Source organism: Sylvia atricapilla, chromosome 25 (genome assembly GCF_009819655.1).
Source record: "Sylvia atricapilla isolate bSylAtr1 chromosome 25, bSylAtr1.pri, whole genome shotgun sequence".
Lineage (NCBI taxonomy): Eukaryota > Metazoa > Chordata > Aves > Passeriformes > Sylviidae > Sylvia > Sylvia atricapilla.
In genome coordinates this window covers 3,242,195-3,457,229 of record NC_089164.1, presented here as the reverse complement: position 1 = coordinate 3,457,229, position 215,035 = coordinate 3,242,195, and the positions used below count along the sequence as shown (strand labels likewise).

Here is a 215,035-nt window from a genome sequence, read left to right as displayed (position 1 = left end):
ACCCTCCCAAAACACCTGCTAACACTTTCTGCCCTCCACCCCCATTGCCTTCCTCCTATAAGGCCAGTTTCCAACAGCCACAGAAGCAGCTGCTAGGCTCCAAATTCCCTCCCGTTTTGGAAGTGAGGGCTGTGACACCACCGGGGCTCTGCCTCTCCTGTTGGGACGGGGTTTGCATTTTTACAGAGAGCTTTCTGCGGCTGCTCAGCACGGCAGCTCACAGCTTGGGGCACTGTGCCTCACTCCCAGGTGATTTAGATTGGGATACACCAGGAAGTTTGCTTTCACCTCCTCTGTCGGCGCGTGGGTGTGCAAACAGTGACCAGTTTCTCTGCAGGTTCGACTCCTTTAAATGGGGACTTTCATATTCATCAGGCTTGGAAAAACATAGCCATCTTTTAAACAAAAAATCCATTTCCCCTTCCACGGGGAAGGTATTTCTGTTTGCACTGGCAGGCTCTCCCCTTCACCGCGCCCAGCACGGTCATGACGCTGGGGCTGCAAAAGTGTGGCCATTCCACAAGTGAGGAGGGTCCAGCCATGGAGCTCTCTCTGCTCCTGCCAGGAAAATGGGAGCCTTCTTGGAAAGCCGAGCCCTCTGCACCAGGCTGGGTTTAATTTCTCAGGGAACTTGCTTCAAGCAGGGCAGAGGAGACCTGTGTGGGCTCTCCCCAGCCCCTCATCGATGAGGCAGATTCCCAACCCAAACAGTCTTTTTGCAATGTGATCACCAGGGTTACTAATTTCTGAGGTGATAAAAGGGCAAATTGGAAATCTTCCTGTGGCATTTGCTGCCTAACACTCCAAGTGCTTACCCTGAAAGACTCAAAATCCTGATTTCCTCTGTTGGGATTTCAGCTAGATGGCTTGGCTAAAATAAATGAGATTAATCTAATCAGAGAGATGGATGGAGCTCATTAAAACAGTAGATTAAAAGAACCCACCCAGCCCTATTACCAGTGCTCCTGAGGTCCTCTGCCTTTGTGGCAAATTGAACCCACTCAGGAATTAGATTGCCTTGCAGAAATCTGCAGGAAATGCATTAAAAATACATTCTGCTATTACAATCCTTCATGTCACCAGTCACTTGGGAAAGGAAATTAATGCAGGGCAATGCATATATATTTAAATACCTACAATTGCCTCCTCTGGGATCAGGATTTATAGGCTGGAAGCAATGGACCCTGCTCTGAAACAGAGACAAGAGCAAACTGCACTCCTCTCAGGAGCTGTGCTGTTCTATCTCTACAGATGCTATTTCCCCATCCTCAGCTTCCTCACACGAAGCTAAGGATCAGAAAAAGGCAGGTCTGGCACTGCACAGAGCTGCACAAGGAGCACTGAGGGAAATTCCTGGGCGGGATTTTGGGCCAGGCGGGTCTCATGATGAGTTTTACTGGTTTTGTTTCTAATGCCCAGTTACTTTCCCAATCACAAGCCATCCCCACGGTTCTGAGCAGCTATCCCATCCCATCCCTCCCATCCCCATCCCATCCCCATCCCCTGTCCCTGCCCTGTGGCCCTGGAAGCTCCGTAATTCCCTCAAGTGCTGCAGGTGCCATCCAGCAGCTCTCATGGATGCTGAGGAAATAAATTAAGAAGGAGAAAAAAAAAATGCTGGGAGGGAGAAAAAAAGGGAAATTGTTTGTTGGCACACAAGTAGCCTCATGCCAGGGTTTGTGGGTTTGCCCTTCGGAAGGTTTAACCCCAATCCCAGAGAAGTGCCGGAGTGGTTACAGCAGGTGACCGGAGTCAGGCCCTTCCTTCTGGGCCCGCCGGGAAGGCAAATGGACAAACTCAGAGGAATGAGGGAGGATGCTGCGGCGGCTGCACGGCCAGCAGCGCTCCCTGCAGCTCCCGCGGCCGGGCCCCGACAGTTCCCGGGGTGGCAGGGCCGGGATGCGATGGCAGGGATACAATGGCAGGGCCGGGATGCGATGGCAGATTCCCGGGATGGCCGGGATGCGATGGCACACCCCGGGTCTCGCCGCCGCGGCCGCCCCGTCCCTCAGCGCGGCGCCGGGACCCGCCTCGCACCGGGCCTCGCCTCACACCGGACACCCTTCACACCGGGATCCCCCTCACACCGGGACCCCCTCACACCGGGATCCCCCTCACACCGGGACCCCCATCACACCGGGACCCCCATCACACCGGGATCCCCCTCACACCGGGATCCCCCTCACACCGGGATCCCCCTCACACCGGGCCCGCCTCACACCGGGATCCCCCTCACACCGGGATCCCCTCACACCGGGATCCCCATCACACCGGGATCCCCCTCACACCGGGACCGCCTCACACCGGACACCCCTCACGCCGGGACCCCCCTCACACCGGGATCCCCTCACACCGGGCCCCCCTCACACCGGACACCCCTCACACCGGGACCCCCTCACACCGGGATCCCCCTCACACCGGGACCCCCCTCACACCGGGCCCGCCGCCCCCCTCCGCCCGCAATGGAGCGCCCCGCCGCGCCGCCTCAGCACGGCGCCTGGCGCAGCCCACTCAAGGGCCGGGGGGAGCCGCACCCCGCCGTTGCGGGGAGTCCCGGCCCGCCGGGCCCGAAGGCGGCTCTGGGGCTGGCCGCGGGATCCCGGGGCACGGGCAGCGGCTGGGCAGGGTTCGGTGTTAATTCGCTCAATGGCCGCCGTTAATTCAGTGAGGCGGCGGGCCGCCGCTCCCGCCCGGCACTAGGGGTCAGCGCCGCGCCGGGGATGGCGGGACCCAGCGGGAGGCGGGTCCCCTCACGCCCTCAGCGCCGCCGGGGTTTGTCTGTACACAAACCTGCACGTTTTCGCTCAAAAGCTGCTCGGTAAATGCTTTTAGTCCCCTTTATCCTCTCCTGGCTGTGGTTCGCCTTCCTTCCCTTACTTTTATCCAGCTTTTCTGCAGCCAGCCCTGCAGCAGTTCTCTCCTGGAAGCAGCTACGGACAGTCAAGTGATATTTCCAGACTGACCATCGTGCATGAAATTGTCCTTAGAGTGACTTTGGACTGCCAGGGGTCGGCTTCTCCCACACAGGTCTGCATGTGTATAAATAGAAATATATATCTATATATTCAGGTTTAGCTTTTCTCTGTCTCGTAGCAAAAAATGTGTGAGAATGCGGATGGAGGTGGGTTTGGGTCTGACTGTAGAAGTACCAAGAAAATAGGATGGCTCCTGGAATAAGCAGAAAAAAAGTTGGAGCCTGTTTTATTTATTCATTGCTTCATGATTTACTAAGAAGTTCTTAAATCTGATGAGTGTCAGGTATGAGTCACTAATATGGAAAGATTTAGAGGCTCCAGCTGTGTAAGCTGTGATTGTGACATGAACAGACTGCAGAGTCCTCTGAGGAACTGTTTAAGTGACTGACACTCTCTCACTGCAGAAACAAGCACTAGCTAGAAAAATATTCTTTTGGTCTTCATGAGGCTGTGGAGGACACCTTTTCTCTGAAAAGTGCTGTGCTCTTTTTACCCCTCAGCTAAGGCAGGGTAAGCTCTGCATTTGATGAACTTTCTCAGTGTTCTGAAATAGCCCCACTTCACAGCATTTATTGCTGTGTAGAACCTTCAATTCACTGTCTCATCCTAAGGAGATTTTTGGGGTTTTGGACTTGCTGAATGTCGCCATCCAGAGCCTCTGCACTCACTCAATGTCCAGTGTGAATGGAGGAAATTCCAGCTCTTGGATAAACTGCTTAGGTTGGATAAACTGCTTAGGAAGTCAGGAAGAAACTGGTCCTTCTACAGGAGCTACTGAAGCACTAAATGGGCCCTGGGTATTCCAAAACTGATGCTTTCATCACCTGTTTCAGTAACAGATGAGAGAAATGCCTCCAGGAGCCAGAGACCTCATGAGTTCTTCTCTTAAGGCCTGTCACTGGCACATCTCACACAGTGAGCCTCTGCTCCTGCATGCAGAAAACAGAGCTGAGAGCCTTCCCAGGAGGAATTCACAAGTTTGAAGGATTCTGAGATCCTGCGAGGAATGAGGAAATGAGGAAAAAGGAAAAACTGCATTTGGTGTAGACATCTTTTCTCCTAGCCTGCAGAGGTTTCTCTACAGCTGTCTCCTTCCTCCAGTTTCATTAAGGGTTCTTCTTGGAGACTGAAATCCTCTGTCCAGTATAACATTCAGTGGATACCAGTCCCTGGAGCCTAACCCTGTGCTGGGACATGAGTGCTGTGTGTCAGTGTCAGCAGTTCCCTGCCCTTCCCTGCTGTTCCTCCACACACACAAACCCCCTCAGCCTGCAGTGCCCTGAACCTGCTTCTTGCTGGCTGAGCATGACCAGGCTGGTCCTGCAAACATCTTGTGTGTTTGTTTCTCTGGATCACCCCAGAGAGGCTGAGCAGCAGCAGCAGCCCCCAGGCCGCAGTCAGAGCAGCACAGCAGAGCCAGATCTCACCTCCTGGTAAACCAAGGATCCATGGATCTGCTCTGCTGGGAGCCTGGGCAAAGGGAATTATTCCCTGAGGTAAGGGAAGGGCTGGAATACTTCACACTTTTTTTCATAAAGACACACAAATTAACAGCTGTACTGGCTATGAACCTTCTGCAGAAGAATCTGGCTGGACTCTGTCCCTTCCACACCACAAGTCACTGATGTGGCTTTTTCACGTGTGAAAGAAATTGGATGTTTGACAAAGAGAAAGCAAGGTAAGTACACCTGATCCTGGAGTGCTCTCAGGTGCCACACGGTATCACCTGGGTTCCTGTGCTGGATGCTGGTTTATCTGCATCCCTCCAGAATCAGTTCCTGGTTCCTACAGCATCCTCCTGTAAAAGGGCTGTCCCTAATATGCTCCTGGCTGCCTGAGGAAGCTTCTCACAGGAGGTTTCTGTTGATTGACCAATTATTTTTTGTTTTCATACTCTTCCTCCCTACAGAGAAGTGGATTCATTCTGTCCTCAGTCTTTTAATTTTCCTCAACAGACAATATTCTCAAAAAGATTTCCCAAAGGGCCTTGATTCTATTCAGGAGGAGCTGCTGGAAGTTGGGTGTAGGTTTGGAAGTGTGATCTACAACAGGCAAGAGTTTGGGAATTCTCAGGAAGGTGCTTCTCCCAGCTGCAAGCTGGATTATTTCTGGTCACATTCTCCACGTACCAGGCAGGGGTAGAATCCATTCTCCTCCAGTTTCTCAGATCTTGCCTCAGCTTGTAAAAATCCATCCGACAGCTCCACCGAGGCCAGCAGGAGGTGACCCTTGGCACATCAGGATCTGAATAAAACAGTGAACTAGAAAAAGTAGTGGATTTTCTTCCTCAAAAACCTGTCACTGTTTGGTGGGGAAAGCAAGGGGCTGTGGAACTCATTGAACTGCTGTGCAGATCAGGCCTTTTTAACTCAGTGTTCATTCTGCCCGGAGCCTGTAACCTCTGCTGAGGTGTCGCTCCCAGCCAGGGCTGTGCTGTGAGGGATAAAACCTCATGGTGTTTCAAACCATTAAACCAGCTCAGTGTACTTCATGTCAGCCTGAAAACCTGACTTGCCTTGTTATTAGAAATGGAACATACGGTATAAATTTAGCAATCCCTGGTGTATTTAGCATTTCACATCAGTCAGATTTTACTTGACACAAAAATCTGAACTTTAACCTGTATTTAAATGTCTGGATTTCTTGCTCTAATTTTACATACTGAAATGTCCTAGTTCCTGGCAAGGCCCAGGTCTTTGCTGGGTAAATGTTCTGAACTGTGGCTGCCCAAATGGGTACTGGTGTCACAGGAACCACTCGCTGCCATGCTGCAAAAAGGGATTTCAGTGGCTATCCCCAGTACGTGACAGCCCCCTGGGACACAGTCCTTGCAGATGTACATTAGTGGGGGTAAAAATGAGCTTTTCTAACTGTCCATCACGTGTAGAACACACCCACGATGGCTGCAGACCCTTGGGCTGTCTTTGACGCAACATTTGGATGTGATTTTACGCATAAATTACTCTGAAAATAATAATATTCAATGTTTGGGTCATTATGACTGACTGCAGAAAGAGCAGCTTCAACCAAAGCTCCCAAACCCCCCCAGGCAGTGCCTGCAGGACGAGAACTGCCCTGCTTTGACACAGACCCCCTGCAGGACTTGGGCACAACACCGGGGCCACACACAACAGCACACACGTGTGTCTAAGGTTGTTTATTAATTCTGTCTGTTCTAAGTTGTACAATTATGAAAACAACAAAACGACTGCTGGAAGCCCAGGAATATTTACAATCTCGCCTTGTTGTAGTGAGGTCAGTCTATGTTGTTGCACAGATTGGTTATGTTTGGTACCACAAGATGTTTAAAATTCAGACAAATTTGAACAGATTAACAATTGTATATACAGGAAATAAAAGGAAATTCAAGTATCAAAATACAGACAGATTAAATAACATTTGTATTACAAATCAGCCCCACTGCCATACATCACAATTAGCAAAAATGTCCACATTGCAAACTGAACTCGACTGTCTCTGCCCTGTCAGGGAATCCCAGGTTATTCTTCTGTGGGTAAGAAAAATGTCTGAGCTGAGTTGACTTAGCGAGAACAGCACAGGTTCTTTTCTTCTGGGAAAAAATAATTAAGGTAATACCAATGTGAGATCTAAAAGGGAGACCTTTGCAACACGACAGCGTTGTGAGTGCTGTGCTGGCTCCAAAACACGGATCTGAGCAGAGCCAGGGAGATGCTGCTGCTGCTGGAAACTTCTGAGGTGGGTGGAAGGAGCATTAAAGCATTGGCTCCACCTCAGCTGCACACAGAACAGGATGTGTTCAGGGCTTTTTGGCATCTGCTCTGTGTCTCAGCAGCCTCCTGAAGGTACAGACTTCACTACAGGTACAGCCTGGAAGGTGCTGTATCTTCTCCCTGGGAGGGGGGACAGGTGTGTACCCCAAAAAAGTTGCATAATTTCTTCTAAAAAGAACAATCCCAAAGCAAGTTTAAAGTCAGCTGAACAGCTAAGATTAGCGCTGTTTTTTTTTTTTTTCTTTGTAAACACAAAAAATAGCATAAAGCATCTTCAATTTGAAAAAAAAATTCATCCCCTCCTATAAAAAGAAAGACAAAACTCGGCAACTCCGTTTGCCGGCCGTGAGTGAGGGCTCAGCCCACAAACCAAAGTCTGTGAAACACAATCTGTCTTTAAAGAGAGGAACAAGGCCCAGGGCAGCCCCAACTCTTCCCAGGCAGGTAATACAGCAGATGCAGTTGGATGCAATGTCATGTTCAGCACCAGAAATCTGGGGCATTTTCCTCCAGATAGCACAAAACCCTGCAGGGAGGAAGAGCCCGAATACTGCAGTGGGTGGGTGAGGGTGGCTGCGAGACTGGCACAGCCCAGGGTCAGTCTCCAGCACCGAGTCCCTTGAAAGACCCCACCACACTGAACTGCCAAAACAACTGCTCTGCCTGTGAGGTGAGAAAGGGAGTATCTGGCTAAAGAATGGATCACTAAAGACAACCACAGGTTTACACGTGGGGCTGGAATGGACCACCAGGGTCACTGAGCCCAGTGCCTGAAGATTGGAGTCTTCATCACCACATCACCTCCAAGCCAACCTCCAAAAAAGCTCACGTGTCAGAAAGGAAAGGTGTCCCTCCTCCCAAGCAGAGGTTCAATTTGCAATCTCACCAAAGACTTGTTGCCAACACATCAAATATTTACACTTAACACCAGTATGAATTGCAACATGTGCATAACAAGGAATGTTAGGTTTCCTAAATTCATTGACTTAAACCAAAATCTCCATTCCCCCTTCCCAATCCTTTACAGGTCTATGCCCTTGGGATTGTGGTTCACTTCCCTCCCAGCCTCACTGGTGAGAGAGACTAAAGGAAATCCTGACATACAGCAGCAACTGGAGTTAAACAGGAATTACTCGGGCACAGCGTTCCCGTGCGGCAGCAGGTCCCACAGCCCTGACAGGGCCCGACGAGATCACGACGGACGCGCTGCGCTACATTTTGCATCTGAAGAATTCAAATCACAACCATTTTAACATTCTCCCCAGAGGGGAACAGTCTGAAAACACATCAGTCACAGCCCAAACCACTGTGAAACACTCCGTAATTCGGAATAAAAGCAAGCACACAGCACCTGTGAGGTGGTGTCTTTGGGGACACTGGGCTCGGCTGGGGCCAAGCCACCCTCAGGCTGATGTGGTTTGTCCTTGGGGATGGACTGTTTCAGTGTAATGCCCAAAATTTAACTCCTTATTTGTTCATCTTCTGAAACGGTTGCACTAATTAAATAATGAGCTAGTATCAAAAAAGTGCTAAATCACAATTGAATATACTTAAAAAAACCCCAACCCTTCAGGGCATAACTGCATTTAAAAACAAGACAGGTGCACAGAGGCTGGAGCAGGGAGTCGTCCCCAGGAATTCAGTGCGGAAACGGGAAGAAATGGGGTCCTTGCCATAGAAATGTCAAGTATTGCAACAGGACAGTTCGGGGGATAAGGAAGCTTTGTACCATCGGGGATATTGGCCACAGCTGCTCTGGGGTGAAAGATCCTTTGCAGATTCTTTTCCTCAAGTTACTTCCATTTGCTACAAAAGCGTGGAGTGGCTTGGAGAACAGGATGCAGACTTACCCCACCAGGTTCTCACACGGGAGGAAGCGATCTCCAAGAATGTGGCGTTCTCTCCTCTTCACCCAGAGCTGAAGCAGAGTAAGTACCGTCAGAAATGCGCACACCACGCCCCTGCTAAGACTTTCTATCGTGCTCCTCGCCGGACTGCGGGATTCTCAGTAAATAAAAATTTGTTGGTTTTCTTTTTCCTCACCAAAAAGCTGCAGTGCTACATTGAAACCGTGAACCGGATTTACTCTGTGTCACTTCGTTAAAAAAGAAACGGGTAGAAAGACGTTTTTGTCTCGAGCTAAAAAAGGCGACATCGCTCTCGGCCTCCGAGTCTTGAGTTTTCCTCAAGGAAATGGAGAGAAGCAGCTTTCCTCGGCGGAGGCTGGGTCCCTTCCCCCCTCTGCTCTGGGAGCCCTCACCGAGCAGCCACGCACCCACTCCGAGGCAGCCACCCGTGCCAGAGGGAGATGATCTTCATGTCAGGAGGCCACTGCGTCCCAGGTCTCTGCCCCGCTACTACATCCTGTGGTAGGAGACGGCTGCCTGGAGCTCAGCTTCGCAGAGGCAAACAGAAAGGAAGATAATGGAATGAATTTCCGAGTCATACAAAAACACGTGCTGGGAAAGGCGAGGCGAACGGCCCGGAGATGGAACACAAAAACCGTCAGGGCTACGGACACGGAGCGGCAGCGGCGCGGTTTGGGAAGGGCTGCCTGTGATCCCCGCTGGGTTTGGTCACCTGCAGAAAGGCACATGCTCTCATGACCCGGATTTAGGGGGTGCAGAGGGACCTGCCCTTCCCAGCTGAGAGCAGGGGGAGGTGAAGAGCTCAGACCCTCTGAGCCTGGGCAGATGTGTGGCAGCTGTGTGGTGAACACCTACACGTAGAAACTGCTCTGCCACCCACACCAGGGACTGAGTTTCTTTTACAGGAACACAGAAAACTTCAGGACACTCTTACAGCTGGGAAAAGTGCTGATGGAACCCAAATCCAACCTCCTGGAGCACCTCAGGCACAGCAATGTTCTGCTGTCCATAAGGCCTGGGGTGGCAGGGTGGCATTGCAGGCCCTGGGCAGTGCTGGCTTTGTGTCAGGGGGCTCTGTGGCATATGAAATGTATGTAACTAGATGGAGCTTTCTTTTGTTTTTTACTTTTAGTCCTCTAACTGGGTTCCCGCTATCTGAGCCCTCAGTCTGAGGTCAATTTGCCATTAAGTTGCAAATGACTTGGGAGATCAAACTCATTCCTGAGAAAGAGCTAAATAAGGACTTTGAAACATCAGATTTCACCATAGGTGAGAGGAAATGGAAGCTCTGAGACAGCAGCTCCAAAGCCACAGCAAACCCAGACAAGCTGCTGCTGGGCCCTAACACCAGGGGCAGTTAACCCAGGGCTGCTTCCTGACCTCTCCCTGCTGATGCTGCTTGTGGTGTCCAGCTGACATGCCCCCTCCCCAGCCCGGGGCTAACAACAACGTGTGCCTTTGGAAGTTTAACCACAGGCTGCCATGTGAGAACTACACCCAGCACTCATGAGAAGTCTGGTGTGTGTAAACACAAGGACTATGAGGGGAAAAAAACCTACAAGGGACTGAAATGCATGCAACCAACCCCCTCCTCATCTCTGAGGGGACAGAGCTCACAGTGGGAACGATCACACCCAGCCCAAACCAACTTTTCCCCCATCACCCAGAGCAAGTTCTGCACTGGGCTTTGAGGAGGGAGACTGTGGGCAAGGGTGGCCGTGAGGAAATGGAAGTGCCCATGTGTTATTTGCAGAGAGCATCACAGTGGTTAGTGTCGTTCGACTGGCAGGGAAGGAGAGGTGAGTTCACTGAACAGTACACAGCCGTGGCTCAGTCGGGAAAAGAAGGATCTTAGGAGGAGGGAGTGTGTGCACCGTAGAGACAAGAGGTCTCCATCAGTCCAAGGACAAGGTGAGATAGAAAAAAAAGGCCTGGGGGGTATCACATTGCCCCAGGGATTCACAGTGCCAGAGCGAGGGGGGAAGACGTGAAAACGGTGGGCAGCTTTCTTGGATCCACATCTCCGACTGCCAGCCTGCCCTCTCTGCTCCTCCCGCCTCGTGGGCAGCTACAGCGCGTTACCCTTGTTTCCGAGTAAGGAGATTCACAGTGTTCAGCAGCGATCAGGTACAAAAGCCGTTTAAGTCTACAGTCTCCTAAGTGCTGCTGCCTTGGACGAGGTGCCTACGCGGGCTCAGGGCGAGCAGCTGGAGGAAGAGGGAGTTTAGAAGAGCAGACAGATCAGATCGCAAAGGCACGGTTAGACGGGGCGGACGCGGGCGTTTGCTTTAGAAGATAGTGGTCTCATACTTAGTGCTGAGGGTCCGCTTGGAGTCCTGCTTGGGGTCCACGACCCAGGAGACACTGGCATGAGACTGGGAGTCTTGGTCCACTTCAGGGGGATCCAGCTAGAAAATGAGGGAAAGGGCATCTTAGGACACCTGTGCTTCTGGGACAGAATGAGTGGGGACTCAGAGCACAGAGCGCCTGCCTGCCTACTGCCCGTCCCAAAAACGTGCACGTGTGCAAGGGAGCAGCTCTTGCTGGGGAGGCATTTGAGTCCTTCACAGCTAAAACGTGTCTGGCCACGTCAGTCTCAACCCAGCACCCCAAGATGACTCCCTGCATTAGGCTGTGAGTCCCTGTCACCATCAGTGACAGCTTCACTCATCTCAAACAAGCATGAAAAACGGAGCTCTACAGAAATGGGACAGAGGGAGACAGCTCCTGGCAGGTGAGCTCCCATGTGATTTACCCTCCTGACCAAGCACGGCTCTTTCCTCTTGTCCTGCTAAATCAGGGTGCCACGGGGAAGTTACCACCCCAGCAGGAGCAGCAGGGTTAGCTGAGAGCTGCCACACTGCATCAGCGGGGGCAGGTGGGAGCAGCAGATCCCCAGGGTTCATCTGAATCCCCGGCGTGGGCCAGAACGAGCAGGGGAGGGAACAACAGTGAGGCAGGACACGGGGGCACAGCAGGAGATACAGGAAGTGGGGAGGCAGCCCGGGTCGGTTGGGAAGGGAGGATGGCAGGAAGAAGGGTAAAGACCTTCGCTCCAGGACTAACAGACTGCAGCGGCAGGTAGGAGGGGCGGTGTGTTGTACAGGTGTGACAGTAACAACAGCGGGTGTCGGGAGGGAGCGGCACCTGAGCGGGGGGAGCAAGCAGAACACAGACAAAAGGAGACATTAAAGGAAGACAGTGGCTTTTGCAGCAGTCCCTGCTCCTCAGCAGCTCCAGTCTCAGCTGGTTTTGGCTATGGGGAATCCCACACTGCAGCTCACCTATAGATCTCACTGCAGGTCTGCAGGGTCTGCACATGGAAGCTTGTGCTGCACCCAGCAGGGCACTAAAGCCCCATCCCACCTGGGCTATTTCCACCTCTGCCTGCCCTCCTGCTACCAGGAGAAGTCCCAGCCCTGCAGCAGAACTGACACAGGCACAGACCTGCAGTGCCAGCAGCAGGACAGGCCCCCCTGGATCACGTCTGGGCTCCCCCCACCACCCAGGGCAGGTGTAGGGGTGTGGTGCCCACAAGAACCCCCAGCTCAGCCCAGCAGGTCACTCCTGCCCTCACCCACGTACCGCGGATTTCCTCATGCCTGCTCGTGGTTTAGGCACCGGTTTGGAAGATTTTGTTTCAATCATTTCTCCTGCTCCAGCACCCAGAGACTTTGCTCTCTGGGCTTGCAGGGCGAGCTGGTAGGCGACCTCGAATGCCTGCCCCAACGTGAGGATGATCTCGTACGTCAGGTTCTTTGAGAGAACACAGAGAACACAAATCACCCTGTGCATAGCCCCCCTTGTGCTCAGAAGCTGCTGTGGAATTACAGACTTTGGCAGAGCTGGTGCCTTCCCATCAGCAGGTCACATCCTGCTGTGTCCCTGGTAAAGCCACTGAGCTCCTGGCACCGGGGGAGCCGGGACCATGTTGCCTCTCCCAGGGTCCCCTGCTCACCTGTAAAGCCCCACCTGCACTGCAGTTCAGCAGCATAAAGAAAAATAGCCTAAAAGCCTTGTGCAATTTTGATTCTGCCCAAGTATAAAAGCAAGTCACCTTTCTACCCTGAGTTAAAAGGTTGTTAAATCAGCCCATTATGCTCAACATAATTGAGAGCATGTTAGGGGTTTGTGCATGGCACATTCCCCAGGAGGAAAAGCTCCTGCCCTGCTTTATTCAGCACTGGAGTAACGAAGCTAGACAAATATTCTCTTTGTCCACAGAGGTCCAAAGGACAGGCATTTGGAACCAACACTACTATATGGTAAAAATGAGTGAAAGAACCCTGAAAAGGAGCAGTCTGTGACTAGCCAATAAAGCTGAGGGATGAAACAAATGGGCTGTGAAGGACTGGGAGATATGACATGACAATGCACTCACCACATCCACAGTGCTGAAGACATGGCAGTAGTGATGGCTGGTCTGCAGGTCCTTGGTGATGTAGGCAAATGTGCAGAGATCCTCAGGGTCCTGGGCAGCACAGGAGATGTTCCGGATCTCGTGCTCAGCAATGACATTCTGCCGGGGTCAACCACAAGCACCCGTCACCCTTCTGGGGATGGCAAATACACCCGGCAAACAGTGGCTGTGGAGGGGGACAGGGAGGGGAGTGTCCCAGCCAGACCAGTCCCAGCTCCCTCCTTTGGCAGGAATAAATGGCAACATGGTCCACAAGCAGCTAGTCAGCCCAGCCTTTGGCACTCAGGGGATCATCACCACCTTGGTGTTCTCCCCCAGCCCCAGGAGCTCCCCAGGACCAGCTGTGGTTTCTGGAGCCATAAAAAGTGACCTGTAGCCCCCAGGCAGGTGGGATATGTCTCTCCAGACACCGACTTTGAGGGATGTGCAGCTCACCTTGTTGGAGGCATCGATGAACTTCACCCCTTTGTACGTGATGGACAGGATTATGGTTGGGATCTTCTTCATGTGCTCCGTAGATTTCTTCAGAAATGAGAATATTCAAGTGACCAACTGTGAATGGATGTTCCTTCTTCACCCCCACCTCAGCCCACCCCAGAGACCCCCAGGCCTGTACAGGAAGTTTTGGGGATCTGGGACCAGGAGGAGGAAAGCTAGCTCCTGGTGAAAGCAGAGGGGAAGAGACAGGGACTTGAAGAGAACCCAGCCACTACTTTCCCAGTGAAAACACCCACTGTCCCAGTGCACAGACCTTCTGGGTACTGGGAACAATGCTGGGAAGGGACAGTTCACCAGAGACAGTGACACAGCCTGTTTGGTGGCCTGGGCCCCTACAGGGTTTGGGGAACCACTGAGTTCCCCCCTCCCCAACCTACATCATCCACCACAAGCTGCAAGTGAAGCCCCCAGCCCCAGGGTCTCCGTACCCTCATCTTGGCACAGGCGTCCTGTGTAGACTCTGTCCCTCGGAGGTCTTTGATCAACATGGAGCCCAAGTACTGTGTGAAGGAGGGAGAAGTTAAATCCTGCCAATCCCAGGGCAAAGACATTGCCCTGAGACCCCACACTCAACAGCCTGACCCCCAGAGCCTCCTTATCCTCACCACCCCCACAAACCAAAAGCCACTTACGTTGGCCTCGTACCCACAGGACTCGAAGATGAGCTTCTCGGGCTGGTGCTGCCAGTTTTGCACAGGGGCATACGGAGCTGCCAGGCTGGGGGGGCGCAGGGTGAGCTTGGACTCCCGACGGTCCTCCTGCATGGGAACAAACACGGATGTGAAGCCACAAGGGGTTCAGCCTGGGTTGGAGCAGCTCTCAGGGGGAGTCTTTGAGCTGAGAGGATTGAGGATGACAATGGCAAAGTCCCCCAGGAGCTGGGTGGAGGCAGCACAGGGGGTTAAGGAAGTGTGAGGCATCCATTTCTGAGGTGAAACTGAGGCATAAAGGAGCTGCTAGCTGTAATGTCTGAAGGAAGCTGAGCCTGACCAGCTCCCTCCCTGCATCATCCTCCCTTCTCCCTGGCTCCAGAGATGGGGGAGCCTGTGCAGAGGGCCCCCAGGACACACAAAAGCATCCACTAACCTGTGCTTTGTAACGCTCAGCTCTGGAGTAGGGAGCAACCTCAGTGCCACGATCGTGTTGCCTCTTGGCAGTGTCCCCGGAGGGCAGCAGGAGATCGGCAGATCTGCCTGTGCAGGAGTCGTTCTGGCTCAGGGGTGACGACGTCTGGGACATCAAGTCCTGGCACTGGAGGGAGCAGACACCACAAAGGTGAGCTTGGGCTGTGCTGTGACCTCATTGCTCTCTCTACATCTCCCGACACAGGGTGCATTGGGTGGACTAACGGGGTCAGTATCTGCTCTGAGGGCTCCTGCCTCAATGCCAATCCCACCCTTTACCTTCTGCATGAGACACCTGATTTGCTCCAGGATGGTTTCAGCCAAGTACTCAGCCCTTTGTGCCCAGCGTGCCTCTGCAGCCATGAGCTCATCCCAGGAGGGCAGGGGACACGCCGGGCTAGGGGCAAGGTGATTCCACAGGGCTGGGCTCCCCTAAAGCACTAAGCTAAGCACCCGAGGGTGACGATGATCAGCCACCCCAGCAGAGGAGCCCCGGGAGCCGCCGCCAGAGCGCGCCCAGGGCCCGCAGGCACGGCCAGAGCCTCGGCACAGCTGCGGCCGCATTAGTCCCATTCAACCCACTCGCTTGATTTGCCATTGACGTCCGCCCGCCCCCCGCGCCGCAGCCAGCGCTGGAGCTCACCAGCTGCAGCGCCAGGAAATGCTGCAAATGGCCCATTCTCCCACCCAGCCTCCCCGGGCAGCATCTCAATCAGCTGAGCTGCACCAAAGCAGTCCTCTCCCTGCCTCAGCCCTGCTGCCTTCAGTCTCGCCCGGCTCACGGTGCAGATCCTTGGCTGCTGGTGCCTCCCATGCTCCTGCTGCCCGGCACAGGGGGCTGAGCAGTGGGTCTGTACTGGGCACCCTCCCAGTGCAGCACCAGTGTGAACCCTCTCTGTTCTCACACTTGAACCCAGTTCCTAAAAAACCCCGTGCCAGCAAGCAGGACACAGCAGCCCAACTCACTTCAGCTAAGGCTGTTTGAGTTCAAAAGCCTTGGGAAGCCAAGAGGGCAGAGCCCTGCAGCAGGGCAAGGACCAGATGTTTAGGGTGGGTAAACTCTAATCACTCCAATTCCTGCTCCAGGAAGCTGATTAGCAATCTCTGGGAGGAGTCAGCACGACATGCTAGCCCATTCCCGTGCTCACAGGGTAGCTCAGCAGCCCAGCAGCTTTTGCCAAACTCGGCTCTCAAAAGGCAGTTTTCAGGAAGAACGGGGAATGTGATGCTTCCCTCCCAGCCAAACCCCATAACAAGGGCCTGACATCCAAATGCTGCCACTCCTGCAGCAAAAATCAACATCCACACATCTTGTCGAGTGTTATTTGGCAGTGAGAGCGGGAGCTCTCAGCAGCCCAGCCGGGCCAGGGAGAGGGCTCCAGATCCCAAGGGTGCAATCAAACACCAAGTCCCAGCTGCAGCCCCTCTCCAGCTGGGCTGGGTCACTCCTGCCTGCTGAAAGCTGCCACATCTCTGAGCAGGAAACAAGGGCAAGAAAGTGGGCTCAGAGCTCCCTTCTGTGCACAGCAGAGGTGAGATGGCAGCCCTTCAGTGAAGGCACCTGATCCCAAGGGGCAGCCTGACTTTTCCCATGGGGTCAGCATCCAAAGGGTGACTTGCAAGGGCTGCAATTATCTTGCCCCACTCACTGCAAGGTTTCCTCTGCACAAGTATTTGCTGCCTGGGTGGCTGAAGAGTACGAGGTGAGCAGCTGAATAGACACCACCAGCCACAGCAAGATTTCTCCCAGCACTGACACAGGAGGCAGGCAGGGAACCATGAGCAGGGACTCACTCTCAGCTGTGAGAACCGTGGTGGCTTGGCTGGTGGCTCCTCGTAGGGTCTGTCTGCCAGTGAGGCGATGATCCTCTTCCGATGGCCCAGCAGGTTCACTTTCAGCACCTGCAGGGAGAGATCAGGGTCACCACGGGCACAGAGCTACTCTGAGAGACTTGTAGCAAGTGCCAGCCCCAGGGAACAGGGCAGGACCTTGCTGCTCTGGCAGGAGAGGGGCAACACTCACATTTACAATCTCGAGCTCCCAGAGGTTTTTCACAGTGTCGATAGAGCTGTAGCCACTCGAGAGGAAGGACTGGATGTAATCCTGCAGCCCCAGGGAGTCGAGCCATGCAGGAACTGATGGCTGGCTATTCCCATCACAGCCCAGGGGTTTCAACTGTGAAAGCAGGAGAAAGGTGTTAAAAGCTGCAGGAGCTGGGATCCCAAGGGATATGGGGTCAATGAAAATCAGTTTACGGGCCATCACCATCTCCACTAGCCAGTACCAAAAGCACTGTACAAAGAAAGAATGTGCTTGGGATCAAGACTGGCAGGAGGAACAGTCCCAGCATGGAGCTACCACCACCGTCACAGCCTGGAAGAACAGTATACTCCTCCTCTCTGCTATTCCCCAAACCCTTCCCACAGCCCCGGAGATGCCTCCATGGCTGGAGATGCAGGGTCTGGCTCTTGTTTCCCCTGGGTTCAGAGCCATGCTTGGCAATGCCCCACCCTGGGCTGGTGCTGACCTTCGGGAGGGAGCGAGCAGCCTGGAGCAGCTTCCGGCGGTGCTGCGGGTCACCGATCCCGATGTCCCGAAGGTCCTGGTCTTCCATGACATTACAGCCCTGTGGGGACAGGAGGGGTGACATGGGAGCAGGGGACAACAGGAGGCACACAGGTGTGCGAATGGACATCACCCTCCTGACTTGACCTCCAGCACATCCTGGCAGCAGCAGGAGGAGGAGGAGGAAGAAGAGGAGGAGGATAAGGAAGGCTTCCAGGGCTGGGAGTACTGCCCCATGTACCGACCTTGGGCACAGAGAGGGCTGACAGGAGCAGAGCTGCAGCACACAGAGCACAGCCCTCCCCTCCCTGCTCTGGGAGCCCTTCCAGCCTTTAACCCCGGGGCATGGCTTATAGCCACCTCCCGTGAAATTCCACACACACAAAGCTTTTAAACATCCTCTAACAGTGCCCAGGCAAACCCCAGCCCCTCCATGCCTGAGCAGGGGCTCTGGGTTCTGCTCAACCTCCCTCCACAGCCACAGAGAAACCTGTGCTGCTTCTCCTGGAAGCAGAGGAAGGTCAGGTGTCTCCTCTGGCTCCAGCAGGGCCACAGATGCTCCAGGCACCCCACACTGTGCTGTTAAAACCCATTTTCTGCCCCCTTCCCTCTGCAGAGCAGAAGCACACGGACTCCACCCCCCCTTAAAAGCTGTCACAACCTGCTCCCCTGCCCTCCTACCTGGGCAGAGCTCAGCAGGACACGCTCCCCACGCCTGGCAGAGCCACGCTTTGTGACTGAAGGATTCAGCTCGAGCCCAGACGTCCTCCCTGGCCCTGCCTCCCTCTGCTCCCCAGAGAGTCCCGGCAGGTGTGTGCCGACAGCACTTCACTGCTCCACATTTCGGTTTTAGAAGAGAAACCCAATTAAGGCCGGCCGCAGGGAAGGTGAGGGCAGGTGAGATTGCCAGGCACCCTCCAGAAAGGGCACCAAGGGTTTCCCACCCCTTCCCATCCACACTTTTGTGGGATTTCAGCATGTGTGCTCTGCTGAGTGCTACCTGCTTTAAATGCAGTGAGCTGCCCCAGAGCAGCCACCTCCCGAGCGTGTCCTTGCCCCCAGCCACGCCAGCAGCTGCTCTGCTCCTGCCAGGCACCATCACTGCCACTTCCATGGAGGGTGTGGTGACAGCACAGCAGCGTGGCACATGGCTCTCCACCACCCAGGAGCTGCTCGTCCCTCGGCCACAGAGGAGTGTTCAGGGAAACAGGGAATTAACACCAGAGATAAGAGATGCCCAGAGATCTCTCTGCCATGCAGGAGAGCTGCCCTGCAGCCCAGACCAGTCATTTAGCAAACAGCAGTGGCAAATAAGCAGTGGGTGGCAGGAGGCAGAGCCCTCACCACCCCCTGACAGGGCTCCTCTGCCTCCCCCTCCCTTGGAGGGTCAGATCCCACACATTTCATTCCTGGAGAGCTGGGAGGGGACAGGAGAGCAGAGCCTGAGCTGACAGCCACGGCACAAAGGCAATTATTTGTCTGAGTTGTTTAAACAACAGAAAAGTCAGGACTGAACGGCTCTGCAGCCCACGGGGGAGGAGCAGGGTTCATTCTGTGTTTTCCCAAAGGCCAGTTCACAGACTGTGCCAGTCAGGGCCATTGTGCTGGGGAGAGCCACTGCCCCAGAGTCCCTGTGGACACCAGATCATGGCCAGACCCATCTGCCCTGCACCCCAGAGCCTGTGAGCGAGGCCAAGGGACACCAGGGGCTCACCTGAGCTGTGAGAGGATGGAACCACATCACATGAACTGGTCTGTGCACGCCTCAACTGCACAAAATCAGTCAGTAAGAAGAGGCAGGCTGTTGCTGAAAGCTCCTGGCTGCCCATTTGGTGCACAAGCAGCAACTCTCTTGGACTGGGAACCAACTCTCAGTGATTAACACAAGGAGCTGCTGCTGCCAAGGCAGTGACCTCTGGTGGGTGGGCAGCAGCATCCCACCAGAAAGATGGAAACATCCCCTCCCCTTTCTTGTTCATGAATTTTAAGCCAAAGAGCCACATTTAATGTGCATTCCTGTAACAGCAGGAGATTGTGTGCTCAGCTCTGGGGAGGAGGGAAGGGATTAACGGGGATTAACTCCCCTGACAGACACCTCACCTGGCAGGAACGCAGCATGTGTGGGAGGAATTCTTCTCTCAGAGAGAAATGGCTTCGAAAGGGCTTTTTGAAATGGACAAAGAGGGCCAGAGCGAGTGATGGGATTTCTCTCATAGGTTTGGAAAGCAAAGTATTACTGCTCTGTGTGGGGGAGGAACGGGGAGGGACTGAAGTGCCCATAGCACGTCACACCTCAGGTACCTGAACCCTGCAGTTCCCAATGCCTGGGCCTGCTCTGCTCCCTTGATCTGCCCATCTTGGTGCTCTGTGGCTCCATCCCCCTGCAGAGAGCCTGGGCTGAAGCTGGGGTAGTGCAGGGAAGATGCTGGCAAGGGCAGAGCTCACAGGCAGTGCTTCCCTTTGTGCCACCCGGACAGCAGGAACAGTCCGCAACCAAATGAGCTGTGACAACGGCGATGTGTTATTTTCATGTATAAAAACTAAACAAGCTTGCTGATCCTATTTACATTTTCACTCATGCACACTTTCCAGTGTTGAGCCCTTTTTGGTGCTAATCCCCTTTGGCATGGTCGTGATCCCACATGAGCAGCACGGAGCTGGTGGCTCTCGCTCTCCCACAGAGCCCCAGTGCCACCCCCAAGGCAGGGCAGTAGGCGTTCTTTCACCTTTAGCATCTCAAATTCAAAGAAAATTGCTTGCTCTGTAGCAAGGATACAAGGTAGTTAAACACTGTGAAGCCTACAGCTTTCTCCTGCACTCCTTATTTTTATGTGTCACATTAAATTCCCTCGGTGGCAGTCTGTATTCTCGGGGTACTTAACAAGGATAGACAAAGCGTAGCAGCTCCGAACAAATCATTCCAGCCCCTGGTGCAGGAGAAATGTCCTTCAAACCCATCTGGATTTCAGCTCCCATGGAAAACAATAATCTGCCACTAAAAGAGAGAATTAAATACAAAGACGCTGGAGATCTTTTAACCTTTGCCAGCCACACAGAGGAGCAAGACTTTAAACCTGTCTGCACTAAACACACCCTCAGACACGAGCCAAGGGGCAGAGCTGCTCTGCATGGGCCACTGCTGCTTTTTTGGTTTTACCCAAAGGTTCCCTTTGGTGCTGGCCACACCTCAGCAGATGCAACCTCCCAGTGCTCCTCTGAGGGCACAGACCAGCCCCAGCTCCCACCAGCCCCTCCCCAGGTCCTCTGAGGACTCTCAGGGGCAGAGCAGGGCTCCAGGATGTGCTCTGCCATCAGCCAGTCCTCCAGGAGCCTCCAGCAGCAGCCTCAGAGACGCCAATTAGAATCAAAAAGACTTTCCCAAGACGTGTTTCCAGTTTTATTCCTTGTGACAAGTGCTTTTACCTTGCACGTTCCTCCTGGGTGCCTCAGCTCCATGGGAGCAGAGCAGAGCGAGGGAGGCTCAGGGCTGACCCAGGCCAGAGCTTTCACAGCCACCCACATTTTGGGGCATCCAACAGCTCCTTCATCCCAATATCTCACCATGTGCTCTGTCAGGAACCAGTCCCCACCTGGGCTCAGCCAGGGAAGGGACACGGGGTGAAATGCATTACCTGGGGCAGAACTCCTATGCTCCAGGCACAGCAACTTCGGTTCCTCCAAAAAGCTGGACAATCAGCCCAGTGAGACACCTGAAACTGGGTAGGCTGAGTCCCACCCCAGGTCCGAGCTGGCAGAGACTGGCTGCCAGGCAGTCAGAGGGGCCTTCATCCCCCAACCTGGCCTTCAGCTTCCTCTGAGCCAAGCTGAGCCCCCTCCATGGAGAGGCACAAATACACACCACCATGAGGGACACTCCTGAACCCTGTCTCTGCCCTCCACACCGCCCCGAGGGAGGGCAGGGATCTGCCAGTGACCCCTGTCCTCACTGAGAGCCTTGCGGGATGCTGCTGCAGCAGACCCGCCTGCAGCGACACGAGTTTTTGGAAAAAGGGTTGGCTTTGGTCACACCTCACTGCCTGCACTGTAGTTAAACAGCCCGAGAGGCTCCAGGTTTCTCATTAAAGGAAAAAAAAAAAACCAGTCAGAGGTTACCTGGCAGAAGGCAGCGTCCCCTCCTGCTACCGAGGTGACCCCAAAGCGACTGAGCCAAAGGCAGCGCTGCCGAAATCTGCCAGATTCTTCCTCCAGCAGGACACTCTGCAGGCACTTAACTACCCAATTTTCAGATGCTGCTTCTTCCCCAGAGCCTGGCGTCTGTCCATGCTCTCGTTCCAGCTAAGGAAGGGCCCGAGGCACCGAGTGTTCCGTGCAGGACGCGTGGCCGGGCGGCAGCGGATGGACCCTGACGCCAAGGCTGCTGTGAGCACACCCTGCACGGGCAGCACGGGCACCACGACGTCTCTGCTATCAAAAGCAACAGATGCCAAACCCAAACACAGCGTTCCCAGACTCCGAAGGCTCCTGCAGACATCCCAAGCAGAGAGACAGCTGAAGGCTCTCTGTGCATAGAAAGTGCACGCAAAGCTCTTTTTCTTTTTTCCCTCAGTGCATTCAAGACAATTTGCATCTTGTGGAAGATTCTGCTGTCACTGCTATTGCTCTGCTTTTGGCAGCCTGGATGTGGGAGATGGAGACGTGTCCAGCTCACAGCTGGGCTCTGCACACCCAGATCTCAGAGCAGGGGAACCCCATTTGGTCATAAAAATGTGTGTGTTGGTAATTGGCTTTGTGACCTGTGGAGTTTGGTGCCTTCCCTTAATGGCATCTGCAGTCTGGGTACTTGAGTGGAAAGCAGGGGAAAGGATGTGTTTGGCCATGGCCACGATGACGAAGCCCCAGCTCTTCACAAAGCATCAACGGGAAAAGGGGCTCATACACAAAACCCTACAATAAATCTGAGATTAGCACACAGCCACTTCATTTTTGTTTAATTTTCTTCCCCATGCAGACTGGCAGCGTGACAATGGCAACGGAGGGAATCGGTCATGGTTGTCAAGTTCAGGCAATTTTATTGAGACAAAAAAAAAAAATTAACTGCAACTTTAATGACTTTTTTAATGTTTATGGGGCCTGGAGCTACTAATGAATCAAATATAAGTATCCTCTAAATTGCCAGTTCTGGTCCACCCACTTTGCTCCTCAAAATCCACTCCAACCTCTCTGCTCCCCGTGGAGTCCATTCCTATTATCTGGGGAACTTTGGCGCAGCTTTGCTGCATTTCTCTAGATCCTCAAACTTCCTTCAACCCCAGATCCCTGCATGCCTCTGCTCTCACCATTCCCTTCCAGAGACAACCCAAACACCCCTACCATGGTGGACAAAGCACAGTCCTCGGGAACCTCCCAAGGACCAGCCAGAAGCCACTGGGGAGATGTCAAACAAAATTCATTTAATTGAATGAAGCGATTCCCACTCAGGGGCTTGGCAGAGACCCTTTCCCCAGGGTCCACTCTTAGGGGCTCATTTAGTACTGCACAGGCAGTCTGGGGACACTGGCACGTGTTCCTGGGGGCTGGCAGCAGTGACCAAATCCAGAAACAGCCACTCAGAGCTTCTGCCCAGCTGAGGAGAGCTTGCTCCAGTTCCAGCCTGACACAGCCCAGGCATGAGCTACAGAGGGTTCACCTGGGTCTGCACGGAAATCCCTGCACCAGCTGTGGTCAGGCCACCTTCTTGCTGTGTTTCATCAAGAGCAGATGCAGTAAAACCCTGTGAGGAGTCTCTGGTGAGCCCCTGTTCCTCACAGACCATTCCTGGGTGCAAACTGCTACCGGAATGTGTCAGTGCAGTTTTCCCCAAATGGCTACTATAAAATGACAAGTTCTATATGAAAATAGAAAAAAGCTCTGGGGCAGACACATTCCCAGAGCATGTCCAAAGCCTGGCTGCTGCCCAGGGGACCAGCAGCTGTGCACTAAGCTGGGCCATTTAGAACTGATCAGGCAGAGCTGAGCAACTGAGGACACAGGAGATGCCAGTGCTCCAGCAGGGCAGGTACCAGGTGAGAATGAGGATGGTGCAGGTGTAAGCCCACACCCAAATCCCAGGATATGAAGAGCAAAGGAAACCTGGCTTTGTTCACATCCAGTCAGATGTGGATTGGGGCTGTCCTTGGCCTGGGAAGGCACGAGAGTGCTGAGCTCAGCTCACACCCCCAGCCAAGGTGAGTCAACCTGAGCCTCAACTCCACATTTTTCCTGGTTTTGCCTGCACACACAGAGAGAAGGGAAGGAAAGGGTGTTCTGTCAGTGAACAACACCGCAGGCTAATCTAACATGGCCCTGAATTGCATTTAATCAAATTAATGTCAGTACTCTAAATTATTTGCAGACACCCCATTCTTCCACCACCATCATTTTTCAACCACTTCTCCCCAATTATAAAAAAATAAATAAAATCCCCCAGAGGAGCCCAGGGCACTACACACAGAGAACAGATTTCCCTTTTTGACGCTGTCTCATTGAATCAGCATTAGCTGCTTTCCACACACTCCATGGGAATCCAGGCCTGAACAATAAAAAAAAAAGCCATAAAAAATGGTTTATGTTCTCTTTTACCTGCTCATTTGTGAATCAAAATATCTTTGAACTGAATAAAAAGTTCAACTGCAGAACACTGGTACAACTGCCAGAGCACACGGGGTTTGCCCTTCTCAGATGTCAGCCCAGAGGAAGCTGTCGGGGCAGCAGCAAGATCCCGTGCTCCAGGGGAAGGGGAAAGCTTTTGCAAGCATCTTGGATACATTTATGGGGTCTCTGGGATCACAAAACACCGTGTGAGGGAACAGGTAATGGCATTTCCTTCCCCACTTCTGTGGAGGAGGAATTCCACCATCGATATTTGCAATTCCTTTTCATTACAGTGCCATGTCCTTGCCTTCTCCAGATGGGCAAAGTCCAGCCTGCTGTTTCCCTGGGTTAATCCCTGTTTGCTGCAGGGACCAGGAATGAACTGGACATCCCAAAATCCATTTCCTGTGGACTTCTCAAAAGGGGCATCTGTGGCAGATGCACTGGTGATCACAGCAGACATGATGGGGCCAAGCTCCAGGAGCAGCAGAATCCCTCTTGGCCCATATTCCTGTGACATTTTTCCTGCTCTCCCAGCTTCCCAGCTCATTGCCCGCTGAGGACAATTAAGTCCATTTATTGTGTACTTTTCTGGATGACACTTCTCACTCACTGCTGCAGTTTTGTGATCTGACCTTTCATTCCCCTCCTCTGGTGAGGGATGAGGCAATGAGGCTCCTGGAACTCGGCGCACGCTACGGGGCCGCGTTCCTCCACGTGGGAGGCAGCAGTGCTGCTCCTCCTGGGTGGTGGGGTGGGCATTCCTGCTTCACTGGAGCTGTTCACATTTGGCAGGCAATGCTGCTGAGGGTTTTATCCTACTTTGCAGAGCTGTATTTTTGCTAAGTCAAGGACAGCACAGCCACTGCCAGCAGCTTCGCCTCGGTTGTGTTCACCCACCGCACAAATAAACTTTCCCCTCTGATGAAGGAATCCCAGCGGGCTGCGGAGCAGAGAAGGAGGATTGGAAGCACTGTCTCCACTTGAGCTGTTCCTAATCCCAGCTGCCTGCACAGGCTGCTGCCCAATTCCAGCTCCATATGAAAAGCAGCAGCAGAGTGTCCCAGTCCGACTGCCCCGTGGCAGTGGTAGTGGCCATGAAGGTCACTCAGTGGCAATGCAGAGAGTGAGGGAAAGATGCTGCTGTCTTGGACAGTGGGGTTAGTGCTCAAGAGTGGCAGAATAACAGGGAAAACCTCTTCCCTGCCTTGTCCATAAACATAAAGTGTGGCTACTGTAGGCAACTTGAAGGGAGTAGAAGAATTTTCTGCAGACACAGAGATTGTGGCCCAATATGCAGATGTGGGAAGAGAACTCCAGTGTTTTGGAAAGCTAAGCTACCTAAATCCATCTTTTATCACCTCTTTCCTCCTTCAACCAAGCCAGAAGATTACACAATCCAAGATTTGTGTAGACCTTGGGCCCTGCCCAGGAACACGTCCATGGACGAGGGCGCTCCAACGTCACGTCACATCCATGTCCCAGTAATCCTGCTGACTTGTGCCAGTGATACCCACCCCCGAGTGAAGCCAACGCTTGATCAAGATCAACTTTGTCCCAGCTGCAGAGCTGGAATTCCCAGGAGCAGAGAGGAGGCTCCAGAGCGCCTTTCCCTTCCACAGCACAGCCCGTGAGACACTCAGGGCTCCCAGTGTCACCTGCAGGAGCTGTGGGTCCCCTGAGCCCCTGTCAGGTGTTGGTCAGTGGACTCTGAGAGGAGCAGGACCCTCAGCCCCTCCCTGCTGCCCACTCCAGCTGCAGCCTGTCCAGTGAGGCGGCCGGCACGTGGCCGGAGCACAGCTAATCCCCAGTTCCTGGAGTTCTGAAAATAACGGAATTATTATTTTTGGAAACAACACATGTTTCTGCCTTCCTATATTAACATCTAATTAAGAAGCCAAATATATTTACAGAGCACTTTTCAAACTCCCTTTACACACAGCGTGTTCATGAATCATTTCCCTACCTGGGGGTAAAGGCTCTTGTGACATGGGGCATAGATTAACACAGGAGCCAGCTGAAAATACCCAGGGAATCAAAAATTCCTGAAACCAGACCCGGCTGCAGCACAGGCCACCAGAGCACCAGCAAGCCCTGCACCCCCAGTTGTGTCTCTTACAGCCCTGTCCCACACCCGAGGCAAACAGGGCACTTTAAACCCTGGTTCTCCAGGGAAGAACAGCATCAAGCATCCTGGTGCCTGCACACACCAGCTCTCACAGGTCCCTGCTGCAGTGACAGGACACACTCCTCGTTAGACTGTTCTTAACCCTCCCCTGAATTGCTATCTACCACAGGCTGAGTATCTTCCTCAGTAATTAAAGGGCTCTTTTAGGACACTGACCTGCTCTGTAGCTGCACAGTCTCTGCACACTGAACACTCTTCTCCTGCAAAGCCCCAGATTTGTCCCCAAAAGGCACCTGGGGACCCCAGAGCAAAGGCACCATCCTGGCACACCAGGACACCCTGCAGCCCTCTGAGCAGGGAGCAATGCAATGCAAAATCCTGCACAGAAAACATGAGTTTTTATATCAAAGGACTCCAATTTCCTAGTCTGGGCTACTAAAACTTAATTAACCTCATAACCCACCTGGTGATTTGCAAACCATTACCCGGCGTTCTTTGGACCTTGAAATATTGAACACAGTGAGGCCCTAAGAGGGACTAATCCTTTCATAGAAACTGTTTAATTCCAGGAAAGCAACACTCTTAGTTTGGAGTATTCTCTGTTAGAGATTGGAAGGGGCAGCCTATAAAGCAATGGTCGTGCAAAGAAGAGGACTGGGCAGCCCAACACTCAGAGCTCAGTGTCCTGAGCCCCTGCTCTGCCCAGCTTCAGTGCTCACAGCAGTTTTAATAATTCATCCAAGAACATCAAAAACACCATTAGAACCAAATTAACTACTTGCTCCTCACTTGTGTTTGGTCTGAAGGTTTTGCTTTCCCTACACTAGAAGCTGAGGGCAAGGAACACCACAGAGGGAAAGATTCTAAATAATTCAACTTTCCTGTTGGGCTGATGTACCAGCTTGGAGTTCTCAGGGCTGGGATGAATGGATTTAAAGCCAGGGTTGGCACGGGTGCTAGGGTCAAATCCCTAGGAAAGGAGATAAGCAGCAAAATGGAAATCGGCTGGGGTTTGCAGGAGATCTTTGTGAAATTATTTGACCTTTTAAATTTGAGAGAAATGAGCAAATGAGTGTCCCATCCCCTGAATCCAGCAGCAACCAACTGCTACACTGGGAGCTGCCACCCAGCACTAGACAGAGAAGAAAAATGCCCAGCCATGAAGAGAGCAAATCTTACCACGTACCCAAAACCACCACACAGAGGGACAAAACCAGGAACCTTTGCTACTGGAATTCTGAGCTCAGTGAGGTCCATCACACCTGGCCAGGCAAGGGAAAGGTGTTTTATCTGCAACTGCTGGGTGAGAGCAGCCACCAACCCCACAATGATCACAGATCCATCAACACGGAATCCTAAGAGGATCTACAAGGTTATTTTGTCCGAATTTGTTGTACCATCTCCAAACAGCCCCAGTACACACAGAGGTGCTGAGCCCTCACACATCTGTGGCCAAGAGTTCACTGGGGTTTGGGACTTGCCAGGTGAGACATGGGGTAAAACACACAGCAAACCCCAGTTCTGGAGGGGAGAACTCTTCTGTCAGGAGAAAGGAAAGCAAACTACCTGGCTGCTTGCTGTGGAGACCAGGAGGCACAGCCGGATAGATCCCACAACGTTTATCCTCCTGCTCAGGTCATTTTTAAAAGTATAATTACATCCTGTCTTTAAGTAGCCCAACAGATGCTGCTCAGGTGTGCACTCCCTTGAGCCTCCATCCATGCCCTTTCCTGGCCTCCTGTCTCTCTCCAGCTGCTCCTCATACCCTCCCCACCAATGATGGCCACTGAGTGTTTCCAAACCCCCTCACCCAGCTCACATCCTCCTGGTGTCACCTCTATGCACTGTCCCCAGCACCAGAGACATCACCGCTCCCATTCCAAGGCAGGATGCTGCATTGGCCAAAATGACTTTTCCAAAGATTTACATCAATGTTTTGCCAAACTTGGAGTCCACATTCAAAAGCATTTCTGTAAGCCATGCAGGGAGAACCCCTCCTACAGCACCAAGATTTTTCCTCTTTGCAGTTCATCCATCATTCCACACGAATTCTCAGATTTTTACACCGTGCTGCTTTAAGTTTCTAGACACTGGTTATTAAAACCCCTCAACCCTGAGCATTACCATGTCGTCATCATTAGATTTCAGAGCCAACAGTGTCAATGCAATTAGGTACAGCTCATTAACATACTGCCTGCATGCTCTGAGCAAGTACAGTTCCAACAAGAGGTCTGCTGCCTCCTTCACAGCCCAGAGCACAGATAGCTCAGGGGTTCCATCAAAACACCAGCGAATTGCAGTTCCCATTTCTGGAGTAAACTGGACAGCAAAGATTTAGGAGGCAGACTAAATAAAAATTTCCTATCAAAATTTTAGCGAGAAAACCAGTAACACCTGAATTAAAAGTGAAGACCCAACATAACCCTCATCTATTCCTTCTGCCCAACCTTCTACACCCTCCACCAGCACCGTGGCGGGCGGCAGAACCCGGCTCTGCCCGGCGCCCACGCGGGGCATCGGCTACACGGGGCAAGCTTTGGCCAAGCCACTGCTCAGGGCACTCACCAGGAAGCGGACATCGTCGAAGCCGTTCAGGAGCAGTTTGCTCTCGTACTGCTGCAGGCCGATGGACTCCAGCCACTCCCCGACGCTCTGCTCCAGCATCCGCGAACCTGACGAGAGAGGAATCGGCAGCCGCTTGAACAGGGAGAAACCGTTCAGGCGGTAGCAGCGGCACTCTGAGGAGGACAGATGGCATTGCCACATCATAGTCATTACCATAAAGAAACTCAAAAAATTATGCTCAGAGTACAACAAATCAGCGGGCAGACAATTCCTTCGGTGTGCACAGAGCATGGACAACAAGCTCGCTGTGCCTCCGTGGGCTCTGGGCGCAGATCTGTACCGCAGTTCACACTCAGAAAAGAAACTCCTCGCCCGGGCAAAGATTCAGAAGCGCTGCTGGGGCGCTGAGATCACAGGCACTGCTGTCAGGGCTCGCGAGTTCCTCGCCAGGCAAGCACATGAAGCCCAACCCCACGGGGATGCGGATCCACTCCTCGGCTCAGCGGAAGGGGGCGGGAGGAGAGCAGCAAACTTCCACCCGAGGCATTCCCAGGCAGTTGCAGGTGCGAGGGAAGGGAGCGCAGCTCATCCTCTCATCCACACACCTCTGGACACCGCCCCGGCTCAGCGGGGAGCACGGAGCAGCCTGAGAGAAAACAGCTTCATGCAGCCGAGCCAGCTCGGACACGGCGGATGCTCGGGAAAGCAGCAGGAGCCCAGGAAGAGCGGCTGTCCGCGGGAAGACACACAAGACAAAGGAAGCAAAGACTGCAGCAGCGGAGAGGAAGGGCTTGTGCTCTTCCTCCCCAGCAGTCCTGAGAGAGGCAAACCATGGCAGGGGCTTCGTCTCGCCGTTACTGTATTATGGGGACCCCAGGCACAAGTCCAATGGCCCTGGCTCTGTCATTCTACCAGCGATCCGGTCACTTGGCATTCCAGCATGCTGGCCCCAGAGAGCACAGCCCCACCTGTGACAGCACAGCCAGGACAGTTCTCACCCAACACTGCTGGTCCTGCCAGGTGTTGGGGACACACCTGGATTTGCCCTTGCTTCATTTTCTTCAGCTGAGCACAGCCACGGCATCGAGCCCCTCGCTCAGACAGGGAGCAGCTCTGCAGGAAGGAGGCATTTCAGTTCCCTGCTTCCAAGCCACGGCAAAAGGAGAAAAGCAAATGCAAGCACACTCTCTCCTCTTCCTGCAGCAGCTCAAGTCCGAGCCATGCCCTGGCACCTCCCCTTCAGCCTCTGATAAAGGAGATGCCTCCCAACACCTATGGAAGCCCTGGCAGATGAGCTCTCCCTTCCCTCACCCTTGGGATGAGTCCAGTGACTTGTTACTCTCCTTTAGTAAAGCTTAAGACCTTAAGTATTACCAAAAAAAAGTTCAGCAATCTCCTTTTCATCAGGAAATTTGCTATGCAAGACAGGCAGATTTTCAGGCTCCCTGGCGTGTCTGTTTCCAGCATGGATGCAAAGAAAAGGATGATCAGGAGACCCCTGTTTGCTTCCTTTGAACCTTCAGGTCAGCTGAAGCAGTTTGGTACCTTCCAGCCATCCCTCCCCACTGCGCTGCAATGGCTGCACACACAGAGCTCACGGTGTCACCTGCAGATTCCTGGGGTAATTCCTGCTGTCTGGTCCCGGGGGTTGCTCCTGTGCCGGTATTTGGGAGCTCCGGCCGGTCCTTCCAGCGCACGCGGCAACGCCGAGATCACAAAAGGCTTCTGCCTCCCTCCCCTGAGCCAGCCCGTGCTCCGGGGCAGCAGCTAAGGCTGGAGTGTGTGCCAGGAGCTCCCGCTGACCAGCTCTCCATCCTCCCCTCCATCCTTTCCCCCGCCGGTCCCTGCGCTCTGCCGGCGGCTGCGGCGGCGGCTTTGTCTGAGCCCCACGCTCCACGCTGTCCCTCCCTTCTCCTCATCCTCTCCCCCCTCCCAGAGCTCCCACCCGCCGGGAGGGAGGCAGCGGCTCCGTAACTCTCCAGTGGAAATCACTGACTCCTCAAGATTTACTCGATGATGGACAACAAGGCTTGGGGGTTTTAAAAAATGATGTCACAGGTCTGCTTCAGACAGAGCCAAGTGATTTGTGGCTGGCTCAGAATTAATTTATCAAGAGAGAGGTGAGGAAGTGCCTGCTGCCTACCACAGCATTCCTGGAACTGTGGGGATATTGGCAAGGGGAATGAAACCACAGCAGCTCCTCCTGAGCTCCTGAATTTAATTTTTAAAATTACTTACTCTATTCAGGCTTGCATGCACCTGTAAATACATTTCTGCTTTTAAAAGGGAAACCTACAGTGACACCAAGTGCAGGTTTTCTGTTTACAAAACCCTTTCAAGTCATGACAAAATGAGGAGAGGGAAGTATTTGGAGGGAGGGAATGGAGGGGTTTCCTTTAAAAAGAGAAGAACAGATGTCTAAAACATCCCAGGCTGAAAACTAGGATGCCCCAAATACATCTGATATTTGTGTGTTACAAGTATGATACAAGAACAGAAGAACAGCAGTACTTGTGCCCCCTGGCAAGATCCTAATCACAACTTCTGACTGAAACAAACTCCTATTTCTCAGCTCCATCCTTCCCCTTAATGCTCCACATTCTGGGAATCCTGCCTTTGAGAGGCCTGCGGCTGGCAGAGAGGGAACCAGTGGGCAAAGCTGGAATGATGAGTGCATTCCCAAAGCTGTGATGCCTCCTGCAAGGCTCTTCTCAAGTCCCACAGCACAGAGAGGAAGAGGCTGCTAGGGTTCAGGAGGGGCTTTTAGGTGTTATTGTTTCAGTAATAATCTTTAGTGTGAAGTTTGCATTTGTCTGCAGGACGAAATCAGTGTGTAGGCTGTGCTGGACCAACAGCACCCCACCTGCTCAGGGATATTTGGTGCAGAGAAACGTCTGTTCCAAGGCCAAACTCCCATAAGAAAAAGGGCAGGTGGAGTTTGGTATCCCTAAAACGATGGTGTTCCTTGACTGCCCAAGCTCCAAGAAGGCCTTGTCAGCCTTTACCCAGACACAAGGCAGCTGTACAGAGTAACTGCTCATCCAACTAGCTCCAAACACACTTATTCCCACATGAACTGCCAACAAGGCATTTCACCTTTCCAGACCCCAAGCTAGTCACAAACCCCAGTATCCTCAAACCTCACTCATTTTAAGGATAAGAGAGCATTTGGGGAGCTCCCTGCAGTTCCCCGCACATTCACCATGACCTGAAGTACAACATCAGTCCCACAAAGGCCTGTGGACAAAAGCCAAGTGTGTGGGAGCTCTCAGCGAGGGGCTGGCAGAGCTCTGCCTGCTCCAGGGAAAGGAGGGACAAACAGGGAATGTGCCCAGCAAAAGATCTGCACATGAGGGATCCCAAACTGAGTGTGACAGAACACAGCCCATGGGAAAACCCCCAGCTCCAGGACACAGCAGCTCCTGTGCCCACCTGCTCCAGGGTGTCCATCTTGCTGAGGGCTCCCTGCACAGCTGCAGCTCTGCAGGAGCACTGGCTCTTCCTCTCCCCTCCATGTCAGACCTTTCCCTGGTGCTATTGATCCATCACAGCCTGGACCGGCGCAGGGAGGGCTGTCAGAGCAGGGAGCACAAACCCACACAGAGCTTCAACTCCCCTGCAAACCCACCTGAGCCTGGGATGCAGAGCCTGAATCAGGCTAAACTCCCACTGGGAACAGTGGGTTCCTCCTCACCTAAGCAAAAACGTGAGTGACAAATGGATATGAGGTGAGCTGTGTCACAGCCCGTGTGAGCTGCGTGTGCGGATCTGCATTAGCATCTCATCAGGAGGAGCTGCTGCCCACCCAGAGTCAGAGCTGTTCTGCTGCAGCAGTCTGGAGGTGAAGGATTTAAAAGGACAGAATCCCTCATGGTGGCAGCAAGCTTGAGTTCTGCTTTTGCTCACGATTCAAAAACAGAGAAGGGAATTCACATTTTAAGTGTCCTCCAAGAGCTTTGTTCAGTGGGTATCAATACCTGCAGGTGCACTTAGAAATGCCCAGGATCACCCTCCCCGAGGCAGCTGGCAGATAAACCACATGCAAAGGGCACAGCCACCATGGCACCCACACTGACCCACCACTGGCACCATCCAGCCCTGCTCAGCACAGCTGCTGCCCTCATGGAAAGAGCTGGGAGGAAAAGCCTGCAGCTGCATTCTGTAAAATTAAAGGAATCTTCTCAAGGAGTGTAGAATTAAAATTGCTGGCAGCAGCATTGAGCATGATGTAGGAACCCAGGTCTGCTCCTCCTGTGCCAGAGCATTCCTCTCCCTCCCAGAGCCAAAGCAGGTTAAAGACATCCAGACACAGGAGCCAGCACCTTATTTGTGTGCAGAGCACAGCCAGGACAGACAGACACATGCTGGGTACACTACCTGAGATCCTGTGCTGCTCCTGGGAAAAGTCAATGCCTTCTCCGATGGAACTCATGATCTTTTCAATCTGGAAATAAAAAAAAAAAAAGCATGTGTTGCATTATTCATAAAGCATCAGGAAAAGGTAAAAGCAGCCCAGGATTTCACCTCCCACGTGACAGCTGAAGAAATTCAGGAAAGGATGTTAAGGTATCTCTGAACCAGAAGAAGCACCCTGAACATCTTGCCTGGCTAGGTGTTTGTTGGGATGGATGGCTCGGAAGGGATTGAGAGGTTGAGGCTCTGCAGAACCTTCCCTTCCACAACTTGCCAGGCCTGGAAATAAAAAGCTTCAACAGAACCATCCCTCTGGAGCACAGCCTGGGGGTAAAAAAGGAGCCCCAAACTCCTCACTCACCCTGCAGGAGCACACAGCCCCCTACACCAGCAGTGAAGCTGCAGCAATGCTGTCACCCACTCCTTCCCAGCAAACAGACTGGGAGCTTGGCTTCCCCACACTCTGTTTTGTTGGGCATTTTTGTTTTGGCCTGATTTATTTTTTTAAACCACCGTATTTCCCAATCCTATGCATGGACGCTCCACATGGATGCTCCACCAGAGCAGGTGCTTCCACAGATTGTTTGGGATAGCAGCATCACGGGGCAAATGCCTGAAGGACCCAGGAGAGGGAGCAGGAGACAACTCCATTTCTGAGGAAGCAATTCTACAGTCTACAGCTCCAGGCAAATCTCAGGCAATGAGGAAGGAAAGGTACAAACTCTGCTGGAATGGGTCTGAGGCCACTTAAGAGCTGCATAGAAATGGCTGCATTTGCCACACATACAAAAGAATAAATTAATGCAGGTTGCAATTCCCAGTGAACCAAAAGGAGACTTCCTTAAATGAGCAGAGAATCTTTTCAAGCAATTCTTGAGCAGAATTTGTAAACTGAGGTTTCCAGTGCAGTGGTGCAGAGGGAGAACTGACAATTCCCAGGTTAGTTTGTAAGAGGAAAGACCTGACAAACTGCAGCTCAGCTGGTCAGTTCAGACACTTCAATACTCTCAGCACTGAACCCCACTGTTTGCCAAAGAGCAACACACCCAAGAGGCTCAGGGCTGGTTGCTTACCAGTCTATAACCGAGCAGAAAATTAAAATAAAAAAAAAACAAAAAAAAGGAAAAAGTTAAAAAAAAAGTGCCTCCAGTAAGACTGCCAAAAGGAAATCTCCCAAGCTAACAGCCCTGCGAGGCACTTCTGAGTGGCTGCTGCTGAATGCAAAGTGACTGGCCACAGAGTGGGGGAATAAACCTCAACTCTTACTCAAGTCTTTTAATCCTGGTCATTTAAGGACATATTTGGGGAAGGAGTCCAAGTTTCCCTGGACTTCACCCCAGCTGCCTCTGCCCTGCCTGGCTCCCGGTGTGATGCTGTGTTTGGTGCAGCTGCACAAGTCCCCAAGCACCCTACTGGTGTGAGGAGCTCCTGGGGATGCTGCAAGAGGCTGGATCTGACTGCTATGCACACTCAGGGCTAACTTGGAGCTGAGAGGGGTTTTGGTGAAACAAAAAAACCCCTTAAAGGCTCCTGCCAAGGCAGATCTCCAAGAAGTCCCTCCTTCTGCAGGGAGCAGTGGGCACTGCACTTGCAGTGTTAAATGTCACCAGGGACCAGGCAGTTCTGTGAGCTGCAACACAGCTATTAAGGATGTAGATCCTCTGCCCCTGGAAAACCATGAGGATGAGCACCTCTACTGGGCTTGAAATACTGTTAGTGCCCATTTAGTGGGAGATTTGAAAATCAGCCTAGGAAAACAATCAGAATCCCAACACATACAGCAGAAAAGGGAAGTATGATCTAAAAAGAAATTCCAGTTAGGAGGGACTTGGGAGTCAGTGGACACATGGATCCTGTCCTAAGGCAAAAGCATTTTTTGCTCTTTGGCCCCTGGACATTCATGTGACCTTTGCTGGAACTGTTGGGAGACACCTGAGGCCTGCTGGATTCATCCCAACAAGAACCACCAAGGCAGACAGTTTTGACCCCCAAAACAGCAAATGCTCCCCAGCAAAACCTTCGAATTTCAGAGTGCCCTCAAATACCATTATGGCCACACAGGACTGCAGGGAAACACAGGGATGGTGCAGAAACAGCCCCATTCCCAGGTAACACCAAGGGCCCTGGATCTGGCTGCTCTACACCCTCCATGGACAGGCATTAAGCCCAAGCTGCAGAGGATTTCTGGGACACTACCATAACCCTGAGCGACTGCTGCACAACTGGGGTCTTGAGGTCAATTCAGTTCAAGCTGCAGAGGTTTAAGGACATTAAACTTTGCAGGTTGGTGTCCATCAGCTTCAGGACAAGGTACATCTCTGAGCTGGAGCTGCTCTGGTACCCTGCCTGGGAATCTCTAGCTGGATTCAGAGTGCAAATTAACTCTGAGGCCAAGTTCCTTTGTTTCCTTCGTGCTGTCCTCTCCTAATTGGAGAGAGACTTGATGCTGTCCAGGCTCAGCCCCCAGCACTGCCAGCTCTGCAGCCCCAGCTCTGCCTTGAGGACTTGCAGGTGCCTCTGAAGCATTGAAACACCCACGACCTTTTCCTCAAAAGCAGGGAATTGCCTTGTGCTATATAAAACTGAATGGAAATGAAACAATCACGTGGCAGAGGATTACCTTTCCCAGCCCTCCTTTGCCAAGTGCCGGTCACAGTTACGCACAGTCCCAGCTATTGCCATTAATGCAGAGGGAAATCCTGCCCTGCCCTCGGCTCTGCACAAAAAGCAAACACCTCAAACAGCCTCACACACCACCTCAAACATGGGTTTATGGCTGAGCAGCTTCATTTAACTGTTAGCAGGCTGCAAGGAGAAGAGTGAGGGGAAGAACAAGCCTAAAGAGGGAACCACTGCTTTAGATCATCCCTTTCCTCTGCAGCCTTTCCTCAGCTGCACTCCAGCATGGACACAGGGCTGAAGGGATGGTACCTTGAAAATAGCCTATGCTACAGTTTTTTAGGCTGTTCTTTCCCACTGGTTAATTATTAAAATACAAAAATACCATGTTTAAATATAGCACTGCAGATCAGACTTAGTTGTAGCCTGAACACTCAGTACCGATTTGTTTTGGCTTAACCTGTATTTTTCCACTGAAGCACCGAGTGCCCGTCTCTGGTTGTGCTGTGGGGTTGGTTTGAGGTGGGGATTTAATGGTTTATTTGTTTTGCAGCCACGGAAATAAAACCACAAAATGCTTCCACCTTCTAAATGAATACAACCAGATCTGTTATCCCTACTGGAGAGGGGCAGCTGGCTCCATGCTGGGACAGTGAGGGTGAGCCAGTGAGTCCTCAAACCCCACCAGGGAAGGAAAAACTGCACAGCTCAAGTACTCTGGGAGAAGGAAAGGCTGCAAGGATGGGAGAGTGCCCCTCACTAACCCCACAGCAGGAATGTGCCTGGAAGGAACTGTGGAGCAGTTACCAGGATCGGAGCTCCTGGATCTATTTTCCTATTTGCCTACATTTGGTGAAAGATACAAATGCCCCAAAAAAAGGAGCTGGGTGCGGTCAAGAGTCCGGCTGGGGCCAGGGCAAGCTCTTCCAGGCAGGCGGCCATGGGAACATAGCAACTGGCCAGTGACTCCAAAACAGAACCAGACTCAAAACAAACTATCCTGAGCACAGTTCTGCTAACAGAGGAAGAGACGTTTGTTTGCAGACAACCAGCGAGGCCAAACCAGCCTCGTGGCATGCTGAGGTCTGTCCTGCTGCAGGACAGGAGACATTTCCACCCCAGAGTCCTGCACAGTAATTCCTCACCTCACAGTGCTCGTGGCAGGAGCAGCCAATGGCTTCTGACATGGGCAGGATGCAGGATGGCTCCTCTTCTCTGATGGCAGCCTGCAGGAGCAGCAGGAACCCAGAGATGGACAGGTCCCACATCTGTGTAGGGGGCAGTGACCCCCCTGTCCCCAAGGGCACACAGTGCCCCACAGAGGCTCTGCTCCACAGCCAGCCCCGTTCCACCCTGATGGATGCCAAGCCATGGTGTCCATTCTGATCTCTCCAGCTTTTCCTCCCCAAGCCACTGTTGGAAGTTTGAAGCCAATGAAATCCACTGAGGGCCATCAAACCAGCCCCAATGCTTTAGTCCCCAGAATAAAGAGCTTCACACAACAGGGGCTGTCTGCCCACACACAGGGAAGGAGTCTCATTTGGACAGCACCAGGCTGACCATCACTCTGTCAGGGTGACACTCACCCAGTCTTGGAGGCATCTTGATGCTCCTGGAGCTTTCTGAAAGGGGCTTCATAAAACCTCAACTTACAGTCACCATCAATGCAAATGCAGAAGTTTGTTCTCAGTCTCTGCACGCAGCATCAGAGACTGCCAAGGACACGGCAAGGTCACCCTGAGAAAACTAAAATCACAGAATCCTCAAACAGTTTGGGTTGGAAAGGACCTTAAAGCTCATCCAGTTCCACTCACTGCCATGGGCAGAGGCACCTTCCACTATCCCAGGTTGCTCCAAGCCCTGTCCAGCCTGGCCTTGAACACTTCCAGGGATGGGGCAGCCACAGCTTCTCTGCACAGCTGGTGCCAGGTTTTGGGTCAATGTCTTCTGCTTCCTGTGTGGCCCCTTCCCAAACTGGCAGCTTAAAAGTCACCAGTGATTCCTGAGCACCAGGAAGAGGACCTGAACTGCACCTGCACAGGCCTCAAGACTCTGAGCAGCGAAGTTACTCAAATAAAGGTCTGTAATTAAATAAAACCACACAGAACCAAGCACACGCTATCTGCCATATGGAGGGCATTAGTGCACTATAATGACACCCTGCAGCAGGAGTATAATTAAGAATATAGCAGGATTCCCATTATAAATCCTTATTACTGAGGGTTCATAACCTACTGCACAAACCCGCCCGGGGCTCAGGCTCAGCAGACAAGAGCTGCTCCAGCAGCAGATTTCAGTCTCCAAAGCTCCTTACAAAGTTGGGTGGAAAGGTTATCACTCTTTTAAATTTCTGCAATTCCAGGAGAGTGTCAGGAGTTAAGACTTCATTATTTCCAAGCCTTAACAGCTGGGGGATGGGGCAGATTAAGTTTCAAAATATAAAAAAAACCTCAAAAATAACCCCCAAACAAGCCGCTTCTACAGTTTCAAACCCCTTTGAGCACAACAAACCCCCCCAGTGATGATGTGAGCAGCCCCATCACAGCCCAGCAGGTCAGCTCTGAACTCCAGGGGAGAACTATGGGCACGTGAGGTTTACAGATGATGCTGGGGCAGCCCAGAATCACTGACACTTCCATTCTGCTCCAATACCACAGCAGACCTCCCATTACTGACTGATACTGCACCCCTGAAGGAGGAAGGGAGGCTGCTCAGACTCAGCTGGAATATATCCTGGAGCAGAAGAACGGCAGGATTGCAGCATCCATCAGCATGTCTGAAAGGGATGGAGTAAGAGTGGGATCTGGGATAATAATACCTGCTGACTCCTTAATACAGGTACAGACCTGAGAAACTTGGATTTGGGCCATGAATCTCATTTCTAGGTTGGTGACAGCCCATAAACCACTTCTGGTTCAGTTTATGATGCTTCAGCTCCTGTTCTCCCACTGCCATCCCATGGAGCACACAGCTCATATTTCACTGCTCAATATATTCCATGTCTCCAAAAGACACCAGCCTGTATGAACTCAGCATAACAAACACCAGAGGCCTGGAAAACATAATGCTCCATTTATTAATTCAAAGCTAAACTGCACCAGCCAGTTGTTCACGGCACATTTGAGCACTCGAATCCAGAGCTGCTGTGCTCCATTCTCCCCCAGCAGCCTTCCAAACAGCAAGGAGACTTGCTGAATTTATTTCAAATCATTCTGCAACTGCTTGCCAGTGATAAAGGCAAACACATTTTCTGGCTTAATATGGTCTCTGAGAAATTAATTTGGAAGGGGACCAGGGCCTGTTGCTTCACGCCACTCTCCAGCCTGTGTTTTTGTACAAATCCCAAAGTTACAAATCCAAACACGTACCAAAAGGAACTTATGGTATAAACTTGAATTCCACAACAGTGTGTGATGGATCTGCAGTATCGCAGCCCTCCAAATATCAATGTTGTTTTGACAAACATTAAAATCCAACACTGACACGATAAACAGAATGGCCAAATGCAGCAACGCATCTGCCCACAGCAGGGAAACAACTGGACAAGGCTACTCTGAGTCACAACAAAAAAGGCAAACCCCCAGAAAGCACTGAATCAATCCTGTCTTTCCATATTCTTGCATCCCAACACAAACCCCAATGCACCATAAGGCCCTCAAGCATGGCTGGCTCTGGTCTGTGGGACAGAGCAGTGAAGCTGCTCCAGGCTGGAGACAGAGATTTAAAGACTTTTTTTTTTTCAAATAAAAGCTTCAGAAGCGCTGGAAGATGCGACGTAAAGCGGAAAAGAACATAATGAAGGACTGGATTTAGTAAGGACACTGCAGCCGGACATTTCTGTTCCTGAAAAACAAAAATGTCCCCAAAATGCCAATGATCACAAGGTTGTTACATAACCAAAACATCCGTCAGAGCACGAATCATTCAAACAAGAATCAAAAAAAAAGCTTCTGATTCACTAATATTGAGTTCACACACTTGAGAAGCTCCCAGAAACACACACAGAGGTGGATGGAGCTGCTGTACTGGCAAATATCACCCCTGTTGTGTCCAAGCCTTGCTGCTGGAACAAAGCATGCCTGGTCTTTACATTTGCCTTTCAGCACGCTGGTTTTCCTGTAAAACCAGTAAATTGTCTTACACTGCCTTGGATTGGCTTAGTTCCACATTGGCTCACAATTCCAACAGGCTGGGCCTTCACAGCAGATTTAAAAATGGTAGAAACACAAAAGCTTTCACTTCAAAAAGTTCATCAGGCTGGAGGAAATCTCCCCACTGGGGGCAAAGAGAAAAGAATTGGACATGAGGGGTGATGTAAGAATTCCTGACCTTAGCACAGGAAAAACAGGAGGAAACATTAGGATCTGGAGACAATAGAATAATCAGCCCAATAATTAAGCTGATTAAGACCCTGATGGCCATACTTGTTTAGCAGAAATCAAGACCAGAAATACTGATCCCACTGCTGCTTCTGCCCTAGACAAAAGCAAATTCCAACTATTTCAGGCAAAGGGGAAACTGGAATGTGAGCAGAGGGCGAGGGTCAGCTTGGGGCAGGGGACACCCAGGGACAATTCAAGTCACCCTGCCTGGTCCCACCAGCCAAACCCAGGGCAAGGAGATTTGGTTCTCTCTGAACCAAGAGAATAAATGAAACATTTTGGAGGCAGAGGCTGACCCTGAGCTTTTACACCATGCAATTTCACCAGGCACAAAACCAGCAGCTCTTCCTGAGTAACAAGGGGAATATTTGCATTTTCTTTCAACGGTGCTGGCTGGCAGCTCTGAATTTCAACTCCTGGGTGTTTTAAGGCAGCGGCAGGTTTTGCATCAAAAGGCTTCCAGAAAGTTTCACATTTCAATGCAAATGTTGTTAATCCTCCACAGTAAGCCTGTAATTAAGACACTGATTCCACAGGGTGTACTGCAGCACCCAACAGTCCAGACAAGGTTTAAAGACACCCACAGCAGCCACAACCTCCACCAAGTTGCCTCCCAGCTCCAAGCCTGAGGTGGAAGGCACCACAGATGTGCCATCTGCTCCTGGCATCCATCCTTAGGGGACATCAACAGCCCCAAAATGGGTCAGGAACTGGTGAAACACCACATCCATGGTTACTGCAGATGTAAAGCATTCCTTTTGCAGGAGACATGGAGCATCACCACAGTTAGTCATCGGAGATGAATGTCCCGTGCCATAGATAGCTACAGAATATTCATTAGTTCTTCAACTAATTCACTTAGGGGGAAAAAAAAAGTGGTGAACTGTGCACCTCCTTTTTTTCTAAAAAAATCTAAAGTAATGTGCATGTTTTATTCAGTTCCCTAAGTTTTGTTTTTTTTTTGAAGGACGTTTAATCTCTTCCTAGGACGGCTTAAGCCAAAACACAGAACTACAGCCTCGTTTTGTGAGATGGACACTGGAACCTCCAAAATTCAAACTCAACATTGGAACAGATGACTTGATAGCAGGCAGTTGGAAGTGGAGGATTTCAGGGGATGTTAAGGGATGTCAGGAGCCAGGTCTGAGGCCAATTCCCAGCAGCCTTCCTTGTTCTTAGCCCTGATCATTTAACAGCATCGTTTTTCTTAACAGCACCTACAAGGCAGAAGAGCAGCCCCAGGCCTTGACTGCAGACATCCCTGCTCAGAGCCTGGAGCATGAACCAGGCTGGAGGGCAGGTCTGGAGGTGCCCCACAGAGCAGGGAGGCACAGCAGAAGCAGGTCTATCTGCCCTGAAAAGAGGATTGGCAGTGGGGCTGGGGGCCAGAGCCCTCCTCCCTTAGAGGTGTAAATACAGGTTGTTCTGTACCAACCCCCTGTGAGCAGCTGCTGCCCCACTCATCCCTGTCTGCTCAATATTCATGAGCCAATGATGAAAACCAAATCCATCACAGGGTTGGAAGCACTCAAATATTTATGCTGACTGAGAGCTCTACCCCCTCACACGCCTCCTTGCCCCCACCCCTCTCCCACTGAGCAGGATTGAGCATTCCCAGTCCTCACCTCCCCAGGCAAAATGTGGATGTTTGATGTGAGAGTTTCTCTGCCTTGCTCACACAGAAGTCCCACCTGCTGACAGTAGCTGCAGGGGCCCCACGTGTGCATCCCCACTCCAGCAAGGAGCAGGGGCCAGGAGCAGATGGGACACGGGCTGAATGGGCTCCTGGACACCTCAGAGCACAAAGCAACACTCTGGGCCAGGTCCCTGGAGCAGGGGAGCTGCAAGTGGCAACAGGGACAGTTTTGCCAAGTGAATCATTCCTTCCCCATCCCACCCTTTTGGCAAAGCCAGCACCACCTTCCACTTCCAACAAAGGGCATTGGCAGTGCTCGGCCAGGGCAAGGACGTGACCCTTTGCTTACAAGCAGCAGATTTTCTGCTGCCCCCAGTCAGCCACCACAGCCCAGAGACCCCACAGAGCAGGGTCAGCTCAGGCTCTGCTGCAGATCTCATCTGTCCAGGGACACCACAGATCCCTCCCCGAGTCCCTGCACCCTGCACAGACACACCTACTGCTGGCCAGGCCAGCAGGCAGAGTCCAGAGAGCTGCCCATAGATCACTTCCCTCCTTAGTCACCGGCATAAAGGCCATTAAAATTAATAGAATGATATAAATCTGCCACTGTTTCCCCTCAGCACAGAGGGAAAGCCAAACCATTGCTAACAGGGGTGTCTCAACAAGGTTTATATTGCCCTGGTAAACGCAGAGGCTGCAAGTTGCATCCAATTTTGAGCAGCTGCATTATCCCATCCAGGGAACTAATTTAATACACAACCACAGAATCACATTTATGTTTATATCTCACTGTTGCCATTATGACCAGCCAGACTTTTAAAAAAGTGAGACCTGCCTCACTGCAGGCAGATGTGAATTTTCCACATTCTTTCTCTGATTTCCTCACCTAAACATGAGAGGAAGGAAAAGCAGATTCCTCTCCCGGGGCTCGTCCGGCTGCCTCAGGGGAAATGAGGGATTTGTTTACAGGCAGGAGGAAGCAGCTCCAAGGGTTCATCTGAGCAGAGGAAGCAGAGGCAGTGCAGGCAGCCCAGCACTTGACCTCTGCTACCAGTGCAGTCGTGCCAAAGGCTTCTGCCCTTTCAGTGTCTGCTGCAAACAGCTCAGATAAAAGCACAGGGAATTATCCAGCCCTTCCACAGAACCTTCTGCTGCAGAGCCTTTCCCTAAGCCATGGTACAACTGACCTGGGCAATTAACAGTGAAGCTTCTCCAGCCCAAGCAGCTGCAGAGGAAAATATCTATTTGGCAACCCTGAGACCCGGCAGGGAGTGAGGGGGAGGCAAAGAACGGACTGAGGGATGGATTCTCACGTTGCTCTTAGCTCTCTAAATACCTCCCTCTTCCCCAGATGATAATTTTCTCTCTGAGTCAGGGTTGGAGAGGCAGCTGAGCATCAGCCAGCGCAGGGGCACAACCCTCCCCCGGGTTTCCACGCCCGGCACACGCTGCTCCACACCCCCAGCACCACGCCAGGGGCTTTAGCTCCTTTCAGAGTACAAAGAGTGGTTCATCCGAGCTTATCTCTCCTGCAGCCCCGGCTCTCCCAGCACAGAATCATCCCCAAAGAATGTTTCAGTAATGCTGCGGTGCTGAATTTCAGAGGGACACTTAATCTTGCCCCAGTGGTTCTCCAGGGCCAACTTTCTGAGCATGAAATATTTAACTGTCCGTGGGTGTCCGATATGATAATAAAGTGACTGCTAACCAGCCGCTGAAATAAGCGTGTGAGGAGGAGAGCAGGAGCTATCAAATACACAAACCAGCCTAATTGCTGTCTTCCTTCCATCCCCATGAACCCCGGGGCACTGCTCACACTCCCCAGCAGCAGGGACCCAGCAACAGAACGCTTCCAAGACATTGGGATAGTCAACAGGGAAGAACTGCAAGGAGGAAATCAGGAGAAAGGTTGGTGAGAGGCACTGTTATCGAGTCTTTCTCATTTGGGGGATGTGAACACATACCTGGCTTGCCTAGAAGAAAGCAAGCCCTGTATTTGAGCAAAAAACTTTTGAAACTGCTTGCAATTCTGCTATTCCCCCACTCTAATGAACTTTATCTTTTGGCATTTAACACCTTGCAGACTCCCAAATGAGCATGTGCCTGTTAATGCCTTGTCAGAGTCAGCGAAGCAGCGCAACCCACCCAGGACCCCTGAAGGCAGCATGGCAGAGGGGAGCTCCTGCTGCACAGTCACTCCTGGCACAGAGGCTCTTCAGCAAGCTCAGCCTTACCTCATCCCACTCCGAAGCGAAGGATGGGGACTTCTCCAGCCGCTTCTTCCCGGCGCTGCAGTTGGAGAGCGATTCGCTCCGGCTCCCCATGGCATCGTCCTCTGTCGGGGAGCAGGTCAGCAGGTCAGAGTCCGACTTGGACAAGCTGCGGCTGAGTTTGAGCTCGGCTTTGGGCTTGCTGCCCGGGTGGGCTCTGCCCACAGCTCTGTCCCCCTCTGGCTCAGCACCGCCGGGGTGCTGCGGCACGTGGGGCGTGACTACGGCTGCGGGATCCGCCCGGCTGACGTGCTGCACCGTGGCGTACACCACTGTCTGCGTGGGGTCCGGGGAGCTGCTCCGGGCTGGTCCTGACGAGGGTAACTCAGCATCCTCCAGCTGCATAGCACTGGGGTGGCTCGTGGTTTCTGTGTCCTCCTCGGCGGAGGAAACGAGCCTGAAAGGGTCCTCGCTTATCTCACAGATTGGAGAAGAGCCGTGGAGCAACCCTGAGAACTGCTCTGGCACCTGGATGTCCTGGCTCTCAGCAGAGTCCTGGCTGCGGCCACCGCTGCTCCGCCTGTGGTCTTCAAGGGGTTGAAAATAGAGAGGAGGGGGAAATTAAAAACGTGGAAGAAGCAGCAGCAAAATTCCAGCTCTTTCCCTGCCCTCCCTAAGCAAGGGAGGGAGAGATAAAGAGAGAACAGTTCCGTATTGTTCCGCGTGCTCAACTTGTACCCAAAGTCATGGCATTTATGAAATTCCAAACACTGGCCCGATTTACGCAATCTGGCAGCTCTCCGTGTTTTTTATTCCTGTTAACACTAACTATCAGGCCTTGCTATATAAGGCCAAGAGAAGTGCTAACTATATCCTGCAGAGAGAGCAAGTGAGGTGGGAGCAGCAGAGACGGAGGCTCCTGGAACATCTGATCCGTTTCCATAAAGGCCAAAGCGTTATTTAGAGCCGTGCGCCCGGTCCTTGGCACGGGCTGCAGGGTGGGAAAACGCCTGGACTGTAATCGACCTGCGAGTTCCAAAATCCGCTCCCAAAAAAACCCACTGCTTCCCTCCCTAGTGGCTTCCGAGTTTAACCTCTCCTCCCTGCTCAGGGGAGAGAAATAAACAGTTTATGCAAAGAAAAAAAAAAACTTGAGCAAAAAAGTCTCTTTTGCAATGAACTGAGCACAGAGTGGTCAGAGCTGGTGAAGCACTGCCTGTCCCCAGAAACGTGACACTGGTTCCCAGCTACTCCTGCCCCAGCAACCTTAATATCAGGTACCAGGGTCCTGCATAAACCATGAAGAATTGACTGATCCCAAGTGCTGAGCACACACACACACTCACCTTCGTCACAGCTGAACGAGCATTTCAACTGCAAAAGCAAAACTTTGTCAAGCCCACAAGTCTAACTTTGGTTTCCTAGGATTCCTTCATCCTCCCAGCATTGCTTGTGAATTTTAACTGCTTCCATTTAGTGCTGGAGAAACTCTCTAGTCTGAGGACTAAAAACTGATGCTGCAAGGGAACAATACAGTGAAAGGCTCCGATAATGAGGCTCTGAAGTGCAGGGAGGATGTTTGGATGTGAAGAGGAAATCACTTGCTTTGCAGACAGCAGCTTTGGGAAGCCAAGGCAAAGGAACCCTCCTTTCCGTGAGCAAAATAATGAGTTCTACTCTAACTAAAAGCAGCCTATTAGCAGCAGCAGAGAGCTCAACTCATCTCCCAGCACCTTTTCAGCACCAAGCCTGACCTGTGGATTTTCAAACACCAATACCCATTGGGCTTTGTGGTCTGTCCTACACCAGAAACGGGTAGGAAAGGGCTGAATTAAGTCATTTGCCCTTGTGTAGGGGTCCCAGGTACCCCGTCCCTGATGAGCATGGTGAGTCCCCCTTGCAGGCACAGAAGGCCAGGAGCAGCCACAGCCCTCACTGGGATCAAGTGATGTGAGGGATTATCTCATCCTGGATCCTATGAGTTAGAGATTCCAGGACAGTGAAGTAGTTGTTGACTCTCTTGCACAGGCACATAAACCACCAGTTCTGTGACTGGAGCTGCCAAGGGGGAGGCAGGTCCCAGTGTGCCTGAGAGGGACCAGCAGCAGCACCCCAGATTATGAGGCCAGACTAAACCCAGTTACTTTGCATAAAGCTCTGAAGCTCCAGTGCTGGAGAGAAACCTCAGAGGACAAACCTCAGAGGAGATCAGATGTGCTGCATTCACAGGACAGACTGGTACTAATGCAAAGCCACAGAGAGGTGAGCAAGACAGCAGTGATGGGACAGTCACATAAACCTGTGGGGAAAGAAAAACTTCTGCAGTTTTTCTTCCCAACCTCTTCCCTTCCTTGGAAACCATTTCTTCCATGCCCCAGCTGAACCTTTACTGACATTTCTGCTGGAGGCAGAGAGGCGGCTGGCCAAAGTTTGTGCCACGTGCTGTAACACTTGAGTCCAGCCAGAACAAAGTGCTCCAAATCCAACTCCAGCACCTCACAAAAGGGCTCCTGTTGGACAGGAATCCCAGCCACCCACTCATCTGCGAGCTGAAGAGGGACTCTGAAACACAGGGCAGCTGCCAAGGAAGGAAGGGATGGAGCAAGGGCAACAGCACTTGCTCAGAAGTTGTGAGAAACATCTCGAAGGAAACATTTCAGAGCCTGCCCTGAAAGGTGCAGACAGAAAAACTAATGTAGAAAGTCATCTCAGTCTTTTTTGTCAGAAGAACATGCAGGGCACTCCAGGCCTCTCCTTTTAGGGAATCTGAAAGAATCCTCCTCCTCCAGTTACACCTGAGTTACACTTACAAAGGGGCCTCAGCACAGGCATTTCTGCCCAGCTCCCTTCACTGATTTTACACCCCAGCACAGATCATTTGACAGATCCTGCCTTTTCCAGCCACAGCCTGAAGGTCTCACCCACAGCAGAGGCTGCTCCCAATCCTTCCTGGGATCAGGAGCCCTTCCTGGGTACAGACTGTCTGCATCCCAGGGAGGATTCCAATAAGAGCTTCCCTGCCAGCAGCCTGAGGACTCCAGATACGAAGCACTTCCCAAAACACTCTGGGCTAAGCTGTAACCACCCTGCCTCCACTGGATTTTTTTTTTTTTCCCTATATATCAGCAGCAGGATTTGTCTCATGACCCTGGATTAGGAGAATGAAGCTGTTCCTGCAGCTGCTGCCTGCTCAAGCTCCCCAGCCTTAAAATCATTGAGGGAATACAGCAGCCTCTGATTTGCACATGGAAAAGGCTGCCCAGGTTACAGCACGCCAGAATCTGTCAAGTGAGGGTCAGGCAAATCTCCCTCCTGTGAAACAGAAGGCCAGAGGAAGAAGCTGGCCTTGAGGGGTGCAAAAATATCCTTCACCTACAACAGAACTGAAACACGATTTCCACAGCCAGCTACCTCGTGTGGAACACGGCTGAGGATGGCACACTCCTGTGTTAACCTCACCACCTCAGTGATTCCAGGGAGAGTTTATCCACTTGAATTTGTGCTCTTTTGTACTCCCCTCTTCAGAAAGGGCAATGAAATGCTGTCCTGCTTAGAGAGATCATTAATGTCACTCTGCACAACACCATGACAGCAGAAACACAGAGATACGGGACAGAGATCTGTCCTCTGCCCATGATAACACCACATGAGGACATGCAGGCTGTGAGTTTGTACTGTCCTTCATCTCACAGCAAACCAGGAGCTGTCCCCAAACCTTTGCCTGCAATAACCAAGTGTCCCCACAGAACCCCCACAGCAATGTCCACCCTGCTGCTTCAGCTGGCATATTCTGGCTCTCAGAAAAGAACGTCTTTCAATCTCTCTGCAGCACGTTCTGACTTTATTGCTGGCTTGTTCCAGCTCTCTGGTTTACAGCACAGTCACATTGTGCTGGTTGAACCAGTATAACCACAAAGAAAATTTCTAACTGGAGGAAGGGCAAAGTGGGGACTTCAAGCTGGACCTCCTATGGAAGCAGCACCAAACAACCTCAAGTATCAGTTTCTAATAACTACCAGAAGGCACCAAGTCAGTCCTACCTGCAGCTGGTCACTGCTGACAACACCTGGGTGTGACTCCTGAGAAGCCAAACAGGTCAAAACTCAAGTTTTCACCCTCCATTAGGTCTCCCTGGAGGCAGCAGGAACTGAGAAGCCTCCCCCTGGTCACTCCACTCACATTCCTTTTTTTGCCTTGTTTTCACAGTCCCTTAGGGGGCCTGAGTGCCCTGACTTCACACATGTGACTGCACACCAAAGTGGATGGGAGAGCATTTGGCTTAAACCACTCCTGATAACTCTGCCCAAAACATGAGGCCAACTTCTCCCAGTGCTCCAGCATGTGACAGCGAGCTGCTCTAACACACACAAAGGCCACCAAAGCCAGCAGATAATGCCACATTCATCTGCTGGCTGGACACAGGACAACTGGCAGCCAGAGGAACAAAGGCAGCTATCACAGATGAAAGGCACCATTAAACCCGCGTGCCTGAAATTCAGCCTTTCCGCTGCCCTGAAACGCCCTTTCAACAGCCACAAGAAGCCAATCCCTCCTCTCCTGACCAAAGGCTGCTCCAGAACTCCTCCAGAAGGCCAGACCCTCAGACTGAGAGCCAAGGAGCAGTTCAAAGCCAGGTTTCAGCCTGTTCTGTGTCTTGGGATTAAGCTGCTGCCTTTAATGCTCCAGGATCCTTCTGACCCAGAGGTGGGAAAATTCTCTAGCACCCCAAAGTAACGCTTCGGTCTCTCCCTCAACTCTTGCTTAATTCAGCCACTCCTTAAATTTAATCTTCTCCCCCTGCATCAACCACAGTGCTGACTCCATTAGAAGAATGGGAGAGTCAGGGAAGATGAGGAAAAACTCAATTGCATCCTTGGACTTCTTCCACTGTAACAGTGGGAAGGGCTCCAAGCTTGTTACCAACACTTTCCACAGAATGCAAACCGTGAAGTCACAGCTTTGATCTTTCCAACTGTACATTAAAAGACGGGACTCTGCTCTGGATCCATAAAGATCTTCCTGCAACTTCACCTGTCTTCAGGGGAAGAGATCTACATCAAGAACAGGCAGCTGTGTTACCCTGAGATTTTATTTTAAGCTGACACATAGATAGAACACCTCTCCACTCTTACCAATCAAACCTGAACACAGCAGCCAGGGGAAGGATTGGAGCAGTTGGAATAGCTCGTGCCTGAATAACCAGCAATAGCTGCTCACTGATGAAAGCCTGAAAGCCTTGGCTCAGTGGCTGCTGCCCAAGGACTGTTCCTGACCCAGACTGCAAAGCACCAACTTGAAAACCTCCCAAAATTTGCCTCCGGGAGTGAGGGGCTTTGGGAAGTGCTGGTGGGAACACAATGATCTTTTGTGCCACCCTGGAGCATCCAGGAGAGCAGCAGGACCTGAGCAATGATAGCTATCATGCTGTAAGAAGGGGGAAAAGCTGCAGATCTGACAAAGTGGTCAACAAGGCACGACCTTAAGTCCTCCTTAGCTCTGTCCATCCTCAGAGGGAGAGGGGTTCCAGTGTGAGAATCCAAATTAAATCCACCCAAATTCCTGCTCAGGACGTCTGAATAACGCAGAAATCTTCTCCCTCTAAACAAACCTTTTGTTGTTATTGTTGAAGGAAAGCCAAAAAGCCAACAACAGCCAAACACAAGAGAGACAAGGTGTTCCCAGATGCTTTGTAAAGCTCGAAGGTCCTTCAGGGGGAGGAGAAACTGCCTCAGTATCAACAACCTGTGTACCCCTGTGGTCTCAGACAGTTCTAGTTCCTGCTCTACACATTTTTGTTTTCCTCCTCTGTTAGTTTCCATCCCAAATTAGCTCTAACACAGAGCAGGATGTTGATTTTACAGCACGATAGCAGAAACCTGCAGCGCCAGCTGGATGGAGAACACGGCTCACTGGAACACTCGTGTTGCTCATCTTCCCTGGCAGAGGAGCAGCCTCCAGCCTCTCACCCTCTGCCTTTGCTTGGCCAGACACGAGATTTGGGCATTTCTGAGGTCACAGAGCAGATCCTTGCAATCTCTGAACTGTCCCACAGCGGAGCTGCCCTTCCTCCGCGAACACTCTGTACAGGAACGCTCAGAGCTCTCCTTTACAGAGAGATTACCAGGAAACACAACAATCACCCTCCAGCCCCCACCCAGCAGAACTTTCATTGTTCCACTTGCCCTCTGCCCCCCACGTTTTCCTGAAGCGTATGTAAGCAAACAGCTCTGCTTTTTGGATGGTCACTCACCTTTTGCTTTCCTGTCCACTGCAACCGGCTTTTTAGTTTCTGCTGTGAGCAACAGCTCGTAGGGGTGTTCCTCTTCCTCAGCTCCACTTCCCCTGCTCTTCCCCCGGGCAGCAGAGGCCTAATGAAGAACAGCACAATGTGGTTCTCTGCAAAGCAATGCTTTGTCCCAGCATAAACCCCACAGCCTCTATGCCACGGGTTAAGCCAAGAACTGACAGAGGCAACACCTTCACTGTGGAGCGTGAGTCAAAATGTAATAATCCCCTTTGGGTTTTTTAACTCCCTCAAAAAAAACCCCACCCAAACCCCCTTTAATTTTTAGTATTTCAGGCTGCTGACGGCTTTCCAGCACTGACCAACTGTGCAAGGGCTGCAGACAGCCTGGAGAGGGAAAAGAGCTGAGACCATTATTCCTGTTCATCCCATCTCAGACTCGCTGTAGCTACTGGAATTTGCATCGTCATTCACTTTTTAGCTGCCGGCCCTATTAGGAGAGGGCTGAAAAGAACAAACGCCCAAATCCCTGCCACCCTCTCAGATCTGCAATTCTGACCTCAGGGTGTGTGGCATATTCAGAACTAAAGAGTCCTCAGGCAACACTGTATGAACTCAGTTTAACTTCAGGAAGTGCAGCAGCGGTTGTGCTCATTTAAATCCCCCAAAGCCTCCACTTAGAGCTGGTTTGTAACCCTGGCAGACTCTCCCTGAGCTGCTCTGGAAAGCCACCAGCCATGTGCAGGGATGAGGTTTTGCTGCAGGATCCAGAGTCTTGCTGCAGACTCGCACATGTTGGTCTGCATCAATGCCAAGGATGACAGGCACTGGGTGCCCTCGTGTGCCATCCCAGTGCTGAAGGGGCTGAACTGGTCACCGGGACAGTGGTGGCACAGCCGGCTGCCTTTCAGCACCATCTCCTGGCCAGACCCTGGCAGGCTGATGCAACCCTGCCCCAGGAGCTCACCATGACCCACGAATGCACCCTAAGAGGCTCCAAGAGAGCTGGGGAAGTGTAACATCGTGTCTTTTTGGAGTGCAGCTACAGCCTTTCTAAATTCTAGTCATGGGATTTCTCTCCATAGAGAAACTGCTTAAGAAGTATTCAGGCAGCAATCAAGCTCACACAACCACACGTTACCAGGCTGGCTCAGCAGAGAGGCAGAAGGCTCCCAGCCCCAGATTCATTTCCAGCAAGTGTTTATTCCAGTGAGCTGAGGGTGAATCTGGAGCCAGAGAGGGTGAACATGTGGGTTTGCTCAGTTATAGAGGGTCTCAGGTTCGTGGGTGGTACAAGGGGCAGGGCAGGGGGCAGGTGACCATGGGAAAGAGAGAACAGGACACCAAACCCCACAGCCACTGGGGAAACAGGGAAAGGGGATGCCGTGGGGGTGATGGACCTGCGAAACTCAGGGAGAACATTGCACAATGTCTGCAAGGATCCATGGGGAGAAGCCTTTTTTATTACATCTGAGATATCTTTAATCTTCACTTTTCCAGCAAAGGGCAAGTGGAAATTCCTTTAATGGCATGAGGGTCTCCACAGGGTCAGAAAAAATTGTGAATGCCCTGGAAGTGTTCAAGGCTAGGCTGGATGGGACTTGCAGGAACCTGGTTGAGTGGAAGGTGGCCCAGCCCATGACAAGGGCTTGAGAGTGGATGATCTTTAAGGTCTCTTCCAGCCCAAACCATTCTGTGACCCCATGTGTGACTATACCCAACGGCAGTGGGACAAACCCAAACCAGAAAGCAAACAATCCCTACCAGCTGCCAGGACAGGGAACAACAGGTCTGAACAAAACATGCCCCCAGGGAGGGCTCCTCCTGCTCAGACCCCTGGACCTGCCACTGCCTTGCCAGAAGAGCACAGGCCACGTCCTGCTTCTCCCCAGAGTGAAACCACCAGAGCTGTTCCAAGGGCAAACTGGTGCCTACCTGACTGCAACCCAGCCAGGAGCTCTGGAAGCTTACAGGAGTCTTGGAAAGGCACCCAAGAGTCAGCAGCACAGACAGGATTCTGACATCCATGTGCTGTTCTGCACAAACCCAGCTGGCTTTTAAAGTGACTTTCCCAATGGGAGGAAACAGGCCACGTCTGGCATGGGAAATATTTATTTATCCTACCTGCTTTGAGCAGGAGCTGCCAGGCAAACCTGCTCCTTTCCAGGTGAAGGAGCTTATAATGAGCAAATTAGGGAAAAAATTCTGACCAGATGGTGGCACAAAACCATCAGACCAGAACAGCAGGTAAGAGGTTCTTGCCAGTGATCTTGGAAAAATCCTGCCCAGCAGCAGCCTGTTAGCACAGCAGCAGTCTGGACCTTCAGCCAGGCTCTGGTGCTCTCCTGACACTCCTTTGGATGATGATTCTTGTGCTGTCCTCTTTAAATGCACCAAAGGCAGAAGCTCTCCAGCAGCACACAGTTCCCAGCTTCTACTCTGTGAACTTTCATAGGCCTGGTGACACTTGATTTTCTCCATCTCTCATCCTTCCAAGCTCTAAATACTGTTCCAGGTTCAAATTCACTCAAAACGAAGACCATTGCTGGAGAACCCTACTTGCTCTGTAGGGTTTGTGACCAGGAGCAACATCACCAAGTAAAGCTTTCTTCCAATTCAGCTTTTAGTTCTTCAGGCATGTTGTTTGCATGTATAAAGGTTCATTGCTAGCAAAGCCCAAAAATACGATGCTGTGAATAATAAGAATGTTCTTTAAGGTGTACTTAATCCACAGCAGAGGACTTTGAAAGACTTTTTAAAGGGTAACTCATCTCTTCCTCTTCTCTCCCTCCCCAGAGCTGCAGACCAAACTCCTGGAGCCAACGTGGCGCCTTGTCCTTGATCTGCACTTCCCTTCTGGAGACAAGCAGTAAACAACTGGAACTGAAGTTTAATTTGACAGTGCAGACTCTTACTTAGCTCCAAACCCAGAAGGTTTCTGCAGATAGTGAAAGGCACCACTCAAGCACCTCCAAACAATCAGCTCCTTTGCCTGTTTGTACCAACGCCTTTCCGTGATGAAAGTGAAGTTTCTTGTTTACGCTCATCTGTTTTGAGTGATAGCCCCAGCTTGGCAAGGAATAAAAAGAAAAGTAAAAAACTAGAGTCTGGCCCAACCCCAGAATACTCAATGACTAAGTGTCCTGGCTCCAATGGGAGAGCAGGGCTGGAGGGTGGCAGGTTGGGATGCTGCAGCAGAATGTTTACAGCATTCCCAGAGCATGTGCACACCTGCCTGGCACAGGGAGAGCAGCTCTGAGGTGATAAAAGATGGGCAAGAATCAGAAAAGCAGAGCAGACCAGGAGGAACAAGCAGAGTAAAAGGATCAGCCCCAAACTCCTCATCAGAATGTCCAAAAGGTCATTTTCCAGGCAGTCACATGCTGCCTGTAAGTTTTGTCACTGAAGTTGATCACAAATCAAGGTCTCCCTGGCAAGTCACTCTGCCATTTGCCAGCAAGATTCCCTTTAATGGATTGTGCTTCCAAAGCCATTAAAGGCAGGAGACAACACAGCAGGTGTTTGGTAATTAAACATGACAAGAAAGCTCAGCAGGAACGGTCAGAGCACGTTTCCCTCCCTCGTGTTTATTGTCATAAACAAGTTCTGGCTCCCAATTACTCCATGACCTGCTGCCCAGCTTTCCTCTGCCAGAACCAGGCACAGGACTGGTTACCATCCCTGCATTTGAACAGCAGTGCAGGGATCAGTCCACAGTGTCACATCCCAGTTTCCCTGTTCACACACAGCTCAGAGTTTACTCCCTCTCTCTGCAGTCAGCTCAGCTACAGAAGACCACGTTCACTCATGTCTCATGTGGATTTGACACTCTCCAGAAAACAGATCTCATTGATGCCTTGCAGAACTCCAGCTGATCAGCACATTCAGACAAAGCACCCGTGGAACCAGAGCCTGCTCTGACAGCAGAGGTGGCACATGCTCCACGAGCTTCACACACAGCCCACTGCCTTTGGCAGAACACAGAAATCCACAGGATTTGGATTTGCTTTGAAGGTTTTCCTGGGTGTCAGCAGAAGTTGCCAAGGCCCATTTGTGGTTTCCCACAGCCATGTCTCCCAGAGAGTCCTTACACCTGAGGTTCACAAGTAGGTGAGTAAGACGAGCAACGGGAAGCCCCAGCAGCAACAATATGAAATGGGAGAGCTTGAGTTTCATCAGAAAGCAGCTGACAAGCACTGACCCCTGCAGAAGGCAGCTTTAACACGTGCTGAGCCAGATTCTCAGCTGAATTCAAGCCCCTGATCCCTGCTCATGGCAGTGGGACTCACAAGCCCATTCAGCTCCTCCACAGCTGCGAGCTCAGAGGAAGCAGGAACTCACAGCCCCTCTGTGTCTGAGTCCAACTGAAGATGCCTGTGGTGGGATCATTACTAGTGGGCAATGGTCCACATCGCAATGTGGGTCAGAAAATCTCCTCCTAAGGGAATTCTCAGCCAAGAATAGGAAAGTAAGGCTGAAGGTCAACTCTGAGGTGCCCTGGAAGAACCGGACAAAGGAAGTTCCCATGGTAAGGGACAGCAGCAATGCTGAGTGAGGGAATGCTTCACATTCACAGCCCAGCAAGCACAGGAGGTAACAGCATCCTTGGCTCCTCCCAAACTATTAAAACTAATGTTTAAACCACTCTCCCACGGAACACCCCAGAGCCAGCCCCATGTACCTCACAGGGAGCACTGTGGCCTGTCTTCTTCTCCACATTCTGCTCCTCATCTTCATCAGGCGGCGGCTTGGCCGGCGGGGGAGGACGTTCTCTCTGCAGGTGAGACAGACACTGTCAGCTCATCCCTTCTGCCCCACCAGTCTATGCCCCCACTGCTGCAGCGAGGACCTCTCCAAATGAATCTGGGTGGAGGAAAAGTTCAGCCCTAAAGGCACAGAGCTGGGCAATGGCTGCTGCTTCTCCTCCTCAGGACATTAATACGTTCACGCTGGTCTCACTCAGACCCAAATCAGCACCTCCACAGCATTATACAGGGGAGTGAGCAATGAACTGATCAGAACAAAGGGCTTGTGGATTCGTGAAACAGATGTCAGAGGAACCTTTTATAGTGGGAAACTCCAGGGATCAAGAAATTCTCCAGCAATATCCCAGGATTGCAACTGGGCAGCTGGAGCTGCTGCTGCTTGGTCCGAGGCTGAGTACATCCCAGGGCCACCTCCTGCCCAGCCACAGCTCCATCTAATGGCAAAGGGAGCAGCAGAGCTGCACTGCTTAAACTCCAGCAAACTACTGGAGCATGTCCCTCTTCCTGCTCTTTTCACTGCAGTTCAGTTTTTATCCTTCCTTACCTGTGACAAAACCGAGCTCATTTCACACAAGACACCATCAGCACAGGGCAATGACAAGATTTGATCAGTAACACAACTGCCTGGCACTGCACACCTGAGAGATCTGGCCAAAATGTCCATCATCCAAAGCTTTTGTCTCGTTTCTATTCTGCTTGCTCTCAGCACAAACCAAAGGCTGCATCTCTTTGCACAGAGGGGAACCATGGTTACTGTGCCCCCAGCAGTTTAATTGTTCACTGCTGCTCTGCCTTTTGTCCAGAAACGCCTCCACAGAGCAGGCTTTGGAAAACCAACCAGAAGACAGAGCCTGAAGCTGACCCAGCACTGCAGGGCCCGTGTCCCATCTGCCCCACAGCAGCTTTCCTACCGATCGCTACCAGGGCAGCAGATGCAGCTGACAGAAGGTGAGGAAGACTTCTCTGGGGACAGTTCCAGGAGCTCTGTGCTGCCTTGTAAAGCCTGGAGTACCCTCTACAGAGCTCTACAAGTAATACACAAAAAAATCCCCTTCCACTGCCAACTAGTCTCCAACAGGTTATTACAGATAATTTCCTGAGAGCCTTAGCTTTGGTAAAGCAGTGAGACATGAGAAGACACTCCATACAAGTTTCCAGAACTTTTTTCAGGACAAGAAGTCAGCCCTTCTGCAAAATGTAATCTCCTGACAGACCAAGATTCACTGGCACCACTGCCAGGAAACAGAAGGATACAACACAAGGTGACATGAAGAAGCATCTGCTTTTAGGCAATCCCTGTGAACAGGGCAGGGAAGGAGAGGGACCTGCCTGCTCTCATCAATGTCGGGGAAGGATTTAAAGATTTCCTCAAGCTGCTGCAAAACCTGACCCTGCTGTCAGCCCCCCGTGTCTCTAGGGCAAGCAGGGGTGAGCTACATACAGGCCTGACTCCAGCTGCCTTGAGGCCACTGGGTTCAGCTTCCTTATTCCCAGATTCCCGGTCGGAGGATCTCCCGCTGGCCAGGCTGTCCAGGGAGTGGCAGGACGTGGCGTTGTACAAAGCTTCATAGGGGCTCTCCTCTTCAGGGTTCACATCGAAATCGATGATCAGCTCTGTGACAGCTTTGTCCACGTCACCTGCAGGGGGAAGAGAGAGATGGGACTGTCACTGGAGCTGTGACCCCGGTGCTGGCAGGGAGAGGAATGCTGAGGATGCCCACCCTGAGACGTCCGGCCCGAGGGATCGGTGGCTGGAGCGAGCTGGACTGGAGCAGATTTCTCCACAGCTTTGGCACTTTTCTTCCCAACGGTGTAATCTGCAAGGGGGTTGGGGGACAGGGTCAGCTCACGTCAATCTGGCTTTCTGTCCCCATCAGCACATGGCACTTCCTCCCTCGTGGGTGGAAGGCCAACTGTCAGCTTATTAAGTGTCCCAAAAAAAAAAAAAAATAACATTATTAAAACTTGCATCTCAGATCCCAGAATAGAAGCAGGCAGCCTCTTTAATCACAGGCACAAGGGTAGGGATGGTCCTTTGAACTTTCAGAGTCTTTAATCAGAAAGCTGCAAAGCTGCTGCACGGACACAGTGTCACGGAGCAAATTCATGTTGCACACACAAACTCCATCACTGAACAGAGTCGTAACAAAAGAAACCAGCCCCCAACTACAGGCAAAGCCAGAGACATTCAGCTGATGTAACATCCAACAGCAGCTCCCTCCTGGGGAAGACTAACAGCTTTATCTGCAACACCTTCAGTTTTAAAGCCCATCTTTGTCTTCAGTTTCAGAATAAAGCTCAAACATTCCAGCCTCACAGGCACAGCTTAGTTTAAAGCCTGAGAAGTGCTTTGAACCTGCAAAGCTCCCAAATGCTCAGCATGAATAACACAGCCCAGCTCCAAATGCTTCTGATCCTCCCCACAGCTGAGAGGAAATGCAGACAGCGTAATTACAAGGTATGAATTTAGCCAAGATGTCACATTTCATTCCCGAATTTGGACAGACACAATGGACCAAGCTCCTTTATAAAACACAAGTAATCAAGGCCTTTTCTGTAAATCTCATCTGCAAATTCCATGCCCAAGCCTCACAACGAGGGGAGGAGCAGGATGTGAGATCTGTGGACAACGATTTGCCTACACAGACATGTAAAGGGGAGTTACACCAGAACCATTTCTAAAGCTGTTACTTTGCATTCTGCAAGCAGATTTAGGCTACCCTTAATTTTAATTAACTTCTAAAGTGAGCAAAACAAAGCTCAATTAAGCCCATTTAAACTGTAAAAGTCACGCCACACTCCCTCAGCAAAGGGCTAATCCTCCTCAATCCCCCCAAGTCCTCCTCCAAACATTTGGTCTGGAGAAGCTCACCCCAGTGTTTCAGCACTGCTTCTTCCAGCACAGCGTGAAGCTGCTTTGCTTTCAGCACTTTCCAGGTCTACAAAAGCATACCCTGTGCCCCAGCACAATCAGCACCCCAAGCTTTCCCCTCCTCCCCAGGGGCAGAGCTGCATTACCCACCTTCAATGAGAGCTGCTATGTGCTGGCTTTTCTGGGAAGGAAGCTCCCTCACAATGTCCAGAGCAGTCAGGCCTCTGTTATCCTTTATGTTCACATCAATACCTGTGGCCACAGGGGTACAGAGGGCAAAAGCAAGAATATTGTCTAACTATGTGCAGGTTCATGTATTTCATCAAGCCACATTTGTGATCATCACTGGGGGGAGCTAAAAGGCACTCTGGAGACAAATCTAAAGCCAAACTCCAAGAGCCAACCTCTCCTATATCCTGCTCTGTGGAGCTCTGACAGCTGGATGGAGAAACCTGCTGCACTAGAAAGGGATTTCCTCAAGCTCTAGGTGAAGGGATCACCACATTAGTGCTTCAAAAGGGGAACATTCTCTCACCTGCAGCCAGCAATATTTGTACCACATCTGTCTTGCCAAACAAAGCAGCTTCGTGCAAAGCACTGCCTTTCTCAGTCTGCAAATTAAATGGAAACATAGCATGAAGCCAGACAGCAGGGAATGGTGAGGGAGGCATGGCTTAGAGGGTTATGGAAGCAATAAATACACGGCGTTGTACACGAGGTGTGGGCAGCACTACCTACAGCTGAGGACGGACTGTCAACATTATTACAACGCTGAGGATGTGGGATGGAAAATGGGGACGGTTCCATCAGAGAGATCAACAAAGAACCTTCTACAGCTTGGCAAGAAGTCATGTCCTGACAAGGAAAAACAGGACCCACATACAAGCCATTGCTGTGAAAACAGCACATTCACAAGTGGCTTGATAGGAAGAGACATGTTTGCCTATCAAGAGCTCACAGCACTGCAGGGGAGAACAGCTTCGGCCACGGGGTGTTTCTCTCCCTCACTCCGTGTCTGGGGCTTTGGCCGGCCCCTGCGCAGGCGTGAGGCATGCACAGCACCCGAGCCCCTCCGGGCAGCCTCCCCCAGCAACCCAGAGCTGCACAGACAGCCCAGCAGGACACAAAGCTCTCCCCAGCTTCTGCCAGCGCTCCCTCTGCCAGGAGGGTTGGTGGAGCTCTCCAATCCCCAGCCACCAGCCCAGCCCCACTCAGACACACCAGATACCTGGTAGTTGCTGTCCATGCCAGCATCTAGGAGGACGTGCACCACGGCTTTGTGACCGTTCCTGGCTGCCAGGTGCAGCGGAGTGTGTTTCTTAGTGTTGCAGCTTAGCAGGTTGGGGTGGGCGTTCAAGAGCATCTTGACCACTTCCAGCCTCCCATAGAGAGCTGCCAGGTCCAGGGGGGTCTCGAACTTGTTGTTGCGCATGGTGGGGTCCGTGAGCTCCTCCAGCAGCACCTTCACCACCTCGGTGTGGCCGTGCTGGGCCGCGCAGTGCAGCGCCGTCTCGTTGTCGTTGTTCTGCGGGCCACAAGCAGCAGCGTGTCAGGGCCAGCTAACGCTCCAATGTTAAAGGTTAAATGCAAAAAATAAAACCAGTGGGGAAGCAGAGAGCTCAGTCTGAACCAGCCTGAGCAATGTTTCACCAGCTCCCTGGGTGTTAAGCATTCCCCTCACAAACTCATTGATCAGCCAACTCAGCCACAGCTTCAGGGATGTCCAGAACAACGGACAAGAGCTGTGGGAAAGAGGCACTACAGAGGGACCAGCCTGCTTTCCAAGCACTAGGGTCAGAATCCAGGGGCTATTTTAAAGTTTAAGGGATGTTGAGCTGTATCCAGATTCCCATTAATGCTGCTGGCACCTGGGGAAGGCAGTCTGGTATCTTGGCAGCATCCCACACTTCAGGGTGCCACAAAAATAAATGGCTGAATATAAGGCAGGCAACCTGTTGTATGAATTCTATTTGCTGAAGCTTCATCATCATCATCATTTTAGATTTAAACTTCAAATTGTTTCAATTCCTACTTATCCTAGTTATAACAATCATTCCACCTCTGCAATTCCAGCTGTTTAGAGAAAGGGTGCACCCAGTCCCATGCAGTTTGTGAACCAGAGAGCCGTGCAATTCCACCACTGCAGGAACAAGCTCAGGTCAGCTGAGGGAAGCAACGTCTCAGAGACAAGGGAGCACCCCCAGCTGGAAGCCAGACCCAAACCAGAGCGTGCAGAGCAGCCAGGCTAAGAACCAGCAATGCAAAGCCCAAAGATGAGCAGCCTGAATGTGTAGGTGCAAAATAGGAACGTGGCCAGATCTAACAGAGCCTTTTCTCAAATTAATTTCCTCTCAAGTTTCTAGTTTTGCTACTGTGTGTCCTCCACAGAGGGATTCTGGTTTAAGCACTTTAGAAACAACCATCTGACAATATAACCCCCAGAAAAGTTTAATACAGTTACACACTTCAGCTGAAAGAATGGTGGTTGAATTTGTCATTTTAACAACATTTCTAATAAAATAAACAGAATGTTCTTGTCTTGCTGGAGGCAGCAGCACCACTGCAGAAGGGAATTTGATCCCTGCTTGCCTGCTGGGAGAGCACATGCACACCTTGGGACACTGCTCAGTATTTTGCACCACGTCACAAACACGTGAGGCTGCACAAGCACTTGGATCCTGCAGAGGTGTTCAGTCACTCTCAGGCTCACAGGAGTCCTGTCAATCCCCCAGTTGTTTGAATCTGGCTTTTGCATCACTTCTCAGGCACAGGCAAAGCAGGAGGGGAGCTGGAAGAGGCTCTGGCAGCTGCAGTTTGTACGGCAGTGAAGGGAAGGAGGCAGAATCAGGCACATGCAGGGGCAGGGGGCAAACAGGGGCAAAGCATCACTGCCAGCACAGAAGGTCCAAGTCCAACAGGCTCTATCCTGGGGGGAGGCACATACACGTGGACAGAGGGAACTGCAGGATACAGAGTCTGCACAGAAAATATACAAACAGAGTGAGAGGGGACAGAGTAGAGAACATCAGACCTCGCACCTGCCCGTCAGCTCACACTGCTGCTCTCAGCCATTTACAGGGTTGGCAAATCCCATTATTCCCATTTGGCAGGGCTGGGAGTGCAGGGATCAGGGAGCCCACGACAGCTGGGCCCAGGCCCTTACCCTGCCCCATGGCATGAGAGATCCTCAGTGCCAGGGTTTGTAGAAAGACTGGATAACCCTCTGAGCAGCAGCTCCCTGCCCCAGAGCTGTAGGGGCACATCTTTTTGCTTATCATGCTACACTGCTTGGAACAGTAAAGGGGAGAAAAATATTCTGTGTTTTTAGAACTGCTGGAAGTCTCTTCATCTGTTGAGTTCATGGCCCCAGTGAAATATCATATATTATGCCCTTTGAGCACGAGGAAGAAGATCACAGTGCCATAAGGGGAGGCAGGAACTAGTTTCTGCTCTTGCCATGCCAGCCCTGGCTACTGGGGATCTCCCTGGCTAGGACTGTGCCCCTCTCCTTTCTCCCTAGCAAGGGTATGTATCCCTCAGGGGGCTTTAAAACATGCAGCAGCTCCAAGCACCCACCTGAGGGCTCAAAAATGGGAACACAACATCGTTTAAAAACCTAATTGTTGGAGACTTCCTTCATCTTCCCTGCAGTTCAGTCCAATTTCCCCTAAGCAGATTGGGGCTCCAATGCTCGAGGCAAAATCCCCAGACTTTCCTCCAGCAGCAGAGATCAGCAGGTGGTAAAACTCCCCTTGAATCATCACAGCAAGTCTCTCCCAATTCCAGACTGTGCAGTGGAAACTCCCACTACTGCCTGAGTCTTTACTGCCTCCATTTTGGGAGAGTTTTGAGCAGCCAAAAATATTACAGTTCTTCAGGCAAGAGAGTTTGCTCCCTTCCTGCGTCACCTCTCCAGGCCCAAACCAGAGCAGCAGGCAGGAGTGCTCAGACCTACAGATGTATCAGAGATGGAAAAAGGAAAATTCCATTCCAGCAGCCAGAAGGCACATGGCTTCAAATTTCAGAACTGCTTAGAAAAACAGAGCACTCAGGAGGGCCGAGGGGCTGCATTCCTGCAGGAATCCTTGCATCCCCCCAGCTCTCAGCTGGAAGACAGGAGCTGGGAGCAATGCCCATCTTGCAGAGCACAAACAGGACATGAGCAGGGATGGCTCTGCTTTCTTATGGGCTCTGGCACAGGTTTCAAGCCCTGGCAATGTGATACCACTCACCACACACAGCCCTGCTGTTCCTCAAGTGGAGAATCCACAGCCCCTTCTAGGGATGTGTCCATTCTGCACCCCCTGCTCCCAACACACCGTGAGACTGAGCAGAGGGAGACTTGGTTTAAATAAGGGAAAGTTTTCTGATCTGCAAAGATCTGAAGGGTTAAATAAACTGCCAAAGAAAGGCCACAGAGCTGTCCCTCTAAGAAGTTTTTTCAGAAATTGGTGGGCAAACCCTGCTCAGGAATGGTGTAAGGAGACTTGATCCTGCCCCAGGGCTGGGGAAAGTGGCTACAGAGCCCTTCAGTCCCACTCATCCTACTTCTAGGATTCCTTGGTAAGATTTTTGTTGGTGTCTGAGTGTCCAACAGAGTCCTGCCTTACTGACAACCTGCTGCTCCTGAGAAAAAAACAGTTGTGTGACAGGTACAACTCCAAATGCTCTTCATCACACCTGGCCAGGAACTGGTGCAAAGCTGCTCAGAACTTGTGATGAATCCAACAACTGTGTGTAAATCATCTCTCTCCTTAAAACCAAAGCAAAGATTCCCAAAATCTTGTCTTGCTCTAGAGAGCACCTCAGCCATTGTAAACACTGAACTGAGGCTTTAAATAATGCACTTCTCCACAGTATAAAACCCAAATTATCAGACTCTGTAAACAAAAATTCACAAAAAAGGGAACTCCCTGGACAGCCCCTCTTTACATTCCTTTTTCATTCAACATCCCAGTACTGGAGTGTGTAAGATTTTACTTGGTTATTGATGACACTTTCTAGGAAGCTCCTTTCAGGCAACTGAACTGCTCAACTGGGTTCCCACAGAAGACATAAAGGCATAAAATTCCCATCTGGATTTTTGCAAAAATCCTCAATTCAGATGAGCTTCATGGGAATGCATTTCTGCTCGGAGGGTGGGCACTGGTGACCCTGAAACAGGGCTTTACAAAACCACACCTAACTCCCAGCAAGCACAGGAGCTCTGGCTGTGTGTTTCTAAGGTCCTGCAGACCAAGCAGAGGGAAACTCTGACATACAGAAATCTGCCATGGATGGCTGGATCCAAAATAACTGGCTGGAAGCAGCTGTGGCATGGTGGCTCATGGCAGAGATGTCTCAGGACAGAGTAACAGACTGTTTGCCACCCCTGGCTTGCAGATTCACTAGAAATAAAATTGAAAAATGGTGTCTGAGAAACCACCACCAGGAATTTGATCTGCTTCTTCAACAGCTCAGTCTCAGCACATTGCACAATGTTGTGTCTTTTGCAGCTTAAAACAACTGAAAACAAGAGAGGAGCAAAACAGGCCAGAAAACAGGAACAGGAGACCAGGGCTGAAGGGTCAAACAACACCACAGACTGAATATCAAAAGAGAGACTGATGTAGTAAGCAGGACATGGAGGACTTGGGAAGGGAGGCAGGGACACCACTGCCCTCCCTTCCCCCCACCACCACCACAGGAATTAACTGTACATTCAAACAACACAGAGCATTATGCATTTGGTAGGAGAAAAGGCATCAAAATTCACTCCAAACAGCCCACAGAGAAAATGCAACCATGGTTAAGCAGGGGAAAAAAAACCCTTCTCTTTGCATTTATCAGCAACATCAGCACATGAAACAAAACCTAGAACATTTAATTGAAGTGACATTACCTTTGGGAAGTCATCCAGCCCAATCAAGCAAACTGACCATCACTGCGAGTCCTACAAGGCTAAGCAAGGAAGGAGCCCCCAGGAAAGTAAGGAAAAGCTTTCCTTTAATTATGTTTCTATAACTGCTTTGAAGAGAGAAACCCACAGTAAATCAATGGTCCCATTCTCCTTTTCCCCAAGCAGCTGCAAAGTGAACAGGTATTATTGCACCTGGAAGCACGCGAGTGCAGCTTGGAGTGATGATGCAGTGAAATGCTGACAGCAAAGTACACACCTTGGCATTGATATATGGGTCAAAGGGGCCGTACTTTTTGAGTTCTTTGATCTCAAGAGCATTCTACAAAAAGGAAGAGGAAAAAAAGAAAAAAAAAATGTGATAATGAAATGGGTGCGATACAGCAACAAAGCAATGGGTGACTCCAAGGGGTGGAATGCCAGGACACAGCATCTTGTTCCAGTCAGAGCTATGGCCAGCAAAAGCCATTCCAGCTGGGATTGCTGTAACCTGGACCAGGCTCCAAGCACAGGCTCCTCAGCTGACTTCTCTCATTTAACAGGGCTCCTACTAAACAGACATCAATAAAACATTACCTGCAAGATCACACTAAACACTAAGGATTTTTTGCAAAGATAACCCCTCTTAGCTGCCCTACTCAGAGCAGAACATTTACACTACAGGCTCTCACCCAGTTCTTGTCAGACTGATTGAAAAGGGTTACCTGCACTCAAGCCCATATACTCAGACTGAGTGCCTGCAGCTGTGCCTGGAGACGTGATTAACCACAGCTCCCAACTGGAAAATTGTCACCAGAGACATCAGAACACACATTCCTCCTTACTCCTGCTCAGTGGAGGAATGATACAGAGATGCTCTACAACCAGATTTTTCATTCCAGGATGTTTTAGCAGCATTTATCCCTGGGGCAGCCTGGTGCATTGAGTTACCCATCCTGGGAAACTTCAGTGTGGCACTTGGGTCCCCACAAAGGAGGACTGGGACTCCTAAAGCAGCCTCTGAAAGGAGTTTGCTCCCCAGCTTCTGAAAAACTACTATGGAGCAAATCAACAGCAGGGACTCCTCAGCTGCTCACCTTGACTGTGAGCTAAAGGTGTCTGACCTACCTGGAATTACCCCTGGAATGAATGCCCAGGTTTAGCCTGCTGGCACCAAGGCAGGCAAACCTATTTTGGTTTATTCCTTTCCTCCTGAAAGAACATCTGAGTGGTTTGGGAGTTGATACACAGGGACAGCAGATGTTCCTGCCTTAGGGACAGGACAACCACAGCCCATTGCAGCTTTAGCCACCCGATTTGGGCCTGTCACTGTGTGTCTCCTAGACTCACCCAGGGACAGTTCAGTGACAGCACTCTGCTGGCCTCATTCATGAAACCAGTCTTGTAAACAAAACTCTGCAACAACAGGAATATTTGGGCCTTCCATAGCATTTCAGAAGTTCCTTGCAATTTAAGATACCTCTGATGTCCATGGGGCAGTTCTACAGGAGCCAGCTCTCTGCAGTGGACACAGCTGTCTCATAGCCTCCACTCCCTGTGCACCCCAGACCAAAACTGTCAGCTTGACAAAAGGAACAAATCCAAGAGGCTTTTTTTCCTTGCCTGCTTGCAACAATAATGATTTAAGATTAAGCTAGGGATTTATCTGGGGGCAAGTGGTGTTAAAATTACCTTACAACTTACAAATTAGTGAACTGGAGCAAGTGCCAGAGACAAGCCAGGAGAGCAGCTAAGAGAGCACGGCCAGAGAGACTGAACAAAGCTGCTTGGATTAGTTCCCAAAGGAGGGAGCCAATGGATCCTCTGCAGAACTAGAAACCTGCTCAGCTATCCAGCAGCTGAAAGGAAAACTGTGGGTTAGTTTTAGAAGCCCAGAAGCAGGAGACCACTTCCTAAGTGTTGAGCAGTTCTCATATTTACGTGTCTCTCTCTAAAACTTAAATACCTTTTCATCTTACCACTAACTCAGAACTGAATGTACTGCTTTAGGCAGTGCCCTTCTTATCCCACCAGCAAGAAGGACCTTACAACCATTGCTACTGGTCTGGGAAGGGTCAGGAGTCAGCCAGGGAAGTGACTCAATGACACATTAGAGAAAATCAGGCAGACCTGCTCATTCACTTTGGTGTGTGAAGGGCCCTGGTGGATGAGGAGCTTCACTATGTCAGCATCTCCCTTCCAGGCTGCCAAGTGCAGGGGGTAACAGCCCTTACAATCTGCCACGTTGGTGAGCGCGTCGTTCCTCAGCAGAACTTCCACGACATCCCTGCAAGAGACAGGAACTTGTGTGAGACATTCAGTCCTTGTTTCACAGCTCTCATTCTGCAGCAAGTACTGAACAAGAAGTTAATCTGAACAGGAGTGTTTCAGAGAGCCTCTTGAAATGTGATTTTTAAGTGTTCCTATTAAATGCTGCCAAAGGAAATAAAAAAAAAAAAAAAAGAGAAATAAATATTGCTTAGATGAGCTCAGGGAAGATCAACATTAACTCCTCATTAATGGAGCTGAACAGGGGCTGAAATCAGCCACAAGCCTCTGCTGCAAAGTGAATTGCACGAGTACAACGAGGGTGGATAAAGACTTTAACTCTGATTTCTCAATATCTCAGGCAGCAATGAGCAACACAAGATCCACCACACTAAAGCTACCTAAAAATCTGATATGCACACAAACAACTGCAAAGTGGTGCAGGCTCAGACCACCCAGGACACCAGAAAGACTGTAGGGACTGTCACCTGGGGAGCCCCTTTCACACGGTGCTACAGCTTCTCCAAATTGCTTAGAAATAAACCTCGGGTGGTTGGAAACCTCGGCGTTTGGAGATGTAAGATCACACATCAGCCAAAGCACTGACATTCTCCACTTCTCCTGAAGATGGAGTAGTGCTGCACCAGTGCCTCAGCTGGTGAATGAAGCACACAACGGTGGCCAAGGAAGCACAAAGCATCCACCCCCTGCGACCCCAGGCACGGGAACAGGACTCACTTATGGCCATTCAAAGCAGCGTGGTGCAGCGGGGTGTATCCAGTACTGTCAACGCAGTTCACATTCGGCCCCCTCCAGATGCTGCAAGACAAAAACCAGACAGGGAAGGCTTAGGCAAACACCAAACAGGGACAGGGCAAGTGCAGGGCCAGCACAGCTCTCACACCAAGGTGGGTATGGTCAGTTTGGTCAGGGGCAGTCACACGGAGCACAGAGCAGAGGGGTCAGTGTATCAGCACACACGGAATCGCTCCTCTGCTTCACCTCAGCCTCCTGCTTTCCAGTCAGAGCTCCCACTGCCACACATCCTTCAGCCATACACAGCCTTGCCAGAATGCATTTCAGAGGAACATGTGTCTATTAGACTGAGCCACAAGAGACAGCAAACCATCAACCCACTGCTAATTCACACCCCACAGAAGAATGCTGATGGCTCTGGGAAATTGTCCTTCTCCACAGCAAGAGTCACATGGGGTGGGTGTAAGTCAAAGACTGTGGGATACAGAGTCTGCTCCTGGTCACCACTGTGATTCCACACTGACTTCTCACTGCCCCAAAATCACTTCCATCTGTCAGCTGTTGGCAGTCTGTACCAAAGAGTAGGTGGTCTCCCAGCACTTCTGAGAGCATTAACTTCCCTCCCCAGCTCAGAAGTCAAGCAGCACAGATTTAAGTATTAACCCTGGCAAGGATTACTCTTCCCCAGCCCCTGCAGGGTGCCCTGTTCACATCAGCACAGAATGGCACCAGTAAGAGGCCAGTGCTGCTCCTAAGCTCGCTGTGGTGCTCCTGAGGAGTGTGGAGTATGCTGTCCCTCGCCAAGGCCACCACCCTCTCCCAGAAACGGGCAGGAAGCTCAAACCAGTACATTCTTATAAGCAAATTGGAACTGTTCAACTTTCCTGATAATGGCCCTCTCCAGTACAACCCATCATCTGTGTGTGCTGGCCTGTTTTACACACCATCCTTTTAGGAATTACACGAGGCTTATTACAAGCCCTGACAATCCCATTTGTGCTAATGTGGTGCATTTTCCTGCTTTGTTTTCTTTGGGGGTAAAACTTAACAGTACCCTCTGATCCCCAGCTGAAATGGTTTAAAATCAGCCAGCTGTGGCTCTGTTTGAAGCTGCCCTTCTCTGAGCAATCCATTTCCTCCCCAGCATGGAATCACAACGATTCACATGGCCCAGAGGCTTTCTAAAACAAGTCAGCACTGGGGGTCTGCCAGCCAGGAGCACCTCAGTGCCACACAGCAGGAAAAGCACCAAACCAAGGGGAATCTCGTGCAGATGGAGTGGAACTCCAGAAGGGAATGAAGCAGCAGGATCAGTCTGGAGCATGTTTCAGTGGGAAATGGAAAGTCTGTCCCCGTCCCTTCCGAGTGACTCCTGATCTGCAGAGCATTATAAAAGGCTTTGCAGTCCTGAGATGGACCTGAGCTCTGCTGGAGGAGAGGCAGCTAAGGGGAAACTTTATCCAAGAGCACAGGCAAGTGAGCCACAAAATCCAATTTGCAAAGGATCAGAGGCTTATCCTGAGGTATCCTGCACGCCACACACCATCCTGTGCTCCAGGAGGATACACTCATGCACATGCAGATCAATACACACATGCAGTGCACCTCCAGCACTAAGAACATTGTTCACAGGATGATGGCTTAAACTACCTCCAGAAAGTCAGTGAGACACCAAAAACCCCCACTCAGAGTATGTGGGAGTGCCCTGCCCGATCCAGCTCTGCAGTCCTGAAGCACGAAGGGGACTGAGCAGAGCTCAGCTCTGGTTTGTTCCTGGCAGTGGGCTCTTGCAGTGTGGTTGCCCAAATAATTTATTGCTGGATTTAACATGGCAATTAATGGTTAGAACTAGTGCCAGAAAGCCTTGTGTGCAGTCTGGAGCAGTTCTAACATTGCACCTGTGCTGCCTTTGCTTGGGCTGTAACCTGGGCAGTGCCAGCGTCCCGTGGTTTTGCACATTAAACCGAGCTGTGTTTGGAAGCTGAGCTCAAACTGCTTGAGGGTGAACACATGAAAAACCAGCAGCAATTAACACAAATGTTTCTTTCAACTGAAGTTATGAAACGAGGAAAACCAGGGTCAGTGGTGCAGTGGGCAGGGCTGGGGACTGGAGCCTGGGGCATCCATCCCCATTGGAGCGTGGTGTCCCCACGATAAAACACTTCCTTAGAAATCTTCAGGTCAAATGCTTTAGAGTAAAATGCAAAGTTTGTTCAAGGAGCTCAGAGGAGGAGAAAAGCTGGAGCCCAGGAGGAAGCTGGCCCAGCAGTGAGCGCTGGGTGCTGCAGAAACCAGCTGCCAGGATCTAAAGATATTTCAAAAAAAACATCTGCTGTGTCCTCTCCTCCCCTTTGCCTTTTTATTCCTGCAAATAAAGAAAGCTTTTATCAAAGAAAGGTCAAATCACCCATAAGATCAGACTGGAAGGATCCAAGAGGGGAACTATTTATATTTAGATGTGGGGACTGCAGTGAAGTACATCGCTCCCTTCCCTCCTCTTCCTCTTCACTCTGCCAGAAAGGCCACACAATTCTCCTGAGGTATGGAAACAGGGTGCTGAGAAAAGCAGAGCACAAAGCCCACAACTCTCTGTGACTTTGGCCTGTTTCTGATTAAACAGAAACCCCAACCCCAGCACAGGCAGGAGAATGCTGTAAATACAGGTCCCCAGTAAAGGTCTGAAGCCAAATTGACCACTGCTGCTTTCTGATGTCTTTTCTCCCCCAATTCCCCAAAACCCCTTCACATCAAAGAGGAGTTTGCTTTTACCCTGTGGTCTCTACTCTCAAAGGATTACCCAGGTCTCACCTGCCCTTTGCTACACCAGGGCAGCATCTGAAGATGCTCCTGATGGTGTCTGCTTAAGACAACCAAAACTGAATGTTGAGGACATCAGAAAAGCTCTGAAAACAGTAAAACTCCATTTAAACTATTTCTTGTGCTCAGTTTTCTCTTGCTCCATGATTCAGCAAGTACTGTAAGCCTTAAATAAAACTTCCTGCTTGTGAAAACTGCTGAATAAAGCACATGCTTTAGGTCACAGTAAAACCCCAAAGTACCTTTAAACAGGACCATATTCATCCTCCTGCTTTTCCATTTCTTTCTCCCCAACTGCAGTAGAAACTTTGCTCAGGCAAAAAGCACCCCAGGCAAGGAGCTAAAGCAGGGCCAAGCCTAGAGAACAACGTGGTGTTTTCAGCTGGAATGATGAACCTTTGGGGCCAGTTTCTGGTCTCACTAACATGGATTAAGGAAGCACCAGGAGAGCTTAGGGCGCTTGTGCAGAGCAGAGGGCGTTGGAACCCCTGTGTTTGCACACCCAACACCAAAGACAAAAAGCACAATGAAACACCAGCAAACACGAGTGGCTTGGCCCAAAGGCCCCAGGAAGTTTAAAGCAGCTGAGCACTGACCCCACATATTTGTGTACTTCACTCAAAGCCTTAGACACAAAGTGTCAGGGGGGCAAGGGAGGGCTGGAGGCGGGTTCCCTGGAGTCCATTGCCCAGAGGCCACCACAGCAGGTCAGTCACACATCCCAGCTCTCCACATCCATACAACCTCTGGATTCCTGCAACCAAACGCAACCCTCGCTTGGTATTTCCTGCTTACAGAGGGAACACAAACAACCCAAAGGCTTTGGGCAAGGCCTCAGGGTTAGGAAGCTGTTTATGTTTTTCTGAAGAGGGAAGTGAGGAAGGGACTGCTGCAGCCACCTTGCCAGTGGGCAGGGTTTGGCATGGTGGGACTCCCAACAGAGTGGGGACTTCACTTCTTCCACACCCCAACCACCAGATACTACAACAGCCTTTATAAACAGATGGCTGATGCAAGGCTGGAGAGTAGAGCATTTAGAGTAAAGCAGAGTACTGCTGGGGCAAGGGACTCTCAGCCCCCCTTGGTAGGTTTTGAGAAAGCCCAAGCTGAACAGCTGGTCAGACTCCAGCTATTGGAGTGGCTGCAGATGAAGCCAAAGCCATGAGCTCCTGTTTCTTGCTATAAGAAAAGTGGGTGGATTTTCCTCAAAGGAAAAAGGTCAGGAGCTCAAGTACAAGGTGCCAGAATGGACAGGGAAAAGCAGGGACCATCATAAAGGCAGGACACATAGACGTGACCCAGCTGACATCACACGACACCACAGCCAGAACGAGAGCTGCCAAGCCTGGGCTCTGTAATCAGCCCCACTTCCAGCAGAGCCACTGACAAGGCACTCCAGTGAAAATCCTCAGGTTCAGTCCACTTTGACACATTGCAGCAGTCAGAGCCACACCTGGCCCTCTGCACAGAGCCAGACCTCAAGCTCCTACTTCACCAGCTCATTCTGAGTGAAGCAACAGCTCTCAACAACAATTGCCAACAGCTCCAGCCTCATTGCCCAACACCTGCAGAGAGTTCAGCCACTGTAAGGTCAACAGGGCGCTCTGAGAAACCAGCATTTCCACCAGTGGAGCAACACTGTGCAGCAACCAACCCTCTGATGGCCAAATGATCCCTTCTCCCATGGAGAGGAGCAGAATCTTTCATTCCTCAGGTGCAGCGTGTGCCCAGGACCAGAAAACCTGCATGGGTTTGCAAAGTGACAGCAGCCTATGAAGGATCAGTTCAGGAACTGAGAGGCAGAAGATGAGCTCATCTGCTTCCCTCAGAACCAGTCTACCATCTCCCACTCCTCATTTCCAACCTGTTTTGGGTTGGCACAGACCCATGACAACCACACATTTAACTCCCGGGCTCGCAGCTCACACTAGGAAAGAACCAGACAGGGTTGGCACCACTAATAGAAATGTGTCCATCCAAGCTAAAATCCCCCATTAGGAAGAGGCCAGCCCTAGCCTTATGGATGGCTCCTGGCAGTGAAAATGCATTTATTTAAACTTAATGTATGGTGGGGGGTGGCAGTGGGGACAGAAAGGCTGGGTCAGGCGTGCAGCTACATCAGAGAATCCCTCCGAGCAGGGGCAAATAAAGAGCTGCAGGACAGGAAAAATATAGGTCTGGTTTGAGTGCATATGCTGCTCTTTATTCTTAAAAGCATTACAGGCACTCTGCAACCAGTTCCCATTAAGGAGCATTCCCAGCTGATGACAGGCCACGGAGCAGGAGCAGCCCCACAACACAGGCTCCAGCACTGGCTCTGACCTCAGGGCCAGAGCCAAACAAGCTTTGCTGGGAGAAGTGCAAAAAGGGTTGGCCATCGAGTCAGAGAAAGCCAAGGAGTGTCTTGGGGAGGGGTGCAGGAGCTCTGGGGTCTGATGTGCATGGAAGCAGGAGCATCCCCCTGGCCAAAGGCAGCATGATGGCAGGGGAAAGGAAAATGAGAAGGCCACCCAGTATGGAGTGTGACATGAAATCTGGGCTCATTCAAGGAAGGAAAGTGATCTCTAAAAGAGGACAGAGATTGGACAACATTTGACAAATGCTGACAAACCTCTCACTGAGGTTTACTGAACACTGATTTTGTGGCTCATTCTCTTCTTTCACATCTGACTAGATGCAGTTTTGAGGAATAGGAGCAAAAGGAACCAAAATATTCCTGCAGAAATTCAGTGAACTGAGCAGCATTATCAATGTCATAAACCAATATCCTGGAACTGCAAACAGGAACCAGAGCATTGCTCAGGTAAACATTCCCCATTTTCCATTTGCAGCTCAGCTCTGCTGCCACAGCACTGGAGAAAATTCACTAAGTGGAAGAAAATACAATATTTAAAAAATAAATATGATGCAGGGAAAATTAGCAAGATACATGTAGATGGGTGAAGGCAGCCAGGTTCCACTGAAGCACAATTCCTTAGAAAGGTGTCAGACTTTCTGCTGGCCTTTCCTTCATTGGGCACTTCCAGAGAAATAGAAGGAAACCCTGGGCAGCCACAAATTCCTGATCAAAACCACCGAGCAGCTGATGCTGCAGCACTGAGCTGGCTACAGCTGGCAACCTCGCACTGGGCTTTCCCTCCCCCTTCTCCTTTGTGAGATGATTTAACAAGCTGCAGAATCCCATGGGACATGTCAGTCAGCCAACAGCAATGGAGCATCGTGTCTGGAGCCCAACATGTCCATCTGCACTCTTCCCTTCTGACAGGCACAAAGCTCTGAGCTTGGAGTACAAATGTCATCAAAAGGAACTTGTGCAGAAAGAATTGTGGTAGAGCACATGCCCTCCCCCGCCTGCCAGTGTCCTTGCACAGGGATGGATGTGTCAATTAAGTGTTTGGAGATGGCAGAAAACGTGTCACCCCCTGCTCACTGTCAGACAACATCAACGGGATCAGAACACCTCAAAGTTAATGTTTGTTTCCAGCACCCACAGGGATCAGATCCAATACACACCTTAGTGGGAATTTGGGATTTCTAGCATCTTGCACTTAGGAGGGTATTGAGATGGTGATACTCTATTTAAACATGGACACCCTCCTCCTGGTGAAGTCTCAGACATCTCTGTAGAGAGACAATAAACCATCTCATGTTCTCCCCATCTGAGCACTAAAAGATTTCTCAAGGTCTGCCTGCTCAGCCCAGCCTGCCATGCTCCAATGCTCCTCTGGGTCACCATGGCTTCTTCCTGGGCACTGGCCCTCCACTTTTTGCCATGTCACTCACACTCATGTGCCCCTCAGCCTGGCTGCTGCTCACCCCTTCCCAAAACCTGCTCGCATCCCACTCAGCCTGGCTGCCGCCCAGCCCTTCCCAAATCCTGATCATGTCTCTCTCAGCCTGGCTGCTGCCCAGCCCTGATGCCTGGAACACTGAACCATGACGTGTCTGACCTGGGGCAGATGAAAAGCAGGTAAATAGGCCAAATCAAGCAGAGACAGAGATTCAGGGACCGAATTACCCCTTCCCTACAGCAATTAAAAAAGCAAATGCAATTATTTTTTACCAACAACTGCACACAGAGTGCACTTTTGCCTTAGGGAGGCTGAAACCAGTGAGACAGAGATTCGCACGACATCCCCCTTCCCCTGTGACATTGCCCAGATCAGTGACATGAGGACTCTGAATCGGTGCTGGCACTGCTGTGCTCAATTCCGTGCACATGGGAAGACCCCAGGAGGTTGGGAGGGACCCCTGGGCTGCAGCCCAGGACATCAGGACAGGCAGGAGAAACACAGCGAAAAGGAAATGAGTAGCTCTGATATCAAACAGCAGAATGACAGGATGAGAGGCAAGGCCCTCGAGGAAGAGGACACAGAATTCAGAGCCACAACAAAGCTTCCACTGAAGCGTTTGGAGCACACTTTACCCTTGAACACAGCCCACACCAGCAGCTCACCCACATGGCTCCATTTAAGCCTGTATCAATCCCAGCTCCAGCTTAGCCAGGACTCCCTGAGGGCTAAAGAAAGACACAGCAAGGAGAGATTAACTGGCAACAGTGCAGGACACAAACAAGGCACTGACACACCACTGACTCCAGAGACACTCCTTCTTGATGAGCTTTTTAATTGGGTGCCCGAAGAGCAAGTGACAGGAGAAGGAGAGAGCAAAGAGTGAGAGGTGGAGGGCAAACAGAGGAGTGACCCCATGGTGGCTCAGATGGGAACTTTGGGGACACACCTGAGCAACCACAGAGCTCTGTGATCAGCTCTGCTTGTTCCTGGTGGATGCTAAACAAGCAGAGAAAGCACTGACTTAGACAACAGCTCCTAAGGAAAAGCTCAGGAAAACAAGGATGGAAATCAGAAAGGACATCCTTTTACTCCAGCAGCATCCTTGAAATCCAATCTGTTAGAGAGCAGGAACAGGAGGGAATGGCCAAGGCAGGAAATTATTCCCGAATCCCCAGATAACTCCTAGAAGTTGTCATTACTTGTCTGCGTTATCTGTACAGAGATAAGGTCAGAGCTGAAAAACACGAGTGCTGAGAGCTGAGGGCAGGAGCCAGGCAAACAGAGGGGTGGAGTGTGACGGTCCTGCCCTGCTCTGAGAGCCCTGGGGAAGGGCAGGAACTGCTCCCCAAGAGCTGCCAGAGGCAGCTGCACCCACCCCTAATGCTGGAAAACTGAACCAGTAATGGACCAGGCAGCAAAGAGAGATGTTCCCACATATTTCATGGTGGATCTGCAGCTTCCAGTCCTCGTTTCACCCAAATGCCAGCTCTGACTCTGCCTACAATGACGGCCTCAAACAGCTTTTTTTCCAGAAAAAACCTCCTTCGTTCTTCGGGGAACATATGCAACATAGGATGTTCCAAACCTCTTGAAATATTTCTGCCCACCTCTCTGCAAGAACAGACCCAGCTCTGAGCCTTTTCTCTGTTCAATACAGCTCTCCCAGCAAGAAGCTGCTTTCAGCAACAGAGCCTTTCCCAGCCTGGCATTTTTAATGTACAGAAGGAATGTACATACACCAGTCAGGCTCCTAAATATATGCAGGATAAAACTCCATTACTTCAAACAATTTCAGGGTAACTGTGACTGTCCCAGCAAATAATTATATCTCAGCTGTAACGACTCAAACCCATATAACAACTAGGATCCTCAGAGCTTTTAAACCAATTCTCTTCAGTCTTTACTTTCAGTGAAAAGGAATGTTAAGGTCACATCCTGCTTCCCTCTTTCTGTGAAATAATTTCTGTTGAGATTAGAGGAAATATTTCCAAAATGCTAAATCCAGCACGAATTCCACACGTCCTCCAAGTTTCATTTTCAGCTGTTCTGATGCAGAGTAGATGAGCCACAGGAGCTCAGACAGCTTCACAGCCTGCACCAGGCTGAAAGGAGCTGTGAGGGGGGCACAGGAGCAATGCAGTAACTGAAAATCATGCAAAGGTGGTTACTAACAACACTCCAGGACAGCCACAAGTCAGTCCTGGGGATCACGGGATGAACGGAGGTCAAACATCTCTGACAGGGCAGTCAACTCCATCAGAGTCCCCACTGTGCAGTGAGAAGCCATGGCTTAAGAAATCACTGGAAAGAAGCACCAGGAGAAAACCAATGCAAGTCCACAGCCTCTTATTTAAGTCATCTGATGGATTTCAGTGTCCTTGTAACAGAACCGAGATCACGACGCAAAGCTTTGAAGTCTTCGGAGCTTAAGGCTTTATCCTAATCCTGTTCCTGATTCCTAAAAAAATTGTGCTGATTCCTGAAACTGAGAGCAGTGAGGAAGAGCCTGTGGAGCCCACGCGGGTTCCTGCATGGGGGTGCTCCAAACCTCAGCAGGCATCCAGCCTTTGGAATCGGATTCTGTGCTAAAATCAGGCATTTTGTAATGCCAAACTTGAGAGGATTTTTCGGTGCCTTAATTAGGATGAGGCAAAAGTCGATTCACGTAATTTCCAACCCACTTCAATATTAGATTTGAAAGACCACCTATGACATCTTCAGCCTTGCTCGCCTCAGGAGTCTGCACAACAGCAGGCAACAGGATTAGATAAAAATCTAATGAGATAATGTATTTACATAATATTTATGGCACTCACTCTCAGACACGGTTTTGTTCTTTTGTGCTTGACGTTTATTTTTAAATCTAATTTCCCTTTAAAAGAAACCATGTATTTAAATAACAAGGGAGGAGTGAGAATGTACCTGGGCTTACCAAACCTAAACACCAACTCCAGCTCAACTTTCCTTCAGCTGAATAACTCGGGCTCCTGCAGAGTGTCCAGTAAAGCCATGCACACACACTTCTCCTCCTCCTGTAATTCCCTAGGCATCCTGCTATGCCAGATATATACCCTGATTTTCACCTGAAACCCTCAACAGCCACACATCAGCAAGCCAAACATGCACCTAAACAGTCCCAGCACTTTCCAAACCTTTAAACAGCTCACCCTCAGTAACCCTGGGGAAACAGCCACCTTCTCATCCTGCGTGTGCCAGAGCCAGCTAAAATCCTTGGCTTAGGAAAAAGTAAAAACCACACAAATCTACACACCGCCAAGATAGAAACAGTTCCAAACTTAAGCCCCTTATCCAGCAGTCTGGAGGCTCAACTGGATTTTCTTCCAGGATACAAACACCTGCAGGAATCCCTGCTGAGTATCCAGCACCACATTCAGTTCGAGTTAAAGGGCAATTGAAAAAGTTTAACTCCAATCTGATTCATCCAAACTTCTCAAAGTTGAGTATTTCTCATTGAGTTACGGCACCAGGACAAAGAAATTTTGGATTCAGGTCTAGAAACATGCCTGTGACGTGATGGATACCCAGGGACCTTGTGGTATTAAAGCCCTGCCTGACCCAGGGCAGGGCATTTCCCCACTCATGAGAGTGCAGGACCTCAATCTTTTGGAAGCAGGATATAAAGAGCTCTGAGGCTCTCTAGGTTTTGTGAAGAAGAGGGCACATTCACACACTCCAGCTCAAATTTCATTCCAGAGGCAGCTGACACCTTCCTGCCCTGTCTTTATTGGAGCCTTTGCCCCAGCCCCCAGGCTCCAGGTGCACCGACATTTCCAGCTCTGTTTTCTTCCCTCCTGCAGACAGCAGCTGTGTTCACTTCGCCAGTCGGTTGCTATAGAAACAAATCAATCCTCAATAGTTTTATTTTTACCAGTTTCTGTGAAATAGGATTTATCTCATTTCCATGACTAAGCTGTACTCTGGAGCGAGCTCTTTGGGACAGTGACAGTGCGGGCTCAGCATCAGGCAGAGCTTGTGACAAGAGGAAATGGCCATCATCACCCGTGTTCAGAGGCTCCTTCTCATCTCGAGGACACTTCACCTTGAGAGGATTCCACAGCCAGAGGACCACAGCACCCCACATCTGCATTCGAAGAGCAGAACAGAGCAGGAGTGATGGCACAGCCCGGAAAGGCGATGGGCTCACACAGAAGGGAGGTGTCAGCACATGTCCTCTGCTGAGAGCCAGCCTGGAAATCCCTCAGGCACTGCCACAGGAGGGGCTCAGCCTCCAGGACCTGCCTGTCCTGTGTCCCAGGGCAGCTGAGAGGGGCTTTCCTTCTGGTCTGGCATGATATGGATGTATCTCCTCCATTCTGCATTACCTGTACTCTGTGTCACACCTTTCACTTTTGTGTTTTCTATCCTGTTTGTCCTTCAGTCTCACTGAAATGATGCATCACCCCACAAAAATCCAGCTGGGTGAACGCTGTTTCTTAGCTCAGCTACTCCAAATACACCAAATTCTGTTCCAAGCATTCATCTCCAGAAAGTTCTGCTCCCTGCCAAAAGGCCTTCCCCAGCCAGAGGGGACCTGTGGCACTGAGTGGAGCAGCTCCACTTCACCAACACTCTGCTGGGACACAACCTGGGAGCAGAATGGAAAGGGAGACACTGCTCCTCCTGCCTTTCCCTCCTGCTGGATCCAGGAACGGTGCAGCCTCAGGAGACAGCAGTTTGTTAGACCTGCCAGCTGCAGTGCTTCCCTTGGCACAGCCAAACCTCGAGAAGAGGAGCTGGGGATGGCTGGGCCCCTCATTCCAGCCAGACCGAGCTGGAATCTTCACACTGCACTGTAAAGTGCACAAACCCATCCGTCAAACACTCAGCATCCAGCTGAGTTCTGCATCACTCCTGCTCTCAGAACACACAGTGCCCTGGCTGTGCTCAGATCTGCAGTGATATTTCTGCAGCTTCAGGACTGATGACACGAGTGGAGGCCACGAGGCTGTGGAAATGTCAGGATCCCATCGCTCAAATACCCCAGGTTTGGTGACAGGCACAGCAGTGTTTTGCTCCCAAAATTCCTCACACAGCTCAATGGCAGGATAAGAACTTGGGGTATACAAATCAAAAAGCCATCAGGGAACCTCACAAACATCCCCTCAGGGCACTCAAGTCTCACAAGCACCTGAGCACCAACAACTCAGGCTTTGTACAGCTGTTCAGGATTCTCCAGCCAGCGCTGGAGCCAGGCCCAGGCATGGCATGGGAAATGAGTAAATGCATGTACTGGATGTGTTTTGCTGCTCCTTCCACGACAGGACAGAGCACAAACCTTAGGTGAGCCCTGCAAATGCTCCTGGGAAGGTTTGTAACCTGGCAACTGGAAAAACATCTGGGAGCCATGAGCCTGGGCACTGCTCCAGCCCCTGCCACCTTGGGACACTGTGATTGTTCACATCCTGCACCAACACCAGCAGCTGCCTTGGTTCCAACATCCTCAGCATCCTCAACACAACAGAACCCACCTGATGCTCCTCACCTGAGACCAGGACCCCCATGATATTCCTCACACCACATCTTAGCTCACAGCACCTCCCTGATGAAGCACTTGAGGTAACCTGCATGAGCATATGAGTATTTCCACAAGTCACCTGGCACTTCAAAACACTGTCAAAGCAAGGCAAAAATTGAGCTTGAGGTCTCACCCTCTGTCTGACACAAACACCACGACAATTTGCCATTCCCAAGACAGCAGGTCCCAGAGCACCAGAGGACTCAGCACGTGGGTAGAGACTGATAGGAAACCGACACCTGGAAGAATGTTCAGCCCACCCAACACCCACCTGTGCAGAGCCTTCACTTCCAATGCCCCTCCCAGCCAAGGGAATGAGACAGGGCTCTCTCAAGGGGATTTCACAGGAAGGAACCCACCCACCCAACAATTCCCATGTGTCCAAGGAAGCCCCAGGTGCTGTGAAACCACAAGTGCTGCTTTGCCCACCGGCTTGGGCAAGTGGAGCAGGGCAGGGCTAATGCCACTGCCCTGAGGTCTCTGAGTGAGGAGAGCTCAGTGCTCCTGACCCAGCCCTGAACATGGAACTGCGCTGACCAAAGCACGCAACAAAAACTTTCCAAAACTACATCACACAGAGACGAAACACCGCAGAGTCACAGCCAGTAACTGCAGCCTTTGAATTCTTACAGAAGTGCTTAGGAAACAATTCCCAGCTGAGGGCAGGTGCACACCTGTGCCTGTGGCACAAGCACCTTCAGCAATCCCTGTGCTCCAGTGTGTAATTAAGGAGGGATCCCTGAGGAGGGTGTGGAGAGGAGAAGGTTTAAAGTGGGTGAGATGATGAATCAACGCAGCAGGACATGGGGAAGACCCAACGTTGCCCTGTTCCGTGGGAATGCAGCAGGAACAGCTCCTCTGTGATGGGGAAGAGAGGGAAGCACCTTGTTTGCACAACCCTGACAGCCAGACCTTGGAGCCTCCCTGCTGCTGGGACACTGCAGGACTCGGTGCTTACCCACCAGGCCTGGGGACACACAGAGGGACAGACAGCCCAATCCTGACCTCGGACAGGGCAATCCCCCCTTCCCTGGCGACAGCCCCGTGTCCCCATCCCCAGGGAATGGCAGCAGACAGGCACAGTCAGAGCCTCACCTCCCCGGAGTACACAAGGCACTATCACATCCCTGCTGTAAACCATCAGCCACGCCAGAACAAACACCAAACCCCACTTTTTTCTGACTCCTAACTATCCTCAGATTGTTGGAAGCCACCTCAAGTGTTCTGCCATCTCATCATGTCATTCTCTAAACCAGCCAGAGCCCCCACAGCAGTAATGGCTGAAAATGGGCTGGAACAAGGGTTGTGGCTTCTGTGGAGCAGCACTCGACCCTTCCCACAACAGATGTGCACCCAAATGCCTCATTCCCAGCAGAAGTGTCTCCTTGATACTCTCCCTGGGGAGTGCATATCCCATCTGGGGCTCAGCAGCCTCAGTTTCCCCCTCTGGCAACACAGACCCAGACTTTTCACAGCAATAGATGAAAATAAAAAGCCGCTTCTGCAGATTTGGCTTTAACACAACCCATCCCTCATTGCTCCTGGCAAAACCTCCTGAATGCAGCCTGATAGCTCAGCCACAGATTGTTCTGTTGTTTCCCATCTTTAACTTCACAGTGAACCACTAAAAAACCCAAAAATACAATAAATGAAATTCTGCAGCCTCGATGCAGAAGTGGCCCATAACCCCAAGAAACCTCAAAGATTCACAGACCATTTCTGATTTCTGGACTCGCTGTTGCTCATAAGCCTTAAGCTGTGCACGCACAGAGTGGGTTTTCTCTCTGGCTGCTCCCTGCTCCTCACACGGTGCCTCTGCCCATGATCCATGGCTGGAACCAGAGAAGCCAGGCCTGGCTGAGGAGATGGGATCTGCTCCCTGCTGGGCCAGGCCTTGGCAGATCCCAGGGGCTGCGTGGACGCCAGCAGGGAGCCGAGCCTCCCAAACCCTGGCAGCCATCACCTCTTTGTGAGCCCACCATCTGCTCTGGCAAACCCACACTCCCATTTTCCCCCTCCTGCATCCTTCTCATCCCCTCAGCCCGTTGTCAGCGTTCCTGATTCCCAGCAGCTTCACACTGGGATTTATTCTCCTGCCCAATGCCCTGACTGTTACACCCCGGCACATTCGCCCCTCGAGAGAGAAACTTTAATTGTCTTTGAAATTCCTCCTCCTGTGGATTATCCCACTCCATCCCATGCTGCTTCCTGCTCACCTGCAGCCAGAGGTGACTGGAGTCTGTGCTGCCTCCACACCCAACAGCCCTGCTCAGCCTGGGCAGGAGCAGCTGCAGCCCAGACCGTGACAAAGTTCAGCTTTAACTGATAACAGACTGATGGCAGTTCAGGTTACCTGATAAAACACCACATTCCAAGGAATTTACTGCCAGGGGCATCTTCTACCACTTCATGGAGCAGCACCTGCTCTCTTTGGAAGAGAAATGGCCCAAACCAAAGAGTGCCAGCTCAGAGCAGGTGCCAGCTCAGCACACACCAGGTGTAATGTGGGAATTCCAGGGAATGCCTGGTTTGTACTCCATCCAGAACTGTATCTTTGAGATACCTGGAACGCAAAACTGACAGAAAAAGCTAAGACAGGCACCTCAGGAGAGAAGAGCTTTGGGAACAGGTTATCCAAATGGCAGGACTTAAAAAAAAAATAAATAAAATAGGAACTAAAATACGGACCTGAAATCAGGTGGAGAAAAGAACAAAGTGCCAGCCCAGCAGAGTGTTTATGATCTGTTCTGGGAATGAGCTTTGGGAGCAGCTCAGCAGCTCCTGCGTCAGGAGAGATCCTCACAGACATGAGGAGCCTCAGCAGGACCAGGGATCAGCCTGAGCAGGGCCAGGGGCTGCCCGAGGAAGGGAAAATATGGAGCACACAGACCTGACTGAGGGCAGGCTTCTCCCCACAACCAAGGAGGACAAAATCCTACATTAGAAACTTCCCATGTTACAGCATTGCAAAAGGTGAGGTTTTCTCCACCCTAAAATTCATCTGTCTGGTCCCTCCAGCCTGTCCCAGCCTGTCTCCTGCACCCTGTGGCCTCTCCTTGCAAGGACACTCAGCAGCTGCTTCTCACCAAAACCTCATCACAAACTCCCCCTCACCTGGAGGAGTCTCCCAGAGCCAGAGCCCAACAACTGGTGCTGAGGTGGGAAATAGTCACAAAGCCCCTGAATGGCAGCAGGTGGCACACAGGATTTGTTACCAAGACCCACAGAAGGCAGCCAGACCAGGAACTGGTGTCACAGGCACAAATCCCAGCTGTACAGGGAGAAACAGGTTCAGGGGCTGGGATTTGGGAAAGGGGTAGTTTTAGTGTCACCAGCAGGTACATCCAACAGCCACGGCAGTGAACACAGAATACGGGTGACAGCTGTGACAGACACCATCCTTCAGACAGGTGTCTGTGCACAAAGCCACGTTCACAAGTAACAGGTCAGGGTCAGAGGGATGGCCTGGCTCACTCTGGCACCATGGGACTGCTCCAGGACCACGGCACCGTGGGCACTGTCCCAGGGAAAGGCCGGGAAAAGGCTCCATCGTGCCCAGCTGCTGTCAGGCAGTGGCTGATCTGGTTCAACTCACAGGGTGTTCAAACTGCACGGACCCTCTGCACTGATCTGAACCCCCTGGGGGCACATCCATCCCACTCAAACAAGAGCTCAGACTGTTTAATATATCAAAAGAGTAGAACAAAGCTCGACCCAAGGGTAGATTTACGTTTCACAAAGGGAACCGTGTGCCTCAGGGCAGGGTAAGCTCTCGCATGTCTGCGGGCCTCCGCCACCAGCACAACCTGCAGGTATCCAACCGGGTTATGTGTAAGGAAAAACGGATCAAATTCAGCCCAAAAGAGGCAAGTTACATCCTTCTGAACTGTCAGGTTGCATAGCAACAGTGTCACTTGGCACTGGACACAAATCTCCTCCACACCTCCCAGTGCACACCAATTGCTCAGGCACCAGGAGCATTCCCAGCAGAGGCAAAAGTGGCCCACAGCTGCAGCTCCAGAAACACAGCAGCGAGAGGTGATGCCAAAACACGAGGAAGAGGATAAAAAAACCTAACAAAGATCCAAAAGCTTTAACCATCAAATCCCACAGCGTGGGGCTGGGGACAAGCCGATCCCACACCCGGCAGAGTGTCACCGCCAGCCGCGACAATGCCAGCGCAGGGACTGGACACCTCGCCCGACCCCCGGCTGTAAAGCCGCCCCGGGAAAGTCATCCCAGAGCTCCCACCGCCGGAACCTGCCCGGCCACGGAGCCCTCCACACACAGCACGGCAGCGCTTTGATGCCAGGGGACAGACAGACAGGGCAGCACCCAGCCCTGGCACTGCCGGCTGCAGACAGAACGGCACCGCTCTCTCCTGCCCCAGCCCAGCGGCCCCTGGCCGAGGGCACACCAGCCCGAGGAGCTCTGGCACGGCCCCCTCGCATCTCTGCTGCCACCAAACTCTCGGGGGTGCCCAGGTCACACGCCCCTCACAGCCCGCTGAAATCTCATCCCACCCTCTCGGCCCTCGATTCCTACCCGGGGAGCGTCCAGCTCTGGCCCACCCCGCTGGGGGACAGAGTGGGGACAGTCCCCGGCGTCCCCCGCAGCCCCCGGCATCCCTTTGTCCCGCAGCGCTCTGGCTGCACTCCATGAGCACATCCAACCGCTGCAGCAGCCCCCCAGCCCCACTCCCCTGCAGCCCCCAGCCCCATGCACACAACCCACAGCTCCCCTCCCGTCCCGCAGCCCCACAACCAACTCCCGGCCCGCGCAGAACCCCCGCCTCATCTCAAACCCCTCGGTCCCCGCCCCCGGGGCCGCGCTCACCTGAGCAAGCTGGACAGCGGGTGCCCCACACCGACGCTGCCGCCGCTCCCGCCACCGCCTCCCCCCGCGGAGCCGCCGCCGCTGCCGCCGCCGCCACCGGAGCCGCCGAAGCCGGAGCTGAGGCGCTTCCCCGAGAGCAGCTTCTCTACGGCCGGGAGGTTCCCGGTGCGCGCGGCCTCCAGCAGCTCCTGCTCCTTCCCCATGGCCGGCGCGGCCCGGGCGCCCGCGCGACTTCCGGGGCGGGGCCGCGCTGAGGCCGTGGGCGGGGCCTGAGGGGCGGGGTCGGGCGGGGTTTGATGCATGGGCTGTACAATGGGCGGGGGTTGTGTAGGCCCCGCCCCCTCAGCGCTGCCCGTGGTCCCTCAGCCGCGCTCGTTTTGGGCGGGTCTGGGGAGGTTTTCCCTGCGGGGCCCGGGCGGCGCGGCCGCTGTAACCCCGAGTCCCGGCAGGATCCGGATGTGGGGCGGCGGCTCAGAGCGGGGCTGGTCGGTCTGAGCGTGCAGGGCCTGGGGCTGAGCCCCGCAGAGAGCCCCCTCCACAGCCCCGCTGCCATGGCGACAAGCCCGGCCCCGCGCGTCCCGCCGCGGTGCCCGTAGCTGTGCGTCATCAGGAAGCGCCGTCGGCGCGCCGTTGGCATGGCGACATGCTCCGCCCCCACGGCGACGCGCGTAGTGTCGTTAATGTGGTGCCGAGTCGCTGTGGTGCCGAGTCGCCATGGCAACAGACACCGCCCTCCGGCGCGGCCCTCTTAGTCACTTGTCATCAGGAGGTGCCGTCGCATCTCCATTGCCATGACTACAGACTCCACCGCCCCCAGCGTCGCTGGTAAATGTGCGTCATCACGACTCTCCACGCGCCACCGTTCCTGTGAAGAGAGGCTCCGCCCCCTCACGGCCCCCGTAGTGTTTCGTCATCAGGCGGCGCCGCGGGCGCGGCCATGGCGGACCCGGCCCGGGACGCGCTCGGTGCTGCCGCTGTCCCGGAGCCGCCGCCCGCACACTCATCCCCGCCCGGCGATGGGGCGGCCGCCGCGGGGGAAGCGGCAGCCGCAGAGGGAGCGGGAGAAGGCGAGGTGGGGGAGGCTGGCGGTAGCAGCGAGATCAAGGCGGAGGTGGCGGACGGGGAGGTGAGGCGGGAGCGGGAGCGGGGCCGGGCCGGGCCGCGGGGCCGCAGGGCGAGCGCTACTCTCTCGTCCAGGTGAGGAGCGCGGAGGGAGAGGCGGCGGACGCGGAGGACCCGGCGCTGCAGGCATGTGCGGCCAGGAAAGTGAAGCTGGAGCTGAAGGAGCGGAAGGAGAAGAAGCAGAAAGTGGACGAGGACGAGATCCAGAAGATGCAGTGAGTGCCGGCGCGGCGGTGCCTGGGAGTTTGGGAATCGTGTCCCCGGTCCCGAGCTCACCCTTCCCGGTGCCGCAGTCCCAGATTCTCCCTCCCACCCCGCGTTACAGCGCAATGCTCTCCTCTCTTCCCGGCCCTGGTTGGTACCGCGGGCGGGCTGTAAATGATCGCTCTCTCTCCCCCGCAGGATCCTGGTCTCCTCCTTTTCCGAGGAGCAGCTGAACCGGTACGAGATGTATCGTCGCTCTGCCTTTCCCAAGGCCGCCATCAAACGGGTATGAGAGAGGCAGCAAGAGCCCGGGCGGGACGGGCTGGGCGCGCCCCCGGGACCCTTCTGGAGCTGTGCCGCCCCCACGGCTCAGCCCATTGCTCCGGGGCAGCTGATCCCGATGGATTCCAGCTCAAATCCCCGCAGCAGGACCTGGTGCTGCAGCTCAGGGGCTGGGTGGGGCTGAGAGGTCACAGCATGCTGGGCTCTGACTGTCCCTGCCTGTCCCTGTCCCAGCTCATCCAGTCCATCACCGGCACCTCCGTGTCGCAGAACGTCGTCATCGCCATGTCGGGCATCTCCAAGGTGTTTGTTGGGGAGGTGGTGGAGGAAGGTGAGTGGTACCTGCTGAGTGACAAGTGAAGAACCCAGGGTAAATTCCTTGCTTGGAGCAGGATGTGGAATAGGACAGGGTTTTCCATGGTTCTCCCTTCCTGCTCTGGCTCAGAGCAGGGCCTGGTGAAGCTGCCACAGCCCCTCTGATCCCAGCAGTGTTGCTGTTTCTCCTCAGGCAGAGAACCTGGGATGGCAGGTCTGTCCCTCAGCCTCAGAGCAGCTACATAGTGAGGATCTCATTAGTGCTGCAGGGACAGAGGAGTTCCTTAAGCCTCTAAACCTGCCCCAGTCTTCCTTTATGGGATGGGCTCGGATCAGTTTGGGACAGGGGCTGGGAGCTGAGCCAGCTGCTCCTGCTCAGCTGTCAGGGGGATCACAGCCCACCCAGCCCCCAGGGCTCCAGAGCAGAGGCTCTGAGCTCACCCATTCCCAGGATCCAGCATCTTCACCGTGCCTGAGTGGTTTAGAAGCTTTTTGTCATGGTTGCTGCCCTGGGACTCCTGTCAGGGAGGAGCTCAGGGAGCAGGTTCATTCCTGGCTCTGAGCTGCAAACCCCAAACACAAACGTTACCTGTTCCTTTCAAACTGCACTGAAGCAGCAGCAGGGGATGGGCAGAGCTCAGCTGGGCCCTGCCATGAACTCCCTCTCTGTTTGTGCAGCTCTGGATGTGTGTGAGAAGTGGGGGGAGCTGCCCCCTCTGCAGCCCAAGCACATGAGGGAGGCTGTCCGGAGGCTCAAGGCACGTGGGCAGATCCCCAACTCCAAGTACAAGAAGATCATTTTCCACTGAGAGAGGATGGAATGAGCTTCCTCTAGGACCTTCCCACATGGACTCTTCCATAAGGCCCCTTTGGGGTGGCCTGTGGGACCTCAAGGATGTTCCTGCTGTCCCTGCCCGTGCCGAGCTCAGGCCCCCACACTGGGCAGAGCCTGGATGTACCTTTGACCTGGACTTGGGGTCTCAACACAGAAGGGAGAGGAACATCCAGGGGCTGCAGAGCATTTCCTGCTGGCACAGATGTACCATCTGTGCCCAGGTGTGTGGCTTTTTTTGTACATTAAACTTATTCTTGTGTTTGTAACCTGACTGGGATCTGCTCATTGTGTGACTCAAGGTGCTCCCAGAGCTGCTCCCAGCCTGGTTCCCTGGGAACACGTGCAGGGAGCTGGGACATCTGAAGTCATGGCTCAGCTGTGCTTCTAAGTCCAGTGTTCCAAATCCAGGAGCTGCCCATAAACCAGCAGTGTTGGGAAGAGAGAGGGAGGGAAAAGCAGGAAAAGAGGCCTGAGCCTGAAAGGAGGTTAATAAGTTTAATTCTGCTCGTGGTTCATAGAACCAATAAATGCATCAGTGGAAACAAACTGCAGCAAAGTTGCAATACTGCTTAAAATTCAAATTCAAGTTCAGACTTGCACATTCCCCTTGTCCCCTTCCAGGGGCCCTGGGAGCTGCTCCTGACCCTGTGAGAGGTGCTGAGGCCATGTGCCCTCCCCTGGCACCTGTGCTGGGCAGGACTCCTGGGCTCTCACTGGAACAGAGGAAGAATCCTTAAATAAGAGGCTTCACAAAGTAAACTTTGATATTTACAATCTGTGGGGATCCAGGAGGCTTTGTCCTCCCACATGTGTGGGTTTTGGGTTACAGTCCTTTTTACTGGGTCTTCAGAGAAAAGGAAATACTTGAATTCTTCAACAAAACCCATTGACTGAAGTTGCTGGAGGCAAGGAATTTGCTGTAAACAACGTGGCCCCAGCTGTGCTCAGCCTGCACACGTGGGAGGAGCTGTGGGACCCTGCAGGTGGGCACCAGGGCTGGGCAAACCCTTGGCATACCCTTCCTATACTCACACAAAATGTCATGAAAAGTTGAAAAAGCAGAAGAGAGAAACCTCCCATTTTCAAGCAATTAATGAAGAAAAAGCAGGAATACCCTTGGCATTCCACATCAGGCAAGCATTTCTTGGAGCTCTTGCTCCCCCACAGGGAGAGGAAGCAGCACAAAGGTTTGGTGAAACAAAATTCTGCTCGTGGGCTCTGGGCAGTTCCCAGTGGTGCTCACAGGAAGCTGGTCCACATGGGTGTGTTCCAGCGCTTTCCTTTTGGGATCAGGGCTGGTAGGGGGTTCTGGTGTCCCCTCCCAGGCAGCCCCTCAGCCCTGCTGAAAGATTCCACCTCACAGCTCCTTCCTCAGCAGCCATAGCTTCTGCCCCTGTCCACTGGGAAACTCGGGCACACAAGGCTCTGAGGACAAGGTGCATCCCAAAAAACACTCAGGTCATCTCCTCCTGAGACTGAACCAACCTCCCTCACCCTGTTCTTTGATAGTAAACTTAAACAGTGCCTTGTAAGGAATTAATTCCTGCATCAATAAAGCCAAACATTGTGGGATTAAGTAGGAACGAACTGGATTAAGTCTCACACACTGCATCCATCTCTACACAAGAAATTACTGGTGGAAAAGGGACTCTGAAGGAGTTTCTGTATTATCTTGATCCTGTCCTTGTGGGAATAGTGAGCTGTGTGCCCTCACTCCACAGTGGGAAATCCCATCTCTGTTTCAGGTGACAGCAGCCCTGCTCTTGCTCTCCCAGCAGAGCCCTGACCCTTCTGCCACCCCTGTCCTGTCACTGCCCAGGTGCTGAAGTGACCACCCTGCTCCTGCTGTGACCTCTGGCGAGCACAGCTGGGCAAGAACACAACAAGGATGAGTGAAAGAAGCAGAAACCCCAACATGAACCATGTCCAGATGCCACCACAAAAGCTGGAGGCTGAAAGCCACTGCAGATGAGGAGCCATGGGGTGTCCCCCTGCATCTGACCTGGTGTTGGTGGGCTGCCCATGCCCTGGCTCAGTGCAGCACTCCCAGGCCAGGACAAACTCCTCCTCATTCCTCCCATCTGTCTCAGCCAGGCCCCATCCCTCCCTCCCTCTCCCCAGTCCTCTGCAGTCACAGCTGGTTTCAGTCCTGGAGTTGGACCCGTTTGGCAGCGAAACGACCAAACCTGCCCTGCTGGTGCTGGTCCCCTGTCCCTGGCAGTGCCCTCAGAGCTGGAACAGGGGGTTGTACTTCCTGATCTCCTGCAGAAGGCGAGCCTTGTCCATGTTGGCTTCTGCCAGGGCCAGTTTCATGGTCTGGAGCTCCCTCTGCAGCTCTGGCACTTGCTTGAGCTGCAAGAGACAAGCAGAGAACAAGGCAGGAGTCTTCAAGGCCCACAGTGAGCTGCTCCATGGAAAACCAAAGCAGGAGCTTTGGGGATGAATTGCACAGTGTGACACAACCACACTGACAGAACTTCTCTTTCTGGGAACGTATCAATTAACGTTTTTCTAACAAGGAACTGGACACAGTGAGGAAGATGGAGCCAATCAGGAAACAATCCCCAACCAGGTTCTGAAAGGGAACAAGTGAGTTCATGCTGGGCAAGGTGCCCTCATTCCTCAAAACACTCATAGGAGGAGGCACAGGCTGCTCCTTGGGGCACTCCCTTCCTGCAGCTCACCACACCTGCCCAGGACTGCAAACACACAAAGGCAAAAGAGAATTGCCAGCTCTCTGTTGTCCAGACAGCAACAGGCAGCAGTGACTCACCTGCAGCCCACGTGCTCCTGCTGCTGGGGCTGGTGAGACAGACTCTGATGGGGCCTTCTGCTCCTCAGGGACTGACACAGGTTTTTCCTGTTTCACTGAGTCCTTCTCCTGCGAAGCTGGAAAGCAACAGAACCCACTCAGGTGTGGACATTCACACAACAAGGCTCTCAGAACAAAAAAATAACTCTAATTAATTTCTTTCCTTCTTCTCCCCCAGCTTTTTTTTTTTTTTTTTTTTTTTTTTTTTTTTTTTTTTTTTTTTACACAGGGAAATAAATTCTCTTTCCCCTTTCAAAATGGAGAAACGAAAAGGTAATAATGGATCTTATCCATGTGTGCTTAAGGAAACACCAGATTTCCCAAACACGAATTTTCACACCAGAGGATGGTGTGGATGGGAACAGAGGCAGGGACTGCTCCCACAACAGGAAACACACACAGGGACTGCTCCCACCTCAGAGCCCATCCTTCCCAGCAGCAACCATCATGTCCCAGTCTCCTCCAGCCCAGTCTGGGGGTGCAGAGGGACAATAAAACCAGGATGTTACTGACCTGTGAGATAGAAGACGCCGTCATCCCTGCGCCTCACCACGACATGATCCATTGCCAAGGTGATGGGCACAGGGCCAGGAGAGGTGGGGTACACTGGGGGGCTGTCATCCTGGAGAAACATGAAGCAGAGAAGGGATGAGCAGCTGTGACAGCTCTTCAAAGGACTTGCCTTGCCTGCAGCCTCGCCAGGAGCAGTGTTCCTGACCAGCAGCACTGCCAGACTCACGGGAGTGAGTTCAACCTAGGGAAAGGCCTGGCTTTATGTACAGGGTGTACAGGTACATACTTCCCTTGTGTTCCTCATTCATCCCTAGGGCAGCTTTTAGAAGCAAAACCAAACAGCCTCAGGAGCAGAGAAGCTCTACAGAGGCCCCCAGCAATCCCACAGCGTCCCTTCCAAAGTGCAAGCAAGCTCTGCCCTGGGGGGAATCTCTCACCTTCAACGTGATTTTGGCATCCACCACCTCTATCTCCATGGGGATCACCTCTGGGATGATTTCATCCTCGAGGAAGGGTCCCAGGCTGGCGAGGCAGGACGTGCAGAGCTCTGTGCAGCAGCTGTGCAGCAGCAGCCGCAGGAAGCCGTTGCGCTCGGCCAGCGGCGAGTGAGCGGCCGCGCACGGCCCCGACTCCAGGCGCAGGCTCACCTCGGGGTGGGGCTGCCTGGGCTCAGGGCTCGCAGGCTTCTCCACTCCTGGATCTCCTAGGGCTGGGGCAGAGAGATCTCGCTGCACAACGGGACGCCAGTGATCAGATATCGACTCAGAAAGGGCCTCCTGGAAAGCCCATTTCAGTCCAAACGCAGCCGAGTGACCTTGGTCTGACATCATCCCTCACAGGACAGAAATCCAAATTTTGGACTGAGAGCCCACATCACTGAACTGGCACTGGAGCTGGACCATTTAAGGTCCCACACTTTAAAACTGGCCTCTGTTTTGCATGCACAGGACCTGGCCCAGTGCTCCACTCACCCTGCAGAGCTGCCCCAACTCTGCCCTCCAGAGACAACCCAGTGTCCCACTCACTTTCCAACTCCACCCCCCAGAACTGTCCCAGCTGCCCTCCACAGTGTCCCAGCTCTGTCTCCAAAGCTGACCCAGTGCCTTGGTTCACTCTCCAAAGCTGAACCAGCCTTTCCTCATCCCTTTGCTCCACTGTAGCCACTGGCAGGACTGGGAAAGGCAGGACCAACAGCCTGGGAACTGCTCATGCTTTGATTCAGGTTTGGGGTTGGAGCTGCTTTTGGTTTTGTTTGAGTTACATTTTTTGGGGTGTTGAGGGGATAGTTGATTGTTTTTAGGTTTTGCTTAGTTTTTTTTTTAAATTCAAATTTAGGGGAAGTACTGTAGACTGAAAGCATTTTTCTTAGAGCTGGAATAACTTTGTGGTTTTCCTAAATAGCTTTATTCACTCTTTAAATGAATTTCATACATCCTAGCAACAATTTAAAGAATCCCAATCAGTGATTAGTAGGCACCACAGAGCCTGACTGTGGCACTGTGTAGGCACTTGAGAAACATCTTTCAAATGCCAGATCTGAACACTCACACATGAGTTGTGTTCAATCCTAAGCACCCCAAACATGGAGGCCCCAGGTAATGGAGTATTCCCTGAGGGAGGCTGGTACAAAAGCCAGTTCTAACAGTGCAGCATCTTACCCACGTAGCCACGCAGGAACTGCCACATGCCAACGTTGTTCAGCTGCTCTGGAACCACGTTCCTCACTTGTAAAGCCACAGACAAATCATCCCCTTGTACCTCTACTGCACAGTTCACATCATTCATCTTCAACACGAGGACAGACACCTGAAACAGCCACCAAGAGCTCAGTGGTTACAGCACACACCTCACTTCCAGAGCCCCTCAGGGACAGAATCCCAGTGCCAGGCACTGACCAGCTGCAGACTGGGGTCTTCACTCTGGGACGTGGAGCTGTTCACCTCAGGGGACACTCCACCCTCCTCCTCTGCCACCAGGCTGCTTCTGCTGCCCATGTCACTGTGGGTCTGGGGAAGCTGCCCTGAAGTAAGAGGGTCCAGGCTGGGTTCTGAAATGAAAGTAACAACAACTCAATTCCATTTCTTTTTCTGGAACTCCTGGCATCAGCATCTGCATGAATCTCTGGTCTCTCTGGAGGTACCATGATCTGGAGAGCTCTCTCCAGCTCCTCAGATGAGTTTAAGCAACACAAGGATTGAAGTGAAAGATGTCCAGAGTACCCAATATCCAACCAGCCCTTCCTAAATGCTCTGTACCACCCACCACCAGCACATCACATCCCCTACAGGACCGGCAGGGTCACCCCACACTGATTTACCCTCCTCATCTCAAAGGAAAGGCATCTACAAAAGCAGAAAGAGCCACTGTGAGACAACTCATTAAGACCTTCAAAAAAAAAGGAGCAGCAAAAGTGATTCTATAGAAGCACAGCATAGATGTGCTGCCTGTGGCACAAAGCTATCACCCTTGTGAGATGAGGGTGGGGAGAGGAAAAGCCAAGGGCTTTACCAGAGTCTGTGAGCATCACAAAGCCATCACTGCCATCACTGTCCACGGACAGCCCGTCCTCGGGGCCACTCCCATCCACAGATGTGGTGTCAAAGGAATGCTGGGATGAGGTCCTCTTCATGGAGAAGAAACGCATCCGGCTGCTGCCTGCCCCACCCGGGGTCACTGCTCCCTCCTCAGCTTTGGGCACAGGATCCCTACAGAAAAACCCAACAAAAACCAGTGATAAAGGCAGACAGCTGAGCCTGCAGATTATCTGAGTGTTGGGCTGGTCTCTGACCACCTTCAAGTTACACTTCAATATTCTCAGAACAACCCCAAGAGATGAACACTTAACCCATCTCCAACCCAAATACAATGGAAAGAAAGGGCTGGCCTCTCTCCCCCTCCTGCAGCTCAGGAGCCTGGCCTGCTCACCTGGCCGGGGGCAGAGACAGCATCCTCTGCATGGTGGAGGTCATCTTGTCCCGGCTCAGGCTCAGGGCATCCTTGGTGAAGGACATGGCCTCCTTGGTGAGGTCCATGGTGGCATGCAGAGCTTCCTTCGTGGCGTCCTTGGTGATGTGCAGTGCACTGGAGAGCTCCACCTCGATGTTCCGCAGCGGGATGAGCTCTGCCTGGCCATTGAGAGCGACGCCTCCTCTGCCCGAGGGCTGCGTGTCCGAGGCTGGGCTGGAAGGGAGAGCAGGAGGGCTCTGAGGGTGGCTGCTGGTCTCTGCTGGTCTTTCTGCAACCAGGGCTTCCACAGCTTCGTGTGCTTCCTCTACCAAGCCTTTCTCCTCTGCGCCCTTACCGCAGGGAGCTGCACTCAGGGCTCCATCGCTCGCGGATCTCGGGAGCCTCTCCAGCGGGACACTGGCCCCAGTGTCCTGGATCCCACTGTCCTCTGGGAGCTCTGACGTGCTGCCTAAGCCCTTCTCTGAACTGCTCTCTGATTTCAGCTCCTTCTCTTCAGCTGCCAGCCCCTCCTTGCTGTCTGAGGGTGAGAGCTCAGACTCGATCAGGCTGGTTGTGTCTGAGTCCAGGGACCTGGGTTCCACAATGGACCCTGGAGCAGGAGTCATGAGCAGGGCCACCTCAGCACTGTGGAACATAACTCCCACACAAGCAGACATGGGATCTAACGAAGACCCAGTCATCTCCTGGGTATCTTGGGCCAGCTGCTCCTGTAGTGTCTGGAGAACTTCCTTCATCCTGAGTAGCACCAAGTACTGGTAGTGGTTGAGACGAACTTTGACATGGACAGAGGAGGACATGAGCACATGGATATCAGCAGAGGCTTCCAGCTCTTTACTGTCTACTCCTTCATCAACTTCATAGTCAGACTCTCCCAAGACATCCATCGTGTCTGGAGCCTTAGAGATATTCTTCAGATCCTGGTCAGTCTTTGATCTTTGACAAACACTGAGTTCTCTGGAGAGGTTCACGTTCTTGGAGTGGTTGCTAAAGCTGGCAGAAGGCTTGATTTTCACCTCAGAGGTGGCAAGTTCCTGTCTTCTACATATCTGAGCTTGCCCCCACTTTTTGGGCAGGCAGGCCCATATGGAAAGGGGAAAAGGGTCAATAAAGCTAAGAGCTCTGCCCTTGGAGCTTTCGGCCCCTTCGAAGCCCAGGGAGAGCTCATTGAAATTCACACACCACAGATCCTCCGAGGCAGAGGTTTTGTGAGGCAGCTGGGGAAGGCCTGGGTGCTTCTGTGGCCTGTCATCCACCTGGTAGGCGTGGCGCAGGAACAGGGTGTGCAGGAGGCCGAATCTGTCCTGCGCCCGGGGGAACTCGGCGTAGCTGGAGTGGAAAAACTCCGACCCCGCGAATTTACGGAAGAGGCTCTGCAGGTCCTGGCAGCTGCAGGACGGAGCGTGGCGGGTGTTGGTGGCTGTCACCTCTGACATGCAAACACACAAAGCCCGTGGCCGGTCCCGGTGATCCGTGACTTTCTTATCCACGGGGATGCTGAGCTGCAGGGGGAAGAGAGACACGACAAGGCACGAGGTGAGAATGGAATAGCAGAGGTTTATTCTGGGTGACAACTCCAGCGCCAGCTTTACTGCCCACAGACCAAACAAAACCAACACAAGTGGCAGACAGAGCACGGTCAGAGGAAGGCAGCAGTTTTTGATGCTCTTTTACACCACAACAACACAGACTGCAAACTTCAGAAGGCTGAAAATTACACCTTTATTTTTGGGATGCGTCTCCCTTATATACTATTTTACACAGCCCAACTCAGTTGGTGACAAAAAACCTCTTCACTCACACTGGTCAGACCAGAGGGACATCAAGAAGAAGTCCCTCCTAGGAAAAGGAATGAAAACATAGTACAGTTACAAAAACATTTCTCTTGTTTAATTCCCTGGGAAAAGAATTTCAGAAAACCAAAACATCTCAGGCACGAACCAGGGTTACAGTTATGGACTCCAGCTACGTCCTGGTCTCGTGCTCCTTTCACAGAGAGAACACTGAAGACTGGGAAAGGAAGGAAAAGAATGGTACCTTCAGCCTGAAGCCATCCAGCCGGACATCCACATGCTCATCCCTCTTGCCTGAGTCCTCCAGCTTGTAGATGGCTTTGAACTGCTCCAGGCTGCGACACAGATCCAGGCAGAAAAGGTTTATCCAGAGCACACTTGGTGTGTCCAGGGTGAGCATCAGGCCATTCAGCTGCATGTACAGGTTGGGGCATGGAACTAGAAGGAAACAGATTAATGATAGCAGGAAAGGCCCCTGAGGTGCTCTGCAGCTCAGTGTAGAACCTGCACTGACAGCACCAATGCAGGGGCTTCACCACCCCTGGGAGACACATCTCAGGGGGGAGCAGCTTGGTGCACCCAGAGGAATGAGGTGACCCATTGGGACAGCACCCAGAGCACCCCATGGACCTGCTCCAGGGCTCTCAGTAAGGCTGAACCCCAGGAACTAGGCAAACAGCAGCTGCTGCAATTCCTTCCTGCAAGCACAGCTCTGCTTCCACATCGTGCACAAACTCCATCCCACCTTCCCACAGGAAAAAAAAAACCCACACCAAAAAAACCCCCCAAAAAAACAAAACACAAAAAAAAAACCAACAACAACAACCACAAAAAAAAAAATTGCAAACATAAGAAAACCAAACAACAATGGACAGAGAATATCTAACAGGGTTAACATATCTAGCCCACTGATGGCTCTTTAAGAAACTTGTGAAAGAAGGTGCTAACCTTAATGTATTACCTGGAAAGTCCTGATTGTCTGGGAAGTAATATTCTGTGAATTCAATATGGATTGCAGAGACCTGGTCAGGGAGTTTGAAGATTTTTCTACTACAGGAAAGCAAGGTGGAGGGTTTCTTACTTTGCTGCCCAGCTGTAGAGACCTGAAAAGATAATGAAATGTAGTTGAGTAGAACTCAGATTTGGCAAACCCAAGTGTCCCAGTGACCCTAGAGTTACCTGTATTCAATCTGCCTCATTTACACATCAAACATACACTGCTTTCAAGAAAAATATAATTTTCTTCTACCTACTGATTGTGCCAACTCCTCTCCTTTGAGGGAATTTAGTTCTTTGTGTCTCCTGTCACTGCTAGTAAGAGCTGTGACAAGCAGAATTAGGTGACATGAGCAAACAGAACAGAAATCTGTTACAGCTGTCTGCAAGATCAGCAGCATTTTGGCAAGTTCATTATAGTATCTGGTGCTGCAAAGAGCAAAACCAGCTCTTGGATGGATATAGGGCACATGGATGCAGTGCCTGATCCAGGGCAGAAAGCCTGAGGTGAGATTTATGCCTCCTCTGTCAAAAATCCACATCCTCACTGACTTCTCAAAGGCATGGAATGTTTTACACTGGGCCTGCCTAATTCTTGGTGTAAGCTTAGACAGGAACAGAGGGCAGAAACCCGTGGTTATGCAGTTCCCTCAACACAAAAACCATCAGCAGTTCACTCTTGGGTTAAGAGTTTTACAGGCAACATCATAACAGCACTTAGGCTCTCCGGGCAGCGTTCTGGATGCCGCAGGATTTGCATGATTCTTTGAATCACATCTTGAATCATCTATGGAATCATACAATTTCCTTTTTAGCAGTGCCATTACCATCTGCAGACAGTGCTGAGGGGCCTACCTGGTGCACATCCAGGTCATCCACCCTCACCACCACGCAGCTGGAGCGCAGCCGGTGCCAGGGCGGGTGCCGGAGCCGCGGGAGACTCGTGGGGGGAGCCCGGCCCTTCTCTGGGGGGCTCTTCTGGGGACTCTGGGGAGGGTCTGTGGGGACACACAGAAAGAACCAGCAGGGTTTTAGTCACCTTCTTTGCACCGTCAGTACCAGCACCTCTCTGCTTACTGAGCAGAACGGACAGCTCCAAAATTAGAAATGGATGGACATGGGTGGGCAGGAGGAACACTCAGGACTTTTGAAGGAAGAGCACTGTGAAAGTTGAGTCTGTTCTGTGGCAAGAGAACACATTCCTAAGCCAGGTCTCAAGTATGTAATTTCACCCTTGGATCTTACAGAGAAACTCAACAATAATCCACTGCAGCCTGTCCATCCTTGCTCCAGTGCTCTCCCACCCACTTTCCTCGGCCATTATATCTGTGATTTTTAGAGTGCTATGCACTCCTGCACCAACAAATCAGCCTGCTCAGCTGGGGACAAGCAACTAAAGATTTTGCTGGATGGAGAAAAATTGGTACCACCTCCTGCTTCACTGGTTCTATCAAATACCATCACCTGGTTTCCTTTTGAAAGGGGAAAGTGGAGTCCTGGCAAACACAGGGTCTGTTTCTTCATAAAGCTTCTCCATCTTGCTTTGAAATTCACTGACCAACTTCTTTGCCCACTGTCCCCGAGTCTCCATTGCTTCACTGTACCTCACCCAATGCTTGCAGGCATCTCCTGCAGAGAAGCAAACATTCCCACTTTAGAAATGTGGTTTCTTTCTCTCAGTCCAGCCTGCAATCATAGAACTGTTCTTTAAACTCCTTTTTTATCCCCCTCTTAAGGTTGTGAGGCCACAGGCTCCCTACCTGCCCTGTGGAAAGGATAATAATCAAAAGCCATCCTCCTGAAGGTCAGCTGGATGGCACCGCCCAGCATCCCATGCTTCAGAGCACCTGTGAGGAACAGAGCAGAGGAAACCCAGTCAGCTCTGCAATCCCAGCCCTGACCCAGGAGGATCCAGACCCACATTGCTCTGATTGCCACCACTGATTAACTGACACCACAGCCAAGATTAGGGTACCATCTTTAGGAATCTGGACCAAAATCTTGTCCCAGGCAAGGAGAAGGACACCTGAATCAACCGGTCAACAGTTAAGAACCAGGCCTAGAAACTCAAATCCCAAACTGCAAAACTCCCGTGCTTCCCAACCTTCTTCCAGACAGAAAATCACTGCCTCAGCTGCTGTTTTTCCCTCTGCTGCTGTGTCCCCTTGTCCTGACCTGACTCCCGGGCGTGGCTGTCGTCGCAGATGTGCAGGTCCAGGCGGGAGATCAGCAGGTGGTAGGAGGACTCCTTCATGTCGTGCTTGTCAAAGTACTGCCCGATGCTGGTGGCGTTGGGGCTGGCTCCAAAGGGCTGAGCCCAGGACTGCTGGGCACTGGGAGCAGGGGGAGTGATCTGTGGGAGAGGGACAAGCTCAGTGAGGACACGGAGAGAGGGAAAACGCAGAGGTTATAATGCAATTAATGAATGCATGCAAATCTTCCAGCTTGTAAGGCATTGGTTTATAGGATCCAATTGGGATTTCCAGGATCTGGATCCTTTCCTGTGCTCTCATGAGCAAAACCCTTTGTCTGTGGCTCTGCCAGGTGCATACACTTCTCTTGGAAGATGTTTTAAGATTCCTGGGCAAAAAGTGCCAAGTATTCTCCATCCCATCCGTCCTGTGCAATCTCACGGCTCTATGTGTACATCCCTGCTTCCCTGGAGCTTCCAGCTCCAGCAGAAATATTCCTCTTCCCTCACCTTGACTTGAAAAATGTATTTTATTGGCAATGAATCCCACTCCTTTGGTCACCTCACTACCCCACAGCAGCCCACAGTCCACATTACACTGACCTACATAAGTTCTCATCAATTCTGTGGGCCAATATGGGCCAGATGCCACACAAAGAGAAATTGTCTTTTTCCCTGGCAGACCAACATCCAAACTCATTCACCTGTACAGACTCTGGTGCCAGGCTTTTCCTCTGCTGAGCAGATTTCTCCATGGCTTCACTCAGAGACTCAGCATATTTCATCATTGCTTTCAGCTGAGAGTCTGTCAGCACCCAGAGCAGGTCATCCAGCAGGAACATCAGCTTGGAGGCCACCACGTTGCAATCTTTGGTCTGAAACAGCAAGGAAGGAGTTAGAGACTTCAAAAATTGCCTCCACAGACACAGAGTCTTCATAAAACACAGAAGCAGAAAGAAGGGAGGCTGCTGTGAAACTCCTCTGAGAGATGTTATCTGCTGCATGTCCACAGCACCTCCTCTCAGATGGAAAGTAGTCAAAGCCACCTCCTCTTTAGGAGACAAATTGCTCAAATTGCTCACTGCTTAATTCGGTTTTTTAAAATCATCACATTTCTACTGACAGCTAAAAATCAGGCTGCCAGGCTTTCAGCTCCCAGTAAGGAGATGACAGGTCTCCTTGGGATGTTCGAATGGATTGAAAAACTCACTCCATCCACAAGATCCTCCCCTGGGAAAGAAATTGCTTTGACATTTGGTAAGAACACAGCTGTCTCTGACAGAAAACATGGAGAGATACATCAGTTTGGGCTCAACATTTCTGAAGGGAGAGAAGGGCTGTTGAGGACTGTGGGAGGAAATATGCATCATCTCTGCACCAGGCAATGAGACCACATCCTCCAAAGCATGGAGGAAACTCTCACCCTTCTCTTGAGAGAGATCTGGATCCTCCCCTGGTTGGTGATGAGTCTCAGAGGAGTAGTGATAGGATCCTGATCCCCATTGTCTGTGGCATCTGCCTCTATCCTCAGGGTCTGCCAGGTGAGCTCCTTGAATGTCAGAACCTGCCCAGGATAAAAAAACAGGAAAACGCTGACATTTTCACAACTTTAAGGATTAAAAAGAAAACCACAAAACACTCAGAAGACATGAAATGAACCAAGGAAAAATCATTCATCACACTTTTCTCCTGTTATCCCAGCACAGAACCAAGGCCTCACCTCTCCCCTCTGCGGGTCCGTGATGCGGGTGAGGCGCAGGTCACTCTGCTGCCAGTTGGGGTTGACACTGTAGCCCTGGAGCTGCCACAGCTCAAAAGAAGCATGAAAGGCCTTGGAGTGAATCTTGATGGTGATGGAATTGACAACAATAAACATCCCCTCCACGACCTTCTCAGCAAATCCATATTCACTGCAAAGAGAAAATCCCACCATGTCACAACAAGAGGCTGGCAGAGGTAAGGCTCACACAGAGACAGGTTTAGGAGCAACACCAAAGGCACTTAAACCCAAGAGCAGGGAGGCCAGTGGTGAATCAAGGAGAACAGCAGCTCCCACATCCCAGCAGGATGGCAGGGAGAAGCTGCAGGGCTCGGGGTCTGACCTCTGTCCAGCAGCAAGAGCAATGGGGGACTGTCCATTGGGTGGCCGAGGCTCCTCACACGTCCTCATCTCCACCTCCACCTTGTCCAGGTACTGCAGAGACACAACGTGGGAGCCATGAACACCACACCAAGCCTCAAGCTCAGCCCACCAACCCTGGGGTGAGATTCCAGGGCAGGGACAACCAGCCCTGGAGTCTCAACGCTCCAAGAGTCTCATGTGTTACAACTCTCACACCATGAGTGCCAGTGGGTAACATAAAACCCTGGGAGTGGGGAAAACAAACTACAAAAAACAGGCACAGAGCTGGACTTCCCTGAGAGCTCATCTGGCTCCATCCTGCAGTGAAATGAGGGACTCATGAGAGGGCACTCGTGGCCCTATATGCTAAGGGCATAGAGGATTCAGCTCCAAAGAAAATTTGAGCACTTTATGGGTTCCCTCTCCAGAATTTTTCTCAAGTAGAAGAGATTAAAAACAGTGAGGAAGAAAAGGAAGAAAAGAAGAAGGAAGGAAAAAGGGAGAAAGGAAGGAAAGAAGACAAGAGAGGCAACATTACCAGGCAGATTGGGTGTGTTTTCAGCTTTGTCCACTGGATCTGAAATGATAAAGTTGAGGTTATCAGAGTGATCTTGGCACTGGAAAGTTTCAGAAATTGCAGGAAACCTCCTCAGCCCAAACTCTGAGCCCCATTTCTCTGGAAATGTCTGCACTGTCTCACTGTATCCAGGTCAAAGAGAGACACAGACAAGGGACATTCCAGACACCAGATCTACAAACCCAGCTGAGCTTTTGGATCTCATATATCATCAGGAGTAACAGATATTCTGCAGGTCAAATTCTGCTATGGGGAACATTCCTGGCCTTTAAGAGTTTACAACTAACTGCTGCTGTTACTGGAAGTCACACAACTCTTTTGAAGCCTGTGCACAAACCAAAAAGCTCCATTTTATTTTCATACAGCAACGTTCACTCTGCAGTTCTTGTAGGAGGGAGAACAAATGTTTGTTACTAAACTGAGCAGATCTGACTCTAAAAACAGAGCACATCAGATGAGTAAGACAAGCTCATTTTTACTGTCACTTGGCAGAGTAGAATCATATTTCTTTTATAGAAAGTCCCTTTGATGTCCTTAAAACTTTTGAGTTCATGTAATGCAACAGTGGTTAGTACCATGTGAAACTGAACAATCTGGCAGCTTATAACAACTAAAAAATCCACTATTTTTTCCTCTAAAAAGCACAAGGAGGAAAAATTTGTAAGAGTTCAATGTTCAAAGTGCAAGTCCATGCAGAACCTCAACGATTCTGCCTGTAAATGGATAACTTCATCCATTTGGAGTTGCCCTTGCTCACCCTGATGGAGGCCTTGTTGCAGTAGACCCGGGTGATGGCCAGCCAGGTGGGCAGCTCCAGCACATTCTGCAGCACCTCCTCATCCAGCTCCAGGTTGGTCAGCTGCCCCTGACCTTTCAGCGTGCTCAAGTTGATTTTGTCTGGAGAGAGGTTCTTGGTAAACCTACAAGGGAAGAAAGAGGAAACTCAAAAACAGCCCCCAGCAAAGCTGCTGAGACTGCAGGAGCATTTCAGAGCTATTGTAGTACCAGAGTTTGATTGCTGTTTTGTTAAACCCTTTCTGACATTTTTAAACCCAAGGCAAGTTGGTTGCTTCAGAAAAAAAACCATCTCTACACTTTGACATTTGGAGGATTTTTTTGTTTGTTTGTTTTAAACTAAATTCAGGTTTGAGAAACTGAAATTTTCCTTCTAAAGCTCTGCATTCTGGAAACCAGCAAAAGTGCCCTAGGACAAAACCAAAGAAAACCAAAGGCAAACTCCAACAGCTCAGCAGTTTTACTCCCCCCAGAACTGCCATGTCAGCGGGGGAAAGTTTAATTCTCTAGATTGTTTTCAGCCAGGAAAGCAAAAGATCATTAATGAAGGACTTTTGTGGCTGTCTCTTTTTAACACCACCACTGCAGCCCAGCCTGGTCAGCAGGGCCAAACAGCAGCTCCCCTCCCAGAGACTGCCCCAGCTCCCTCCTTTGTTTTCTCTGCTTGAAATTCCTCCTCCCCAGGGCTGCCAGTGTTTCACCTCCCCTGTCTGCAGCCCTTCACATCCCTCATATGCCCGAGATTTCAGTGTCATGGATGAAGCACTTGCAGCAGGACTGCCCAAGAGCAGAGAATCTTGCTGTGAAAGCCTCTGACTTCATTAAAACCAGAGGGGTCCCTAAGGAACCAGTTCAGAGGGCAAGCAGATCACAGAGGCTGTACAAGTGTTAGCAACACTTTTCCATGTCAGAGAACCTCTCTGTGGCAGCAGAACCCCTCCTGTCTCCATCACACCTCACTCCTGTGCAGGAGCTGCCACCACGGGAGCTGCGGGCTGCACCCTGACATCACTGGATTCAAACTTGAAGAGTTTCTGCCAGACAACTTTCCCACCACTGAATCCAGTGCTTATTTCACACATTCCTCCACGCCAATGCTAATTCTTATTCCGTACAGTGGTCCAGACAGCGGGATGGGAAGAAAGCCCCTATTGTCAGTGTAAGTCACACGCTGCCCCTGCACCCACAGTGTGGGGGCTGCTTTGGGATGGGCACAAGGGGCTTCTGGAACAGCTACAGCTCAACGAGGAGAGGAGCAACCAGAGCCACAGGATGCAGCTGCTGCAGCCACTGTAGGAGCTCAAGGTGTAGCACAGACCTGGCAGAGGCACTCAGCAGCAGCTGAGCCACCAGCCCAGGGCTTGCAGGGGCAAAAGGGCCTTTCCAAAGAAAATAATTTGTTGGAAGACAAAGTCTCACAGATGTGTTGAGATGTCAGCCCTGTGCTGTTGATGGAGCACTGCTGGAAGGGGAGGGCAGCACACAGCTGTGAGTTTGCCCGGTGCTGCTCTTCCCCTGCTGTGCCCTGCTGTCCCCTGCTGAGTGAAGGGACACGCTGACAGCTCACACCGAGTTTACAACAACTGCCAGGCTGCACATTCCCTTCACACGCGTCACTCCCTTTAAAAGGCTTCTTGTCTGAACACGCCCAGGGAGGTGGCTGAGGTTAACCTGGCTTCTCAGCATCCACACCAAGAAACTGAAAATTGCAGAGTGTGCTCCAACATCTGCTCCACAGGCAGGGAGCACTGAGAATCCACATGATTTGGGTCTGGAGTCCTGTCGTGAGCACCCACAAACCCAGACACGGCCAAAAATTAGAGCAAACACCTCCAGAGGCAATCCAGGAGCACCCTTGTGGTGTGTCAGAGAACCAGCTCTGCTGAAAGCTGATGTCACCGTGTCCACTTGGGATTGGATGCTAAGAATAAACCAAACACAACATGGACAGGTAGGTAATACCCAGCACTTAAGCTCGAAAGCTGGCATGGGCAGTGATCAGCTCCCACTGGCTGAGCTTTCTCACACCTACACTGAAGGATCATCCCTGGCCTGGGAGCCTCATCCCAGGATAAGAGTGTTCAGAGGGGAAGCCGCTTTCAGCTGGTAATGCAGAGGAAAAGTACAAGTGTTGCCTGTAATTCTATATTGTCAAGTCTCCAAAGGGGGGGAATGATGCTTAAGCTTTTTAGATATTTTTCATATATTTGTAGCTTTGTAGATTGTTAATGCACGGCTGTAGCTCCAGTAGTTTTCCTACCCTTTTCCCCTAGATTTCAGAACCATAAGCTGACCTTCTAAACACATTCCTGAAATATTGTTTAGTCTTATTCCAAGGAGGGGACCTACAATAAGGCATAATAAGAGAGGCAGGGAACCCCTTGGACCAACTCCAAGGGGCTGACCCAGGGTGGGTTACTGCAGCAACTGAATCCCCTATTGGAGGTACCTGTTGGATATCCTAATTAACTAACATTATAAAATTGCAGAAATTCCATTCCAGGTGTTCCCATCACCACTGGGACACCTGGAAGCTTCTAAATAAAGGTCTGCTTTTTACTTTACTATTCTAAGACAAGTTGTTTTTTTTTTTTTTTCTTTTGACTATAGGCAACACAAGCCCATGTCTGAACCAGGGCATCACTTTCCTTTAGTGTGTAGGTGTATCAAAAATACCAGCACACCATGGAAGAACCAAAACTGTGAAACAGGACACAGTGCAAAGTGAGGTTTGAAACTTGATCCAGCCAAACCAAGCAACTCTTTATCACCATCTCCAGGGAAAGGCTGCAGAGATCCTGCTGAGCAGGTCCCAAACCTACCTCTGGTGCTACCAGACTCCATTTAAGATCCTTTCATGAGGCATTCCAGATGCACCAAAATGTGCCATTCCACCCCCAAAGCAAAGCTTACAAACCTCACCCATGATGGGACAACAGAAGCTGGAGGTTTTGGAAAAAAAATAAATCTCAAATGGAAACAGATTCTTTCTTTTAAACCACGGCCCAAATTTCTCAGGGTATGTTGCCCATCTGTCAAACCCTGCTGCCCTGTACAGGAATCCCAGATCTTCCACTGGAATAACCTCCACCCTTGGGCCACTTCACCACCCACATGTCACACAGGGCTTACAGGAGGCCTCAGGTGAGAACACAGAGTTCACAGGTGTCAGGTCTCTGCTGCTGCCTGCGAGGAGCTGCTTTGGTCAGTGCCAGGGGAGGAAAAGCAGCAAGAGCAGAACGTATCAGATGTTTTCTGGCAGGCTCCCTCCATTCACACTCACCACAGCAACGTCCTTGGCAGCACGGGCTGCTGGCTTAGGGAAAACTGAATGAAAATGGTGCCTATTGGGAAAACTGACACGGGAGGATATTTGCACTTTTTTTTTTTTTTTTTTTCTGCTCCATCAGAAGTCAAGCAGAGCTGAGCCAGTAAACTCACAGGGCAGCACTCCTTTTGAGCCTGCTGGGATTACTCTGACAAAAGTCGACCCTCAAAATCTATTTGCTCAATCATCGGCTTGAATATATATCAAAACATGATGTCACCTCTGAAAACAACTGCCCAATTCCTCAGCCTGCATATCCAGAGGCCACAAACTCACTGATTGCAAAAGGAATTTGGGTAAATCTGACTGCTGGCCCAAAGCCAGGCTAGAATCATAAATAAATTTATGTTCACATTTGTAGCTGTCTCGCCACACTGTCTCCAACTGAGCAAATGCATGGACAGATAATGTCAGAAGACATCTGAAATCATAAAACTTCTCCTCAGATCCCTGTCTCATTACTCTGCTGCCACATGGATCAGGAACCTTCTTCTGAAATACTCAATGTAACCTCAGTCTCCTCCCTGCAGTCCTGCAGCCATCACTGGCTGTTGTACACAGCCACCACCCCCAGCTTCACACCAGCATTTCTATTAATACCTTTATCACTATGGCTATTATATGGGACAGCTAATTAGCTGTACACCAGTGACCTTGATTTTGCTTAATGACAAGCAGAATCTCTTGGCAGAGGGAAGTGCATGGCTTGTGACACCAGCCACAGCTGCAGGGAGCAGCTGGAAAGACCCTCCAAACATAGGTAAGGCACAAAGGAGGAACTGATCACCTCAGTGGGAAACCACCCCAGGAACCACTGTGGGTTTTGCCTCCACAAGGGTCACAGCAAGGGAAGAGATGAGGAGTTTCTGCTTTGATTTGGAATGCAAATATGTAATTTAAGTCATTATGACGGGAATTGGACATGGGGGAAAAAATCCCAGCGACTGTATTCTGACCAATGCAGATTTGCTCCTTCCCAAAAATCTTTCCAAGTCTTGCCTGGTCTGGTTTCAGACAGTGCACTTAGTGGGATTTCCATCTTCTTTGGGAAAATCCAAACATCTCTGTGATGTGACATTTCACCTCGAAACAAAACCTCTTACCTCAGAAGCCAAACAGCATGTTTACTAGAACAAAGGGTTCGTGCCTGTTAAAAGGAAAGGTCAGTGACTTTCCAAATCAGGGCTGCTCTCAAGGAAGGCAGCAGCAGAAACTTTAAGAGCAGTACACATGACTGAGGATGAACTTTAAAATAATTTTGGAGGAAACAAAACTGGGCAAGTGATCAAAATTTCTGTAAAAAGGGAAAAAATAGCTGCCTCGAAGATGCACAGGAAGAACTAAAAGCTTTTTCAGGAAGAAAAGCCATTTTACCTCCTGAACTTTCAGTGTTAGCAGCGACCACTCTGTCTGAGAGTGGGCACAGAGCTGCTCTGCAGAGTTGCCCAGGAGGAAGAGAAACCTGCTGAATTAGCAGAGGATGGGACTAATCATTGCACAGTATGAGATGGAGTCGGTATCACACCCTCTTAGCACAAAGCCATTTAGAGTTTAAGGGAATCCGATCAACAGCAAATTGCCCAATTGTTAAGGAGACAAAAAAACATCACGTTTATCGTCATCCCATCACCTGTGCACAGCTCTGTGTACCCCAGATATCCTGGGAGGCAGTAACACCTCGCCAAGTGAACAACCAGCCTGAGAAATTCACCCTGCTTGGGTTACAGGGCAAACAGTTTCCACTCAGCGAGGTACCAGCCTGTCCCACGCTCCTTATCAGGGTGGATTTAGGCACATCTGGTGTCCCTGTACACACAAGCCATGGCTGGTGGCTTTCCGTTATCAGCTTTCTGTTTTTCCAGGCTTCAGCTGCATTGAATGAAAGGCTGGAGCTCTCAGCCACCCTAAGCCAAACACAAAACATCCTGGTAAGTCATCAGTTGTCTTGGCTCTGTGTTACCTCCTGCAAATACACAACAGGGCTAAAGGAAGGCTTGGGAAAATTCAATTCAGAGTTAAACTCGCAGAGGGAAAAATCAGCATTTCCAAGCAGATCACGGAGCAGAATTCTTGCTCACTCCTCCCCGAGGACTGCAGCCTCCCCTGGGCACCAAGGATACTTTCCTGTCCCAACAAATATTTCTCTAGTCTCTCAAAGAGAGGCTCCTTGCTTCACACTCACTGGGTCCTGGGAGCCCTGGAAAACAAACCAGGAACTCATCTGAGAGGAGAAGAGGCCGGGTCTCTGCCAGGGGCTGAACTCCACCTTCTTTGCTATTTCCAGCTCCTCAGTGTCAGTACTGGGACACTCAGTAAAGTTTAAATGCCAGCTGCCCCATGCTCTCAACAAATCCGGAATGCAAACCCTCGGCACTTGCCAGGGAATTTCCCAAATCTAATCCTCAAGCAAACAACAGATGAAAGAAAACTAGAAAGAAACCTAATAAATACAAGCACTAGTCCAAAGCTCCACTTCTTCATCCTCCAACCATTTTCGTTTCCAGTGTGCAAAAACAAACAGGTTATTACCTAATTCCAACTCAGCTGAGCAGCTGCAGGGGAGGCAAGGGCTCAGGGAGTCCAGGAGGAATAAGAAGAGCCCCTTTAACAGCCCCTTTCCACCAGTGAGGCTGAAGGGCTCTGGAGAAGTTCCACAGGGTCAGCACAGCCCAGAGCTGCAGTGAAGGAGCTCTGGCCACATTTTCCTCAAGTGTAATTCACCTCTGCTGCAACAAGAGTCTATTTAGCATTCTAGAAACGGCACACCTGTGTCTGGAGCCAAGGAGAAGTGGCTGGAAACACTTTGCACCCATCAGCTCCATAAAACTGATTGCTTGGTTCTCTCAGCTAAGTGCAGCACAGCAACCATGACTTTACAAGGGAAGACTTCAGACTCTGTGAAGGGAAAATGCCACGTCCTGTCTGTGCCCACTCCTTTTTCCCCACCCTGTCTTGAACAAAGAAGAGGCAGAAGTGTGTTACTTTACCCATAAAACCTTGCCATCAATAATTCCTCTATATTAATTTTTTAAGAATAAAAGCCATCAAAATGTACTGGGAAAACAAGGTATTTCCAAACTAAAACACTGAGTAAAGGGTTTACATCCAGCCTGACATGCTTTGCTGGGCACAGCATGTAAGAACTTAGAGATAAGCTCATCACTAAGGGTTTGGTGCTGCACCAGCAGCAGCTGCTGGGACCTGACAGGGTTTTTTCCTCATAAAACTGCCTCATAAAGTCCTGCCACAAACTGCTTCATGCTCTGGATCCACCCTGGGCACTGGGGCACCAAAGGAACCATTACCTGGCTGAACAGCACGTGCTGAACCACAGGAGGAGGACACTGTGCAGATGGAAAAGTAACGTTTTTTATCAGTGTTTAGCAGCTGGCAGCTCTGTGGTTTCATGTACTTCCCATTGCTGTAACAGCTATTTTAGGCAAATGATCATCTTAGAGATCATCACAGAAATTTCCCTGATCACCAAAGGAGGTGATTTAAAGAGCTAAAGCCAAAACTGCAAAGCTGGTCAGAGGTCTTGCTGCCTAAATCACTTGAGATTCTGTAGCTTCCTCAGACCATTCCCAGATGCAATTTCTTTGCTTTCCTCCTTTACCCACCACGCTTGCTAAATTGCTTCCAGCTAATTTATAATCAAGGCCAGGAAACTGGGAGAAGCCTGAAGGGTTGGTAGTAAGCAAATCTGTCTTCCTGGTGATAGCTTTTCCTGACTCTGAGGGTGTCCCACGGCCCTCACGAGCTGCATGTGCCACCCTGTGACTGCAGCAAGGGCACAGCTGCAGCGCAGCGCTCGAGCACGCAGCGATGCTGCAAAACACTTCAGGGCAAGGGAGAGGCAAACAGAGCAGGAATTCAGGGTCTGTTCTCTTACAGCACTGCCCAGACTGCAGCATTTGGGCAAGAAATCTAAGCTGAGGGGAGGAAGGCATTCTTTAGACTCAGGGAATTCCCCACACTCCTGTGCTGTGCTGGGCAGAGCTGGTGACATGGTCTGACTTGCCTGGTGCAAGGCACAGAGCCCATTCCAATGATTCCTGAATGGCACAGAACAAATCCCATCTTCTTGGCGAAAGAACTGCTCTGTCTCATCTGCCCACCTTTTCTGAGGAGAAGGATGGGTGCCCTTGAGACAGCACATCTCATTTCTGCCATCCTGACCCCAGGGAGTCTTCCAGCCCCTGGCAGGATGAGCACAGCTGCAAAGGCCTTCCTCTGCCCTGCCTCAGCCTGAGTGCAGGTCTCTGATGGTGGGGATGGACAGGGAGGAGTCCCAGACAGCCCCAGGGCCAGTGCAGAACAGGCAGGACTCACACACAGCACAGTGCTGGGTCTGGGAGCCAGCTCTCGGCTCTTTGTGTTGGCACAGAAGCAGCACAACTGTGGAAGGGGTAATGCCAAAGGTATCTTCATGGCCAGGAAGGGATTCTGAGATGCTCATATCCAAGCCAGGAAACAACAGCCCCCAGGAGCCCAGGTGCTCCCAGCTCAGCACAAACTGCCACACCCATGTGTCCCCTCTGCCAGAGGGGTCTAGAACACGCCAAAGCTACACCAGGAACCTGGTGGTCTCTTCACTTACCCATCAGCTGCAAACCAGAGAGGGCAGGAGTCAAGGCAACCTCGCCTGGAAAAAAGGATGCAAGGCCTAATCCGTGGGATGAGAGGCACTCCTCCATTCCTCTTCCACTGAGGTGCAGCACCATTTATGAGGAGCTACACGATGCTGTTTCTCCTGGCTGAGTACCTGCCCTGCCCTGATAAGCACCTCAGTGTTACACCGTGCTCCAATGCTCTATTATCTAACATTATTTTTAGTTTTGTTTCTAAATCCTATCTCACTTACCTGAAAAGGTGGCTCCATCCTGTGCTGAGGACAGTTTGCCAAATCCACAATCTGCTATCCATTCATTTCTGTGCTGCACATCTGTTAAACATCTGCCTGCACCAGCGACACATGCTCTGCACTCTCCTCTGCAAACAGGTCTCGTTTTCCACACAGGTTTTCCTCTTGGGCAACATCTCTGCTGTTGTTAACTCCTCTCTCATTTCTCCTCTGCTTCCTTTTCACCCTACTTTCAGAGGTTCCCAAAGTTACTCCTCAGCTGCAGTTCTCTGGGGTCCCTGTCACAGTGAGACACATTTGTGGTCTCCTCCCCCTGCGTTCAGACCTGCCCCCAAACCCCAGTCCAGCTGCTCCTCTGCTGACACCAGCTTTTATTTCTTCCCAGCAGGACTGCACGTTGCATTTCCTCTGGAAGCCATGTCCTGTGTGCCTGTTACTCACAAGTTTCAACACGTGTCCCAAAAGAAAACGTCACAAAGCAGCTGTTATAGGCAGCAGGGGATAAACCTCTCCAACGAAATTAAATAAAAGCCTTTTTGGCAAGGATTTCCACTGCAGTGCTGAGAAACACAAATCCCAAAGTGGCACATGAAGTTGAGGCAGTTGGGCTTGTGGATAAACAGGGCCTTTGTCACACCCTGAGAACAAGAATCTGCTGCAGCTACACCAACACTGGTTAAAACAAAAAAACAGACAACGAGAAGAAGCTACTTTCCAATAAGGCCAGGAAGAAGTAAACGCAGCTCACTGACTTTATTTCAATTAGATGTGCTTCCATGAATAATTCGAGGCTGGGAAACACACCCATGCTCAGGATGCCGGGACAGCTCTCAGGGAGCCCCTGATGTTGGGTTCCAGGCACTCCCCGCAGCCCTGTGCCTGCCTGGAAGCAGCAAGAACTGAAACCACCTCATCTGTCTGCTTTTCCAAGCTAAATATAGGACAAAGGAGTGAAAGGCACAGATGGCGAAAGCTCCGCAAGTTTTTAGGTTCTCTTGCTCTAGGAATTTAAGCACAACACAAGGCTGAGCCTTCTCAAATGCATTCAGCACTGGGCAAAGCCCCGCCGTGACCACCACGGCCATCCCATCACACACGTGATGTGGGATCACAGGAACAGCCCGGTGAAACACCTCATTCACATTTCCCTGATCCGGCCGCCTCTCCTGACCTTCCCTGCAAATTTCCACACAGAAGAGAGACAAAACCACACCTCCCGTGCAGAAAGGACTCCGAGCGGAGACACAACAAAAAGAATAAGGAGTTATTTCATATGCAAATGTGAGCAGAAAATAAAGGCAGATTAATGATTCAGTAGCAAAATTCTTCCAGGCAAACGAGCGTGGCTTAAAGAAAACCCAAAGGGAGGGTGAAAAGGAGGTATTTGGAGGAAACAAAACTGCAAGAAAAAAAACTTAATCTTTTGTATACACCATTAAACTGGGTTCAAATTGCATTTCTGCAAAGATCCACAAATTGCATTTTCTGCAAAAATCCTCGTGCAAGTGAGGCAGGTCAACCACCCAAACAATAAATAATAGGAAGACAGGCAGACATGCTAAATGTTTTGGGACTCCCTGTTCTCCTTGGAACCACCCAAAGGATACACAGGTGAACACTGAGAACTGGCCCAATCAGAGGGAAAAAGGGGCACTTTGGATAAGAATATGCCGTAACAGCGCTAAGGAGAGACCAAAATGCAAAATTAAGCCAAAGCACCAGCAAAATTGTATTTATGTAAAGAAAGAGAATTGTCCATGAGAACAACACCCAGAGAAGCAGCACCCAGGATAAGGCCCAGCTCTGTTTCACCCTCTATGAAGAGCTGCTCTCACCCACCTCTCCGGGCTATAAAACATTTCAGGGCCTCCTTACCAGGAGGCAGAATCTCTACTGATGGCAACACATCTGTGTGAGGTGAATGAGAGAGAAAGCTGGGAGCCTTGGGATGTCAGGCTGGCAGAAATCCATTTAAACCAGCACCCAGAGCAGCTCCATCACTCCTCCTTCTCACAGTACCAAGAGCCAGAGCATGGAGCAATCGGTGACTCCAGGACAGACCCTGCACTGCCCACTCCGGGTGTGTGGGGATGGTTTGGGGCTCCACACACTCCCAGGATCCACCTCAGAGGTCTGGGATTCACGAATCACACCAACACCGACCCCACACAGGTCTCTTCTGGCCCCTCACCCTGCAGCTGAGCGCGTCCAGCGGCAGGGATGGAAAGAACCTGCTCAGAAAGCGCCGTGCCCTCACCTGCACCCTCACGGGCACGGCACCTTTCTGTTCACGCTCCTCTGAGCCCGCAGCCATGAGATAACACAGGCAGCTCTTTTCTCCACCGCGGAGGGAAACTGAGGCACCGCTATGTGCCCAAGGCCCGCCCCGAGCGGCGGCCGCAGCTGCATTTCCCGGCAGAGCCTCAGGCAGGGAGAACCCGCTTTCCCCCGACGCCCCTCGCAGAGCCTTGGCTGAAGTTCACAGAAAATGACGGAACACAACGCTAACATCCCCCTAGAGCCGCTGTCAGCCCCTAGAGCCGCTGTCAGCCCCCGGCTGTTCGTGTTCCCCTCGGGCCTCCCGAACTGCCCCCGCCGCGGCCCAGGGCCGGCACCGACACCGCGGCTCCGGCCGGCCCCGGAGAGCTCCGAGCTCCGAGCCCAGGGCAGGCTGGGCCCGCTGTCCCCGGACACCACAGTCCCTCGGGCCCTCGGACACCCCCGACCCTCGGACATCGCCCCCCGGCCGCACTGCCCGCACGGGCCCTGAGCCCCCGGGCCCGGCACTCCCCAAAGCCCGGGCCCGAGCCCTCGTCCCCGCAGCCCCCCGGGAGGAGGAGGAGAAGGAGGAGCAGGATGAGGAGGAGACGGAGGAAGAGGAGGGGGAGCCTCACCGGGACAGGTGCTTCAGGATCTGCTTCTTGATGATGCCCGCCATGCCGGGCCGGCGGGTCAGGCCCGCGGGCGGCGGGACCCCATCGCACCGCCCGCTCCGCACCGCCCGCCCCCTTCCCGCACCGCCCCCGGCCGGCCCCGGCCCGCACCGCCCTCCCTCAGCCCCTGCCCGCACCGCCCCCGGCCGGCCCCTGCCCGCACCGCCCTCCCTCAGCCCCTGCCCGCACCGCCCTCCTTCGGCCCGCACCGCCCTTCCTCAGCCCCTTCCCGCACCGCCCCCGGCCGGCCCCTGCCCGCACCGCCCTCCCTCAGCCCCTGCCCGCACCGCCCTCCCTCAGCCCCTGCCCGCACCGCCCTCCTTCGGCCCCTGCCCGCACCGCCCTCCTTCGGCCCGCACCGCCCTCCTTCGGCCCGCACCGCCCTCCCTCAGCCCCTGCCCGCACCGCCCCCGGGCGGTCCCTGCCCGCACCGCCCTCCCTCGGCCCCCACCGCATCGCCGCCGCCGCGCTCCGGGTGTGTGCGCGGAAGGCGCGGCCACAGTGAGCCCCCCGGACATCCAGAAAGCCGCTCCGAGACCCTCACCCCGAGGCCACTTCAGGACCAACGCAGGTTCCCCAGGACACCACCCCGGGACTCCCCTCGCAGAACCCATTCCAGGAGCAGCCCAGGAGCCTCCATGGACCACCCTGGAACTCCCCTCTGGACTCCACTCCAGGGGAGTTCATCCCACCAACCCAGGATCACACACCCACAGACCACCCTGGAGCCACCCCAGGAACCCCCAGGACCCCCATCAGCCCTGAACTTCCCTCATAGTCCAGCACTGCTCCCCATCCTTATTATCCTCCCCCAGGAGAGAGTTCAGAAAAAGGCTCTGAGTCCATATGGAAACAACATCAATGCTTTATTCTTGTTTTTATCATTCAATGAGGTTGGGGGGGGGGATAATAATACAATGAAAGAGACACCCAAAAAGCCAGACCTCATACAAGTCAGTGCAGGGTGCTTCTATCCACACGCTGAGGTGACAGCAGAGTCCCTCCACACACCGAGTACAAAGCTCCAGGGACACAGGTCTGTGGTGTTTATCATAGGGAAGGTCCTAATACGAAAAGGCAGCTCCATCTCCATCTTTATCTGTCTGGACGGGTCATTCCCGGCCTGGTTGGCACCATCATGGGTCTGGAGGGGGGTCTCATCATTGGGGGCCCTGGCATCATTGGCATGTGTCCTCCCATGGGCGGCCTCATCCCAGGAGCTGCCAGGGGAAAGACAGGTTAAAGAACAGCTCTTGAGAGCATCACCTGCCCAGCCATGGTAGAACATGGATGGCTTGGGTTGAGATGGACCTTAAAGATTTATTTCCACTCCCCTGCCGTGGGCAGGGACACCTTCCACTATTCAAGGTTGCTCCAACCCCTGTCCAGCCTGGCCTCGGACACTTCCAGGGATCCAGGGCCAGCCAAAGCTTCTCTTTGACAGCAACATCTGCCTCACCAGCCTCAGAGGGGGAAAATTTCACTCAGTACAGTGGGCAGGTCCTTTACCCTGCTCCAGGGAACTCCCATTTTCCAAGTCTGTAAGCTCTGATCTGGCAGCTGCTGAGATGGATTCCTTTCCCTGAAGGAGCTCAGCCACCAGCAGAGGAGGAACTGAGCTCCTGGCTTATACACCCATTCTGACAATATTCACTCACAACACTTACTTCCAGCCACTCAAGAGACACAGGAGCTTAATTCCTGATCTGGGAAAGTGTTCATCTGGAGAAAAGTGCTGCAAAACCATTCCATGTGCTCACAAACAAGCACTGAGCACCTCTGCCAGGGAAAAGCAGGGGCTCAACTGCACAGCCCTGAAATAATGGTTTCCATCCCACTTTGCCATTTATTTTCGCCAGGCTGTTGAATATCACAGATTGTCCATTTATCTTGTGCCTTTAAAAACACTCAAAGAACACTTTCAAGCGCGAGACAATAATTGCAAAGACACTTCACTACTTTCAGTGCACGTGTGTGTGTGTTCCCATAGATTTTTTCTGGGAACTGCTCCAATAAGATATCCCTTGAGAATTCTTCAAATGCCAGGAAGCTCAGGAGTGGAATGGATCAAAAACATTTTAGTTTACAGTTCTGATAAAGCCTTTTTCAGGCCCATTGTTTCTCTGGAACACATTCCCTTGAGACGCTTTAAGAGTAAAATTCATTTAGTGCAAAAAAGGCACCTCTTGTGCAAAATCTGAGACCTGGAGGCACCAAACTCCTAAACAATTACTGCTCAGAGCAGAGGGAGAACAGCTACAACTTCCCAGAGCCACAATTCCAGCTGCACAGGGGGTTGGTGACTCTCAATAAGAAGAAAAAGGGTTTTAATGAGTGTTTTTAAAATTGTTGTAGTCTCCCCATGCAGGGCCAACAGTGACACGGGTGTGACCAGAGCATGACCAGCCCAGCACTGAGCTCCCAACAGACGGTGGGACAGCAAACACCACCCAGACCCCCCCATCCAGCCCCTCATGGCAGAGTTACCCCATCCCAGACTTACCAGGTCCAACTGGCATCATTCCTGGAGGGGGTGGGCCCATCATTGGCATCATTGGGGGTCCCCCCATGTGTGGGGCTGGCATCATGCCGGGCCGGGGGGGGCCAGCTGGACAGACACAACAGTTACACACTGGCACTCTCAGCCACCAAAGGGCACTGCAGTTATTCACAGCACATGGCAGTAATTAATGCCTCAGTGGCTCTACATCTGCCTCCATTCCAGCCCTGATTCCAGGTGTTAGGAAGTGACCAGAGGAGGAACATGCTGGCTACCAAATCCAGCTGTGCACACCCAGCACAGGGAACTGCCACTCTCAAGAGCAGGACTTGGGGCTGGGAGGGATCTGTGCCCTCCACCAGCTCAAGGGCAAAAGGTTACCCAAGTGATTCCATTTAGAAAAAGCAACCCAAACCAACCCGCTGTGCAGTTCTAACAGAGCCACCTGCATGGAAGCCCCCATGGAATGAGGGGTTGTTACTGCCTCTGATGCACTCAGCATCCCAGAAATCAGACACAGTAAGAACTGAACTGCTCTTCCACAGAATTTCCTCACACCGTGGGAGCACAAGCTCAAGATAGCCTGGCTTCAAGCTAAAAGGCCTTTTCTTTCCAAGCTGAGGACACAAGCAGTACAGCTCCAGAGGGCCATGATCCCAGTCCCAAACTGTCCCAAACTGTCCCAAACCGTCCCAAACTTACGGATGCTGGGAGGAGGTGGAATCATGGCTCCGGCTGGAGGCGGTGCCGAGAACGGCGTCGGTGGAATTTTCCCTTGCTGGAATGCAGCCGCTACATTGGGGGGGAAAAGAAAAAAAAAAAAAAGGAAAGAAAGAATCCCAGGAAAAAAAAAAACACCAGTTACTAGGCCGAGGAAGTGCCGTGTCACTCGTCCGTGTCATGCCCCGCGGTCACGTCATGCTGCGTGCGCTGCTGTCCCCACGCCGGACACATCCCTGGCACCTGGGGAGCACCTGAGACTCCTGGAGACAATTTATTGTTACAGCTGGGACTAGAGAGCTCCTGCGTGGATGTCACACCCCTGGGCAGGGCGGGAGGGTCGGTGGGAGAGGGGGAAAAAAAAAAATCAAACCACGTGGCGGGATCCGCAGCGTTCCACCGGGACATGCTGTGCTGGAATGGCAACAGGGCGAGGGCTGGGGAGGGGACAAGGAGCAGGAAATGGGGGGCAAGGAAGGGGAGAAACTCCACTGGTATTGACTGGAAGGAAGGCAAAAGATGGGGAAGTTGCAAGCATCACAAGGAAAATAGACAAAAGGAAATAGAGTGAGGATGAGCTAGGGGACGTCCGGACCGGACATTTTAGGAAAACTCTTTACCCAGTGGTAGTTGGGCACTAAACACTGCCCAGGAAAGTGGGCATAGCTCTGAGTCTGTCAGAGCTTAGGGAGCAGCTGGAAGATGCTGCTGGTTACATGGTTTAGTTTTAGGCAGTCCTGCACAGAGCTGGGAGCGGGATCAATGATCCTTAGTGGTCCTGTCCTGTCCTGTCCTACGAGCCAAGGAGTGCTGCCATAAAGTTAATCTGGTGTTTGTGTTTCTTTCACAGAGGAAAGAGACATTCTTCAGAGGAAAAAGGACCTCTTGAAGTGACAGAGGAAACAATGTCCCACTTCATTCATGACTTCAAATACTAGAAAAAAAATCACTTGAGAACTCAGGGCAAGCAACCCCAGCATGTGAAAAATGCAACAATCCACATGTCTTAATGTCCTTTTTCCTATCTTTTGGAATTCTTATCCATGCTCCTAGCGTCAATGTGCCACTGCCAAGCAGCACAAGTTTGTTATGTGGCCCTGTAGGGTATCACTGAAAGGAGTGGCACTGACAGTCCTCATGAACAGTGACACAGAGCCACTGCCACCAGCCCAGGGAGGGAACCTCAGCTTTTGTGGGGTAGGCAGAGCTCTCAGGCTCCCCTAGGACAGCCCAAAACCTGAGGAACTCAAGATCCACACTCCAAGTTTTCACTCATGACTCACTGAGCAAAGACTCCCCAAGGAAGTGAGGAAAAGTCAAGGTGAAAGCAGGGAACAGCAGCTGGAGGAAAGGCGGGGGAAGGAATGGGGAGGCAGCCAGGGTCACAGAAAGATTGGCCTTACTTGTTTTGTCAATCAGGCTCTGGGCTTGCTCCTCCATCCATTTCTGGTAATAGTCCTTGACATTTTCCTTGTGCTTCCGGCCACTGCAGTGGGTTTTTCTCACGGAGGGCTGGGAAAGGTCACAGAAACTCTAAGGTTACTGTGTATTCATTATGATTTTAAACACGGGTAATTTAGCAGCGTAAACCAGATCTGTTTCAGAGCTAGGCAGAGGACGGGTGATGTGCAAGACCTTTATGTAAAGCTTTATCAGCACGACAAGTGTTGACTCTCCAAAGGCTTCCCTGAGACACCCGCAGCTGCCTTCTCTGACCCTGCCACTGCCCCGCTGGAGAACACCGGGAACACGGCACGTTCTCCCACTTTTTTGCATGGAAGGTGAAAACAATAAGAAACAACGCTGCACCTCACGGGACCTGCTTTTAGCCGAGGTAAGTTTTCATATCAATACTCTTGACGCACGAAAGAATTAAAGCCGAGCCTTTGGTACTCACCGAGTCATGGGTGAGGTACGTGTCACAGTAATCACAGTAAAACCTGCCGGGAAAAAACCTTGTTATTCAGAGCCCCCCTCTGCGCTGTGAGCGGGAATGACCCCGCAGGGCGCCAGGGCTCGGCCCGCCCGGTCATCCGCGCCCCTCACAGCACTGGGCTCACGGGGAGCACCAGGACCGTCGAGAAGCCCCGATCCCAGCCCGGGACCCCCGGGGAGCCCCGGCCCGGCCTCCCGCACTCACTTGGGCATGGTGCTCCCGCCGCCGCCAGCAGGAAGTGACGCAAACGCGTAGTGACGGCCTCACACAGCGCCGCCGTCCGCCGCTTGACCCCTGCCGGCTGCCGTAGGGCCCGGAAGTGACAGAGAACGGCTCCCGCTGTCGTTCTCTGTGCCCGGCAGGTGGAGCCATCCCGTCCATCCCTGTGTGGTTACGCCACCATCGCCCACCCACAAGCCCGGCACTGCCATATCCCCCCCCGCACCCCGCGCAGGGTTGGTTGGGGACCCCGGCGCTGCCAAAGCGTGTTCTCCTTGTTGTCTGTGTTCTCCTCACGGAACACACTCGATGGCTCGGGTCACGAGCCTCGCACGGAGCAGTCTCGCGCTGTCGAAAACTGAAGGAAAAACATTATTTTTAAACGGAAAAAAACACCGAAGGGGCTCCCGTCAAGCCTTGCGCCTCTCGTTTGCATAGCACCACATGACGGCACGGCAGCTTCTTTGCATACACAAACACGCGCACTCACCACCATATATGGATGGCAGCGCGCGAATGTGGGCGGAGACGAGCGATCGCCCCGCCTCTCGGTGACGCAGCGGAGCCCGCGCGGAGCCTTCGCGTCACGCGCGGCTCTCATTTGCATGCGAGGCCCCGCCCCCTCGCCCTTGCCGCGCTCTCTCTCTCCCCCCCGCGGGCAGGCGGCCCCGCCCCGCATCGCGCGTGGGGTGACGCCGGCCGGGGGTGACGTCGCGTGCCTCGCGCCGCGGGGCGGGGCGGCGCAGGCGCAGTGGCGGTGGCAGCGGCGCGCGCGCACCCACTGCCCCCCCCCCCCCAGCCGCCCGTCCGCCCGCCCCCGCGCGCCCCCCCCGCGCGCCCGGCGCTGAGGCGGCCCCGGCCCGGCCGCCGAGCCCCCGGGACCCCCGGCCATGGAGGGCATGGACGTGGACCTGGACGCGGAGCTCATGCAGAAGTTCAGCTGCCTCGGTACCACCGACAAGGACGTGCTGATCGGCGAGTTCCAGCGCCTGCTCGGCTTCCAGCTCAGCCCCGCCGGCTGCGCCTTCTTCCTCGACATGACCAACTGGTGCGGGCCTGGGGCCGGGGGGGGGCGGCCTGAGGGGGCTCGCGGGGCCGAGGGGCCACGGGCCCGGCCCGGTCACCCCTGGGCCCCGCCAGGGCGGGGGGGAACGGGCGGTGTTTGTGCTGGGCCCTCTGTCCCCTGCCCGGGCCCGGCGGGCAGCGCGGGGCCGGAGGCCGCTCCCATGGCCGTGGGGCAGCGGGCCGGGGCCGCGGCGGACGGGGCTGACTCCTGGCCCCAGCCCCGGGTGCGGGTTTGCCACTTCGCCCGTCCGAGGGCCGTGGAGCTGTCGGAGCGGCAAACAGATACACGGGGCGTGTGAGCCGCGGGCAGGGACTGCGTTCGGGGACGGGCTGTGGCGCCCCGACTTTGAGGCAGTTTCAGAGGAAGGGAAATTGTGGCAGAAAGGCGCTATAGGACCCTGGAAGCGGCCGCGGTGCACGTGTGAGAGTTACCGGGGTGTTTGGGGGAAACTCAGCGTCTGCTTGTGGACTGAGGGTCTCTTTAAATCTTCCGACTTTCGGGTGTGTGTTTGCCTTGATAAAGGCTCTGTGTCACTGCCCAAGGAAAAAGTAGGCACGGGTTATCAGGGAAGGTGTAGCTCGAGAAAAACAGGGGAGATATTCAGTACAAGGGTGAAAAGCAGCAGCTAGGAGTGGTTTGGTGCAGTAGCTCAGGAACTGTAAAAAGGATGTTGTGGAGCAGCTGCTCTGTGAGTCGGGGGGTTTGGCTCGTTTTGAGCCCTTGCACTTCTCAGCCCATCTCTAAAGTGTGTTGACCTAAAAGCTGTGCAGGGTGGGGGCTGCAGGAGAGCAGATAGGTGCTGTGTGTTTCTGACACGGTGAACAGAGATCACTTGGCTAAGCTCTGCTTAGAGGTAGAACATCAAACCCAGAAACCTCGGCTTTGAAAACTGAAATCCAAGGGGAGGTCAGGATATCAGGATATCAATATGGGAGAAAACTTCTGTGGAGTTGTTGAGCTTATAAACAGTGATAAGACAACTTTGTTGGCCTTTTGGTTTTGCTTCTCCTTCCTTCTACAGCTCTGTAATGAATTCTAGTGGCAAATAAGCATCTGCTGAAGGAGTAGGGGAATAGCAAGTAATTCCTTGTGTTTTGTAAGCTGCCACAGTGTGAAAAAAGGTCTGGAGGAGTTCAGGAGTTTGTTTGGAAGAAACGGTTGGTTCCCAGCAGAAGATGCTTTCCCACCTCATCCGTGTGTTGGTGACATGACTAAAACTGACAGTGCACTGTAATCCTGGGGGTTCTGTGGGGAGCAGGGAATAGAGCTGAACCTGAAACTAACTCCTGAAGGTACTTTGTGTAGCCAGAGTGTTCCTGAAGCAGCTCTTTTTCATTCAGGAATGTTGAATTCTAGTTTGAAGTGACAGCATTTCAAATCCAGCCTCAGAACTGAGGGCTTTTTCAAATGTTAGTTTCGGTTGAAGAAGATCTGAAGTAGTTAAAATAGCCTTAATTTCCCAACTTCAATCGTTTGGTTCTGAAAACATTGGTTTTCACGTTTTTTTCTGAAATAAATTGATAAGTAAATGATTTTTCTGAACTAAATGATGAGTCTTGTGGCTGGGTGGGCCTGTGCCCGTTGTGGTGGTGAGATGTGTGTGCAAACAAACACGTGCTGGGACTGTTCTGAGAGGGCTCAGAGCCTGTGTCAGTGGCAGAGGCTGCTCCTTCTCCCCCAGCCTGGTGCTGTTCCTCATGCTGGTGTGTGCAGCTGCCAGCTCTGCCCTGTGCCTGTCCCTCTGCCCAGCTCCCACCCCTTCCTGGATGGCCGCAGGGTCGTTGGCTGTGCTGGGCTGACCCTGCTCTGACCCCGCTGTCCCCCAGCAGGGACAATGAGGACACGTGTCCCTGTTCTGGAAGCACCTTCCCCATGTCATTGAGGGGCCCTGTGCAGTCCACACTGCCCAGGTGATTCAGGTGCCTGACCAAGTTTGCCTTGTGTGGCCTGGGATTAGGGTCAGAACCTTCTGGCACCAGCGTGTTATGCAAATAATTTGTCTTGATGACAGCGTCAGATCACTTTTCCAAGTGTTAAAGGCATGGCACGTTCTTTCAGGGATGATCCCTTCTTTTTGCACCAGGATTGGTGTTCACCTGCAGGTGAAATGGTGAGGGAGCTCATGGTGGGGTGACAGAAGTGCACACATCGGGTATTTCAGGGTCTCTGTAACAATGTCCCACCTGCGAGTTAATTAACAAAGACATAAATAGTTTCACTAGAACTTGTGCCCAGGTGTGGAAGCTGCTCTTTGTGAATAACTGTCATCTCCAGACCCGCAGTTCCTTCCCCACTTTGTGTGTTTCAATTGTGAGGGGACACTCAGAGCTTCATGTGCTTTGAAAGATCATTTCCAACAGCATCGTTAGTAATTGTGGTCAGAGGATTTAGGGTGAATTAGCAGTACTGCTGGAATAAAGGAATTACTTTTAAAAAGATTGTTTGGCCGATTTGGGAGGAAAAATTAGTGGCTGACTGGGGAGGAATACCTGTAAGTAGCCTCTAAAAGTTTGTGTCCACTTCTCCAGTGCTCCTTCACACCTCTGTCAGGCTTGGGCAGCGCTAAGGAACTGACAACTGGCTTTATTAAGTGCTGCAGAAATGCTTTGGGGTTGAACATATGCATCCAAAGTTTCAGAGGCTGTTCCTTGATCTGCAGGAAATACAGGTTAAACCCTTTGTCTTTCCCTGGTATTTATTAAACACTTTCCTAGAGTTCTGTCTGTTTTTTCTGCTGACTTCTTGCCTTCCTGCTGCATAAATCTGATTCCCGAGATCCTGGCTGTACATTCCCCAGCAGCAGCACACACCATCCTGCTTTACTATTTCGTTATTTATTTCTCTTCACAGAGGCTGCAGAGGGAGAGGCTGAGCTTTCACTTTCGGCCTCAAACCAAAAGTGAACTCCTTTGTTCAAAAAGCAGAAGCAAAAACGAACTGTTTTCATGCTGAAACGTTTCTTCCTTGGGAGGAAACCCTGGGCAGTGGAGTGGGGAGGGCATTTTGCTACCGTTGCATCCAGGATGAAATCCCCCTCGGTTACCTTGGCTCTGCTCCCTCCCCTCCAGATGTTGGGCCCCACCACAGGTGGGAGGCATTTCTGTGCTGCAGTGAAGTCCCACGTGCTGCCTGCAGCTCCACAGTGATCTGAGAGATGGGCACAAGTGGGTCTGAAACCCTTTGGCCTTGGCTCGCCTTCACAGGGAGCTCCTGGAACTCCATAAAAGTCATTGAATTCCTCTAAAGCTGGTGGGGAAATTGTATTGGGACAAGAAAAAGGAATGATTTTCGTTTAATTGGAGCGTGTGCCAGCTTTGTGGGTGAGAGGCTTGGAGCTGCTTTAATTCCGTGAGAAAGTGAATTAGTTTGAAGTAGCTGATGGTGGTGGATTTAAAATCCATATTTTAGTGTAGCTGGCTCAGAGATTCCTAGTTTGGAAGAGCTAATGTATATTTCAATATTTTACATGTAATATTTCTTTACATTCTCTTTTTAGCTCTTGTTTAGAAAGCTGAATTTTTATTAGATCAGTAGGTGTGATATTTAGTTGAAAGGTGTCAGGTAATGATGGTTTCTATTGTGTGTGGGGGGGAAAGAAAGCATTATTGTAACAAAGCTTTTTGGATCCAGCTTTAGGTGAAAAAGGTCATTATTTGTAAGGTTGACAGATCTCTTCTGGAGATCCTCTTGTTTTTTTCATCTGTTTAGGAGAATTTGTAGCTGTGTCACGGTTTAACTAGTACTCCCAAGGTGTGATGTTTTGCATGAAGATAAACTTGTCTCTGAAAATACTGTGGAAATCTGCAGTAAAACCTTATTGTTTGTCATGTCAGGTGTGGGACAGTTCTGTGCTACAAATGCCTTAGAGATTCACATTTCCATCCCTGTGGGTGGGCTGTTCAAATTTTTAATATCCAGTGAAACATCTGTGTTGCCCAGAAGTGGAGGTACTTAATTGGGGACCTAAAGACATGGTTTAGTTAATAGGGGTTTAATTGCTTTTCCCATGACTTATATGAGATGTAGGTGCTACTCAGAGAAACATTTGAGGTATATTTGTGTAAGAAGTCAGGGCACTCAGAATTTAGCAGAACAGACCTGGTGAAGGGGATTCACTCACAGGATGTGTTTCCCACAGTGGCTCACACCAGCATTGCTCCTGATTTTTAACCTCAGGTGTTTGCAGACATCTGCAGCATGTAAGTGTCCTCTGAGAACAGATGTTTGGGCTGCTCTTCAAACTGAATCCATGTTCTGACAAATGTGAGGAAAAATTCCCCACTGCTCTGTGTAGACCTCGAGCTCAGTTTTGACACTCTTCTCTTTGGTGAGGAATCCTCGTGTCATGGAGGAGGCAAGAAACTGAGACCTGATTGTGCAAATAAATCATCCTTCCCTGGGGATGCCTGTGGCTTTTCATTCCTCCCCCAGCATCCATGGGGCAGTGACAGCAGTGGGTGGGAGTTCCTGTTCCTTTGCTTCTTGTCATCATTATCAGGTGACACTGACCAGAGTCCCATGTTCTTTCTGTGACTCAGTAGACGTTTGTCAAACAATCTGTGTCTTGGTGTGACTCTGGGCAGGTTAATATTTGGTTATGGTGACCAGCTGGGCCACATCTGGTGAGAAGGGTTACCCCAAAACATTGATGGGGTGTTGATAAGCTTTAGTGGGGAAGAAGGAAGCTGAGGCTCTGGACTTGATGTCCATCTTACTCCAGGGTGACACGCTGTCCTCAGAGGCAGAAGCAGACCTGGTGGTTGCTGATGTGCTGGCAGGATGTCAGGACAGTCTGGGGAGCTCTGTGGATTGCTGTGGATGCAGGGCATTTACACCCTTGGGTTGGGAAGGGAAAAGAGGTTTTAAACTGTTTGGTCTGTTGTAGCTCACTTGAAACACAGTGGGATGTCTCTTAGTGCCTGCGAACCATCCCAGACTGCTGCCTCTCTGTGTCCACAGCTGTCTTCTAATGCTACTAAAAATAGCAGCATTACAGAATTAAACAATTTAAAAATATTTTCTTAGAAGCTTTTATCTAGCGCATTTAAAAAAAAACCCCAAACACACACCTCATCTCCAGAACAACTCAAGTTTTTGACCTGATTATTTTGAATGAAATCTAGACTCTAAAAAAATTGTATTTATAACTGTGGAACATACTGTAATTGTGCTCCAAGGTGCAGAGCATTGAAAAATTTGGTGCCTGTGGCATGAAAGCATAAGCAGGTAACTGTAGCAGAATTGGGTACAATATAATTTTGGTCCAGCTGGACTCTGCCTGACATGCCCCAACTTGTTCTCTGACAGTTTCTGTCAGAGCTTAATCCCCCTTCCCTTTCCTGCAGACAATTATAGATCGGTAACATAGTTTGTCCTGAGGAATTGGCAGTTACAGAATCTCCTGTGTACTGGCAGCTCTCAATGCCTTTCCACTGGGAAGAGCTCTTGCCTATTTTCACTGGCAGCTCCTGCTGGGACATTCTCGGGATATTTTACCCCCTCCACTTAAAGCTGCTGGGACCAACTGCTTTGGGAGGGCTCAGCTGCTGGGGGTGGTTCTGGGGGCTCCCACTTGTAGCACCATTATTGTGGTGCTGCTGTTGGGCAAAGGGGTTGTGCTCAGGTGCTTCACTGTGCTCAGGTATTTCACTGTGCTCAGGTGATGTGCTCAGCCCTGTGCAGGTATCTCGGGAAGGTTTCAGCAGCTGCTGTTTCTGTGCACGTTAAAGCTGCTCAGGGAAAGTGAATTCCGTGGTTGGTTTGGTGCTCTGAGGACACTGTGCCTCCCCTGTGGGCTCCCAGTTTCTCTCCTCGTGCTGCCCCTGCAGACACAGGATTGCTTCTGTCACTGCAGGTTTCTGTCTTCTTCCTTGAACCCCACTTGTATGTGGAACTGCTGCTTTCAGCTGAGACAATGAAATGTTTTCTGTGTCTTCATGTGAAAAAATACATAAGCTTTAAATTAGCCAGATCTTCTCCCCCTGCCTTCAGCTGTGTAAATTCAGCTTAAAGCTTTCAGCTTCCCTCAGTGGTCCTTTTCCATCATCAGACATCTTCTAAGGTAGTTTCCCAACTTCATACATCGAATTTAGTGTAACTTTAGTGTAAGAGAAGTCAAGAACCACACAGAAATTTTGCTTTCTGAAATTGTCTGCTAAAAGATATTCACTCATTAAAATTCCAGCCCTTCAAAACATCTTAAGACTTTGCACTTAATTGCCATGTGTCATCCCTATTGAATTGAAAGCTCCAGGTAGAAGTGCTTCCCTGCAGCATGATGTGCATGTCTCTTCCCCCATCCCCTCTGGCCTTCTCCAAAGCTTGGAGTGAGGCATCTCCTGCTTCAGGAGTGATAGAAGCTGTTGGAGATGTCCCACCTTGGAATATCAGCAGTCCAGGGCCCCAAGAGCTGAGGTGAAGAATATCCAAATAAGATTGTGGAAACTAAGAGACAAAAGGGGTTGCCTCACTTGGATGTCTCCCATATGTGTTTTTAGTCTCTTCCCCCTGTATCATGTAGAGAAGTTCCATTATTTGGGAACTGAGAAACTGTCCATCTGCTGCACTATTTCTTTTTGTTTTTTTAACAATAGGCACCTTATGGGGTGCTGTGGTGCCTGGTTACAGACTGCATTTGGAGAGCGAGAGGAGGTCTGTGAAGGTGGAGACTTGAGTTACAGGAGGAGTCCGAGGTGTCCTACATCACGTGTTGTGTGCTGGAGATTTTATTGTGCTGTTCAGCACTGCCAGCGTCTACATTGTGTATTTCCAGGAGATGTCACCTGAGTGGCTTGGCTCATGACAAAACACTGCACCCTGCGAGTGCTGAGGGACAGACTTTGGCACCTTCCTCACAATGACCAAGTCCATTTGTTACCTAAGCAGTATTGCTGGCTGTCTCTGCATGACCTCAGGGCTGATCCCATCTGAAATTCCAAATGGGAGGTGCCATTGCAGGGAGCCTTCTGTCTGTTGTGTTCTCCAAGAGCTCAGGAGAAGCAGAGCCCTGCAGTGTCCCCCAGAAGTGGGCCATGTGGGTGCTGTGCCGTGGGTATGGGCAGGAGCCAGAGGGAGGGGAATTTACAGGCTGGATTTGATCAGCCTAAGCTGTGATTTGATTTGAATTTTTACCCCCCCCAAAAATCTGTTCTTGAAAAAAAATGACATATTTTTCTTTTGCTCTGTCATCAAGTAATTTGACAATATATGAAAATTTGCAGATTCCTGTAACATTTATAGTTCAAATTCTAATGTCCCTCATCTCGTATGTTCTGCTTGTACTGCTTTTCTTCCAAGATACTGAACTTCTCTATGCTGAAAAAATTCTCCATGTTCTTGGGAGCAGAAGGGTCTTGGGCCCATGCCCTGCTTTGCTTGAGGCCTCAACACTGTCTTCAATTTCCTAAAAAAGTCTGATACAATGAATTAAAAGACAATTTTCATTTATCCGTATATTGCTGGTTGTTTGCAGGACAGGGAGGTTGTGTAAGGAGGCCTCGAGTTTGTGAACTGATTTGGAAGAGTCTCTTTTAATTTTGAACACTGAATTACTTTAATTAATTAATGGCTAAACATATTGGTTTAACATAACAAAAGGCTGTCTGGAAAAAACAGGGAAGGGAAAGAAGGGCTCAAGATGAGCCACCTCTTTGCTATCACTTAAGAGTTGTTAAGGGATGTCGCCAGAGCTATTAGCAGAGAAGATTTTAACTTGACTATTGTAATTTAGCTCCTGAGGCTTGAAATGAAGCAGCAGAGCAGAAAGATTGATCTGAAAAGGAACATTTTGGTGTTGTGTGGGAAAAGCACTTGACACCCAAGAGTTCCGGGATGCCCTTGGAGAGGAAGGAGTGGGATACCCAGAGTTAGAGTGGATTTGGTTGATGATGTGGAGCTACAACCTCTATTTGCTTCCCACTCCCCTCTCTCTTTCTGGAATCTTGTTCTTAGGGCCACAGTTGAACACGGTGCTGAGTCCTGGGCTCACCCCATCACTGGGGTGACTTGTGACTGCAGGCTTTTCCTGGGAATTAGGGCTTCCATCCTGTCGGACCTGCTCTGTAAGTGTGGCAGGGCTACAAACTGCTGCAGTCCAGGACTGCTCTAAAAATGGAAAAATTGCTTCATTTTGGGAACGTAAAGAGGGCCTGAGACCTGGAGGGCCCTGTGAAGAAAGAGCTGCATGGCCACCCCTGTAATTAGAAGAGCTCAATCATGTCAATTACACTGGCTGGATTTGCAGAGTTGTTTGGTTTATAATAGTAATTTATCTCGTATGGCAGAGAGCAGAGGGTGGTAAGTAGTGTGGTGTAAGTCACACTGAGAAGTGAAATCAAGCAGGCAGGGATGTGTGAGCAGAAGCCTTTAGATGATAACTGGACCTTCTGAGGGCTGACCCTTGTGTCTGTCCCTGCAGTGGCTGCAGCTGGGGCTATGCACTTACAGCTGGGCACGAGCCTAAAGACCTAAAAACCCCCCAAATATGTATTTAAAAATAGAGAAATTTCAGGGCCTCGAGTGTGTTTGCTGTAATGCATGTCTGTCATTAGGGTCACATTTGGTTGTGGGCTGCACTGATGCTGTGCCTGTGGCAGAAGGGCGAGTGCAGGGTGTGCTGCTTGGGCTCAGCTGCCTGCACATCACCAGACTGCAGAGTTCACCTCTGCAAGTGGCATTTTCCCCGGAGTGCTGCCCTCCGACTGCTCCGTGGGGTTGTGGGGCCAGGGAGGAGTGGGACAGAGCCAGTGGTTGTGCAAGGAGCTGAGAACAGAGCGAGGTGTGAGCTGGGGGTGTCTATGGCACAGAGCACGGCTCCTGCCACTGTCCCTATCTCCTGGGGTTGTCTGTGTCAAAGAACATGAACTCAAGGCAGATTTGCTTTGTCATCCTGACTTTGGCTTTTGCCACTGCGAATTTCTCTTCAGTTTCTGGAAGCTTCTTTTTAGTTTTCTACTGGGAATTCCAAGAGGCATTGAAACACATAGAGGGGCTCACCCCAAACATCCCCCATCACACAGATCAATCACGTGGTGGGAGTGGGGAGGTGGGTTTGGGAATATTTGATCATAAACGGGGCAAATCTGTTACCAGCACGCGTTGTTCTGTAGTTAGTTTTTAACTCGATGCTGCAGAGGAGTGTTGTTGTTTCCCAATGGCAAAGCGCGCTGAAATATGACCCCGGGATGGGAGTGCTGGCCCCAGGCCTGTGTGCACAAATAGCCCACTACCTTCTGAGGCCTGTTTGCAACCCAGCAAACAAACACAGCCGGGCTGCCTCACCGAGAGTTGCGGTAGAAATCTGCCCCTCCGAGCTTTTATTTTTCCTCTCCGGTGTCAGTAAAACGTCAGTACCACCAATTCCAGAACCATCACTCACAAGATGTTGTGGTCCGTCTGAAAATGTAGTTATGTAGCAGTGGATTAGAGAGAGAAAGAGCTGCATTGCTGTCTTTTATATCTCCTACAATACCTTTTGCCTTGGATTGTTGTACTACAGGAAGAAATCCTAGTGCAAACTAAGCTCCAGCTCATGGTGTTAGCTGGGTGAGCGAGCAGGAGTCTCTTGGCACAGCCCTGGTGTGAGTTATGTAAATCTTGTGCAGTGTATAAGCAACAGGCGGTTGGTGACGTAAAACTGAGCATTTGTCTCTGTTTACTGGCTAATGTGACACGGCCCCTTCCTGCAGCATTTTACTGAGCTGGTGGGATTAAATAGAGCCCTGACACTCCTAAGCAGAAAACGCCTCAGGCTGAATAATGGTTTCTGCTCTGGCATTCAGAGTTCTGGCCACGGCAGTGGGACCTGGTGGCTCCTGTGCTGGACCAAAGTCCAGACGGCAAAGGTCTGGCAGTGAGGCTGGGATTGCTGAATTGCTCATCGATCCCCGTGGCCATGTTGTGCAGGACATTTCTCCAGTGCCTCCTTAGCAGAATGTCAGGAACTCCTGTGACTCACACAGCGATTATCTGCTGGTGCTGTGATGGGTGGATTGATTGCAAAACCGATGGGGCTCTTTGGGTCCTCTCCCAGTGCCCCCAGTGTGGCTCTACCCTCTGCTGTTGCCCCCCCAGTCAGCTGCTGCACTTTGGATCCTCTGAGTTTTCTGTAGGAGAAAGTGACACTGCTCCCATGCAGTTCAGATTTTATCCAGGATGTCTGATTTGAATGTTTTTTTGCCATGAACACTGTAGGAATTGAACAGGAGGCAGTTTCTTTACTCACTGTTTCAAGCTTCTTTCCAGCTGGCAAGCAGCCCCACAAAACCCTGTGTTTGCTCTTGCTCAGGGTCACGCTGCAAATGTTTCTCTTGCTTTCACCTTGGCTCCCTGACTTGGACACATGACACCCCACCACTCTCCAGCCCCTCAATATGTCACTGTGCCCACACAGAGCAGCTTCTGCAGGGCTTTGGTTTTGGTGGTGGTTCCCAATTCCTGAAGTCTTGGTTTTGTCGGTTGGTTGTGGGTTTTTTTTTCTATCCTGCTCAAAAAAGCAATACAGATTTTTGCAATCATGAATAAAAAAAAAGCAGTTGTTATGCCCATTGCGTTTGGGGAGATTTTACTCATCTCCATTCTCACAGCACCCACTCACAACATGTAAATCAGGGCCATAACCTCTCCGACATGTATAAACAGAGGCATTACATGACTTGCCAAACACTTACATAATGACTTAATAGTATATCGTGGAACTGAGTTAAGGCTCATGAATCCTCTTCCTGCCTGACTGTTCCTCTCCTCACATTAATTATCATGAGTTGTAGCTACATGGTGGCTCAGGAATCAATAGCATTGTGGCTTTCTGAATGTCCTTAATATATCACAGACTTGCACTGTCATTTATCTATATTCAGTGAGAACTTTTGACTCAGGTGGTTTGTAAGTTCCTGCGAGTTGTGACTACCCAGAGCTGAAGAGGCACTTTATTGATGAATAAACAGTTTGTACCTGGTGGTATGTTTCAAAAGCAGCGAGGCTGGAGTTATTATCTGTAGCTACTGGTGCCCTTTGACCCTGAGAGTTGTCAGAAGAGTGTTCTTCGTGTTTGGTTCCTCTTGTGCTCCTTTTGGACCTTGTGTGCCAAAGTAAAATGGAGGGGTTTGGTTGGTCCTTTTGAAATTAGCTGAGGTAACAAGATTGGTGTGAAGAAACTGCCCCGTGTTTGCCTCCTGTGGCATAGCTCTTCTCTCCTGAACTGTTCACCAAGTTTCATAAAGAACTGTTGCAGCAGAGGACTCTAAGACTTGTAAATTCCAAGATTTCCAGGGAAAATAGAAGCAGAGTGGAAAAGTGATGTAAACCAATGTCCCTGGCAAGAAAAAGTGCTGTATTTTGGGCTCAGTTATCTTGGAGAATCCATATGCAATAGAGAGAAAAGCTTTTAAAAACACATGAGCAGCAGAGTTATTACAGTCTGGATATTTTGCTGAACTGTTTAGGATGACATATGATGTGTGCAAAGGGCCTGACCCACCTGTACTTCAGGTTGTAATGTGCTTTTTTTCCTTTCCAGGAATCTACAAGCTGCCATTGGAGCCTACTATGATTTCGAGAGTCCAAATATCAATGTCCCCTCCATGTCGTTTGTGGAAGATGTCACCATAGGTGAAGGAGAGTCCATCCCTCCTGATACCCAGTTTACAAAAACATGGAGGATACAGAATACAGGTGAGGCCTTTGGGCTGCAGCAAACCCCAGGTTTCTGGGATCCAGAGGGAGGGATGCTGGCTTGAGGCAGGAAGCTCCTGTGCACTCACCTGGGCTGCAGCCACCCTGAGATGCTGCCAGCACGTGCAAGTTCCTTTCTTGGGTTGGCAACAGCATTTTGTGGTGGGATGTGCAGCTCGGTCAGGTCACCAGTCTTGTTCCTCGTGCCACCACACAAACAAACTCTAGGAAACTTGTATACAAACAAGGCAGTGACACAAAGGTCATGTGGCAGGTCTACTTTGGCAGAATTGCCTTTTCATGTTCTGAGAGGATGCAGGGCTGGAGAGACCACATTCCAGTTTGAAATAAGTCAAAGCAGTGGCTGGGATCCAGGAAGTGGGGCTGGGCAAAGTACATTCCCAGTGCTTGAACTGGGATGCAGACAGAGAGGAAAATGAGATCCGTGGATGTGAAGGAATCCCTTGTCCTCCAGCAGTGCTGTGACAGGATGTTGCATGAACATTTAAAACAGTGTGCCTGAATTTCATTGACCTGCTTGTGCTTGTGTGAGGGAGAACAATCCCACACTGAGGTGTGATGTTGGGAGTCAATAGAAGTCAGGTTCAGCTCTCTCAGTATTTCTGCTTGTGATTAACTGCCATACTTGGACTGAATATCCACACTAAAACCACACTAAAAATCTAAGAGGGGATGTTTAAGAACACTGATAATTAGGAGGGGATTTTTGAGAGCACTGATTTATAGAGAGAATGTGTTTTAGAGGAAGGATTTACTTTTTCTGCCTCCTTTTGTTTGAAAGTACAATGGAAGGGTGATGTGTGGAACTTGCTTGAACTCCAGTACTGTGAAAAGTTGACTGGCATTTTTTTTTATAACTGTCCCAAATACAGCTCTTACAAATCTAGTCAGTGTGATTGCTCTTGTTTCTCCACTCCTAGTATCTCAAATCATGTGTGTTATGATTACACCTTTATCTTGGGCCCTTCTGACTCCTCCCTTCCTTGTTCCTCTGATGTGCCATTTCCTGGATGCAAATTCAGCCTTAATTTAACATCCTAGTTCAGGGGATGTTTCATTGTTCTTGGAATATTTCACCTTCTGAAATCCTAGTACTTCTAAAATGAGGGACAGGAGCCCATCTTGATGTAGGATTTCCGAGTGTTTTGGCTTCTGTGTGATTTGAACCTGGCTTGTCAAACCATCCATCCATGCCCTAACAGTGGTGCTGGAGGCCAGGGTTTGGTACAACCACACTGCTGAGGGTTAGTGAAGTGCAGCTTCACATGCTGGTTATGACTGTGCACTGTGAGGACTGCAGCATTTGAAAACCATTCTTTGGTTTAATTAAGGTATAGTATCAAAGGGCTGTAGTGTTTCCAGATAATATCTACTTGTTAGGCAGATAACTGAAGCAGCGCCAAGGTTTTTAACAGCTCTACAGGAGTCCTTGATTACATGACTTCAGTTCTAGAACACAAAATACCTGAGGCGTGTGTCATGGAGCGTTGCAGGTCTGATGAGTGTGACAGGCAGAGCTCAGAGATTGTCAGTTTGAGGCGTGTGAGCTCAGTTCAGTCAGGTTCTCATATGTGTCAGTAAAAAACAATGCCCTGCTCTGGTACCTGCAGGAGGGTGCTGCTTTTTCTGCCAAAAGAGCAGTTTGTGTAGTAGAACCATTGCTGAAAGAGCTGCAGGATTTAACAGCCTGGCTTTCTCTCCCGGCTCTGCCCCCAGCTGCTGCTGGCTCTGCAGGACACTCTGCAATTTATCATCTCCTGAGAGATGAGTGTACTGGAATAGAATGACATAATTGTAATTTCATTTTATGAGGCTTATCAGTTGCAGCGTTCTAGGCACCTTGCAAGCCTAAAGCCATTAAACCCGATAAAAATCACATAAATAATTTAAACTAAACCATGTTGCTGGGCTGCCAACCTCTGCAGATGAGGCTTCATGCTCAAGTGCCCCACGCCCCAGGCTGAGGTCAGCCAGACACCCAGCTCCTCTTTCAGAGCCCTGCTCTCTCAGCACCTTTCCAGCTGAAACAACCCTCACATTGAACGTCCCACTGCGCTCCTGCACATCCCGCTCTCCCTGCCAGGTTGTGAATTCCACAAATAAGGACTTGACAAGAAAACCAGTCCTTGCTGTATCTTCACTGGAGTATCCACAGGGATTAAATTAGCAGGCAAGCTGTTGCAAAGGATGCTCCTTGAGGTAACGTGAGGTCAGAGCAGCCTCCAGCGCGCTCGCCTCGGACCAGACGGAGCAGTTCCAGGCTTCGTGGTGGTTCAGGCTTTCCGTAGCCATTTCCAGCAGCCTCAGCTGAGCAGGAGGTGTTCTCAGTCCTTGGCTTAGTCATGTGATGTGACTGGGGAAGAAGCAAAAGAAAATTGTGCTAAACTGATTTTTCATGAGTGTCAGAAGCGCTTTTTCTTTCTGTCTGCCCCAGCACTTGTTATCTTTGGCAGCGGTGCCTGCACGCAGGAGCTGTTTTCTGTCTCCCTGATTGCCAGGTCACGCTGTCAGTCCCAGTGTCTGCAGTCTAAACATGGATCTCCACAGATAACCGTGTGTTCACAACCCTTCCCACCTTTGCACAAGCCTGGGAAAAGGGTTGATACAAGGAGAGAAATAAATCCATTTAGGAAATCGTGCTGGCACTGCAGTTACAGCTCAAACTACGAGTTCCTCTTGAGACTCCTAACAGGCTTAGAAAGAAATGAATCCCTGAAAGGACGTGTTGCCAACACTTTGTATAAATTACAGGTATTTGATGTGGCATGGTTCAGGGGCTTCACGGAGGGAGGCAGAAATGGGGACACACAACACAGCCCTGCCCTTGTCTCTGCATCTGGCCCTGGGGAAGGGGAGGTGTGTGTAGGCTAAGTTGGGTTTTCTGTGTTTAAGCTGTTACACAGTGACTTTGAGAATTTTTTTGTGTAACAAAGACCTAGAGATTACTCAAATAGGAATTGTTCTACTGGTCCTTAAATGCACCAGTTAAGCCTGCTCTGAAAACCAGGCTTCCTCAGCATCCACTGCTGCTGTGTCCTGTGTATCTTGGTTTCCTTTGACCGTCCAACAATTGCACAACTGTTTTAACAAGCAGGTTTCATCCAGTCTTACACAAACAAAGCTTTTCCTGGTGCACTGTCAGTAATTCCCTCTCCCGTCTAATCCCAGGGACGGAGGCGTGGCCCCCAGGGGTTTGCCTGAAGTATGTCGGTGGAGACCAGTTTGGCCACGTGAACATGGTGATGGTGAGGTCCCTGGAGCCGCAGGAGATGGCCGATGTCAGCGTGCAGATGTGCAGCCCCAGCACCGCCGGAATGTATCAGGGACAGTGGCGGATGTGCACTGCCACGGGACTCTACTACGGAGGTGAGCAGCCCCTTCCCAGCCCTCTGGGGACAGCAGGGACACTGCAGGCCCATAACAGAGTGGGAGGGCAGAGGTCTGCCAGCCCCAGGCCTAAATACAGAACACAGAGTAAAAGAAAACATCAAGGGAGCTGCTTTGTTGTCTTGGTCAGTGTTTTCTAAGCACTGGAACAAATTACAGATTACATAAAACTCTGGAAAACAAAGGGATGTGCACATCTCTCATGGAGACTCTTTCCTGGTCGGTCTTTGTTGAGATTCTTTCACAGTTTTCTGTTGCTTAACATTGTGAACTGCACATGGGCATAAAATAGTAGTGAAAACCTCATGTGAGAAGTTAATGCCCAGGGTTTAATGCAGTGATTTAGTGTATCCCCTGTGAGCTCTTTCTCTGTTTAAAGAATACATTTGGCTATTTTGCCTGGGTCTCAAACATCTGCCTTCAGTGCAGCCTTCCCTCCCTTTTCTGCCAGCTTTGAGAACATCTTTGTGTCTCTGTTGGCAGCTGGGAGTATCCCAAGTTTCAGGGTTTGAGTGAGAGGTGGTGTTGGTGCACAAAGGGAAAAATACCAGTGCCCAGAAAGAGGGAGCTGCTGGCAGCCCTGCACTGCCCTGTGGCTCCTCAGTGTCTGGAGGGGACACTGTGTGTCCCTGGGGCATAGGCAGGGATATCCCCATGCAGGTGGGACAGCCTGTCCAGTTTGTGTTGCTGGTCCCATGTGCTCACAAAGCCGAGGGTTTCCCAGGATTTCCAGAGGGTTCCCAGTCCCGGACAATGGAAGATGTCACTGCATTGCCAGAAGCTGTCACTTTGGCCAGCGCACGACCTTGGCCGCCAAGCTCTGAGTCCAAGGGACTCTTATCCTTCCGCCGAGCTGGCGGCTTTGCTGGCGGCTGCTCCCAGGTCTGGCCCGGCGATCCCGGAGCCCCGACGTTCGTCCCGTTTTGGGGCGGGGGCTCGGTGGTGCCCGCCCGGGGCGGCACCGGGGCTGCAAGGCCGTGAGAGAGCGGCAGAGGGCGCTGCGGGGCCGCTCCAGCGCCGTGTTTGGGCGCTGGGGGGATCGCTGGTGGGTGTATGAGGTTAGGGGGGTCACTGGTGGTTGTGTGTGGTCAGAGGGGTCAGTGGTGTGTGTATGTTCAGTGGGGTCAGTGGTCTGTGCGTGTTCAGGGTGGTCAGTGGTGGTTGTGCAGTCGGGTCAGTGGTGTGTGTGTGGTTAGGGGGGTCAGTGGTGGTTGTGTGTGGTCAGGGGAGTCAGTGGTGGTTGTGTGTGGTCAGGGGGGTCAGTGATGGTTGTGCAGTAGGATCAGTGGTTTGTGTGTGTACAGGGATCAGTGCTGTGTGTATGCTGTGGGGGTGTGTGTACAGTTTTCAGTGAGGGGGGTTGTGCTCAGGAGGATTATTGGTGTGTGCTGGGAGTCCTCGACCTGGTCTGGTGTGAAGTTCCCCTAAGCAAGTCATGTGCTGCTAAGATAAATCCCACTGTCCTCAATTGGCTCCTAAAATACAAACTCCCAGTCCCAGCTCTGTTAACCTGGGGGCACTGGAACCAGTACTGATGAGACTTTGTAAAAATGTGCTTTAAGCACTAAGTCTTTTTCTTACTAGTGTAAAGGATGGAGCTCATTTTCTCCTTCTGATCCTTCCATAAAGTCCCATCTAGTGACAACCTAAACGTGTGTCTTTCCACAGATGTCATCTGGGTGATCCTCAGCGTGGAAGTTGGAGGACTTCTGGGTGTCACACAGCAGCTGTCATCCTTTGAAACAGAGTTCAACACGCAGCCACATCGCAAGGTAGAAGGAAACTTTAACCCATTCGCCTCTCCACAGAAGAACAGGCAACCAGATGAAAACAACCTAAAAGACCCTGGGGGTTCCGAGCTAGGCACAATCAGCAAAAACACATGGGGGCCTGCTCCTGACCAAATCGAACAAGATCAGAATGGACTGTCACAAAACTCTGTAAATCTCTCCCCCAGCAGTCACTCGAACAACTTGTCGGTAGTGACGTACAGTAAGGTAGGTGCCCTGGGCGAGCAGGAGAACGGGTAGGGGAGGAGCCTGGCAGGTGTGTAATTGCTCTTCCTTCCAATCTGCAAAGCCCTTTCCTTCTGCTTCTGCCAGACCTGCTAAAGAAGGTTCTGAATTTGACTGTCTGACTCTGCCAACTCCTCATGTTATATTAAAGTATTTTTGCCTCTGATAGACTCTACCAGATCCACCTTTTTGTTTTTGCTTCAAGTCCTTCTTAAAATTTATATAACCTTGTTTGGGTGCTGTAACCACAAGTGGCCGGAGCCTGCTCCGGTTGTGTGTGCAAATAAGTCAAAATATCTCTCTAGATGTGTCCTGAGTTTGACATAATTTTGAACACAGAACAAATAACCACACCCTCAAACTTCAGATTAGCCAGATAAGTTTTTTTTAGCTGGTGTGGGGAGACTAAAGAACTCACCATTTGATCCCAGAAGCTGCCTGCAGGAACAGTCAATCAAAGCACTGCTCCTGTCTGTGTCCTTGTCTTGTTCATAATTGTAGGTGACTTTTAAATTATCTTTACTTTAAATCTCTCTCAAAAGCTTGCTTGGTGGATGCTATATGAGTCTGAGTGATATTTTGACTGTTTTTATTTGCTTGTGTGTGAAAAATGAATTGCAGGATTATTTACAATTCAGAATCCACCTGTTAATGCAGCAGTATGTGTAGGTGTGTACTGTCGTATGTCAAACTAGTTTGATTTTTAAAATCCTTTAAAAATGCTTTACTGTACTTTGAGCAGGCTGTGTAGGACAATAACACTTGGTTGCTGAATGACTTAATAAAGCCCTAATGTTAGTTCACCTACAGCACTTTAGTTCCTCCTGGATGACCTGCCTGTCCTGTGCCAGCACATCTTGTTTAGTGACCTTTACCCCAGGGCTGTGCATTTTTTTATAGCCAGCACTTGTGGGGTGAGCCTGATTGCCTCCCTCTTAGTGCTCCAAACACCATCTCTGGGCTGGCTCCTGCTGCCAGGCTCTGCTCTTACAGCATCTCATCACAGTGGAGTGGATGGTTTGGGAAATGACCTGTCAGTGAAACAGCACCTGAAAGTCGCTGCTTTAGTGGCTGTGGGGTCGTGGTGCTCCCCGAGGGGCCGGGCTGGGACTGGCTTCAAAGAAGGTGTGAGGAACCAGAGCCCGTGGCAAGGAGCAGCTGTGCTGTGGGAGAGAAGCCAACAGGAGAGTGAAGCACCACCTGAGAGGTGTCACTAGGCTGAAGTGAGCTGGTCTGGCTGGTAAACCCAGAGCTCCTTGCTCTGAGGAAACGGGGGCGGTTATAATCTAATCCCAAACGCAGGGCAGGTGACCTTTCCTCTCTTTTTTTCTGCTTGTTTTGGTTTGGGGTTGTTTGTTTCTTTTACAGAATATTCTTGGGTGGATTTGAGGTGAATTATCTGAGATTAAAGCAGACATTTTGTTTGGTGGCTTCAAAAGAGACAACTTTATGGTCCTTTCTTTTGGATGGGGGTGGGGGATATGGAAAAGCTACTTGATTTTTGGGATATTTTTTCTCTCTACTGTAGTTCTTTTAATTTGTGACATACTAAGACAAATTATTTTATCCTTTGGAGGTTGTTCTGGTAGGTCTGAAGATCTGAGTCATGTTCCAGCCTTGCCCATTCTGCCCGGGGCAGGAAGTTTTCTGCCATAGACTGAGTATTCATATTGGTACAATACTGGTTCTGTAGTAAACAAGTTTAAGGGAGTTGGATATCCCAGACACCTGATCTGGTTTGAAATGGCCAGGTGAACATTCCCCCCATTCCCTAGCCTGGCCTCTGAGAAAAGAAGATGCAGTTTTGTTTGGTTTTTTTCCCTTTGTGTGCATGGTGTCGCCAGCTGGGGATGCTGCTGGAGCAGAAAAGGGGTTATTAGAGGTGATGTCAGGAATATTGAATTACCTGAGGAACAGATGGAGCTCCAGTACCTGTTGGGAAAAGCTCTGCCTGGCCCATCTTCTCCACATCCCCAGGGGGTCTGACCTGTACTCTGCTGCTGCAGAGGAGAAGGAAAACTACTGCACTGGGAGTTGCTGCCCTGTGATTGAATATTGATGTGAAAGGCTTTATTTCAGGTTCTAGAGCAGACAGAAGAGCACTGTGGATTGGTTTGGCAGTGGCACAGACTCCAAGATTCCTGGATTTTATCTATATTGGGCAGGACCTCTGCCCAGTAGATATTTTTGTCTCCTCTCATGTACCTGGGAGAGGGAGGGAATCCCCAGTTGTGTTTGACAGACCATTCAGTGAGTGAAGGAGATGGTTCAGGTTTAGTTAAAGTGTTGAGAAGAGCCTGTATCCTGTATTTAAAAGTAAAATAAGCCCTTAAATATTTCTCAGATGACTGTGGAGGCTTCCTCTGCTGACAGACACTGGGGACACCCAGTCATGCAGTGCATGAGACCATGAAATCTTTGAGATAAAACGAGCAGTTTCTGGCATCTGCAGGTGTAAAACATACTCGAAGCTGCCAGACCTTGTTGGAATTAGTTTTCCCTCTGGTGCACTGAGCAGGTGTGACTTGTCCTCTAGAACTCCCCACTGGAGCCAGGATTGTGGTGATGCTGACGTGCCATCTGCTGCTGGGGTTAGACAAGTACAGCAGCATTTCACACCTGGAAACATTCAAAATGCTTTTATACAGCAGCAGAGTGTGTGCTTTGGGTGTCCCAGGGAAAAACAAACAAAACCAGATACAGAATTCCCTGTAAGTGGGTAAGATGAAACCTGTGGTATGGTTGGAAGAAGCTGTGTGCCCTTTATTCCTGCTATGACACCCACCTCCCTGAGGCTCCCTGCCCACCTTCCACACACACTGCAGGGAGGCTGCAGGCCAGGGCCTGTCAGGCCTTTGCTTGAAGCATGTTGTTGTTAAAGCTGTTCTCAGTGGAGTTTTTGCATGTTCTTAGATGTAAAGATGTGCCTAAGTGCAGGATAGGATGCCCAGAAATCCCCATGCAGGGATACTTTATTCTCTGGCAGTCGCTTTCTCTGGATTCTCCAGAGATCTGAGGTTGATAGAGCTTCCTCCTATTTACTCCTGTCTCATAGCAACCCTGCACGGTCACTGCTGCTCTCTTGTGACTGGCTTTCCCATTAAAAGCTCAAGATCCAGTCTTACAGTGCCTGGGAATTAAGAGTTTAATTGCTTAACTGAGGAAATAAATGTACTGGTTTCCGTGTCCGGGAAGATCAGAAATGAATAGCAGTATTCTGACACTTAGATTGTACTTAACATCTCTATATAAAATCCACAGACCTGTATCTAAACCTGCTGCCCAGATGAATTGAGGAATCACTTCTCTGTATGCCATGCAGAAAACTGCACCTGGAGGTTGTGATTCTGCAAGGATTTGCCCAGGCAGGTCACTGAGCATCATCTCCACCAAAGCAAATGGTGCCTGGCTGTCCTGGTCATTGCTTGTGCTGCTCTTCAAAGCCCAGTGAAATAGAAACATATTTGGAGTTCACAACTCTAAAATCTGAACTCTTTTTTTTCCTGCTGTTTATTGTGCTCCCCATCTCCCTCTGTTCTGTGTGGAGCTGAGTTACTTGGCAGCTTTCTGTACAAGGGGAAACCAACCCTGTGTCCTTGGAGCCTTTAACTGGCCTCCCCTCTCTGAGCTTCAGTGTTGTTGCTGCTTCTAGAGCCGTGCTTCTCCCAAACCTGGGCCTCCAATTTGCAGATTTTTGGAGTACCTCTGTAAACTTTAGACAGAAATAGTTTTACTGGAAACTGGGCATCAAACGGTCTTTATGCATGAGGATGATGCCCCAAAAATGTTTGCATCTATGGAGGAGAGAAGCTCCTTCCATCCTGATGTCTGGGCTTCACACTGGGCTGGTCACTGTGTGGTCACATCCATTTAGACACAGTGGGAGAACTTTGGGCTTGGAGCTCCCACAGCACTGCAGCCTGGGCTGGGATTGCCTCTGTAGTGAGAGATCAGTGGTTTGGGTGCTGCATGTCAGCTCATTCATGAGATTCATGTCCTTCTGGACTGTGGGAAGTGCCAGATAATCTGATTTTAGCCCAACTTTGCTCTGCTGCAGCCCAGGAGAGTTGCCTGTTGTTTATCCTGGCCTGGCAGCACATCAGAGAGTTGTGCATGGGAACTCAGTCAGGTACCTGAGCCCTGCCACCTCCTCACCCACGGGCACCTGAACCAGCTCTGCCTGCTCCCAGAAGGTCCTGAACGTCCTGGTGGTCTCCCAGCCACGCCATGTTTGCACAGCATGCATGGAATAAAACACAAGTGCTGGATGCTTTGTTCTGTGTTTGTGCTCAGTTTACGTAAGCGAGGTTGGAGCAGCGCGGGGTAGGAGCGGCCTGAGGGGATGGGGACCAGCAGCGTGGGCTGGGGCCACTGCCAGTGTCCACTGGGAGGTTCCTGTATTGCTGTGCAGCTGTGCATCCACCTCCTGTCCCTGCAAGTGTACCTGCATTGGTGGTGACTCAGTCACAGAGGTGAAATAAAGAGCTGTCTGAAAGCCCGTGTGTGATGGTTTATGAAAGATTCACTTAATCCTCACTTTGTTCCCAGCACAGGTACCTCGGTTTACAGAGCTCAGTATTCACAAAGGGTTTTAACTTTGCAAAACATCTCATTTCCTTTCTAGAGGCACGAGTCAAATGATAATTGATACCAGTAGTTGTCATGCAGAGTCTCTGCTTGGAAAAATCACAGTCCTGTGTTGTCACACACTGGTCTGTGTGAAGAGCCAGTGCTCCCACCAGCAAGTGAGCAGTTACTTCTAGGGAACATTCTGGAAGAACTAAAAGTGAATTTGCAAAGCTGCAGCTGAGCTGCTCATGCAGACAGTGATCCCACTTGGAGGATAGACGGGAATGCACCAAAAATAGTGGGAATAATCCTTCCATTGAAACAACTCAGAAAAACTGCAATTGTCTGCAGAATTATTTTTTGCATGTTTGTGATGTAAAATGTTACATAGAGGGGATAATTAAGCTTGAAAATGTTATACAGGGGTTTGTTACTTGCATTGCAGCAGTAACTGAAGTTTTCTGGTATCAAACCCCTACATTGTGCCTGGTAACTAAATGTCATGGGACAGGGGAGATGGAGTCACCTGCACAGGGTCTGCACTAAAGCAGCTCTCACTCAGCTTAAAAATACAAGTGGGGTTCAATTTTGCCATATTCTCATGTCCAATAATGAATCTTGGGTAGGTGAAGTGCAGTGAAGAGGGGGCAATACCAAAAGGAAAGATTTGGGGCTTTTCCATGGTGCAGTTCCTCGCGTCAGGAGGAGCTGACCACAGTCACGGATTGTGGGGCTGCTCTGGCATTGCTGGGGAGCTCCTTCCAGGGTGTCAGGTGTTCAGTGCAGGGTGGCAGGTGGTGCAGAGCTGCACATGCTGAGGAATCTCTTGTGCTGAGCTAAATTCTGCGTTTAGCTGACACAGTTTGCATAATTGCGTAGCTTGAAATGAGGTGCTCCAGAAACCAGTAAGTGGAGATTCAGAGGGTTTCCCTGCAAACCAGCTCACGGTGACTTCACAGGGTCTCTGCATCCAAAAGCACAAATGAGCTGCTCTGATGTCAGACTGAGGCTGACTGGCAGTTCCTTACACCACGGGGGGATGCTTATGGAACCCTCAAATTAAAGCAAGCAAATTTTGTCTCTGTAATTTTGTCTCTGAGGTAACACAGGGTAAGGGGCTCCCAGGGTGCCCCCAGCAGAGAAGCAGGGGGTGATTAAACTCCTCCTGAACTCACCAGGCAGTGCCTCAAACAAAGCCTTCTGTGCAGGTAACTCGAAGCAAATTCTGGCAAATGTATCTGTACAGGTAATCAGCAGCAAATCTTGTTTTCCTTCTGCAGAGTGCTAAGTGCAATAGCTTAATCCCTGTGAGGTGAGACTGCTTGGGATCCTGTTTATACATTGCTTTTCCTCTCTGTCCTTTTTTTGTGCACCTGCTCACGCCATCTTAATGTTTCTCTCCTGCTTCTTCCCTTCCCCCAGTTTCACTGAGAGTATTTTTGGAAATGTTGGATTTCTCAGTCTCTGGATTTTGATGGGAGCATCTCCTTCCTCAGGTGAACTGTCATGCTGGAATCTGCTGGCTGTTCTCTTTTGAAAAGCTGTACCAACTGGCACTGCAGCATATTCCTGGGGTAGAAGCGTGTTTGTTTTTCCATCACTTGCGTGTATTTCTGTCTGCAAACAGCAATTTCCACGTTCCCAGTCTTTCATACTTCCCACGCAGTTCAAGAGATGTCCTGGTTAATTGTCTGCTGATCCTCCTCTTGGTTGGATTCTGAGAGCTGCTTCATTTTGCCATTTGCTTGTATTTACCCCCTGATTATATCCCCAAGAATGAATTTTTTTCTCTCCAGCTGTAGCAAGATTACAGACTGTTCGTGGCACTTCCTTCCCAGTTAGATCTGCAGCAGAGCTCTCCAGCCTGGGGTTTGCCAGTGACGTTGATTCTTTACACAATCTGAGTTCCTATTTGTGGTTCCATGTCCCTGGCTCCTGCAGTGAGGGGGTTTTGAAGTTGTAGAACACACAGGAGATGGTATTTCCTAGGAAATTTGCCCTGTCAAAGGCAGAGTGATGAAAACTGAGGTCAGACCTTCCCATTCAGCTGGAACAGGAATGGTTTGGGCTCTCACTGCCTTACCCAGAGTGTGCTGGGAAGAGCTGGACTGTGTTCAGAAACATTTGCATAGTGGTCTTCCAACTCTGCCATGAGATATAACAAGTTTTTCTCCTTCATCTCCCTCCTGACCTCTGTGTGTGTCTGGGTTTGTGTGGGAGTTGTACCTTCATCACTGACAAACTTCATCTCTCTGTGAGCTGGGGCATCCCTTGCTGCCTGTTGGTCTGTCTTCTGCTTCCTGATGAAACCCCGGATAACTGATCCAGACAATAGAATTACAAAAGGAGTTCCTGTTAATTTGAGACCTGTGACTAGATCTGACATTTAGATGACTCACTTCAGGATGTAAAGGAGGGAAATGGATTCAGTAAGGGAGCATTTGGGGGGTTTTGGTAAATACTCTGGTTGATTTCACTGGAGGCAAATGTGTATTGTCACCTTGAGAAGGCACACATGGCACTTGTGGGAATGGGGATTTTTTTCTCTTGGGTTTTTATCTGGCCTAGCCTCTTACTCAGTTACTGCCCCATGTCTCTGGGACAGACTGGGGGGGCTGCAGGGACTGGCCCTGCAGGTGTTGTAGCATCTAAAGGGGATTCTGGTATTGAAAACACAAGTTATTTTGTGGCCTTGGCCTAAAAAACATCTGACAGAGGTAAGTGCTGGCATCTGCCCTGTCTGGGGAAACCAACCCTGAAACTTGTGGTTTAAGAGTGTTCTTGGAGCCACAGTGGGGTTGGTGGGAAGCCCTGGGCTGGGCTGGGCACTCTTTGGAGCTGAGCACGGAGCGTTTTGTTTCTTGCCTGTTGAAAATTGATTATGTCTCCAACTTTCTTTCAGGGTTTCCACGGTCCTTATCACTTCGGACAGTCTTAAAACACAAAAACACAAAACGGGTATCGACAAGAGGAGAATTTAAGAAAAAGCTGACTTTTGGGGGAAGGGAGGGGGATTCATGTGGCAGACAGACCCAGCGTGGACCCCCCTTCTCTGCCTCCGTGTTCTGGAAAAGAAGAAAAAAACAAAAGCCCAGTAACTTAAGACTAGCTGTTTCCAGAGGAAAAATCCAAAAGCTGAGTATGCATGTGTGACTGCTGGATTTCTGAGTGGTGTAAATGCTATGAGGAAGAAGAGACACCAACACTATGGGTTTTTAGAAATCATCTTCACACGTAATTAGGTAGCTTAAAGAGAAGTTTAAAAATGAAAATTTAAAAGCCATCTTTAAAAAAAAATATTTTGCCTACAGAGCGGTTGTAGTTTGAGCAAATGTTTAATTTCTGTTTGTTTCTTGTTCTTTTTTTTTTTTTTGGTTGTTTTTTTCCTAAGGGACAGCGTGCATTTTCCCAGAATGTCCTGGTTTGCTGCCGAACGGGACTGGCTCAGCACCCGCTGGGGTTTGTGCAGGGACTGCTTCTGTCAGGCTTTTTTAATGCCAGGTTGGGTCTGCACCCAGCACTGCGTTTTTAACAGCATCTGCTGGTTTTAGTTACCAACTTTTTAAGCTTTTATTTCCTCTTTTCCTTTTGGTTTGGGTGTTGCTTTTAAGTTGTCCTGCGTGTCGTTGGGAACCACGCTATGGACAGGTCTTGGTATCAGAGCTGGAGAGGGAGACTCTGGGTCTTCTGGGATAACATGGAGGGCTCGTCTCCCTTCTCCCTTGTACATGAAATACACAAATACACACCCGTGTTAATAAGAAACTGATTTATTCAAGTTCCTGAGCTGTCCTGTGTGGTTAGCAGTTTAAAATCCCTTTTTGTTCACTCTCATGTGCAGTAGCTGTGCCTGGAGCTGTGTGCCAAGGGGAATCTCTGTACCTGTAATTCACCTGCTGGTAGTTGCAAAGCTTCACAGCCATCTTTTTCATTTGGAGTGTCCCCTCTGTCTTTCAGAGCATCAGTTTGCATTTGTCTCTCTTGTGCTGAGGTGTAGCTTAGAGGCTGATCCATGCGTTCTGGAGCACAGAGCAGGAGTTGGCACCACCAGCTGGATCCCACTGTCACCTCCTCTTCTTCTGCCTTTGTCATCTGGGCTCGGGACTGCCCTGAGCTCTGAGTGGGCTCTCAGGGCTCATGCTAGGGGAGGGGTTGCAAAAGATTTGGGCTCCTCTGCTGTTCCTCCAGCATGTTTTCCTCCTGTTCTGGACGGGGAAGTGCAGTGTGAGGGGATGCAGCTTGGTCTCAGGCACTGTGGTGAGTTTATTCTGAGGTGCTGTCCCCACAAACAGAGGGGAGTGAGCCCAGCAGCACCATCCTGCCCAAAGTAACCAGGCTGGAACAGCTGTCTGCCAAAGATACAGGAATATGCAAAGCTCCCTTTACCTTCTTCCAGATCTTCCCAGTGAAGTCTTTTCCCTGTGTCAGAGCTGCACACTGCATGGCTTTGCCCTCGCTGCTCTTGGCTGCTTCTGTTTTTGTGGCTGGCTTTGAATGGGGGAATCTTTCATTGCAGCTACCAAGGACTGGTACCTGAGTGCATATGGATGGACCTCGTGGGGCCAGTGGGAGTTCCTTGTGTCCAACAGAGGAAGGATTGGGCAATGGGTTTTGTTCATGTTTCAGAAGTTCGGTTGTTACAGATCACCATTAGCTGAAACCTCCCTTCAGAAATCTGTTAGCTGGGAGAAACAAGTATAAGATCAGAAACTGCCTGCATAGAAGTGGCACCACAGCGTTTGAACTGCCTGACACTTGCAGTCTGGTGGGCACCTGGCTGTGCCCTGGATCTGAGGGACTGTTGGGATCGGAGAAAACCTGCTGAAGGTGCTGCTGCTTGGAAAATTTGGTTCTCATGCTGTAACAACGTTTTGCCTTGGATTAGATCTGAGCGTTGATCTGAGGGGTGATCTGCAGCCCCACCAACCAGTGTGGTGTGGGCAGGTGGAGTCTTTGCTCACTCCCTCCTTTCCTCACGGGTGGCTCACGAGCCCCTCTGAGGAAATGAACATCACACTGCAGTGCTGCTGCTCCCCTTCCGAGGGCGCTGAACCCCTCATCAGCTCTTGGTCCAAGTGACGAGGTGATTCCTTATCTTTATTAGCTCCTTGTGTCAGCTGCGTAGTGGAAGGGAGGGGAAATCAAGGTCTGAGTGTGAGAGTTAGAACTGGTGCTGTGACCTTTGCCTGGTGTCAGCCGAGGCACCTGGGAGACCCTTGCACTCAGACACCCCCACGCTGGCTTTCTGCTCCCAGGCACGTGTGCTCCTCCTGTGTCCCCTGGCTGTCACACTCGTGTTCCTGTGCTCCTCCTAAGGCTGAATTTCTTTCCCTTGTCTTGAAAAATCAAAACCTGCATGCACCCCAAGTAGCCATGTGCTTTCCCACTCCGAAGGCACACGTGTTTGCGGTCCGTGGTGCCCTGGTGACAAGGGTGGCACGTTCCAGGGTGTGAGGAAAGGCAGGGCTCTGAGATCTGCAGCTCTTGCTGCTCACATCCTGCTCTGCTCAGGCACTCGAGGGATCCACAGAGCCCTGGCTCTTTGGGGCCAGGGTTGTGGCCCCTGCTGTGGCACTGGAAAGCTGTTTAAAATAAGGGTTGCTCTCTCTCTGTGTTTTTCCGCGAGTAAAAACCGTTTCACTGAGGCCAAAGGTGGTTTAATCTCCTGATTTCTTGGAGCTGTGTGGTGCAGCCGGCCCTCAGATTGCTCGTGCTTCAAGTGTCCAGCTTTTAATGAGGAGATTGAGATGAATTTGGCAGAGGTGACCTCACACCACTGCAGTTTGTATCAGCTCCCATTAGGAGAAGTGTAATGTAGAACATCTCTGATGGCCTCCAAGTGAGTCCCTGTGGTAAGCAAGAGCCACTTGGACCCTGTCACTAACACAGCTCAAGTAGTGTCACCTCCCAGCCTTGGCAAACTGGAGCAAGATGTCCCTGGGACTGACCCTGAAGTGGCAGTGCCATGGGAGGGGGTGACAGAGGGGGAATCTTCTGCCCACACTTCAGGAGTGCTGGATTCGAACCCTGCCAAGGTTTGGGAGCTGGGGCAGAGCCGTGCAGTCAGAGAGCAGTGGTGTGGGTGGGAAATGCACGCTGTCCCACGTCTGGGTTTCTGTTGTGTTTAATTTTTTCCGTGTGTGAGTGCGTGGGTGGTTCCCAGCCTGTCTGTGCTCGCCGGGGCAGTGCATGTGTAGCACGGGATGGTGTGTTGCCTCTCTGAGTCTGGGAGAAGTCCTATGATAGCACATTGGGGGTGAAAATAAAGGAAGCTTTTTCCTTAATGTATAAATGAATATTTGTATGATTAAATTAACACAGAAAAAAAAAAAAAAAAAAAAAAAAAAAGCTCTGTAGCTGTTGAGAGTTTTATTGAAGCTGCAAAACTTTGGAATCTGTCACTTTGTTCATTATACCTGATTTGCTCCATCCCCAGAGTTCCCTAGAGCATTTCCAGACACAACACCCTTAAACCCAGCTCCACCCCTAATTTAGTCCAAATTGCTGTGAAACCAGACCCGATTCGGTGCATTTTGAGGTTACCAAACCACCTGTCAAGCCCCTGGGTGGGGATGAGGGTAGGGAGAGGCTCTGGGGGTGGTTATGAGGCAGGGGACTCCAGATTCCCTTGTGTCAAGGTCAGATCACTTCTCCACGAGAGCTCCTGAGGAGTGAGATGGTCTCAGCGATCTCCACAGAAGGGCCACCAGCACAAAGCGATGCCACAGCTCGTCCCCAGATGCTCCTTGTGTGGCTCATCCACATCCCAGCCCTTCCCTCAGAGCCTGGTGCAGGACGGGGTGATGCTTCACACTTCAAACAGCCCAGTCCTGAGCGATCAGACCTTCCCTCTCCTGAGTGGCTCTGGAAGGCAGCAGTGGGAGTTGAAGGGAGGAAAATTGGTTTGGGTTTGATTTTCTCACAATCCCTAAGAGGAAATAGCTGAGGCTGTGTATCAGGATGGGGGCACAGGAAGGTCTCACTTTGCTGTACAGTTGTCCCAGGTGGATCTGAGTCCCCAGGTGAGGCCTTGCTGCTCAGGACAGCCAGCCCAAGCATTACTTGGCTAAACTGCGCCATGGAGCAGCTCAGCTGAGGCTGTTCCTTTGCTTACCTGGGAGTTTGTTACTAATCCCCACGAGAAACCTCACTCTGTGTGTGCTGGCTTGGCTTTTATCATTTGAATAAATGCCTGGAGCTTTCATGTGCTGGTTAAGCTTGACTGAAAGCCTGACTGGGAACAGACATCCTGCTATCTGTGCCTGGGGGTGTTTGTTCTGTACCCTGGCAGAACGCGCCCCTCGAGCTCAGGGTACTTGCAGGGTGTCCCGAGGCCGCTGTGTTTGGGCAGGGGAGGATCACCCGCCCTGCTCACTGCCCAGCTTTGCATTTACTCCTTATTTGCTATAAAGAATCTGTTTATCTTTAGGGTTGCAACCTGTCAGAGGTTGCCAGCACAGGACAATCCCATCACACCTTTAATGGTGTCTCCTGAGCGGGCAAATAACCGGCGGGATTGCCGTGGTGGAGGTCATCCCTCAATCCCAGGAGCAGAGCTGGGCAGCGGGCAGGAGGCCAAGGCAAACGGCTGCTACAGGCACCTGGGAGCTGCTTGGCTGCTGCTTTTGCTGCTTGTTTATTATTTTTTTTTTAGGGGAACCATTAGAAGTTGCAAAATTAATTTTGGTTTTATGCAGGTATTTTTTTGTTCCCAAAGCAGTGGCGGTCAAAGGGAGGGTGTTGCCAGGGTTTTGTGGATTACGGGGATGAGGATGTGCTCAGCATCCAGGGCTGCTCAGACCCATGCCCTGGGCCTTGGTGGGCACTCATGGGCTGGAGGGAAGAGCAGGATCTGCTCCCAAACCTCCCCAGCACCACTTCATGTCCTCATATCAGGTGTCACCTCGTGCAGGTGTCACCTCGAGGGCTCCAATGAGCACCTGCCCATCCAGGAGCAGCACCTGGAACAGTGGCAGAGAGGATTTTTGTCATTTTTGTTTATTTTTTCCTCCTCTATCTGCTACATCCTGCAGCAGCAACAGCACGTGGTGTGCAACACTGCTTGTGCATCTCTGCAGATCCCTTGGGAGGCACAGGGGAATGAATGTTTTAGTGGGCCAAGGGGAAATGAGGCCAGACCAGTGGTGGGATGCTACCAGGGGTCCACGGAGAAGAAGCAGGATCAGGGGGAACTTGGGATCTTTCTGGAAGCTCTCCACAACCTACTCGCTCTGCCCCGTGTGTTCGTTGGAAAACTCCCAGTTACAAAGGAATTATTTAAGGAAATCTAATCTCAAACGTTTCCTAGCCCATTGATAAAACAGCCGAGTAGTAAAAGCTCTGAGCGCAGCCCAGCGGGGAGGCAGATGGCACGCGTGGGCACGGACCAGCCCTGTTTGCCCCATGGAACACTGCAGCTGCACCCGGGCTGCCTCCAGAGCTGCCTCTTTGCTCGTCATATTCCCACATTTTGGTCATCTCTTCCCTTGCAGGAGTGGTGTCCTCATAGGAACTTTAAGTGAGGGGAGAAAAGTTTGGGTTCCATCCCTTTCCGCTCAGGGTGAGCGGCGCAGTGTCCTGTGAGGTGGGTCCCCATGCCCAGGAGTGGGGACACGGGGGTCACAGCTCCCCGTGCTGCCAGAGAACAGGAGCTGCGCTGGGGGGATGATTGTCCCCGGGGGCTCCCAGCCAAGGTGTTCCAACAGGGTTTGCTGGCCACGGGCCCAGCCTGGGGCAGGTGCCAGCAGAGGGAGCTGAGGTTGTTCCTCGTCCACAAAAACCTTTGGAGCGGCTGGATGTGGCTTTTCCAGGCGTCGAGTCCTGCTGGTGACAGGGTCCGGGCTGGCAAAAGCCGTGTTCCCCCTGCTCCGGGAGCAGCTCCAGTCCTGGCCGGGCTTGGCTGGGCAGTGAGGTGGCACATGTCACTTGGCCTGTCACCACCACTGTGGGAGCGGGGCAGAGCCAGGCAGGAGCGGCCGGGCAGGAACAGCCTGGGCACACCCCTCTGGGGTGGGAATGAGGGAGGGTCTGCACAGCAGGAGCTCCATGTTGTGTCCCATTTCGAAGGGTGACATGCTGGGGACAAAAGGGGGTCTGGCTGCTCTGCTGTGGCCCCAGGGTGGTGTACAGCTCTGTGGGAGGGAGAGAGGGACCCCCAAACCTTGGGGCTGGGGTAAAGCCCTTTTTTCACGTGCTTTTCTAGGAAAACCATTCCTAGGACAGGGCTTTCAGCCTCTCCTGGGTCTCTCTGCACCTCAGCTGGGCTTGGCAGGGTCTGTGCAGCATTGGCATCCAGGGGAAAACACAGCAAGAACTCGCATTCCTTATCTAATCTGCAGCATTTTCCCTCCTTGCTGTTTGCTGTGGCCGTGTTTCCTCAATCAATTGACAGCTGCAGGCTGGGCTGTGACGTCAGCCTGTGGCATTGAAGCCCCAGACCCAGGGTGACATTGGAGGGACCCTGGCATGAGCCCCTTGTACCCCTGTGAGCCCAGCAGGGCCATGAACCCTCTGCTAGGTGACAGCAAGAGTCACCTGAGGACTGACCGTGCTGCACTGGACAGCAGAGAGGGTCCCTGTCCCCAGCGAGGCCACAGGGCTGTGCTTGAGGGACACTTCAACCTGTCCAGTCCTGCCTGCACCCCAGCAGTCACTGTGCTGCCCTAACTGGGGCTCTCTGTGGCCAGAGCTGGATTCTGCACAGGGAGGGTTGGGCAATCATGGCCACTGTACCTTGGGAGTGTCCCCCCAGAGCCCCCCGAGCCTGGCAGGGCATGGCACAGCCCCAAAACCCCTGTATCTGCTCTGCAGTGGCATGGGGAGAGGACAAAACCCCAAAGTACAGCTCTGCAGCAGCCTGCTTTGTCCATCTTGGGAAGGAGGGGGTGAGTGGGGGCTCGATGCCCTGCAGGTGACTCCCCAAGCAGGGAACTCTCCTTAGGATGAGCCTGGCTGCTCTGCCTTGCCCATGAGGAGCAGGCTGGGAGGAAGCAGCTGAGGGTGCCTGAGAAGCAGGTTTGTCAGAATTTTAAAGGGATCTAAATCAATAGCGATAAGGAAACAATTATTTAAAGAGCAAACAAATGGAAACTGCTAAATGTACCTTCTTTTTTCCCTTTTCTTTTTTTTTCCCTTGCGGGTGAAGGGTTCCAGGCTGATGCCTCTGGGTGCTGGGAGTGGGTCTCTGCTGGGACCACCCCAGGGTGGACAGTGGGGCAGATCTGCTTCTTCAGCCCAGTCCCAGCCAGGCTGGAAACAAGCCTCGCAGGACAAAGTGTTGTTTCATCCCACAAGGAAAAAGGTTTTATGGGTCATCTGGAAACGCTAATCCTCAGGTGAGCCTGTTTGTGACGTTCGTGAGCCTGTTGATGGTGTCACAGCAGGTGCTGGGTCAGCAGGGACAGAGCCAGTCCTAGGCTGGTGTGGGGACACTGCTGTGTGTTGCCTGCACCTGCTGGCTCCATTTCGAGGGGGAAAGGAGCGAGGACTGGTCACTGAGGCCGGGCAATCCCTGCAGAGCAAGGATATTTTCTGCACCTCCTCTGTGGAGCTCAGGATCCTGCTCGGGTTTGTGGCAGGGCCAGGCTGCAGCTGGAGACCATCCCTGCCCCAAGGAGAACATTTCCCCTGCCTGGCACAGGGTACCCCAGGGCTGGAGAGCCAGCAGAGGATCCCAGTTCCCCCCATTGGGGCTGTGGCTGTCACCACCGGGGCTTTGTCTCAAAGGGCAGCTCATTCCCATCCTTCCCCCCCATGGTGTTTTCATCGGCTTTTGGTTGGGGATTAGGCACGTGTTGACAGAACAAACATTTTGCTGCGCTCAAAATCCACTGCTGAGGAGAGAAGCGATGTCCTCACTCTGCTGGTGCCTGAGCCAGCACTGGGATGGGGACAGTTGGGATGGGTAGAACCAGGCCTGGGGCCGGGACAGCCCTTTGAGGAGAACACGGTGCCATTTCGGGTCACGTCCCACACCAGGGCCAGAGCTCTGTCTCTCTGCCCCCTCGCAGAGCATTAATCGCTTTCTGCTTTAATATCCTGCCCTGTGAAACCAGGGTTGCCACAAGGAATGCTGCCTGTGTCCAACAAGGCTTTGACGGGTGCTGGGGCCCCCCTGCCCAGCTCCCAGAGCCTGTCAGAGCTCTCTCCTCCCCAGACCTGGCTCCGGGAACTGCAGCTCCGCACGGTGTTGGTGTCAGGAAGGATGGGGATACCCAGGAGCTGCCCCCAGGACCATGTGTTTGCCAGGGAAAAATAAATTCCTCCAAGCTCTATGGCCATCCCAGTGACTGCACAGTGGGGAAAGATAGCACACGGGACTTCGTTTGGGGTCCTGCCCCACCTCCCACACTCCGTTTTCCCGACATGAGCCCCCAAATCCTGGCTCCTTGCTGAGCCCCCAGGACAAGGCGCCAGACCCGGGCGATGCTCACGGGAGCGACACGTTTCCTTGGGAGCTCGGTGAGTCACGGCTGAGTCACGGCTCGCTCTGCGGGCACCTCCGTGTCCCCGGCCCCCTCCTGCAGCCCAGACCCACGGGAGGCTGCGGGATGGGGGGTCCCTGCCCTCTGTGCACAGCTCAGCCCTCCTCTTCCTGCGGCCCCGCTGCTGCAAACCTGCCTCAGAGACTCGGCAGTGATGGGAGAGGGGTGATTCTGGTCCCTGCTGCCCCCCTCCTGCCCCACCAGCTCTTTGAGCTGAGCCCGGGCAGAGTGTGAGGTTTGGGGTTACTTCGAGGGGTCTGCCCCCTGGGGCAACACCTTCTGCAGTTCTCCTGGGATGGACAGCGCAGACAGAACCCAAGGGGAAATCACCACCGAGAGTGTCGCCTGCTCCGGGGGCACCGTGTGCCGCCCTGGCGCTCAGAGCTGCCCGTTCCACCCTCTCCCAGCCGCGCTGCTCCCCTGCCCGGCGGCTCCCACGCTCTCCGCGCTGTCGCTCCGTGGGGCCGTTATGCCCGAGGATCGTTTTGCATGTGGGGAGAAGAACGGGCAGCGAAAGAATGAATTTGCATTTCTCAATGGCACCCAGTGTGGGAACCAAAGCCGCGGAGGGTTCCGCCGCCACTCGGCCCCGCACCGGGGCTGTGTGAAAAGACAACATCCCGTCTGCTGGCACCGGGCCCGGCCCGTCTCACCTGGCTGCCCGTGTGTGCCTGGGAACTGCTGCTGCCCAGCGGCCCCGAGCCCCGGCACGGGCAGGGGCTGCTGTCCCCACTGCCCCGTGTGCCGGCGGGACGAGCTGGTGACAGTGACAAAACAAGACTACGCCGCCTGTGTGGGTTATTTTGGGGAGTTCTCTCGTGCCGGATGGGATTTGGGGTTCGTGTGCTGATGCAGCAACTTCACGGATAGCCCAGATCAGGATTTTTTCCCTCCTCTGCACCCCAAATCTCCGCTGGCGGGGCAGGGGGAGCCGTGACCTTTCCTCCCCCTGCGGCGAGCGGGGTGTGCCCACGCCGCCCTGAGCCCTCTCTTCCTGGCACCGCCGGGCGACCCGCAACCATTTCCAGGCTTTTAATCCCGAGAGACAAAAGCCGGAGTTTAATGCCACCGGAGGAAGAAAAGAGCAGGGCTTTGGGAAGGGAACAGCAAACACGGCGGTGGATCCGCTGCTCCCTGCCCGGCTGGGTGTCGCACGAGTTCCCCTGTGTCACCCGGAGTGGCACCGATCCCGGGGGTGCTGGGGGGAACCGGGGTGGGAATGGTGAGGAGCTGGTGGTCCAGGGGCTGGGCTCACCCTGGTGTCTTCATCCACCTCCCCCAGCTCGTCCTTCCCCAGCTGCCCTCCCTGACATGGCCGGGCTGCAGAAACGCGACTGTGGCACCCCAGAGGCAGACCCTGTCACCTCCTGCCAGCACAGGTGTGAAGCAGCCTTTGAAAGGTGCCAGGTGACCACCAAGGTCTCTGTGCTCAGCAAAGGGATGGCACCTGGACCCCCTGCGCCATCAGTGTGGAGCAGACACCACACTGCGCTGCTGGATGGAGCCGGCTTCTCCCAGCACCCGCTTTGCAGCCTGGAGGGCTGCCCTGGAGTGCGGGTGACACCACGGTCCCCTCGCAGGGCCACGGGAGCAACCGGGAGCCACCTCATCCAGTGGGGATGGAGTGTGGGAGCAGCGAGCAGGAGCTGGAGAAAGCTCGGAGCGGGGACCGAGTGCCGGAGCAGGGCCGGGAGCCCCGGCTCCTCTATCAGGGTGGGCCTCGGGCGGGTGCCACGGCAATAACGCAGCTGTTTGCCCCGAGCACACACGCGGCCGAGTAAACTGCGTTTATGGCAGCAGCTGGGAGATGGGGGAGCCGGTGGGGTAATAAAGAGAATAAAGAGGAGCGGCCCCACTCGCCCTGGAGCTGCACGGGAAGGGTAGGTCTGGCTGGGATAAGGAGGAGTCAGAGGGGATTCCGGTGGTCTGGGCTCTGGAGCTTATCCCAGCAGTTCGGGAGCTCTGGACACTCTCCCAGGTAAATCTGCACAGGGACATTGCACAATGAAAAGCGCTGTCCCCTCTGTGCACACCTGTGGGTTCCTACACTTTTGCTCCCTGACCCTCTGGGTCATTTTGGACTCTCCTGGAGAGATTTTCTCCGCTCCCAGGACCCTCCAGGGCCTGGGGAGAAGGCAGTAAAGGTACTTCAACCAGTTCAACCATTTCCAGTCTCCTTGGGTTGCAAAAAAGCCTCAGAGCATCCATCCTGCAGACCGGGAGTGGGATTCATCCTGTCCCATCGTCGCCTTGTGGCACAGACATGGGGTGGAGGATGCAGCCTCTCATAGGGACTCTGGCTCTACTTCGGGGCCACCACTGTCCCCAAAGTTGTGCAGGAGCTGGAGCAGAGGAAGCCCCACCACTGCAGGGGACCAGGAAACACCAGCTGCATGTGGGGACAGGTCGGGCTCCATGCTCTCTGTGGTTTGTGCAGTGACATCAAGGGCCTTCAATAGTTTTATTATATGTGACATGGCTGCTTATCTATTATTCTTGTGATGCAGCCAGAGATTAGCTGCAGGCAGGTGGGCAGAGATTCCTCCAGGCTGATTCACGAGTCGTTTCTCCAGCTCTTCCCCCCGGCCGCGTTCCCAAGCATTGAATTTTCAGCAGTGGCAAAAGACACCGGAATCGGAGCTGATGAGTTGACAGGGAGGACAAGGAAAAAGCCCCGAAAACTGCGCACACGGGGCAGAAAAGCCAGACTTCATTTCCCTCTTTTGTTGTTCCTCAGGTGTTGCAATCTCTCCTTTTCCTGGTTTGCATGTGCAAGCAGAGCTGTGCCGAGCTGCGATTGTGAAAGGTGTCGGGGAGAGCCGGGCACAGCCAGAGCCCGGCACAGCCAGAGCCCAGCACAGCCAGAGCCCCCAGAAACTGCTGACACTGGGTGGCTCCAGCCCCCGAGCCGTCTGGGAGGGAAGCAGAGGTCTCATTTTGGGGCCTTTCACCCAGTTTTGCTGCACTGTGCTGCGCTGCCCAGCTCTCCCTGAGGCCAGGAAAGCAAATGTTTTTCCCTTTAATCTCTTTCTGTTATCGAGATCCCGCTGCTACCGATAAGAGAAGTAGGTAAAGCTCTTTCAGATTGAGGTGTGAGTTTGGCAACGGGTCCCAGACAGCCCAGGATGACCCAGGTCTGGGATGCTCTGGCTCTGGGAACTCCCCACTGCTTGGTGACATCTGACACTGTCCAGTGTCCCCAGCCGTGCTCCCTTCTGCTTTGCTTCTGACTCCTTCTGGTGCTCTGGTCTGGTGTTTGTTCTGGTGAAAAGTTGTAAAGAAACCAAATAAACACGGGTGACCTGGAGGTGGTGTCACAGCAGATCCAGCTCGCACAGCATGAGCAAAGCAAACCCTGCTCACCAGACATCCCCTGGGCCACAGCCCGGCTGTGGGGCACGAGCAGGGCGGCCACAGGAAGGGCGGGATGGCCACGGTGCTTTCCCAGCGTGGCTGGTGCCAGGTTGGTGTCGAGTTTACACGTGACTCCACTCTGCATCTTCAGTTTTCACAGTCACATGCTTCGTGTTTCTGCGCTGTGGGGAAGGGATCCATGCTTGGAGGGCTGTGCTGGGATGCTCCTGCTCCAGGTGCCCTCCGGGGATCCTGAGGTGTGACATGGGAGCAGCTTTGGGTGCCTGTGAGGTCTTGCCCAAAGCAGTGGATGCTCTGAGTGGGCTGAGGAGTTCTGCTGTGGCTGCCAGGAGCACTGAGAGGGCACTGAGTGGCCTGGACACCCCTCCTGGCTGTGCCACATCCCAATCAAACATGCCCAACCCCTGACAAAGCCCAGGCAGGGGCTGGCGGCTTCCGAACACATCTGCTTGTCCTGGGGTCCCCCCACAGCCACTGCCACGTGTCCCAGGCCCAGCCGTGTTTACCAAAACAGGGGGAAAGAACTCCCCTGGGACACGGGATCCCTGATCGCAGGGGGAACTTTCCCCACGATAAGATAACATTGAGGCGTTTCAAAGGGAGGCAGAAACTCCTGGTGCTGCCGATAGCAGCGAAGCCCTTTCCCCACGCTCGCACCGGGGTCTCCTTCCTCCAGCGTTTTCATTTCCTCGGGGCAAACATTTCCGACGGGCGGCTTATCAGCCGGGCCTGCCCCGGGTCAGGGCAGCGAGGGATGCCAGCTCTGCCACCGCCGTGGGCTGGGGACAGGCCACGTGTCTGCCGGGACATGGTGACGTGGGGCCAACCTGTGGGTGTTTGTGGCGGGGTTTGGTCTGACGTGGGTTTTTAGGGCACGGGGGAGTTCGGTTTTGGCAGCGCTACGTGCGCAGGAGAACTGCCTGAACTGCCCTGCCTGCTTCATGTCCTAAAAAAAAGGACAATAAATACCAGCTCGGTGTCTGTCTCGCTCAGAACTGCTTTTTCCTGCTCATGCCGGTGGAGACAACCTGGGCCTGGAGTGCGGCATGTTGTGGCTGTCCCCCGTGCCCCATCCTGCAGTCAGGGAGCCCCGGGCAGGGGACAGCGCTGTGTCCCTGGAGTGGGAGGATTTGGGTGCTGTCAGGGGCTCCCTTCACTCCCACCAGCCCTGTGCACCCTCACTCACAGGCTCTGCCCCTGGCTGCAGCACTGGGGCAGGGGATGGTTCTGGGGTCGGGTCAGGGATGCTCCCGGGGTGTCCCTCAGGGATGTCCCAACGTGGCCCAGCCTGCTCTGGGAGTGATGCCATGCTGTGGACACACACATCTCACAGGTCTCTGTGCTGCAGGTCTGAGTCCAGAAGAGCCAGGTGTCTGTCCCTGTCCTTGTCCCTGTCCTTGTCTCATCCCATGGGAGGGTGGGAAGGGGTTAACGGTGCCCGGGTTTGTCCCGCTCCCCTCCCGAGGCCCGTTCTGCTCTGAGCCCGCCCTGGACGCACCTGCCAAGGGTTAACCCGGCCCGGGCTGTTCAAACACCTCGGCTGAGGTAAGCGCTGCTTGTTTGTTCAGGTAAATAAGGAAGGAATTGGATATAATGGGCAAAGGAGGCTGTGGCTGAGCCCCGACACTCACTGCCGGCATCCCCCTCGCACAGCCGCCGGTGGCTTCGTCCCTCTGCTGTCCCCGGAGCCACGCGGGGTGTCCCGTTCTTGTCGCTGTCCCCACCCCGCCGGTGCCCACCCGGGGCCGATGCGGCTCAGCCCGGCCGTGCTGTCGCCGCGGGGCCGGCGCTGAGCCGCTGCTGGGACACCTCACCTGGGGCCATGTCCCCCGCAGACACCGCGCCGAGTGCCGCGGGCACGGCTCTTCCCAGCCTGCGCTGGCATCCATGTGGATTCTGAGCCCGCACATCCCCGAGGTAAGGCGCCCGCGCTGCCATCACCCCCGGCTCCCTGTGCTCCCCCAGCACCCACCCAGCCCACCTTTCCTCCCTCCGGGGGGTCCTGCTTTTGGCACCAGTTTGGGGTGGGCACGGTGTTGTTCTGTGTCAGGTGCGCTTTGTACCTTCGGGTGTCGTTAGGGCTAAGCAGGGACTGGTTGTCCCTCGGTGTGAGGTTCCTGGCATTTCTCTGGGTGGTGTCACCCAAAATGAAATGGGATTTGCTGTTTTTGTGTCTTTGTAACCTCATGCTGCTCAAGCAGGGAGGGTGCGATGGAGCCGGGGAATCCTGGGGCTGGCTGCTCCTGAGCCGACCTGGGAACAGCTGGGATAGCCACGGGTCCCAGCAGTCCCAGGCAGGCGACAGGAGCTTTGGGGCACCGTGTGACAAATCAGCAGCCAGGACCCTTTATGGAGTGTCCTGGGTGGCTGTTGAGGAGAGTTGCCAGCTGTGGGGTGTCTCTGTGAAGCTGAACCCCTTTTCCAAACTTGCGCTGTCCCAGCTGCTTTCCTGCTGGGGTGGGTTTTTTTGTCAGCCCTAAAGTCACTTTGGCTGCGGGTTTGGTTTTCGTGGTTCTGCTCGGTTAGTGAAACACAAACGGCGTGAGGGTGCCAAATCCCCACAATACCGGTGTTCTCTGGGGCTGGGAGCACGGGGGGGAAGGTGCTGCTATAAATAGGGGCTCCCTGGCCCCAAATGGGGAACACCAAGCTCTGCTGCTCACCGGGGGGACACCCAGCACCAGGCTTTGCTCAGGTCACTGGCAGGTTGTGCCTGTCCCCTGTCACTGCTGTTTGTCTCCCTGCGCTGATGGAGAGGGCAGCCTGACCCGGGGCGTGGGGATCCGTGGGGACACCTGGTCCCTGTGCCAGCAGCCATGCAGGTAACGGCAGGAGGAGCCAGGGCACCTCGGTGGTGTTGGAGGAGGCTGGTGGGGAGACAAGGGTCCGGAGCCCACAGGAGGGGCTGCATCCCCCCGGGGGTACATCAGAGTGAGCCCAGGGCTTGCCCTGGCCCCACCCCTGTCACCGTGCAGGTACCAGAACCAGCCCCCTGCTCTGTCACCTCCCCGGCCCCCTGCTCTGTCACCTCCCCGGCCCCCTGCTCTGTCACCTCCCCAGCCCCTTGCTCTGTCATTACCCCAGCCCCTTGCTCTGTCACCTCCCCAGCCCCTTGCTCTGTCACCTCCCCGGCCCCCTGCTCTGTCACCTCCCCAGTCCCCTGCTCTGTCATTACCCCAGCCCCTTGCTCTGTCACCTCCCCGGCCCCCTGCTCTGTCACCTCCCCAGTCCCCTGCTCTGTCATTACCCCAGCCCCTTGCTCTGTCACCTCCCCGGCCCCTTGCTCTGTCACCTCCCCAGCCCCCTGCTCTGTCACCTCCCCAGTCCCCAGTCCCTGCCCTGGCTCTGGGGAGGTTTTGGCCAATCCTCTTTCCTCCACCCAGAGATAAGAAGGGTGCGTGGCACAGGGTTTGGCAGCAGGACGTGGCACAGCTGTCACTCTGGGCCTTGCAGGGTGCATGGGACATGCTGGCAGGACCTCAGCTTGTCAGCAGCCTCTGAGCACCCACCTGGATGCCTGCTGCAGCCCTGGCTTGTGCAGGGACCCCAGGGCTCTTTTCCTGCCTAATCCAGGCCATTCTGGGCAGTTTGGGACAGCTCTGGGTCCCGCACATCCCCGGTTCCTCCTGGGACAGCAGAGCACATCGCTGTCCCCAGCCTGAGGCTGGAGGTGACCCTGGAGGCTGGCCCTGGTCCCTCACCTCGGGTGTCTGGGAAGGGCTTTCGGAAGTGCCCGGGGCCTTGGGAGCCATCCCGGGCTCTGTGGGCAGCCACCCTCCCCAGTCCCACAGCGCTTCCCGAGCTCCGGCACAACCTGTTCCACCACAGATTCGATTTTAATTAACGGACCCATTGTTCGAGGGTGGGGGGTGGGTGAATTTCTATTTTTTTTTTTTTTTTTCTCGCTCTCAAGGGCTGATCCCAGCGTTCCACCCTCGCTGGTGCTCGTATCCCACCCTGAGCCATGGTGGGTTGCACTTGCCAGGAGAGCTCGGGGTGGCCCAGGGGTCCTTGGCCCCATTGTTATCCCCCTCGGCTGTGGGGTCTGGGTCCCTGCAGGGCTGTGGAGCTGAGCTGTGACCCAGCACCACCCACAGCCCCGGGCTCATGCTGGCTCTGTGCCCTGGGAAATGCAGAGGCCCCATCACCCCGCTCCTGTCCCACCAGCCCATGTCAGCCCTGTGCAGCGGCAGCCAGGGAGCGTCTGCCAAGGCTGATGCAATGCCCAGCTCAGCCTCAGGCAGCGAGTGGGAAGGAGGGTTTTGGGTGCCGTGTAGGCCAGCGCACCTTGGGCTGCCCCTCCAGCTCTCCTTTTGCAGGGAAATGCAAAAAGGGGTAGGGAAAGAGGGGGGAAAAAGGCCACCTGAAGTGGCTTCTCAGTGCAAACAGGTCGCACCCAGCCCGGCCGCCCGCGTGCCAGAGCGGGAGAAAGTCAAACAGCGGCCCCCGCCCTGAGAGTACAGCGCCCTTGGTGGGGCACAGCTCAGGCTTTTGGGGACACTTCCCGAGGGATTGGGTCCCTCTGGTCCCATCTGGGAGGAGAGGAGCAGGATGAGGGTGAAGATGGGGCTGTCCATCCCGTGGCGTTCCTGAGGGTGGTTCCAGAGCCCTGCTCCTCCACGGGTGACGATGAACCAGGACTTCAGGACATCCCAGAGGCGTTGGGAATGTGGAGCCTTTCCCCTCCGCAGAGATCCCCATAGCAGCAGGAGCTGCACAAGCTGTTGCCACTTCCCTTTTGTGCCTGGAGCAGCGTGAGGCTGGATTTAGGGCTGATCTCCTAAAGCTCTTCTTTTAATCCTGAGCAAATCAAGGAGAGGTTTGGAAGCAGGCACCATCTCTCAGGGAAACTGTTTGGATGGTGGAGGCAGCCCCAGACCAGAAGAGGGTTTTGGTACCCTCTTCTCCCTCCTCCTCCTTTCTGCAGTGCCACCAAGACCACTCAGGGAGGTGGGCTCCAATTCCTGAACCCACAGTCCCTCCCCAGGTCCCCACAGGCTCAAGCTGCCATGAGTGCTCTTTAGGTGTCCCTGGCTCTTCCATGGGTTTTTCTGAGCTCTTTGCACTATTCCAAGGATGACTTGATGAGTTTCCCCCAGTTCCAGGCAATGCAGATCTTCAAAACCCGTATTCCTGGGAGCACTGAGTCCTCAGGAGCTGCATTAACACCCCCCTGAGCATGGGACATGTGGCTGGGGCCCCAGTGTCCCTCCTTCACTGACCACCCCCATGCTTGAGGGCTGTCTTCTGCCTGGAGGAATTCTGAGGGATCTTTTTCCCCCCAGCTGGGCTTTGGAGCAACAGGACACCTCCTTTCCCTGGCCACTGCCCCCAGCTCCCCTTCAGGGCTGCCTGGCGTCCTGAGGGGTTTCAAGCTTTGCACACTCCTTTCCCACTGCCAGCTCTATTGCTAAAACTCCTTTTTCTGCTTTTAAACCACCACTTTGAGATGGTTCTTCTTCTTCTTGTAAAATGCAATGCTGAAAGTGGAGGAGCTGGGCAGCACCCTGCCCGTGCCCATCAGCAGCTTCTCCCTGGCGGGCCTTTCCCCTTCCCAAAGTCTTAGGATGGTTTTTGGGGAGGTTTCTCCATGGATGGAGCCATTCCCTGGTGTTGCCATGGAAATTCAGCAGGTTCATCCTCTTCTCCATGGCCTCTGGGACTCCCTGTGTGCAGAGACAGATGGGGACAGGCTGCTTTTGGGGTAGTTTTTCTTGCAAGACAATGAAGATAATTGCAATTATCCTGTCTTACAAGGAAAGTTCTCATCTGAGGGTTAGCAACAGCGACCAAGGGCTCGGTCCCTCCTGGGAGATCTGGGTCTGTTGTGCCTCAGGTGGAAGCAGCAGAGGATGTTTTCCATGCTCAGAAATGCATCCTTGTGGCTCAGGCATCCATTGTCACCCCAGGGCTGTCCTGTACAGGTGCTGGGGAGTCCCCTCAGTGTCCCCCACTGCCTCCTGCCCAGCCCTTACCTCCACCTGCGGAGACCCTGAACACCCAGACCCTGAACAGGGATCCTGCTCACCTCCTGCTCTCCTTCTCCGTGCTGGCTGCTGCTGTTGGTCCTCCCAAACCCGGGCCAGCCCCCCCAGCCAAGGCTGACCCCGCACTCATCCTCAGCCTCGCAGGGCACAGTGGGTCTCTTCGGAGGCTTTTTCCCCTTTTAACAGGCTTAGTTCCTCCCTTTGTGCCTGGCTGCCGGGCGGGGAGGCAGCAGCGGTGCCGGGCTGAGCTGTGCCCCTCTCTGTCTCCCCTCCGGGCAGGTTTGGAGCGGGCGCTGAGCGGAGGGATGGGCAGTGCCAGCCCCGGGCTGAGCGCTCTGCCCGCCGGCCGCCTCGCCTGGCCGGACCCTGCGCTGCTGCCGCCCCCGCGGGACCCCGAGCCGCGGAGCTGGGGCTGCCCGGAGAGCCCCAGCCCTCCCAGCACCCCCGAGCAGCCGCTGCCAGCCTTCTGCCTGCACTACTTCGACATGCTCTACCCGGAGGACGCGGCCTGGGCGGCCAAGGGAGCCGGGGAACCGTCCCACGGCAGCGCCCAGGGCGGGCGGGAGGAGGCGAGGAAGGAACCGGAGCAATGTCCCATCATCGACAGCCAGGGCCTGGGGCTGGGGCCCGAGGGGGAGCTGCAGGACAGCCTGCACCTGGAGGAGCACTCGCTGGAGCAGGTGCAGAGCATGGTGGTGGGCGAGGTGCTGAAGGACATCGAGACAGCCTGCAAGCTCCTCAACATCGCCGCAGGTGGGTGTCCCCAGCGCTCTCCTGCTGCGGCCAGGGAGGGATGTGCCAAAGCCACGCTGCATCGAGGGGCTGCAGCCGTGTGGGGGGGTTTGGGGGAGAGCAGCTGCTCCCTGTGCAAGAAGGGGATGGTTCCTGGGGGGCTGCAGCCGCGTTTTGGGGTCTGGGAGAGCAGCTGCTCCCTGTGCAAGAAGGGGATGGTTCCTGGGGGGCTGCAGCCACGTTTTGGGGTCTGGGAGAGCAGCTGCTCCCTGTGCAAGAAGGGAATGGTTCCTGGGGGGCTGCAGCCATGGTTTGGGGTCTAGGAGAGTGTGGCTGCTCCCCCACGGGAGAAGGGAATGGTTCCTGAGGGGCTGCAGCCACGTTTTGGGGTCTGGGGGAGAGCAGCTGCCCCACAGCAGGAGGAGGGGACGGTCCCTGGCTGGCCACACTCACCCCCCTCCACCCGCAGACCCCACGGACTGGAGCCCCGGGAACGTGCAGAAGTGGATCCTGTGGACGGAGCACCAGTACCGACTGCCGCAGATCGGGAAGTCCTTCCAGGAGCTGTCGGGAAAGGACCTGTGTGCCATGTCCGAGGAGCAGTTCTGCCAGCGCTCGCCCGCCTTCGGCGACATCCTGCACGCCCACCTGGACATCTGGAAGTCTGGTGGGTGCCGGGGAGCGGGAGGGAGCTGGGGAGGGTGGGCGATGCTGTGCAGCAGGAGGTGCCCCCCTGACCCCCCGCTCCTCCCTTCCAGCCGCCTGGATGAAGGAGAAGGCTGCCCCTGGAGATGTGAGATACTGCGGTGAGTTCTGTGTGGGCTCAGCTCCACTGGCCCCACTCTTCTTTCGGAGACAGGTCCGGGGGACTTGAGGGGTCCCTCCCTGCTTAGTTGTGACTATCCGGAGCGCTGGAGCAGCTGCTGCTGTGGGATATGTGTGGTCACACTCGCTCTGCCCCAGAGCAGCCTCACGGCTCTCTGCAGCAAAGGGGAACTGGTTTGAATCCCTCACTGGCGCTGTCCCACACCCCCTGCACCCCTGTGGGCTGCACAAGGGCAGGGCTGAGCTGTTCTCCCTGCTCCAGGACTGGGAGGAGAGAGCAAATCTTCCCGAGGCAGTGCCCGGGCTGAGCCCCGGTCCGCTCTGGCATCATTTCCATGATGAGCTCCCTGGGATGGTGCACAGCCACGAGCTCTGTCCTTCCCTCCTCTCACCCGTCCCTTCCCGTGGCAGGAGGTGACAGCAGCTGGGCCGACAGCGAGGTGGACTCGTCCTGCGCCGGCCAACCCATCCACCTCTGGCAGTTCCTCAAGGAGCTGCTGCTGAAACCGCACAACTACGGGCGCTTCATCCGCTGGCTCAACAAGGACAAAGGTGGGCGAGGATGCTCCAGAGGAGCCGGGGCGGGCGCTGGGGGGGCTGAGGTGGGGCAGGAGATGCTGTAACCCTCCGTGTCCCGCTCCTCTGCCAGGCATCTTCAAGATCGAGGACTCGGCGCAGGTGGCCCGGCTGTGGGGCATCCGCAAGAACCGCCCGGCCATGAACTACGACAAGCTGAGCCGCTCCATCCGGCAATACTACAAGAAAGGGATCATCCGCAAGCCCGACATCTCCCAGCGCCTCGTCTACCAGTTCGTCCACCCGGTGTGAGCGGCGGCGGGACCGGCTGAGCGCCGGGAGGAGCGGGGGACCTTCACTGCCTCCGTCTGCCCCAGCCACAGAGACCCTCTGCCGGCAGCAAGGACCTCGGCTGTGAGGCTCCCCTGCCAGGAGCTGCTGGCAGCGGACACAGCGACCCCTCACCTCCAGCAGCCCCCGACACAGGGCAAGGACCGTGCAGAGCCCTTGTGTCCTGTGGGAGGGCTGGGCACGGTGGCTGGGCTTGTCCCCTCTCCTCTCCTCCCTCCCGGGTTCTGGCTGTAGGTGGCTTCACCCCGGCCATTGTTCAGGGAGGAAAAAAACCTTGGGCAGGAGCTGAGACAATGTCACCCGCAGGGACAGGGACATTCACTGCTGCTCGTGGTGGGATCCTGTCCCGATCCCTGTGGGAGCAGCCTGGCACCAACCAAGGGTGCTGCCTGCCACAGGAGCTGTGCCACTGGGGACTTTGGGCACTCTCCTTGGGATAGGTGCATCCCCCCTTCGCTTTTCACTCCAGGACATGTTCAGCTTCTCCCCTTCACAGGGATTCGGGGCTGCAAACAGGAGTTCTTGCAAAGGGAGCAGCTGTAAATGTGGGTGTGGGGCTGTCCCCCAAGCTGGGTTCCCCATCGTTGTGCACGGGGCCACCAGAGTCCTCCTAAGGCCCCAGGTTCTGTGCCCTGGCACAAAGCTCTTCCCTCGATTTGGATTTTACTTGGACTGCCTGATTCCGGAATTTGGGGAAATGGAGATGGCAGCTTTGCCATTTCCCTCTGGACAATAATAAATCCAGAGTGATCCACTGAGGCTGGACTGGGGCAGAGAGCTGGGAATTGCTTCACCTGCTCATTGCACCAGAGTCAGAGTTACCTGGCAATGTTGATCTTTTATATTATAGGGGGTTTTTTTATTTGTTTATTTGCTTTTTGGTTTTGGCTGGTGATGAGTTGTGGTTTAGGTTCAAATGCCGAGGAATGGCCCAGGCTTCCAGGGATGTTATGTGAGAGCTTAAAAGGAAAAACACATGGTTCTTGGTATTTTGATTTTTTTCCTTTAAAAGTCTGCCGGTGCCAGTTACTACCTTTCCTTTCTGTTCTTGCTCTGTGCTGCTCTCACAGCAGCAGACCCTGACAGCCCTGCTCACATCCTGGCAGGAGGGATGGAGGGCAAGGAGCAGGGGAAGGAGAAAAATTGCCTTGGCCTTTGGAAGGGGGGATGGAAAAAACAAAAAAAGTGAGGGGAAATTAAAAAAAAAGCAAAGTGTGTCTTGTGATTTGCTGTGTGCGCCCGACACAGACGGTGTGGGGGCACTGTGAGGATGGGCCAGGGGTGCTGGTGGTGCCCAGGTCTCGTGTCCCCCTCACAGGTCCTCAGGCAGGGTGGGGAAGGGCAGGAGGTGACATCAACCTGCTGTGTCTGGTCACAGGCTCAGGAGAGTGCTGGGTCAGGGCTGGTGACTGGAGTGGCCCCAGAACCTCCGTGGGTTTCCCAAGGCTTGGTCTGGCAGTGGCACAGGAGTCCCCAAAGGCAGTGGCTGTTCCCTTTGTCCCCCCAGCAATGCATCCCAGCCCCCCCATGCTGCTGCACCCCAAAACCTCGGGGTGGGGGTATCGCTACCTGGGGGTCCAGAACCCCGTCCCTGGGGGGGGAGACAGACGCACAGCAAAGGAGACCCCAGAGCCAAGGACGCTGACAGAGCTCGGTTATTTTTCTCTTGCTGCTTTTTGTTGTTGTATCCACGGAAATACAATCACGAGATATATATATATTATATATATACTTCTTAAATTACACAATCAATGTACAAAAACCGGGGTGCATTGCTGAGACAGGTGGTTGGTTGGGTCTTTTCTGACTTTGTGGGGTTTTTTTTTTTCCGGTACCTGGCGGGGGCCGGGTGGCTCCCGCCCACCGTGCCCAGCACACGGTGCTTCCCCTGCATCCACGAGAACACTGGATCCCTGGGGCCAAAAAATTCACGAACCAACGGAGGGGGCAGGATAAGGAGCAGGAGGAGCGTGCGGGAAGCCGATGGCATTGATGCCGCTAAGGGTGATGGTATGGAAAGAAATGAGAGATGATCTGTAGGGAAGAGCTCGGGATGTCCAACGCACCCGAGGCCGGGGCCGGGGGTGGCCGTGCTGGGTGGCAGCAGCCGCGGGAGCTGCGGGGCCGGGGGCAGAGCCCAGGGGAGGAGGGGTAGAGCTCGGTGGGGACAAGCAAAGGACAAAGCCTGCGGCCATCCCCCTGCCTTGGCGTGTCTTGTTTTCGGCCGTCTTCGCCAGGCAGCTGCTCTGCCCGGACAGGGTATCCTGAGCCCTCCTCCTCCGGCCTCAGCTCCTGCCGGCACCCTGCGAGGCCGGACGATGCTCATCCCCCGCCCCTGCTCCGCTCCTGCCTCTCTTGGGGAAGGGTGGATGGGCACCGTCCCCAGCAGTGCCCAAGGCAGTCCTCGCTATCCCAGGCTGGGCATCAAGGTGCTTCCAGCAGCGCCCGTGGGTCCTTCTCCGGACAGCGCTGGATTTTAGGGCCGCCTCGCCTGGATCTGGTGTGCGTTGGATACCTGCCCACCCCAAGGGCGATGCTGCTCCCTGCAGCACAGACCGGGCATCGGCTCGGGAGCCTCCGCCCGCTCCAGGTGTGCCGACAGCCCAGCCGGGAGGAGGAGGAGGAAGCTGAGGAGATGCCAGCAAGCTCCACGGCGGGGCTGGTCCCACCTCACCTGGGCATCTCAAGGATGGCTGCGGGGATGAAGGGGGCATTCACCTCCTTCCTCGGGGCGGGAGGATGAACTGGGGAGAACATGGAAACACCAAAAAAAAAAAAAAACAAAACCAAACAAACCCAACGGAGTCAGACTCCAATCCCTCTCGGTTTTCTGGGATGAATTTGGTTGGTCCCAGGAACTTCGGTGCCGTGCGTTTCGGAACAGTTCCAGCCAATCAGAAGGCGGCTCATGATTTCAGTATCTTTAAAAACCAACCAATCAGGAGCTCTCACTGGTTGGGCTTTAAGATCTTGAGGTATCGGCTTTTCACTCAGAAAAAAAAAAAAAAATAATTCAACTAACGTAGAACGAACGGACAACGTCATCTTTCGCTTCACGTTATCTTAGAAGAAAGCGACTATGCAAAATACTCTTCGGAGACAACTCTTAAAAAAATAAAAGCTTGGTCGGAAAATATGTCTGAATCTCTAAGGGTGAGGAGTGAAGGACCAGACGGCAGAATGGCTGGTTGGCTGGTGGAGAGATGGAGACAACGGAAGGTGGATTTATCTGCTGACGGTGACGAGGAGCACACCACAAGACTTAGATTGCCTCCACGTAGTTGGCGGGGTACAGCCCCAGCTGCCCGTTGTCCAAGCGCCCTTTGCACCACCCCTGCTCGTCTTCCTCACCAAGTTTGGTTAGTTCATCACCTGCAGAGGAAGGTGGAAGGGGAGAGCTCATTGCAGGTGCTGGAAATTCTCCTACCCCCTTTTTCTCCCCGGGATGGAGCTGCTGAGGGTTTGCAGGACTCAAACTAGGCACCCCAGTTTGTAGGATAGAAAGGCAAGGGGTGACCCATGAGCCCTCATGTGCCCTGTCCCACCATTCCTCCTGTCCCTTCCGCACTTGGGCTCAGCTCCTGCCTTCCCCTTTCTGACAGCTCAACTCTTAGAAGGGCTGGGCCAACTCCGAAATCATTTGAGGGATTTCACACCCGCAGCTCCAGCAGACGAGCCCCATCCTACCTGGTGCCGGCAAGGCCCCGTACCTGCTTTGAAGCTGAGCTCATCCTGCTCCTGCCCGTCGTAGTCGTACAGAGCCCGCACCCTCACGCCTTTCCCCGCCGACTCCTCGTCGAAGGGGTTGGCCCCGCCGTTGGCCTCGCTGGTGTTGAAGGAGTTGCTGCCCTCGTCATCGGACCACTCAGCGCTGTAGGTCTGCCCGCGGTCGTGGCTGCTCACGCTGGGAGGGGGACGAGAGGGAGGGGTGGCTGTCACCGAGGACATCCCGCATCCCCGAATGCTCGCACAGGGAAATGCCGTGCCTTTCATGGCACATCCCCTTCGTGCCGGCCCTCACCTCCCGCGCTCGCCCGCCTGAGCCCCCGTGTCGCCCCCGCTGCTGGCGTTGGTCAGGGCCACCCCTTCGCCCTTCTTCTGCTTCTCCTTCCGCGTTATCGTGTGCGTCAGGTCCGGGTTCCACTCCTGCAAGCACAGAGTGACCAAGCCCTGAGTGCCCGGCTGCCCCGCAGGGCTGCCAGCACCCAGCCGGGGCGCCCAGCCTCACCTCAAACTGGGGCCAGTTCATGGGCATCCCGGGGCCGCTGGTGCTGCGGAACCACCGGAGGTCCTCCTGTGCGTCCGACATGCGGATGGTCTGCTCCAGCTCCCGGTACACGTTGGCGTAGCTGTGGGGAGAGACGCGTTTGGGGGGCTGTGGGTCAGGGTGGACCCCCGGGGACAGTGTGGGACAGGGACGGGTCTGGGCCGTGTCACCTGGCGCCAGGCTGTGTGTCCTCCGAGGCACTAGGGGGCGCCAGGCTCCAGCACAGCCTCCTGCCACTCTGGTACCTCTTGGTGACCATCGTGTTGGCCAGGATTCACTATCCCTACCTGCTGCTCTCGGCCAGGTTCAGGTGCCTCTTGATGTCCAGGAGCATTTCCTTGAGGAAGTTGAGCCTCTTTTCCTCAAACTGCTGGCACTGCTCGAAGACCTGCTCCATGCTCTCGATGTACTGCGGGGTGCACTTGTTCAGCTCGTCCAGCACCTTCTCGTACTTCTCCTGAGTCTGCAAAAAGGCCAGAAGGACTCTGGTTGTATCTCCAGCGCCTCAGAGGCCATTTCTGGGTGCTGAGAGGTCTGGTTCGGGGGTCACCAGAGCTGGGGAGCCCAAATCAAGCCAGGAGCCTCAGAGGCTGGAATCAGCCCCCATAAGAGGGTTAAATCCCTGCCCAGCTAACACTCCCCTGAGCACTGCCTGCAAGTCCTTATCCTTCTCCAGGAGCTCAGGAATGGGAAAATGGTAACTGATGGTGGAGAAAGGGATGTGGTGGCCATCTCCACTGGCTTCCCTTGCCCAATGGCCCATGCACAGGGCAATGCCTCGCACCTTTTGCACGTCTTGCTTGCACTTTTCCACTTTGTCCTGGAGCTTCTTCTGCTGCTCAGGAGTGTTGGACTGATCCGCCTTGCTGTTGGCTTCGCGGGTCATGGCCAACTTCTCCTCCTTGCACGCCAGGTGATAGGCTTTCTTGGCTGTCTCCAGCTGTGGGGACAACAGGGAAGGGACATTAGAGTAGTGGTCACAGCCCCCTGCCAACCCCTCTGCCTGTGGGGAGGTGCCACGTGTCTCTCCCAGCCTGGACTGGGCACACAGACTTGGACCTGGGGACATGGGGATGCCCCAGGACACTCTGTGCTTCTCTCACCTCCTTGAGCTTCTTGGCCCAGGGCTTCTGGGCTTTCCGGAAGCCATCCTCAGCTTCCTTGGCCTCCTTGAAGCCCCCCATGATCTGCTTGTGGTAGGCGTCCTTCTGCCAGTTCTTGACCTTCTCGAAGTCATCGTTCAGGAGGCTGTTCTTCACCTCCTGGTGCAGCTCGCTCACCTTGTCTGCCTCCGTCATGATGGCAGCCCACGCCTTCTCCAGGCTGCCATACTGGGGACCTGGGGGCCGAGGGAACAGCTGGGGTCACTCCACTGCCCTCACCGCCTCCATTTCTGCCAGGTGGAGCTGTGACATGGGGACTCGGGTGTCCCAGAGCAACCCTCCCCCTGGGGAAGCCACGGTACCTTTCTCAATGAGCTGCCTCCACCGCTTGGACCAGTCGGTGAGCTGCTGGGCGTAGGACTTCTCGATCTTGGCCCGCTCGTGCACACAGTTCATGAGGTCATTGCAGAGCCGGTGTCCATCGTCGATCCTCTTCACCGTGCGCTTGTAGTTCCCCACCTGGGACGGGCACAGGGACAGGCAGCTGTGGGGGCTGTGACCGTCCTGCCTGGCTCAGCCCCAGCTGGCCTGGGCTGGCTACAGGGGAAGCACCAGGCAATTTGGGGGTGCAGGGATGGGAGCTTTGGGTTGGGGCTTCTCACGCCCAACTCCCTCCAACCCCTGTGTCACTCAGGGACAGCCAAGACTGAGACCTTTGGCAGAACCATCTCTCAGGCAGAGAAAGGAGGGCAGCCCCCGGAGCAGGGGACACCCCAGGGTACAGTCACAGTGGCTGTGGGGTCTGCGGGAGGAGAGGATGCCCGGGACTCACCTCCCAGAAGCTGTCGGTTGTTTCCTCGGCAGCCGAGGCCGACTCGTCGTAGGAACCCGACATGGCTCCCGGCGCTGCCTCGGGCGTCAGAGCAGGCGCTGGGGGTTTCCTGGGCAAACACCAGCCTCATGCACTGCGGGGACAGGAGGGGGGAGTCATGGGGGGTGCAGGGGACCCCCATTCCTCCTGCCAACAGCTCTGTGGGACAAGCATCCATGTACAGGGGACAGGCATGGGGGCAGTGCCCGCTCCAGCTCTGGACCCACAGACTCCCCTGGTGCCCACCACCTGCTTGGTGCCATCCAAAGCCCCCTGGAGGCAGCGGTGCTGGGAGGGAATCACGGGGAGCAGCACAGTAGGTGCTCACTGGCCGGGGCTGGCTCAGCACTGGGCGAGGGGCCATGGCAGGGTCAGGGGATGCGCCGCCCAAGAAATTCTCGTCCTGATATTCCACCCTAATCTGTCTTGATCTTCAGAAAAACGGCATCCCCGGAGTGTCACGTGGCCCCGCTGTGTGGCTTAACCCTTTGCCACTTTGCTGAGAGCTGGGAGGGGGCCGGTGGCTGGGGGTGGCATTGCACGGGGACAGAGTGGGGACTGTGGTGGCCTTTTCCTACGCCTTCTCCTCATCATCCCCATCCTGACCTGGATTTGGGCAGGGTTCCACAGGAAAGCACAGGGCCTATCCTGCCTGGCATCTGCAAGGGGAAAGGTGGCCGTGAGCGGCTCAGATTTCCCCGGGCCCTGTCCCCAAAAGGGCTGTGGACCTCACACACCATCCCTTCCTTGGGGAGGTGGAATGTGCAGAGGGAGGCCCAGTGCTCTGCCCTGTGGTGGGGTGGGAGGGCAGGTCTGGGGACACAGGGTTCTGTGGGGAACACTGGTGAGTGCCCACGCTCTCCAGCTGTGCACACAGCTGGCCCTGAGGTGTCCCCAGGCCGGGGCAGGGCATGGCCCCAGGAGGATGGGGACCTGAAACAGTTACTGGAGCGCGGCGCAGGGCTCGCTGTGCTGGAACTAACAGGGCCTGGCAGGGATTTAGTGATATAACCAGGGAGGCACCAATCCCCTCCACCCTCCCCAGACGGTTAAAAATAAACGCGTGACTGTCCCTCGCTCAGCCGCCGAGACGCAGATGGATGGGGGACAGCAGCGTCCCCCTGCAGCTGGCAGCAGGCAGTGCCCACGCCTGCCTGGCACCCACGGCACCGCCACCACTCCTCCTGGCACCCATGGCACAGCCACTGTCCCTGCCTGGCACCCACAGCACCACCGTGCCTGGCATTCATGGCACCACCACTGCCTGTCACCCATGGCATCATCACCAGCACTGCCAGTCATCCATGGCACCAACATCACTCCTCCCTGGCACTCACGGCACTGCCACTGTCACTGCCTGGCACCCACAGCACAGCCCCTGTCACTGCCTGGCACCCACAGCACGGGCACTGTCCTTGGCACCCACAGTGCCATCACTGCTCCTGCCTGGCAGCACAGCACTGCCACTGCCCTCCCCACCCCACGCTGCCCTGGTGCACCTGCAGTGGTGGCAGAGCACCTGGTGGCACAGCCCCAAGGGACCCCACAGGTGCTGCGTGCATCATCCCCCCTGAAATCCACGGGCACAGCGCAGTGCTCGGATCTTGTGCCCCTGGGTTTTGCTGCAGAGGCTGCGCTGGCATGGCAAGGGCACCCTCAGGGTGACAGCCCCAGCATGCCGAGGCTGAGAGGGGCACTGCAGGGAGGGAGCACACCCAAGGCTGGGTGTACCCCAGCACCCACGGGCACGGTGCCAGCCCCAGCTGCCCCCAGCCAGCCACTCATGCCACGGGGCACTGCGGATGTGGCTGCCGCAGCTCCCTCTCCAAGCCACTACCTGGTCCGAGCCGCAGCCCGGGGGTTATTTTTGGCTCTGCATCATTTCCCAGCTAAAGCTGCCGCCTCTTTGCCACTCTCCTGCCACGCATCCCCACGCACGACCATCCTCACACGCCCGCGTCCGTGCGTGTGCCCCCACCGTGCCAGGCTGCCTCGGCCGCCTGTGCTACACGTGCCAGCCCCCTGCCAGCCCCCTGCCAGCCCCCGGCCCTGCCAGCACAGCCCATCACCTCACATCAGGGCGGCTGGCGGTGATGCCTGGCGCCTGCAGAGCCGGCGGCTGAGCCACGGTGTGGAGAGCTGCCAGCCCCAGCCATGTGCTGCCGCTTGGGTACCCTCGGCCTGGGGGGCTCCGCTTTGGCCCCTCTCTTCCACGGAGCTGCCAGGGAGAAGCCACGGAGCGTTTGGCATCAAGTGACGGTGGAGTCTGTCCCAGCTCCTTGCTCCACGTGCCCTTGGGCTGCTCCTGCAGAAGCGGCCCCCCTGCGCATCTCTCCTGTCAGCCCGCTCGGCGCTGAGCACTGACACAACTCTCCTCACCCTCCAGGCAGCTCCTGCTGCCCCGCTGCTGCAGGGGGGTCTCTGCCCTCTGTGGGGGCCGGGCCGTGGCCGTGGCCCTGCGCAGGCAGGAGGCTGCTGCAATGCAGAGGTTGGTGCTGCTGACACAGCGGGCAGGGCATGGGCAGCTGCCCGCACCCCCATGGCACAGCCCTGGCTGGCAGAGCCCTGTCCCCAGCGAGGTGGGACAGTCCAGTGCTGCTGTCCCCCAGGTTGCTGTCTCCGGGTGTGTTTGTTGTCCTAGACCCAGCATCTCTCCTGCAGCCAAGAAGCAGGGGATGGGGATGTCACACTCCTGCCTCTGGGCACATTGGCTGAGCCTGCTGGGGACCAGGGGCAGGAGTGGCTGCAGAACCTCTGGTGCAGGTTCCTCTGCTGCAGAGAGCCCCTGGCTAAGGCAGGATGGTGGCAAATGCACAGCAAGGAGATGAGCAGAGCACAGAGTGAGATGGTGTCCCCACACCTGTCCCCATCTTGTCCCCAAGCAGGAGGTTCACACCAGGTGTGAGCCCCGTTGCTGGAGGGCAGTGGGTGAGCGACCATTGCTGAGAGCATCCAGGGCAGGGGGAATCCACGCTGGGAGCTGCACTGGTCTGTGGGAATCCAAGCAAATGGGCTGGGCCTCGGGCTTTTGGCCACAGGAAAGGTCATTTGCTCTCCCTTTGCACAGGGCTGCCTGAAGGTGCATTTCGGGGTACAGCACCAACGCCACCGTGCTGCACCACTGTGGCCACACGACAGCCACTCATGGCAAAGACAGATGGATTCAGTCAAGGAAGTCCAGAGGATCCTGGCAGGAACATCTCCCCCCTTGTTCTGGGGCTGCCGTGCTGCATCCACCACGGGTACCAGAGCCCATGTGCTGCTCCCACTGCGGCCACATGCAGGGGCTGAGGTGGACACACACAGGGGCTGGAGCGGCCACACGTGGAGGTTGAAGTGGCTGCACATGGGGGGTGAAGTGGCCACATTTGGGGGGTGAAGTGGCCACACATGGGAGGTGAAGTGGCCAAGGCACAGCGGCAGGCCCCAGGGAAAACCCGTGACACTGACATGCGTTGCAAGAGGCTTTGCAGCTGCAGGAGCCGTGCCTGGTTTGCTGCCCAACTCTGACCCTGCTGAGGGGCTCTGGGATTCCCACCGTGTGTCCGTGTGTCCTGTGGGGTTGGGGCAGGGAAACACGCCTGAGGCTGGTGAAAGTCAGAGCTCAGGGAACCAGGGAGTGTGGAGAGGTTTGGCTGTGGCGTGGCTGATGTGTGGCCTCCTCCAGAGCCCATGGGGACCCTGTGAGGAAATGGTTAAGTGGGTGCTGCTGATTCATGCTGGCAGCTCCGCACCAGCAGCACCCAGGGCTCTGGGCTGAGCAGCCTCAGCACCCATCCTGCCCCCTCATCATCAAACCAAGCCCAATGCCAGGCAGGTGGCGAGCCTGGGCCCTTCCAGGGTTCTGTCTCCATGGGAGGAGGCTCGTGTAGGGTCTCTCCTGCATTCCCTGGCAAAACCCCTTTGGCTGCAACATGAGCAGGGCTGGAGCACTTGGGCAAAGAGCCAAATCCAGGATGGTGGGTGATTCTCCATGGGATTTTGGCCAGAGCAGCACCATGGGGCTGCCTGGGACCTGGTGTTTGAGCAGTGAATGAGGTGGCTGCAAGGGCAGCAGGACCCTGGAGGGGGTACGTAGGTAATGGTGGGAAACTTCTGGGAGCCACTTTTCCAGCGAATCCTGGGTGGAATGTGCCTATGGGGCCTCCTTGTTTCCATCAGGGTCATCTGCATTGATGGAGGGATCTGAGGCCTGGGGACCTGCTGCACCCTGCGGGGTCAGGGCTTGTGGGGTGTCCCAAGGCAGAAAGGAGGCTCAGTGATCCAGGAGCAGTACCGGGAGCCTGGTGTCCTGTGCACAGACGGGAGGCCACCGGGGGCCAGGTGCTGCCAGGTTGCAGTAGCCAGGGGAGACGCATTTGCTCCAAGCCCTGGCAGCGATTGGCTTCACAGCTCATGTGGGTTCTGCAGAGACCTTCCCCTTCCCCCTGCGCTCCCAAAAACACCCTGCTCAGGGCACCCATTAATCTTCTAGGGATTTTAGGAGCCTCGTGCAAAAATTTCTGGAAGCTTGCTTGGCATTTGCAGATAACGCAAGTGTCTCTCCAGGGGAGCCTGCAGCCCAGCTCAGGGACAGCGGATGTGCCGGGAATGCGGATGGGGAATGTGGATGGGGATCCCGGGAGGGGCAGCAGCAGCAGGATTGCCAACCCCCTGCATGTGCTCCGGCCGGGGGAAGGGAGAGGGGGCTCAGCCTCAGCTGGGGGTTCCACTGGCTGCCCAGCTCTGCAGCTCTGTCTCATCCTGCTGCCTCGGCTCGCCGCGGTAAACAAGGATGCTCGGACACCGAGCAGGGATTTGTGCAGTCCCGGGAGCCGGGTTTAGGCAGAAATCCAAAGATGAGGTTTGCAATTGAACCCAGAAGTGGCAAACAGGGGTGGTGGAGGATACGGCGGTGCCATCCCCCCGCTTCCGCATCACGGAGGGGGGAAGCGGAGCGTCACGCGCTGGCACGGGGGTCCCGTCCCCTGAGCCTCGGTGGGATGGACCCGGAGCTGCTGGTGACAGGAGGCAAATGGGGCTGCTGGGAGCAGGAGAGGTGGAGGGACAGCGGAATTTCAGCTCTCGGTGGTGGGGAAGCACACTTGGAGCCAGAGAGGACAGGAAAGTGGGGAGATGGGGGGGCAGCAAGGGAGGAGCTGGGGTGGCAGTGCTGTAAGGAGGGGGGTCAGTGATGGGGTAAGGGGGTTATTTGGGTAGGGGGACAACGATGACAGGGGCAGCATAAGTTCCTCCCGCTATTTGCAGATGGGGAAACTGAGGCACAAGCCCGGGAGTGCGGCAGCATTGCAGAAGGGGTGTCCCTTTCCCCAGCACCCCATTGGACACACAGAGGGGGTGAAGGTCATATACCCCCCCAACCTCCCTGGCTTGCAGAAGGGATCAGGGGACATTGTGTCCTGCCGGGGGGTGCAAAGCCATGCCTTACTGCCCGCTCCTCGCCCAGCATCCCCCTCACCCTCCCCCCATCCCCGCGAGGGACCCGGGCATCCCGCACCCCATCCCGCGGCAAGGGACCCCGGCATCCCGCACCCCGTCCCCGCGAGGCACCGGGCGTCCCGCACCTCGTCACCGCAGCGGAGCCGGCTGTCCCCGCGGGGCCGCGCTCACCTGCCGGGGGCCGGGGGCCCGAGGCCGGGGCCAGGGCTCCGCTCGCTCCGCTCCGCTCGCTCCGCTCCCGCCGGGCAGCGGCGGCGCGCACGGCCGCGGGCACGCGCCTGCCCGAGCCGCCCGTTGCCATGGCAACCGGGATGGAGCCGCTGCTGCGAAAATCATCCGGGGGGGAGGCGGCGGAGGGGGGAACGGACCCCCCCCATCAATCCCCGCGTCCGCGCCCACCCCGAGGTTCCGCACTGCCGCCAGCCCCAGCCCGAGCCGCCGGCCCCAGCCCCTCGCCCAGGGCACCCACCGGGACCGCCCCACTGCGGGGGCTGCAGCCCGGGGGCAGGGGGCTGCCACGGCCGGGCGGTGACGGAGTGGGCTCCGGCCTCCGTTAGGGTCTAATAGGACTCGTTCCCCATGGGACACGCGGGGCGAGGGGGCTCTTTGGGGACCCCCCTGGGGTTCTTGGCCCTGCCAGCCTGGGGGTCGCTGTCCCTCCTGCAGGGCCGGGACAGAGCCATGCTCTCCCTCCATTGCTGCCCCGGCCTCTCTGTCACCCCCGCGGTTGCCGGGGGGTTGTGGGGCTGAGCCACAGCTTTTGCAGGAACAAACACCCCAAAACGCCTTCGGAGAGGCAGCCGGTGCCGCCTCCTTGCCAAATGTGCCAGCTGGGAACAGGCTGGCAAGAGAATCAGGAACAGTCTTTTCCCCCCCGGCAGGGTTGGGGAAGGGGGTGAGGGGGCTGCACCCTCCGAGGCTTCTTGGAGGGGAGCAGGGCAGCTCCCCCTCACTGCCATCTGCTCATCTGCCTCCTCCCAAGCCCCGGGGCACACGCCCGGGGTCACGGGGGCTCGTTCTGGGATGGGAGCCCCAGGGGCAGAGGGGGCTGGAAGGCGTCGGGAAGCAGGCAGGATGCGGGTGGGGGTGATGACAGTCTCCCCGACACCGCGCCTGCATCCCCCCGCTCGCGGGGGATGTCAGGGAAATTAAAAGCCAGCAGGAGACGAGAGCGTCCAGGCGAGTAACCGAAGCCGCTGCAGAAGCTGCAGTAATGAGGCTGCCGGGGCCGCTGCCGCCGGGATCGGGTTGCCCAGAGAATGCGACCCGGTCCCGGGGGGTTCTGCCGGCCTCCGACGCCGGCTCAGCTTTCCCCTAACAAGCGCCTTCGACTGCCTAATGAAGCTCGGTGGGGCTCTCCAGCCCGCCTGCCTTCCAGCTCCTTCCAGCTCCGTGCCACCCGAGCCAGCCCACCCCACGGCCAGACAGGATGGCCCCCAGAAGGTTTCACGCCTGGCTGCGGCTGGGCTGAGACCCCGGTCATTTAATGCCCCCAGTCCCAAACAGGAGTGGGATAGATGGTGGTTCCTTCAGGAGCGGGGGATCTTTGCCTGTTGGTGTTTCAGGGTGAGGAACCAGAGGGTGCTGAGTAACTGATCGTGGTCCTTTCAGGCAGTGAGTTGGCAGTTCTCAGCACAGGGCCACTGCAGGCACCACTGGGATGTCCCGGCTGCCATCTGCCCTGGCAGCATCCCTGCTGCAGAGGGAAAAATGTCCTTGGCACTAAACATTAGGTGAAAAACGCTCTCCAGGATGGTTACCGGGGGACCTCAATGACTTGGGGGAGTTCCCCACTGCAATGAGCCATTGCCACCAGATTTGTGGCCTGTGCAGGTGGCACCAGCTCAGGTCTCCTTCCCTCCCCTGCAGCTTGGGCTGTTCCATGCAGGGAGCAGGCGGGAGCTCTGCCTCCTCAGTTCCTTCACCAAAAACTCGGTCACGACAAACTTTTCCCCGGCTCTCACCATCCCACCGTTTACTGTTTTCAGTGGTAAGTCACTTCTCCTCCTGTAAATGAGCTTCCTTGTGGGAAGCAGCAGACGGTATTGGCAGGAAATAAGCCCTGATTTATCGGGCCACTTGCCGCTCTGGAATTACAGCTCCGAGAGCTCAAACGGAGAAGTCGGAGCACATGAGCCCACACCGTGATCCCGGCGGCTGCCGGAGCCAGAGCGGGCAGGAATGAAGAGATGCCACCAGGGATCAGCCGCCTGCCCATCATCCAGGCAGGAGTGTCGGCCTTCGCACGAACGGGGGGGGTTTGAGCACAGCCAGCTCCCGTCTGCCTCCCCAGCAAGGAATGGAAAACGTGTTCCCTAAATCCCAGCAGAGCCCCGAGTTATGGGGCTCAGCTGTTTCTGGGAGCAATGGGAGAGCCCAGAGGTGGTCCAGGGGAGACTGGTGTGGGTGGGGACAGAGGGCATCTCAAGCATCCCAGACACATTCCTGTCCTCCACTGCCTCTTCCCAGGCACAGCGGAGCTGGACCTGGGGCTCGGGAGGCCGGATGGGGCCAGTGCCCCACGCTCGCCCCATGCCCGGCCAGCGTCACCGCTGCGGATGTGCCGCCGGTCCCTGGAGCCCTCCGGGGAGCTGGGAGAATGCGAGCGCTACTTTGCATCTCTAATTAGCCGCGGAGGATAATTGGCGGCTCTGCGGCAGACAGGCAGCCATTGTGGAGGGCCCCGCGCGGGGCAGGTGCTCCCAGAAACCCAAATCCCACCGAAACAATCCCCTTCTTGTCTGCCTGTGACCGGCCGGGGCATCCTCCGAGCCCTTCCGGGGAAGGGGCTGGGGCCGGGACATAAAGGCTCCATTTTTCCTGGGAAGCAGCGTGGAGCTGGCTGCAGGCAGCTGCCTGAGGAGCCCGTACATCTCACCCACGGCCACAGCTCGTGCTGTGCCACGCAGGGGACAGCCGGACACTGGCTTGGCCACCCCCGCAAAGCTGCCGGCTGGATGTGGCCTCTCCTCCTCCAGGATCATCCGCAGGAGCTCGGCAGGTCCGGAGTTTGCCTTCAAGGTGTTGCACAAACGCCGGCCAGGTTGGCACCCCCGGGACAAAGTCTGTCCCCGGGCAGAGCCGTGCCAAGCGCTGTGCTGGAGGAGCCTGGCTCCATCCCCGCGCCAGCCCGCCCTGGCACAGCTGGGACAGGGCATTCCCAGCGAGGGGCATCCCACACAGAGCCGAGCCCGGGCTTTGGGCTCGGGACGTGGCCCCGGTTGGTGCTGACGCGCTTTGCTGATGTCCCTTCTCGCCCTGCCCTGCGCACGTCACTGTCGCTCCCTGCCAGTGCCTGGGCTCTCTTCCTTCAATCCTTTCACGGTTAAATCCCGCTCCCGTCCTGCCGCAGCCCCTCCGGCGGCCGCACACCCGGGGAGAGGCGGGAGGGAGGGAAAGCGGCCAGGGGGGCACGGGTCAGTGCAGACCCCGGGGCAGGGCAGCACCTCCAGCACCGGCCGAGCCGCTGCCTGGTGAATTCCCCGATTTTCTCTGCGCTCCTGCAAAGGGAACACAAAACCCCAGGAGGTGGGAAGGACCCTGAGGGCTCCAGCCGGGGGTTCGGGGTCAGGAGCGCTGGGAGCTGCAGTGCCTCATCTCTGCTGTGCTGCGGCCACGGCCTCGACCCGGACTTTTGGCTTAGGGATGGGGTTTGCCCGGGGAAGGCGACGCGGGGGCCGAGGGATGCGGGAGCAGCAGGGGAGGCTGCCGGGAAAGCTCTAATCCGTTTAGCAAAGCACTTGCTTTGCCATTTCCAAGGCAGGAGGTGAAGGAGCTGTGAGGAGGAGATGCAGCAGAGGCAGGGACAGCGACAGCGACAAGTATCCATGTCGGCGCCAGGCGGGCAGGGACAGCTCCTGCTCCGTGGGACGAGCCGGGGTGTGGGTTTCTCCCGGGGAATGCCGCAATTGTCGCAGCATCCTGGGGGTCACCCTGTGGGAGCTTTGCCCCAGCTCCGTCCATGCTGCCCCCGAAAGGAGGAAAGGAGGGGACGACACGGTATCAAAACCCCAGGATGGCACCGGGCAGCTTCAGGAATGCGGCGCATCCCTCGATCCCTCCCGTTCCCCACCCGGCACGGTCCGGCACGAGTTGAAAACCACTTAAAACGGGTCGGGCACGGGTCCATCTCCCAGGGCGCGGACGCGATTCAAACAGCGGAGGGGACAGCGCTGTCACAGAGCCCCGACCCCCGGCGTCCCCTGTGTCCCCCGGGCACAGCCCTCCGCCCCCCGGCGCCCCCGGCCGTACCTCGGGGCCGCGGGGACAGCGGCGGAGCCTCTCCCGGGGCCGGCGCTGCGCATCGCGGGCAGGTCGCGGCAGATGGGGCGGAGGGAGGGGGTAAAGATCAGCTCGGAGATTAGGGCGGCATTTTTAGCCGACCAATCCCCGGGCCGGCGCGGCGGCTCCTCGGCCGCGCAAGGTGACAACGCGACCGCGGAGAGGATGGGAATAAAGCCCCGGGGTGGCGGGGGGACCCTGCGCCTCCCCCTTGTCCCTGTCCCCACCCGGCGCTGCCCCGGGGCGCCATGTGTCGTGTCCTCAAGCTGTTTGGGGGGACAGCGGGGACGTGTCCCCTTCCCCACGGAGCCCGCTCCCGGGGGGTTCAAACCCCGGACAGGGCGGGAGAGCCCCGGGCTGGGGGGGACACGGGGTGTGCCCAAAGGGGGACACGGCTCCAGTCCAATTCCCCCGGAACGAGAGCCGTCAGCCCGGGGTCGGGGCAATGCCGGTTCCCGGGCGGGTGTTGTGGGGAGCAGAGCGCTTCGGTGCCACCGGGAGCTTCGAGCCCTTAACCCGGGGCGGTACCCGCGGCTCTCCGGGACTCCGCGCAAGGCTTTACAGCCCCGCTCCGAAGGACGGCGGCGAGCTGCGGGTGACACGACAGGGGACGGGGATGTCACGGCTGGGAGCGACACGAGGGGACACGCGGGGGTGGCCCGCTGACCCCATCAGGCACCGCGGCGGGCCGCCCGTTCCCAGGCGGGAGGGGACCTGCGCTCCGCTCAGGCAGCGCCGCGGCCACCCTCGGGCCCGGGGGCCTCCCGCGCGGCGGAAGTGGCGGTGCGGCGCACGCGCAGCCCTTTCCGGTCGGGCCCCGCCGCTGCCGCCACGGTGAGGCCGCGCTCGAGCCATCGGCCGCGAATCGCCGCCATCCCGGGGCCGGGACCCTCCCGCGGGGCATCTCCGCGATCGGGGCTCCAGGCCGGCCTGTGCGGGAAGGGAGGGTTTGGGGGCGCCAGGCCGTGGGGTGATACCGGACGTCCAGCGCTGGCACCGGGGCCTCCCGCCCCAGGAGCTGCCGCGGGGGTGGCCCGTGATCCGGGGGGTTCAGTCGTGTCTGAGCACGGAGAGCCCCGCGAGCCCTGGGCCCGGCGGGTCCGGGAGCGCCGCCCGTAGCCGAGTTCCGGTGCTGGGGGCGCTGCCGGGGTCGGCTCCGGTTCCCGGGTTCCGTTTGACTAAACGGCAGCACCAACGGCGTCCGTGGCGGGCTGAGACAGGCTCCCCCCAAGCCGCGGTCCTGCCCGACCTGTGTCCCGTGTCCCGCTGTCACCGGCACCGGGTGGGGCCGCCCGTAGAGCGGCATGATTTAAGGAGTTAAAGCTGGGTTTTCCCTCCCGGGAAGCGGCGAGAAGGAGTGTCCCGGGACAGCTCGGGGGGCACGGAGGTCACCCAGCAGGGCTCGCCGTGCCCAGTGCAGATGTTGGTGCCCAAATGTCACCGAGCCTTATTTCCTGTGCTCCCTGCAGATGTTGATGCCCAAGAAGAACCGAATCGCCATCTATGAGCTGCTGTTCAAGGAGGGGGTGATGGTGGCCAAGAAGGACGTGCACATGCCCAAACACCCCGAGCTCGTGGACAAGAACGTGCCCAACCTGCACGTCATGAAAGCCATGCAGGTGTGTGGGCTTTGGGGGCGCAGGTTGAGGGTTTGGGGGGCACACAGGAATATTGTTCCCTGGGGTGCTGCTGCATTGTGTCCCGTGCATGTGAATTGTTCCCTGTTCCCCACTGCCCTGTTGAACCCCGGTGCCTTTGAGGCTCTGGTGGAGGAGCTGGGAGAGGCTCAGCCATAACTGGGAGTAACTGGGAGCTCTCCCCTCAGTCCCTCAAGTCCCGAGGGTACGTGAAGGAGCAGTTTGCCTGGAGACACTTCTACTGGTACCTGACCAACGAGGGCATCCAGTACCTGCGGGATTACCTGCACCTGCCCCCCGAGATCGTCCCGGCCACGCTGCGCCGGAGCCGCCCCGAGACCGGCAGACCCCGGCCCAAAGGTCAGCTGGGGCGGGCACAGGGGCTGGGCAGCCAGGACAGTGCCTGATCTCTGGGGATTGTGTGTAATGTTGTGAAATGTGGGTGGGATTTGTACCTGGCTGTGGACTGCTGTGCCCTTGGGAGGGGTGGGGAGAGCTGGGATTCACAGGGTGATGCTCTGAGTGGGGAGTGGCTTTCTCCAGTGACTGGGATTGCTGGGAAAACACCTGCTCTGTCACATCCCAATCTCTGCCCTGTCCAGGGCTGGGTGAGGCCCACCTGGGGCCAGGTTTGGTGTCCCACTCTGCCTTTCCCAGGGATGCTGAAGGTGCTGCTAGAATAAGGCTTGTTCAAGGTTAACAGCAAACTCATGGTGGAGGAGCAGCAGAGCCCACAAAAATGCTGAGGGGTCTGGAGCATCTCTCTGTGAGGAGAGACTAAGGGAGCTGGGCTGGGTTAGTCTGGCAGAGAGGAGACAAAAATTCACAAATATCCCCAGAGGATGCTGCCAGACTCTGTTCAGTGGTGCCCAGAGACAGAACAAGGAGCAGTGGCCAGAAACTAAAATACAGGAAGTTCCGCCTTAACGTGAGGAAGAACTTCCCATGTGGGCGGCAGAGCCCTGGAACAGCTGCCCAGAGAGGGTGTGGAGTCTTCTCTGGACACATTCCAATCCCACCTGGACACATTCTTGTGTCACCTGCTCTGAGTGACCCTGACTTGAGAGGGGTTGAACTGGGTGATCTCCAGATCAATCCCCAGCTGCTCAGTGATTCCATGTGTTGGACTTGCAGCTCTGATTTTCCCTTGGTGGGTTTTCACACCCCCGAGTGCAGATGTGCTCTGGCTCTGGGGGCTCACATGGGTTGTGCTTTTTTTGCTTCTGAACCACACTGGGGCCAGGGGGTGCTGTCAGTTCACCCCCAGCTGCTGCAGTTTGTGTCTGAGCCAAACAAAACGGGAGCATCACTCTTTTCAAAGGAAGAAATTGCAGAGAAACTGGGAAGATGCTGCTTTCTTTGATCTCTGACTTGCTTGGATGTTCCAAGATTTGTTCTTTAGATGCTGTGTTTATCCAGTGAGCTAAAGGAATTGCAACCCTGCTAGGAGAGAGGAGAGGTGGCAGTTTCTGGCTGGGGTTTGTGCAGGAGGACTTATTTGTGGTGGAAGCCTCCTCAGCCCCATCTGGGCAGGGATATTTGAAAGGGCTGCACTTGGTGCTCTTTTTTGCTGTGGATGACCTGCCTGAGGCAGCAGCAGCCTGGGAGCCACAGAGGTGGTGTAGTAAAAGAATTACTACAAGAATTGGGTTTTTGAATGACCAAACCAGTGCCTGTGGACGTGCAGGAGGACACTGGGGTGTGCCAGTGGGTCCTGGCTGGGTGGGCAGACCCCAGCCCGGCTGCAGGGACACATCCCAATCCCTGAGAGGTGGTGGTCCCACCACTACTGGGTTTTCCTGCTGGAGTTTTTTCTGGTATCAGCGTGAAATTCCCGCAGATAATTTGCTTTTACTGTCATGAGCTTGTTCTGTGGGGGAATTTGGGGTACTGACAGTGTGGCTGTTTCAGGCTGGGGTCAGAATTCTGTCCTGCAGTTAGTGATTCAGCTGTGCACAGCCTTGTCAGACACGGCAGATTCCCAGAATTTCTGGAATTTTTACCAACAATTACATTCAGCACTAGTTTGATTACCAGAAGACTGTTGAGATGATGCTGTAAACCCACTTGTCATGTTATTTAACTGCCACCCTGCCACATGCTGGGGACACTTGAGTGGATTTCACCCTTAAAGTGTCCCTCACCTAATCACTCTTTTCCTTAGGTTTATTCTCCCTGAGCTGCCCCAGGTGCAGCAGTGCTGGCAGACCCAATGCTGTTCTGCCCTTTGGGGTGCAGGAGGGAGCTGTTTGTGCCCTGGCTGAGCAGTGTTTGATGTTCTGCTCTGTGTTGCAGGTCTGGAGGGCGAGCGCCCGGCGCGGCTCACGCGGGGTGAGGCTGACCGGGACACATACCGCCGCAGCGCCGTGCCACGTGAGTGTGTGCCCTCTTGGGGACAATTGTTCCTGCTCTAGGACTCCTCTCAAGGAGAAAAGGGGAAGATGAGACTCGTGGCATAGTGTAGTGCATCGAACATCACCTGTTTGTGCAGGTGGATGGGAGGTTTGCTGGAGTTTTGTCCGGCTGAGTTACAGGATTTGCTCTGGGGTTGGTTCAGTAACTCTCAAACTTGCTCAGTCACAGCTCAGAAACCTCTTTGCTGTGTTTAGCCTCAGTTTTAGTTCAGTGGGATGGTTAAAGCTCTGCTCCCAGGCAGGAGCACTGTGCTGAGCAGGGGGTTCTGTGGATGCTGACTGTTCCTCTCTCTGCAGCTGGTGCTGACAAGAAGGCTGAGGCTGGTGCTGGAGCAGCCACAGAATTCCAGTTCGTGAGTATTTGCATTTCAACTTTGCTTCCTTTGTTAAAGGCTTTGATGGGATAAGCTGGCAGATCCTGCCTGTGAGACTCTTGAGGGGGTCAGAGAGGCTGGAAACTGTCACCTTTCACATATAGTTTACCCACTGTGGGGAAAGGATGTGGTTGGACAGAGACCAGTGACAGGTTTGTGAGCAGGCTGAGTTCTTAGGACATCTATGATTCTATACTATAAAAGTAATAGTATTTTAGGTGTGATCCACAGAGCTGGCTGGAATGAGTTGATGTTGATGACACTCAGCTGGCTGACTGGTGCCATCAGACAACTTTGATGATGTTTGTTCTTGCTGTCATTGCTTGACACCAATGATTTCTAACATTGTCCTTTTGCTGTTGCAGAGAGGTGGCTTCGGTCGTGGACGTGGTCAGCCCCCACAGTAGAACTTCATGCTCATGTTTTATGTATAATAAAAGAGGTGAAAATGCCCCTGGGTTCATGCCTGTGTCTCCCTGAAGAGCACAAACAGAGTTCATGAAGCACGGCGTGACTCAGATCTTTGGCATCTGGAACAGCACTTTGGGAGTGACTAAATACAGGTTCTAGTGAAGGAACTCTCCGAGTTTAGGGGTGTGGAGGTGAGTCCTGGAGGAATGCAGGAGTGTTTCCCCTCTGCCCAGGGCAGTGCTGATTCCCAGCGGCGCAGCAGGGCTGGGCCTGGACTGAGCTGTTCCGCAGATGGAAAACTCAACTGTGCCAGCCTCTGATCGGGACACAACCCGCGTGGGCAGCTCTGCGTGTCCTGCACCGCTGCGCTGTCACCTGCGCTGTCACTTGTAGGGGACCGAGGGCGGGGTTGGTGGCAGCACCTGGGGAGGGCGAGTGGCGCAGTGGCCGCCGCTGGCCGCCAGGTGTCGCTGGGCAGCCGGCGACAGTGATCGGTAACGGACCCGGCGTGGCCGCGGTGTCACCGGCGGGGGGAGCGGACACTCGGGAACCGGCGCGCGGTGTCACTGACCGGGGTGGGGCTGACACACGGACCCCGACCCGCGCTGTCACCAGCAGACACCCAGCCGGCTGTCACCGCAGGGGGAATGGACGCCGCCCCGCGGTGTCAGGGCGGGGCGATGGACACACACACACACGGAATGTCACCGGGGGATGAACGGATGAACGCGGTGTCGCCGGGGGGATGGGGAGCGGCGCGGTGCCGCAGCGCCCCCTCGCGGCGCAGGGCGGGCGCCGCCGTCCCCGCGGAGCCGCTGTCACAGCGGGGCCACGTGCGCGCGGCCGGCCCGGCCCCTGCGCCGTTTGCGTACGGCCGAGCGCCCGCCGCCGCCGCGCTGCGCCGCCCGCCCTATTCCCGAACGGTGTGTGCGCCAATGGCGCAGAGCGCGCGAGCCGGGGCGGGGGCGTGGCGGCGCCGCCGGAGCGGGGGGAGCCATTCTGGAAGCCGCGCTGCGCGCTTTGCGTAGCGGGCGCGCCGTGAGGCCGCAGGGGCAGCGCCGCCTCCCCGGCCGGCGGCGCTACGCCGTTTGCGTAGCAAGCCCCAAGATGGCGGCGCGGTCGTCGTCGGCGGTGGCCGGAGCGCGGGCGGTGGCGGCGGCGCGGCCGGGAGCGAGGGCAGGGGTGAGGCGGGCGAAGGGCGGCAGCGCGTAGCGAGACCCACAAAGCGAGACCCAGAGAGAGACTGTCACGGGCAGGAGGTCCCCCCGCTCCCTCCCGTCCTTCGCCGCCCGGCGGGTCCCGCCCGCCCCCGCCCTCCGGGCCGAGCGTCCTCCGGCCCCGCCGCCCCCGGAGCGGAGGATGATGAAGCTCAAGTCCAACCAGACGCGCACCTACGACGGGGACGGCTACAAGAAGCGGGCGGCCTGCCTGTGCTTCCGCAGCGAGAGCGAGGAGGAGGTGAGGGCTGGGCCGGGGGCGAGGCCGGGCCCGGGACCCCCGAGCCGCTCTGGGTGGGGGGGACTCGGTCTCGGCGGGGTTTTATTTTTAAGAGGCGTAATTCAGCATCGCCGGGAGAGTTGGTGCTTCCCACTTGGTTACCGCTGTGCGCTGGAGCCGGGGAGATGCCCGGTGGGCGGCGGGACGGGCTGAGGGGAGCGCGGGTTTGGCAGCCGAGGGGCCCGACCACGCTGGCAGAACTTCGGTCCAGCGCATCACATGAGATGGGAGAGGAAACCTGACCTTGGATTTATAAAAAGAAACTGGGATAAAAGGGGACTGATGGAGTGCCAGAAGTTGCTGTCCAGAGAGCTTGGGAGGAAGTGGGAATTAAAGGTGGATTGGTTGGTTTGAGAGCGGCCGCGTTGCTAAGGGGCTGCTTTGTCCGGGGAAGTTACAGTGGGAAACTTCGCTCCGATGTGCGATTTTACACGAGTGTTTATTGACGCCTCCCGAAGGTGGGCTCGGGGTGCTCAGGGCAGCAAGGCTGCAGGTCTGCCTGCTGCTGGAGCCAGGCGTACACACTCCACCGCATTTGCTGTGCCCGAGTGGCTGTGCTAAAGTCTTTGTTCTCCTGATTATCATATTTGTAGCTACAGGAAATCGGAAGGGAATGCAGACAGTTCACTGGAAGAAAGGCAATTAGCATACATCCAGTTATTATTTAACGTGAAGGAGGCTGCACAAGGCCTTTGTAGCTGTGCTGGCGTGATGAGGAGTGTCAGCATTTCAGCAGAAACGCTCTGAAATGACAGCAGCGTGTTTGGTGCAGCGTTCAGTGTAGCTGGTCCTTCCCACGGACTTCCAGGAAATGTATGGACTGACCGTGAAGAAGAACATCATTGTTTTGTGTGGTGATGCTGGGGGTGCCCTGATGCCATTCTACACAATTAACGGGGCACTTTGCAGGCTCTTCTCCAGAGCTGGAGGCTTGGCCATGTGTGACTGCAGTGTGGTTGAGGGTAAAAAAGCACTTTTAACAGGTGCTTGAGGCAATCAGCATGTGACTGGCTGTGAGTTTTATTTTAACACACCTCAGTCTGCAGCGTTGAGCAGGCTCCAGCTGATCCCTCCGGCCCCTGGGAGCTGGTGACAGATCCCTCATGGCGCTGGGGACACTGAGGTGTGTTAATGACAGGTGTCAGAGCTGTGCTGGGACACCAGGCTGTGTGGCAGTGTCCCAGTGCTGACCCAGGAGGTCGAAGGAGGAAAGTGAACTCGTTCCAGAGGCACGCTGGCGTGGGACGGATGCTTGCAGCAGGCTCAGCTGTCAGGTTGGTGTAAGGCTGAGATTTAAAATCACTTTTGTGTCAGTTGTATCTCTGCTGTGGTCTCCACCTACAGTGGATTGAATTAAACTCCTTCAGGCTCTAGTTTCTAGCGAAGAGCTAGACCAGAATGATCCATTTCTGGCTTCAGGCAGGGTTTGAGGGAACTGGTTCCCTGTGCTGGTCATTCCAGGTCATTTCCATGGGTCTGGAAGCTCTGGGGAGGTTTTTGTGTGCAGGGCACTGGAGGTTCTGGGTGAGCATTGTGTTGTCCCTTGTGGTCTCTGTTGGTGGCCTCATCCCTGAGCTCGCAGTGACAGCTGGCAGTGGCTGTGCTGCCCTGGGACAGCTCGGGGAGGGAGCAGGGGTGGCTGAGGAAGGGCTGCAGTCCGGCCTGGGATGGGTTTCCTTGGGGATGTACCTGGGGTGAGTTTCCATGGGATGTGCTGTGTGAGGAACCCCCGCAGGGATGAGGTGGGGAAGGATGGTTCTGATCTTAGAGCCTTTGGAGGGCTGGTACCTGTGAGCTGAACCCTGAGCTGAAACTGCATCCTCTGTTCCCACCGGTTACAGCCCTGCTGCGGGAGCTGCCCTGCAAGGGCTTGTCACAAATACATCTGGGAAAGTTCTTATCCAGTGCCACGGAATTAACCCCACAGGGATGGACTCTGTGCCCAGATCCTGCACTTGGCCTTGGACGAAAGGCACTGAGGTTAAACTTGTGTCAGTGAGTGAAATCAGCAAGCAGGACACCTTATTAATTTTCCTTTCTAATTAATTCTTCATTAATCCTCATTTCTTGGCTTTTAAATAAACTTTGAGAAAAGCTGACTGGTGTCCACTCACTCCTACTTGCAGTTTTTTGATAGCAAGCAAAGTGTTACCTGTACACATATAACTACAGAATTTAAAATGGCTGTGAAAGATTTCTTGGTTTGCTCTTGGACAATAATACTTTTTAATGTTACTGACTGTTATTTTATTATTGATTGCTTCTATTTAAATGGAAATTGAGATCTCTTTAAAAGGTCTCTCCAGGGAAGGGAGAAAGAGCCAGAGCCAAAGTATGTACATTAAAGAGCTATTAAAAGCTTAGTGTTTGAAAAGAAGAGAGAAGAAAAGAAGCATGTTTTGATAAATAAATTAAACTTTCTCTATTAAAGTAGGATTTTTCCTAGGACTGGCTGTTTCTCATTACTGTTTCTTTTAAGTGCTTAAGAAATAGTAGAACTTTGGTCTTGCCTTTCTTCTTCATTTCCTGCTATGAATTCAAAAAACCCTTTTTTTCCCTGTTTTTAACCCCTCATTAGTTCTTGAATTTAAAAAGTTTGTCAGTGGAAAAGAAGAAATAAGAGAATCCTGTTTACACTGACAGGGGAGGCTACTTTTTTCTGTTTAGGTCTTTCCCCCTAACTCTTCAGTTCACTGATACATTTTTCTTTGAAATCTTTGCAATCTCTGGTGATTGACAAAACACCATGTCCTTGGTTTGGTGTTACATTTGCAATGAAAGAGTCTTAACAGAAAAATACTTTCTTCTTTTTTCGTTCTTAAGAGATTTATTTTTTCCCTATGCTGCTGGAGGTCGCACATTGTCTCTGCATTGCATTTGGAGGCCGCTGCTTTTGGGCTTGAAAAAAGCTCTGGAACGTTTTTGGAAGACCAAACTCGGGTTGAAAAGATGCCTTTGTTGTATATTGCTTTAAAAAGCAGCACAGGGAGAATTCATTTCAACTCGAATGTGAAATGGAGAAAAAAAAATTTACATTTTTTTGGGGCATTGTGTGTGGTTTCCCAAACCACGATCCACCTGCTTGGGCAGCAGGGAGAAGAGCTAAGGCAGCATCAGGATTCATTCAGAGAGTGGGAACACACTTCAAAGCACCTTCTGGCAGCCAGACACCAAGACTTTGCTCTTCCCATCTTTTCACATGGACTGAACTCCGGGGATATTTGCAGAACTGTGGAAGGAGAATTTGGAGGGAGAACTCCCCAGTCCTGTGGTACCTCTGGAGTCACTCGGTGCGTTCACTGCTTGCAGCATCCTTCCCCCTCAGCATTGCCACGTAAGGGTGTTATTTTTGACGTAACACACATATTTTTTTAGTGTGTGGACCAGCTCTTTCCATGAGGAAACATCGCAGAAAACGCCCCTGATGCCTCAGTGTGCCCCAGCAGCTGGAGCCCTGCTCCGGGTGGTGTTTGTCAGGAATGAAGAGGCACCGTGGGTCCGCTGGGGCAGCGGCGGGTTTGAACATGCCCACATTGTGTCTGTGAAAGGACAAGCTGCTCGTTAACCACGGCCGTTTTTAAAGACTTTTTTTTTTTTTTTTTGAGAAAATGCCTCGGGAAGAATCTTTTCTAAGCGGTGAATGAGGGCTGAATGGAGCCGGGAGAAGAGAGGTTTCACCCAGGGGCCGGTGCCCTGGCACACGCCGAGCCCTCGGTGGTCACTGGTCACGGGGAGAGCTGGGCCAGGGTGGCCCCTGGGAAAGCCATTGGAATGCAAACGAACCTTCTTTCTTTCCCTTCTGGCCCTCTCCTGGGCCGGTTTTACTCCAGCTGTGATGTAACACAGCAGAGCTGCGATTGGAACCCGCCGAGTGTGGTGGGGATCACGAGGTGCTCCTGGGCTGTCCCCTGTGCCTTGGCTCCGGTGTGAACCAATAACAGCTCAAACCACTCCGAGGGCCTCGCTCTTGGGATGTAAGTGAGCCCAGCATCATATGATCATCCTGCTTTCCATGGGATACAGCCTCAGAATCCCTGTCCTGATGGCTGGGCTTGGCTGTGTGCTCCCATCTGCTGCATAAAAGGGTTGTGGTTGAACCCAAGGTGGAGTTCTCTGGGTCTGTTGCTAACCTGTTACCACATCTCCAGGGGGATAAAGGCCAGCTGGAAGTGGATATTTTCCTTGTGCTTCTCCTGTCCCTTTCAGCCCTGTAGATTGTGTAGAATCTGTAGGTTGTGTTCTCCAAGAGCAGGAGCATGAATAAACCTCTGCAAAACCTGGCTTTCATCTTAAAAAGTGTTTTGCCTTCCCACAAAAGCAGCTGTCACTAAACAATATTACAAGCAATTCCATGGTCTCTTGTACTTTTCCTGAACAACAAAAGAATGAAAATCGTTAAATTTTCACTTCATTTACTGGAAGCTGAGCAAGCTGTTGTGAAACTGAAGAACTGAGTCAGTTTTGTTCGGCTGCAACTCAGGGAAAAGTGATGACTATGGAAAGAGGGTGTGCTCCACCCTGGGTGTGTGGAGAAGGACCCAACAGTGGTGGCTGTGTCTGTTCTCTGCAGAACACTGCTTTGGAATCTCTTCCACCTCACATCCATTTATTGCTTGACTAGGAGCTGTTTTTCCTGCCTTTTTCTCCTCATTCTGTGTGTTCTGTGCCCCTCTCAAAAAAAACCAACAACAACAACAACAAAACCACGAAAAAACCAACCAACTCATCCCCACTTGCCTGACTTGGTTCATCTGAATCTGAGCACCCTTCAGACAGATTCCTGCAGCGTGGAGACAGGTACCAGCATTTGGAGGTGGACTCAGCAGGGACTGCTGCCAGGGGACCTTCTCTTTCCCTTAGTGGCCTCTCAATCTGGAAGATCAACTCTTAGTTTCTTATGAAAAAAAAGAAAAACCCAACCATATGCTTGGACTTGTACATTTTCTGAAAAAAGGAGAGTTCTCCTAGTTTGCTTGGATAGAGCAAAATGAACAAACTCAGTTCTGCCTTACAAATAGCAGACATCCATGTGGGAAAGCTGTAGGTGACATCCAGAGGTTGGGAAGCAGAGCCTCTGTTTCTTGAAACACTTGTTCCTTTTCAGGCCAGCTGAAGGACTGACTGCACAGACCAGTCAAAGTCTCTCAAATTTTGTGTGTATTTATTTCAGAATTCCTGTCTCTGCTACTGGATATTGCTCACTGAGTCTTTGTTCTCAGAAATTTCACGTTAATCTGTGAAATTCGGAGGGATGCAATTACCTGCTGGGTTGATTTTTGTCAGATGTTTCAGGGGTCACTTCTCCTCCTGCAAGTGACATGTATTGATGCTGTGTGTAGAATTAACTGCTTACATTTGAGCAGCTTCCCAAGAGTCTGTGTGTGCTTTATTTCCTGAGTAGGGTGGCTAATCAGAACAGTGTGAAGCTGCTGACAGCCAAAGTAACTTGGGCTCTGTAAAAAGCCCAAATACCTATTTGTTGCTTTTTTTTCCTCCCTTACTCAAAAGGACATTTTTACAGGCCAACATTTCTCCTGAAGAAGGTGCGGCTGGACAAGTTGTGTAAGCACTGAGTGGTCACCAAACTGGTTTTGACAGGCAGAAATAGGTTCTGGGGTTTGGGGTCTCTCTCTGGGAGTGCCCCTTATCAGCCTTCAGCTTCTGAAAGCAGCGGCTGCTGCTGCAGGCAGTTCAGCTGCTCCTGAAGCATGGGAAGGCATGTTGCAGATAATTTCTGTGGTTATCTAAACCATAATTTCACTGGAGAGGGAGGACTTGGGGTTGTGTTCTTCGCTGGCAGGAGCAGGCAGCGGCTCTGAAGTCGCAGGAGCGCTGCAGTAGCAGTAAAACGACCTGTGGAGTTCTGGAGCCAGAGCAGCAGCGCCATACACGTTGATTTATTATTGTTATTCTAACCAGCAGCCTAAAAACCAACAGAATCTGCTGTATTTTTTTCCTCTCTGGTTATAGGACTGTAGGTGCGATCCAAGCACTTGAAATGACTTGAACTTCTTCCAGTTCACCTCTTGCTCCCGTTTTAAAACTCGTGCTTTGCTTTTGTCAAGTTCTCTAGCGCGAATCCCTTCCCTTTTGCTCGTCCTGCCGTGAATTTCCCACCTCCAGCTCCTGGATCCCGTGTTGTGGGGTAAATCCCATTATCCCACAGAGCCTGCTGCAGGTGCATGTGCAGAAGTAACACTTGTCTAAGGAAAGGTATCCTGGTGAGGAGCTGGAATGCTCCTGGCAGGATAGGCTGTTCTGGGCAGGGCAGGGATTTTTCTGTGCCTGGTGAGTGTGTGTGTTGTGGTCCCAGCTGGTGACCCTGCCAGGTGCAGGGCGGGCTGGACTCACTCCTGCCATGTGCGAGCTCCAGAACGTGCCTGGAATAACAAGAGGGTGGGAGAAACCCTCCTGTCAGCCCTGGCGTGTGCCCTGGGGCCCTCCTGCCTTTGCAGTTTGGCAAAACACGTGATTTGTCGGGGAGTCCTCGAGGCTGTGTTGCTGCCGGGGAAATGAGATTTAAATTTACACAGCTTTGGTGACAGCGGTGTCCCTCTTCTCTCCCCGCTCCTCCAGTTCTCACCCCTTGCTTGGTTATAGGGTTTAAAGGTGATTTGGTGGGGTCAAATGAACATCCCACTTTGATCAGGTTAAAACAGCATTGCATACTGATATTTGGGGGTTGGGAGAGTGTTTGTTAATTTTGAATGAAGCCCCCAAGGTGTTTGTTATGCTGGACGCAGCAGCAGCTCTGGGATCTGCCTGGCCACGGGGCACATGGGAGCACAGCTCAGCTCCTGAGAACACACTCCTTTTAAACTGAAACTTTGAGACAAAGGCAGATTGAGCAGCACAAGCCTTGCAGTCAGCCATCTTCTCCTCCCAGCTCCTGCAGCCTCTGCGGCAGCGTTTCCTTGCAGGCTGTGCTCTGATAAATGATGCTGGAGTGGGAAATGAGGTGCAATGCCGGGAGATTTGTGCTTCAGTCGCTGTGCAAACGATGTGATTTATGGCTTAACGTTGATAAAAAGCACGACAGTATTGAGAGCAAGCGTGTCAATATTGAGGGAAAGCCTGAAAATATTGAGGGGAAGCCTGTAAAAGCAGTGCAGAGGCTGTGTCAGGAGCCAGCAGCTATGGATCAGCTCCTGGCAGCAGAAAGCTGCTGGGCCAAACCCTGGGTTTAACATCTTGCCTGCTGTTCCCTGTGCTGGCTGCCAGCTCCCCGGGCCCCGGCTGGCACAGGTGGGCAGCACTGGCTTTTCCTGGAAGTCTGGAAGATTCTCAGCTCATTTTCTACTCCCATTGTGGCCCAGCTTCTCTCAGGGCTGTGGCCCTTTCTGTCTGTTCAAGTGCTGCTGTGGAGCCTCTTTCGAGGAATCGTGTTCCTTATGGTGTAGCAGCTCTTGTTTTATTTATGGCTGCTGAATGTTGTTTAAATCCACCATAGTGTGGAAAAACCTGGGAGTCTTTCAAACACAAATGGGGAGTTAATTCCCTGCCTGATCCTAGTTGCCCAGTTTTTGCTTTGCAGAACCCCATTATTCCTGTGAAAAAAAAAAGCAGAAAAACCTCTCCATGTGGATGCAGCAGGTTTGTGCAGGTTGTTTTAAATTCAGTGTTTTGTATCGAGGATGCCCAGATTTATCCCGGGGACAAACTCTTTACCCCTTTTCCCATGGAGCTCCGTATTCCATGTGGCTGTCTGGGCAGCCTTAGATGTCTTGGTGTGTTTCCTGTCTCCTCCAGGCGGGGTTAGCACTCCTCAGGTTTGTTTGCATTTGTTTGTTGCACGCAGCTTTGAAGGTTCTTGCCATGAGGCTCTGCTTGAGCCCCCGCTGCACACTTCAAACTTGGCTTATTTTTCTAAACTTTCTCTTTTGTGGGGGATTGTGTGGGAGAGTTTCAGCAGGGCCACCTCCTGCCTTGCCAGAGAGGCTTGTGTTGCTCATTTCCCTGCTTTGAAATGACATAATTGTCTTTGAAATCCTGGAAAACACAACTTGGCCTTGTGACGTGTTACCTGCAAATGCTTTTCCAAAAAGTCTGCGAGATGTGGCTCCAAAATCCAACTCCAAAATCCCTGGCAGGCCAAGAGTCTCAGTAGCCATTTTAAACACAGTTGCCTGGCAAGGATAAAATGGAAATGTCTGACCTTCCTACGTGTTCTAGCCTAATTTAAAAACATAAGTCAATTCTGGTTTATTTTTTGATGGCTGTTTAAATTCAATTAACCACTTTAGACTGTATTAAAATACAAATTATTTATGTAATGAAGAAGTTAATGAACTAAAAAGCCGACTGTACCCTGAGCTGATCTACTGGAAGGTGGTAGGGGGTTGAATGAGATGGGCTTCAGGGTCTCTGCAAACCCAAACCTTTTTGGGATTCAGATGATCAACCTGACAACTTTTCCCTAGATCCCTCTGAATGCATTGCATGTATCAGGCTCCAGGACTGGTGTTGGAAGTGTGGTTTGGTTTTTTTTTTTTCCCAACACAGCAATGTCTCCCCCTCGTTTGGAACTCAGCCCCTTTGTCTTGGGAGAGCTCATTGGTAGCAATATCCTGTTTGAAGTTGTTTTAAAAGAATGACCTTGTAGGGCTTGTTTCCTGCGCTCTCTTGATGGGATTTCCTTTTTATTAAACAGGAAATAGTCTGATTACATAAAAGTGTGAGAATGACAGGTTTTTCCTTCCCAGCAAGAGTTGTTCATGTTAATTCTATTCAGAAAATGCTCAACTGCCAGAGCAGCTGAAGTTAATTTACTTTGCCTCAAACCATTGTTTACACCCAGAAGTTCCTCCTGGTGTGTTGCTGAGGCATTGTCTCAGCCCAAGCAGGTTTCCTGGAGCAATCTGTGTCCAGGGTTCCATAGCAGATCCTTGTTCTCACGCCTGGAAGGTGGCAGGAGTTCAGGGCTGTGAGATGTGCTGTGCTGAGTTTCAAAGATCTGGCTCTGCAGCTTTTTTTTAGTAGTTTTCTACTTTTTTTCCCCACCTTGAGCTGGAGATCTGAATTGCAGTGGGAAGTGGCAGAGCTGGTGCCTCCTCACCTGGCAGCAAAGGTGGACTTGAAATGGCTGTTCCTGCTCTTTTAGCTTTGTCCTCAGAATCACCGACTGCCCTGGAGTCAGGAATTTGAGTCCAAGCTCTTCTGGATGATGAGTGAGGATGGAGTAGAAGTCAACTACTGTGCTAGGAAGAGGCAGAGTGGCAAACTGAGGTGGCTGGGGATGGCCTGGCAGGGACTGGCAGCTGTCCCAAAGGCTCTGAGGATGAATGAAGTTCACATTCCCTATTTAGGCATGGCTTTCTGATGGTGTTTTACATGGACTGGATGCCTGGGGGAAAAGAATTCTGCTTTCCTCTTGGAGAGGGCCAAACACTTGGGATGTCACTGCAAAGCAAATGCTGTTCTGTCAGAGCCTGGCCAGAGGATGGGGCAGGCACCATCCCCTTGGAGCTGTGGAGCTGAGGGGGCCCATGCAGCTTCATTGCAGTTTCCAATATGAGTTGGGTCTGTTGGAGGATGAGAATTTTTCAAGCTAAACCAGCTGAAAAACCCTGGAAATCTTGCGCTTGTTTTTGTTTTGGAAGTTTAATTTCGAGTTCTGTAGGTAGATTCCTTTGGGTAATTAGTGCAAATCTTTTCATATCCTACTGGCAAATCACTGTTTCCCCAGTAAAGCCTGGGATTTCAGTGTCTCCGCAGTGTAACTCCCAAATGTCTGACACTGTTACAGCTGGCCTGGAACCTAATTGGAGTGGTATGTTGGAAAGTTTCTGGAGCAAGTCGCTTTGGCTCTGAGCTTTGTGCCAGTGAAATGATGAAGTACAGCAGGATGACTCTAATGAACGGGCTTTGTTTTGAGAGCTGGACAACAGTATTAGTGTTGTTTTAAGTTTCCATCTCTGCTCATGGATGTATTGCAAGTAGATTTAATAAGCACAGTGTCTCACTGTTCTTTGGGACAGCCTGTAGCCAGTTGAGAGTGTTAGTTAGAGTTTGTCTTGCTGGGAGGTGGCAAATCAGAGCCTGAACTTCTACAGAGCAGAATTGCCCTGGAATATAAAAAATCCTGTTTCAAGAAAACCTGCTGCAAAGCATGTGTATGGCAAATCCCTCCTGGGAAGAGCGTTGAACCATTTTTCTCATTGACAAAAGTCTGTCCTGTGCAGCCCTTTCCTAGGAGGTTTTAATTTTAAATAGATTTAATATAGACTTTTATTTTGCTTATACCTAATTGAACAACCTCATCTAAACCAAAAGTAGCCAAGTGCTGGCTCCAGAGCTGAACACCTCAGTGCCTCCTGCAAAAGAAGTGCCAAGCAGTGGGGCTGAGAATCTGTGCTCAGACAATTGCACATAAATAGTGCAGTGGGAGTTCCTGGACCTGTACATGTTTTTAGTGAGAGAACTGCAGGGACAGGCAAGGCCAAAGGCACCAGGATAATTAAATTGAGGTATTTCTGCAAAGAGTGGAGGTGCTGAGCAGCATCTGTGCATTTCTGTTGTTGCCTGAGGTGTATCCCGAGCTGCGAGGACTCTACAGTGAACTCACACTGTCAGTGCTGCTGTGCCCAGTGCTAAGGAGTGTTCTGATGTGCAAGGATTGTTTTTCCTGCAATGCATCAGAGCAGGGAGAGGCAGTGGCTGAAGTAACACAGAGTGTAGGAGTGCCTGGGTGTCACTGCTCATGGAATTTCCACGGCTGTGTGGACGGGAAAATCGAGCAGTGGCAAGGCCTTGCCTTGGGTGGGTCGTGTCTGGGGGTGTGTGAGGCACGAAGACAATCTCTGCCCTTTGTCTGGGCTCTGCAGGGGAGCGCTGGGGGTGCCCCATCAGCTGTGCTCTGCTCTCCACAGGTGCTGCTGGTGAGCAGTAGTCGCCATCCGGACCGATGGATTGTCCCCGGCGGTGGCATGGAGCCCGAGGAGGAGCCCGGCGTGGCCGCCGTGCGCGAGGTCTGTGAGGAGGTGAGTGCCTTCAGCCTGCCCTGCTGTGAGCCTTCACCCTGCCCTGGCTTCTGTGGCCTTGTTCTCAGCACTCTTCCTTCTTCTCCTGGAGGTGGAGATGGAGACAGGGGTCACTGGTGTCTTTCTCCAGGCAGCAACTGACAGAACGAGAGGACCCACTCTCAGGCTGCGTCAAGGGAAATATAGGTTGGATATTGGGAAGAAGTTTTTCATGGAAAGAGTGATTAAATGGTCTGCCCGGGGAGGTGGTGGAGTCACCATCCCTGCACGTGTTTGAAAAAAGGCTGGATGTGGCACTCGATGCCATGATCTAGTTGAGGTGTTAGGGCTGGGTTGCACTCGATGATCTTGAAGGTCTCTTCCAACCTACACATTCTGTGATTCTGCGGTGATATCCCCATCCCCTGTGCAGAAAAATGGAGTCTTGAATAAAGACAACATGGGAATGTAATTAAACTTCTCAGTGGGAATGAACTTGTCCTTGCCTGGTACCTTTAACTGAAAATAAAGTTCAGCTCTAGTCACTTCTATATATATATATAGTCTCTACATCATTTTCTCTGTAAGAGAACTTCAAAATTCAGCTGTGCCTTTGTGGACCTGTCTACTACTTGGGTAGAAGGTAGAAATAAAACCTTTGGAGTCACTAAAAGCACTCCAAACATAGGGATCTAAGTATGTTTTGGTTTAGAATACCTAGTGAGGTTTATGTGAAGAAGTGAAATTGGCCATAAGTTACTAGCAGCAATTCCTAAAGTGTGCATGGGCTGGTTGGTTTGTTTTCTCTTTTTTGCTTGAAGCTGTTTCAGGAAGGAGATCAAACAGCAGATCAAACACAGATCAATGGGCTGTAGGGAGAAGGCACATTTTTCTCTTAAAGCTGGCAGAACAATTTTTTTCTTCATCAGAAGTGTAAAGGCAGCAAATGGCAGTTGACTGCAGTGTATGTAAAACATGTCTTTAGAATTTGCTTCTGAATATTAATCAGTTGGGGAGATGCTTAGGTTCAGAAACGATTGCATGATTATAGATGGAATGGCCAAGTAGGTTCACAGTTACATAAGGCAGGATTAAAAATGCTTTCAAGAGGGTTATAAATCTTTGGGCTCTGAGCAGAACAGAAAGCAAGAGCTAATTGATGGGACTTGGGAGGAAGCTTCTCCTCTAGCTGCTTTATTGAATTGTCTGGTATATGCAGGCTTCTTCCTGAATTATTTGGAAGTACCTGCTGCTGTCTAACAAAACTCTGAATATTCAGACTGTTGGACTAACCAAACGTGGCAGATCTCGAGTTGTGTGTTTCTCTTTGGATGTTTTTATAATCTAGCAGTTTATCAGAAAGAGATTATACAGTCTAAGTTTATTATTTTAAATAGGTCCCTCTAATACTGGGAATTGCTGCTTGCAAATTTTATTTCCAGCTCATAACCCAGCTCCTGCTTTTCCAGTAACTCGGCAACCTTTCAACTGCTTTGCAAGCCAAAGTGAGCGTAACCAGAACAATAGAAATATTTTTAGCTGCAGCCTCCTGCTTTTCAGCCCAAGCATTATTAATAATGAAGCGATTTGCTACAGAAGTCCAGGGTTCATTCAGGAGGTGCAGAGCTTCGCCTCTCAACCCTTAAAATAACTGTGCAGGGGCACTCCTTGGGCGGGCAGCGGCGCCCTGAGAGAGCCGCGCTCTTTCCATGACAGCGCTGGCTGGAAGGGAGCCCTGGCACGGCCCGGCCGTGCAGGAACTGGTTTGGGCTGGCTGAGATAATCCCGCTGCTCGGCTGGTGTTCCCTGCTCACGTGGAGCGGTGCCCACTGCCAGTGGAACTCAAGCCCTGGCAGCCTGGCAGGGGTGAGCTCTGCCCAGCGAGGCACCCCCTGCCCGGCTGCTCCCAGCATGGAACGGGGGTGGCTGGGAGTGCTGGGAGCACCTGGGAATCACCTGGGCACCCCTGGGCACCCCCAGCTTACCTGAGCACCCCCAGCTCATCTGAGCACTTCCAGCTTACCTGGGCACCCCTGGGTCACCTAGGCACCCTAGGGTCACATGGGCACCCCCAGATCACCTGGGCATCCTGGCTCACCTGGGCACCTCCAGCTCACCTGAGCACCCCTGGCTCACCTGGGCACCCCCAGCTCATCTGGGCACCTCCAGCTTACTCTGGGTACCCCTAGCTCATCTGGGCACCTCCAGCTTACTCTGGGTACCCCTAGCTCATCTGGGTACCCCCAGCTCACCTGAGCACCCCTGGCTCACGTGGGCACCCCTGGCTCACCTGGGCACCCGCAGCCCTGTGCAGTGCAGGTGGAGCAGATGACATGGAGCTGTCTGACATGGGTGCCCAGTGGTGCTGGCAGAGCTTTAAGGGTGCGAGGCCTTCCCCAGATGGGCTGTGCTCATGTGCAGCTGCTGAGGATCTGCAAACACAGAATTATCCTCCACATCCCCGGCCTCAAGTTCCAGGAGATGTTTGCTTCCTGCAGGGGGATGTTTTTGGAGCACAGTAGGAGTGTTGGAAAAGACAGGAGCAGCCACTTCCCCAGTTAATTCTGTTGGTTTGGCAGGAAGGGTTTCAGGAGCTGCTGGGAGCCCTTGCTCTCCCTTCCATGTGAATCCAGGTGTTTTGGGGTTGGTTGGAGCTGAGGCTGATTTCTGAGTAGGTTTGAGGTCTTTGCTTCTCTCCTGGGACAGCCACTCGTGGGGACACAGGTTAGCTGAGCAGTTCCAGTTTGTTGCTCAAGGTGGGAGAGGGAAAATCCAGTTTCCCCCGTGTCAATGAGCAATGCTGCTCAAGGCTGTGGGAGAAATGTGTGGGGTTTCTTTCCTTGACTTTGGTATGCCTTTTCCAAGTTTTAATAAGAGCCAGTTGGAAGAGCTGTAAGAGCTTGTGACCCTTCCTGTTACTTGTGGCTTTTGAGGATGACAATAGGCTGTCTCTTCTCAATTAATTCTCTTTTGCATGGTGTGCATTTTTGTTTTCCAAAACATGCTTCCCAAAACGAACATTTTAACTTCTGAATTCACTGTTTTAATTTTACTGTGTATGTGTTTGGGTTTATCCATGCTATTGCTGGAATAATTGTCATCTAAAGTTACCTAACTTTTCCCTCTTTGTGTTCCAAAAAATGAAATGTTGATTCTGAGTGAAGGCTGTGATCCCTCTGTCCCAGTTTAAGTCCTTGTCCTAGTTTGAGGTAGTCCTTATCTATATTAGTTTGTACCAGCACTAGTATTAAAGTAGACAGGTACCAACACTTGTCACACTTGCTGTTGTCTGCAGGAAATTGGAAGTGACTGGAGTTGTTGGGCATTGTTTGTGCAGAGTGACAGCAGACACGCAGCAGCTCTGGGTCAGAGCAGCCTCCTCAGAATCAACCCTCTTATTTCTGGCAGGTTGCTGAGGAGTGCTGTAGTCACTCTTACAGAGCTGGGAACTCCACGTGTGTTCTAAAGTTCACCTTGTGGAAGGTGTGTGCCCTTTTCAAACAGGTCTTGGTGCTCATGGAGTGTGTTCTTTGCTTAGGAATAAGGGGGTTTTATGGGTGTGAACAACTGGTGAACATTATGGTTTAGGAATAGATGCCTTAAACTTATTATAGATGACTTTGAAAAAAGCCTCCACACTCATCTGTGAAACTCAGCACCAGTTCATTTTTCACTTAGAGCATTCTTCACATCCTGACTTTTAAATACTTAGTAAATGTCCAGTTTTATAACACTGCAGGAGTGTTAGTTGTGCTTTCTTCGTGGGAGTCAAAAGCCAGGTAATCTGTGCTTGATCTGTGATCAAACAGGCAATTGGTGCCAGTATCAAGAATAGTCCAGCATGGCAGTGCTTTGATCTGGTTGCTGGAACGTTTTTTTCCCCCCTCTTCTAAACATGCTTTACAGATAATCTCTCCTGTTTCATGTATTTTGTTAGTGATTTAGAATGCAGATATTGATATCTTTCAGTGCTAAAATAGGAAGGTTGTTTAAAATTACTGCAGGGCCCACAGATGAGTGATGACATAATGACCTTGGACAACTCCTAGTTGATCATACCCACTGGAAGTGGCTCAAAGTCACTGTCCCTTACCCTGTGTACTCAGACTTCACAAAAACTAGTGCAGTGTCTGAAAGTTCTTCATTCTGACATGGAATTTCATTTCTATTCCACAAGTGTAGAAGCAAATAAAGGTGTCACGCAGTACAAAATTAGAGGAATGAGTCTGACCCTCTCTGAGATGGCAGAATTTGCCCAGCTGGCCTGGAATCAGCATCCTTCAAACGTGTCCACAGCCCTCCTGGGTGGGATTTGCACCTTCACTAATGCAGGTCTTAGAGCAAAGATTTGGGTGTTCCACCACACTCCTCTTGCCCAGCAGTAGTCTGTAGTAGATGCAGGCTTTGAGCCTAATAGAGCAAAGTAAAATAGCTGAAATTCCAACCCACATTTTCCTTAGCTCAGATGGAAGGAAATAAAAGCTGTCCCGAGGAACAGATGGTGTTGCTGCAGGCTGCTTTTTGCATCTGACCCCAACTTATTTTCAGCTTTGAAACCTGAACCTGCTGTTCTTGGATGTCTTCAGTAATTTTTCTTTATTAAAACAAGTTGTTCCATGAGCAGCAGAACTAGTAAAGCTTCATTTCCTCCGGGTTTTTGTTCCTTGTCCTGAGCTCCCAGCCCACCTCTCTGGGTGTGGTGGGGGTTTGAAGTGTGTGCTGGGCAGGCAGCTGGCTCTGGCCGTGTCTGTGGCTGATGTGCTCTTGCCAGAGCTGACTTTTCCTCCTCCCCTGGACCCTGGACACTGATTTAGATCAGCAGAGCAGGGAAAAGCTCATTTTGCCAGCTCTGTGTGTCCTCTTGTACCTGAGTATGCCTCTCCCAAGGAATCCTGTCGTGTGATTGCTTTGCCTTGTTTCTACACCTGCATCTGGAAGGTTGGTGCTGGTCTCCTACCCCTGCTGATGGCTTCAGGAGCATCCTCCTGGGATCTTCCTAAGATTCTCCATGTGCTTTGAGGATTGCAGGACTTCCAGTGCTTAGAGGGGCACAAAATCAATTCCACTGCCTCTGCCTCACTCACTGTTCTGGCCCAGGGGGGTGCACAGCATTCTCAATTCATTTACTGTCAAGGAGAAAATTCCTGAGTCATCTGCTGCAAATTAAGATTTAGACCCTGCTGCAGTCCTGGGTGAGCCTGGGACTGTGCTTTAACTCTTCAAGAAAATGCTCGTGGCCCATATGAAAGGAAGAGATGGGGAGCTTGCCCACAGTGGAGCCTGGCAGTTCTCTTGCTGTTTGGCAAGCTTGACTTGTTAGTAATAACAGCTTTAGGTTATTTTCTCAGGTATCTTGGACAACTTCTGCGTTAGAAATTGATGCGGGACTGTGAATTCCACTCACGTGCTCGTTTGTTCCATGGTACAGAGACCAACTCCCCTGCTGGTGTGGGAATTTAGTGCCCTATCAAAAACAGGTGTATGACAGTCCTGTTGGTGTTGGGTGTCCTGTATGTTGTCTTTAAAATCCACCGTGCCTGGAAAATGGGCTGAGAGAGGCATTGGCCCCCAGGAGCAGAGGCTGATGTGTTTTGCTGGCTTTGGTAAGAACTTGCTTTATAAAATCAGCCTTTTTTTTTTTTCTTTTTTTTTTTTTTTCCCAAACCATTCTTTTATGTCACCATTTACAACTGCACATGAGAAGTTTGTGTGTGAAGCAAAGCTTAGAGCTTTCTCCATGTCTGATGATAATTCAACATGATTTTTCTACAAGATATGTTTGCCTTGGCATGGTTTTTGTGCTTTTTGGGCAAATAAGACCGGGCAGGACAGAGCAGGAGCATCCTGGTTTGCAGACAGCGTTATTTCCATTGCCTCCCTTTACCAGTGAAAAGGAAGGGCTCCTCACCTCCCTCTGCTACTTCCAGCACAGTTCTAGAGCTGGGATAAACTGCCTGGGAGGCTGCTTGAGCAGAATTCATCGCTTGTCTCCAGTTTGGCCAGTTGCCTGGAGATAAATTTATATCTAATCAGACTGGAGAGTTCACTAAACCATCACAACAAAATCCCTGGCTTCTGATTCAGTGCCTACAGGTAAAGGAGAGCAGAAATTCAACAATTTGGATCCAGGATCCAGTGAAGCATTGGCTTAAGACAGTTCTTTTCCAGAAATATTTGATTATGCTTCACCTTTTAATGCATTCACGTCCGTATGTTGTGAAGGTGGAATCCTCCCTGTGTTACTGCTGCCTGTTGAACACGGCTTAACTAAAAATAACCCCCAGTGCTGAAGGAGTTCCTTGAGGGAAATGCATTTGAAGCATTTGCATTCCAGATGCCTTGGGAGAAGGCTGAGCCCAGGTCAGCAGGGTGGGCAGAGGAGGTGGAATCGTTCACCCACAAAGGTCAGACGGGCTCTGCCCGGCCCGTCCTGCACACACAGCACCGACCTTCCTGGAATTGCTGCTCCTCCACGGAGTCGCTGCTCCCTCCAGAAATAGCCCCCGGAGTCACAGGCACTGAGGCACCTCTGGGCAGAGCAGGATGTCACAAGTACTGGTGAGACAATAAAGCTTGTGTCCAGAAATGAAATAGAAGATTCAGTTGGTTCGTTTCCTAGAAGGGGAGCTCAGTGAGTTGTGTTACCGAAGGGATTTATTGATTTCTGGGACTGCTTGTAGTGAGTTTGCGCCAAACCCTTTGCTCCTGGGGCAGTTCCACATCAGCACCCTTTGGAAGCAGGAGTGAGGTGTGTCCTGGCTGGATTGTTTAGTACCTGTTCATGCAGCATGCTGGAATTCAACCAGGAAAATTGTCACATGAAAGAAAGTTCTTTCTTTCTGACAGCACGAGACTGTGCAGCAGCCGGTCAGTAGGACAGAGAATTTGTCATATCATTAATGTGACTCAAATATCTTTTTTTTTTAAAAAAAAAGAGAAGCCTGGCATAATCAGATCTCTGTATCTCATCTGCAAGAGGCACAGTTTCCCTGGGCTGTTCATGGGATGTGCTCCAGCTGCCGGAGACAGAGCCGACTCTACCTCCCAGTTGTGGCTGGGTTGTGTGCCAGGCTGTGTGGGTTGGTTCAGACCTGTTAAATCACGGAGCAAGATCTCATCTTGTCTGTAGCACTTGAGTTCCAACCATTTACAGTCATAAAACAGAGGGAATATAAAGCAAGGGCAGGAGAGTGGGCTGGGATTGTGCACGGAGAGCTGAGGAGGGTGGGGAGGGAGCCAACAGTGAGGGACCAAAAGGGACATGAAATGTGATAGAGTGGTACATCCTCAATAGTATTCAAACAGACAAAGCTGTTGCTTAAACCTCTTGATTTGTCTCGCTGCTTGATTCAAGAGCTTTATTTCAGTGTGCATCTGCCCTTTGTGTTATATCCAAAGGCCTCTTGTTCCTGCTGTTGGGGCCACATCACGGCATTTTGTGTCTATATTGGCTGGTTTCAGGTGTGTGCAGGACACCCCTGAAATACTTGGGAGCTGTCACGTCACTCCTGGGGTGTAAGTGAATGTCTTACACACACTTTATTTTCTTAAACTCTGATTTTGAAGGGATAGAACTGCCAAACCCCAAAGCCAATGTTTCCCATGCTCAGGCTGTAATAACCTGCAGGGGAGATTCTGGTCACGAGGGCTGTATTGGTATGCAAGGAGTAACTCCTCAAATATTTCTGCTTCCTCCAGATTGAACTCAAAATTGTTTGAATGTAGGAAAACAAGAAAAAAAAAAAAAAAAACAAAAAACTGAGAATGCTTGGTTGTTGAGTGCTCAGGATACATTTCTGTCTTTTGCCTTGTGACTGTGTTGGTTTAAGACAAGCAGAATTTTTGGAGTGTTTGCTTCCTGTCCTAAAGGAACTGGTCATGCACAACAAGTAGGAAACACGTACTGAGCTGTTGTTAAAGCATGTTTCTTTTCTCTTTAAACTTCCCTAGGCTGGAGTGAAAGGGACGTTAGGAAGATTAGTGGGAATTTTTGAGGTAAGTTTCAGATGTGGGTGCTGTGAAATTTTGTTGCAAAAAAATCATCTTGGAATAACAGTGGGGTTGTGGCGTGAGCGGGTGCTGCTGGTTTGGTGCACACTTCAAAGTCCCTGGTAAATAAAAACACACCCGCTCAGCAATTCTGATCTTTGCAATGGGCACTTCATTGAGATCACTGGGGATAACTGATGTGGCTGAATATTCTTGGTGTTGCCAAAAGCTGGGGAGTGGGATCCCCCCTTCATTTTTAGCACTCACAGCCACACCTGGCACAGCTGGCAGGTACTGGACACGGCTCTTCTTGCTGTTGTTCTGTCATGACTCCTTTGAACTCATGTGAAATAGCTCAAAACCTTCCTAGCTGAAGAAGTAATTTGTGAGAACATCAGTCCACAAACCACTGCTCCACAGATCAGGAAACTACACTTTTGGGTGTTAATAAACACTTTCACACCTCTCTGATTAAAACACAACAGTTTTTAGTAGCTAAGAATGAGTTATGCTATGGGAGGAGCTGCACCTCGGGAGGCAGTTTGCATCTTGGAGTGGCCCAGTGCCCTGGTGCCTAAAAAAGGTTTGTTGTTGCTGTTGGTTGGTTGTTACTGTGTCCCCTTTGCCTTCCAGAACCGGGACAGGAAGCACAGGACATATGTTTACGTACTCATTGTCACCGAAGTGTTGGAGGACTGGGAGGACTCTGTCAATATTGGTAAGTGTGGTACTTGCTGCAATAACTGATGGAAACAATCACAAGTCAGCTCAGCATCCCCCTTGAGTCTGTGTGAGTGTCACTGGGAAAAGTTGCAGTGGTGTGTCCTTTGGTTGCTTGGGAAAAAAAATGGTGGTGGAATTGATGTGTTTGTCACCTCTGTGACCCAGGAGAAGCCAAGTAAGTGTCCAGCTGCCTCTGTAGCGATTTTGTGTTTAATTCTTGCACTGGAAGGTACCAAGCAAAGAGCATGAAGAGCTGTCTGACACTAGAGGAAATACATGTGGGCAGTGTGGGTTAATCATTCCCTGTTATCTTTGAAATCTTTGTGTCTAAATTGGATTCCCAAATGGAAATGAACCTGTTGTTGCCACAAGGTTTGTGATGGCATTGCAGCAATGCAATGCGACTCACCTCAGACTCTTAATGGAAGGAGTAAGGACTGAGAGCTGTCCACAGGAAACTGAAGTCCACTTGCAAACTGATGGAAATTGGGTGGTGCTTGGTGTGTGTGTTGTGAGCTGTTGTAAAATGAGCATCTGGCTTGAATAGAAATTGCAGAAATAGTGAAATAATGGGGTTTTTTAATTAAGAAGTGCAAGACAGAGGATGTACTGCCCTAAACACATACCTGTCCCTGGGGATGGGGAGCTATCAGCGTGGGGTTGGAGGGGGAGCCCCTTGAGATCAGAGAACATCATTCTGTTGCATCTACTGATTCCTCTCTTTGCCCTCAGGAAGGAAAAGGGAATGGTTTAAGATAGAGGATGCCATAAAAGTTCTGCAGTATCATAAACCAGTGCAGGCCTCGTATTTTGAGACCTTGAGGCAAGGCTGTCTGGCCAACAACGGCACCCCGGTCATGAGCACGCCGTACTCCGAGAGCTCCGTGTCCGACATCAGATGACTGACGACGTCCCTGCGAGAGCAAGTCCCAAAAGCAGACTGAGACCTGGATTTCCCTCCCCTCCCCGTTTCCATGCCTCCTCCCTCATGCCAGGCATGGGCAGCAGCCTGGGGCAGAGCAAGTGTTCAGAGTGCTGCGATTTAGTGCAAGGTGGGATGATGATTTGTTGGGGTTTTTTTGTTGGTGGTTTTTTTTTTTTTTTTGGTTGGCTTTTTTTCCCCTTTTTTTTTTTTTTTTTTTCTCTTGGATCTGTATTTTGTAAAATACATTTTGTGCATGAAGTGCCCCTTTCCTGGTACTCCGCTCCACGGCCTGGAGGCTGCCAGCCCTGCCTCTGCCTTGTGCTCTGAAGTGTCCCAAGTGTCCCCTTTGTGTCACCCCAGCCAGAGCCACTTTTTTTTTTTTTTTTTTTTAAATTAAAAGACTTCCAATGTGAGATCAGCTCTTCAAGTCTTAGTCTGTACTGTAAAGTGCTGCTCAGACCCGTGTGGGGATCACTCGCAGCACATCTGTATAAACTTTTTTTTTTAGATGGAGGATCTAACATTTTAATTTTGCAGGAATTTTTTTTTGTTTAATCCTGGTCTGCTTCTGAAAAGAAGGGTTCATAATTAATCTGTTTGCCTTTTGTTCTGTTTTTTTTAAAAAACACACGTTCTGTGACAGTGCTAGTGGCTGGGCCAGTTTACTCCCCATCCAGTATCTCCCGATTTAGTGCAGTGACACTTTGAAGTTGAGGGCAGAGTTCAGATCACCTGCAGACATCCCTGCAGAGATTTCCCTGCGGCTTCTCCGCCAGCTCCTGCTGGTGTTTCTGCGTTTCCACACGAGTGGAGCTGCTCTGGAACCTCTGGCCAAAACCAAACAGCCTCGGCAGCGCCCGGATGGCGGCAGGAATCGGGGCTGCAGGGGGGAGGACGGACAAACCGGGATGTTTTGTCGGACAGACAAACCACAGTGTGGCTCACCAACGCTGTCCCCCTGCTCCTGCTGCGTCCTGCTCGTGTCTCTCTCTCTTGTCCACATGCCTTACGCCGTGCTGAACCGGACACTTTGGGGGGTTTGTGCCGAAGCGTCGCCGCCGCGCTCCGAGAACCACGCGCCCGTGGCCCTGAAGAGAAGTCCTTTTTTTGGGGGGAGGGAAATTCAGGTGTTCAGTCTCTTGTTCTCTGTGGTTTCTGCAGCACTTGGGGTGGCAGCACGGAGCTGCTGGAGTGTGCCCTCGGTGAAAAGGTACAGCTGCCTCCTGCAGGCGGCATCCGCGGGGGAGCGGCACGGGAGAGCTCCTCGATGCGTTGGCACACTTCACACACACACGGGGGTTTGTTGTTTTATTGCTGTAAGTTTCATGCTGTCTTGATTTGCCAACAGTGTTGTCTAGTTGGGAAATAAAATGGGAAGGGTTGGGGTTGGGGTTGGGGGGGGTGGGTTGGGACAGGTACAAGTTTTGGGAGGGGCATTAATTAATCCCTGGCTTGGGACAAGAAGTGGTTGCTGAGTTCAGTAACTTCTCCTTTGTCAGAGCAGAGCCAAGATGTGAAATTAAATCTGCAGTACTTTTTTTTTTTTTTTCCTTTTTTTTTTTTTTTTTTCCTGCTCTTTATTTAACAAAAAATTATTCTAATAAACACTCACTGTTCTGGAGTTTTCTCTCTTCCTGAGAAGCGCTTACAATCTGAAAATCTGATAGAAATATCCATGGAGCCTGGGACAAGGGGGAATGGTATCCTTGCTGGTTTGGCAAGAAGCTGTTCATTTTAAGATCCTCTTCTGTTCCTTTCCTTGTTCTCCCTGCTTTCATCGGTGTGGAGTAGCAAGGCCAAAAGTAGTGCCAGTGATCGCTGACATGGAAAACCACGCGTAAGGAACAGCCCGTTATTCAAGGAGTAGCTCAAACCCAAGCGTCTGGAATCGAGCCTAAATTACACCAGTTCAGCTCACTTCAACTTAGAGACGAATGTACAATCCTTTACACTATGTGCTGGTCGGCCTGAACCAAACTCTCAAAAGGGCTTGAATATTCTGTCTGGAAGTGTCCAAGAAATTCCCAGAGTCGCTGTCCCCGCGCCCTGCGAGGCACCTGACACAGCCATCTACTGCCTTCAACGAGTCTTGGTCTCTACTGTACAGATTAGTATGTTGGAAATGCTTTGCAACAAAACAGCTGGTACTCCTGAAAGAGTAACTGCACTTTTAATATCAGCAGCATGCACATTTTTTTTTTTGTTTTTAAACTAAAAATGTTTTTACAGGGCTGTTAAACTGACAATTTAGGGTAGAATATTGTTAATGACTTGCTAATGGCTTATTTGTTTGGGTCAGAAAAAATAAATTGTGCCAAGAAAGTGTTTTAATGTGGCATGGATTGATGCTGTTACCAAGGAGTGGCTGATGTTATGCCTTGTAACTGGAAATGGCTCCTGGGGCAGGAATAGCCTTGATTGAAGAGATGCAGATTTCAGAACAGGCCTGAGCCCTGTGCTCCCTGAACCTCTCCCTGCACCACACAATTCCCATCTTCCTCAGCATCTGAGGTTCTCTCTAGAGCTGGTACAGCTGCACCCCCAGCAGTTGGAGTGGTTTTATCTAAACTGGTGTTAATTGGTTCGGGACTGACTGTTGCCCTGCCTGTGTGAGGCACAGGGGAGCTGCTGGGAGGGTGGCCCTGGTTCTGCAGCCCTGATGGTGCTGCTCAGTGTCACTGCTGGGATCACTGTCCTGAGCGTGCTGAATCCCAGGGGATGAGCCTGGGGCTCCCAGCTGGGCTAAAACTGGTGCTGTTCTGAGCTGGTGGTGTTGGACAGTGGGATTCTTACCTCAGCTGGCCTGGCCCTTACACGGAACTCTGTGTCTCAGCATCCCATGGGAGCAGTTCTTGGCTGCCTCTGCCTGGCTGTGCTCTCTGGGAGCTGGGTACAATGGTGTCCCCAGAGAGCCAGCGAGGTGCATTGGCAGGTCTTGAATGCTGGGTTGGGGTATGAGAGGGGTGCACTTGAGGAGGGGCTGCTCCTCTTCATCGCCTCTGGGCCCTGGGGGTCCCTGTGCAGCTCCTTAGGGGCACAGTGATGTCACTGATGGGGTCTCTTCTTCCCTTGCCACTTTCCATTCCTGTGATGGTCCAAGGGCTCCCCACTCTTGGGACACCAACGAGGGGCAGGGAACTCTGGAGTTTGGTGACTCCAGCCTGGGAGCAGGAGAAAAGGAAGACACCGCTGGAGTGCCCGTTTGTCCCAAGTGCTGCTCGATTCTTTCAGCAGAATTTGGCAGATCCCAAACCTCGTGATGGTCTTACACGATGTGTGAGGCAGGTGGACATCCCTCTGCAGAGAGAGCTGAGTGTGATGAAACCCAGCAGAGCTGGAATTGTGTGGCTCTGGCTTTGGGGAGTCTCTTCTAGACAAGGATTTGTTGTGGTGGAAAAGGGATTTTGGTTCTTCGGTTATCAGCAGCTTGGAGATTGCGTGTGGCAGGACCCTCACAGCACCTTGGCTGAGGTGGTTCCTGTTGGGCAGGTTTGGGTTTCAGATGTGGCTCTGCTCATGCTGACCTTGTTCAAAGGCACATTTCAGAGGGAGGAGCCCTTTGCAGGTCAGAGTGGTGAGCCCCAGGTGGGGATTGAGGATTTCCCTGCTGTGTGGTGGGCGCTGTCTGGGCCACTGCTGGACCTGGGAGGTGCTGCCTTTTCCTGGGAGAGAAGAGTGAAAGCAGGAAGGGTTTTTTTTTTCCATTCTCCCTGAAATCTGGAATTCAGTGGTGTTGAAAGTACCTCTGGTGGCTTCCCAAAGACGGCTTGTTGGAGTGTTCTGTTGGAACCTCAGTGTCACAGCTGTGCCTCTCCCTGTCTCAGGGCAGCGTTGCCACTTTCCAGCAGCGCTGGCCGAGCTGTCCATGCTCCATGTGGTCAGCACAGCCCAGCTCAGACCTGCCATGGCACTGGGAATCCTGAACCACTGGCATTCACCTCTCCAGGTACAGCATTAGGCAGATCATTCCCTGGAGGTGGAGTTAACAGCTACTGTGCAAACTAAAAATATTTTTTTTTTCAAAAGGAAAACGCTTTAAACTTTGGGCTGTAAAACCTCCCCAGGACCGAGGCAGTGGCAGCAGGGAGGTGACATGGTGACAAGTCTCCTCGGGTAGGTTTGCTTCCAGCTTAGCCAGGTGGGTTTGTTCTGGGAATAAAAGGGCAGAGCCTAAGGGCTGCGTGTCAGGGTCAGCCAGGGGCTGGAGAGGCAGCACCCAAACCTGCTGCTGTCTGCCCTGGTGCTGGGGCGAAGGTGGGAGCTGGGTTTGGGGGCTGGAAGGAGCAGCAGTTTCAGCATTCCCACCAGCTCTGTTCCTGTGTAGATGGATGCTGTGAGCTCTTCCCTACTCCTGTGGAGCACAGAGGCAGCTCATTCACCCTCAGCTGGAATGTGCCTTAAAGCAAACTCTGTAAAACGAAAAATGAAAAGGGATTGGAATCTGCAAGTGTTGCTTTTTCCTTTTTGTGTGGCCACAAAGTATTCAGTGGCTAAAAATGTGGGTAGGGAATGTCAGGAATCCTCAGTTCCCTTCCCGGATCTAGCAGGGGCTTTGGGCCTTTGCCTCAGCTTTTCCATGCAGAAGCTGTGTTCAGCATTCCACAGCGAGCGGGTTGTGAGCAGGGATCAAAATCCTGGAGGCTGCACAGGTCCAGCGAGTGTCCCTTGTACAAGACCTGTAGGTTTTCCTGCCTGTTCTCTATTTGATCCCAAATTTGATGTGTTTGTATTTTCACACAGCGGGTGCAGCATCCACCCCTGTGCAGAGCAGACAAGAAGCACTGGGTGCTGTTGAGGGGTTGGTTTGGGGTTTGAGCCTCTCAAGTGGAGCCTGTGGCTGGTGCTGGGGGAGGGATTGGAGCTGCATCTTCAGCCAAACCTACCCCAAGCACTGACTGTTGCAGTGTGAGGAGCTTTTTCCCCTGTGGCTGACCCAGTGCCTGCTCTGGTCTCGCTCCCAGGCTGGGTTTTCCCTCCTGGCTCTGTTCTCTTGCTCAATAACAGCATCATCTGGTGGCTGCAGCCCTGCAGGGACGTGGTGACCTCATGGCTGAGGTGTCCCTCAGCTGCTCCCTGAGCCCCTGACACACACAGGGCGTGATCCTCGTGCTCCTAACCTTGGAATGCACTAATCCAGCTGCTCTGGGCTGCAGAGATCCTGGAGCGCTGTGCTGGGGTAGTGTCAGGGGTCTGTACATAACTAAGGTCTAGCTGGTGAAAAAGAAACTGAACTGGACTGAAGTTGTATTTAGGAGATTTATCAATCTCTCTTTGGTGCTAGTCCAGAGAGTTGTGGTGTGGTTTTTTTTTTTTTTTTTGGTTGGTTGAGTTTTTTGTTTTGTTTTTGTTTTTTTGGGTGTGTTTTTTTGGTGGGAAGATGGGAATTTTGATGTTATACTTGATGAATTGGCTCAGAAACCTGGGGAGGTCTGAGAGTGTTTGTTGAATTTCCTGTGTGTCCTATTTTATATTTATTAAATCAGTAAATCTGGAATGATCTTTGCATTTGCTGCTCAGTCCTTCCATGAGCTCTGTGTATGTGGGGGGCTCCTGGCTGTCCCCACAAATCTGGAGAACGGGACCCCAGACCCCAGGTGAGGGCTGAATGACCAGGATCCATTGTCCAGCCTCCTGTCCATGGGTGTGTTTGAGGTTGTCCACTGTTGCCTGAAGCTTTTCCATTCCTCCCCAAAACAAGGAATCTCCAAGAGCTGTGGGACTTCGGTTTGTGTCCGGTACCATCAACCTCACTCACCCCTGTGACTGAGGGTGGGGCTGACCCAGGCACTGACCTTGGTGTGAGAGAAAACAGGTTCTAAACCCTTCTGGATGTTGATCCAAGTCATTGAAATGTCTGGGCCTGGAGTGGGGGCTGATGACAACCGCAGAGCCTGCAGAGGGATCCTGGGTGCTGTGCTCCGTGCCATGCTGGGATCAGCTGGGATGTCTCACGGAGCTTCTTGTGCTGCTCCTGCCACCTGGCTTTCACAGGGAAGTGTCAGCAAGTTTGCAGAGGGAAATCCGATGCCGAGAACAAACTTGCTGGTTTATTAGGATTAAAAGAGGCCTGATATTTTCAGTGATTTTCAATGAGTTGCGAGTGAAATGCTCAATTCTCTGTGAATTCAAGATGGTTTTGTACTTGTAATTCCCATAATCTGTTTGGGTTTGTTTTCCTGGCTGCAGAACTCTGTACCTCACTCCAGCACTTGGTGTTTCTAATCTCCTGGTGAACTTCACATGGGAGGGTTACACTAAATAACACAGTTTGCAGAAACAGTTTGCAGCTGCAAAGGCCCTTTGGAAATGGAGCAGTGCAACAGATGCTTTTTCTCTTTCTTCCTGAGTCATTCTTACAACACCTTTGTTCAAAGTCCCACATGTGAAGTAGAAAACCTGTTTCCTTTGGGGCTCCATCTCAGTTGGAGCCTCTGGATAGTGCAGGTGTTCTCCTGCTCAGTCCTGGCTGGCAGGTGAAGGACATCCCCACATGATTCTGACCTTTTCACCTACAGTGTCTCCAGAAAGGCTGGAGGGCTCTCCATGTGTGGAGCTGGGTGGGATCCTGTCATGAGGGCTTTCCTCTGTTGAGTTGTGTGTGAGAGGGAGGCCGTCACTGTCTTTAAAAGAGTGAAAAACTGAAAAAAAAAAAAAAAAAATTGAATTGGTGGATGCCAGTTTGCCGAGAGTGTGGGCTGTAATCTAGTGCCAACCAATAAACACGCCAGTATTTCACACGGCTCTGCCTCCTGCCTGCTCTCTCCTGCTGTTCCCCACGTTCCTGAACTCGGGGATGGGGCAGTGGTGTCACCCAAGGAGAAAAGCCCTCCCTGCAGTGGCTTGGGACAGTCACAGCCTGGAAGAGGAACTGGAGGGATGTCACCAACACCCTGGTGTTGACGTGGGCTGGCTGATGGGGGAATGCACCCTGCAATAAAAAGGGGTATTTTAAGGAGAGAGCCTCGTGGAGCTTCTGAATGTGCTCCCACCTCTTTCACAGACTCCTTCCCAAGGGAAAAGCTGTGGGAGAGGCCGGCTGGAGCCTGCACCGAGAGCAGCAGCACCGCTGGCCGCACAAGGGTGACCTCCCTCATTTCCCTGCGAATAAACCTGTCCTGGTGAGGAGACCCTAAACGAGCCTTTGCAAATCCCTTTTAGGATCAGGCTCCTCCTACAGAAAACACGGGGGCTGGCGCACACCGCAGCCCGGTGTTACAGCCCGGGGCAGAATTAATCCGTGCTGACGGCGGCGTTAATGCCTGAGCGGGCAGCGGCGAGGCACAGCCGGCCCCTGGTCCCCACACCCAGCCATTTCTGGCTGGATGAGCAGCCGGAGGGATGCTGTGGCTGGAAAGCCGGCCACTTGTGCTCAGCTGCTTAAACCGGAGCTTAGCGGCTCAGCAAAGCTGTCCCCAGTTATGTGTCCCCAGCGCAGGGGAGGGGGCTGGTGTCTCGCAGCGGGGTTTGGGGCAGAAATAAATACCCTGTGTTGTTATTCCAGCTTTGCCCTTTACACCCCGGTCGCGAAGGTGCCTTGTCCCCAGGATGGGTGGCCATGCTGCCCTCAGCCCTCCCAACATCATTCCCCACCCCAAGGTAAGCAAGGGAGAGATTTCTCCAGTGCTGCCCCTGCTTTGACTCCCCTTTGAGTGCCCTGGAAAGCAGTGGATCAGGAAAAAAAAATGGTGATCTGGGGATGCTGCAGGTGTCCTGGGCTGGTTCTGGCCATGTGGAGGGGTTTGGTGACCCCCAGTCTCCTCCCAAGGATGCTGCTTCCCCTGGACCACGCCTGCTCCTCCTGGCCATGTGCTCCCACGCACTCATGCTCTCCAAGGAGCTTTCCTAGAAATTGATGGATTTATTTTTAGCCTTGGCACAGCAGGGTTCAGCTCGGAGAGGATGGGCAGCGGTGGATGGTGGCAGCATGGAGGGCCCTGAGGTGTCAGTGCTGGGCTGAGGGGGACAGAGGGTCCTGTCCCACTCTGTGGTTCCCCCATTGCCGTGGTCAGCAGGGGCTGGTTTGGGAAGGGTCTCTGGGGCAGGGAGAGCTAACACAGAGGAGGAGACCAGTGCCACTGCTGGGGACAGTGGGGTCACCATGGGCTGGTGGGGACAGCGGGACCCCTGGGGACAATGGGACACTGGTAACAGCAGCTGTAGGCCACTCTGGGGACAGCTGGTGCCCTTTTCTGGTCTGAAGAGGGGAAAACAACCTTGCATGGGCTGGGCAGGAGGTGAGGGCAGCAGTGCAGGGACTGCTACAGGCAGTGGTTGAGGCAGTGGTATGGGCAGCGTGCAGGGAGCACTGCAGGCAGCAGTGCAAGCAGAGATGCAGGCAGAGGTGCAGGCAGATGTGCAGGCTGGGTACAACTGCCTGTGCCAGCAAACCCATCCCAGAGGCTGCAGACCAGGAGCTGCTCTTCCCCACCGGCTCAGGAGGCTCTGGATGCTCTGCAGTGGCTGAGCCCTGTCCCATTGCCAGTCCAGGGGCTATGTCCCTCCAGCTCCACCATGTCCAGACTCCTCTTTTTCACCTCTTTCCCCTCGATGGTTAGTTTCTGTGGCTGTTGGGAAGCGCTCCCTGGTGTCCCCCGCTCCTGCCTGACCCACTTAG

The 215,035-nt window shown here is 52.8% G+C and overlaps 9 protein-coding genes across 17 annotated transcripts; 5 read left to right on the top strand and 4 right to left on the bottom strand.

Moving 5' to 3' along the window:
* Positions 1 to 6,117: 6,117 nt before the first annotated feature.
* On the bottom strand, positions 6,118 to 83,747 carry ANKS1A (ankyrin repeat and sterile alpha motif domain containing 1A). Of its 7 annotated transcripts, none has more exons than XM_066335721.1 (25): positions 83,515 to 83,746; positions 66,514 to 66,594; positions 65,638 to 65,794; positions 63,788 to 63,850; positions 58,861 to 59,157; positions 58,168 to 58,243; positions 57,783 to 57,884; positions 56,482 to 56,577; positions 56,202 to 56,398; positions 54,676 to 54,768; positions 50,001 to 50,118; positions 43,775 to 44,337; positions 32,865 to 32,931; positions 28,488 to 28,594; positions 17,166 to 17,264; positions 16,661 to 16,813; positions 16,432 to 16,539; positions 14,600 to 14,764; positions 14,146 to 14,271; positions 13,942 to 14,013; positions 13,451 to 13,537; positions 12,977 to 13,114; positions 12,181 to 12,351; positions 10,906 to 11,003; positions 6,118 to 9,307 (listed from the first exon to the last, which is right to left on the bottom strand). In XM_066335721.1, exons 1-25 carry the CDS (start codon positions 83,715 to 83,717, stop codon positions 9,304 to 9,306), a joined length of 3,441 nt encoding a protein of 1,146 aa, XP_066191818.1. In that variant the 5' UTR covers positions 83,718 to 83,746; the 3' UTR covers positions 6,118 to 9,303. The 7 variants fall into 7 exon arrangements, with proteins under 7 accessions (XP_066191818.1, XP_066191819.1, XP_066191817.1 ...); XM_066335722.1 differs by having other exon boundaries at positions 6,118 to 9,122; XM_066335720.1 differs by having other exon boundaries at positions 6,118 to 11,003.
* A 72-nt stretch (positions 83,748 to 83,819) lies between these two features.
* Positions 83,820 to 86,538, top strand: TAF11 (TATA-box binding protein associated factor 11). The gene is given in 7 exon segments (XM_066335860.1): positions 83,820 to 84,344; positions 84,346 to 84,408; positions 84,410 to 84,640; positions 84,712 to 84,851; positions 85,039 to 85,126; positions 85,357 to 85,453; positions 86,116 to 86,538. Coding segments are annotated over 7 exon segments (789 nt in total). The 5' UTR covers positions 83,820 to 84,305; the 3' UTR covers positions 86,247 to 86,538.
* A 1,364-nt stretch (positions 86,539 to 87,902) lies between these two features.
* Positions 87,903 to 112,252, bottom strand: BLTP3A (bridge-like lipid transfer protein family member 3A). Its single transcript, XM_066335832.1, has 21 exons — positions 112,122 to 112,252; positions 100,998 to 101,160; positions 100,202 to 100,240; positions 99,644 to 99,735; positions 99,262 to 99,451; positions 98,965 to 99,105; positions 98,246 to 98,416; positions 97,526 to 97,703; positions 97,111 to 97,197; positions 96,815 to 96,979; positions 96,206 to 96,348; positions 95,316 to 95,457; positions 94,599 to 94,792; positions 92,523 to 94,063; positions 92,106 to 92,302; positions 91,493 to 91,644; positions 91,256 to 91,403; positions 90,035 to 90,306; positions 89,598 to 89,706; positions 89,046 to 89,161; positions 87,903 to 88,624 (listed from the first exon to the last, which is right to left on the bottom strand). Exons 1-21 carry the CDS (start codon positions 112,163 to 112,165, stop codon positions 88,499 to 88,501), a joined length of 4,410 nt encoding a protein of 1,469 aa, XP_066191929.1. The 5' UTR covers positions 112,166 to 112,252; the 3' UTR covers positions 87,903 to 88,498.
* Positions 112,253 to 113,007: 755 nt separating this feature from the next.
* SNRPC (small nuclear ribonucleoprotein polypeptide C) lies at positions 113,008 to 118,006 on the bottom strand. 2 transcript variants are annotated; one of them, XM_066335982.1, is made up of 6 exons: positions 117,521 to 118,006; positions 117,278 to 117,320; positions 116,784 to 116,892; positions 115,363 to 115,455; positions 114,664 to 114,768; positions 113,008 to 113,380 (listed from the first exon to the last, which is right to left on the bottom strand). In XM_066335982.1, exons 1-6 carry the CDS (start codon positions 117,526 to 117,528, stop codon positions 113,256 to 113,258), a joined length of 483 nt encoding a protein of 160 aa, XP_066192079.1. In that variant the 5' UTR covers positions 117,529 to 118,006; the 3' UTR covers positions 113,008 to 113,255. The 2 variants fall into 2 exon arrangements, with proteins under 2 accessions (XP_066192079.1, XP_066192080.1); XM_066335983.1 differs by having other exon boundaries at positions 115,363 to 115,452; positions 117,521 to 118,004.
* Positions 118,007 to 118,321: 315 nt separating this feature from the next.
* ILRUN (inflammation and lipid regulator with UBA-like and NBR1-like domains) lies at positions 118,322 to 144,041 on the top strand. Its single transcript, XM_066335981.1, has 5 exons — positions 118,322 to 118,583; positions 130,117 to 130,271; positions 133,461 to 133,658; positions 135,348 to 135,676; positions 143,166 to 144,041. The coding sequence occupies exons 1-5, from the start codon at positions 118,426 to 118,428 to the stop codon at positions 143,199 to 143,201; spliced, it is 876 nt and encodes a 291-aa protein (XP_066192078.1). The 5' UTR covers positions 118,322 to 118,425; the 3' UTR covers positions 143,202 to 144,041.
* A 12,906-nt stretch (positions 144,042 to 156,947) lies between these two features.
* SPDEF (SAM pointed domain containing ETS transcription factor) lies at positions 156,948 to 165,246 on the top strand. The gene is made up of 6 exons (XM_066335963.1): positions 156,948 to 157,038; positions 161,388 to 161,861; positions 162,310 to 162,507; positions 162,599 to 162,646; positions 163,077 to 163,217; positions 163,315 to 165,246. Exons 2-6 carry the CDS (start codon positions 161,414 to 161,416, stop codon positions 163,491 to 163,493), a joined length of 1,014 nt encoding a protein of 337 aa, XP_066192060.1. The 5' UTR covers positions 156,948 to 157,038; positions 161,388 to 161,413; the 3' UTR covers positions 163,494 to 165,246.
* Positions 165,247 to 165,502: 256 nt separating this feature from the next.
* PACSIN1 (protein kinase C and casein kinase substrate in neurons 1) lies at positions 165,503 to 179,529 on the bottom strand. The gene is made up of 10 exons (XM_066335962.1): positions 179,464 to 179,529; positions 169,735 to 169,867; positions 169,265 to 169,421; positions 168,903 to 169,138; positions 168,584 to 168,739; positions 168,087 to 168,262; positions 167,761 to 167,881; positions 167,554 to 167,678; positions 167,243 to 167,436; positions 165,503 to 166,904 (listed from the first exon to the last, which is right to left on the bottom strand). Exons 2-10 carry the CDS (start codon positions 169,795 to 169,797, stop codon positions 166,795 to 166,797), a joined length of 1,338 nt encoding a protein of 445 aa, XP_066192059.1. The 5' UTR covers positions 169,798 to 169,867; positions 179,464 to 179,529; the 3' UTR covers positions 165,503 to 166,794.
* Positions 179,530 to 180,229: 700 nt separating this feature from the next.
* Positions 180,230 to 184,371, top strand: RPS10 (ribosomal protein S10). The gene is made up of 6 exons (XM_066335868.1): positions 180,230 to 180,327; positions 180,963 to 181,112; positions 181,319 to 181,490; positions 183,426 to 183,503; positions 183,842 to 183,897; positions 184,284 to 184,371. Exons 2-6 carry the CDS (start codon positions 180,963 to 180,965, stop codon positions 184,323 to 184,325), a joined length of 498 nt encoding a protein of 165 aa, XP_066191965.1. The 5' UTR covers positions 180,230 to 180,327; the 3' UTR covers positions 184,326 to 184,371.
* Positions 184,372 to 185,400: 1,029 nt separating this feature from the next.
* Positions 185,401 to 207,492, top strand: NUDT3 (nudix hydrolase 3). Of its 2 annotated transcripts, XM_066335866.1 has the most exons (5): positions 185,404 to 185,787; positions 196,695 to 196,805; positions 204,735 to 204,779; positions 205,407 to 205,491; positions 206,229 to 207,492. In XM_066335866.1, exons 1-5 carry the CDS (start codon positions 185,689 to 185,691, stop codon positions 206,396 to 206,398), a joined length of 510 nt encoding a protein of 169 aa, XP_066191963.1. In that variant the 5' UTR covers positions 185,404 to 185,688; the 3' UTR covers positions 206,399 to 207,492. The 2 variants fall into 2 exon arrangements, with proteins under 2 accessions (XP_066191964.1, XP_066191963.1); XM_066335867.1 differs by lacking the exon at positions 204,735 to 204,779 and having other exon boundaries at positions 185,401 to 185,787.
* Positions 207,493 to 215,035: the final 7,543 nt, after the last annotated feature.

Excerpts from the sequence above, each read along its gene's own strand:
- SNRPC (XM_066335982.1), bottom strand. Across the intron at positions 115,456-116,783 it reads GAGCCTGATTGACAAAACAA|TAGCGGCTGCATTCCAGCAA; the intron begins GTAAGGCCAATC and ends TCCCCCCCAATG. Across the intron at positions 113,381-114,663 it reads AATGATGCCAGTTGGACCTG|CTCCTGGGATGAGGCCGCCC; the intron begins GTAAGTCTGGGA and ends TTCCCCTGGCAG.
- NUDT3 (XM_066335866.1), top strand. The coding sequence starts at position 185,689 with ATGATGAAGCTCAAGTCCAACCAGACGCGCACCTACGACGGGGACGGC. Across the intron at positions 185,788-196,694 it reads GCAGCGAGAGCGAGGAGGAG|GTGCTGCTGGTGAGCAGTAG; the intron begins GTGAGGGCTGGG and ends TGCTCTCCACAG. Across the intron at positions 205,492-206,228 it reads GGAGGACTCTGTCAATATTG|GAAGGAAAAGGGAATGGTTT; the intron begins GTAAGTGTGGTA and ends CTTTGCCCTCAG.
- BLTP3A (XM_066335832.1), bottom strand. The coding sequence starts at position 112,165 with ATGGCGGGCATCATCAAGAAGCAGATCCTGAAGCACCTGTCCCG. Across the intron at positions 97,198-97,525 it reads CAGCCACGCCCGGGAGTCAG|GTGCTCTGAAGCATGGGATG; the intron begins GTCAGGACAAGG and ends TGTTCCTCACAG. Across the intron at positions 91,645-92,105 it reads TGTGATGCTCACAGACTCTG|AACCCAGCCTGGACCCTCTT; the intron begins GTAAAGCCCTTG and ends CTTTCATTTCAG.
- ILRUN (XM_066335981.1), top strand. The coding sequence starts at position 118,426 with ATGGAGGGCATGGACGTGGACCTGGACGCGGAGCTCATGCAGAAGTTC. Across the intron at positions 118,584-130,116 it reads TTCCTCGACATGACCAACTG|GAATCTACAAGCTGCCATTG; the intron begins GTGCGGGCCTGG and ends TTTCCTTTCCAG. Across the intron at positions 130,272-133,460 it reads ATGGAGGATACAGAATACAG|GGACGGAGGCGTGGCCCCCA; the intron begins GTGAGGCCTTTG and ends GTCTAATCCCAG.
- PACSIN1 (XM_066335962.1), bottom strand. The coding sequence starts at position 169,797 with ATGTCGGGTTCCTACGACGAGTCGGCCTCGGCTGCCGAGGAAACAACC. Across the intron at positions 167,882-168,086 it reads AACCTGGCCGAGAGCAGCAG|CTACGCCAACGTGTACCGGG; the intron begins GTAGGGATAGTG and ends CTCTCCCCACAG. Across the intron at positions 167,679-167,760 it reads TGAACTGGCCCCAGTTTGAG|GAGTGGAACCCGGACCTGAC; the intron begins GTGAGGCTGGGC and ends CTGTGCTTGCAG.
- SPDEF (XM_066335963.1), top strand. The coding sequence starts at position 161,414 with ATGGGCAGTGCCAGCCCCGGGCTGAGCGCTCTGCCCGCCGGCCGCCTC. Across the intron at positions 162,508-162,598 it reads CCTGGACATCTGGAAGTCTG|CCGCCTGGATGAAGGAGAAG; the intron begins GTGGGTGCCGGG and ends CCTCCCTTCCAG. Across the intron at positions 163,218-163,314 it reads CTGGCTCAACAAGGACAAAG|GCATCTTCAAGATCGAGGAC; the intron begins GTGGGCGAGGAT and ends CTCCTCTGCCAG.
- RPS10 (XM_066335868.1), top strand. The coding sequence starts at position 180,963 with ATGTTGATGCCCAAGAAGAACCGAATCGCCATCTATGAGCTGCTGTTC. Across the intron at positions 183,504-183,841 it reads CCGCCGCAGCGCCGTGCCAC|CTGGTGCTGACAAGAAGGCT; the intron begins GTGAGTGTGTGC and ends CTCTCTCTGCAG. Across the intron at positions 183,898-184,283 it reads CAGCCACAGAATTCCAGTTC|AGAGGTGGCTTCGGTCGTGG; the intron begins GTGAGTATTTGC and ends TTGCTGTTGCAG.
- ANKS1A (XM_066335718.1), bottom strand. The coding sequence starts at position 83,717 with ATGGGGAAGGAGCAGGAGCTGCTGGAGGCCGCGCGCACCGGGAACCTC. Across the intron at positions 32,932-43,774 it reads TCGCTTCGGAGTGGGATGAG|ATTGAAAAGATCATGAGTTC; the intron begins GTAAGGCTGAGC and ends TTTTATTTCCAG. Across the intron at positions 12,352-12,976 it reads TCTTCAGCACTGTGGATGTG|AACCTGACGTACGAGATCAT; the intron begins GTGAGTGCATTG and ends GTTCTCTCAAAG.